The sequence below is a fragment of the Scardinius erythrophthalmus genome, assembly GCF_964197995.2.
Source record: "Scardinius erythrophthalmus genome assembly, chromosome: 8".
Lineage (NCBI taxonomy): Eukaryota > Metazoa > Chordata > Actinopteri > Cypriniformes > Leuciscidae > Scardinius > Scardinius erythrophthalmus.
In genome coordinates this window covers 11,053,232-11,340,120 of record NC_138228.1, presented here as the reverse complement: position 1 = coordinate 11,340,120, position 286,889 = coordinate 11,053,232, and the positions used below count along the sequence as shown (strand labels likewise).

Below are 286,889 nucleotides of genomic sequence, written 5' to 3'. Positions count from 1 at the left end.
CCATTATTACCTAAAACTGTGTCTATAAATGCAGATAGTCTGTCATTCTCACTACTTTGAGGAAAGATTAAGCATGGAGCAAGATTTGTTTTACCAACGTTTGTTACATCAATCATTCACACTAGAGCTCGGCTAATGTATGCACTGTTATTGATACAGTTTCCACGTTCAACGCAATAAATTAGAAACATATTCGGTAAATATGTACAAGTAAAATAATCGGTTTGTTGATGGACATGCACTTGTTAATGCTGATGGTGAGGAATTACAGTTGCAACATCTCATAATGTACCTCAAACTGAGTATCGTATCACTGAGAAAAGTCCTGCTCGAGTTGTCCTTGCGATGGAGGTTCGGGTTGAATAAGTAGTTCTTCCAATGATTCATTATTGGACTCGCGCTTGGATTGATATGGTGAAATCAACGTCATTGTTCGCTACTGTGTTTAATTCACGCATAATAGCATAATAGGGGCACTTTAAAGAAAAATCTAGGTTGAAGTGAAACACTTCACATTTTAGTGTGAAAAATTAGCTTACCAACCTTACTAAAGTTCAGTTTTACAACTTTTATGCCATGACTACATAACGCCTAAAATCATAAATTGACCGTACAAATGTCACTTAACGGCTCAAATACAAGAAGTTCAACAGAAAAAATTTGTATTCAAATGAATTCATATTAATTACATTAAAATTAATTTTAAATTAATTTAAAAAAATATATATTATAAGATTCACACTTCCGCTTTTGAATCCTCAAAAAATGAGCCCCATTCACTGTCATTGTAAGTGCCTTACAGTGAATTTTGCTGTTTTTAAAGAAAACGAGAGCCGAGTTGAAAGTGTTTTTTTGGTAATACACAAAAATGCTTTAAGACATTTTTGTTGACTTTTGTATGACAAACAATTTTTGTACTGCGTTGACTTTTGCCAGTTGATGTCCAATGTGAAATCTGGGTCCTGATGGAAAACTACTGTTCTAGCGTACTGCAAAGGTTAGGTGAACCCTTGGTAGGAACAGAGGCTGGGTTACTCCCAGCACTTTCTGCCACAGTTTACAACAGTGGTCTGAAGCCCTTAATTTTTTCAGTCTTCCTGGAGAGCGTATATCAAAGCGGGTCTGAGCTCATGGTCTTGAGGCGGCTTGATTTCATAGAATCAAAACCAGAATTTTGGAGGCCCAGACCAAAGCCTAATTATTTCGACATGGGGCTGACAAGATCAGAACAAGAGGTTTTGGAAAGGGGTAGGTGCCAGCAGCGGAGGCTGGAGCAGAATCAGATGGTGAGGGGGGAAAGGTACGGCTCTGAGAACTCCAGGCCTGTGCGGCCACGTTGTTTGTTGCTGGGGCGACGGTGGCGGTTGCATATTAAGACTACAGCAGGCTGTAATTTGGGATGCACAAACAGACGCAGACTGGATTAATGAGACTGGAAAGCAGCCGCTGGCTCAGGGCTCGCTCCATGTTAGGCTTTTGTTTGCTGAAACGAGGAGTGACGTCTGCATTGTGTTATCTGTTTACCTTGCTTGTGGCGTCGGATGTTTTCTTGTCTCATGCAGGCGAAGAATGGCACACAGGAACCTGTTCAGGTTTACTTAGACGCACATGCTTTGAGACTTTCCGAGGGTTCGTTCAGGACATCTGCAATCAGGCTTTTTTGTGGGTTGTTTATTTGGTTGCAAACGTGTGTGTGTTTTGGGGTGGGCCAGGCCGGGGTTTTGAGTCATGAGTATTGATGCACAAATCGATGTCGCCAAACATCTTCTACCACTTAGTTTCCCCAAACGTCTGCTTTTGGAGCCTTATTTTCATCAAGGTAATGGTTTGCGGTTCACTCATGGACGGCGTGATGCACCGTCAACCCGTCTCTCCATCTCTAATCGATTGAAAACAGACTTTCTAAATGTAAATATGCTTTCCCTCAGTAACAGGATGCTCGTGAGGCATCATTTTCTCCATCACTGATGACTTTTTATTTCCATCTTGACCCCAGCAGCCCTAGGGTGTCCGTTTTGAGCCCCCTCACTCTGTTTGCATTTGAAATCGGGGAGACAGATTTGTCACTGTCCGTCCCCATTGAGCACACCTCATTACTGACATCAAGACTTAAGGAAAAGGCCTCTGAAACTGGTCGAGTCTGAGAAAAACAGGAGATGCTCAACACTTGAATGAAGCGGATATGTTTTTCCATTCAATGGTCGTCTCCCTTTTCTCTTCCTCTCGCCTGCTCACTCTCCCTCCTTCCTCAGACGCGTTCTTTGTTTCCTTTGGAGTGTCCGGCTCCTAGGAAATGTACAGCAAACCTATGTGGAATGTTAATGAATTCCAAAGGAAGAGGAGGTGTGGACGTGTCATCTCCCCTTGCAAACTCCTCCTCAGCTGATCGGCCCTGTAAAGAATGCCTGTGTCATTCTTGAGCCCTGTGGTTCAGCAAAAACTTGAGTTTGCGCCAGGGGATGTGAGGTGTTGCCTATGCATCAATAGGTGACTGACACCTAAGCCTTTCTGCCTGGGAAAAGGAAAGACTGGATGTGCTGCTATCAGTGTTGCCATTACGCCTTCTGTTTGAGGTTTGCTGGTGTAAAATCTTCCCTCAGGACCCTGTGCTTCTACATGTCTGTTTCATTATTGCTACAAGCCTGACCTTTTCCTAGTCAACGGTCTGTGCCAAAAGCAATTAGGTTAAAATTAGCAGTTATGGCCATAGACAAGAGGCAGATCCTATTCGTGTTCAAGCCTAATTGGGTTAAAGGTTGCTGAAGAGTATTTTATACATGTACTTAAAACACATCAGGGTTTTCTTTGCACTTGATCAGTTGTTGTCAGCGAACTAGGTGTTGATGTGATGCTAGCGTGACAATATGATTTAATCTTCTACAGTAAACACCCTCAAGGGAGATCTGAATCCCTAGTTAGTGAGTATTAAATAGTGTCCAATTGCTTCCAAAATCCCTTATCATAAATCATGGAGTGCTATTCACTGGAAGTGACATGGAATGTGGCTAGGGTTGATTTGATTGTTCCTCCCTACAGCATTCTGTGTTGGCTTTTATTAAAAGTTTCCACTCACACACATAAAGCAAACACACACAAAGATGTTCTCTCATTACTGTCATTCCTCAGTTGATTAATTTGAACTGGCAGAATAAGGCTTATAGTAATGTTTAAACTTTTGTAATCATCAGTGGGTAAAGTTCATAATTGCTTGTAAATTTGCTTCTTGAAGACTGTTGAATAGGACACTCATTGCGTGTCGCTATGTCAGTCTGGAAAAACACCTTCTGTTGCACCTATGGAGCAAAACACTTTTCTTTTTTTGCAAATGCAACAGGATATTTTGTATAGCAAACCCAAATTTGTCCCAGTTTAGGGACAGCACATCAATTAAAGAATCAGGTGATGAAGTTGGCGGTACACTGAGAGAAAAAGTCTTAACTCTTCTGGTAATTGGCCAAGCAGCCGCAGTTCAATACATCAGTCTATTCAATTCCCAAACTGTTTTTGACAAAAGCTGAAAACTTGTGTTGTCTTGTGTCGTCTCCACTTATTGTCTGTCAGTCTTTGTGTCTGACACTTTTAGCACTTTCCTCTCTTGTATTTTGGCACTCTGGGGTTTCCCTCATGTCCATCTCAAACCATCCTGTCTTTCTCATCTGTGATGGATCGTATTGTTTGGTCTGACTATTGAATCTTTACAGAGATCCTGAGCGAGCAAATCGTTACGTGTCTCCTAAAAGTGGCTCTAGGTAAGGTTGTGGCCCTGGCCTAGTCCTATTTGTGAAGTGGCAGCTGGTCAGTTGGCGTCTGGTAAGCTCTTGTGGTTGCTGCTGACTGCATGTCCTTAGTGGCGGCAGGGTTGACCTGTAGCCAGTGCCTTAGTTTGCTTATCGCCTCATGCACTGTCTCTACCGTCAGAGGCGAAGTCGTCATATCATTATTATGGATGTTCTATGTTTGTTCCAAATATGCCTTCCCATTTCATTTTCTCATCTGCAAAAATGTTTATTGTATGTGTATTGCTTAATTTGCAAGTATATATTTTTTAGTAAGCAATGACAGTGCATATGAATGCTTCATGAATAGACTTTTGTTTTATATCTGGACATGAAGGAGAATCAGAAAGAGAGGAAAGGGTCAGGGTAGAAACAAGAGAGTTAGCAGTTCTTGGATCCCAGCTCTCATTTCATTTTAAAACTACCAAATTTTCAAGAGGGATCAGTTCCAGCCTAGCTGGATGGATACATAGCAGTCATAAGAATTTAAAATATCTCATTATTCAGGATGATAAATGATGGATAAGATCCAGAAGACAAAAGGAGAGCTCTGTAGGCTGTAGAGTAATGCAACTATCCTCAGTGTTACTAAGAGACCTGTTAGTAGGCCATTAGAGAATTAGGCTTTCACGTTAAAGGAAGTGGTGTGTGTTGTAGAGTAATTGTGCGCAGTAATTGGCTTTTATGCTTTTAAACCAGTGAAGACTCTGCTGACAAAGGCTGACTGCACTATATCTTTCTATTATTTCTTACTGTTATTTTCTACTTCATTTCCTTTTCCTCTTTACTTTTGTCACCTTTATTTTCTTGCCCCTCTTACTGTCATTTTTTATTTTCTTTCCTACCTTTTTCCATATTTTCCTTTCCTAATCTCATTTACTGCTCCCTTCCCTTTTCATCTTTCATTTTTCTGCTTCTGTTATTTTCCCATTTCCTTTCCTTTTCATTGTCATAGACTACTTCCCTTTTCCTCTTTTCTGTCCTTTTCATTTATTTTTTCCCATTTTCTTTCCTTTCTTCATTCCTTTTTTCTGTTTCCTATCCTTTTCCTTTCCTTTCTTCCTATATTTCCTTTGCTTTTCCTTCTCCTGTTCATTCCTCTCCTGTCATCCTCATCTCTAACACTTTTATTCCATGTCTCAGACCTCCAGACAGGAAGCGTCGAGACCTGTTCGGAGTGGCCAATGGCACACTGCTCCAAGGTGCAATCAGGAACATCACAGGACTGGAGAGTAACATCACTGACCCAGAGCTGCAGGAGAAAGAGTATCCTTTCTCCGAAGGCAAAACCCATGCAGAGTTCATGGAGATTTCCAACCTGCAGCCCTTCACTGTGTACCGCATCGACATCCACGCTTGTAACTACAAGGTCCACCGTTGCAGTGCTGCGGCTTTTGTATTCTCTAGAACCAAACCAGCAGGTCAGTAAAACCAACAAACCAAACTTGTGCACAAATGACTGCATATCCAGGCCAACAAAATATAAAAATTCCAGTAATTCTCCACTGTGCCTACAGCATGACTTGTTAACAGAAATTAAAACTGAAATGCAATTGAAATCTTATTGAATTACTGTAAGAGAGCACTGGCCTTGAACACGATTATGTTCTTCTCCAGACAAAGCGGATGATATTCCAGGCACTGTAATTCAGGAGAGGGATGAGAAAGTCGAAGGCACAGTGCTGCTGCGGTGGCCTGAACCTCATCACCCTAATGGACTGATCCTCATGTACGAGATCAAATATCGTCTGGGAACTGAGGTTAGTGTGACAACTAACTCATACACCATTAAGAAATAGTTCAAAACTGCAGCCAAGGCCACAAACCGACTGTGTATGTGTGTGTGTGTGTGTTTCAGCCTGAGAAGCATGAGTGTGTGTCACGGCAGCAGTACAGAGTGCTGAGAGGAGCTCAGCTTAGCAATTTGGCCTCTGGAAATTATTCCACCCGGGTCAGAGCCACTTCTCTGTCTGGGAATGGGTCTTGGACTGAACCAGTGTCCTTCTATGTGCCACCACCTAAAAGTAAGGAATGCATCTATGATTTAATTTTTAGGAAGAATGTAGAGAGACCTGTTTCTGTAATGTTTCAAAGTTTTTAATTCTGTTTGAATATCCTTCTCTTTTACAGTAAATTATGGTAATGCATTCTATCTGGCCATCATCATCCCTGTTGTAGTGCTATTTTTGCTCACTGCAGTGATCAGCGTTGTCATCTTTGTCACCAAAAAGAGGTTGATGCCCCATTTATTCAAAAATAGAATTTATTTTAACTTCCCGTGTCCAGTACTGTTTTTCATTTTTTTTTTTTTTTTTTATGTATGTTTGCTTTCAGGAATAGTGACAGGTTAGGAAACGGTGTGCTCTATGCTTCTGTAAACCCTGAATATTTCAGTCCTTTTGAAAGTGAGTATTATGGTTTCAAAACAGGTCGTCTTTAAGTGTTGCACTGCTTTTTAGAAAACTCGCAAGAAAATTTGTCATTTTCCATTAAAAAAATGCTATAACATTAACACAAATAATAATTTCATAATTAGAAACAAAATTGAGATTTGTTAAAAACAAACAAAAAAACTTTTTAAATATATTATTTTATTTCCTAGTAAATTAGCAATCCATATTACTTGAATTATTTGTCACAGCCATAATTAATTGTCAAATCATGAAATCATCATTAAAGTTTCATGATGATTTCATGATTAGACAATTAATTATAATTGTCCAATTGCCTCATTATCTGGGTTTGCCCAAACAATACTGTATGTTACACTGCACTCCTTGTTTAAATGTGCTGACTCTTATTTCTGCAACCTCAGTGTATGTACCAGATGAATGGGAAGTGGCTCGGGAGAAAATCACAATGTGTCGTGAGCTGGGTCAGGGCTCCTTTGGTATGGTGTATGAGGGCATCGCAAAGGGCGTTGTCAAAGATGAACCTGAGACCAGAGTAGCCATCAAGACTGTAAATGAATCCGCCAGTATGCGTGAACGCATCGAGTTCCTGAACGAAGCTTCAGTTATGAAGGAGTTCAACTGTCACCATGTGGTAAGAAAGAGGGCACAATCTCATCAAGCAGTTGGTTTTGCCAACAACAACAACAACAATTTTTTTTATGTATTAAGTGTTATCATTTCTGTGCCACCAAACAAATGGCAAAAATAATGATGCTTTTTAAACAGGTTGCTCAGACACAGGTTTCTCAGTGTTTTCATAGTGACTGTGTTATTTCAGTTCTTTTTTTCTTTGTACCCTGATTGGTTTAGGTGCGACTTCTGGGTGTGGTTTCGCAAGGCCAGCCCACTCTAGTTATAATGGAGCTGATGACACGGGGCGATCTGAAGAGCTACTTGCGTTCTCTTCGTTCAAAAGAGGTATGGAAACATCCTGTCATATCTGCCTGCACAAACATCCTCCCCACAAATCCTCCCCAAAATTGTTATCCCATAATTGATCTCTATACTTCTTTTTAGCTTATTAGGGGTTCAAGCACGAAGTGCTGAAACCCTATTGTAATTGTACTGATTTTTATTATTATTAGGGGTTCAAGCACGAAGTGCTGAAACCCTATTGTAATTGTCCTGATTTTTATTATTATTTTTCTTCTGCCGTAAAACGCATCGTGCAGCCCAAACCGTAAGAGCTGGAACCTTGAAACTTTGCCAGATGGTAGTACAAAAATCGAGGAGAGGTTATCAAATTATGACCCCGATTGGCCCATAGGTGGCGCTATAGCAACCAAAAGCGCGAAACTGCTCAGAACTCCTAGACCGTATGTCGTAGACTCAAGTGTCTTATATCATTGGAAAGCTGGACGCCTGACGAACAAAACGTATATCTCCGATTTCATTTCCGCCATGATAGATTTTCCGCCATTTTGAATTTTGTCAAAAACCTACTTTTGCGAACTAGTCCCTGGTTTTTCGCCCGATCGGAACCAAACCAGTGCAGAAATGTTCTCTAGAAACTGAAGATCAATAATTATCGAAAAAAAGTCGAAATTTCGATTCACGGACGCTAAGGGGCGCCAAAACGTACGTTGTGGGAGGGGCCTATTTTACTAAAATGGCTATAACTCCAGAAGTAAATGAGGTATCTTCACCAAACTCGGTACACATATGTATGAGCTCAATATGAGGTAACAGTAAAAAAATCGCGGCGATTTGCCACATGGTGGCGCTATAATATGAAAAAAACATAAAACAGGCTTTAACCACCTGACCGTTAGTCCGATTGACTTGAAAATTGGTATGCCGTGTCTTGGTCCAAGGTGTCATGTATGTGTATGAGGACATTGGCGTATCTAAAAAAACATGGCCGCCATCGGCCAATGAAGTTTGAGCACCTATTAGACAAGGTTAACGGAGGCCGATCGGAACGAAACTCGGTGGGCATGTTCTACTCATGGCCCTAGAGCATACCTGTCAACCCTCCCGTTTTTCCCGGGATTCTCCCGTATTTTACATTGCTATCCCGCTATCATCCCGTTTAAATATTTTCCCGTATTTCTCCCGTATTTGTAATCTTTCTATAATTTTTTTTAAAAAATCCCAAAGGGCGCAAACCAGTTAAGCGGAAATCCCGCCCTGCAGCTAATTTCATTGGTTAAGGTTACAATGACGGGTAGGTTTAGGGGTCAGTGTTTGGTGTAGGCAATCAGTACTGTGATTCACATGACCAATAAAATCTTTAGAATCGGCTGCAGGGCGGGATTTCCACTGAAGTAGTTTGGGGGAAAAAATCGCGCAAAGATCAGCAGCATCCGAGGATGGATGAACATGAGAGAGATGGCATTAACACACGCAATTATGTCAAAATGTCCGTTTTGTCGAGTATCCTCATAAGAACAGTCTGAGCAGTCTATTAGTTAAAAAAAAAAAAAGTCGTAAATGAAAGTAAAGAGTTGTGAGAGAATGAGACGCGTGTAAGATCCGTCAGCGACTGTTTTTAAAGAGACAGTAGCCAATAAAGCTTTCTGTCAGTAAAGTTAATCAAAGAACAAAGGTAACAGAGAAAAGCACTCACTGCTCTTGACTAAAGATCTTTTTTTTACTTTAATAAGGATTAATCTATGTACAATTTAAATTGTATGCAGTGCAAACTGTTTTATAACTTCAATTTCTGTATATTTTTCCTACCTGTTAGACAAATATTTAAAATATACTGTTTTATGTTTTTCTACATTAATTTGGAGATTAATTGTGAAATTATTACATTATAAAATGTAAGTTTTTTTAATGGCAATTAATCGTGATTAATTAATGTAGTTAATTGTTGCAATTGATAAAAATAAATAAAGAAACATGAATAAGTCTTAGGCCTATGTTTATTTTAATTGGATAGTATGTATGTATTTATTTATGTTAATATCTGCGCAATTAACGTCTATTTAGCCTGCCTCTGCCATCCCCATCCCCCCCGCCATTCCCCCAAACCCCCCCCCCCACCCCCCACCCCCGCGCGTTCAGATTTCCCGTATTTTGGTATCCAAATGTTGACAGGTATGCCCTAGAGGTCTGTAAGAGTTTTGAAAGAAATCGGCCACTAGTTGGCGCTAACGAGATTTATGGCTCTGTAATCACGTGGTGTTACACTTATTGTCACAAAATGGATACCATTTGATAGATCTCCTCTTGTTGAACAACTTTGCCTCAAGAACCATTGCTGTCAATCAAACCGTTCATTAAATATTCGTAATTATGTTAAAAACCTACTTTTGCGAACTAGTCCTAGGTTTTTCGCCCGATCGGAACCAAACCAGTCTAGGACAATTCTATGGACTCTCTAGGTCAATAATTATCAAAAAAAAGTTGAACTTTTGCATTTTTCGCATGGCTAACAGGGTCATTTAGAAAATGGGCGTGGTAAAATGCACTCAAAAGCCTATAAATCCTAAACGAAAACTCAGAACTTCACGAAAATTGATGAGCATATGTGTCATAACCTGCTTAAGAAGCATGGAAAATTTTATGGAGAGCGGACCATAGTTGGCGCTATAACTGTTAAAACGCTTTAAAACCATATATTTCCTATGGTAAATTGCCTGTATTTGCTGTAAATGGTGTCTTCTATCTTTTATCATATAATGTTCATATCATAATGTTCAAAACCAGTGCAGCACAATTCTCTGAACTCTCTAGATCAATAATTATCAGAAAAAAAGTTTAACTTCTTCAAAAGGTGATTTTATATGAATATAATGACATATTAAGCCAATAAGTGGTATTTTACTGCCCCCTGCTGTCATTTCATCATACTACTCCCTAATATTGTTATAAAATTCATATTTAGACTTTATAAAATCATTATTTTAACATTTACAATCACATTTTGTCAAAACTCATCTATTGAGTATTACTATTGACAATTGTGTTACACTGAGATATGGAAATGGACGAAAGTAAATGAATGAAATGAAACGAAAGTATAACGGCATTTAAGCCACGCCCCCGAATACAAATTCATTCATAACTCGAAAACGGAAAGTCGTTGCGCGCTCAAATTTTGATGGTGAGGACCTCTCCGGGCTCTTGATCGAAACGTGTCGTCGCGGGCCTCGGGAGCGCGCCCCCCGCGCATCGCGAATCCGCGGGACCCCCGATTTTGAACGGCCATTACTCCCGACCCAGACCACCCCGAACATTGTGTGAGAGCTCGTTGGAAAGGGCGCGTCCTTGGCTAGCTTCGATTCAAATGTGGTGTTATTTGCCCTGGGCATTCCAGAGATAATAGCCCGAACAGATATGCCTTATAACAGTCATAACTCCCAGCCCCAATCGCCCAAAAACACCTTGATGGTCTCATTCAACAGGGCTCCTCAAGCACTATCTATGCTCTGAGTTTCAGAATTTTTCGCCTTTTGGTTCCTGAGATATAAGTAAAAAAACAAATTCCCATTCATTCATTCAAACACTTCAACTGTAAAATGTAAGCTATAATACCACTGTTGTCCACTAGAGGGAGCAGCAGGATTACGCATGATCTTTTAATTCGCTTCAGTATTGGGAAATAAACAAATGCTTTAAGAAGCAATCTTTTTTATTATGATGTTTTTTTTTTTTATTATGATATTTGTATATATTTTATTTTTTTATTATGATTATGAACGGTTTGATTGACATTAGTGATTCTTGAGGCAAAGTTGTTCAAGATGAGGAGATGAAGATATTTTCACAATATCACATCCTAAAAACATTGAAAACATATTTGTCTTTGTGTGTGTGTGTGTGTGTGTGTGTGTGTGTGTGTGTGTGTGTGTGTGTGTGTGTGTGTGTGTGTGTGTGTGTGTGTGTGGATGTGTTTGTGTCTGTGTGTGTGTCTGTGTGTGTAAGCATGCTTAATGGAAAGAACATGGAGAAACTGCTTTGTTTTACTGGTGGATAAAAAAGTCTTTCAAATGAAAGTGAGTCAATTAGTGGTCTTCTACTATGGAAGCAGGACATTCTACTTAATAAAATATTTTCATCTGTGCTTTTGCATTAGTTTTTGGACTATATAAAATTACTTGCATGAAAATCACCTATTATAACACAGTCATGTTTTGTCAAAGTTTATCACTTCATTTTTACTGAGTTCTCAGTTTGAACAATTCTGCCTCTCAGTAATTAATTTGAAATCTGAAAATGGTGTTATACAGAGGAGATTTGCAATTATCATTTTGTTACCTATCTTTTATTTTAAATATCTACATCTACAACAAAATGTGTGTGCATGTGTGTGTTCAAGCATGGTTAGTGTATTAAGTATTATTGTTTAAGTATTATTGTTTTCATTTACATTTTAACCACCAGAAGAAGAACACTCATTGGTTCATTCTGCTCACTAAAATATTATTTTTCATTTTTTTTTGAAATTTTTCAATATTTTCCATTTGAAATATTGTTTAAACTTAATAAAATCATTAAAATAACATTTCAAATAATATTTTGTCTGTTTATAAATCCCACAGACTCACATTGGCTGCAATACTAATGTTTTTGTAAAACACAGACCTGATAGTCTAATCTGTGTGTATTGTGCATATATTATTGATATTATTACTATTGCAAATCATGTTATTGTAACTCATATCTTAATAGAATATTATTTGTAATTTTAATTCTTTATTTCTTAATTGTTTTTTTATGATTACTACAGATATTATCACCAAAGATATCAACTAAACCTTCACTTTTAGTATTGACACGCTGCACACACAGCACAATCACACACTCACTAATGCATTCAAATAAATGTAATCTTATTGTGCTACTTTATTTGTACATGATTAGAATGAACAGAAATCTAAGAATATTTTTCTTCTTTTGTTAAAGCCATTTCAGACTCCAAGTAAGCATTATATTACTAATCATCTATTTTAAAGGTGCCATACAATTGAAAACTGTATTTATCTTGGCATAGTTGAATGATAAGAGTTCTGGACATGGAACTGACATACCGTGAGCCTCAAACACCATTGTTTCCTCCTTCATGTGTAAATCTCTTGTTTGCAAAAGACCGCTGAAAAATGAGTGAATCCCACCATAACACCGACTGTGACGTTGGAGTCAGGATCATTAATATTTATACCCCCCAAATTTGCATTTTCCAGTCCATGTTCTAGGCCAGGCAGTGTTAATGTGGACCTGCACAGCCGAATCATCAGAAGATCTGCAGGTATTGTGAAGAAGCAAGCAAGGACAATAGTGAAAATGGCAGATCATGGATATAAATGTTATGTCTGAGGCTGTGCTGCGGATTTGAGAACTTTTCATTCCCTTCCCACAAAAGAGAACTGTCAACAGGCATGGTTGATGTTTACAACAGGATACCTCACCATTTTAATTCAAAGCTGTTAGTTTACTCTTAACGGAGGCCGATCAGAACGAAACTCGGTGGGCATGTTCGATTCGTGGCCCTAGAGGTCTGTAAGAATTTTGAAAAATCAGCCACTAGTTGACGCTAACAGGTTTTACGGCTATGTAATCACGTGATGCATATCATTTGATAGATCTCCTCATACTGAACAACTTTGCCTCAAGAACTACTACTGTCAATCAATTTGTTCATTAAATACTTGCGATTATGTTAAAAACCTACTTTTGCAAACTAGTCCTAGGTTTTCGCCCGATCGGAAATATACCAGTGCAGTACAATTCTCTGGAAGCTCTAGATTATTAATTATATAAAAAACTTTAACTTTACCCATTGGGTAGCCATAACAGGATCATTTAGAAAATGGGTATGGCAAAAAACACTCAAAAGCCTGTAAATCCTAAACAAAAACTCAGACAACTCACTAAACTGCCTTATGTGCTTAAAGACCCTAAATGCTTGAACCCCGCTAAATGCTGCTTGCAGCTTTAATTAGGGGTTCAAGCATGAAATGCTGAAACCCTATTGTAATTGTGCTGATTTTTATTATTATTATTATTATTCTGCCGTAAAACGCATCGTGCAGCCTAAACCGTAAGTGCTAGAGACTTGAAACTTGGCCAGAAGGTAGTACAAAAATCGAGGAGAGGTTCAGAGAATATGAGCTAGATTGGCCAATAGGTGGCGCTACAGTGCAAAAAACAAAAAAATGGCATATTTTTGCTTAAATCTCATCAACCCTTTGTCACAGACTCAAGTGTCTTATATCTTTGGAATCCTTGGGTCAAGCCGAACAAAAAAGGCCTCAAGGATTTCATTTCCGGTATGCAAATTTTCCCGCCATTTTGGATTATGTCCAAAACCTACTTTTGCGAACTAGTCCCTGGTTTTTCGCCCGATCGGAACCAAACCAGTGCAGAAATATTCACAGGAGTCTGAAGATCAATAATTATCGAAAAAAATGTAAAATTTCGATCCACGGTTGCTAAGGGGTATCAAAACGTTCGCAGGAGGCGGAGCTAATTATACGAAAATGGCTATAACTCGTGAACGAAATGAGATATTTTCACCAAACTCGGTACACATATGTAAGAGCTCAAGTTGAGGTCACAGTAAAAAAATCGCGGTGATTGGCCTCATGGTGGCGCTATAATATGAAAAAAACATAAAACAGGCTATAACCACCTGACCGTTAGTCCGATTGACTTGAAAATTGGTATGCAGTGTCTTGGTCCAAGGTGCCATGTATGTGTATGAGGACATTGGCGTATCTCAAAAAACATGGCCGCCATCGGCCAATGAAGTTTGAGCACCTATTAGACAAGGTTAACGGAGGCCGATCGGAACGAAACTCAATGGGCATGTTCGGCTCATGGCCCTAGAGGTCTGTAAGAATTTTGAAAGAAATCGGCCACTAGTTGGCGCTAATGAGTTTTATGGCTCTGTAATCACGTGGTGTTACACTTATCATCACAAAATGCATATCATTTGATAGATCTGCTTATGCTGAACAACTTTGCCTCTAGAACCATTGCTGTCAATCAAACAGTTTATTAATTATTCACGAATATGTTAAAAACCTACTTTTGCGAACTAGTCCCTGGTTTTTTGCCCGATCGGAACCAAACGAGTCTAGGACAATTCTCTGGACTCTCTAGATCAATAATTATCAAAAAAAAGTTGAACTTTTGCATTTGGATGGCTGTAATAGGGTCATTTATAAAATGGGCGTGTCAAAATACATTAAAAAGCCTATAAATCCTAAATAAAAACTCAGAACTTCACAAAAATTGGTCAGCATATGTGACATAACATCATTAACAAGCATGAAAAATTCTATGGAGATCGGACGATAGGTGGCACTATAACTGTTAAAAAGCTTTAAAATCATATATTTCCTATGGTAAACTGCCTGTATTGGCTGTAAATGGTCTTTTCCATCTCTGATCATATAATTTTCATATCATAATGTTCAAAACTAGTGCAATACAATTCTCTGGACTCACTAGATCAATAATTGTCAGAAAAAGTTGAACTACTTCATTTGGATAGCTATAATAGGTTCACTTCAAAATCTGGCCTTTACCAAGTCTATATCGATTTTAATCAATGCTCAGACCTTCTTAAAAACAAGTCAGAACGTGTGAAATATCACCCTGAACAAGCATGAAAATTTTCAGACAGATCGGACAAAATTTGCCTCTATAACAGTTAAAAAGGTGAAAATGATATGAATTAATGGCATGTTAAGCCAATAAGTGGTATTTTACTGCCCCCTGCTGTTTAAAATAGTCATTTTCTCATATTGGTATTGGTATCAGCCATGGTAAATCATGATAAATGATGGTGTGTGTGTGTGTGTGTGTGTGTGTGTGTGTGTGTGTGTGTGTGTGTGTGTGTGTGTGTGTGGTACAAATATAACAAAGGTTTTATTTTCCAACATGAAAACAAACATAACAGAGTGCTAGTGCACAAACAATAACCGACAATGATAATGGATGAGAGGGGAACTTAAATACACAGATCAAGACAAGGACAACAGGTGACGGTTATGATGATGAGGAGCAGGTGATGATGAGGAGGGTGATGAGGAGCAGGTGCAGGTGATGACGACAGATGGTGAATGTGATGAAGACAGAAGGTGAATGTGATGAAGGTGAATGTGACACCAATATCACTGAAACATTTGTGTGTGTGTGTGTGTGTGTGTGTGTGTGTGTGTGTGTGTGTGTAGCATTATTGTGTGTAGCATATGTAGCAAGTATGCATTATTGAGTTAACATGGAAACACTGGTTTGCTTTAGTGCAGAAAACTGGTCAAAATCATGAGGTTTAAAGTGAAAGTGAGCCAATAAGTGGTCTTCTACTGCCCTCTGCTGGCCATTCTACTTATTAATTAAATTTTTCCACATGTGCTTGCATTTATACTTGAATACACACTAAAAATCACTTATATAGCAATAACTATTATAACACAATCATATTTTGTCAGTGTTAATCACTTTATTTGCACTGACACTTCAAATAATTGCTAGTAATGTGGTAAATCATGGTAAATCATGGTTAACTATGCTGTGTGTGTGTGTGTGTGTGTGTGTGTGTGTGTGTGTGTGTGTGTGTGTGTGTGTGTGTGTGTGTGTAAGCATGCATTGAGTTAACATGGATAAACTGGTTTGCTTTAGTGCAGAAAACTGGTTTAAAGTGAAAGTGAGCCAATAAGTGGTCTTCTACTGCCCTCTGCTGGCCATTCTACTTATTAACGAAATATTTCAACATGTGCTTGCATTCATACTTGAATACACACTAAAAAAATCACTTATATAGCAATAACTATTATAACACAATCATATTTTGTCAGTGTTAATCACTTTATTTGCACTGACACTTCAAATAATTGCTAGTAATGTGATAAATCAGGCTAGAAACATGGTAAATCAAAGTAAATAATACTAGATTGTCGTTTATCTCCTGGTAAATAATACTAGAACGTGGTATATCATGGTAAATCATGGTTAACTATGCTGTGTGTGTATGTGTGTGTGTGTGTGTGTGTGTGTGTGTGTGTGTGTGTGTGTGTGTGTGTGTGTGTGTGTGTGTGTGTGTGTGTAAGCATGCATTGAGTTAACATGGAAAAACTGGTTTGCTTTAGTGCAGAAAACTGGTTTAAAGTGAAAGTGAGCCAATAAGTGGTCTTCTAGTGCCCTCTGCTGGCCATTCTACTTAATAATGAAATATTTTACATGTGCTTTTGCATTCATACTTGGACACACACAAAAAATCACGTATATAACTAACTATTATAACACAATAATATTTTGTCAGTGTTCATCACCTCATTTGCACTGACACTTCACATAATTGCTAGTAATGTGGTTAATCATGCTAGAAACATTGTAAATCATAGTAAATAATACTGAAATGAGGTGTATCAAGGTAAATCATGCTAGAATCCTAATAAATCATTCTGGAACATGGTATATGATAGTAAATCATGCTAGAATCATATTAAATAATTCTAGAATGTGGCAAATCGTTGTGGGAGGAGCCTATTTACTCAAATGGCTATAACTCAAGAAGTAAATGAGATATCTTCACCAAACTCAGTACACATGTGTATGGGTTCAATTTGAGGTCACAGTAAACAATTTTATGGAGATCGGACCATAGGTGGCGCTATAACTGTTAAAATGCTTTAAAACCATATATATCCCATGGCAAATTGCCTGTATTGGCTGTAAATGGTCTTTTCCATCTATTATGTCAGTGGTTACATGCTTGCTAAATAAATCTTAATAACTTTTGATGCTTTTGTGCTTAAATGCCTTAAAGGCCTTAACTGCTTGAACCCCGATAAATGCTGCTTGCAGCTTTAATTATTATTATTATTATTATTTTCCCCTAAAACGCATCGTGCAGACCAAACCGTAAGAGCTGGAACCTTGAAACTTGGCCAAATGGTAGTCCTCAATTTGGGGAGAACCTATCAAAGTATGACCCCGATTGGCCCATAGGTGGCGCTATAGCAACCAAAAGCGCGAAACTGCTCATAACTACTAGACCGTATGACGTAGACTCAAGTGTGTTATATCATTGGAAAGCTGGACGCCTGACGAACAAAACGTATATCTCCGATTTCATTTCCGCCATGATAGATTTTCCGCCATTTTGAATTTTGTCAAAAACATACTTTTGCGAACTAGTCCTAGGTTTTTCACCCGATCGGAACCAAACCAGTGCAGAAATGTTCTCTAGAGTCTGATTATCAAAAACTATCGAAAAAAAGTTGAAATTTCGACTCACGGACGGTAAGGGGCGCCAAAACGTACGTTGTGGGAAGGGCCTATTTTACTAAAATGGCTATAACTCCAGAAGTAAATGAGGTATCTTCACCAAACTTGGTACACATGTGTAAGAGGTCAATCTGAGGTCACAGTAAAAAAACCGCGGCAATTGGCCACATGGTGGCGCTATAACATGAAAAAAACATAAAACAGGCTATAACCACCTGACCATTAGTCCGATTGACTTGAAAATTGGCATGCAGTGTCTTGGTCCAAGGTGCCATGTATGTGTATGAGGACATTGGCGTATCTCGAAAAACATGGCCGCCATCGGCCAATGAAGTTTGAGCACCTATTAGACAAGGTTAACGGAGGCCGATCGGAACGAAACTCGATGGGCATGTTCAACTCAAGGCCATAGAGGTCTGTAACAATTTTGAAAGAAATCGGCCACTAGTTGGTGCTAACGAGTTTTACAGCTCTGTAATCACGTGGTGTTACAAATATCCACACAATATGCATATCATTTGATAGATCTCCTCATCCTGAACAACTTTGCCTCAAGGACCATTGCTGTCAATCAAACCGTTCATTAAATATTCGCAAACATGTTAAAAACCTACTTTTGCGAACTAGTCCTAGGTTTTTCGCACGATTGGAACCAGACCAGTCTAGGACAATTCTCTGGACTCTCTAGATCAAAAACTATCAAAAAAAAGTTGAACTTTTGCATTTGGATGGCTGTAATAGGGTCATTTATAAAATGGGCGTGGCAAAATACACTAAAAAGACTATAAATCCTAAATGAAAACTCAGAACTTCACAAAAATTGGTGAGCATATGTGACATAACATCATTAACAAGCATGCCAAATTTTATGGAGATCGGACAATAGTTGGCGCTATAACTGTTAAAAGGCTTTAAAACCATATATTTCCTATGGTAAACTGCCTGTATTGGCTATAAATGGTCTTTTCCATCTCTGATCATATAATTTTCATATCATAATGTTAAAAACTAGTGCAATACAATTCTCTGGACTCACTAGAACAATAATTGTCAGAAAAAGTTGAACTACTTCATTTGGAAAGCTATATTAGGTTCACTTCAAAATGTGGCCTTTACCAAGTGTCCCCGAAAGCCTATATCTCTTTAATGAATGTTCAAACCTTCTTAAAAACAAGTCAGAACATGTGAAATATCACTCTGAACATGCATGAAAATTTTCAGACAGATTAGACAAAATTTGCCTCTATAACAGTTAAAAAGGTGAAAATGATATGGATATAATGGCATATTAAGCCAATAAGTGGTATTTTACTGCCCCCTGCTGTTTAAAATAGTCATTTTGTCATATTGTTCTATAATTTATATTTAGACTTTATAAAATCCCTTTTTTAACATTTACAATTACATTGAAAAAACAACAACATTTGTCTTTGTGTGTGTGTGTGTGTGTGTGTGTAAGCATGCATTATTGAGTTAACATGGAAAAACTGGTTTGATTTAGTGCAGAAAACTGGTAAAAATAATGAAATTTAAAGTGAAACTGAGCCAATAAGTGGTCTTCTAGTGCCCTCTGCTGGCCATTCTATTTATGAAGTCTTTTCACATGTGCTTTGTGCAAATCACTTATATAACAATAACTATTATAACAAAATCATATTTTGTCAGTGTTTATCACTTCATTTGCACTGACACTTCACATAATTGCTAGTAATGTGGTAAATCATGGTAAATCACGCTAGAACCATGGTAAATCATAATAAATAATACTAGAATGTGGTGTATCAAGGTAAATCATGCTAGAATTTTGGTAAATCATTCTAGAACATGATATATCATGGTAAATCATGCTAGACCATGTTAAATCATGGTAAACCATGGTAAATCATGATAAACTATGGCAAATCATGCTAGAATGTGTTATATCATGGTAAATCATGCTAGAACATGGTAAATCAAGGTAAACTAAGATAAATTCATGGTAAACTATGCTAGAACAGGGTAAATCATGGTAAACCATGGTAAATCATGATAAACTATGGTAAATCATGCTAGAATGTGGCATATCATGGTAAATCATGCTAGAACATGGTAAATCAAGATAAACTGAGATAAATTCATGGTAAATCATGGTAAACCATGGTATATCATGATATACTATGGTAAATCATGCTAGAATGTGGTATATCATGGTAAATGATGCTAGAACATGGTCTTTTCCATCTATGATGTCAGTGGTTACATGCTTGCTAAATAAAACTTTATAACTTTTGATGCTTTTGTGCTTAAAGTCCTTAACGGCCTTAACTGCTTGAACCCCGATAAATGCTGCTTGCAGCTTTAATTAAAATATACTTTTACTTCATAACGTTTATTACGTTTATTTTTGTTCTGCTCTGATCTATGGGCTACATCTTAACTTATCTTTTAGTTAATGTTCAGTTTTTCAAAGTTACTCAATATGTCAGTCAGCTCTTCACAAAGGGGTTAGAAGTGCATGAGAGAAACAGAAGTGTTGAATGCAGCATTTGTCCTCTTTTTTCCACCATGTAGCAGGGCTCTAGCAGCCAGTCTCTGCCTCCGCTGAAGAAGATGATTCAGATGGCCGGAGAGATAGCGGACGGGATGGCATACCTCAATGCCAACAAGTTTGTCCATCGAGACCTGGCTGCCAGGAACTGCATGGTTGCTGAGGACTTCACAGTTAAAATCGGAGGTAAGAATATATTTGAAACAAGATTTGATTGAGAGGTGTGACTGGCCTTTCACAGCTTTCTTCCAGCTCATGTCTGCTCTCTTTATGCGTTTAGACTTTGGCATGACAAGGGACATCTACGAGACTGATTACTATCGCAAAGGAGGCAAAGGGCTTCTGCCGGTCCGCTGGATGTCCCCGGAGTCTTTGAAAGATGGAGTGTTCACAACAAATTCTGATGTCTGGTATGAGCTGCCTGTCCTCTCTGACACTTCTCTTCACACACACACACACAAATGCAAAACTTTCTGTTGCTTCTCTGCATAGTGTGTGTGTGTGTGTGTGTGTGTGTGTGTGTGTGTGTGTGTGTGTGTGTGTGTGTGTGTGTGTGTGTGTGAATTGATCTGCGCTTGCATGTACAGTATGTTACCGGTCAAACAATTGGACATACATTAATATTAAAAAGTTTGTGGTCTGTAAGATTTATTAATGTTTTGAAAGAAGCTCATCAAGGCTGCATTTTTTTTATTGAATATACAGTAAAAACATTAATAGTGTGAAATATTATTACAAGTTAAAGTAACTGTTTTCTGTTTTAATATATATTATACAATTTAATTTATTCCTGTGATGCAAAGCTGAGTTTTCAGCAGCAGTTATTGCAGTCTTCAGTCACATGATCCTTTAGAAATCAATCTACATGATTTGGTGCTTGAGAAACATTTCTTATTATTTATTATCCATGTTGAAAACAGTTGTTCTGCTTAATAGTTTTGTGGAAACGGATACATTTCTTTCTCTGAATTCTTAGAAAGCAAATATTTGAAATAGAAATCTTTTGTTATCATATACATATCTTTACTTTTGATATTTTACAATTTAATGCATCTTTTCTGACTTATTCTGTTGCAAAAAAGGAATATGGAAGTGTAGGAATTATATGGGAACCAAAACTACCTCATATTTAGGTTTCTTCAAAGTAGTTGCCTTTGGTATAGGTTGGGGTTTTATGATGTCTCCTTTTGTGGGACCCCCTTCCTAAAAAATAAAGAAAGTTTTATATTTTAATGTATAAACCCTGCAAAAAATACTTGCAACAAATTAATAATTACAACAAACTTGAGTCTAAAACTTAAGTTAATAGATTATGTTAAGAAATCCATGTGCAAAAAAATATATTTGCCAATAAAAAAATTAAAACAAAACTGAAGTATAAGCTTTTATCAAAAAAAGTTTAATTTATTAACGTGTGTCCAAAATTTGACTGATGAAACATTTTTCCATCTGATCAGCAGGATGTCCCATCAGAAACACAGTAGCCCCTCTCCACCACAGGCCCCTTACTGTCCAGAAAGCATTGAAACTGTCTCTTTATTTTTCTTAATACGAAAGGAAGCCTCATAGGCTTATAAGAGGTGAAAACCCTTTAATGTTTTTTTTCCACTGATGTTCTGTGTCAAGGGAGAATATGCATCACTTCCAGACATTCTTCCAGTCCCAGCCAAGCGAAACGTGCCCAAACACATTGTCTCTTTGTGTCAGACAGACTGTCTCTCCACAGCCTTAGTCCCAGCAGCGGCGGTTCAGTAGAACAGTCACGGTGCCATAGACCGACTTCTCCAATTCTGCAGTTTCCCAATCTCCAGCGTCCCACAGCTCTGTCACTCCGTGCGCTCCTAACCTCCTCCAGATGTTTGGTAATGATGGGGTTGGTGTGCCAGCGCAGACCCGCCTCCCTGTCCCTCCGTCCGTATCTGCTGCTTTTGAAGTCCCTGAGATGAAAAGAGTCACCGCGAGCTCCCATCTCGTACTCCCATAAACCTCGCCGTTAGGTGTCTTTATTTGTTTCCTTCCCCTGAAAAAGTCCCACTCTAATGCGGTTTTGTCTTTCAACACGCAGATGTTGCAGCCAATTAGATGCAAGTCACTGTTGTAATAGCCCTGTTTTAAAGGGTGTTGAGCTTTGTCTCAGATCCTTGGCCAGTGTAGAAAATTTGTCCTCGGAGAACTAATGAATAACGACTGGCAACAGTGTGCTCTTTGTGTGGTTTTTATTTGGGGTTTGCCGACTTTCTGGTCCGCTGCTGCACTTTCTCACCGGCCGCCGGCTAATATATGGACTCATTTTCATTAATGAGGAACACAGGGCTAACAAAAACACCACACTAAAAGAGAAAAGTTCAGGTCAGCGGCTCATGCGGTGTTCGCGACTTTTGTGCTGTTTTGAAAATGAGCATTTTGTTGTTCCATGCTAGAAAAATAAGGAAATGCGTTGATGCGTCCGCAGCTTTTCAGTGACGCGCTGCTTTTAGGCTCCGCAGGACTGCAATTGTCTCAAAGTGCCTCTTCATGCATCTCTTGACCTTAAATGGCCTCATTCCTTTCCTCTCCGTCCTCGTCTGACTGGATTGAGTTACTTGATGTTTACGATTGCTGACGTAATTGGACGTAAATGGGTTTTGTGACATTTACCATGATTTACTGTAAGTGCCTGTGTAAGTGACTGTGTAGCTCCTGCAGTTATTTTAACCAGTTCCTCTTTCTTCAGGTCGTTCGGTGTGGTTTTATGGGAGATCGCAACTTTAGCAGAGCAGCCATACCAGGGCATGTCCAACGAGCAGGTACTGCGCTTCGTCATGGAGGGAGGACTGCTGGATAAACCCGACAACTGTCCCGACATGCTGTGAGTCCACCAACTGCACTTTGCTCCCAAACTTGGCACTCTGCTTTACACTGTTAACCCTTTGTCCTCTAACCGGCTCTTTTCTATTTAGGGATGCGATATCACGTTAAAATGTCGATAGTATGTCACCAGATGCTGCTGCTAACGTCTTGCCAGGCCAAAGCCTGACTGGTGCCATTTGCGTCACGGGTTAAAAGGAGACAGGTGACATCATGTTGTCAAAGAGCTTCCATCCATAGAAGGGAGAATGCGCGGTTCCCAGGGGGTGACAGTAACGGTGACCCGCGCTGCTCCACTTTTTATTAAGAGCTTCTCGTACTTATCTTCGCATCTTCATGTCTGCCTGCGTCACCGATCTGGTCTGCCATTCTCCTTTTCTGGGCTGATGTCAGTAGCGAGGCATGAGGTCTATCTGTCCGTTTCTCTTGACCCCTTTCTCCCTCAGTCACTCTTTCTTGTCTCAACTGTTATGGAAACACAAACCCCCGGTTTCCATGGCAGCTACATTGTCCTGATTGCACGAGAGAGGAGGATTGAACATATGCTGCGCTGCGCTACATAGCTAGCGCTGTAAAAACGCTGAAGCTTTGTCATCTGTATCTCATCATTACACTCAGCTAAACATCATAAAGTCAGGATGTCGGCCTCATTTCTATGATATCATGAGAATTTAAGTATTACTTGGCTGAAATACAAGGGCAGGGATTCAGAAATAGCATGTAGATCTCTTGAACACTTGCTTGAACTACGCTCATCATGTTGAGCTCAATACTTGGACATTTTTATCCCAAAACTGTTTAACATTAATGTTTTTGAAGCATTTTTTAAATTGTACATCATGGATACATTGTTTTTGAAAACAGGTTTTTAGGTTTTATATTTCATCATTGTCCTTAATGGCAGTCAGAAGCTCTGTTCCAAAACCTAGTGAGCTGCCTACCTAGCCAGCATATTAAGGCATCATAGTCATGCTCATGACATAACGATACACTCAAAAGTTTGGGGTCTGTACGATTTTTTCAAATGTTTTTGAAAGTCGTCTATTCTGCATAGGCTGCATTTATTTGATCCAAAATACAGTAAAACGCTAATATGGTGAAACATTATAACAATGTAATGTTTTCTATTTTAATATATTTGAAAATGTAATTTATTCCTGTGATGAGAAAGCTGAATTTTCTGCAGCCATTACTCTAGTCTTCACTGCCACATTATGCTAATTTGGTGTGAAAGAAACATTTCTTATTATTAATGTTGAAAAGTTGTGCTGATTCATATTTATGTGAAAACTGGGATACATTTGGGATGCATAGAACATATAAGATTCAAAAGAACAGCATTTATTTGATATAGAAATCTTTTTAAACATGAATGTCTTTACCGTCACGTTTGATCAATTTAATTAAGGCATCAACACACTTATCCTTCAAAGAGAAGGCAATCCCAGAATGCATTGACAAGCTCAGTGAAAAGCATAAAATTGAAGACATGGACAGACTGAACAGATATGTCATTATGAATATGTAATTTAATACTTAAGAGTAGTGAAAATTGTTCAGATTTGTGTGAGAGCTGTTTATTTTTATCTTGCCATAGGCTTAAAAACATACTAACATCAAACTCTTTTGGGATTCATTTTGAGTCGAGTCTCTCATGCCGACTCTGAGCGCTATTTGTGGAGTTGCTGGCTTTGTAGAGCGCTTCAAATCATTAACTTATGAGGTTTCCTTTCAGTTAGTATGCTGCCTTAGAAGGCAGCCGCCCATAGAGAGAGAACGTAGACAGGAAGGTAGCTCAATGGGTTTTGGAAAAGAGATAGTGAGTGCAGACAGTGGGCAGGATTTATCACATTTTCTGATTGGGTTTGAAATCACTTCAGTGAGAAATGACAGATGGCTTCTGCTATGAATTTGTGATCCAACAAGCGGTAAAAAGGAAGGTTACTTGCAAACGCCAGACCTGTCCAAAAAAACTTGTCGTCGTTTTGAGGGAACATCTCATAAGTTGAAACCACAAAAAAGTTTAACTTTCCGCCATTAACTTCCAGTGCAGTATTTGACCTGATACTGTGGAATGTCCTTGCGAGAGAGTTCCCAGGTCGGCTCTGAACCTGTGGCTGGAGGTCACTTAAAATGTATTTCAGTGGGATAGTTAGTGCTGAAACTATTCGTAGCTTGTTTGTTTGTTTTACCAAGATGGTGGGATAGTACCACACCAAACTGTTATGATCATAGGTTTTATTATTTTGTTTTTTGCTTCTCATGCATCCTCAGTTGTTCAAATGAGACAGGTCTGTGGAGTTTTCAGGATAGTAGTGCACTTCTCAGTGTGTACAACCACAAAATGTTCTAGAAGTGGTCTTCTCCACTACACTCCTGTGTGTTCTAGCTGTAGTGAACACTGCCACCTGTTGATGGGTGGAGTTTTTAAGTGTGAATCACCTGGGTTTATGAGATTTTATTGACTTTATATTGCTAGTTTGCACTGCAGTATACGAGTATGAGATTTGTACATGAATAGAAGAGTTGTACATTGCCTCTGTCACAACCACAATGCTGAAATGTTGCTATATTTCAGTTATAATGTCAATTTTGCTGAAAATCTCTCTCTCTCTCTGCTAATTCTTTAAACGAATTCTGCAACTCGACTCTAATTTTCATTCAAGTTGTTCCATTTTACTTAAGATTTATTTTAATTACCAAATCTTTTTAATAGTTTTAGTTTACAATAAAATCTCTGTATACAGGTCAGAGTTTTAGACTGGTTCAAACTGGTAAATAATCTTTTTATTGATCAAGTATTGATTAAAAGAACTGGCTTATTCTGGTCATTTAATTCCAGGAATCAGGCTTAACTGGCCGTGCTGTACATTTTTGATTCACTAAAATGAACTGGCTCTTAAGAATAATTTGTTTTGCAAATCTTTTGTTTTTTAGTGTGCATTATTTGCAGTTCACAGTCGGTTTATTGCAACACATCAAAAATAGTAACTTTTACTTCTAATAGTTCATGTGACTTCTGATCAACTTTCTTTAAATTCAAACTATAACACTATATGTGTATCTGGTCTACAGGTTTGAACTGATGCGGATGTGCTGGCAGTACAACCCTAAAATGCGACCGTCTTTTCTGGAGATCATCAACAGCATAAAAGAGGAACTGGAGCCGCCCTTCCCGGAGGTTAGCTTTTTCTACAGTGAGGAGAACAAGCCCCCCGACACAGAGGAACTGGACATGGAGGTGGAGAACATGGAGAACGTTCCACTGGATCCTGCTTCCACGTTAGCCCCCTCCTCTCAGGGGAGCACAGGGGCTCAGACCCAGAGTCCACAGCCGCTCTCCCCAGCTCAGGGGCCCGGGACGCCAATGGGGTCCGCCCTAACCCCCTCGACCTCACCACCCTCTCCGGGCCTGGCCTTAGACAAGCACTCAGGACAGGTAGCAGCAAACGGGCCAGTGGTGCTGTTGGGGCCGGCGTTCGATGAGACGCAGCCCTATGCGCACATGAACGGGGGGAGGAAGAACGAGCGAGCGCTGCCACTGCCTCAGTCATCGGCCTGCTGATCACGACTGCTCAGTTTCCCTCTACTCCTCCACACAGGGTACCCAAATTTCCCTCGTCCCTTTGTCTACATGGTCATATGTGTTTTTTCTTTCATTCTCGAGGAGTCAAAACCCAGGGCTGACCATGGAGTCGACAACCAAAAGGACGGTGTCCTTCCTGGAAGTCAGTGGATCAGTTTGTTCAAATGATTTCGAATGATGGAGGATGTTTCGGGCGATTGGTGACAGAAAAAGCCTACAAAAACTCTTGCAATATTTAAGTTTTCAGAATGAACCACCACACTAGAGAGGCCTGGCTTTCACTTGTGTGAAAAAAAAACTGTTTTAATGTTTTCTAAAGGAAGAAAACCTGCCAGTTCATTGTGAAATAAGAGAGACAAGCATATTAGCCAGCAAGCCCAGCCCGTGAACGCTTTCAGGGTGCATACCAATGTGTTTTTATACAAAAATACACATTCACCTCTTCAGCGCAAGTACATTTCTTCCTCTAAAACTGTCACACATTTCTCTTTCAAAATGGCGCAAGACTTTCTTAGCTGCGATCGATTGTTCTCAATCAGTGATTGGTCATGTTACTGGTTGAATCCACCCTTCTACTTAATCCATTTCAAGGGTGTTTGTTTGAGAGTGAGGTGGGCTTTTTTTGAAACTGCCAAATTTTTGCCAAATCAAAAGTTATTTATCGTTACATCACCCCCCACACCCCCCCCCATCCACAGCCGACTTTTCAAGGTTGCACTTTGAAGTAGCGCAATCGAGGGACTAAGCTCTCATACTGTCTTTGATGGGGGATTTCTGGACCTCATCTTTTACAATCAGCTTGAGTTTGTAAATCCTTCCCCTTTCCCCTTTTTATATGAATCTGATCTTCAACTATTGCATGGCAGTTCCTGCTGCACACACCATCTGTGAGCTGAGCCTCTGTGAAAGCAATGCCTCAAGTCAAAAGGAAAGAGCACGGCGCTAATCGCGAAGGTGAAGAGATCGGTGCGCTGCAGAGGCGTACATGAATTATAAGGGATCAGCTCGGTCATGAAGCAAACTGAGGGGCTTCATCTGTTTTGTGTGATGAGTGAGGCATTGTACACAGCAGGTATTTTTTTTAGACTAGTCATTAGTCTTTCTGTACAAATCATATGATTCTGAGAAGGGTCTTACAGTTCTATGTTAGACCACAAGATCATTTACATACAAATCATTGGTTTGAGTCACTTTTGATAACTTTTTTACAGTTCTGATGTTCACCTCTTTGTCTGTACAGAAAGAAGCTGCTATTTTTCTTCTTTTGTGGGTGTTATATATATATATATATATATATATATATATACACACACACACACATGTGTATATGGAAATCCTTCAGGTTTAATATTTTATGATATCTCCACTACAGTCCATTTTCTTATGCTTTATACTCTTCTTGCAAAAAAGAAAAAAAGAAAAGAAAAAAAGAGAATAGCAATTTATTTTTTTCTCCCTAAGAGGTTGTCTGCATTGCCACATGTCCATTGCCTTGTGTTTAACATTTCTCTATAATATTATTATTATTATTAATTATTATTATTATTATTATTATTAGTTACAACAAACTCCTTTAGCTCTGCATGTGAACTTTAGGCACCCTTGATAAAGTTGTCTACCATTGCACCTGCTCATGAGGTGCAGCTCAATCTCAGGTTAATGTTAAGGTTTTGTTCTCCAAACATTATGTTCCCATCATAGCTGATTCCACCTCGGCTTTTAGTTGCTGGCCTCTCCTTACAGTGTAGTAAACCGTACAGTATGTCAGTGTCCGTGCTCATGCCTCCTGCCAGGCATTGACATGGAAGTTTTCATTTACATTTCTTTACCCTCATAGACTTATTTTTGTAACCCATTCATGTAACTGAATAGCAACTAACAGGGCTAATCGGGTTGTCTTAATTTGTCTCGCATATGCCAGCCAACCAACCAACCATATGCCAACGATTTTATAAATCCATGCAATGAACACTAACCTTCCTGATGAAATATGCCATCTGTAACCAAATAAGAATCGGTTCAAGTTCAGAGAAGTGATCGGTTTCTTCAAAGATTGCTAAATAAAACAATAGTTTTCCCTGGCTAGTTGGCTTTAAAAAAAAGTTTAGTTTTGAAGAATTTCTTCATGTGTATTTGGAAACGTTACCCAGGACTTATTTATCCTGTTTTAGAAGGTTATTTTCCCCCTTTGAAGGGGTATTTATTTAATTTCCTGGGTTTTTTTTTTGTGTGTGTGCGTGTGTGTGTGATACCAGTTGAAATCACTGTACAAATGCCCTTATGATTTAGTATAAAGTCAGATTATAGATGCATTTTCCATGATGTCATGACTGGGGGACTTTTTTTTTTTCATTTCCTTCAGCATCTATCTACCTCATTCTCTTTTATTTTTTTAAATGTGTAAGTATATGAAATGATAAAATACATCTCGCTTTTTTCTGTAATGGACACCTTATCATCATCTGTCATGTCTCTGATAAAAAACAAAAAAATTAACAAAAAAAAAAACTCTTTAAGCACCACAGAGTACAAGCTCCCAGGGGTGGAGAGAGAGGAAGTCATGGTGTGAGCTATCATGCCAATGGGATTCCTAATGGCGTGTCTATTGCATCCCTTATCACATGCCTGGTAACGCAAAAATCGCACTGCTCTTGATCACACTGCAATACTTTTATAAATAATCGTGTTAAAATACCTAATTCACCAGATGGTTTCATCATAATGGACCTTAGAGATAAAACAGTTCTTTGCTATCAGCTATCAAGTGTTTTTTTTTTTTGTTTTTTTTTGGTATTAAATATTCTTCTTCACTGATCACCCCTTAATTGCCATCTAATCAATAAAACGGCTGTTCATAAAGGTTTAGGAGCGCATATAATATCCTAACTTGCAATGAGAGCAAGACATCAACAAAAAAACATGATTTGAGTCCAGATATGATTTTGTCATTGAAAACTCTACATAATCTTAAATTTTCCATTAGTTTAAAGGGTCTTATTTAGCAAGAACTCATTTGCAGCATCAACGGAGATCATGGCCCTTGACATCCAGTTTGCCAGCATGACCTTCTTCTGCACAACAATGTCAGTCTCCTACATCTGTCAATGGCCTATAACTGAGGATGACTTTAATACACTGCTAACTATAACATTATAAGTGAATCTTCCTTCTCTTTTGCTGCAGTTTGCTGTAATACCTTTTGGCCAAAGCATCTAAACGATTGAATGCATACTGTGGATTTCTCACAACAAACCAGTGGATTTTTTTCCCTTCTCATAAACCTACCTGGAAAAAGCATTCCAACTGATTTGTTTGGTCAGATGCATATGTCTAGCGAGTACAATATATAAAGGGCCAATTGTTGTCGGCGTATTCATCTACATCATTCTCTAGAGGGAGAAAGGGCTGTAGTTTTGCCTCTCTTTTCTACTGCTGCTGACAACATGCTGCTTTACAGAGACTACAAATAGTCTTGCCAATAGCATTGGGAAGGTGGTGGATCTAAGCAACATGCTTTCTCTCTGCAAACAACCGTTAAAAACAGATGGGTCAGATGATTAAATTGCAAAGAGGATTCAGAGAAAGTCACGGTCTTACAACCCCTGGCCGTTCTGTTTCATGGCACTTAAAATATTCTTTGACTTTTTTTTTTTTTTCATCTTTTGAACTCCAGGGGTTGGAAATGAGGGCGCTTGTAGAAGATACCTGGTCGGGATGCTGAGAGGCACATTGTTAGAAAAGAATATTATTGTGTGGTACAAGACGATCGAAATAACCATTCTATAAAAGCCCTTGTGCTTGTATTGTTGCGTATGTATATGGGTGGGAGTGTATCACATGTAGATGTAGTGATTAAGATTTTGATGTGTTTATAATGGAAAATTATAGATATCACTATTTATTTCTGCTTCTTTTTTCTTCCTGTAATGAATATGGACAAAAGCATTGGCCTGTTGCAAAGTGAATGTCAGTTTTCATTGAATGCTGCCAAGGTTCCTTAGTTACCAGTAGGTTACAGTTCTACAGAAACACATACACAAATAGGACAGCGATGTCCAGTAGATTACGGGTAGTCATGACACAGAGAGAGAGAGAACATGACTAGAATTTAAAATAAAAAGAGACAAGTTTACAGTAGAAATAGCTTATGTTGCTATGAAAGTTTTCTGCAAACCTGAAGGTAGATTGACTGAAAGATTTTTTTCCTCAACTATCATGAGAACTATTATTATTGTATTATATTTCTTCATCATGCAAAACCTCAGGTTTAGAACAGATGCATGTATGCATTTTAATTGCAATAATGAGCTTGAGGTTTCACAGACATCATTTCCCAGGCACTGTTGTTTCTGCTTGGCATTCCAACAAATTTCAAAAGGGGCCTTGAACTACTGTACTGAAAAGAGTTTAATAACACTTTATTTACCTTTCACAAAAAAACAAAAACAAAGAAAAAAAGGAGAAAAATAAAAAATATCTCTGTTTCATTGCATTGATTGGTAGAAACTGATGATGAAATGACTTGGCTGGTACTCTCGTCTTCTTTTAAGTTATGTATCTAAGGCCTCCTGTTTTTCAGTTTTCTCCTCACCTCCAGTTGAGATGGTAGACTTTTTACATGCCATTGGCTTAATGTATATCTGAAGAATTTTCATGTATTTTCTTTTTTTCTTAAATTTTGAATTAAAAAAATGAATGAGTCCTGAAGTCTTGTGTCAAGTGTCACTTATTGAATTTCCACTATGTGGTCTACATGACAGGATTGTGTTTTATGGAGGATGTTTTCTACCTGTGTGCTGTCCACGTACTCTGAGGTTGTGTGTGCAGAGCTGCCCAGCTGGCGTAACAGAGCGTGGATGATGGTCTGGAGTTGTGGTACCAGTCTCTCTGGGCTTGCCAGGCTTCCTGAGGCTGGCACGTGGACCAGCGCAGCCTTTCCCTGCCCATGGTACAGTGAATAGTAGTATACAAAATCACACAGGTACCTGCAGAGAATTATGAGAAAAATATTAACAAATTCACAAATGGAGGGGGAAAATAAACTGTTGAATTACAGTACCAACTTTTGTATCAACAACAATGTCCTTTTTCAGGACCTTAAAGGGATACTCCACCCAAAAATGAAAATTCTCATATTATTTACTGAAAGAATGTACTGTATATATGACTTGCAAATTCAGATGAATGCAAATTCAAAAACAATCCATCTCTGCTATGTACAGGGGTGCAAACAGCGCGCTTTTCGGCGCCTCCCGCTTTTTTCACGTCAGTTTGGGTGACTTGTGTGAATCGTGCAGATCCGAAGAGTTTTTTTTTAGGGGGGGGGGGGGGGGGGGGGGTCTGATGGTTTGAGAGGGTCTGGTTATAATTTATATCTATATATATTATATCTGATTAGAATTTAACCAACAGTAATTCTGGATTGCGTCCACCAACAAGTAAATAGGAAATAAGCGAATCAGAACACTGCGCGCCAAACCAGTATGTGCGCAAGCGTGAACCACTAGTGTTTCTGTCTCACTCTGGATCTGCCGCTGCATCACATTTCTCTCTGCGTGGCGTGGAGTGTCCGTTTTTATGTCGGCTCTCATGTTAACTGGTTAGAGCTTGTGTTAGAGCACAATGCCTGCGTGACACACACACTTCTCGAGCCGCGCCGAAACCGTGTGCTAGAAATAGAACCGCAACCGACGCCTATTTTTCACGCGACACGCAAGACTGTTGGAAGTTTTCAGACAAAATAGAAGGCGCAAATACATATTAATAAATTACATTTTGATGCTTGAAAGTTTCTCGGTTTTGACAAATGCATATATAATTGTAATTTAAAAAATAGGCCTAATTATCGATTTACAAATATTGCCCCTGTCAATAGGCCTACAGAACGAAATATTCTGTTGCCTATTTTGCCGTCAATACTGCCGACGTTGTCTTTGCTGTATCAGGCTATATAGCCTATATTATGTTTAACATCCAAATGTAGATGGTCTGTCGGCGCACAGAGCCACGCAGTCGCAGACAGCACGTGAAGTTCGTGAACACCGAATTCCCTTTTATTTCTGATCTATTTGTGTTTGAACAGACATGCACGTAAAAATAAACCAGTGTCCGTCTCAACGAGTTTCCCCGTAAACGCAGTCAAAATAAAATTAATTACCGGTATTAGATACGTGCATTCGTCTTAAAGGGACAGCACCCAATATACCTGTAGCTGTTTGTGTCACCAAAGTTAATCAAACAACAAAAGAGAAAGAGAAAAATCACGTTTTGTCAAAAGGTAAACTGTATTAATACTTAATACAGTTAATTTACCTGAAAAACATAAAGCACTGCTTTATTTCTCGTGTATTTGTGTTTTATTGTAGCCTATTTTTGTATTTTGTTTATTAGTTTTTATGCAGATGCACTAGGCCTACCCTACACAATTACCCTAATCATCCTAGAATTATTCATTCTTTTCATTTGACTCTATGTGCCTATAGGGGTGGGTTGGGGATGGTGGCAATGTAGTATCTGGATATTTGCCGCGGGACGAGGGCTTCGATTACCTCTCTCTTTTTTGACCATTCATGTGTTTGCACCCCTGCATGTATTGGAAGTGTATGGGACTTCCAAAGTTGATGCTTCAAAAACCACAGAAACACCATATGATATTTATATCTGGGATGGCATGGGAGTCATAGATAAATATATACATAGAAGACTGTAGCGCAGTGACATCATATCACGACCGTTACAGTGTCCATAGAAATTTTGTGCGCTCAAAGTCTAGTGTGTGTTCCAAGATGGCGGACGTGCCTATGTGTCTGGAGCGGTCGAATGTGGCATCTACATATACATATCTACCATGAGTAAATGAAAGAATTTTCACTTTTGGGTGGAGTATCCCTTTAAATCAACAAATTTTTACAGATAACTTTACATTTTTAAGGATGAATAATATTTTCAAGTTTTATCCATGAATCAAATTGTGACTTTATTACCTCCCAGCATCCCTGGAGTAGATGACATCAAGTCCCATATTTTTTAAATGCTTGCTAAGGGATCTCATGTCTATGATAGAGTCCAGTCGTCCGGGTCCTCCCTCAATACAGCAGTGATGAACAGGGTACAGACCACTCACATCCCTGTCTTTGTAGCAGTGGTTCTTGCCTGTTTGCTCCAGTGTGATGCCTTTGGATCCTGGGGCTATGCCCAAATGGATAACAACCTGCCCATCGCAGCGGGAAAATGTCTCTGTCGTCATTTTGTATCAAAAGTAAAATGTTTTAGTTTTAAAACATGTCATCTCAGATGCTGTAAACTTCTAATCTGCATCTCATAATCACTTCTCTGTTATGAAGTGTTTCATCAAGACTTGGTCTTTGTATAAATATTTGTTTGTTACCTTTGGAGTCATTGCTTGCCAGATATCATCAAGAACTTCTTGTGAATTTGCATAACTGACAGGAATCTCCATAATATGGACATCTATGCCCAATCCAAGTCCTGCCATCTTCAATCCCTGCTCAAATAGCAAAGTGTGGCCATAGTGTGTGTGCGTCCATTTTACTGACCAGAACTTATAATGACTTTAAGCACATGGGGTTTGTTCCTATTTGTATTCCTATAGGAACCTGAAAATTGGCATTTTATTCAATATTAAGCAACAACAAAAAAGACAAAAGCACCATTAAGTAAAAGAAAGGTGTAATTTATCCTTCACAGAAGAAAATAAATAACTGTTACTGCTTTTACATGAGGGTAAGTAAAATTTTCATTTTTGGGCGAATTACTTTAATTTGGCCAAATTGCTCAAATTTAATTATAAGTATCTATGTAAAAGGGTAAAAATGGCATTGTTTTACTAATAGGGCCTACCTTAGCTGCCTCCCAACTTGGATTCACTACATATTGTCGGAAAGGGGCAAAACCTAGTAAATTAGAAAAAAATAAAAAACAGCATTAACATACATAAAAGCAACAGAGCTGACTAATTAGGCAACACTAATCACATGTTCTTTAGTAACGTTATATTTACACAGCGAACTATATTAACTGCCAAACAACTTTCACTCGACGAAATAGTTGAATGCGTCAAATTACCGCCCCAAAATAAACCACCTAAGTTAACTGTTAACGTTACCTGTTACAACTACAGTTTCGCGAGTAGTGTCCATGTCATCGAGATGAGATTTTATTAAGTTAAAAGTTTTTACTTAAAACACGGTTTACCGCCTTTGTCGTTGATAGTAACTGAAGACGAAAGTAACTAACGTTATGCTGTACAACAGTAAAGCCTATATAACTTAAATGTCTTGAATAGGGCTATAACCGAACGTGACTGCGCAAATTAGGCTGTGAGGCAGTGCATTGTCCGTTTTTCTCCACATGGGAGAGCCATCTCATATCCCATCATAGTGCTAAAGACGCACTACTTCAAACATCTTGAACAGGACAGAATTTGTACAACCTACCATGGTGAAGGAATGGGTCATGAATATTAATTAGAGCGGGCTGACGTTGTTAAGCAAGCGTCCAATCCTATGGTCCAGTCACATAACCTAATTAATATTCAACGGTTTCGCGCATACTTGCCAACGGCAAATCACTGAACCCTACTGGGCGAACGTAGCTTTGCGTAATTAATATTCATGAGCTAAACCGTGATCATAGTAGGACTCACTAACGGGACATGGGATCAGCTCAAATCCTCCGCACTTGTTCGACTCTGCCTCCGCCCAGCGCTTCTCATCGACGCAGAACACAGATGACAACGAAATAGTTGATTAACTTCTAACTTGAAAAATTTAAGAGTAACCCGAATTTACACAATTACAAAGAAAAAATGTTCCGAATGAGGGAGCCGTTTGAAAGCGAGAAGCTCCAATTGCAAGAGCTCAACCAAAGACTCGGCCAGTACCTAATGCGCTCAAAACAGTTGGAACAAGAAAATATCGGCTTGATAAGCGAAATAAATTCAATCAGACAAAACAGGTCTGGAGAATGGGAAAGCAAACACATGTCCGAGCTACGGGAAATGAGGAGACTCGTGGAGCGTTTATCTTTCGAGAAATGCAGAGCAGAGATGGAACGACAGAAGCTGCGCAATGAACTCCAGATGCTTCAAGCGATGCGTTCAGATGAAGCTTCGGTGGGCAAAGGCATCGGCACTGAGCTTAAAGGCTGCGAGAGGCAGCTCCATCACACTCTTCAGACCAACCGTGCTTTGGAAGATCGCCTTGTTGAGCTTGAAAACGAATATAAGTTTTTGGAAGATGCCCACAGAAAGGAAATCGGCCAGCTGAGGAACCAGGCGCACTCCCGAACGGTGCGCGTTGTGACTCAAACGCATCACGCACCTCCAGCAGTAACGATGGAAGAGGTGCAGGAGTATGCGGCCAACTTCACTGAAAGCTGGCAGGGGACTTTAGACATGTACCGCCTGAGGGTAGAGGAAATCGAAGAGTCTATCAAAGCAGACCACGCGAGGCTGGAGGACATTCAGAGGGAAAAGAGGGAATGTGCTTCACAGTTCAAGAGGCTGCGTGACGAGATTGAGAAACAAACACAAGTGCAGCTGAACCTTGAGGAGCAGCTCGAGAACATGCAAGAACATTTCAGAGATGAAATCAGTCAGTATCAGGTGGGTGTCAAAGCAAAACACAAGGCCCTTTATTAATAAAATCACTACAGATGAAAACAGGGATTGCGTAAGGATGTCCAACAGCGCCACACCCACTGTGCGCACTACTAGTGACAGCAGCATCATGGCACATTCTAGAGCAGCTACACATAGTGTACCATTACTTTGGTACATTTTTTAATTAGAAGTACAAATCACATGTTATCCCATCTATAGGATATATTTGATAAAGAATAACCCAGTGGCGTTTTAAACACACGTCTGTAATCCCCTCCCTTAGAATGGCCCACAATAGAGGAAAAATGATCGAACAAAAAGTTACTGATTAAAATATATTTCTTACATTTACTTAAATATATAAAGTGCAGTTATATCAAAAAATGTTGACGTTCAACATTTCCTGTATGTTTAGAAGTTTGTCAGTTTATTTTTTTTTAATATTTACATTTTTGGGTTAGGTTATGGTTAGTATTTAACTATTTATAAATAGTTCTATTAAATTTATGAGAAATATAAGTTTATCGGTGCTTTTTAGTTCTTCCAAGAGTAAAGTAAAATATTACAAAACACATATAGTGGAGACCAAGCAGATGAACATTATCCAACACCTGTTTTTTCAATGGGCCCTTTTGGAGCTCAAGTGAGAAGTGCTTAGGCACTGCCAATATCCATGTTTATCATCTCTAGATCAGTGTGCCTAAAAAAAAGAGCATTAAAGCCTCATCCCATTATTGCCTCTCTCCAGGGAGAATGACAAATGAGCAGTTACTGAAGCAAAGTGCAAACATCAGTAAAGTGTTGTGTCACTGGGCTAAATTGAATGGAGGATGTCAGTCTTAACATATTACTGCAGTTGGTTTGACTAGCCTATTGAGTGCCAAATGCTCCGATTCCAAAACCACAGATGCACTCATCAAACAGACTAATGATGGGTCGTTGTGATTTTGCCATGTAAGACATGTATCAACACCTTTTGTTGACCCTGGAACAATATCCCTGTCCAAAAACTAACCCCATCTGTGCCCCCAAATCTAACCCTACCCATAACTTATCCCTAAAATCAAAGGGAAATGATAGGTGAATGAGAATGGTGTAGAAGCCCTTTAACTCTTGTTGTAAGCCTAAACCTGACACTAACTATAAACCTATTCCTCAGATCTGATTGGTCGATTGGAATGTTGTTGCAGCATCAACAAGGATGTTGATCTAGGAACATGTTGTCTTACAATCTAACATTTATGTCACCACTTGAGACCAAAAATACTTGATGGAGAGTTTGGAGCCACTGGAGTGGGGGAAATTTAAAGGCTCGTAGCAACCAATGAATGTATTAGGCTATATTAGGAATTTGATCTGTGAATTACATTGATTTAAAAAAGTATTGTCTTGTGACTTGGACCAACATAAAGTAGAGAACCCTTTAATCATTAAAAACCCCTGTCTCTTTAAATAAATAATGAGGTTTCAGCAGGGGGTGATGTTGGAAGAGCAGGTGCATCACACAAACAGTAGCCCCAAAAATATACTTTGGATCAATAAGATGCAAGTGGACTCTCTTTTGAAAGAGAGAGATGAGATAAAAATAGGTTTATAGTTTAAACACTATACTATTCAGTGTATTGTTGCAATATGCACTATATTTATATGTACTGTGTGTGTGTAAAAGAGCAAACAGGCTAACTATCTATCTTCTTGTCATACAGGCTATCATTGAGGAACTGGAGTATGAGCGCAGAATGTTGTCCAACACCATCTCAGAGAAGCTGAAGGACCATCAGGATCTCTTACAGGTCAAGATGGGTCTAGCTTTGGAAGTGGCAGCATACAGGTAGAGCATACAAAATCAATTAAATGCTCCCTTTCACATTCCACATTCACTTAAACGAGCACATTCAGCTTCTCTTTTTCTGATAATTCATGGTAAATGATATCCCAGAGGTCTTCTGCTAGGACTTGGATTTCATGCATTCAGTTTTAACAATATTCTCAAGCTCATGAATTTTTTAAGTACTGTCTATGGTCTGATGCTAACTCAAGCACAAGGGATGAATGACCCGTTTCTTTGCCCTTAAAACGAGTCTCCTCCTACATTCTCTTGGTGACATGAAATATTAATACCAAAATTACTTGTGCTTCATGGACTTTGGCTTACAAGACATCTCACAGGACCAGTGCAGGAGTCCTTGAAAGCTATTAAAATGTCTTAAGTTCAGATTTCATTGTTAGGGGCAGATCAGACAAAACGTGTTTTTGCACTGATCCATCTCTAATTCCACTGTGCTGCTTTTTTAGAATTTTCCATCTAAACATGCTACATGACCAGCATGTTTGCATATTTTGCAGCATCTCATACATGAATTTTTTTTACCATTCTGGGTGAATGGCCTCTTATTCTGCGATTTTAAAAGTATGGGTATCTAAAACGTTCTCCATGCAGTAATGTGAATATAAACATTTGACTGTTTTCTGTTTTGAGATTTGAGTAGAGAAGTTTGACATAGCAACCACCCCTAACATGAGCCATGTAGATGTATTTTTAGCCACTGCTGCAACAGAGCAACTAATGCCCGCCCATTTGGCACGTCTGCTTACAGTCCCTCCTCTCTTTTCTTGTTAGACTGGATAACTCCTGTATTTATGACCTAATCCGTGTATGTTGAACAAACACTGAAGCTGATTTATGGTTTTCATTCTGTTGTAAAGCTGTCTGATGCATTAGCTAATGCACATGGAAGATTAGCATCTAGAGTTATTAAATAAAGCTACATAAAAGTATATTAAAAATAAAGTTTAGAGATTTTTTCCCCCGTTATGTCCCCTACTTCATAATTGGTGTAGAAGATCTGCCATTGCATGTACTTGAAACTGTATGTACAACCTTTATACATCCTTAATCAAATGTTTGGTTGGTCTCTTATCTGAAAATGTCGATATGTATAGTTGCAATGTTTTGGATACTATTGAGACATGATAATGTAGAAGTTCCATTTGTCTGTTTCAAACTGCTCCACATCGTAAGCCATAATGAAAACAGACAGGGTGCATTGTGGCAGTTATTTTTAGTGCAGTCTTTCAAAGGAATCACAGGGGACTTTCATACGTTTACTGTCTGTAGCTCCACAGTCTGCTTCGCTTTGGTTCTCCAACACATTTTTCATGTAAAAGCATTGTCAAGGTAGGTTCAAAGCTGCTCAAGGACCAGTTTAACTAATTAAACACAATGGTGGAGATAAAGATTGTTTTTAGTGACCTTAACTGTATTTCTGCTTAGGACATGGGCTTGGTAGGTTTTCTGGTTGCCCTCAGTGTTGTTTGAGCTTTTGCATGGTCATGGCAGAACATGGAGGTAGTCAGCATTCTCCAAAGAGGTGAAAAAGAAGTGCCTAGGTTGTTCATGATACTGTATGATACATGAAGTAATTCGATTGACCTTAAATATGCCTGTTTGCCTGTATCTTTGACATTGTCATGTTTATCAGGGCACTCTTGGAAGAAGAAGGAAGACATGCTCAAATGTGGTCTAACCAGCATTCAAGAGAAAGAAAAATAGGTATTTGCTTGTGTCATTTAGCTTGAAATAATGATTTAAAGCTATATGATTTTTGCCACCACTAACGTTTGGTTTACTATTATTCTAATTATTCAGTATTCCAACAAAGCATACTAAGACAGATGTTAGAAAGTAAAATGTCATTTTTATCTGTTATCTGTCTACTGTAGATATAAAAATGCCATCCCATCCTTACACTCCAAGAGTGTCCATCAATTCGGCAAGTCGGCCAGATACAAGGAAAAAAGCCTTCACAGGATATGATGTTAAATATATGGAGCCTATTTCCAGCGTGAGAACCTCATCTACATCAAGTCAGTTTCATTCTCACGAACCCTCAAGGATCGTGCCCATCAGTGTATCAAATCGTGCCCAGCAAAGTCCTGTTTCAAGAAGGGACATGATTTCATTCACCAAAGCAGCGCAGGCAGCTGCTTCCAGTACCCTGAAACCTGGAGTCTCTTCTGTTGAGATAAAGAGAGAGGAAACCGATCAGAGAAGTATGAGAAAGGAGGTTTCACAGCACTCTTCAAAGGGCTCACTTGATCATCCCCCCTATAGAATCGAAAGTATATCAAGCTCTACAGCCTCAAAAATAGAGAAACCAAAGCCAGCGAATGTGATATCACCCCTTGCGAGTTTTACCAAGAACACCACTGAAGAGAGCAAACAAAAAGATGTTGAACCGAAAGAAAAGAGAATGGATGCCAAACAAGATAAAGAAAAACCCAAGGCAACAAATAAAGAAGAAATAGGGGATGTGAAAGAATCAATAGCTAAAGATGTGAGAGTGTCTGAAAATGTGGGGCATAAGGTGTTTGTAGGTGAGGAAAAAGTACTAGATGCAATTTCTACGGAGGAAATAATTCAGCAGGTCATGAAACCAGCTGGTTTAGATACTAGGGTCAGCTCAAGGTCCCCTGACTCAAAATTCACATATCATGTGGAGAAAACAGAGCAAGAGGATGGATCCACCAAGACTCAGATTGTCTTACAATCTAAAGTTGAGGAGGAGCTGGATATGTCTGAAGATTCTGCCCTGGAGGACCTTCTTAACAGGGGAGTCAAGAAAGTCACCCTGGAGAACATCAAAGGAACCCCAACTGGAACCATGATCGAGAACCTGCTGAGTCTTGGCCTGCAAGGTGAGAGTTTGGGAAATAGGTCAGTGAATGTGGAGATAATCGAGGAACCTGTGGAGTCTCAGAGTGATGAGGAGAGTGAAATTGATATAGAGGAGACTGTGGGGATAAAGTCTAAACAACCAATCATCAGTCCCTCATCGATGTTCTTCCAAATAGAGGAGCTAGAGAGTGACCCTAAGACCATGAAACCCTTTGACAGTGGTTCTGCTGAAGCCTCTCATTATGGAAACAGTGGCTCTGTGCAGGTTCAGGAAGTTACCAGAGATGAAAACATGCCATACTTCTCGCACGTCCAAGAGTCACAAGAATACTTTGTCTCCACTCCTGAAGACAATATGTCTGAGTTTGAGGAGGGTGGAAGGTTTATGTCTTACAGCCGTTATGGAGTTATGGACGATCTGTCTGATGAACGATATTACCAGGAAGATGACCTCAAACAGCCAACTGCTGAAGGTCAGAGGTACAGAGATTCACCCGAATATGGTGACCACTCGTTTTTGAGAGACAACATCGAAGACTGCATAATCGAAGAGGAGGTGCACGTCTCTCCCACCCTGCAACAGTCCATAGTAGGGATCCTGAAGGAGGAGTCTCTAGACCCCGAACAGCAGCTCAGAGGAGCATTAGAGCAAATCCAAGATACTGTATCTGGAGCCCTCAAGGAAGAACTTGCATTTTTCACAAAAGGTAGAGAGACTCCAGAAAATGTCTCTGTTGACATCAAAAAAGTTGAACAAGTTACAGACAGCGGAACCATGACCATTGTGGCTGAGCTTAATGTGTCCCAGACGTTGGAGGAGTCTGGGCTGCTGGGAGGAGGAGGAGATGATCCGTCTGAAGAGCAGATAATGGCAGCGCTGAGCTCATCCCACCCAACGCTCCAGCAGGCCCTCGGTGGTGGAGCTGATGCAGGATACACCATGAGCGTTTCCCAAGAGGAGTTTCAAGTGGAGGGAATGCCATGGATGACCGGCAACGAAGAGATCCAACAATGGAGCTCAACCGATGAGGTCGGCAAGACGGAAAAACACATCAAGCTGGGCCCTAGTGAGAAATCCTTCACTTTTCAGATGGACGTGAACAACGGCTCCTCTGCATCAACAAGCGGAGGAGCCGTTAAAGTACAAAGAAGCGGCAGCGCCACTGAGTACTCACAGACCCAGATGATTGACCCCCACTTGAAGGTCTGTCATGAGAAAAGAATCGCAACTGTTTATCTTGAAAGCCCCAAAGACGAGTGATATCATGAAATAACATCTAAATGACACATTATAGCTCAACATATCATGTCAATCAAATAATTCATTATGAAATGAACCAAAAAATCAGGTGTTGTAAGCCAGAATTAAAAATTCATGGTCCATCATGGCTGTTATACTCTAAAAATGTTACTGATCCCAGTTTTTGAACAGTGCTGTAACTGACATAGCGAAAGTATTAACAAAGCTAAAGCTAATCACTTTAATGATCTGCTTTGTATGTATTATTAACTACCAGAACATTTTATTTCATTTTCACTATATAGTAGAGCTTTAACTAAGCACAGCAAAAGTGAAAAACAGTATTTTCTTTCCATTTCATTTTTAAATAGTTTAAAAAATACATTGCTGACTAAAAACACACACTTTGTTATTGTACCGTCTTGTGCTTCTAGTTTCCATAGAATTGCAAAAATAAGTTTGGCATGTTTTAAAACCTTTTTGTGAAATATGTTAAATAGAGATTGGTCTGATGGAGATATTTACAAAAGTATGCAGAAATTCTAGATTAGTGCAGGCTTTAATTGGCCATATATTTGTGAGTTATTCAAAACTTTAATCACAATATCACAAATATCTTCATTCACAAATTTGGATATTTTTGGTTTATAGAGTGTGGTCTACATTGGCCACCGTCTGGTTCTGAAGGTGAGAAGCACTAGACTGCCCTTCCTGTAAGAGATCCAGAGATCTCTTAATCCTTAAATGACATTAGACCAGCAAGGACTAATCTATCAATCCTGCTCTTCCAGGACAACACATTTTTCATTGCTCTAGTACTGTGTACAGAGACTGTGAGAGAGGGAGGATTGTAGATCCTTGTAGAAATCTCACATTAAAAATAAGTGCAAGGCAGCTTACACAGAAGTGTGTAAGTGCTTCCAGAATAGCTATTCGGTGCTAATAAGTCTGTGTCACAACCTATTACGTAATATGAGGATTCAGCTCCACTAAATGACTGTCTATTTTTAGGATTCCATTGACACTTTAAGGTAAAAGAGTGTCTGAAGATTTCAAGTGTAAGCATGTGTGTTTTCCTCTATTTTTTCTATTTATCTTTTAACAGATATCAGCATATTAATGTTAATGTCACCAAATGCTGCAATGGTGACAGTCCTGTGCCTGTTAACAATGTTGGGAGTAAAAAAAGAGTAACATCATTTCAACTTTATTTAATGATTTACCATTTCAATTTCAAGTAGCTTTTTATGTCAGAATTATCATAAACTATCATAGATCTAGAAATGAGATCCTCAATATCATATATGTTAACACAGTGATCCCAGGGGTTCTTAAACAAGTTTGAATAAATTTGATTTAACTTTATTACACTGGGTGCAAATGGTGCTTAATGTCATTTAATGTGTGTGAGTTTTTGCATTTGTTTTTATCACACAAAGCAGAATATAAGAGTCACTTGCAATATGATTTTTCACATTTAAGTGACTTAAATAATATCCAGTATAATACAAGATGAAAGAACCCCATTTCTGGTTTGTGTTGAAGGATTTGAGTCTTACTCATTAGGCTGTGGTGCTACACAACAGAAAAAAGGTTGGGAAACACGGTGTTAACAGATACATTATAAGTTATTAAGGATCATTATTAACCATTTCCAAGTATATCTGCATCCCTTAAGATGGTGTTTCAGAACCTGCCGATGTTTATTTGAATCTATGCATACTAGGGTTTTAGGACTCAACCATCACTGTGAAACCTCATTTTGTCCATCTACAGATTTACAGTTTGCTATACATGATTTACTGCCTTAGCAAAGATTGGTTTGGGGATGTATTTTTGCAAAATGAAAATCCACAAAATGGGTGTTTTGTGTGCTGTTTTACTCTTAAAAAGACTAGTCTGCTCACTGTCTGAACATTGGTTTACATGCAAACACAATAAACAAACCCTTACAGAGTTCATGTTGTGATTTCAGCTCAATTCTCAGTATAAGAATTAAAACTCTTTGCAGAGAGGCCTGCCGCTCACCAGTCAGAGAGTGTGACGGTGTATTAGATCACTACTGGACAGTTCTCATTTTTTGAAGTGCAGAGGTAGTCACCTTGCCAAGCACTCTAAAGACACAATAGAGCTTGTGTGCTGGTCTAGAAACACTGCCTTGCTTTTTCCAATCCACAGATTTCTCTTGGTGAAATAGGATGAGGTCAAACATCCCTGACAGTCCATGCCACAAACAGCCCTGCTGGTCATTGCTGTTATGAGTTAGACATACTAGATGTCACCTCAGATGCAGCTGATACCACTGCACAGAATGGAGGCCTTGTTTCAAGACGACTTTCCTTGCGTCTCTCATTGACCTCTGGTGACCTAGAAAAAGACCACAAAGCATTAAATGCCTCATCTATTAATGATATTCACTTTCAGCAACACACTACATTCAGGTGAAATGTCCGCATACTGCACTGAAAGCACATTTTTAGAGTGCACTGTGACTTCCTGCTATAGAGTGAATGTGTAACACATGATTGAGTAGGAACTCACTGAGACAGCATGTCCACGGTTCTTTGTGTGGCTTTGGTTTTCTTGTGCTGAGGACCATACAGCATACTTTGAATATCCAGACACTGAAAGAGAGACAGATATAGGTGGTTAGCAAAACATTTGAGAACATTGGTGACAAGCTATACTCCATCTAAAACTACAAAATGCATGTATATTTTTAATATAAATACAACATAATGCATATGCATATATTTAATTTATATATATATATATATATATATATATATATATATATATATTAAAGACTACTACTCAAAAGTTTTAAAAGTTTTTGAAAGAAATCTCTTATGCTCACCAAGGCTTTAAGTTATATTATTAAAGTAATATTAAAATAATAAAGTAATAAAAAGTAATATTGTGAAATATTACAATTTAAAAGTGCCGTTTTCTATTTTAATATATTTTCAATTGCAGCAAAAACAACTTTTCAACATTGATAATAATAAGAACCATTATCATATATAATTGAGTGCCAACAATAACTGATAATAACTGAGAACCAAATCAGAATATTAGAATGATTTCTGAAGGATCATGTGAGAGAGAAGACTGGAGTAATGGCAGCTTTTCCATCACAGGAATAAATTACATTTTAAAATATATTTAAAAAAGAAAACACATTTTAAATTGTAATCATATTTAACAACATTATACATTTTTACCGTATTCCTATCAAATAAATGCAGCCTTGGTGAGCATAAGAAAAAGCATTAAAAAAAAATTACCAAACTTTTTATCTGTAGTTTTTATATAATAATTATTATAATATAATTATGCATCTTTTTTTATTCGTATGAGGTTGCATGGAATATTTGTACTTTTAAGTTGATGATATTGATGACACATCATTCATAAACAACCCAAATCATTGTGACCGAATATAAATATATATTTATACATAGTACAGTTGCTACACAGACTACTGAACAGTTCTAATAAAGAATTAATGTTCATTCTTTTAAAAGTGATGATTGTTATCCCCATTTTCATAAAGGATGGAAAGGCCTGGTGAAAAATAAATGGCTAGCTGAGCTTCAATACAGTCATAACTGTCAGTGAATGTGAAACTAAAATATCAAAAACGTTTGTATTTGTTACAGCTAAAATTCAAACCTAAGAAAGTAAGATTTAGTGCTCTGCTTTGTGGAGCTCAAAGGGTAGTGAACGGCTTGACTCTGATCTCACAGACATAGTAGAGAGGAGGAGTGCCTTTGGCACAGATATTATAGGATACCTGGCCAAGCCACTTCATTTCCTCAAATAAACCCACTCTCATTCACTTCTTCAAAACAACAGCAACGGTTAGGATGAAAAACACTCGACATGACAGCAGTCTTTCCATAAAAAGACAAAGGAAAGTACTGTTCAAAGTTTCCTCCATGATTGAAAAGTCTCAGTCCATGTTTTCATCACTTTCCACAGGCAAAAGTGATGTCATGGGGCCCACTTCAATGGGAAAACAGTTGCAGTGACTCTCAAAAGTGTGTGTGTGTGTGTGTGTGTGTGTGTGTGTGTGTGTGTGTGTGTGTGTGTGAGTGTGTGTGTGTGTGTGTGTGTGTGTGTGTGTGTGTCTTTAGAAAAGGCTCTCAAAAAAGGACTGGATATTCATCTAAAGACTGCATAAAACATAATATACTGTACTGTGTATATGATCTAACTTTATTTTTGCTTATTTAAATCCCTGTTTCTGTTTTAACCACAAAACCCTGGCTTTAGGCCAAAGTCTAAAGTAAGAGTGTGTTGCTCTGGTGCAGCAGCTGTCATGATTACAGGAGAAAGAACATGATATGAGCTGCTCGTATCTGTCAGAGGTAACGGGGAAAGGTTAGTATCCTGAGGAAACGCTGAGCGTGGGACCACTGATTCACAACCCCAGAAATGGAGCCCTTCAATACAACAACAAAGCAACATAGCAACAGTGCTCGCTTACAGACGAGTGGGGACAGGTTTCCAAAGATCAACAGTCACCAAATTATCTCAAGAGGGGGTTTCAGTGTGACCGAATAAAAATAAAAGCCATATTTAGGACATACTAGGAGACAAGGATAATGTGGTAGCATCTTCTTACGGCATCAAATGTTAAGAGCGAAAGCACAAAAGAGAATGAATAACGTCACAAACAGGGGTGTGGTAGACTCCTGGAGGAGGACATCAAGTGAGCTGCCCAAGACACCAAGAATAACCCATCTAAAAATAATCAAGCTTTAAATAAAGCTAGAGCTACCAAAACAAATGTTAACTTTGGTAACTTGCTTTATTACCTAAATAAAGTTACCATAATAAACATACTGTTCATTGTATACATGTAATAAAATTAATTTTAGAATTTGAGTTAAGACTATTTTAGAATACTATTTTTCTTCTAGTGGAAGGTCTCATGAAGGTCTCCTTTTAACAGCACTCAGCAATGTATCAATGGCCAAGAAAATGTCTACTTACCTAGAAGGACTATTTTTTGGAAAGTTCCATATCAGGAAAGGCGTCTATCATTTAAATCATTGAAATCCCTCCAAGATTAGAGCATAGCTCTGAGGACAGAAGCTGTTCAGATCTCTTTTTATGCTAACTGCAGTTGCACAGACTCTTTGCATGGAAGAATCTTGGTGAAATATATTGAACAAACTTTATTTGATAAACTATTTTATACCATCAGAATTCCATGTAGATGTAGCATCAAATTCAGCAAAATGATTGTATATATTGGGTGCGTCCGAAATCGCATACTCTCTTGAGTAGGTACTTATTTTTAATAAGTATATTCTATATAGTATGAATGTATCTGGATATATTACATTCATCATGTTGCCCTTATCATGTGACCTACCAGTGTCAGTTAACAGTACTGTGAATTCAGACATACTACTTTTGTCACATAATGTTTTTCGCATACTATATAGTAGGGAAGTATGCGATTTTAGATGCAGCCTTAATGTCACGATGTAATGGAAGTAGAAACAGATTTTTTCTTTTATTTTGTGCTGTACTGAAAAAAAAAAAAATTTGGGTGTAAAAAAAATGTGTTTTATACTGTTTTATCCATCAGTTGTTAACTGTATAAAAGCAAATGTGAATGCGAGTTTGCAGTCGTCAGTCGATTATAAGAAAGTGGCAGGATAAATGATTGGAAGAGTGTGGCATACATCACCAGGGAAATGTTTGAACATGCATAAATTAATTATTCACATTAAGATCCAAAACATGCATTTAGAAAATAGAGAGTTTTGTGCTGACTTTAGTATACCTGTGATGGTGAACTGTTTTACTAGATACTGAATGTGATATGTTACACACGGATATTTATGAATAAGGTACGAGTAAATATCCATTAACAGCTAACAGCCATCACCTACAACATAGTGATCATGTATTAGATTCGATTCACCTTCTTGAGTGTCCGGTAGGCGTGTCTCATCTGACCCCGTGCCATCTCCACTCCACCAATCAGCTGCAGCGCTTCTGCCACTTCTGCACTCAGTTCACCAAACGTGCTCTTCTTAAGGGACAGAGACTCTCTTTGGATCTCAGCGCAGCTCTGAAAAACAAAAACGCACAAACACTCCTTACAAAGTAGTCTTTCGGTATAAGAGTTAACCCCAACTTAACCACCATAAATATTTCCAAAATTTTGAATACTGATGAATTATCATCAATGTTGAAAACAGTTGTGCTGCTTACTAAAAAAAGGGACTTTTTTCAGTATTTGTTATTTATACTATAACTAAACTAAATGCTATATATAGTATATTGTGATAAATACTATACAGAAAATCCCACTTTTTTAATTTCTTCGCAAAATGTACACAGTAATTATATTATCACCCAGCTCTAATCTGCTAAATGCTACTATAAAGCATTAAGAGATTAATGTATTATAAACATTAACAAGATTTTGTGTAAAGCTGCTTTGAAACAGTTTATTGTAAAAAGTGCTACACAAATACATTTGACTTGACCTTTTAAATGATATATATAGTTCAAATATAAAGCTCCATATCTTTTCCGTAATATACACCATATCCAAAAGTATTTGAAGCTGACCTCCTGTTGTCCCGTGAGTAGGAGGAAATGACTGAAGTCATCTTGGGCAGAAAGGGTGAGTGTGTCCTGTGGGCCTAATGCACTTCTATATGCACTTATACACTCCTCAAAAAAGTGTGCAGCTGAATCTATTGAAATGGGAAAAGAGATGCACATAATTACACTTCCCCCACTTCCCCTTGAAGAGCTACTCCAGCACAGTCATATTTTTCAGTTGATTAGCTGAGGGTCACCTTCAAGTCTTTACTGCTGTACTTGTTATGCAGGGCAGCTACAACAAAGCTACGCTTATGTACAGGCTGCTAAACACTTAGATACAGTGTGATCCAACGCGATTCACTTCAACGACAAACTCCAAACGTTGCATCAGATCTAAGTTATCTAAAGCAGTGTTTCTCAAACATGTCCTGGGGACAACCCCACCACTGCACATTTTGTATGTCTCCCTAATCTAACACACCTGGTTCAATTCAGCTCATTGGTAAAGACTGCAATACTTGGGCTACGTCTACAATAATCTGGATACATTTGAAAACAGCATTTTAGCTGCAAAACGCTTCCCAGTTTTCAATCATCTTCCAAATGTTGCTCATCCACACCGAAACATCTGAAAATGCTTAAATCTCCTCACTGCGCATACATAAATCATAATAAAAGCTCACAAGATGATACCGAGAGAGCCGACATAAAAGTTCTCACATCTGGCGTGATCTATTTATTAGCAAAATATCTCACCAATCATAGTTGCGTCCAGGTTGCACTCAAAATCGTATGGTCTCTAAATGCACTTGTCATCATGTTTTGCTTGCAGGACAGCAATTTTTAGAGTTAATTTTCTGTAATCTTTGCAGGAATGTAATATGAAGGTTTGACAAAGGAACATTTATCTTTAGCAACACTATGAAAGGCACAAAAATGCCGGTATAACCATAGATATTATTGGTAGAATATGCGTCACATGACTAAACGTGTCTTTGATTTCAGATACCTCCATTTTCACAGTCCACAACATGACAACAATGCGAAAACTGTGTTTTCATATTTATCCCCAAAAAAGTAAACTAAAACGCCGTCTCAGTGTGGACGGAAGGCCAAAACGAAGAAAAAACAAACTTATTAGTGTGGACAAGGCCTTGAATTGGGTGTCTGATGAGGAGCAACCAAAATGTTCAGTGGTAGGGGGGTTTCAGAAGCACTGATCTAAAGGACAGAATGATTTTTGATCACATTTCATATTTAATTAAATTTCTACAATACTATTGACTTCATAACACATCTCATAACTTCTGTGATGCCCAGGGCCTAATTAAACCCAGTTCAGAAAGACTATTGTGAGTGCATTCTGTTACTGTTGTGATGAGGCTCTGAAGTGGAAGAGTACGCCAGAGCCAAGCTGTGAGCGATCTGGGCCCCTTCCAGACCCCCAGGACTCTGACTAAGAGCAATGGAATGAGCCTGCAGAAGAGGGAGAGAGAGATACAGAGATTTGAATACAGATATATCACATATCAGACCTACCCTGAAGCATAGGAAACATTAATCATTTCAGGCTTTAATAATTCTGTGGTCCAGTTTTAAAAACCATCAGAGGATGTCAAAAACATAACCCATGGTCCAAATATAGCTTGTGGAGGATGCGATCTGATCCCATGCGATGATTTGAGGAAAATAATAATAAAATAAAATTCCTGAAATATTCATAATATTCTATATTTATATGTTGCAATTGCATAAAGTAGTGCAGACTTTTGTTTAGTCTTTTTTTTTTTCGTTCTAACTTTGCATTAATGCTCGGTTTCAGGTGGAGTTATCCAGTCAGCTCTTGTCAATACTGTCACTTGATTAATATTTCCTAATTACTCATGTTATACACTATTGTTCAGTTTGGGTAGAAGAAGTCATATGCTCAATTTTAAATAAACCTTCTATTTTAATATATTTTAAAATGTAATGTATTCCTATGATGTCAAAAGCTGAATTTTCAGCATCCTTACTCCAGTCTTCAGTGTCACATGATCCTTCAGAAATCATTCTAATGTGCTGGTTTGCTGCTCAAGAAACCTTTCTTATTATTTTCAATGTTGAAAACTACATAAGATGTTTTTTATGTCTTTACTGCCACTTTTGACCAATTAAATTCATCCTTGCTGAATAAAAGTATTACTTTCATATATACATAATCTAAATGTCTCTGGTTAGTAGTAAACTACATATGCTTTCTTTCTTTTTTTACCTCAATATTGGTGATTAAAGCAGGATAAAGGTGATTATGGAGCATGTATTTAATACACCAAACACCAAAAATGGGTTTGACAGCACTGCACCTCTCCTCTGCTTTAATATGAGTTGGAATCTCAGGAATTTACCTGTAGGAGATGCTCAATGGCTCTATCCAGATGTCCCTGTGCCTGTTCAATGGCTGCCATGTTTCTGTAAACAAAGCAGATCCGACCGAGCTGAGCTCCTTCCCGAAGCAGCTCCAAGGCTCTTTCACATTGACTGAGGGCCTTCTCAGGCCTTCCCTGCCGCTGGTACACCCTATACAACACACCACATGCACACAGACACAAAGATGTCATTTATCATGAAATCAATCCACAACGTCACATACAACACACTGTTGACCTTAGTTGTGCATGCCATCATAATAAGAATGGCTCGTCTGTAATGCCAGTCATGGGCAAAAATGCCAGAACAATGAAAGGAAGAAGGTCGAGAAAAGGGAGTCCTGTTCAATGCAAACTGGTTAAAAACAGGAAGAACTGCTGTGTATTGCAAAGGACGGTGGTACTAGCTCTGAACCTTTAAAGAGCGTCCGTTTCTTTTATTAAGATGTGGAGTGCAGCAAATCCAAACATGCCCTGCAGTGCTGAACTCAATACACAAGAGCTCATGTCTTTATTAGGTCTGATTCTCCACTCTCAATATCAGCCTGAAGGCATTCGGTCTCACTCCTGAGCAATGCACAGAAAACTGACTCACTGTTGTCAGCTATCTGTGTAGAAATGAAGTACAGAAGACAGTTCTATAAAAAGTATTGTTTAAGTTGCTAAACTGATTTTTAATGACAAAGATTTGTAATGTCTTTGAAAGAAATCTCTTATGCTCACCAAGGCTGCATTTATTTGACCAAAAATACAGTAAAAAACAGTAATATTGTGAAATATTGTTGTAACTTAAAATAACTGTTTTCTAATTGAATATGTTTTAAAATGAAATGTATTCCTGTGATGACAAAGCTGAATTTTCAGTATCATTACTCCAGTCTTCAGTGTCACATGATCCTTTAGAAATCATTTTAATTAGATTTTGTGCTCAAGAAACATTTCTTAATACTATCAATGTTGAAAACAGTTGTGCTGCTTAAAATTTTTGTGGAATCCGTGATATTTTTCCCCCCAGGATGCTCTGACTGATAGAAAGCTGAAATAACAGCATTTATTTTAAATGGATATCTTTTTTTAAAAGTCTTTGTTACTTTGTAACTTATCTATATTTTAAAAATAGATGCTAATTTAAAAATACTAAAAGTTATGGTTAAGGGTTAAATGTAAAAAAATAAAAATCCCAGATTTTAATTTGGATCTCTTGGCTCTCACTGTACATAACTACCATGATGCTTCTCTCTGATGTGGGCAGGTGTGTAGTACTGGGCTATATGGAGACATACATCACCACAGGGAGATCCCATATTTCACCAATCCATCTTGTTAAAAGCCTTGAGCCTTTCCAGAGTCATCCACTCTAATGGATCACTAACTCAATTTCCCCCTCTCAGAGGGAATGGCCTGCTCATGCAGCATCCTTGTCCCATCAATACAAGGCTAGTAAAAAAATGAAGTTGCATCACAAACATAGGTTATAATTGATAAGTTGATATCCCATGATGCCACTCTAAATTAGCAAGCGGAATTTGGTGATGGAGATGGTTGACATTACACATAATCTGTCAGTATTCACCCATATCTGCGTAATTTGATGATGATGGAGCTGTAAACATGTCTTATCTTAAATAAGGTTTATATTTTAGGAGTCAAAGCTCTTAATCGGAATGTCCAATTGGATTTACTGCAATCAGTGAAAAACGCTCAAGGGCAAGATTTAGAGCACGACTCCACCAAGGTTTTCTCATAGTAGTCTGTGTGTACGCTGGAGCACCCTGGCAACTTTTCAGGGCTGCATCAGAAATTCCAGACTATGGGCCTCCTTTTAGGGGCAGTGGGACATGCAGCGTGAATGTGCCAACTCTACTGCAGCGCTGCCTGGGGACACAAACCTAAACACGTCCTGTATTATGCCACGCAGTGCCAGCGTAATACCAGCCATCCTCTCGGGCATCCTCTGTGGGAGGAGAGATATAATCTGCGAGGAGAAATCTGATTTAATGTCCGTTGTGCAGGGGCGTAATGCAATTAGGGATTTTTACATGAACTGCCAAGTAGTCCCCCAAGCCTTCTGCTTAGTAATTGTTAACAGACCAATATTGACGTAGACTGTGTTTGAAAGAATTCAGGCTTGATGGAGAGTAGTGCCAGAAAAAATGGGAGAAAACAAACACAAAGCAACAGAAAAGACATCGTTGCCTTTAAAAACAAAAGAAACACTGATTACTTTATAACAGCACTCCAAGTTTAACTCAGCTTAACAGTAGGGTAGGCAAAGTTATTCATAAAAACTTTTTGTAATAGAACTGGTTTAAAAAATATTTTAAAAATGCACATTTATATTCTGTGGAAGTCTAGGGACCAAAAAGCGTTCGTCCAATCATTGCATTCGGTCCGAATGTAATAATAGGGTGTCCTACCTGCCTGTCAACCTGTATTTGCATACCTTCACGCAGACATCACACGCCGTCAGCGTGTTCCATGAGGCTATGCAGAGTTGTAGACAGTGACAGAGTGCCTCGAACAAACAGCAGACGCCTTTTACAGTTCCTCCTGAACCAAAACAACGAGCTTATGCTGCATTCACGCCATAACTACTGTAATTAAGAGATGGCAACCCATGACATTCTACTCGGAGCTGGTCAATGCTGAAATGAATCTGCAGCAGACATGTCAGAGCACTGTAAGTTATTTACGTTCATTATTATTGTAATGTTACGTGCTTTGAGGTGATTTAACGCCGTCCATTTGCGACGTTTTGCAGAATCTGCTTTGGCTGAGCACGTTCGTGTGTTTTGGAGGAGGCGTGGCTCTGAAGGGAGGGGGTGGGATCTTATGACTTTAAAGCTAGCTTGCTATTGCTAACCTCTCTGAAATTGCCTACCCTATCTTTAATTTACAAGATAACCAAAGAAAACAGAGCAGTGGTTTAAAGGGATGTGTTTGATATACATGTAGATTGACCATTTTTGACTGTGAAAATGCCAGCGGACACACCTACAGTGAGTTGTTCAAAATCTTTCTTTTTAGTAAACTCTGTGTACACAAACAATGTTCTCAATGCTCGAGTTCATGTGTAGAGCCCCTGGTGATACTTTGAGCAAAGTTTCATGTTGTGTCGAGCCTTCTTAGTGTTTTAAAAATAGCGATTTTTGATGCTATCATAGAAGTGCCCCATGCACTCCCATTCAAAAGGCAATTTGACTGAAAACGAAAATACGGTCAAACTTAAAAGTGGCATTTCCATTCTAATTATGCTTTTAAACGAAAGTTTGCCTTGGGTAGATTAACAAAAAGACCCTAGGTTGCATTTTGGTGAGAATTACCCTTTAACTGCAGAAGAAAAAATGAATACAGGGTGAACTGTCCCTTTAATATGGTCTTTTTTTCTTTAGGACGCAGGTTTTCTATCAGCCATCAAGTGGATGTTAAGTGGATGGATGATTTTACATTGACAAAAATGACACACTTAACATTTTAAGCTTTTCTTTGTTCACAGGGTTAGAGTGTGAAAAGACATAGGAGGAACACACTTCACTTTTGAGTTCTCTCAAGGCCAAAAATCCCAGCAAGTCTCGAACAAGGGCTGATGTAAATATGTGCAGAGATTCATGTCAGATATGCTGACTCTGATGTCCGTTCGCTCTTTGCCTCCATCCGGATTAAAAAGCTGTAAGCGTGTGTCATTGTTTCAGGGTTTTGTGGTGGTATGTGTTGATAGCGCAGGCTCGCTCATTTCAAATATGTCAACACTAGCTTTATAGTCAAAGGCAGAAGAATTAGAAAGCTTTCATCACAATTCGCATATGCACATTCTTGCGGGACCATGAAACCAGCTGACAAACTGATGAAAACACAACCTGCTAAGGGTAGTAAAACAAAGAAATCCTGACATCATATTATAAATACATAATAAATGAGCTTTACTACATAGCAGTTTAACTTCTCTCACACATATGCCCTTACGTAACAAAGAGCAGCAGTAATAAAACCTGAGATGGCCTAGGGAGATACTGCCGCTCTGCACTCACAACATAAACACAGCTGGCAGACAAACCACAGTCGTTCATTGTCACAGTCAAGCTTGGTGAGACCAGCCATAATAAACACTGGGATCAATACAAGCTATTGAACAAGTTAATCAAGTCCTCCTGTGGGAACTATTCCCCCTGAGAAACAAAAGATCTTTGAATTCCCAAATAAAAATAATTTAAATTATTATCTGAATTTCTGCATAGTAAATCCTTTGCTTTATGTATGGTTAATAAACTGATGTAAGTGACGTTGGGTTTTGCATTGCAGATTTTCATGTAGTTAACTCTCAAGATCAATGTTTACAGATGCTTTTCTACTCTGCTGTGAATGTGGCCAACCCAGAGACATTCATATTAAATGTGTGAGCTTCACAGGCACTCAAAGATATGATAATAAAAGATAAAAACATCATTCTGTTTCTATTTGTCCTTCACAAGCAGTGACCAACGTAAAATTCATCATAAGCTTCGATTCTGTTGTGGATGAGGAGCACCACCTTGTGGTGAAAAATACACTTTATACTGTTGATATTAGCTTGAGGTCCTAATGAAGTGCAGAAGAGATAAAGCCCTTAAAGAGAACAATTTCTAAATAAATGCAGCATGACAACAAATTCTGATGCATTTATGAAAGTGTTCTCTTAGTTACTTAAGTGCACCAATGTCAACTTGAAGTGACGCCAGGAAAAACATGGATTTAAATCTGAACCTGATATTTGAAACTGCAGAAGTCAAGAGAAATAAATAGTCCACAGCATGTGATTCACCATAGTGCTTTGTGCGACTATCAATGCGGACTCGGCTGCCATGTCATATTTCAGGCCTGTATACAATTTCATGTGTTTATTATGCCATAAAAAGACTGTGAAATTGATTGAATTGTTTCTAAGGGTAATAATTACAAAATGAAGCTCTCTTCTCCTAGTCCTAGACTTTATGATTTATGCAGAGTTATATTTAAAAGGAAGGTAAAGACCTCAGCACTTCTCTAAAAAGGGGCAGGAATGGTCCAGCTATGTCATTACAGTCAGCCATTACAACAATTAAGATTAAAATGGACCCATACCTTGCTAAATTTGTAAATATTTCATACTCAGTGTCCACTCTGTCCTCCTTTCCCATGGCTTCTTGTGCTACAATGTCTCCCGTGATTATCTCTGCCTTCTGAAAGCTTGACTCAGCCTCTGCTACGGTTCACATAGTTAAGAACTCATCAGTGGTGAATTAACATATTACTACCATCAGTACATTATTTAAAGCAAGGTCTGTATGATGAATTATAAAAAAAATTCTACTTAAAAAAGAGTTTAATAATATCACACACACAAATATATAAGATTTGAACAGTTAAGATGCACTATATATACGACGGCATTAGATTTTTGTAAACAAGGATATTTTCCAAGCACTAGAGCAGCGCTTCCAAGAGTCTGATGTATGGTAAGGAAGCAGTTGAGGCAGCTCACTCTCTCCTCCTGCTGGCTGGAACTGAGTACTTCAAGTGCTTGGGACGCATGTTCTTGTGCCTGATGTGCCCAGCCTGGGAAACAGGAGGTCATAAATGTTAGGAGATGGTTAACGTATTATAAATGGCTGCCTAAGAAATCAATTTGCATGATTCACAGTCAATGCAGGGTTTATTTTTCGTTGTATGTTATTCTTTCTTCTATCTTTTTAAATGCATTAAATAATGAGCAATTTTACCTTTGTATTGCAAATAGGCTTTAGCCAGTCTTGACTGGGCTTGGGCCACTACAAAATGCTCATTTCCATAAACCAGTCTGGCCAGTGCAAGGCAACGCACAAGCTCCTGGATACAGAGGTCATGCTGCAAAGTTCAGACAAGCATAAAACATTAAACTAGAGAAATTATAAAAATAAATTAATTAATACAATGATCAGTAATTGTTGATGTACTGGAGATTAAGATTATGCCTGGTGTGCTATATGACAGGGGTTTTCAAACTGGGGTCCGGGGCCCCCAGGGGACCAAAAGAAAGTGCTAGGGGGTCTGTGGATATATTTAGAGGAAAACAGTGTAACATTTTTTAAAATAAATAAAAGGATATTAAAATAAATATAAAATGCATATTTGATATAAATTAATAAAATAAGTAACAAATACTAGATTAAAATGAAACAAATTATATTAATAAGTAATAAAAAATTTAAAATACAATATGTCCCTCGCAAGATAATGGTCATATATGGGGGCCCATGGCATCTAAAAGTTTGAAAACCCCTGCTTTATGTAATGATTTTAGATCATACTGAAATGTTGGGGCACTGATGGGTTACATAAATCAGTAGGACAAAACATTAGAGTGTGAGATATGTATTTCGGAATATAAGATTATTCCATGTGTACCTCTTCACTATCAGCCAAGGACTGAGCTCGTCTCTCACAAAGTGATAGTTTCTCTGCAGGATTCATCTTACTGTAATTCTTCACATCTTCTTTCTGCAAGATTATTGTTGAATCTGCATCCTTTAAGGATTCTCCTGAACTGCAACTGCTGCTCATGTTGAAGCTGGTGAATCTGTAAAAGTTTAGAGTTTGGTTGTGTCTCTAAATATAATTAACTGGCTACTTCTGTGCAGGTAGGCAGTTTACTAGGTTTTGATAAACATCCCTCTTTGGGTGAATGTCAAAGAGATGCACTGGAAGTGAATGGTCACTGAGACTGTTGGTCTCTCTCTTTGGTCTCTCTCTGACATTCTGTCTAACAATTTCTTTTGTTTTAGGTTTTAAACAACATTAAGGTAAGTAAACTATGACATATTATTGCTTTTTGGGTGAACTATCTCTTTAACAGCGGCAGGAAAATGGCTACATACGATTCATCCAGCGCAGTCACAGGACATCTCTGCTGTGGTGCGCGAAACGATCCGCTGTGCGGTGCCAGGCTCATTTGAATGGAGAAGGCAAATAAAACTCAGATGTTATTTTATAAGCAGACATTTGATTAATAATCAGTTCATTTGACATCAGTTTTTAAAAGACTGCAATGGTCTTTTCAAATACACTAAACGCAGAGCTGTGCAACCGAGTAACGACTATCACGAAAACCCAAACAAACGCTGTGATTGGTTGACTCATACACATGGGTGAGTCATGTGACTCTCAATCTCTTCAAATCGACCCATTCAGTATGTTCTTACAATTTCAGTATTTTTGAATCAAACTTTGCCACAAAATAAAAACCTACTTTATACTTTTGTGGCAGTAAAATTCTTAATTTTTTACCAACTTGAGCAATGCACATGGGCATGTAAGAAAACGTGTTTGTAATTTCTGATAGCATAGAATAGAATAGAATAGAATAGAATAGAATAGAATAGAATAGAATAGAATAGAATAGAATAGAATAGAATAGAATAGAATAGAATCCATAGGATTTTAATGTAATTGAACTAACTGCTTAAAAATGCTTTCTGATGAAAAACACTACCCATAATCCTAAAGTGAGATTAGAGACCAATTCGAGAGGTCTTTTTTTTTTACCATGAAAATGGGAATTGTGGCAATCAGTGATTTCCCACTGCCCGATGTTATTCTAATTCAGCGATCTTAAATATCTGTTTATATTGTAGAATAATATTTCTCATGCATTTATAGCACTTTTTGTCAATAACTTAGTCTTATAGTCAATATTTTTATAGAAAGTTATCAACTGAGGGGGCGCCACAACTTGTGAGGGATAATGCATCCTGACCAGGTACCCATTTTTTTTCTATGATGAGAATAAAGAGAAATTGTGCATTTAAATGTGTCTGCAGCAGATTTTATTTTGCAGATTTAATTACAGGTTAAATAAATTATTAAATTGATTTTTAATGGGATTGTTTTCCCCACAATAAAGGCCTCAGACATTGCAGAGTGTATCTACTGTAAATGGTTATCTATTTAGATAAACATACTCTCATTATGATCATAAAACCACATTATGTTGTGAGTAGCTGACAGAATGCATTGCATTATAGACAGCTTTTCATACTTACGAAAGCAATAACACCAGGAATCAAATTACTTTCGGTGAGTAGCATTCAGTCTTGAGGGTTTGATACCAATTAATTTTTTATTCAAGGACAGTGAGCATATATCTAAGGTATTATAATGAAAGCCAGCCTAACATTAAAGATCAAATCAGTTGCCTTTGCTTAATGGGCTTAAAGTGTTACATGCAAAGTAATATGCAATTTTCCCCTCAATTTAGTGTAATTTAGTAAAGAGAAAGAGGGAAAGCAGGGGCTAGAAGGAGGTATGTCAGAACCATTTGGCCCTAGCCAGATATAAATTTAACATTACAAAAAAATCACAAAAAAAGATGGAATGACCCCTACTGGTTTTCACTGAGACAACTATGAACTACATAAATTACATTCCAAATAGTTCTTCTCCTTTCAGTCACATGAATAATCAGAAATCCGTGCCCTTGTTTTTTTTGGTCCCCATGAAGAAAACAGCTTACAGAATTATGTTTTTGAAAATGTAAAAACGCAGAACGTTTTCTGTGATGGTTTACATTTACATGTAATCATTTAGCAGATACTTTTGTCCAAAGTGACTCACAAATAAGGAGACCAATAGAAGCATTGGAACCAACAAAAAAGCAACAATATGTAATATTGATAGAAACATACAGTATAGCTGTTTCTTGAAAATGGCTAAAGACTGCTCGGGTTCAGTTTGGCAGGTCATTCTACCAGCAGGGAACAATCAAGGTAAAGGTCCGTGAAAGTGATTTTGTGTCTGGCCCCACAGGGGCCGTACACTTGCAGAACGCAAGCTTCTGGAGAGCACATAAGTGTGAAGTAGTGAGTTTAGGTAAAGGGATGCAGTGCCAGTGGTTGTTCAAACATCAGTGCCTTGAATTTGATGCAAGCGGCTATTGGCAGCCAGTGCAAATTGATGAGGAGAGGTGTGACGAGCTCTATTCGGTTCGTTAAAGATCACTCTCACTGCCGCATTCTGGATCAGTTACTGTCCATGCTAGAAGGTCTGCCAAGAGACCATAACAATAGTCTAGCCTGGATATAATACTGGTCTGTGAAGATTAGCTGATCATCAATTTGCTGTACTGGAAGGAGTTATGGTTGATGAGCCTATCTGAATGGAGAAGATTTATGAAATGTTGGGTTGGCCGAAACCACAAGTCTTGGTAAGGTTGAATTGAATGTGATGATCCTTCATCCAGCAATAAATGCTTTTAGGCAGTGCCTGGTTTAGGGGTGTTACAGTACAGTATATACAAACCGTGTGTGTGTGTGTGTGTGTGTGTGTGTGTGTGTGTGTGTGTGTGTGTGTGTGTGTGTGTGTGTGTGTGTGTGTGTGTGTGTGTGTGTGTGTGTGTGTGTGTGTGTGTGTGTGTGTGTGTGTGTGTGTGTCTGTGTGTGTGTGTAAGAGAGAGAGAGAGAGAGAGAGATAGACATGCTTCTTGAATCTTCAGGAACAGGTTAATTGATCCCATACCCTTTTTTATATATATTTTTTCATTATAATAATGATAAAACTGAATGTTTACCTTTTAAAGTTATATTTAGCAGAACATCATTGCACTAACTTTATTCTGTATATCTTGCGTCAATTTGGATTTTCTATCCTGTCATGACTTTCTAATCTTGAAATGACCATTGTTGACAGATGTTTTGACCTTCTGCCTCCAAATAATGAGCGAAAGACATACGTGCAACCTCAGAGAGGCATTATTCATTTCATCACCATTCCCTGTGTCATTTTGAGTAGTTTGCTAATACTTTCTCTCATCATCTGTGTGGGCAGCATTCATAAAGTTATGTAATGAAGTGCAGTCTGCTTTACATTTGTGTTCACATGCTCCACAAAAAACACTGTAGGCTAATAACACTATTTGGGGATTAACCATAATTTTTCTTTTCATACCTTTTTAACGTTTTATACGAAAAGGCCTAGCTGTTCAGTGTATTATTTATCCCTTGAAATGTGTTACGTATTTCTAGGGGTATCAAAACATGTCATTTATTGAGCCTACATTTTGACCGACATCTATGTGTTCATGACTCAAAGGCATCTCAGTCATAACGTTAAGTTCCATTCATCATTATAATCTCTTTACCACATCTTCATATAGCCTACAAAATCAACTGGCGACAGAGAGGTTAACCCAAGCAGTGCAAAAATAGGATCGCGTTCATGTCACTCCCTCAAAAGCTGTAGGTTCACACCTCTTTTCAGGTTTACATCTGGACTGAGCTGCACAACCTGCGCCCCGTCAAAATCTAGTCCTCACCGGTCATCCACAGCCCTACTCAACGCAAATTTACAGCTGGAAGATGAATTATTGGCTCTCTGCGATTCTTTTGCAGCAGTGTAATAGTTAAATCAGTGCCGAATGCGTTATTTGATGTGGTGTGTGGTGCCTAAGCTTGAACAGTCCTCTACAGCGAGAAGATGGCGTCGGACGGAGCGAAAGGGGAGCAGCCACCTCCGCTACAAACACTGGTAACCACTGGCCATGGAAGCGTCGAAGCGGTGAGATACATTTACGCAAAAAATTACATCTGTCTGCCTCAATGAACGCTAATTATAACAGGCGATGAATGGTGCTAATAGAATAGGAATCGTTCTGTGCTGTGAATCATACATATCAGTGGATGTGGAACGGTGGTCCGTGTGTAGCCTGTGTGGAAGAGATTTAATTTTTTTTATTCTTTTTTTTTTTTTTGCGGGGTACTTTGTTGTGCTTTCACATTTATATATCCTTGATCTGGGGAAGAGCATAATATTGTTTAAAGTACGATAATAATTCGTTATTGTTTCTTTAATGTGCAGCTGCGCGCGATTTGATATTACCATGGTAAGCCTAGAAGATGGTTACCTTACTATTATTGAATATTTAACAGTTAATGTGCAAATTTTTTTTGTCACGTTTCGAGATACCATGATCATTGAAATCGATTATCAACTGCTTTTTAGTATGGTTAATTGTACAGTCTAATATTTAGAATCATTAATAATATAGATTGCATTCTTTACCTAATAATAATATAATAATAATAATAATAATAATAATAAAACACACACACACACACACACACGTATATCTATCTATCTATCTATCTATCTATCTATCTATCTATCTATCTATCTATCTATCTATACATAAAGAATACATTCCCTTATGAAAATTAACCATGGTTTTACTTTAAATAAAACCAAAAAACATCGGTTGCTATAGTTAGACCAAGGTAACCACAAATTAACCATGGTTTTGCTACACTAACCATAGTTTAACCATGGCATTTGTAGTAAAACTGTGGTTATACAAATAGTAACCAGTCTGCCAAAAAAAAACGTGGTTACTACTACACTTTTACTGTAATAAAACCATGGCTAATTTGATGCATTGTGATGATAATGCTACTTTAATTTAATTGAGTTTCACACATTCTGATGACAAGTCATCATATACTGTATAGATAAAAGAAAAAAATCAATATTACCCCTTGGAGAGATGCTATAGATCCCTCCAGTACAGTTGCCTGAGGTTCTTCTTGCTCTCAAATGTATTGATCTGCATGCAGTGTCTTACGGTAAAGGGTGGTCTTTAGTTTCAGTAGTAAGATTTGTCATCATCTTACCATCCATCTTTATAAATTTAATTTTGTATGATAGAAAAAAAACACCACTTTAGAGTGCAATAGCCAGCCATATAGTTTATTGTTTTAGCAATGCATAGAGTCAAGTGGCACAAAAATGTAGTGAAAAGAGAGATGTAATGAAGCGGAGGCGGGTTGGGGATGGGGTGGGGGGTGTTCACTGGAGATGTTTCTAAATCGGTCTGAATTTTAGTGACTCAGCTGGCATAGTTCAGAGTACTGTGTCACCCACCGATCTGAGCTTCTTTAACTGCCCGAGGCCCCTTTACATTTAGAGTTGGGTTGAACAGGTGCGCAGACTTCAGCGCTGCCCATTGGCCACTGGCGTTAAATAATAAATCTCTGTCTTGTGCATCTACACCTTTCTCAAGGGCTATATACCCTTACAAAGGTATGTAAGGCCCATGAATGGTTTATTTTAGGGGAGCTTTGTTAATCAAGTTTACTTAAGAGGTTTGACCCCATTCATAGCCATTATTGCTTTAGAAAAAAATGCCTTAATGGCTCTACATTGCATTCAAGCAGGGATTGTGTGCTCAAGAGCATCTCCCACTGAACAGTATTGACTTTTTTTTTCTTCGACCTCAGCATACTAAAGTATTGCTTTATTTGTGGATTCTCACGATTGGCTGGGGTTGCAAGTCTCATCCAATTTCTCATTAATTTCTTCAAGAACAAACAATGGAAAACAAAGATCATAGTGACTAACATCTTTAAGGTGCTAGAGTAGAAACATTCAGTTTCAGAAGTGAATCATTTGTTAAAATCTACGCTAAGATCAGTGTTGCAGTTAGGATCATACCTGAAATTCTGGAAACATTTTGATTAACCATTCACTACTCTCTTATTTTTCATTACACAGAGATAAGTCACATGTGCTAGTTAGTCCTTCTCAAAGAGACTGACTCATGAGAGTCCTTACATACAATGGAAATGAATACATATGGATGGAACATTAGAAGTGGGTCTTTAACAAGGTAGACCTTCTAATGAAGCACATAATTTGTGGAAAGGTCACTAGAGCTATATTAGTCCTAGTTAGAGGTCCTATAAATGTGAAAAATCGAATGCAATTATATAGTCACGTAAACAAGTGATACTTTTGTGGGGTTTTGTTTTTTGCTTTGTGATGTCATCCCATTTTCTGTTTGTTTTTGTATTGCATATCCCTTATTTAATTATATTGTAGTTAAAATATTGCCTTCAAAAGACAGTATCACTGCTGTTTAGTTATTCTGAATGTTATTGTAAAACAGAATAAAAATGTAGAACTAAAACCATAACATATACAATAATAACATCTATGTCTGTACAGGGCATTATAATTTAAAGGATGGTTTTATGAAGCTGTATAATTCATGAATCATGAAGTGTTTTATTAATAGCTTATTAGACTTTTTTTAAACGATTAAAGCGGTAAGGAAACGTAGGTTTCATTAAATGCAGTAGGCCTACTTGTTTTCGAGATGAAGATGTGTCATTTATCTTTTCACCAAAAATCTTTTGCACTAACTTGCACCATTTTATCTTTTGCACCAATGTATGGTAAACTGATATTCATCTGCCGATCATTGCCAAGTTAAAACCCATCAGCATATCAGACACAAGCATGAACAAAAAAAAACAAAAAAACAAAGTAATAAAACCCAATAGTTTATTTAAGCATTATCACGCAAGTGTGTAGAACAACAATACTCTTATTTGTGTAAAACATGTAAATAATTTCACAGATTTAGGGAATCTACAAAATACATATTTTAATAACAATGATTTTTATTTTTATTTTTTATTGGTGTCAGCCAAAGTTGTCCAGATCATTGCATCCCTAATTACTGCCCCAGGGAACTCAGACTAGACTGTTTAAAAAAATTAGTTGCTTAATATATCAGTAAAAAAAACCTTAATGCTGTGGGCAGTGAGATTGGTGCCCACTCAACACCTTCTCTGCCAAGGATCTAATAGACCATCTGAGATATGCAGTGTTATTTTCCTGTTACAAGGCTCGTCTTCTTGCTCTATCTTTTAGAAATGCGAGCTGAACATCGACAACCTGAGCAAACCAGAGCTCCTGACCCTTCTGAGCATCATGGAGGGAGAACTTGAGGCCAGAGACCTGGTCATTGAAGCTCTTAGGGTGAGTGTGAAATCTCTGCACCTGTACGTCCTACTTTTGTAGAGAATAACTGTATCAAATAACAACATTGTCATTATTGAAGGCTGTCACAGTGTGTGCTGCATAGGGAATGCAGGGCCCATGCCATATCATTATCCAAATCCTTGTCTCTCAATATGCTTTACTATAAGTTTTAAAGGTTGAAAGCCCATAAATATTAGAAAAAAAAAGTTGCTGATGACTTTAAAGAAAAATCAATAAACCTTATATTTATTGCTTGGGCTTGCATATGTTGTCCATTTCCTCTGTCTAGATGTTTTTTTTTTTAGATTTTATGGATCTTATGCCCTTTTAGTTTGTTTCTGCTCAACTGGATGTTTATATTTTGGGCTGTAGCCACCATAGATCAATATGGGTTTCGCAATGTCCAATTCTAAAATTTGGTTCCCTTCAGCACGGAATATTTGGTTCGCATCTTTGTTTATATTCATCATAGTTTTAATATATTTTTACTCATTTTAGCTGTGATCTCACCAATACACTATAATTTCAAAGTTTGTGGGCAGGAATAAAAAAAAAAAAAGATATGTAAATATATTTATTCAGCAAGGATGCATTTAATTTAAAAACCAAATTGATTGTTACAAAAGATTTTGATTTCAAATAAATTCTTTCCATTCATCAAAGGATCCGGACAAAAATGTATCACAGTTTCCACAAAAATATTAAGCAGCACAACTGTTTACAAGTTTGATAATAACAAGAAAGGTTTCTTAAACACCAAATGTGCATTTTAGAATTTGATTTCTGAAGGATCATGTGACACTGAAGACTGGTGGAATGGCTGCTGAAATTTCAGCTTTTTCCATCACAGGAATAAATACAAAATAGTAAACTGTTACTTTAAATTGTTATATATTTCACTACATTACTGCTTTTACTGTATTTTTGGTTACATAAATGTAGAATTGGTGAGCATAAGAGATTTCTTTCAAACATTTAACAAATCTTACTAACCCCAAACTCTTTAATGGTAGTGTACTTAAAGAGGTGCTATATGTTTTTGACAATCCGGCCACATTTTATTAAAAAAAAAGCTTATGGAGATAGAAAGTATTTAGGGCATGGCAAAGAAGCGGAGTCAAGGGGATTGTAAGGTCACGGTCCAGCATTTGTCCCTATTAATCTTTGCATCAAGGTCAGACGTTCACAGCGAGGTAAGATGCCAAGTAAATCTGATTAAGATTAAAAAAGGATATACTTTCAAAATTGAGGTCAGGAGAGTCATTATATTTTCAGGTGTTCTAGTTCTGTGTGTCTGTGCGAGTTTCTAGGCCAGTGTATTGACAGAATGATGGGCAAATTATCTGTCTCCAGTTTCCATCTCAATTTCCCTTCCTGTCTATTTTTGCTTAGTTTGTGCAAGTCTGTGATGTTCGCTTGTGTCATTCCCCCTCTTCCGCTTCACTGTGGGGTGGTTTCCATGCATTTTAGAGGCTGCTCTCTTTGTAATTCTGTTCCCTTGGCTGCAAGTTTTTCCCAGCTGGTTTCCCCCCCTGCGGATATACTATCTCTTTCTCTCCCACCCTCATCCCTCGTTCTCTTTCCGCAGCAACCAGCTCGAGCACAATGGTCTTGTTTGTTTCCTTAGGGAGATGGTGATAGGGCCAACCACTATGCTGACTTTTAGACATACCAATTAAAAAAAAGCCAAATAATGACATTTTGTTTATTTTCTAGGCCATGTTGTAAATACTGCATTTGATACATGATAGATGAAAGCAGCAATCCTGTGCATTATTAAGAAGCTGTCAGCTGTTCGATTAATTAGCGAGCTGAAAAAGCTCTGTGCAGTGTATCGCTTTTCATCAGAAACAATGGCGAGACATAAGCAGATTAACTGTGAAGTCACATGCCTACAAACCCTCAGACTTGCATTCAGAGCCAGCCCATTATTTCCAGTCACATAACTTCACCTCAGGTTTTGAGTTCATCCCAAAGAAAAATGGATGGTCTTTGGTGCAGATAGATCACTTTGAAACTGTGACTAGTCCCGTATGGACATCTGGATGTGGAATCTAGATGTTCGCAAGCCATTACATCTTAAGTGTGCTTATTTCCATTCATGAAGTTGAGTAATGGATGAATCAGGTCTGTGTACATGGCAGGACTACAAAGTAACCTCTGTCACAATGTAGTTTATTAGTTAATCTTCATAAGTTTGCCATTGTTATTTTTAATTTCCCTGCTGAAAAAAGGACAGAGGACCAACAGAAAGCTGTTTGGTTTGAAGCAACTTCGCAACACAATTGACAATAGTCTACTTTTTTTGCCTGCAAATTTTGCCAATATTTCACTAATGTATCCACGTCTTAATTAGCCTGACTACGTCAGACTTCCTACTTCCGCTCAATTTCATTTCGCTTCTGTAGACAGTCTGAGATAGCAGCTTATCTTTCAGTTTTCCATCGGCCTTCGGACGGCCGGGCCAATCAACGAACAGAGGGCGGGCTGAGAGCCGTGACGTAGATGCTGATTGTACCGTGGATGCGTAGATTTACTTCACGTAATCTGCAAAAGTCGTTCACAGCCATGTTTATTCCGGTATTTCGCGCGATGGTTTTGTTTTCGCATCATACATGTGTTTACAGTGGAAGTTAGATGCGGCTGAGCATGCGCATAACACACACCATAACCAAACGTCATGTGATTGGCTTGGGGTAACCAATGATTTTAAACTTCAGACAAGCGCCCCCTAGCTAGAGAGAAAACACTTCTCTATTATGCCATTCCAGACTCTGTCTACGAAGCAAAGTGAAGTAGCAGAGTTTGGTATTACCATGCTACGTCTTAGAGGAGAACTCCGATCAATTTTAACATTGAGCTCATTTTTTTGTACATTTGGAGTGCTGTCAATACAGAGAACAACGACAAAAATCGGTGTTGCCTACACCGAGTTATTCTATTTTTAAAATTTGCACCCTGTTGACTTCAATAGGGCAAGTACTAAACCTGCTTTTAGCCTCTTAACATCCTTGATGTGTCATTACAAGTGCACAGAAAATGTGAGTGATTCCTTCTGAGTGAACACGAGTGGATCTGACTGCAGTAGATGTAAAAGATATGTATAAAAATGATGTTATTTTAAGCCAGCGCAAATACCTGTTTACATCCTGTTTTTCGGTTGAAGTCCAAAGTAGTCGATTGCCGAGTTCACGCGCGTGATCATAGGTAACTAAACCTATGCGCACGCCTCTGAATGCCTTAAAATGCTGCCTATGTACAGTAGGCACCTCTTTAGGTTCACAGCTGCTCTCCCGCTTCATTTTTAGCTTACTTTCTTTATGTAACCAGGTGTTGTTTTACCAAAACTTATAAAAGCTTTGGCAAAAAACTGACCTGGAATAATAGACAAAGTGGATTGGAGTTGTGTAGGCTATCTGGTTGTTTCAGCACTATTAATGTGATTGGCTGCTTTTCTGCCTATGCCGCAATGATTAGATGAAGCCGTTCTGAACACACTCTCTAGCACTGCCACGTGAGCCAATGTCAGGTCATCATCGCTGTATGTATATGAGTGATTATTTCTCTGATGAGAAGTGAATGCATATTTACTGAAGCCGCTGCCCCAGTTCACGTTCAAGTGGCTATTACAGGGAGCGTTGTACATTTTGATACATTCTTTTTTGTGGTAGGTGGGTAAGAGTTATTTTCCTGTGTGACACGGATAAAAATAGAACACAGACACACTGTTGTCTGTGTACAGGGGCCAAAATGAACACTCGCCAATTCCCAAATCACCACTGCCCGGTAACTTTACAGGGAACTGCAATACACAGCTTAAATTAAATCATATTTAAATCATATTTTATAATATTTTAGTTTTTAATTAAAAATGTTTATTCAAGGGCCTAAAACTAACTTTTTGCCACACCTGCCAATGGCCAGTGCCAAATTTACCGGCCATAAATATTTTTTACCGGCCTTTAAACTGTTTTTGCAAAAACAGCCAGTTATGACCCCAAAATTCTATATACGAGTGAAAATTCACAATTCTCAATTCTACTTTCAATACCACAGCTAAAACTACTAGCCTAACTAATATCAATTTAAAACATCATTAAAGGGATAGTTCGGCCAAAAATGATATTAAACCCATGATTTACTCACCCTCAAGCCGTTCGAGATGCATATGTCAATCATTTTTCAGACGAAAACATTTTCAGTTATTTTAGAAAATGTCTTAGATCTTTCAGTGGTTATAATGTCAAGTTATGGGGTCCACTCCTTCAAGTCCCAAAAATGTGCATGCATCCTTCACAAAAGTAATCCATCCGGCTCTAGGGAGGCCTTCTGAGGGTAATCCGTTCGTCTGAAAAATGATTTACATATGCATCTCAAACAGCTTGAGGGTGAGTAAATCATGGGTTTAATATCCTTTTTGGCCGAACTATCCCTTTAAAGACGAGTAACAGTAGTTTTTTTAGGTAGAGACATTTAATAAAGTAATCAAATGTAAAATAACACTGAATAGTCTCCCCTGTATAAATATATTAATAAATTAATTCTTATTAAAGTTTCAAAAGTTAATCACTTAGAAGCAGGGAGTGATTTTTTTTTTCTTTGTCCTTTTTTTTTTTTTTAACATTAGAAACACAGATAGTAGCAGAAATATTAGGCTACTGTCACTTTAAGAACTAATGCAATATACTGATAATTATACACATGCGTTGTCTTTCTCGGCTGTTTATGTTCACTCAAATCATAACCAACTGTGTTTACTAGGATTCTCGTCAAGGCAGGCATTTTTTTACATAATTTTTGTGTGAATATGTCCGTTCAAGCGCAAGAAGATGTGAGAAAGAGCTAATTTTTTAGTATTCACTTTGTCTAAGACACGGCATTCTGGAAGCGTACTTCGGATGACCATATAATATTATTTTATATATTATATTATATTATATTATATTATAATAGGACTCTGTCTGTAGCTCTAAATATTGGTATCTCTGAATGCAGCATGAAAATCAAAGAGAACAGCTTGGAGCTGTTTGTGTTCTGTCAGAGTATTTGTGTCTCTCTCTCTCTCTCTCTCTCTCTCTCTCTCTCTCTCTCTCTCTCCCTCCACCCCCCTTTCCATCACATTTTACATTCTATCTGTCAAATGCAAGAAGCAGAACCATAATTCCACATGCACGTGTCTGTAAGATCAGCTTAGCTGATCCTCACGCTGCCATTCAGCAAGGCAGGCGACAGTCAGCCGAGTGTTATTGCGTGTGGGTGGCTGGATGGATGGACAGAAGCGCATGTTATGAGAACACTATCCAAACAGTTGAAAATCACTTGAATTTATAGACCCCCATTTGAGGTATTTTCCAGCACCCTCCCCTTTATTTATAAGTGCACTCTCAATCATTTGTAAACACGAAAGATAAAGAATCATTGCAAAGTACTGGAATAAGCAGAATAAATCAAGCACCACAAGCATCGAGTCAGCCATTTTGTTTGCTTTTACCCTAATGGCTTTCTTTTTGCCTGAACAATTTAAGCAGAATTTACCAGAAAAGAGCGCTGAACTAGTATCCTTCAAGCTTTTTAGTGCAGTTGTGTGCAGAAGTGAAAGGAGGGGGGACCACCATTTCATAAAGTCAACTGAGTCATCAAATGTAGTAGGTGGGAATCAATAGAGAGGTTTTGGTGTCCAACAGGCAAAAATAAAGAAAGTTTACAAAAATAATTCATTTGAGGATTTTGAAAATGTCAAAATTGATTTTGAAACCGGTTTAGCCGAGGTTAAAGGAGGCCTGCATCACATACTTTGCTGTGTCATTTTGAACGTGATGTTGTTAAATATGATGGCACGGTGGCAGGAAGCGTCCCGTTTGGGTGATTATCTGTTTGAGTGAGCGCTCAGGTCATGGGCACCATGTTAACTTCTAGCTGTTATTTCTGGCTGGAGGCCAGATGAAGACCAGCCCTGTTGATGTGACAGCCGCCGCTCCACCAGACTCTCTTTGAGAGAGATTAGGGTTATGATGTGGAAATGTTGTCTTAACCCTCACAGCCTAACAGCACACAGATGCCCAAATAATAATATAATCTATTATTAATCTATCACATTGTGTCCTAAGTGAATGGAATTGTCCTGATGCGCCATAATGCGCCAGATTAACAGTATAATGTTGCAAAAGTTTAGATTAATTAAATTGTTGATCAGATGGTACAGAAATGCCCTCAGTCTGGAGGGAAAATTAATACATATTTTATTTGTGATGGCAGATAAACAGATTTACTTAGAGTAGAAAGCATTTTTTATTTGACACAAATGAAAACAGTGAGACATGACAATACAGTCTGTTTAATATGTCATTTGTTTTGTACAAAAACATAATGTCCTGCTATGCCTAATTTTCACCACCAGTTATTTTTGTATTTTTAATGTTTCGGCAGCTGACAATACCACATACCGAACAAAATTTGTACCATCTCTTGCAGTCTTGTGTTTGTTTGCAGAAAATTAAATAATCTATTGTTAAACTACCGTTTAAAAGTTTGGGGTAAGTAAGTAATAAAAATAAAATAAAATAAAAATATTTGTATTCAGCAAGGGTGCATTAAAACAATCAAACGTGACAGCTAAGACTTAAACATTGTTACAAAAAAATTATGTTTCAAATAAATTCTGTTCTTCTGAACTTTCTATTCATCAAATAATCCAAAACAAGTTTAAGAAGCACAAATATTTTCAAGATAATAATAATAATAATAATAATACATGTTTCTTGAGCATATTAGAATGATTTATGAAAGATCATGTGATATTGAATACAACTTTGCCATCAGGAACAAATTACATTTTAAAATATATAAAAAATCGAAAACAGTTTCTTTGAATTGTAATTACATTTCACAATATCACAGTTTTACTCTATTTTTTATCAAATATTGACTTGGTGAGCAGTCTGATCATAAGAGACTTCTCTCGAAAACATTTCCAGTCGCCCCCAAACTTTCGAATGGTGGTATTAGTGTTATTAGTAAAGTGAATAACTTAAAAAGGAGCGATCCGATCAGCCTGGTTCAAATAAGTAGATTGGTAATCAGAGGTTACAATTTTACGACGACTCCATATCGATATTGTCTGTCTCAAGTTCAACGTTTTTACTGTTTTGCACGCAATACACGTTCACTTACCATATCTGGGATTCAAATTGGGACCCGGGGATTCCCCAGTCCCAATTCGAAATAAATGACACCAAAATCTATCATTTTTGTTTCAAACATGTATTTAATAATCAGTAAAATATGTTGTTGTCATTATTCATTCAAATAAATTCGCGATGAAGTAAAATGCAATCAGACTAAAAGTAGTAAAATGTGATAGGGGGCCCCGGATGTCAGTCAATATGTTCCAGTCACGCAGGCCCCTGATTGGTCCAGGCCCGTAAGCAACCACGTACCCTACTTACCGATAGTTACGCCTGTGTCTCTTTGTGGTCAGTACAGTTTCTGTTTGTTATTCTATATTGGAATCATGATGGGTTAGAGACACTGTGACAGACTTCAGGGGTATGTAGCACAAGCAGGCCTTTGTCAATGTGTAGTCCTTCTGGGGCTGTTTTGTCCTTCCCACTGTCTGAGGAGATATGACGCTGTTCTGAAATTAGTCTGAGACAAGATCCTGCTAGCATACAAATTGCTGTTCATAGTCCTTGGAGAGCAAAAAGGTAAGTGTCTAATTGTCCTTGCTTGCCCTTAAAACTGGCTCCCTTTAAATGCATCCCATTCCATCTTTGGCCATTGTGTTGGATCTTGCGCTGTTGTCTGAGAGCCCCTACTCATCTGAATCATCTGTCTGAGATTTTTTTTGCTATATAGCGGGTGAATTATGATGTATATTACAATGTTATGATGAACTATCTCCCATTCTCCACTGACGTTCTAAGTTTTTCAAAGTGTTACTAAGGATACTAATTTTAAGAAGGCAGCTGTCTGACTCTGAGATGGCGAATGGAAACATGGTTCATGTAACATTAACAACACATTATTAGCTGTTTGATAATGTAGTCAAGCAAAGGCTAATCATATTAATTACAGTTATGTGTCCGTCATTGTAAAGAGTGATACCATTGCGCAGCGTTTACTACAGTAAAGTTGACCGAGGGGATCTCTGAGCTGGTGCGAGTGAGTGGAGGCGGGGCTAATTTGCATATTCCTGGATCCACATGTACTAAATGAAGCAAGGGTGTTTACATTCAAGCTATTTTAAGGCATGAAGAATTTTTTTCACAGGGAAAAAACACTTAAATGTGTCATTTTGGTGTTCTAAGATGAGTTTTAAGGGATACAATTATTGGACACTTTAACCACTCAGTCACACCACCTTTGTTTTTCCTTCCTCAAAACTTTACAGCAAAAACTGAAATGAGGCAGAAGCTGAATACTCGTTGTTTAAAATGTCATTTGGGATGAGGCCGTGCTGTTTCTCACTGAGAGCCGAACGGCAGTTTAGTCACTTCATGTGCCAGTAACTGGTCTGCTGCCAGTAACTTTCATCAAATTCTGTTGTTGTCAGAGCCGTGTTTTTTTTTTTTTTTTTTTTTGCCAACCTTAGTTATCTTCTCATGAAGATGGCCAGACATATCTATTATGAATCCTTTTAAAAGCTGTACTTATGTCAGCCATTTCACATGATTTGCAACTTGCTAGTCTATTGCTGGTTGTATTATTGGGAGAGACATTCTCATTTTAGGGGGTATTTGATTGGACAAAAGTCTGTGTAGTGCAGGATGAGTCTTTAGTCCATTTTCCTATAACACTGTGCCTACACCAGGCGTGACCATCAAGTTAAAGGGTAACTCTCGCCAAAATTGAACCTAGGCTCTTTTTGTTAATCTACCCGAGTCAAACTTTCGTTTAAAAGCATAATTAGAATGGAAACGCCACTTTTAAGTTTGACCGTGTTTTCGTTTTAGGTCAAAATGCCTTTTGAATGGGAGTGCATGGGGCACTTCTATGATAGCATCAAAATCGCTATTTTTAAAACACTAAGAAGGCTCGACACAACATGAAACTTTGCTCGAAGTATCACCAGGGGCTTTACACATGAACTTGACCATTGACTACATTGTTTGTGTACACAAAGTTTACTAAAAAGAAAGGACTCACTTTATCAGTTAGTGTTTCCGGTGGCTGAAATTTTGTCAGTCCAAAGTAGTCGATCTCCGAATGCAACGTAACATGAGGAGAGTGAAGATGGAAAGCTCCTAAAGCTTGTTTCCATATAAAGTCACAGATATTTTTTTATCTAAGTTATCATGCTTTGCATTGAAATTACAAGTTCTTGACATTTCCTCATATGGTGTCAGTTCATTACATTGCATTCGGAGATCGACTTTTTTTGACTGACAAAATTCTAGCTACCGGAAACTAACTGATAAAGTGAGTCGTACAAAACCTTTCTTTTTAGTAAACTGTGTACACAAACAATGTAGTCAATGCTCAAGTTCATGTGTAGGGCCCTTGGTGATACTTCGAGCACAGTTTTATATTGTGTCGAGCCTTCTTAGTGTTTTAAAAATAGCGATTTTGATGCTATCATAGAAGTGCCCCATGCACTCCCATTCAAAAGGCATTTTGACCTAAAATGAAAATACGGTCAATCTTAAAAGTGGCGTTTCCATTCTAATTATGCTTTTACACGAAAGTTTGACTCGGGTAGATTAACAAAAAGAGCCTAGGTTCAATTTTGGCGAGAGTAACCCTTTAAAGTCCCCGTGAACCGGAAGTTGCAAACGACTTTTCTCCAGTGTTATGACGTATTTCCCAGTGAAAAGGAATATTGAACAGAGGGCAGGGTTTTACTCTAGCGCTCCTCCTCTCCATCTCTGCTCATAACAGACTAACGGTTTGAGGGGAGTGGTTAAGCGTTGCCCAAACCAATTCCTCAAACCTACGTCATCAGAGAAGGTCCTCCAATGCAGAGGGGAGGGGCATTTTCAGATTTTGATTAAAGATTACCATGATAAAAAAATTTTTTTTTAAATATTTTCTTGCACGGATTAATTGTTCACCACAAGACTAGTAATATGCGCTAACAAAGTAAATAGGGTCAATTTTGATTTCATGGGGACTTTAACAGAAGTTCTGATTTTGAAAAACGCATCTCTAGATCTTTCATTGTTTTTCATTCCACTTCATTGTGTTCTGTGTGAAAGACAATTTTGTTTGCCACTGGAGTTAGGAGTAAACTAAAGGAAGGGACACACCAAGCCGATGGTTGGCCGTCAGGCAGTTTTTGAGCGTCGGTCGACTTAGTTTTGGTGTGTTCTGCACCATTGGCGCTGTCTTTTTTTTTTGTTTTTTTTTTGTGGCTGCTTCTGTATGTTGAATCTGTGTCGGGCCATTGGTGAGAGAGAAATCTGATTCGCTGTTCAGCTTAGCGAAAGAGTTAGTGCACAAGAATAAAAGCGAAAGTGATGAAAGTGAGCAAAGAAGTCAAGACAGAAATAGACATATTTACTTATATGCAGGCGCAGAACACACGTGCTAGTTGACAGTCGTCCTTTTCGTGTGTTCAAGCGCAGGTTTTTGGCTGAGACGCAGCCGACGAGAGGCGACAACACAATCAACTTTCACCGCCGCTGGTTCTTTGATGTCGGCTTAGTGTGTCCCAGACTTAAATATATGGCTTCAGAGCAAACAGACATGGACTAAATGCCACAGAACTCAAATTTTGCTTTCACAGGGCTTTAAGAGACTTTCTCTTCATTCCTGTATTTCTGAACTGTTTGTGTCTGAGAATTTACTATCAAGCCAAAATGTGGCACAGACTCGCACTTCCTCTCAGACTATACTAAGTACATCCTTAAAATAAATACCTTTGTACTACTAAGCTACCCTGAAGGCTAAGACATATATAATGTAGGATGAAACTCCTCAGGCTCGTGGACATTGTTTAAAAGTGATGAATATCTTTTTTTCCTGAATATTTCATCAAGTCAGTTAATAATTTCCTGGACTGGTGTAAGAATCTGTTCTAGTATAGAAACAAGTTTGCAGCATATATGGTGCAATCCTTTATTCATTGGCTGTTTGAAATAAGCTGACATATTTATGAAAAAATTAGTCATCCATTTTGAGCTTGTTTTAGCTGCTTGAGGAAAACAAATAGTGTCACTCAAAATGGAGCTGCCTACATGCCTGTAATGAAGTGCGTACAGATAGAAGACGCCCTTTATGTGACGCATACATGGTCTGACTCTTGAGAATTCTTGCTTCTTTTCAATTGAAAATAGCATAGATATGGTTATGTTTTTATATTCACATAGTGAATGGTTATATGAAAATATACTTATTACAGACGAGAACGTTTTTATTTTATTTTATTTGTTAGGAAAGTTGCATGTCTGAATCTGTAAGGTTGTGTGCAGGCTATGGGTTTCACATGTTTATTGGCTTTTCTTAGATTGGTCTGCGGAGCTCCTCACAGAGATGTAGTTCATTCGAGAGGGTAATTAAAATAGGCCACAAACATCATTAGAGAGGCATGACCAGTTTTAGCGTTCCAGCAGTGCCTGTCGATCTAGAGGCGGAAATATACTGAATCCCTCTCAAGTTCTGTTTCAATGACTCGGTGGGGGAAAAAAAATGACCATCCCCCAACCAACCCCCCACCAAACCCTCATGCATTCAGCTGTGTTAAATAATTAAAGGATGTATGGCTTCCTTATATAATGACGTTGCTATAAATACTCAGCATATGTGGGGGGGATATCTGGTGTGGAGAAATTGGGTTCCTTCATAGTAGACGTACATGTATGTATGTATGTATGTATGTATGTATGTATGTACACACATACACACACAGTATATGTATATATTAGAGCTGCACAATTCTGGATAAATTGAGAATCAAAATTTTTTTGTTTCAAATAGAGATCACAATTCTTCCACGATTCTGAACAGACAAGTAAAAAAAAAAACTAGGGCTGTCAAACGATTAATCGCGATTAATCGCATCCAAAATAAAAGTTTGTTTTTACATAATACATGTGTGTGTACGGTGTATAATTATTTTCTATATATAAATACACACACATGCATGTATATATTTAAGAATTTTTTAAAAATTTGTTATTTATATATAAAATATTTATATAATATAAATTATATATAATATAAATATATATACACAGTATATACATGCAAATATTTCTTAAATATATACATGCATGTGTGTGTATTTATATATAGAAAATAATTATACACCGTACACACACATATATTATGTAAAAACAAACTTTTATTTTGGATGCGATTAATCGCGATTAATCGTTTGACAGCCCTAAAAAAAACGTAATTTAGTAGAGGTTCTGACAAAATGTTTATTGTTGCAGTTTACTTAAAAATTAAATCAATTGTAATGAATTATTTAAAAAAAATGGTTGAATGAATGATTCAATGACTCACTCATAAATACTATAATGATTCAATGACATACATTGTAAACAGTCACTTGTCACCACCTATTGGCGTAACAATGTAATGGATTTAATCCTTATTTGAAGGACCAAGTTACTTTCAAAAGGTGATTTACTCTATTTTGATCGCTACCGTATGTAGACATCAGTGTTTATATCTGAACTATAAACTTTTATCCCAGTACTTCTGTGATCATTTGAATATTTGTAACACAAAAATAATGATACTGTGTGGTTGAAAAGACCACTGTTTGTGAAGCCATTTCATACCTGATAACTGCTCTCTCTGGGTCAACACACACACACACACACACACACACACACACACACTCTCTCTCCAGTTTTGTCTTCGCATTTTAGAGCCTGTGTCTCTAATTGCAAAGGAGAATTCTATACTGCTATACCATGTGCTGTTTCTCATGAGTACACTGTAAATTCCTCTGTAAATAATGGAATTTATTGCCAGTCTGCCAATCAGCAGGTGTTTTGCTTTATGTGTGGTGTGTGACTGTGGCTTGTGGTTTAATCTTCCTAAGTGCATCCTGTGAGGAAGTTAATATATGGTTTTGTTTGTGTGAAAACCTCAATGTATGCTTAACAGGCACTTGTCACTATAGCACGCTAGGGGTACCGAGCTTTGCCTTTCTCTTGTGACTTGATGATTCACTCATTTGTGGCAACTGCTTCTGAGCTATTTCTCTTCAAAGAATCCAAATAATCTTTTCTCTTCTGTAAATGCCAGTGAGCCACTGCTGTGACCTGTTTATGTAAGAGCTCCTTGTGGGGCTGAACTCGGATGTTTGAGCCATGTTGCTTCGACTTTGACAGGAAGAGAAAATCAGGGTTAGTCGTGATTCATTGCTTCACATTGTTCACAGTACGGAAAAATGCCCCAAGTGGTACACATGTAACATACGGGAACATTACGTGTGCTTGAGCATATGTATTAGTATAAAGTGTTTAATCCAGATCAAATACCTTTATCCTTATGTTTAAATATGGCTGAATCTATCCCCGTCCCTCCTGCTCACACATATAGAAGATGTCATACCGCATTTGGGATATATGCAGCAAAAGCATGACTGGCTTTCCATAAGTGAATCCCAAAGGGAAGCCGATTTCTGTGTGTGTGAGTGTTCCACATCAGAGTAAAGCAGCGCTGTGAGCATAATATGATTCTGACCCAGAAGTGAGTATGAACGTGGGAGTATGACAGCTCTTCTTTGCTTCATGAGCAGTGCTGTATGTAGTAATGTCTCTATATGGCATCAGTGTCTTATTTTCATGCCGACTTTCCTTCCTCTCAATTGAGATCAAGTTTGTTTCACTGTTTTTCCTTCGTTTTGACATTCCGGGCTGAATAGTGTTTATAGACAGCTTGTAATTAAATGTACAGGATTTCTTCATTGCCGGAATTGTTTGTTATTGATTTTGTCTCTTAACTCTGTCAGTTCTGCTTCACTCAGCTGCATCTCATTAATTGGATTGCTACTTTTAATAGATATTTGACAAATGGCACAATGTCATTTACCCTATTTTGCCTGAACAGATGTCATGAGAATAATGTTTCTATCACGTCCTCCGACGTAAGCTGATCAGTGTACCCCCTGAAGAGACAGCAGAAACCAGCCACATGTGCTGGTACAAGCTATAATTTATTTTATTTTTTTCAACACCTGCAATAGCAACGTGCAGTTGAATTAAGTAGCCATAAATACAGTTCGTACAATATTACTTTAATTACTTTAATTTTTGAAGCTGCAGTCCATAGTTTTTTTTCTTTGTTGCCATCTCTGTTCAAAATCTGAAATTGCAGTTATTCGCGGAATTAATAATAATAATGTTTATTTTTTATAGCGCCTTTCAAGAACCCAAGGTCGCTTCACAAAATAATACAAACAGTTGATAGACAAAGAAACAAGCAATCTGCTTATTATAACAATCAAACAAGCAGAAAAGCAGATGGACACACAACCAATACTACAAATAATTAACATGAGAAGTTATAGAATCAAAGAAAACATCAATTTCAATTAAACATGTACATAAAAAAGTGGAAGACAGAGAAATAGAGAGGAAAATAATTATTTACTGAGCATGGTGAATAGATGAGTTTTAAGTTGAGATTTGAAGGTGAACTTTATCAACTATCAACAACTTTATCATTTATCAACTTTACGTGGGTTGTGCCTCGGCACGGCACAGCGCGGATGAATCCAATGTTTTGAGGAGAATGTGCGTCTGTCAGTCACCGTGCCGGTGTGCATACTCTCATTCGGAATCACAGATTCTACTTTTTGGAAGTATGACCAACATAAGAATTTTCATCTGAACAAGTAAGTAACATCCACTTTTGTTCTGACCAACTAAGGGGAAAAAAGCATTGCAGTAAATCGCGCTGATTAAATCTATTGATCGCTTATCACATCACGTCAAACCGTGCAAATTATACTTTGTTCTCAAATTGTTAATTTTAACAACATCAGCATTGCGTGACTACATTTAATGCCTTTCCGATATTTATCCTTGTTTTCGCATGGGCCCGGTTGCAGTCGCTTTTTTTCTGTAGCCACTCCGAAGTCCGAAGTCTTTTGCGCTTTACAACGGGTGAATCTCTAGTTGTCACTGGTGATTGTCGTTTGAACCTTTCTGGATCCGCCATTAAATTGACAAGTTTAATTATATCAAGTGCTGTGAGAAAAGGCTATAAATCTCCACCTCCAACATCCTCACACACAACATAGCCTACTAGCCGAGACTCCTTCTTTATGTGTACAGATGTGACGTAATGATGCAAAGACATGCTTGAATTTCCCGCGGAAATCCACCAGTAGCACTGGAATTAAAAACATTATTAAAAGCTTATCGTTTTGAATCAAGCTAAGGCAAGCAGATAGTTTTGAACACTGGATGGTTATGTACTTGCTCAAATTTATTTTGTATAATTTTTAACCCAAGAAAGTTACGGACTGCAGCTTTAATTAAATAATTCTATTTTACATTTAAATAAAATCTAATATATATTAAATATTAATTTAAAAATACTGTATCTATACCATAGTGTATATGAAGAGTTCAGATGCAAAAGCCTCTAAGTGCCATCTGAAATTTTCTTCTAGAATGATCAAGCTCGTATATTTAAGTTCAGTAATTTCACTTAAATGACAATTAATAGGTCATTTTCATTGCCATTTAAGTGAAATTACTGAACTTAAATATACAAGCTTGATAAGAATTATCATTCTAGAAGAAAATTTCAGATGGCATTTAGAGGCTTTTGCATCTGAATATATATTCTATATGAATTTGGAGATTCAAATTGTGGTGTTGTGCTGCTTAATATTTATATTAATACTTAATATAATTTGATTGATTTGAACAATAGATGATTCAAAAGAACAGCATTTATTTGAATTAGACATATTTTTTACATTAAGAATGTCTTACTCTTTACCATCACTTTTGAACAATTTAATGCAAACTTGCTGAATAAAAGTATTATTTTAAATACTTTAATTTAAATTACATTTTGGTGTTGCGTATTCATTTTCGACCTTAGGCACTAAGGGTTGTACTTATGGGTTAGGGCTAGTACTTGAATGAGAGGGTATGACAGATGGTGGTTGGTATTGGAGGTTTTTAGATGGGGGGTGGGTTGGTCTGTAGGGACCCCTCGGTTGCCCAGATTCTCTCTCTCCCGGTGGACCCTGTCCTCTCCCTTTACCCCCTGAATAGAAACCCCTAGTGCCCTAATTTTCTACCAAAACCAAACAATACACAGGCTCTATACCATATGCTATTCTGCCTGATCGTCAACATTGAGCCATTCAATCTGTCCAAGAAAACTGCTGTGAAAATGTTTGACTCCGAGTCTTTAACTGTGATGTGACTGTCACAAGACTAAATTTCCTCTCCGTTCCTCTTTTCCCCTCCACCAGCCTGATGCCTTTTGATCTCGCATTTGGGTTAGGGGAGCTGAGGAAGTCCTTGGCCCACAAAGCCAGCTCTGTGTTGATCTAATTGAAAGGCCCCTTGTGAGAGTCTTTGGACATGCACTCACATTCAAACAGAAGAGACACAGAAAAAGAGCTTTCTCTCACAGAAAAGCCTTACACATGAGCTAACCTCTTCTAGTCAGTGTAATATGTCTGAGGGTAATGCTGGAAATCAATGGCAGATTTTTGGGGTTTGTGGCTCCCATAGAAACTTATCACTTGCATTGGCCGTGGCTTGGTCCAGTTCGATTACATTAAGAGGAAGTGACTCGATACTTCAACTTTTAACAGAAATTGCCAAAAAAAAAAAAAAAAGCTTCAAAAATGTGTTACTGCTTTGGATAATTATACTTTTTAGATAATCATACTCGTTGGGAAATAGTATATTGGCTTTTCCTTAATCCTCACCTTGGTTCCCAGTTTCAGTCATCCCCTGTCACTCCCCTCAAACCGTCATTGTCCTCCCCTCTCTCTCTGCTTATTTTCAGTGCCTCTTCCCCTTTGGCAGGGTGCCCTGGACCCCTCACTCAGCCAGCGCGTGCCTGTAAAGGTTAATGCTAATAATACCAGAGACCTGCCTGAACTCCACTAGGAGTCCTGTGTATACAATTTAAGCTGAAAATCTGGCAGAGAGAGTATGTGATGTTTCAACAGGGTTTCTTTTCTTATTCATCCCCTAAAAACCGAGTCAGATCAGGACACATAGCTGTATAAATAACCTTGGCTTGGCATTTAATGGGCAATAAGATGTTTCCTGCTTCCTCTGCAGTCCACCATTTGGATGCCAAAAAAAAAAAAAATGGGTTACTCGCAAATTGCTATGATATTGATGCATATTAGCACATGCCTGCCCAAATATACATATTAAAGTAATACTAAGTAACTTTTTTTACTTTAAAGTAATGTTTCCAAAATCGTATCAGTGGTTCATCAAGTCGTAACAGGGTGAAAGGCACTTCTGGATTCGCTTTGCAGCCCTATATCTGCTATAACCACACTATGCAAGTTTGCCAAACGGGTCGCATTTCTGTAGTTCGAATGAGACATAAGAAAACTACAAATTTGTTACAATAGTCATTATTTCGTTTTTCTTCGTTTCTGATGTCGCAATACATCATACTTTCATGAAATCATGCAACATACTCTACCTTGTCTGTGGACATCGTTCATTCCAAAGCCGGTGCTGGATAAACAGCGAGCGTGCGTGCGACAGTAGGCTGCGGTCGGCGAAAATTATTTACGACAGTGATAATGGACAATTCCGCTTCCAACCTGTAGGGCGACCGAAGAGGAAAAGTTCCTTAGTGTTGCTTTAAAGGGATAGTTAATCCAAACAATTCTGTCATCATTTACTTACTTTCACGTTGTTCCAAACATCCTGTATGAATTTCTTTCTTATGTGGAATATAAAAGAAGGTACAGTATTTTGAAAAATGTCTTTCATTTTATTTTATAAAAATTTAAGTGAACTGGCTCCAATTATGTTTGGTTACCAACATTCTTCAAATAAATTTTCAAGTGAGTAAATGAGGGTGAGTAAATGTCCCTTTAAATTAAAGTGGCAAGAGTGAAAAAATTCTTGCAAAGCTAAATTTTGACTTCAATTACAAGTGGATTCCGGAAACGTATGATATAGCCCTTGAATAATCTTCTTGTAATTTTGGTGAGTTAAGTTTTGGCCTGAAGTGAGGGGTTTTACCAGTGTCTGTTATAATAAACTGTTGCAGCAAAATAGAAATGAATGCCTGATGTACAGTTTCTACAGTATAATGGAAAGTGACAGCTAAATCATGGCCTTATTATTATTGGCTAAATAATTTGTGTTAGAATTAACAGAAGTGTTTTGTACAGAGCAGCTTTGTTCTGATGTTTCACAAACAATAATAATATCAAGCCCTAAAGTCAGACATTACTCTGTTGATTTGTGGCTAGTTTCCTCCGCCTTTTGCTTAGAACAAGAATGTTGATCTCCGATCATCTTTACCCTTGATACCACAGAATGTGTTGTGTGTTGCTCTTGTCCGTGATGGACAGATAAAGTAGTACATGAGGAGGAGGGACGGCACAGCCTCTGTGATTATAGAAGAGATTTGTGAAAGCCTAGAGGAAAGTGCCAGATGGCTGAGAATCTCAAAGCCCTCCATTCTCTGTCTGCCATGACACACAGACGTTTCTCCCGCCTCCAGATTCCCATCTCTTTAGATCTTTCTATCTCTCTTGCTCTCAATCTCTCCCTCAACCCCCTCCTCGTGCTCCCCTGCTCTCTTTTTTCCTCAAGATTTTGCGATGTTTACTAGGTCCTTTTACAGTTGTTGATCAGAATAACAGAAGTATGTTTCTCTGTCAGCTGTGTTCATGCTGTGCTTCCTAGGTCAAGTATCTTCTAAAATGAAAAACTGGTCAAATCTTGGTCAAAACTGTCTCTCTATAATGTTTCTCCACATTCTGAGGGTCTTGCTAATAATAAAACATGTTTTCTTGAATTTTCATATTTTTAACAATAGTTTCAATATACAGTATATTATAAATTTCCTGTGTCAATATGACTTTCCATTCATTAGTCTTTTGTCATATCCCTTTAAAACAAAAGTCAGCTCCTTAATGATATGATCATCCTCAAGGTGACACCACTGAGAACAACAGCATAAATATCAGTAAGGTATTGTAAGTATTATCATAAGTATTGTCAATAAATAAAAAGTGCCTGAGGTTGACCAGAGCATATTTGTAGCATACTGTTTATATACGTATATTATATAAAAAAAATTGCTGCATTAAATTATAACATAAGCAGTTAAAATGCAAGGTTAAAGGTAGGGTATGGGATTTGCAAAACGGCCGGCAGATTTTGAAAATACACAACTCAAATGGTCCTACCTTCTTTCCTCCAACGCTGGCCCTGACTCCACCCATTCGACGCGCAATGGATGGGAGGGGGAGGGGGTACGACCGTTTGATTGACGAACTTACTGTCCAATGATTCTAGGTGGTCTTGGAAATGATTGGCTGGAGTTTTTCCGAGTCCTGCCCGTTCCACAGATGATTAAATTGCTTAATTTTCATTTCAGTGCTTCTAACTCAGTGGCTGTAAGTAGGTTAGGAATAGGATTTCAAGTGATTTTGAAAAAATGGAAAAAAAAGAGAATCACATACCCCACCTTTAAGATTTAAAAAGCGTACTGCGTAATAGGAATGACCACCATAAGGATTGTGAAGATGATAAATCCTTCCTTTCCACTTGATCAATATTCTGTTGTAGACCATGGTGTAATGCTCAGTCTTTTTGAAACTTCATCCATCCATGCACATTCCTTTGATTTGAAGCTGGCTCTAATATTTCTCGCACACTTCCTTTTGTTTTCCACTTATATGGCAGACTGCACTCATAATGAAATAAGCCTGGTCCAGCACTGGTCTGTCTCTTCATGTTAAGTGGACTGAAAGCAACTCACTTAGAGAACTTTTATGCCCTTGAAAGCCATGATACACAGCAGAAGTAAACCGATCCTGACAACTGCAATGAGAGTCATCCATCTCAGGGATTGCGTATGTGTGTGTGTGTTTGTACATCTGTGTGTTGATTATTTCCTTCTTTGGTGAAGCATTAAAGCCACACTAGGTAGGAATTCCGTTTTGGTCAAACAACGACCCCTAGAGTCGCTGTGGACTACTTGTATTTAACGTTACTGTTGTAAATACCACTCACGCAGAGCAGTCTCTTCACTCACGGCCTGATACCCTCCCCCCTGTATACCGGTCCCTGTTCAGTCGGATGGAAGCTGTAACGAGTGGAAATAAGGTGTGTCCCCTTTAAGAGCTGCGCGCGCCCTGTTTAACTTTCGGTCTGTATTGTATGTGTGCCTCGAACATTCCGTGAGCGGATTGTTTCTGTTTGATGCTCATTCTTGTCCTATTTTTGAAGTAATAAAGTAATTTTAATCAAGTAATGCTGTGGACGGTAAAACGTGTGACAGACAGTTACACGAGTTCGATTTGAGAATAAACACAACGCGTTTCAAATCGTCGGACATCGAACATCGAGCTAGCCTCCGAAGATGTCTAAGTTACTAATCCATCAACAAGAACGCTGTGCTTTTTAGCTCACACCAACGAGTGAAAGCTTGTCCGAGTGATATACAATATAAGCAATAATATACTTACAAGTCCAACAGCATATGAGGACGTGTTGGGGGAAGTGAGGTAGCCTATGCCGTAAAGCAGTCGAATTTTGTAGTTCTTTTTGTGCGCGGGGGTTACTACCCGAACCCCGACGTTTAAAAGTACGATTAGAAACGATACAGACCCCGCCAGGCTATGGCAGACATGTCATTCAACCTATTGTAAGTCGATGTACCATCACAAGAGTCTTGGAAATATATTATGAAGGTTGAAAAGTTACCTAGTGCTGCTTGCTTTAACTGGGCATTAGCTTCCAGGATGCTTTGTGCTCTTTGCATGGTTCCTCCTGCTTTCAGTACACAGACTGTGCTAAATAGGGACACCCTGTAGAGAGTAAACTTGTAGATTATCGCTCTCATTTGATCCGCTTGTTCATTTTATAGTATTACTTATCCTGGACAGATGGGTAGTGTAGATCAGCCCAGTGGGTTGCCTGACACTGAGCATGATTTGTGACACAGAATCCCTTATAATGTTCTTGGAGTCATTTAACTGAATGTGTGTCGTACACTATAAAAACAAAAAAATCTGTGAAATTTACAATAAAAAAATGGCAGCTGTGGTTGCATTAATTTTTTGTTTTACAAATTTAACTTAAATTTACAATAAAAAAAGAGCATTAATATATATATATATATATATAATTAAGTACTAAAATCTGTTTTGTACCTTTTATAACATAGTGACAACCACCATAAAAACACAAGTGCTACAGAGAAAGCAAAGGTCACTAGATGTAGCTTTTCCACAAGTGTTTATAAATATCGAAGGTTCACAATGTCATACACACACATACAAAACACCATTCATGGTAACGCACAACACTAATATAGTAAACATTATAAATATTAATTTAATGTATTAATAATGTAACATTTAATTAAACATTTATCACGCAAAGATTGCAAGCGGCTCCAGATTACTGTTATTTACATCAACTGCACGCTATACATGACATTCTTATTCAATCCTGGCAAACTGTGTATCATTAGAGGGATTTAGGACTCTAGATTTGATATTTGACCATTGTTCAGTGTTTATGATAAAAATGGTTACAGTGACAATAATTTCATGATTACAATTACAGTAGTTATTGATTTTTCCAATAGAATAACAAGACACATCTATACTCAATCACGTCTGCTCTGGTTTATTTGCATTCATAGTGCTTAGCTGAATGACACAATAGGTCATTTAGTCCAAAAGTGTGCACATTTGGAGAAATATTGCAGTTTTCACATGTTTACTTTATATATTTTTAAAACCGAATCATCATTTCTATTAATTTTCCACTGAATCATGCGATCTGCAGCGCATTAGTGGCTTCAGACACTGTTCGTCACACCGACACATTCGCCGCACATGATACTGTACATCACTCATATTACTAATCATAAAACGTCCTCCTCATCCTGTAATGAATAACAGGTTTAAACTTCCATGTTCTGGATTGTACATAGACATAGAAACAAACACTAAGAAACATTTGTACAGATGAAACACGAAGCTAATAAATATATTATTGTGACAATATATGGTTTGTGTGTTTTTCATTAACTTTTGGGTAATTCATATAAGAATATAGAATGTTTACTCGGAATGCTAAGCAGGTATAGCGCTTAGCTAATTGTAAAAAGCTACAAATAATATATTTCTGCCTCATCAAATGACACCATCTCATCAATCTTAACAATATAAGAAAAAATCTTTGTATCAAAGTGTCAAACATGGAATTTCACTGTAAATTCTAAGATGACTTATTCTTTTTCACTTCCAAAAACTGTACCTTTAACCTTTCACAGTATTTTAATGTAAAACAACAATACATTTCCCGTTACACTGTATCTATTACAGGTTTTTTTAATGTATATCGTAAGGGAACCGTTACCAACTTTACAGGTTTATCGGGTCTTTTATCGTTAAAATAATATCTTTACTGATTTTTTGAATTTATTTTTTGAATATGAATTCTTGCATTGATGAAGGTGCATTTTTCGTCCCAGTGCAGATAAAAATGGTTAGCATCTTGACCCAAGTAGTTACAGTTAACCTGGTTGCTTCACTCCTGAATTTGTGTTGCATCCCTTTGCAGTGAAATACAGTCAGTCGTCTGTGTTGATTTGTGTCAGGGAAAACATCACATTTGTATTTGGTTGTTTGCCGTGGGGTGACAGGGTTGACCCTTAATTGACCCTGCTGAGATGACCAGCTGGTCTTGACACGACCTAAGTAAACATCAGGCTTAATGATCACGCCTGAAAAAGTGCTAACCTGCTCTTTGTGAGCATGTATGTTTGAGTGCAACATGTCAGGATGTATTAAGAGGTTTGCGTGTGTCTTTGCATTGGAAAGTTGAAGAACTTAAATGCTTCTTTTGTTATTAAAGTTCTCCTTGGTAAGTTGTACACAATTGTTTGTGCACTAAGTTCCCACACTCAAACAATTCCCAAAGCATATACTCATAAGATCACGAGCAATGTTGGCGGTTTGTCTCTTGGCAGTCGCCCACCACTTACTGTACATGCATCACTGCGGTAACATAATGTGTAATAATTGCTCTGTGTTATTTGACAATGATTTGTCAGCATCCCACATGTACCACATTGGCATCATAATGATGCTAGGAGTTGTATTTACCTCTTGATCTCTGGAAGTTTTCTGTTCTTTTATTGTCTTTACATGCACATGATTATTCAGATATTGATTAGAATTTAGCCTGATTCCTTTTTTATGTAACCACTATGTAAATACAAAAAATAGCCTAGTTCCTGTTTCTGGAAATCTGAAAAGGACAGCTTGCATACTGTGTTCCTGTATCAGAATTTTGGGTCTTAACACACCTTAGTCAGAATATCTACCGTAACTTATGTGTGTGTGTCCAAACATGGGTAATTTTGTGTAATATTAGCTACAGACAGTTGTGAAAATGCAAAGCTATTGAAAAAACAATCTTTTAAAATTTCAAAAATGTTCTTCATAGGCTCGAAGGAAAGAAGTGTTCCTGCAGGAGCGATATGGACAGTTCAGTCTGACGGACCCATTCCTCGCCATGCAGAGGGACTTTGAGTCAGGGACGGGACCAAAGGACTGTAGGCCTGTTAGCGCGAGCCCCATCACCGTGCTGGAAGCTGTAATGGCCCACTGCCGTAAGATGCAGGAGAGGATGTCTGCCCAGCTATCAGCCGCTGAGAGCAGACAGAAAAGGGTAAGATCTTTGTGATAATTGTGTGTATTCTGTATGTTTAACAGGGCAAGACTACAGAAAGGATTGTGTGTGAATTATTCTAAGATTATTTACATATTCTATCTGAAATAAGTCGTCCTTTTTGGTAGGATTACGTTGACCTTGATTAAGTTTGCTGTCAGAGGTTTGCTGAGGTGTTCCTAGTTATTCTTGGAACATAATTCTAGTATGCAATGCGTGCACCTGTGTGTGTCTTATTGGGGGGAGTGTAGTAATTTGTCTACACCATCTATGCTGATATTGTTCTGGCAGAAAAAATTGATGACAGAAAAAAAAAATAGACTTTTAGGCAAAATCCACTTTTCCTAACCTCCATGAAAGCAAAGTGCATGTCAGAAAAGCAGAGTAAGAAAAAGAGCGCCAGACAAGGCGAGCAATAATGGTATTTAAGAAGAAGAGGAGGTGTCAAAGAGGGAGAGAAACTGATGCTAAGCTCTAAAACACTCTGCCAAACACATCCGTAAATCTATATCTCACTATTTGAGAGAGTGCTACGAAGGATACTAGCTATGTGATATCAATGCAGGCCTTGAACTTTAAACACACACATACACACACACACACACACACACACACACACACACACACACACACACTCATGCATGCTTCTGCACACCACTGCACACCAATCTGACATGCATTTTGCAGACCAGATATCAGCTGTGTTCACCATCTCAGTGGCTTCAGTTATATTGTAGGATAGGACTTGTGTATTATAAGATACAGTTTATATATAGGTACATGGCATGCATATTTACATGTTACACCGACACTGAGTGAACTCAGCTCTTTTTTCCAATAATAAACACTTGCTTGGTTGTTATGGTGACAGTTCTCTTATTGCATCGGTACTGTAGTTAAAGGTGGTATCAGCGATTTCAGGCCCAAACATAAATGATCACATTCATCTAATATTTCGCTAGCTGCACGCCCCATAAGCATGCTGTCAAAAAAACGCGTCTCTCTAGGTAGCCTAGGCTCTGAGATCTGCACACAAAAACAGCTGTTTTCAGTCTGTTTGGCCAAATAATCAAAACCCAAACAAATAGTGTTCCAACCAATCACCGACAGGGGCGGGTGTTGTGAGGTTTTCGCGTGCAGCCGTCATAGGCAGCCGTGCACGAGCGCAAAACCTCACAACACCCGCCCCTGTCGATGATTGGTTGGAACACTATTTATTTTGGTTTTGAGTGATGTTGATACCAACTGTTTTTGTGTGCAGATCTCAGAGCCTAGGCTACCTACAGAGACGCGTTTTTTTGACAGCATGCTTATGGGGCGTGCAGCTAGCGAAATATTAGATAAATGTGATCATTTATGTTTGGGCCTGAAATCGCTGATACCACCTTTAATGCAACAGCTCATATATATAGTATAGATGTTTATGAATAGCATAAACATAGTTGTTTATCATAGTGATTATTACTGTCTGATTCTGTCTGGCCACTGCTTAAGTGTTTTCTTTCATCTCTTAATTTCTGGGGAAGTGTTCATTTATTCATAGGCTAAGCAGCTTAAACCTGCAAATAAAACTTGAACTTCTACCTCTAACTTGTAGTGTCAATAAGTTCACCTTTTTTCTTGCATGTATTATAGGTTATTGCTCAGCAGTTGATGTTAGTAGTCTCCCGCCCCCCATACAAATGCAATTCCCTCTTGATTATCATATTAAAAGCAACTGATACTTTAAAGGTCAAACTGCTATCACACATGAGTGATGTGATCAGCTCAGTCAGTACCTTAACACGAGTACTGATCCCTGAACGTACTTTACAAAGACACAGTCTCCAAAATAGATTTGGTGTTTATAATATCATTTTTCTAATTGTCTGGCTCAGAAAACATGTTTAAAAAAAACACTTCAGCTGATTTGTTAATGAAAAAGCTTAGTTAGTGGAGCTTAGACATAAACAGATAATTATGTAAGGTTAACTTAAAGGGGGGGTGAAATGCTCATTTTCACTCAATCTCCTGTTAATCTTGAGTACCTATAGAGTAATATTGCATCCTTCATATCTCCAAAAAGTCTTTTGTTTTATTATATTTTTAATTGAAAGATAGACTGTACCGAGTCTTTCCGGAAAAAAACGAGCGGCTGGGGGCGGGCCGTGTGGGCGAAGCTTAGCTGTGCTTACCCGCCGCTAACAACACACAGAGACACAGTGTTGCCAGATGTACGATAATTATCGTATTTGTACGATAATTTTGACCTCTGTACGATGTACGATCAATAATGGAAAAAATCCTATAATGTACGATAATTTCAGAACTGTGTGACACTTCAAATGATGGTCGTTGTAATAGGGCTTTCTCATTGATCTAGCTGTGGATTCTACGTCTACCGGGGGAAGAACGTGTAGAGAGAGTAGAGAGAGGGAGCGAGAGACCTTGCGTGTGTGTGCTAGTGTGCCTCACGAAGCGCATGTAAGGACCCAACCAATGAATTGTAAGTGCGGGCGGGTTTTTATCTATACTCCCGAACCGAATCAGAACCCCGATGGCGATGGCGAGGCGAACTGCTTTCACTCTCTTGCTCTGCTTTACGAGTGCGCGCGCGCCCGCGATCTTACCGGAGAAGTGCCCTTAGGACCCATATAAGGAAATTCCGTTAGATCTGACGTCGCACATACCCATACTCGAAAAAAACTTTCCGAAACTTGTGACAAACCGGAAGTTTGTTTTTTGTTCCAAAAATACTCCTTCAAACAAACAACTTAGTTTTTGAAACTTTGTCCATGTTTAGCATGGGAATCCAACTCTTTACCAGTGTAAAAAACTCAGTATGCATGAAATAGCATTTCACCCCCCCTTTAAGAGTAACTTCTGATTTGAGGATATTTCTTTAAGTTTAATCGTTCTTGGTTTTAAAGTAATTTTCAAGGCATGTTTACTAAGTTTTGTCCGAAAGACTGATGTATCTTTAATTGTTTAACAAATTACTGTCTTGCTTTATGTGTGTGTTATCTGCTCTCTGCGAGTCTCACATTTGCCCTGCTGCTGCTGTCTAGCTTGAAATGGAGAAACTGCAGCTGCAGAGCCTGGAGCAGGAACACAGGAAGCTGTCGGCTCAGCTGAAGGATGAGCGAGAGAAAAACAAACACGTGGTGATGTCACTGGTGCATGAATGCAAGCAGCTAGCTGCTCGTGTGGTTGAAGAGAACCAGCGCTTTGAGGAGCTCTCGTCCCGCACTGAGCAGGACAGTCGTTCTGTGGGTAGATTAGAGGAAGAACTGGCGTCTGAGCGACGTCGTAGCCAACAGATGGAAGCAGAGATGGAGAAACAGCTGGCTGAGTTTGACACAGAGCGAGAGCAGCTACGTGCCAGGCTTAGCCGTGAGGAGACGCGGGCTGTGGAGCTGCGGGCTGAAAGCGAAAATCTCCGCCAGCAGGTGGAGCAGCTAAGAACTGAGCGATGCAAAGATGCCCCACCACTGCCTTCTGTCACCCCAGCATCTGCCCCAGTTAAACCCAAGTCTGTGGCATCCGTGGCTGTGGGCACTGAGGCAACAGTCTACAAGACTGCTTCCTCTCAGACAGATGAAAATGAAGCAGCTAAAAAGGTGCCACTCTCTATCCCAGTCAAGCCTACAAGTTCTACCTATGCTAGCATGAACCTACCTAAGACTTCCAGTGCTGGACGGGGGCTACACCACGGGAGCTCTCAGGCAGAAAATGGAGGAGAGGGCCAAACGCATCCACATGGCTCACATTCACCTGGTGTGTCTGCTACCTTGCCGACTGGGGTCAGTCCCCGCGTCCAGGCGGCCCGATACAAATTCCAACCCTCTGCCTCAGAGCAGGACCAAAATGGAACCGCAAACCAGAGCCCTCCTTCCCGCGATCTGTCCCCCACGAATCGAGATAACTTTGCTGCCAAACAGCAGGCTCGCCACACAGTTACACAGGTTCTCTCCCGCTTCACAAGCCCTCCAGCAGGGGGACCCCCTGCAGCCCTTCGTCCTGGTTTGCCACACTCCACATCTGAGGGAGGACCCTTCACCGGGCGTTTAGGCCACCCCCAGATAGGCCTTAAATCACCAACTGTGGCCCGCATCGACAGGGGTAACCCACCCCCCATCCCACCAAAAAAACCAGGACTGTCCCAGACACCATCCCCTCCACACCCACCAATCAAAATAGTAGGTGAAGCCAGCAGGTCCCCAGGAACAGGACTGGGGGTGGGCCTTGCCAAATCAACTGCCACCCCTCAGCTTCCTCCAAAGCCCTCCCTAGATTTGGGCGGTACAGTCCCAGCCTTGACTGCGTCACAGGTGGGTGCTTCCTGTACTGGCTGGCCGTGGGGGCAGCAGCCGACAGCAGCATGTGTGGAGTGTCCCCCTGTCACCACCTCCTCCACAGCTACCATTGTCATTAGTCCCTCCATAAACCCATGTAGTCTTCCGTCCCATAGCCCCCAGCACCCGGGCAGCACCCTGGCAGCAGCATCAGGTAAAAGGGTGCTCTGTTCTTCACCCTTACTTTCACTGCTTCTCCTTTCTACTCCCCTCCGTTTCCATATTTGATGTATTATTCAGTAAGTCCTAGCAGAGGAGGACACAGAACCAAGAGAGGAGTATTCATAATCTACTAGGGTTACTTGCCGGTTGAAACACAGAACTTCAACATAACCAAGATAAGAGCATTTTTACGATTCTTGAGGGAACCTATCTATGTCTGGACAGTTTCTTGACCAAAGCACTTATAGATACAAACAGGTCAGGTTGACCCACTCTTGACGATGCAGGTCTCTAGGGGTCTTTCCTGTAACCCATTCTGAAGCTGATGCCAGAGGCTGCTCTTTCCCCCTTCCTCCCATTGACCTACAGCATGGTTCTGCCTCTCCTGTGTTGCACCACTAACCATTTCCCACAATGTCTTAAACTTACCATTCCACTGTGTCCATGCTGCCATCTGTTTCTTTGTTTGACCTACTGTAAAGTAACTTGTGAATGTGGTGGTGTTCCCTGCATTTTTAAATGTTTCATTCAATGGTTTCATTTACGTTTCTAGACAACTAACCCAATATAATTGTATTCGTTGTGACTTGCACTTAAATATTCATAAATAGGTCTTTATGCATTGATTCTGCACAATAGCAATTACTTCTACATCTGAGATATACTGTACCATTGATGTCTTTGTTTGAGAAGTGTAAATTCTTTTTTTAGAGCAGAGGTGTCCAATTAGGCTCCTGTAGTGCCAATGTTCTTCAAAGTGTCCTTTCAAACACACCTGTCTGAAAGTTCGTTGTGATCTTTAAGACCTAGCTAATTCAGGTGTTTTTGAATACGGTTGGAAATAAACTCTGCAGGACAGTAGCCCTCTAAGAGCATGGTTGGACACCCCTGTGCTAAAATGCTACCCTCCTAAAAGACCAGCTTAGATTAGCAGGAATGTCCTTGCTGATCGGGCTGGTTAGTGCTGATTTGGTGTTAGTCTAGCTGGTTGCTGGTCAACCAGTATGGTCTTTCTCGTAAAGTCTTACTGGTAAAGCTAATTAAGAAGCCTGGTGGAAACACCAGTACAACAACATCCTACACTGGGGACCAACATCAAAGATGCAACATATGCTGGTCTTTTCAGCAGGGTAGTTCCAAAAGATCTTTGACAGAGATGTCAGTTAGGTAGAGTCATGCACTAGTCTGTAAGCCAAATAAATGAGACAGCTCCAATTGCAGTTAGATTTTCCCCTTGGAAGCAGTATCAGAAGCTTTAGAGTTCTCTCATATTTTGAAATACCACCCTGTCTCTGCAGGCCTCTCCATAGCTCTCTGAGAACACCAAAGAAAGACAATTATAACACCATTGAAGGCAGAGCAAGTATTCCAGCAGAGTCTTTTTTCTTCAATGTCACTAGAGACTAATCCACAGGGTAGCTCTGAAAGATGTCGGTAGCTAGCTGTCATCGCTAAATGCTAAAAATTAGCCCTTTTCTCCTTCTTTCTGCAGCCACTCAGCCATGGCAGTTCTCTGAGGCTCCTCTGCTCTCTTTGCCGCCCATTTTAACCCAGAAAAGAGACAATAATCTTATGCTTTCCACTGGACCTTAATGAAACAGCTTATCTCTATCTCTATCTATCTCTCAAAACTCCCTCCACTAACCAAGATAAACATAGAGAATCCCTAGAGACAAAGCTATTTACAAACATGCTTTAGCATTAGCACTCAGATACTAGACTAGTTACATCCACACTGCAAGATGAGTTATTTGAATTCTGTTTTCACATACAGGTGCCAATTTGCCAGAAGTATTCCTGTGCATTGTGCTCTGTGCTTTCAAATTTCATCTGTTTCTCTACTGTAGTTTCCATATTTCTAACATTGTCTAATTGACATGTCTCTCACAATCAGCACCATGTTTAGAATGTTTCAGTTTGTCTGACACAATTTACGATGTGTGACTTTCATTAATGTATCATAAACCGCCTGCTGCCTGATTTGATTTATCCAGTTGAGTTGTCTTTTATTTGATTTTGTTTTTAGCCCGACCTAAAAACAGATGAAATTGACTTTAGCATTTGAAAACTGATCTGATTTGTAGGATATAGTGTGTGGATTGCAGATGCACTCTCTAGAATAATACATTTCCAATGTTGTGCCAAAATGTGTACGTAACATAAACATTTATCCTTTGTTTTATCCAAATTTGGCTTACTTCCAATTTTTAACACACATTTTGTATGTTCATCTTTCTGGAGGGTAATTTGGATAGTGCTAGATACTCACTGCGTCAGTGGCAGTGTCCTTAAATTATTTCTGTGCGACAAATGGAGTCGATTTTCTGGGTAATGTTTTGGTTCAATGAACACATTTTGACACAACACAAGCTCCCTGCCTCACTAGTTACTGCTGTTGCTTGACCCTGCCTCACTAGTTACTGCTGTTGCTTGAACCCTCCCAGGCTGGTGTCCCTCCATAGTCCCCTCGCTAACCTGTGGTGACCCCGTCCCCCTGGATGACGGGCAAACCCTTCTCCTCCAAGCTGCTTCCCAGGGAAATGTCACTTTATTGTCTATGCTGCTTAACCAAGATCCACTTTTGGATGTTCATCATCGTCAACATGAATTAACCTCTGCCTTGATCTCTGCTGCTCTTAATGGACACACAGGTACGTGCTGGGGAGATTGGCATTTGTATGGATAAAAATGTTTGAATTTTGTTAGCATTGTGCTTTTGTCTAGTGTACATATACACAGTGCAAATGTGTATGTTAATATGTAAATAATGTGTTTGTCTCTTCTATAGACTGCTTAAATCTGCTGCTGACTTCAGGGGCATCTGCTGAAGCTGCCAATGAAACAGGATTTACGCCGTTACATGCCTCTGCTGTAAATGGTCACTATGGGTGGGTCCTCTGTTCTCCTTTCCCTTGCTGTTGTGGTGTTTTAACTCTTTTATTGTGTTTTTAAGAACAGTGACACTTTTGCACATTTAATGGCACTGTTATTAAAATCCATATCAGGTGATCTGATCACAAGACAGACTACAATTTTTGGTTATTTTTGGCTACATGTAACAGGCTTGTTTAAAAAACCTTTGCTTTGATGCAGTGAATGATTGACTGGTGAGTAGGTGGTACTGTCACTGTTGTCCAGGATGCATCAAAACGGATTAGCATTTTAAATGAAATGTGATGTGGTCACATAACTACTGCAGCAAGTGGTTTGAGTAATCAACATTTTGGACCCCTTTTGCATGTGTATTAAGCGCTGCCCGATTGTGATCAAATCAACAAAATTGGATTGCAGTGCTGGGTGTAACCAGGGTCTACAATATCTTGAAAAATGTGTTTCTCAATGCAATGATACCAATCTCAGCTGCTCTTTCATTGGTAGGTGTGTGAAAGCTCTTGTAAAATGTGGAGCTGATTTGGAGAAGGAGTGTTTGCAGGGAAGGACCCCTCTGTACCTGGCCTGTGAACAGGGACATGTGGAGTGTGTGAAAGTCTTGTTAGATGCAGGAGCAAACCGTTCACATGTCACGACTGTGAGTTTTCAGTTCCGCACTGACACCAGTGTCTCACAAATGTCAATTACATTCTGAGTTCCTAAACACGTTAGGAAATACTGGCCCTCTGTTCATCTCCATGGATACCTTAACAGTTGAGCGTGGGTATTTTGCGGTCTATGTGTTGTTCAGAATGTAATTACGGTCCCTATTTTAGAAACACTTAATTATGCCCTGGATGGTTTCTCAGTTTGCTCTTATTTACTGGGCTGAAAAATCCCCAAAATATCCTGGGAAATTCTTGAGGTCTAAATTAAGGTTGTTTTCTGTTTTTATATTTGCTGGTTGGTTTATATTGTGTGTGTTTGTATTTTTTTTTAGATCTGTTTTGTTGTAAGTATGTGTATATCTGTAGATAAGTATGTTTGTGGACTTTTTTTCTCCACAAATTTCTTTTTTGCACACTTTTTTGTTTGTTTTGTTTTTACTTTTTTGCACTTGCGCTTAAGTGTTTGTTGTTTTCAGGACAACTGCACAGCTCTGCACGCCGCTGTCAGTTCAGGTCATGTGGGCCCTCTGAAGCTCCTGCTACACCACCCATCACCTGAACCAGACCTGGGTCTCCCTGCATCTCCTTCAGACTCCAATCAGGAGCTCCAACACCCTGGCATAACCAAGGCCAGTCACATCCTCAACCACAGTAACCAGGATGGCTGGACTGCTGCCCATATTGCTGCATCCAGGGGCTACAAGGTGACATGTTTGAGTTTGATGCCAAGTACAATGTTTTACATCAGAAAAGAATAGTTAGAAGTGGCTGATAACACATGCTTACATGTTTCCTGCTTTACAGAAATGCCTGGAAGTTTTGTGTAACCACAGTCAACAGGACATGGAGAAGAGGGACAAATGCAATCGCACCATACATGATGTTGCCACAGATGACTGCAAAGATCTACTAGAGAACCTGGGTGAGTATAATTTAAGCGATAGAGCTTTGTACAAATATGATAGTTTGGCAGGTTAGGCCACTATGTGATAGTTGGCTTAAGTGACCACAGCCTTAACCCTTAACATTTGCTTTCTGCCCTGCTTTAGACTTGTACACAGTGGTGGTACAGGTGCTCATGTGCTCACTGGAGCGCCTTTGCCCTGTGGATCTCCTGGAGGATGGATGCACTGTTGGCAAAGTTACAATTCGCTGCAATACCAGCTGGGAAGAGTTAACAGGAAGCTTGAGTGACCTGCTGACCAATCACCTCCAGCTAATTTGTGGGAGGTGGGAACTGCAGGAAGTTCTGGATAGAGCAGACACTTTGGGCCTCTCTACTAACAGCATGGCCTCAGTGATTATAGGTAATCACATATACATCTTACAGTATAACTAGCAACTTGCCAAGAAATTTAGATTCATTTGTGTCCATTAAACTTGATTATCTTTATAACAAGGGTGTCCAATTCTGTTCCTGGAGATCTACCTACTTGAAGAGTTCAGATCCAACTCTGTTCTAACATGTCTGTCTGTAATTATCAAGTTTTTCTGAAGATCTTAATTAGCTGGTTAATTAGCAGTTGTGTTTGATCAGGGTCGTAGTTGGAACTTGGCAGGAAGGTAGATCTCCAGGAACAGGATTGGGCACCCCTGCTCTACAACATGAGCAACATACAACATAGCCAGCAGCCATATCACCCTGTAGCCCAAGACTGGTTGCCCACTGAAGCTAAGCAGGGCTGAGCCTGGTTAGTACCTGGATGGGAGACCTCCTGAGAAAACTAGGCTGCTGCTGGAAGAGGTGTTAGTGAGGCCAGCAGGGGGTGCTCACCCTGTGGTCTGTGTGGGTCCTAACGCCTACACTATACTGTCAAAGAGCACCGTCCTTCGGATGAGACATTAAACCAAGGTCCTGACTCTCTGTGGTCATTAAAAAACCCTGGATATCCTTCCTTCGAAAAGAGTAGGGGTATAACCCTGGCATCCTGGCCAAATTTGCCCCTTGGCCTCTGTCCATCATGGCCTCCTAATCATCCCCATATACTGATTGGCTTCATCACTCTGTCTCCTCTCCACCAGTAAGCTGGTGTGTGGTGGTTATTCTGGCGCAGTATGGCTGCCGTCGCATCATCCAGGTAGATGCTGCACATTGGTGGTGATTGAGGAGATTCCCCCCTACCATATGTAAAGCGCTTTGAGTACCCAGAAAAGAGCTATATAAATGTAAAAAATTATTATTATTATTATTATTATTATTATTATTATTATGAGGTATTATGTGTTGTGTAATTTCCAGATCATATTTCACCTCAAAACCAAAAGAAAATACAAATACACTACCCTTCAAAAGTTACCCAGTCAGTACATTTTTTAATGTATAAAAATAGAAATCTTATTTAAAATTTATTTAAAAAAATACTGTGTCTAGACAGAAATTTTATTTCTATTATTTTATTTCCCTTTTTTTAATTTGTTGGGTCTTTTGCAAACTCTTTTGCTTAATGGTCTTTTTTTTTTTTTTTTTTTTGTGAAATATGACCTGAACATTTTTTGGTGATATTCACCCCTTCACTGACATGTTTGAATGCACAGTGCAGAAGCAGCCATGATCGTTTCATGATTGCTTTGAAATGCAACCTGTAGCGTCGAGAGACGTTTGCGATGGCTATTCTCGGATGACCCCAGCCTTCTGAACAGCTGCTGCGCTTCCTGAATTGCCCTTCGTTACTGTTCAAGTTTTAATTTCCCCACCTCAGCGATTTTAAACTCTTGTTGTCATAGAAGCAAGAAAAAAGAGACGGCCAAAGTGCTCAATATGTGTTAATATATCTGCCACTAGTATGATTTGTGATATAAAACTTCTGAATATAGAACTTAATACCACACACACATCCGCACAAATGTGCTATTATTTACTTGTGTAGGCTCTCCAGTAGTTATTTTGACACCAGCTCTAGTGAGCATGAATTTAATGTGGCTCTTGTCTTGGGTGTTGTCCAACACCACACTGGGCCAAGTAGGGAAGGACGTGGGACAGGGGTTTAACTCCGCTTGGCTCGACCCGGGGGTTGTCATGCAGGGCTGCTGAAAATAAACTAGCCTTCTCCAAGTTCTCACCTATCTCTTTCACACCCCTATGGCCTTCTCCCTGTCTCTTTTGCACTCTTTCTCTCACCACTTCTTTTTTTTTGTTTACACTGAACTCCCCCCTTAAGACAAGATGTTTCCAAACACCAAGAGCAGATGTCAAAATGAAGCGATTTTGCCTACAGAGAGCAACTTGATGACTGTACTATTCCAGACAGAAAACATGAGGAGACTGACAGACAGGAATGAGAGAAGAGGATAAAAGCTCATTTATCATGGCTCAAAACAGCAGATGAAAACTGCTCCCATGTCCGTAAAGATTACACATCCGTGTCTTTCACCATAAGCGGACACATACATCTAGCAAATCTATCCCTCTTTCCTAAATGATTTTCCTTGTTCAGGTGATGCTGTCTGGCTGCCGGGACAGGAACTGGCCCAGTCTCCTTGGGACCTCATTCGGAAACGCCTGAGTCAACGTATTACCATACATCTTAAAGGTGAGCTTTGCAGTCGTTTCATTTAGTCTCTTTTAAACTATTTCACACCTCATACATAAGCAGTCCATATTAATTTTGTCACCCATATTAAAGACTCCTAAAAATGTATTACGGTTTTCACAGAAGCTTTAAGCAGCACAGCTGTTAATAATAATAAGAAATGTTTCTGGAGCACTAAATTAGCATATTAGGGGGTCAGTAAGATAAAGTAGTCTCCTCAGCGTGCAAAGACTGCATTTATTTGAAATTCATAAAAAAATGTAAGGATTAAAAAATACAGTAAAAACAACACAATTGTTTTTTTTTTTTGTTTTTTTTTTACTATTTTCTATTTTAATATATTTTAAAGGAGAACTCCGGTCAATTTTAACATTGAGCTCATTTTTTTGTAAATGTGGAGTGCTGTCAGTACAGAGAACAACGACAAAAATCGGTGCTGCCTACACCGTGTTATCCTCTTTTTAAAATTTGCACCCTGTTGACTTCAATGGGGCAAGTTTTAAACCTGCTTTTAGCCTCTTAACATCCTTGATGTGTCATTACGAGTGCCCAGCCATGTTGAGTGATTCCTTCAAAACGCACTTTGACAGCAAAAACGCACTTCTTACAAAGGAACGATTCGAGCGCCGTCTTCTGTTCCTCTTTTAGATAAAAAGCCAAGTCTAGCTCGTTCATTGTAGCGGCCAAAGCCGTTTCAAACAACTGGTGTTCATCCATAGCCATCTTGCAATGTTTACTAATGACTTCGACGTCACAGCGCTGTCGTCATCTGTTTAGCTCGCCTCTGGCCCTCTGATGTGATTGGTGCAGCTCAGATACAAGGGCATATTTAATGAGCATCATTACTCGACGCCAGAGTAAACTCGCTGAGCAAATTCAACTTGTGCTCTCGCGAGAACTCTGAATTTCCAGGGTAAAGTGTTGCCACATTTTGTAAAATGATCAAATTGTATAAGAGATTCTCTTGGTAAAGCAGAAAGTTACACTATGCCTATGATAGAAAGAACCAGCAGATCTCTTGTGTTTCCACACTTAAATGAATAGCCACGCTGTGCTCCCTGTCATCACATGACCATGATGTTTAGCTGGGCTCCAGAATATTCCATCTCATGCAGCAGCACGTCAAAACAAAAGTCCTCGCTCAAATCAATTTCACACAGATCTCCCGGTCTCCCATGTCCTCTGTGTGTTGTGGTCTTTGATATACTGTGTAGGTTTGATTTATGTCTCATGGCTGCTATAATTTTGCTTTCTGTCAGGCCTGTCAGAGTGCACTCTGGATGAGATGACGTACGACTCCCTGATCCCTCTACAGCTGCTGCAGAACTATGTCCGCCTGGTACGCTGACTCACTCTTCACGTCAAAGAGAGTTTTTTAGCATGTCTGAGTTACGCTGGATGATCTTTAAAGTTTGGATTAAGAGTGCTGAGAGGGAACAAAGTCCTTATAATACCTTGGGACCAAAACAAAATGCTTTGAGCCTCCACCACCAGTTCGGCACCTTGGGGCAACAGATGCTATTTGTGTTTTAAACTGATGTAATAGAAGATGCATGCAGATACAGTGCAACAAGCAGTAACTTAAGACAACAAAACACCCTCAAAGACACACTTGAGTAATCAAGCCTGCATAAAGGCATGCATAAATAAAATATTTGGCATGGATGATAAAATGAACGTGGTCCACATGAAATAATATATGTGGAATTGTTAATGATATTTACCAGTGTTGATAAACTCAGTTGTGTTTTTGTTTGTGGTCAGGTGGAACAGTATCATAATGTCATCTTCCATGGGCTGGAGGGCAGCTTTCAGGAGTATATCGCCAACCAGATCTCTCATTATATCAAGGTAACTATTATCAATTGTCTTAAATATTCATATTTTACATTTCATCCAAAGGGTTTAAAAATGAATAAGTAAATGCATTTTGTTAATTTAAATGTTTTTGAACATTAAGCACTGATTATATGAGGGCTAAATCCTATAAGGATATACATAAAAAGTGCTAAATTCATGAAAATGAATGATGAATTCATGAAATGTTTTCAAAAACATATACCACATTAATTAATACAAAGTGACTGTAAAGCCATTTATAATAGAAATTTCTATTCATCAAATAACTCTCAAAAGAATTCTCATGGTTTCCACAAAAATATGAAGCTGCATAAATGTTTTTAACATTGATGATAATAAGATATGTTTCTTGAGCAGCACATCAGCACATTAGAATGATTTCTGAAGGATCATGTGACACTGAAGACTGGAGTAATGTTGCTGAAAATTCAGCTTTGCCATTACCGGAATAAATTTCATTTTAAAATGTTAAAATATAAAAACAGTTATTTTAAATTGCAATATTATTTCACCATATTACTGTTTTCACTGTGTTTTTGATCAAATAAATGCGTTTGGTTGGTGAGCGTAAGAGAATTCTTTCAAAAACAATAAAACATCTCACTGACCCCAAACTTTTGAACGGTGCTGTAAAATAAATGGTAAACGAAGTACAATCTTATTTCCATAATGTAACATATTTTTGAGTAAAATGTTATTCACCAAGAAAAAATGTAGGATGGGCCGGAAGGTGATAATAGTAATAAAGTAAATAGGGTCCATTTTGATTTCATGTTGAGTTTCACAAATGAATAAACATCAAGTAAAAGTTAAACATGAGCTTAATCTCTGAATCTCAGTATGTCTCATGTGATGTGAACATCCATCTGTACCAGTCATGATGTTTATGATGCACCTGTTGTGTGTGTTTGCAGCACAGACAGGAGGCCCAGGGGATTGGCTGTGATGTCATCAGGGTGGAGATAGATGAGAGTCTATCAAAAGAGCACCTGCTGGAGATCTTCATCAACTGTGGTAAGAGCAGCGCTGTGTCGAGGAGTCACATATCTCAAGTGTGATGTAGGAAAAGGAGCAGAGGAAGAAAAAATCAGACCCTAGAAACAAGATCAAATCTTGAATTTTCATAAAGTTTATCATGTGTTTAATCTGAAATCCTCAGAAATAACTGATGATTTTGGCCTGTACCTTGTAAAAAAAAAACAAATTGTACAATATAAATCTAGGTTACAGTGAGGCACTTGCAGTGGAAGTGAATGTGGCACATTTGTAAATGTTAAAATACTTAGTTTCAATGGTATAGCCACAAAATGTCTGTTAGCATGGTTGTGAAAAATCACTCACTAACATTTACTGTGTAAAGTTATATCAAATTGTATATATTTATTGCCATGGCTGTAAAACAACCAACTTTACAGCTCAAAAAATATATTACTTTCAAAACATAAGAATTGTTACTGCTTTTTTTTTAATTATGAGCTTCAAATTTCTGCTATTAAATCCTCCAAAAATGGGACCCATTCACTTACTTCTCCATAACCTTGATTTTTGCACAGTATTTTTTGTGGTAATCTGCATTACACTACAAATTATGTTGTTTGAGGAGTTTAACTTCTATTGAACCTATAATATTCCTTAAATAATTGCATCTTTGAATGAATATAGTGGTATGTCTGGTATTTATTGAGTTGTGTTGTGTATCAGGGTTCCTGGTGTCTTTGCATGAAGGCAGCGCTGGGCGTTGTGTTGTGGCGGTTCTCGAGGGTCTGGAGAGAGCCCACTCTCTCAGCCACATCCTGGGAGACCTGTGTGAAGCACTAGAGAACCGAGGATCTGTCTATTCCCTCTCCCTTAATCATGGTGAGATGCATTCATACAGATGTAGCAGAGCAGGAACCGTCAATGTACCTGAAATAGCGTTTTGGTTCAACTCTTTTCTCCTCATGTTGATGGGCAGGTCACAATGGGCTCTACTATTTCCGTGAAGGGAGTTTTTTGATTGGCACCCTGGCTAAGCCTCGCCTGCAGGGTGCTGAGCTACGATTACAGCAGCACTTCCGCTGGGTTCAGCTGCGCTGGGACACAGAGCCCCTCAATGGCATGCTGGGACGTCATCTCCGCAGAAAACTCCTCCACAAGGTCAGCCCTGCTTCATTATCTAATGAGCTGGAGGGAAGACCTCCAAAATAGCAATTCAGCTCTAAATTTAGTCAAGATCGTTTAGTACAGTGGTTCTCAACTGGCTTTGGCATGGGACTCACAGTTCCCCATGGTCATGACGCTAGGCAAACTAAGCTAAATTATTTCTCAAAAATGGTTGACATACAGACAAGTACCATCCCTCTTTAAAGCTATTAAATAGCAGCCCCAAACTAGTATATAGTTAGTAAGTTGGTATGAGACAGTACAGTCATTTAAAATATAGAAAATAATAAAAAGTGAAAATAATTAGTTTTAAAATAAATAATAGTTTCCATGGTAAATACACAATACTTACCTGAACTATTAATAAAACACAAGGGCTTTGATCCTGATGAATACCTGCATGCAAATTCTTCACAGCTAACACACGACATACCAGTTACATAATTTATTCGTACGTTTTAGTAATTTCATGACTCACTAAACGTACCTACGACGTTGCATGCTGGTGATTTAATTTGCTCTATATATATTGTGAAGTGATATATAGCACACACTGAATAGATACTGAATCACAACGTGTGTTTTTCAGGCACTTTTTTTTTTCTGTGTCTGACAGAAGAGTCGTCAGCTTTCACTTACATCTTTCAAAATAAAAGTCTTGCATCAGAAAAACATTTACAAAAAAAATATTTAGACTACACACTCTGCAACCCACTCAAAACAGTCTTGTGACTCACTTTTGGGTCGTGACCCACCGGTTGAGAAACACCGGTTTAGTATATTTAGTGTAGTTTATTAACGTATGACTGCTGAATTTGTTCATTTTGATATCTAGTTGAGTTAGTTTTAAATCATTTTTGCAGCACATAAAGTGTTTTTTTTTTCAGTTGCAGTTACAAACAATGGAGACTTTTAAGCATAGCATTTTTTTAGTGAGCTATCCCTTTAACTTAGATTTTCTGTGTTTCTGCAGACTCAGGGCCAGTGCTGGACATCTGATGATCCCGTACACAAAGCTCTTTCTTGGGTGTGCTCAGTGTGGCACCAGCTCAACGCCTGTCTGTCGCGTCTGGGGACATCAGAGGCCTTGTTGGGACCCTACATCTTCCTCTCCTGCCCTGTGAATCCAGAACAGACCCAGGCCATTCCAAAGTATGTCAATCTAGTGTTGTCACAATACTGGAATTAATATTAATATATATAATAATAATATTTCTAAGACAATTGTAATACAGCTGCCCCATAAAAAAAAAAAAAAAAGAATATTTACAAACAAGTAAATAAAGCACAGTTGGTACCATGTATCGATACTTCAGAAAATTAGTATTTAAATAAAAAAATTCACAACACTGTCATTTGAAATTAAACAACTATTCATGGATTTTTTTTGTTTTTAGTATGTTTTTAGTATGTTTTCATGTTAAAATTGGTCCATGTGTCTTTGTGTTTAGGTGGTTAGTGAGGCTTTGGAATGCAGTGATTGTTCCACGGGTCGAGGACGCTGTTATATCTAGAGTAACAGCCAAGCGATCTCCCGCCCAACGACGGTCTCCCAACAACAAAGGTCTGAGCCCAGGTCAGAGAGCGGTTGTCAAAGCAGCTCTCAATATCCTTCTGAATAAGGCTGTGCTGCAAGGCTGCCCACTGCCCAGACCAGGTACGGCACCAGTGTTGGGGAACAGACTCACCTAAAACATGCGACAAATGTAACTACATTTATCAGTAGCTTGACAGTAGCTCAGTTGATTTTACAATAATGCAGCTATTTCAGTACTGAGATACTTTCCCCAGCCACATTCAAAATAGTCTCAGTCACAGACGTCACTCCCACAGACAGCTGATGCATATGGCACACAAAATTTTAGAAGTTTAGAAGTCATTATTTGATTGGTTTAATTCTATAGGATTTCCAGAAAACGTCTGTGACGCATTTTAATACGGTCCGCCTGAAACAAAGCTGTCGTGGTTTGAAACCCCCTCATTGAACAAGAAAGCTGTTGTGTTTATATCTGTGACAATGAGCACTTATCAGGATCAACTAAACACTGGATTTTCAAAAGTATGTGAAGTTCACAGCATAGACTCTTTAAAATACGTCTAAGAGTTTCGCACGCCATTCTGTTACCGTAGGGACATCATCGATGTACTGTAACATTTTCATGCCCCCAAACATGAAGCTGAACAAAACAAGCTGTGATTGGTTGCTTTACATGTAGCTGCTATGGAGTCCAGACCTTCTACCGTCAGTCTGAAGGTCTGGCTATGCAAGAATACATTCAAAGTAGCTTTATTAACTCTGGCCATCAGCCATTAAAGGGGCTTTTTGTACGAATTTTAATGCATTAATCGATTTGAACAGCGTGTAACAAAACTCTAAAAAATGAGACCTTCCTAACTTCCTAGGTTGTCTTTCAAAGCCAGACTGATTTTTATGTGAAGAAATGTGAATATTTTTGCTGGGAAAATAAAAAGGATGTTAAGTTTAAGCACGCTCCCGAGAGCCTCTCTTCTGTTATATGACACTTGAAATGAATGCTTATACAATGTTCAGGATAATGCCGAAAGAGCCATTAATGTCAATGTGTCATGCAAAGAAAAGGGAATCATTCAAACTATAGTCTCGCATAGCCAGAACTATATAGTCTATATTCTCAAATATACTTTATAGTCAAACTATCATAACTGTGTAATTTTAATTACCTCATCTGTTGACATGATGCCAGTGAATTGCAGAGCTGGGGCAAACATATCCATATCGCTATGATCAGATGCTTTCTTAACTGCTGTTTTCTCACCGCTGTCGTTTTAGATGTTTATTTTGTTACTGAGAGGAAAGTGGCCAGCACATATTTAAATATTCATCTAAATGTCGCTCTCAGTAGCGTGGACGACTTCGGGATGTTCGTTAACAGTATATCTCTCTATTTCCAACTACTTTTTACTTATATGTGAGGAATAAGAACTTCGCAGAGTATATTGGCCTGTTAGAGTGCGAACACAAGCAATAAGTTGCTGCCTCCAATTCACCTAATGGCCACCGGTGTCGCTAACAACAAGGGTTTTTGAATTCTACAAATAGCCCCTTTAAATCTTTCAGTGCAGTAGTTATTGGTGCTCATGTAAAACATATTTTACTCCTTTTTCTGTTTGTGTGGTTAGAGATTGACAGGCTTTTACCAGAGTTCCAGGGAGGATGTTTCCCTCTTTCCACCATTGGCTCCGCCTACAGGAAAGGGGGACGAAAAGGACGCGATAATGGCGCTTGGAGACGAGCCAACACCAGTCCGCGGAAGAAAGGAAGCCCCGCCTCTGGGAGGAACTCTAGCTGTTCCTTAAGAGAAGGTGAGGTGTAACCAATGGCTTTGCAACCAATTTTGCAGTAAATCCACCGAAGCTTTTTAACTTTTTGTTTCCAAAAAATTGTCTAAATAATCCTTATTCTTTTATTCTTGTAATATAGGATCTCTGGCCAATTCAAGCACTCACCCACTGACAAATGTCAATCATGCAAGGTTGGTTTCCTATGTGTGTGCACTGTGCATGTGTTTGTGCTACCAGCAGATGGCAGTGTTACTCAATGATTCTGTGTGGATGTTCCTGCAGACTCAGTGATGGAGTTGCTGTGGGTCTTTCTCTCTACTCTGATGATGAGACGGATCTCATCAGAGAACTCCAGACCATGTGCTCTAGCAAATCTGAGCCAGACATAAGCAAGGTAATAGACAGATATGCACTGTTCAAAAGTTTGGGCTATGTAAGTTCTTTAACATTTAAAAAAAAAGATGATTTTTGTTCACCAACGCAGAATTTATTTGATCAAAAGTAAATCTATTATTCCTGTGATGGGAAAGTTAAATTTTCACCATCCTTACTGCAGTCTTTAGTCTCACATGATCCTTCAGAAATCATTCTAATATGCTGATTTGGTGCTTAAGAAACATTTCTTATTATCATTGTTGAAAACAGTTGTGCTGCTTAATATTTTTGTGGAAACTGATCAACTTTTTTCAGGATTCTTCGATGAATAGAAAGTTACTTGCATTAATAATAGTACATGTAAATAATCCATTTACGTTTTGATAATAAAGTGGGGGGAGAAAAACTCCAACTGACTTGCATTAATGGGATTGTTCACCCAAAAAACAAAAATGTACATTTACTCACCTTTTATGTTGTTCCAAACCTGTATGAGTTTCTTTCTTCTGTTGAACACAAAAGAAGGTATTTTGAAGCACCCCTTGATTTTTTTCCTACTATGGAAGTCAATTTTGCACATACAAGCACCACTCATATACCCTCCAGAAAATGTAAAAATATAATTTGTTACTATTGGTATTTTTTTGTTAATTTTACATGCACATTACAAAGCAGTGGTTTAACTTTTAGTCTGTTTACTACAAAAAACTCAGCTTGTGTTTCTCTCAGAGACTTTCTGTTCAAGCTACAACAGTCTGGTACAGTAAAGCACATGGCCTTGCAGTTTCTAGGAATTGACGAGCTGTTTCATTTCCTCTTTTACCTGGTACAGATTGCTCTCTTCAAAGAGGACTTCATCATGCTTCCAGACTCGAGTCCGCCCACTCCTCAGATGAGTGATGGTGAGGTCACGCAGCCCCAAACACTCCCTGTTACAACAGAGAGTGCCGTGGATATGACCTACCCTCCACCACAGAAGGCAAGCCTTTGATAAAACACCACGGCTCTGTTTCAAAGCCTACTGAGACACCTACAGGTAGCGTTCTTCCAAGGCATTGGCATCCTAACTGCCACAGACCCTTATAAATGACCAGTTTGGACACTCTACATCAGGGTTCCTCAAACTCGGTCCTGAGGGCTCCAACACTGATCAAACACACCTGAGCAAGCTAATCAATGTCTTCAGGATCACTAGAAACTCACAGCTAGGTGTGTTTGATCAGGGTTGGAGCTAAACTGTGCAGGACAGTGGCCCTCCAGGAACCCTGCTCTACATAGTGCACAGATAAGGACATTTCACACTGCGCTTATTTTAAACCCCGCTTTAAAGCAGCACTCAGTAGCTTCGGGATTTCTTCGCTGTATTCTCGCTTTTTGCTCGCAGGTTTCTCTCTAGAGCTCCCCCCACAGCTTCGGAATAGATATTTGACAACACTGTTGTAAAAACTCTTTGGTGATTCTCAGACACCAGAGGCTAGTAGATCAACGACATCAAAGCAGATGGGACATTCTTTAAAACGTCTTCTTCATTCGGGTTCGGACAGCGTGAGGGAGCGCAATAATTACAGTATTTGAGCAGATTTCTTTTGGCCGTAAAGCAATTGTTTACATCGCGAGACCTGATATCACGCGATACTTCCTGCCGCGGTGGCCGGCGGCCTGCCGTCTCAAAGTTGCAAGTGCGAATTTTCCGCTCACGGGCACCAGGGGGGTGCGAAACGACCACCATTCAACCCGAAATAAGTAATATAACCATTCCAATGACTCCGAAGCTGTTCAGTTAAGGTAAAAAAGTTACTTAGTTCACCTTTAACTCCGGGTAAAGAAATGTTTCGCGTTTTTTAGAAGTTGAACTTATTTTAACTTGAGCACCGTGATTTTAGAACGCTGTGTCATGTGTTCTGTATTTATCTGTTGCTTTTAATTGGGTTAAAGGGATAGTTCACCCAAAAATGAAAATTCTGTCAGTGATTACTCACCCTCATGTTGTTCCAACCCCATAAGACCTTCGTTCATCTTCGGAACACAAATTAAGATATTTTTGATTAAGTCTCACTCCTCAATAGACTTCTAAGGGACTGAAACTTGCTGGCCCAGAAAAGTTATTAAAGAGATCGTTAATATAGTCCAAGTGACTACAGTGGCTTAATCTTAAGTTTATCAAGCGACGAGAATACTTTTTGCGCGCTAAAAACAAACAAAAATAGCGACTTTACTCCACTATTCATTTCCTTCTCTCTGGGCCTCGAGTGAGTTAACGTAGTGTTTTTGCGCAGTGCGTCACACACATGACCAGCGTCGGCCAATAGTGAGCCTACGTGGTGACGTGCAACACTGACGCGCTGCGCAAAAACACTACGTAAACTAACTCGAGGCCCAGAGAGAAGGAAATGAAAAGTGGAATAAAGTCATTATTTTTGTTTGTTTTAGCGCGCAAAAAGTATTCTCGTCGCTTGATAAACTTAAGATTAAGCCACTGTGGTCACTTGGACTATATTAACGATCTCTTTAATAACTTTTCTGGGCCAGCAAGTTTCAGTCCCTTAGAAGTCTATGGAGGAGTGAGACAGCGCTCAGATTTAATCAAAAATATCTTAATTTGTGTTCCGAAGATGAACGAAGGTCTTACGGGGTTGGAACAACATGAGGGTGAGTAATTACTGACAGAATTTTCATTTTTGGGTGAACTATCCCTTTAAGTTATTCGCAGGGCTTCAGTGGATTTTAGTTTTTTTTCCCTCATTTAAGCTGTTAAGTGCAGTCTTTTACCTTTTTCTTTTTGTCCGAGTTTCAAATACTTTTAATATTGTGATTCACCTCAGGTTGGTTTGGTTTATGGCCTCTAACTATTTAAAGGGGTAGTTCACCCAAAAATGAATATTTTGGCATCATTTACTCACCCTCATGTCGTTCCAAACCCTTGGAATGGGTTTTATTCATTATTTTTGTTCTTTAAAAAAAAAAGATAGGTTTCTGTCCCTCCATTGACAGCTACGCAACTACCACTTTGACGCTTCAAAAAGTTTATAAAGAGATTGTAAATCTAATCCTTATGAATAGAGCGGTTAAGTACAAATTTTCTGAAAAGACTTGATCGCTTTATATGATGACAGATTGAATTTAGGCTTTTATTCACATTGATCAAACAGAAGCGCAACCGTACTTGCTTGACACACGAGAACAAACCTCAATGGTTCTTGCGGAAGCTCAAATGTGCTTTGTAACACGAGAATGAACCAGTTAACACCTCATTTGCCATCTTGGATTTGCCTTAAAATGTTGCCTCTGTAGGTCACTTGCTAGTTTTTGGAACAAAGCACATTCGAAGTACATTCTTTCTTTTAATTTTTGTTCAAATATGTTGTTTTTTTGTGTATTTCTTTGTCTCTGAAAAGACTGACGGTGGTCACGCTTCTCCTCGGCGAGTGACGAGGCCCAGGTCGCATCTGCCCGTTCCCAGCAGCAGAGGAGCTCAGCAGGTGAACAGCACCAGCAGCAGCAGCAGCAATCCTAGCAGAGCTTCCACGAGCAGCAGAGCAAGGCAGATCCTGCCCCACAACAACACAAACAACTTCTCACAAGGCCACATCTGGTTCCTGGACCCCAACTGTAATGAAAACTACAGTAACCATGGATAGACACCTCCCACTGCCCTCCCTCTGCCCTCATTCTGTTATTGCCCTCTATTTTGTGAAGTTAGGTTACTGGCAGCATTTAAGTATTTGTACATGTTGTCCATACTTGTTACAATATATTACATTGTGTACTTTTGGGACCATAGTTTTAATATATTCAATTAAGTAAAGAACTTTGAGGAAAAAAAGAAAGATAAACTAACAGGAGAAAGACTGCTTGAACACTTTACAATTTGCCTTTTATGTCAAATGTTTTGGATCAAAGTAAGAGCTGGTAGTCTTTTTGCTCTTTAGTATTTTCAATCAGTCGTGTTTTATCATTAAATAAGTGAAAGGTGAGTTTTTAAAACTGTCGAAATCAGGGTTTTACCAAATATGTGTAAATAATAACTGGGAACTTAAATGTTGTATAGATTAGTATGCGTGTGTGTGCGTGTGTGAACGCTTGTACATTGGAGGACTTTTGAAGGGAATATGAAAACTGTATATATTGTTTGTAATATTAAATTTTGGTTCATATTTTTTCACTCGTTTCCAAACAAACTGAATGTGGCAATAAGTACCGCCATTGCGAACACGGGATATTTTGTTTTTGTTCTTTAAGCCATAATTAGTATTTTCAATTACTCTCATGCGTGCTCAGTGACTGGCTTGAACTTTGACCCCCCTCTCCCTTGTGTGAAACCCAACTATGAAATTGGAAGCGGCGCGCATTAACTTTCATTTGTCTTCTGTATTGAACATTTAGGATAAACAAGTATTCTTTTAAAGTCAGTATTGTTCATATGTACAGAAGAGATTATAGTCGACCTCTGATGTTTAACTGTATTATAGTTGTCGGATGAGGTTCAGAGAAATTGTCCTGTTTCCTCGAAGCACAACAATTAAAAATGCACTATCCTAGACATCGGCTCTTGGGTTTTCTTTCTCCCCACGGCTAATGCTAACATCGTGTACGTTTAAAACCAAATCATTCAGCCTCTCCCCCGAAACCTCCCACTACAACACAAGTTGGTGTTACACAGAAAAAAAGAGAAATGTAGTCTTGAAAAATATATTTGTTTCACAGAAAAGTCCTAGATATATATTTACAAGTTAAAATAATCACTGTTTTTGCTTGTGCCTTTCCTAGTTCCATGACAGGCCTAAGAAATGAGAAAACAGAGTAATTGTTTTGCCATTTACATGATTCATATGATCCCATTTTGCTGCACATGTGGTCTCACTATAATTTAATAAATTAAACGTTCAGAGAGAAATAAGAAAAGAATACATTTGATATGATCAAAGAAAGAACAGAGATGAATCACAAAAGTTGCATTATATTTCTTACAGTGTTCCATTATTCCTGGCCTTCTGAGAGGATATTGAGTACCTCCTGTGACATTAAGGAAGAATACAAATCTTTTTCATAACAAATGTCAGATGTGTTCTGAAGGTAAGTCATCCAATATAATGTACCATTTGGAGACCTTTAGAAAGCATGATGGGGAAGCGTCCGTATGAAGTCCAGTTTGTGACGCTCAGAGGCGAGTGTCTTGGATATTGTCCTCTGCCTCCTCCTGTAGTGTCTGCGTGACAGAGCTTAGTTTGGACTGAGGCGTGCGCATGCTAGAATTCCGTCGAGGGAAGATTTTGAGGCGGTCGGCTTGACTTATGGCCTGCTTTAGATGACTGGTCTCATTCAGCAGCTTCTGAATGGAATCGTAGGTCTTCACCTGACCCTTGTCCATCATCTGCAACAGAGATCGAGGACAAACTTTTAAAAATCTTTTTTTTTTTAACCATGCTCACCAAGCCTGCATTTATTTGATCCAATCTACAGTAAAAACAGCAATATTGTGAAATATTATTACAATATAAAAGAACCATTTTCTATTATAATATATTTTTAAAAGTAATATATTCCTGAGTTCCTTCAGTGTCACATGATCCTTCAGAAATCAATCTATCTAATATGCTGATTTGCCACTCAAGAAAGATTTCTATTATTATCAATGTTGAAAACAATTGTGCTGCTTAATATTTTTTAAAGTGTTATAGCCTATACAGGATTCTTTGATGAACAGAATGTTCAAAGGAATTGCATTTATTTGAAATAAAAAATATTTTGTAGCATAAATGTTTTTACTGGCTTTTGATCAGTTAAATTCATCGTTGCTGAATAAAAGTATTAATTTATTAAAAAAAAAAAATCTTACTGATCCCAAACTTTTGAGCTGCAGTTTATGTTCGCATTTTTTAAATACCACAGATAAATTGTCCCTACCACCTGACAGAAATGACTGTAAATGTAATAAGCGCTCATAATTTTTGCTATTGTTTGGTATTGCTATAGTGGAGCAAAAGATGCCTACAATTGTTTTAAAGGTAGGGTAGGCAATTTGTTTTATAAACGCTTTGTGTATACTGGTTGAAACTCTCTTCACATCCTGATAGCAATCAATAATAGAAGTGGTCTAAATATTAAAATGTACATCATCTGTGAAAGTCTCAGGACCAAAAAATGACCAAAAAGTGTCAAGTCCTCAGACTTGGATTTATGCTTTTCTATGTCAACACTATCAACGCTGAAATGAATCTGCAGCATACAGGTGGTACAACTGGAGCTCTGTAGGTTGTTTAAGTTCATTATTTTTGTAATGTTATGTGCTTTGAGACATGAGGTAATTTAATGCCGTCTCTCGTCTCGTAACGCTTTGCAGAATCTAGCATGTGTTCATGATGTGTTTTGAAGGAGGTGTGGCTTTAGAGAGCGCTCGGAAGGGAGGGTGGGATCTTGTGATTTCAAAGCTAGCTTGATATTGCTAGCCGCTCCGAAATTGCCAACCCTACCTTTAGGTTTTAACTTTTTGTCACCAGTAAAAAATGTGAATAATGGTTAAAGGGGTGGTTCAGGATTTTGGACATCGGACCTCATTTCCAAGTTAGCCTGGGTGTTATTTATCAGTGGAGACAGTTTTCAAAAATTTTCACCCAGTCCTCCCAGTTGCAAAGTTCACCGGTGCTAGGCTAGCGCGAGTCAACGGTAACTGCTAGCCTGCCATTAAAAACAGTTTTACCCACTCCACAGTACACCAAAAGCAAATAAATTATAATGCCAGACTATCGATATAAATGTCTGTTGAGAGAATGTTAGAAATCAAACTACCCTTTCATCGCATTGCAATAGTTAAACTTTGTTCCCTGTATTTATTAGCACAGTCTACAACAGTGGAGAAGTGATATTAAGTTACCTAGGCAACCGAGACTACTACTAGCTAGCTAGACGTCCCAAGTACTGTAGTCCACTTCTGTTCTGTGTTTACTTTTCGGCGCAGTACTAACCGGAGCAAAGTTCAATTCCGCCGCTGAGAAACTAGTTCCTGTAAATGTAATGCAATCATTGAGATGCAAGAGTAGTTTGATTTCTAGCATTATTCTCTCAACAGACATTTACATCAATAGTCTGGCTTTATAATTTATTTGCTTTTGGTGTACTGTGGAGTGGGTAAAACTGTTTTAATGGCAGGCTAGCAGTTACCGTTGACTCACGCTAGCCTAGCACCGGTGAACTATGCAACTGGGAGGACTGGGTGAATTTTTTTGAAAACTGTCTCCACTGATAAATAACACCCAGGGCTCTATTTTAACGATCTGAAACGCAAGTGTCAAAGCGCAAGTAACTTTGTGGGCGGGTTTTGGCGCTGTTGCTATTTTCCCGGCGGGATAAATGACTCTTGCGCCAGGCGCAAATCTAAAATGGGTTGGTCTGAAGTAGCTTCGTTATTCATAGGTGTGGTTTGGGCGTAACGTGAAATAAACCAATCAGAGCGTCATCTCACATTCCCTTTTAGAGCAGGCGCGCTTGTTCTAAAGCGGATTCCTATTATAACGGCGGATTTGCCAGGCGGGCGCCAGCAGCGGTTCACAGCCGAGGAGAGCAACGCTCTCGTCAGGGACGTTGGGGATGGAGAAACCCACCCAAATTAACTTCGGTTAAAAGGGCGTATGATAATTTGGGTAAATGTGTAAGCTAGATGTATGCTTTTATAATAAATTGTCTATCTATCTATCTATCTATCTATCTATCTATCTATCTATCTATCTATCTATCTATCTATCTATCTATCGTAATAATGTATGATTTGCAAAAATGAAAACGGCTGCTTCTGTGTAGATGAGAGAATCAAAGTGTATACTTTGAGGGTCAAGCATGCGCCCTTAAAATAGCTTATGGATAACATGCGCAACGCGCCACTGACTTTAAACAATTTTTTCCTGGTTAGTGGCGCAATTGTTTTCTAAACCTGCAAAATAGCATGAAGGAACGTTTGCGCCGGAACACGGCTCCTTTTTAGCGCTGAACCGCCCAGGGAGCGCAAGTTCATTCCCTAGTTAGTTTAGCAACGTGCTTCTGTGGAGGGAAAAGTGCGCTGTGCGTGGGTGCAAAATAGGAATGATATATGCGTCGTGTACAAAGTCAATTGCGCTGGGTGCAAGATAGGGCCCCCAGGCTAACTTGGAAATGAGGTCCGATGTCCAAAATCCTGAACCACTCCTTTAAAAAAGGAAATATGACATTTAATTTGGTGGTACAGAATGAGGTAGTGCAAAAGCTTTACCAAGAAAGACTGGCACTCGAGCAGCGGTTCCACTTCGTGCTCAGACAGCAATATAGTGCATGTAGAAAAAGACTGTCGCAATGTCTTCTTCAACACCTTTACTGTTCTGAAACCAAAGACAGCACAGCTACCATTATTCATCATGACATGAATGTATTGTACTTTGTATTAAGCCAGTGGTGTTATCCATGAAACAGGTAGTTTTTGGGACTCACATTGGATCGAGATGGGCACTAGGCTCATCCAGGAGGAGGATCCGGGCTCTGCTGAGGATGGAGCGGGCCAGGCATATGAGCTGCTTGTGGCCGTTACTCAGTACATAACCTCCGTATTCCAGCTGGAAGTCCAGTTTGTCTGGAAACTGTTCAATCAGTGTCTTGAGACCGACCTTCGCACACAAACACAGAAATAACTGCTCACTGAAGCCTTCCAGCAAATTGCATTTACAAGAAAGGAAAAGGACATACTTGCAGTTCATTAAGGAATACTATGTTAATCTTAAATAATACTCACACTGTATGTTCACTAAGATAATACTACTAGCATTCACCCTATAATAAAGTACACTTTCCAATGGATTTGCCAAATCCAAAACCTATGTTAAAACTAAATAAAGAAAAAGGTGTGTCATTTCTGGGCCTGAAATGAGAACATTTGGAGGTTAAGCATGTAATGGCTGGTTCACAAAAAAGTCCTGAGCTTTTTCTCGATGGACAAACCAAATGACCTCATGCTTTGCTTTTGAAAAGGTCACTTATTTTATAAACAATAAATAGGAAACCTCAAACACCCAAAAAATTGATAGGTGCGTAAGATAACAACTAATCAGAGAAGAAGAATAATCCCACACACTACCACAGCTTGCAAAACATGCAATATATTTAATGCAATGTTTCAGGTAGACCTTCGTCAAGCATTAGGAAATGTTTTTTTGTGGCTGATGAAGATTGACTGAAATGTTATGCTAAATATAATGCATTCATTTTAGTCAAAGACAATAAAATTGACATTTTTCTAATCACTTCTTGGGAAACCTTGATAGTGATACTTTTATAAAATAAATTTGTTAGATAATTAAAGTGTATTTTAAGTGTATAGAATTTTGTTTGTATTATTATTGTAATCATTTTTATTTTATGTTTAATTATTTTATTTTATTGTGGGTAACACTTTATAATAAGGTCTCATTTATTAACATTAGTTAATGCATTCATTAACATGAACTTACTATGAACAATATATTTTTACAGCATCTATTAATCTTTGTTGATATTAGTTAATAAAAAATACAATTGTTAGTTCACTGTGCATTACCTAATGTTAACAGATTATTGTTTAATGTAGATGATCGCATTTTTATGCATATGATTGCATATGATATTGCTTGTTTCTGCATCTTCTACGCATGTGTTGTGATCAGAAGATTCGGTACTCTTTCAGAAGATGCCTAATGGCGTCCCGTAAGTGAAAGCCAGAAAATTCCGTAAATGGTGGGGAAAGAGTTAAATGCTCAATGGCAAATAAAGCGTTGCCATAGTAACGGCATGAAAGACAATGCTTTTCCAGTTTCTTTGAATAACTCTAGAAAAAAAGGGTCATCAAACCACTTGACCTCACAGTCATTGATCATTTCCCCTGGACCCCTGCGGCAAAGACACCCACCTCCTCTGTGACCCGCCACAGCTCCTCATCACTATGGCAGCCATAAGGGTCTAGGTTCATGCGGAATGGTCCCGTGAAGATGAAGACTTTCTGTGGTGGTGTAGGAGAGACATTTACAAAATTACAACTTTAAAAGTTATCAAGAGAGAGGATGAAAGCTGTTCCCAGAACCGCTGTTACTGTACCTGAGGCACCACGCCAAAGGCTTTCCTCCACTTCTGAAGAGGAATTTTGTTCCAGTTGACCCCGTCAATGGAGATATCTCCGTCTGTGTAAACCAGCTTCAGAAGAGCATTGAACAGAGAACTCTTCCCAGAACCTGTTCGGCCCAAAATGCCCACCTGAAAAAGAGCAAATGATCAATCTGACCAGTGTTGCCAAGTCCACAGTTTTCCCGCGGAATTGGGCTACTTTTACACTGTTGCAACGGGTAGTTTTTGTCTACCCGATAGTTCAATGCTATGGAAATACAGAAGTGCATCTTTAGAAATACATGTAACACATTCTATTAATGGATGCGTGTGCTAATGCCCTTCCCACATGGATTTCTTACAATATACATCAAGAAACTCACATAAATTGGTGGCACAAAAGAATCTGACAAATATAAGGCTGAAGACACATGAGACTCTTATGCAAAAAATGAATTTTAGTCTTTAGCTAATCTGCTATATGTTGCTCATCACTGACATTGCTCTACAAAGGCAAAATGCAGTAACTTTTTCAATACAGAATTATGACCAAAATCAAATTCTGTGACTTGGCTCAACGGTGCTCAGATTTGAAGAAAAGAATACACGAAAAACAATTTCCATTTTTCTCAGCTCCAGCACTGGTGTTATTACCACATTTCGCCTTTGCAGGGCACTTAGGGCAGTACAATTCAAAAGTCCACACATTGAAAATCTGTATAGTATAGATATAGTATAGATTTTGAAAAACATAAAACTAAGCAATTTTATGGCTAAAAATTCTAGATTATTTATAGGCCACTAATCAAATTTGCTAATTTGTGCCACTGAATTTATACTCCTTTATACAAAAGCTCAGATGTCATGCAGAGAATATAATTTGTAATGAAAAGATGCATTAAATTAGAAAAAAAGAAGCATTTTCACTAGTAGTCTTTGACTTTTAGACCCTACTGCAAAATTCAAGCTTTATCCCATTGTAATGTCTTGCTGTGAGACAACACTGTTCCAAAATGCCCCGTTTGAAGAAAACTTAGCTTGTTAGCATTTATTTTTGTAACGTTTAAAGAGGAGTTTAAATCTAGGATTTGCTCGTACGTACCCTCTGTCCACCCTCCGCAGTGAAGGAGAGGTTCTTAAGGACAGCGTGACCCGCTTCTGTGTATTTGACTGTTAAATTCCGCACATCGATCTGACCACGGTTAGGCCAGGTTGAGTCAGCCTGTGCATTGGCGTTTTCGATAATCAGATCCGAGCCTTTGCTTTTGTCTGGTTTGGGTGTCTCAGACGGTAGGTCGATGAACTTAAACACCCGGTCAACAGAACGCATCTGGAGGAAGAAGGATTAGAAGAGCTATGATGTAATCAGGTCCACCGAGGTCCAAGCTGCATGTGGTTTGTTTAGCCTTTAAATGATGCTTAGCCTCTGTGTTTGCGTGTGCTTGGGAAGGCATTATGGGTGTGCAAACAGTTACACCATGTGGCAAAAACAAAGAGCCACTTCTGTATATGTGTATCGGAATGATTGTAACTATTCTCCTGAAGGAAAACAAAATGTCCTGCACCTTGATAAGCCTGTCAGTGTTGCTTAAACTCAATCAGGCATTATTTTCAACAGCATTACAGAACAGGACAATTTCTGCAGTGTAGAACAACTGAAAAACATGCTGTTTTCAGGGAGGAAAACTAAAAGGCACGTACCATTCCATCTACCGCAATGCTGGTGGCGACACACCACTGGAAGGTGCCTAGAATGAGCATTGCCAGGCATATGATGATACCAATCTCACCCGGTTTATCCTCTGTGGAGTAACGCACATGCACCAACAAGCAAGTATAAACATCAAGTGCAGGGGTGCTCACAATGACCTCACTTCTACACTTCAAAGGCATTTTCCAAGCACTGTTCACAATTATCTCTTTATACAACCAATTGTCTGTAAAACCCACTAAATCAAGCGTTCATTGGCTTTTTGGACCCACCGAGAACCATCAAATAAACAGTGGCATCCGCATCAGTCAACATGCTCTACTGCTTGCTTGGTTCAATCTCACATATCTTGCCTAGATACAGACGGAAGAGCGCTCTTACGGTTGGTTCCTACCGCAATCCAGGCGACCAACGTGAAAAAGAACACGAAGATGATGTCGGAGCGGAAGAGAAACCATCGTAGGGTCGACAGGTAGAGGAACCAGGTGGCTGTGTGGGTGTTGAGGGTCTTGTGGAACAGGTTCTCAAAGTAAGCCTGTCGCTCAAAGGCCCTGATTGTCCACAAACCCTTCAGGGAGATGATGAGGTGGGAGAAAATGGGGCTCCGAGCTGTGATGAGAGAAGAATAAAACATGTCAACCATGTATATTAATTTAATTCCAAGTCATCTGAAGCAATACGACGTGTCGCATACGATGTGTGCAAATCTTGTCCTCCACTGTAACGCTCAAATCAAACCTAATTTTGGTGTATGGGCCATTTTTATGATGACTTTTTGTAATTTTGGAGATTGATAGCAATGATTTCTGATTTTAAAATATATTAAAAAGTATTAAAGGAGAACTCCGGTCAATTTTAAAGGAGAACTCCGGTCAATTTTAACATTGAGCTCATTTTTTTGTACATTTGGAGTGCTGTCAATACAGAGAACAACGACAAAAATCGGTGTTGCCTACACCGAGTTATTCTTTTTTTTAAATTTGCACCCTGTTGACTTCAATAGGGCAAGTACTAAACCTGCTTTTAGCCTCTTAACATCCTTGATGTGTCATTACAAGTGCACAGAAAATGTGAGTGATTCCTTCTGAGTGAACACGAGTGAATCTGACTGCAGTAGATGTGAAAGATATGTATAAAAAATATGTTATTTAAGCCAGCGCAAATACCTGTGTTTACATCCTGTTTTCGGTTGAAGTCCAAAGTAGTCGATTGCCGAGTTCACGCGCATAGGTTTAGTTACCTATGATCACGCGCGTGAACTCGGCAATCGACTACTTTGGACTTCAACCGAAAACGGGATGTAAACAGGTATTTGCGCTGGCTTAAATAACATAATTTTTATACATATCTTTCACATCTACTGCAGTCAGATTCACTCGTGTTCACTCAGAAGTAATCACTCACATTTTCTGTGCACTTGTAATGACACATCAAGGATGTTAAGAGGCTAAAAGCAGGTTTAGTACTTGCCCCATTGAAGTCAACAGGGTGCAAATTTTAAAAAGAGGATAACTCGGTGTAGGCAACACCGATTTTTGTCGTTGTTCTCTGTATTGACAGCACTCCAAATGTACAAAAAAACGAGCTCAATGTTAAAATTGACCGGAGTTCTCCTTTAACATTGAGCTAATTTTTTTGTACATTTGGAGTGCTGTCAATACAGAGAACAACGACAAAAATCGGTGTTGCCTACACCGAGTTATTCTATTTTTAAAATTTGCACCCTGTTGACTTCCAGCGCAAATACCTGTGTTTACATCCTGTTTTCGGTTGAAGTCCAAAGTAGTCGATTGCCGAGTTCACGCGCATAGGTTTAGTTACCTATGATCACGCGCGTGAACTCGGCAATCGACTACTTTGGACTTCAACCGAAAACAGGATGTAAACACAGGTATTTGCGCTGGCTTAAATAACATCATTTTCATACATATCTTTCACATCTACTGCAGTCAGATTCACTCGTGTTCACTCTGAAGGAATCACTCACATTTTCTGTGCACTTGTAATGACACATCAAGGATGTTAAGAGGCTAAAAGCAGGTTTAGTACTTGCCCCATTGAAGTCAACAGGGTGCAAATTTTAAAAATAGAATAACTCGGTGTAGGCAACACCGATTTTTGTTGTTGTTCTCTGTATTGACAGCACTCCAAATGTACAAAAAAATGAGCTCAATGTTAAAATTGACCGGAGTTCTCTTTTAAAATAAAAAAGTTTTCAATTGTAATATTATTTCACAATGTGCTGTTTTTTTTTTGTTTTTTTTGTTTTTTCAAAATAAACGAAACCTTGGTGAACGTAAGAGACTTCTTTTAAAAACATTACAAAAATCTTGCCGCCCCAATTTTTTTAACCGTATGTAATTGAATTGAATGAAAATTATGTGTTTTTCCACCCCATTCCACCTCGTTTTTTGTTTGTTTCTAGTATATTTCAGTATAATGTTACTACTGCAAGTATGTTTCTAATTAAATCCATTACATTACATGGGTTACTGAATTTTGATTCATTTTAATGCTACTTTCATTTTAAAAAAATTATTGAAATTCTGCATCCTGTTTGCTACCTCAATTCAAATTCATTTAAAAAGCGTTCTCAATTCAATTTTAAATACTTAACGGTTTAGAACGGATCAGAATTTTAGATTTTTCTGAGTCAACTACTCCTTTAACTGTCAATCTCAAGTGCTTGTTGTACTTCGACATCATCTACTCTACTGTATGCCACACCTTTCCAATAGCAGAAGGCATCAGGAAGAGGAAGGAAGAAATAAAAGTCTCGCCCTCTGTCCTTTGGCCTCTAGCTGAACTCATGAACAAAATTAACTAATCCACAAGTTCAGCTACCCACGACTTTACTAAATATTCACATTTTTCTCATTCATGTCGGCTTTCCTGGCAGCATTCCTTTCCCTTTCTATAGGCAAAATGCCTTTAGCTCCTTTTGTCTGAAAAACAAAAGAGTTGCGCAGTTTTCTGGGATCCCCGCCATGAAGCTTGTTGCTCATCACTTGTGGACTATAAGTGAATGATATCAGGATAGCAGCAGAGGAAATCCCTGGTCGTGTTTTTGCCAGCCCAGTATTACAAAGTACGGAAAGCCCTAGTTGCTTTCTCTCAGGCCCTGGACAGACTGACAGTGGGAAGAGTGTCGACAACTGAGCTACAGAGAGACCAACAGCAATGGTTTGCCTTATTCAGCAATAGTCCATAGATGATTGGTTGAGAGACCAAGCTCTGACCTCCCGCCCATGTCACTTCCTCTGAGATATCCTCTCCCTTTCTGGTTAACTCATCCATCCTCTGCTCCTCCCCTGTTTTCGGACCTAGCACTGACCTCCCATCAGGGCCCTGTCAAACTGGCCCTCTCGTCCCTGGCAACAAGCCACACGCCAGCATGCAGAGTGCGTCAGGAATCCCTTTGCCAACTGCAAAGACGTATCTAACAACTGCATGCAAAGAATGCACAGACTATCCGGCCTTACCTTCTGTCTCCAGCTGTTTAAGCTGCTGACCCGTACGGAGAAAGTACTTCCTCAACACAATGAAAATAATGGCAAGGGGAGTAGCCGCAAGGAATATGTACGGCCGCACGATGGACACCACAAGAATACATCCAACCACCACCAAAGTCAACTGTTGGAAGAAAAGCAAAAAAAAGCATAGACTCTATGTTCTGTATTTTTGAAAGAAAGGAATACTTTTATTCAGCAAGGATGCACTAAATTGATCAAAAGTGAAAGTAAGGACATTTTTCAGTTGTCTTAAATATATTACACAGCACAACTGTTTTCAACATTGATAGTAATAAGAAATGTTTCTTGTGCACCAAATCATCATATTAGAATGTTTTCTGAAGAATCATGTGACACTGAAGACTGGAGTAATGATGCTGAAAATGTAGCTTTGCCATCACAGGAATAAATGGCTTTTTAGAATATATTAAAATAGAAAAATGTAATAATATTCCACAATACCACGGTACTTTTTACTATATTTTTGATCAAATATGCAGCCTTGGTGAACGATTTGGTGAAATATTTTTATATTTGAAAAAAAAAATTAAACACATCACATTTGTCTATACAGAAGTTTCAAACCTCTTCCATACTGCAAGACAGTGTTGGCAGTGTTGGCAATATTGGCCCAAAAAGCATAAATGTGTGTTAGAAAGCCTGTAGGAAAACATTCTAGTCCATTTGACATACTATTTTGTAGCATGTTATTGTAATTGGGACATAGTGTTCTAGTATACTATATAGTACTGATAGAGTGTGTGAATTCGTCAGAGTTGAAACCAGTGTTGCCAAGGCTACTTTTACACTGTTGTCATTGGAAGTTTTTGTAGTTGAAGCTAAACCAACCCCCCGTTCGAATGCGATTTTACCCAGAGGACCCCCTCCGGAACGCGATTGGGCTAGTTATGATTAGCAATTGGGTGGGTTTTGATTTGCATACCTGGCAACCCTGGTTGAAACTGAACTCTGCTACAGAATGGTAGATCTCCAAAAGCAAGACTGAGCAACCCTACACTAAACAGTAACTCATCTACCAATCAATTAAATGCTTTTGACTAAAGAATTCACAAACCTGGACAAAGTCAAACATGAGGAGAGGAAGCATGTCATCTATTGTGGCCATGTCCTTGGTGAACCTATTCATGATTCGGCCTGCAAATAAATGATATTAGGATACTAACGGTAAAGTATTAAGTCAGAAACTGGGCCTTTGGAAATAAGATTTCAGCTTTACATAACACTGACCTGTCTTCATAGTATTGAGCACAGACATGGGTGCACTGAGAACAGCACGTAGCATCTTCTGGTGCAGTTTCTTGGAGATTGTGATCATAGTGTGCACAAATGGAAGACCCCGGAAAAATCCCATTGCGAGGACGCTCTCTGATGTGGCCACGTAGATGTAGAGAATGTAATAGCTGCTTGTGGGGGTCACAATGACTGCAGAGTTTTTTCCAGGTGAAGACATGTTGGAGTACTTGGTCATATTTGGCTCAAATCGTTTATTCTCTTCTATCCAAAGTTCACTGCAACAAAATAGTTAAAATGCAGTATTTTGTGGATTGATTCAAATTAAACACTGAAGAAAGCTTCACAACTAAAAAGATTAGTTTTGCCTGGAAGAACATTTAACTGAGATTGAGGAAATGAAAAACACTTACTCAGTTATCAGAAAAATCCCTGCTACAGATCCTGCAACCTAAAACACATAAGAAATCTTTAAGATTAGCCAATCTAGGTGTACACGTCAGTTCAAAAGTTTGGGGTAAGATTTCTTTTCTCCTTTTTTTTAAGAGATTTCTTATGCTCACCAATGCTGCATTTTTAATCAAACACACAGTAGTAACAGCAATATTTAAAAAAAAATATTACAATTTAAAATTACTTTTCGATTTTAATATATTTTTTAATAAATTACTTTATTCCTGTGATGGCAAAGCTGAATTTTCAGCATCATTAATCAAGTCTTCAGTGTCACATGATCCTTCAGAAATCATTCTAATATGATGATTCGGTGCTCAAAAACATTGTTCATTATTATCAATGGTAAAAACGGTTGTGCTGCTTAATATTTTAGTGTAAACCGTGATCCACTTTTTACAGGACACTTAGATGAATAGAAAGTTCAGAAGAACAGCATTTGTTTGAAATAAAAATCTTTTGTTTCTTTCACTTTTGATTAATTCAATGCATCTTAATATTAATATTAAGTATTAATCTATTTAAAAAATCCTTAATGACCTTAAATGTACCTTAATGTATATGATTAGGAAACACGTCAACAATATTCATATGTAATGCAGAACACGTCAGTACACATACAGTAGACAATCCATAAAGATTACCTCAACTGTAGCAACACTGAGGATGAAGATCAGAACATAAAGAAGACTTTTATTATTTGACACATATCTGACATATGTGTTCCACTTTGTCGTTTCAAATTCCTCCTCTATTTCATCTATTTCATCAGCTAAACATGCCTGCAAAGAGAAGCGAATCAGACCATGTTTTTAAAGTCCAGTGTGAAAATGAATATTTTGCAGTAAGTGCAAGAATTTTCCACACCTCAATATTCTCTTCGTCCAGGACCCCGGTAATGTCATACGTGCTGTTCGACAGGCGGCGAGTGTAGATGTCCAGCTCAGAAGCCAGTTCGCTCTGAGGCACGACGGACAGCCGTCTGCGGAAAGAAGACTGAAGGTGGTCACGACGGCCCTGGCCTTGTGCATTGGTCATGAAAGCTAACACCGACTGCCTCCTCTGACCAGCCATATGCACACCGTGGTTATGATACACGTCGCTTCCAATAAAGGATTCATCTACTAGCTCGTTCTCGGGTACCAGGGAGAACTTCCGGTCAGGTAATGTTCTCCGGACCTCTTCTTCTGGTCCCTGAATGAAAGATGCCTTACGAGCTGCTCCAAGAGGGTTGACGATCACTGAAGCTTTTCTCTCATCGATGTACTTGGGCATGGAGGGGCCCACCTGCCGATAAGAGGGGCGTTCAGGTCGCATGCCCGCGCTCTCATCCACCGAGACGCGGTGGAGAGTCTCTGTGAGGATAGAGCAGCGGCGCTCGGCGCTGATATTGTCATAGGCCTCCAAACCCAGAAGCAAAGAGCTAAAATCAGGACGCTCTGATTGAAGGTGATTGAAGGTGCCGTAGAAAAAACTTTCACCATTGTGAAGCAGTAGGACCTTATCGGCCCGCTTAAAATGCTCAATCTTATTTGTTACCAAGATGCGTGTCTTGGAGGCCATCAGCTTACAAAGACATCTGGGTAAAGACATAAAAATGAGATTATACATCAATATTACTCACAATTATGCTCAAATGAACTCCAGTATAGTATACGTTGTTGTCATCTCATTTCGTTTGTGTCCCTTCTATTGGTAAGAGGTCACAATTAATTTACTTTTTGTGTAAGGAGAGCAACAGTGCTCACTTTTTTCACGGCCTTGGTTCCAGAGGTATTTTTCTCATTGACTTTTCCATACGGATTTTAAAAAAGTTTTCATGAAAGAGTTATAAGCCATGAAACAAACCAACCAGCTATGTGATGAATCACAACATTACAACCTTTGATTTGAACCAAAAAAGTATTTGAAAATCAAACAAAAAGCAAGGGTACAAGACTGTGTACTTATTGACTTTAATGATTGAACAGAAATCCCAAGAACTGCAAATGGCATAGGCATATGATAAAGATGTATATACACTCGATTATGTCATTTGCAGCGCTCGTTTCAGTTCTTTGATTGGTAGAGATTCACAGTAGATCTATCTTTTAACAGTTAATTGTAATTTATCAAATTAAAATGGATTCAAATCAATTCCATATGGAGAAAATGAATGGGATTTTAGTTGCGGAACCCAACTGTTGAACTCTATTAAAGATGGAAATTCTAAAAATATACTAGTTTTGTTTTATTCACTTGGTAACAAATTCGTTTTTATTTCTTTTGGACAGACAGAAATTCTGATCCCAAGTCTGCCACGTCAGAAAACAGACAAAAAGCAATCTTAGAATTAAAGCTGCAGTCTGTAACTTTTTTTGTGTTCAAAATGTAAAAATGTTTATATAATAAGCGACTACATCATGAATCCATTTTCTAAACTGTGTTTTTGTCTTATCCTGAGTCACTATGGTACACCTATAATAAGTGTTTATATTCAGACTATTGTCGACTAATTCGGGTCGTACCACTGCGGAGTAACTCCGTGACTCGTCATAGTCAGAGAGAAGTAGTTCCGGCTACAATGTTCTTCCGCACAAGCGCCAAAAGTTACGGACTGCAGCTTTAATGAAAGTCAAAATGCTACATGACGTAATTATTTTATCAAGAAATTAATAAGTCAAATGAATCCAAGCAGAATCCTGAAGAGCATAATTCCTACCATGCCAAAGAGAATGTAATATACATACTTGTCAAATATTTCTTTTTCTGTTGCAATATCCAGGTGAGTAAATGGTGCGTCAAGCAGGTAAACATCAGCATCTCTGTAAACAGCCCTGTTCAGGTAAAAATTATACTTTAACATTTTAAAGTAGATATTTTAACTAGTGAGAATATCATCATTTAAATACTAATAAAGTTTATTAAATAAACTTTATTTTAAGGAATATTTTAATACAGTAAACTCACCCTATAATAAGACTTGCTAATAAAACATACTTTGCAAAAGAAAAAAAAAGTTACAAAAGCTTCCATACAAACAAACAATAAAAGGTTGTCAAACTCTCACTTTATGGCTGTAAGATTGTTTTCAGTTGTAAGATTTAATATTAAGTTTATGGCCATGTAAATCTAAGAGAGATGTTGTGGCAGTTATTAAAATGCCATACGTATATAAATTAAAATCTTCCCTAAACCTCTGTTGGAAAGAGCAGCCATAGGGAAAGTGAGGACTCTTTTGTGGAGTAAACTACAGGTGCTGGTGTACATCTGAGGAGTTGAGAGATGTTCAAGTGTAGGTGAGGAAATGTGTGACATACCTGGCCAGAGCTACGCGTGCCTTCTGACCCCCACTCAAGTTTAAACCCCCCTCAGCCATAGTTGTCTTATCCTTCTCAGGAAGAGCAGCCAGATCCTGACAATAAAACAGACGACGCCATCACACAGAGCAAGAGAAAGTAAGACATTGTGAGAAATTTATGGAAAAGCAAATGCTATTTTATTTGACTCTGAAGTACAGACACACACACAACAAACACTCACAGCAGGAATAGTTAGTAAACTGTGCATGTTTGATGTTTGGTGCTTTAAAACATTTGTGACATATTGAATGGGAAAACTCCCCAGACAGCAACATAGTGTCGGCCCAGGTCCGGGCCACATCTGGACCATGTGGACTCCATGCGTCATGCAAAAAAAAAAAAAAATTAAACCAGCCTCAGACGGTTTCAGGTAATCTTCAGCTAGTTTTGTCAGTTGGCCAGTCTGGCTAGCTGACAAGTTCCCAAAACCCATTCTAATTCCAGCAGACCAGCCTGACAATGTTAAACTGGATTAAGATTTTTTTAAGAGACCACATGCAACTTGAGATGAATGATTCTCATGTAGGAGGTTCTTACCTTGTCATCAACTCTGTCCATTTTAGGAGCATTAAAAATAATAATTAAATTACGTGATGCAGTGAGAAAGACTCTTAAATACTACACAAACAAATCAGTGGGGAGTACTGAAGCACGGATGTCTTAAAGATGGAAATGTTGGGGTTTACTGCTCAGACACAACATGAATGAGGACTGAAAAGCAAGTGAATCGGTGCTACAAAGAAAATGCGTGGATAACACAAGCCCACTAAACATGGGCGTGTTTCCACTTTACATTTTAAAGACTCCACAAATCCATTTATTAGATCCTGCTAGTCTTGCAATTTGCATTGAGAGCTTGTTTCTAGTGCTTGACTTAGAAGATTAAGTAACAAAAGCGTAAGTGTCTGCATCTTGATTTTGTCAGTATACACTGAATAAAGACTCTTATGTACAATAAAAAATAACAATACTTTGCAGCTTCTTGCTAGTTAGCACACAAGTGGCTAACTTCTCACACTCTGTTGTTATGGCCTTACCAACCATTGTGATGACAATAGCCACCTCACACTGCTCTTTAAGATCTCCTGTTGTTAGAGTCTGGATGTTTCGCAACAAACAGTCATAAATTGTGCTTAATCACCATTTACTGTAAAACATGCTTTGTTTGTGAGGAAACATGTTAATTTTTCTCCCTATGGGAAACATGGGGACTGACAGACTATAAACATCCCAGGTTCACCATTCAAAAACACACTATGCCATTTAACTGTGATTGAACATCCGTAGACCATTCAAGAATACATACATATATATATATATATATATATTTTTTTTTTTTACCTGAATAAGTTTTATTACTTTGAATAAGTTTTATTTTTCCTAGTCCAAAATGCATATATAATTTATATACATATATAATGTATATATACTGTGAATACTGTGTCAATATGTATATATATATATATATATATATATATATATATATATATATATATATGTATATATATATATATATATATACTTTACTCTGAATAAATTATATTTTTCTTTGTCCAAATTGCAAGTATTTTTACTTGTTTTCAGTTTAAACCTCACTCAGTTTTGCAAGCCTAATGCTTTTTGTTTTTACCAATTTGGTGGACACATTTTTTTTTCCAATATATTCTCTAAAAACAATTCTAAATATCTTGTGAATCAAATTTCTCTTTGTTTGTTTTAAGATTTTTATTTAATTTTTGCAGTGTAAGAAAAATCCTTGCAATACGATTATCACTAATATTATATATATATTAGTATATATGTAATACATCATCCACTAGCACAAATAAATCTCACACTGCGGCCTAATGCTTGGACATGAATGTATTCTCATCAGATCTCCCTTCTGACCATTCTTTCATGTACGACTCAGTTAAACAAGGGCCCTGTCACTCAACGCTTTGGCTGCTGATAGTTGCACACGATTGGCTTCTTTGGTATCAAGAGGTTGAGAGTGAAGGGAGAAAACCATGAGTGGGATAATATGACACAGTTCTACATCTAACAAAGGTTCTCAGTTCCATTGCCAGGTGAGCATTCCATGTAGAGAGAGAGAGAGAGAGAGAGAAGGGAAAGACAGAAACAAGCAAAGCAGGAACTTGAGACAGGACAAAAAGGAGGACTTGTTAGGTTGAGCAAAGAGATGAGTGACGTCAGGCAATATACTGTAGACAGAGGGATTGAAATATAAATGAGAGAGAGGGACGGGAACTGGAGATGGAGTAAGACTAAGGAAATGACAGACACAAAGAGTGGACTGAAGAGCATCAATGTGTCAGTACCTCCTCGAGCTGGCATGCTTTGACCACACTCTTGTAACGATACTCATCATAGGTCAGGCCAAAAAGGATGTTGTCTCGGATGGTTCCAGGCATGATCCAGGCTGTTTGGGAGGAGTACGAGATTCGGCCGCTGTGTCGGATCTTCCCGGAGGAGGGAACCAGCTCCCCGAGGATGGTCATCAACAATGAGCTCTATAAATATAGACATTATGTCTGAACAATGACAAACTTACTGTTTCCTTTGAGCAAATGTTTATTTTTCTCTTAAACAGCTAGCTTTACTCATCCTTTTATATTGTAGCTTATGTTTAAGCTTATTAAAGGTTTCACACACTGTAGTGGGCTTTCATTTATTCACTATAATTGTGAATAATTTCTTAGAATTGCTTAGTCTCTTGTCCTATATATTGCATTGTGTTGTGTTTTAGGGTTATTATGAATTTATGGCAGATTACAACTAAATAAAAATGGCACCACACCTACCTTCCCAGATCCCATAGAACCGGTAACAGCCAACATCTCTCCTTTCTTCAGGTTCAAGCTGATGTCCTTCAGTACAGGAGTCACATATAGGTTGGTGAAGAAGAGGCCTGCATCTCCATTGTGATGGCCATTAGCTTTGTTCTCCTGTTTTATCCTTTCTAGAAGTTCACCGGGACCCTGAAGAAATGCAGATAGAGGGTATTAACACTGCACTAACACATACACATTGAATGCATTCAAACAGCGATTGATTCTTCCTCTTGTTCTGTTCTCTCTGAGTGTTGAAAAGGAACCACAAAGTGATTTGTATTGATTTAGAACATCACCAAATGTGGTTCGAGTAATTCAAAGTTAATCTGTGACCTCTGTTAGGATTTATGGGTTACTAGCTTGTAGCTACTAAACAGAACATGCAATTCTAATCAAATACACAAAAAATCAGTCAACAAAGGGCAGCATTTTGTTCTCTAAACCTGCTTCTCAAAAGTGAAAAGGATTTGTTTTCAGTCTCAATCTGATTGAAAGGAAAGGTCTGATGGTATAAAATTGAGATTTTAGAAGAAGAGGCGTGCTTAATCCAAAATAATGTGAATGCATAACTGTACCTCATCCCAAGAAGCAGTCACATCTTTCAGTTCCAGCTCTGTGATGCTGAGATCGTACTCCATTAACTTGTATTCTTCCTTACTAAGAAATTCCTAGATGAAGTAGATTAGTTAATGTTATACGTAGAGCTTTGGATACAGAGAAGATCATGGTAACAGCAACATTATCTCAAAGTTCAGTACAGTTATACACAGTAATATACTGATGCCAAAAATAGTGCTCTTCAGAAATATATAGAGTAGTATAGAGGAGTGTTTCCCTTTTATCAACACCAAACCAGAGATGTTTTCCTTCATACTCATATTATATCATTTTGCATTATCATTAATATTACTAAAATGGCATTTTATTCATTGTGTGGATTATTCATTAAAGACGTCTGTATCTCATGTTCTTCATCGTGTGTGCTAAACTACCGTTCGTGACACCCAGACTGGGCTACACTTGTGTCACTTGTAGAGTGTGTGGACTCACTTCAATCTTCCAAATAAGCCGCATGGTGTCGTACCACATCTGGATGGAGCCGGGCAGTTGACGAGTGACAGTCATACGCAGCACCATACAGTAGGAGAGAGTGGTGAATATGCGACGCAGGTTGATACCGCGACTGAGGGCATGGGGCACCACAGCGGCCACAATCACAAAGATGGCTGAGAAAAAGTATGCAGAGCTGTAAAAGTAGCGCAGGGAGCCAATCTTCCTGGTCAACTTCACCTCATCCCTATAAACAGTTTTACGGGAAGAAAGAATGACAATCTGAGGGCGAATGCCAGATGGGTAGGATATTTGGAGACTGTGTCATGAAAGATCAAATATCTAAAAAAACAAAAACAAAACAATGGCACATTGATTCTCCGAGACTGAGCTGATAACAAAAACACAAAGGCACACCGTGTGCTGCATTAAATGTAATACTACAGAGAAACAGTGGGAGACTGTGGCTTCAAGTTTCTCTGATCCAGGCCCACTCTTCTGATCCATAATCTTTTATGAAAGAACCTCACTTAATATTAAAGGAATAGGAATTAAAGAATGTGTAGGACAGAAATGTAATTAAATGATTAAACTTTCAAACTGTTCACTTTAATTAAATCACTCGTTTAGTCTCAGTTTCAGACTGTATTGCATATTGGTCACAAAAATGGGAAGCTCTTCTCAGTCTGGAAAGTTCAAATCGTCTATCAATCCACCTGGAAACAAATTTGTGTTTACAAAGTACTGGGTTGATACAACAAGTGCCTTTGAACGTGAAATAATCTCCAATAATTCTCCAAAGTTTTCCAGGTCAATGGCATCAAATCTGTATAGCAAAACTAAAATAAACTGGACTATTTGATATGCACACTACTATTAAATAAATTAATACTTAAAGGTATAGCGGAGGATCTTTACAAATTTTAGATAAGACCCGCCCTCTCCACTTTTTGAAAAGTTTGATTGATTCACCAGAATGATTGAAAATTAGGAGGACCAATAGTATAGGTTACCCACCAGGAAGTAAAACATCCTCCACTATACCTTTAAATTCAGCAAGAATGCATTCAATTAATCAAAATTGTCAGTAAAAACTATTAGCCTACATTGTTACAAAAAATATATATTTCAAATAACCAATAAGCAAGACATTTTTTGGACTTTCTATCCTTCAAAGATATTCCACAAAAATATTAAGCAGCACAACTGTTTCAAAATTGATAATAATAAGAAATGTATCTTGAACACTGAATCTTAATGTTAATATGGCATATAAAATGGCATGTAAAAAGAAATAAAAAATTGGTCGCTTTTCATGTCAGTCAGATGGTCTCTTCTTGATTGTCAAAGGTCTGGGCATGTGAGGCTATACACTGAATAAAATCAACATTCTCTTGACTTGTTTTTAAGAAAAAATGGAGAACATCCACAAACTGTTTGGGTCTTACTGTCTGATGTTCTTGATGAGGGTCTCCATTATCTCCTCCCAGCCGTAGGCCTTCACCGAATGCAGGTTCTCCATGATCTCTGAGGTCAAAGCCAACCGTTTGTTGGTCAGTAGCACTTTTTGTGCTCTGATGGAAAACAGAAAAACACAGTATGATTTGTCTGTGCTCACAGAACTTCAAGTCCTGTACATACTGTAATAAACACTCCAGTGTGGGTGTTTAATACATCTGACTAAGCATTGTGTTAATGTCTACAATGTTCCTTGGAGTTGGCACTGAATACAGACAATATACAGACTTGATTGTGAGTTTGTGTGTGTGTGTGATACTGTCTCAGTAGCAGTTCTGACCAACATTGTTTACATATCTCCAAGGCACAAGGCTAACCAGCCTTCTGATTACAGAAGCTGAACTGAACTACCTGTCCAAACTCTTCAAAGCCTTTAACCAGCATGAATCACAAATGGAATGTTTCTGTGGGAGCATAAAGGAATACTTGGAGAGAAACAAATATGTGCCAGTTTTAGTCTGTCAATGGGAGCATAATTGGACGAGATTTGCTTTTTGGTTTGGATGAAGGCTAAAAGTACATTTGCACAAGACTTACTTGTAAGGACCCATTTTATGTGAGAGAAAGGCTTGCAAGACACCTAGTAACGAGATAGCAGCAAGTGCACAGAAGCTATTGACATCGATGAGTTCCCAGATAAGCCCTGTACACAGGATGCATTGCAATGGTGATATCCATACAAAATGGGCCATACCCAGGCTCTGTACCAAAAAAAGAAAAAAGTAATGCATCATGGTACAGTGAATACAAGATTGGGGATTAAAGTTTAGTCATTAATTAAAAATCTAAAACTTTATTTAAATTTATTTCAAAAGCTGACACCTAGGATTTTAAAAAAACTTTTAAAGAGTCAGATATTAAATTTAGACTCTTCTTGTTCATTCTCAGTCTTTGGTCATTCATTCACCTTATGTGTTAGCTAAATGCCATTGTTTTTTTTGCATAGTTGACCACGCAAGTCCTGCTATATCAGGCATGCTGAACAATGCTAAGAACACTTTTGAAACCATTTAGAAAAGTTTGTTCACTTCGGCACATTTGCAGTGGCTACAAAACATAGCAAAACCATCTCATACATTCCAAAGAAAGGACACTCGAAGAACCCATATTAAACACAGGTGCTAATTGCTTCAGACCACTTGCAGAGTGTATCAATATTCAGCACATTGGCTCTACCTTCCTAGGATGTTCCAGAGTTCAGCTACGCTCCCCTCTGGAACTTTATGGCAAATTTAATGCTCAGCCAGTGTATTTATTTCAAATTAGTTTGGAGTCTTCTCTGGAGAATAATTTTTTGGCCTCTGTGCAAGATGCAATAGATGGATGCGAGATGGATATATCTACACTACTTTTCAAAAATTTGGAGTCGGTATGATTTTTTTTATTCATTTTTAAGAAATTGTTTTATTCAGCAAGGATGCATTAAATATATATACTCTAAAGAAATTGAGTATAGGGCTGCACAATATATCGAAATTATCGAAATATCGCAAATGTATATATTGCAATATGCATATCGCAACGGCTTGCAATAACTGGGGTCATGACCAAAAGACAAAGAGAAAATCACTCACTGCTCCTGGCTGAATAACTTTTGTAGCTTTAATAAGAATCAGTATATATTTAATTCATACAGTGAAAACTAAGCAGTGTTTTATTTTTGCATTTGATTATTCAGTTTCTGTTGTTAAATAAACCTAATGTAGGCCTTCCTGAAACCCTAAACCTCGTGGTTTACACTGATGTTAAAACAACACTTCTTATGCTACAGTAAAACACTGCTGTTCACTTTCAGAAGTTGAAGGGATGTTTTCTTGTCACAAAAAGAATGTGAAACACATATGTAGGTTATATAATTTTGAATAAATTTTAAAGATAATTGAAATTTATTTTACACACTTTAAGCATTATCGTATCGAATGTCGCATTATTTAATGAGTTATCGCATTTTTCTTTATTATCATGTAGCCCTAATAGAGTAAATCACCTCATGTCTCAAAGCGCATAACATTACAATAATAATGAACGTAAACAACTTAAAGAGCTCTGACTTGTACCACCTGACTGCTGCAGATTAATTTTGCCGTTGCCATAAAAACACATAATACCGAGTCCAAAGAAGTGAACTGCTCAGAGTAGAGCATTACGGGTTGCCATCTCTTAATTATGGTAATTACAACATGGCGTGGACGCAACATAAGCTCATTGTTTGGACCAAATGCAATGATTGGACAAACAGTTTTTGGTCCTGAGACTTCCACAGAGGATATATGTAATTTTTTTAATATTTAGACCGCTTCTATTATTGATTGCTATCAGGATGTGAAGGGAGTTTAAAATAAAAGTGTTTATGCAAAACATTGCCTTTAACAGAAAAATGTCCTGGCAAAAAAAGTACCAGTATCTTTTCAGTTTTTCTACGGACTATTATACACTCACCTAAAGGATTATTAGGAACACCATACTAATACTGTGTTTGACCCCCTTTCGCCTTCAGAACTGCCTTAATTCTACGTGGCATTGATTCAACAAGGTACTGAAAGCATTCTTTAGAAATGTTGGCCCATATTGATAGGATAGCATCTTGCAGTTGATGGAGATTTGTGGGATGCACATCCAGGGCACGAAGCTCCCGTTCCACCACATCCCAAAGATGCTCTATTGGGTTGAGATCTGGTGACTGTGGGGGCCATTTTAGTACAGTGAACTCATTGTCATGTTCAAGAAACCAATTTGAAATGATTCGAGCTTTGTGACATGGTGCATTATCCTGCTGGAAGTAGCCATCAGAGGATGGGTACATGGTGGTCATAAAGGGATGGACATGGTCAGAAACAATGCTCAGGTAGGCCGTGGCATTTAAACGATGCCCAATTGGCACTAAGGGGCCTAAAGTGTGCCAAGAAAACATCCCCCACACCATTACACCACCACCACCAGCCTGCACAGTGGTAACAAGGCATGATGGATCCATGTTCTCATTCTGTTTACGCCAAATTCTGACACTACCATCTGAATGTCTCAACAGAAATCGAGACTCATCAGACCAGGCAACATTTTTCCAGTCTTCAACTGTCCAATTTTGGTGAGCTCGTGCAAATTGTAGCCTCTTTTTCCTATTTGTAGTGGAGATGAGTGGTACCCGGTGGGGTCTTCTACTGTTGTAGCCCATCCGCCTCAAGGTTGTGCGTGTTGTGGCTTCACAAATGCTTTGCTGCATACCTCGGTTGTAACGCGTGGTTATTTCAGCCAAAGTTGCTCTTCTATCAGCTTGAATCAGTCGGCCCATTCTCCTCTGACCTCTAGCATCAACAAGGCATTTTCGCCCACAGGACTGCCGCATACTGGATGTTTTTCCCTTTTCACACCATTCTTTGTAAACCCTAGAAATGGTTGTGCGTGAAAATCCCAGTAACTGAGCAGATTGTGAAATACTCAGACCGGCCCGTCTGGCACCAACAACCATGCCACGCTCAAAATTGCTTAAATCACCTTTCTTTCCCATTCTGACATTCAGTTTGGAGTTCAGGAGATTGTCTTGACCAGGACCACACCCCTAAATGCATTGAAGCAACTGTCATGTGATTGGTTGATTAGATAATTGCATTAATGAGAAATTGAACAGGTGTTCCTAATAATCCTTTAGGTGAGTGTATATTGTGCATTGTATGGATTTTCATTCAATTCAATGTTCTATAAAATAAAAATATCCCTCTAAAATCAATATTTTTAGACTTTCAAATCAAACAGGTGACCTATCATCCAGCAAACACATTTTTAATACTCGCCTGATCAAATTTGCCCAGGTTAGCTGACATCAGACTGACCAGCTGACCAGTGCTGATCTTGTCCAAGACTCGGCTAGAAAGTTTCAAGGTCTAAGGGTCAAGATTCAGAGAGATTCATACACTTAATATGATGTTGGGAAAGATACTTGTATCAGAGAAAGATGCTTGTAGACATAGATAACAAACCTTTTTAAAGATTATGCTAAAGAGTGCAATCCTGATTTGCATGCCCAGGCGTTGCAGCCCAAACAGGGCAGGCTGGAGCAGGAGGAAGCGGGCAGTGAATAGCAAGCCAAGTCCAAAGGCAAGAAAGTAACCATTGGCTCGCTCCGGTTCATGGGCCGGGTCAAATGACGCAATGATCCGCCCTAAAAGCTGTGGCTGCACTGTTTTTGTAGCCTCCTAGAAAATAGTAACAGAAATTTCCAGAAAAAGACAAAGCACCTTCAGTTTGACCTTTTAAATAATAATTCCTATTTAGAGAAAAATCTAAATTGATGTCCAAAGTATAATAACAACAAAATAATAAAGTGACAAGTGAAAAATAAATTCTAGCGAGAGTTTAGATACTGTAGGCTTCTGCACTGGGACAGTCACACTGCACTGTTACCTGAGTACATAACTAGGAATCACATAACTTCATACCAATGAGCCAGCAATATCCACCCATGTGCAAACAATTAGCAAATATACATGTGCATTTGGACCTCGCTGTAGATTTCTTCATTAAAGCGTCAAACTGCTGAATTAAGAGAAGATCAACACTCAAAAGGACACAGACACAAACTATTTGAACACTTACGCCTATATATAGGAGGAAGCCAAATAACAGAAAAGGTCCTATGAAGCATCGTGCCAAGGCTCGCAGGAGACTGGGTTTTTTCTTCCCAGATGCAACTTCTCTGTCCCATTCTCTGTTTAGGGAGAGAAAGAAAACTGAATGGAACAGTTAAACAGCATCCAACCCACCCACCCACAATTAAACGGGTTTGTCAACATTGTTTGGTGCACCCCTGTATAACCAAGGTGATTTAGCAAACTTATTAAACAGAGCAAAGAGACCTTGACAAGCTTGGGGAAACAGGGAAGACTGCTCCAACATGTTAATTGAATAAAAAGTTCAAATTCCCAGCAGTGCTTCACCTTAGAGCAATAACAAAAATGCTCATCATCTATCACTCTCCAGGAGCCTGGCCATTTAAAAGGTCACATTTGATGCCCGTTAGACCAGGGCACTGGCATGAATGTATTGTGGTTTATTTGGCATGAGAGGGACTTTACTGGAATAGGCAGGGTGACATTTACAGGGGTTGCCTACATTTTATTCTTCTTTTCTCCTGTCTTTTGTCAAAAACAGCACATAAACCCCTAAAAGGTGGGATATTTGGCTCTGGTAAGTAACAGGAGGTGAGGTGAGGACACAATAGAGGGGTCACTTTATGATGTAAATTTGCTCACTTCACAAAAAAGATGAGTGAAAGTTCTTTCAGTTCCGTTTCCTGAGAGGCTTAGGAAAATATTCACACACTGTCAAAAAAACATTTTCATTTTCATTTTCATATTTCCTAAACCATCTCCTTCATTGTATTAACTTAATAGCTCTTAACTCTAAATTTTAAGGCAATCAGGTAACTTGCGTTTTTTAAGTTAAACCAACAATAACAATATACGGGGGAAATATCAATTTATATGATATAATAGGGATTTGTGTTTAATATTTAATAAAATGTTTTAAAAAATTATAAATTAAATTCTAATGCACGTTAAAAATTGAGTGTAATTAGAAATTACAGAGCAAGAAACACGTGTATGAACTGTAATGAGCTGTATGGACATATCAGTTTAAAAAAAAAACATTTTAAATCACAAAGGTAAAGGTAAGCATGCAAATACTAACTTTTCCAAACGCTCTGCAAGAATGTCTGCTGCATCTTGACTGGGTGCTTGATAAACATCAGATGGCCTCAGTTTCTCCTTAAAACCCTTTCTCATTATAGGGTTTGTCCACCTGTAAACAGCCAAAACAGATGTTGAAAACTGTAATATTGTGAATATTTTAATTGAAGTTAACTCAAGTTATTTTCTAAGGAGAGATGTACAGGGAAGCATAGTTATTTTCTAGTCTATGATTATCAACAGTTCTATAAAAAAAAAAAAACACGTTCAAGTCACGTGACCAGTGTTCGAATCGTTCCATTAACTTTGAGTGGAATCTTTAACGTAATATCATAGAGCAAACAACATTTTACTTTTAGGACCTTTAAACATTTCAAACAAAACTTTGTGATTTGCAATCACTGATATCTAAATACTAAACTTTTGTAACAAGTCATCAAATATTGATCTAAAAGAAAAATGCTCGAGCGGCGTGATGTTGCTATGGTGACATCCTCAGGCGAGCCCTACTTCTGTTTGTAAGCGTCTATACTTATCGCACTCTGATTAAATTGTAGCCTACTGTAACATTTGAGGTTGTAAAAAAGTTTTTCCAAAAACTCTGAAAAGTGAATACACACACACACACACACACACACACACACACACACACACACACACATACACACACTTGTATCTATATGTAAAAACTTATTTTAATTATATTTCACTGTAAAAAAAAAAAAAAAAAGTTGCTGCCTTACATTTTACAATCAACTTGATTTTTTAAGTAATTTCAACTTAAATTACATTAAATTGACTTACAAAATTGTTGAATCTTGTAGGCTATAACTTAAAAGCAATGTAAAACGTGTTGTCATAACTTATTGATAATATATTTTTTTACAGTGTTGGCTTTAATGTTTGAATGAATAGGCTATCAGTCATCAGGTGCAGTTTGAGTAGCTATCCAATAGAGACGAAATGTGAATAAACTAGAAAAATGTCTATTTAAACTCAAACATACATTAAAATGTAGGCTACTACAGTTAGTTTGAAAGTCTTACCAAAATAAGTATCTTGAGAGGCAGCTGGCATCCTCCACAGGTGATCGCTGCATCCTAAAAGTTTCCCGGGGATGACACCGCTTACATCGGGTCTCAGCTGAACGCCTCTCCGCTGAATGAAGGTCGCAAGCGCTGTCCTCCACCGCTTGCACAGTTGAGCGCTGATATTGTCGAGATTCGCTGCCAGTATTTAGACAAAGAGGAAAATTTCTCGTATGTCAAAATTTGTAATGAAAAGTAAAGCGCTTATAAAGAGCCCATGCTGACCGCAGCTCTGTGATTCAGTGAGAAAAGTGCGCTGTCTCAACCCCAAACGCCACAGATCCTTTGGGCATGTCATCCTCAAACTGTCAGTCTTTTACAGAGATGCTCACGTGTTGCTTTACAAGAGCAAGTGGCGTGTCATCATCAGAGAATTTTTGTGCTGTTCGAGAAAGAACGTTAACACATTTTAACACATGAAAGTCTATTGCTTTCATTTCGCACCTTTCCTGATTTCATAATGGTTGAAATGGAAAAGTTAATGTAGCCTACATTTATGTATTTTTAAACTAGGCTAGTTGAAAGAAGTGAATGACTTAAGACAATTCAAATAGAATAAGAATCCTAATATTGCAAAACAAACAAACTAAAATAAAAATAAAACACGTGTCAAATGAGAAAGAGATATTTAAGTTGCTGCACTGTTTAGGTCACTAATCAAATGAGCTTATTTGTGACATTGACCATTTTAATTCCCTTGTACAAAAGGTCAAGCACAAGATGCTCTTTGGATAATTCTCAAATTATTGTGGATGATATGACCATCGGGTTTACGCAAACTTGTGGAGTTCAAGCAGACTGAGCCCATGCCATTACTTGGGACTTATCAAAATAGGCTGGATATATTCTTTTTCTTTTTTCTTTCAATTGAACTTTTCACTTAAATTGTCCCAGACATTTTGATTCATGATTCTGTAAAAAGGCTGGATGAATCTTCAGCATAGTGACATCTTGAGGCCACTGATGGCTGCCTTTGTGGAACCCAGTAACTTATAAAACTCATTTTGATAAGTAGCCTACTCCACGATCAGTTTATTATGTTGCAATGAGAAAGATCACATGAAGTCTATTCAGTGTTCCTACTCAGCTGGCAATTTTGTCTCAAATTATGAAGTTTCAGATAAGCCACAGCATGCAAGTCATAAGAGCAGACTGATATAGTAAATTGACAATCTGAGCCATTTTATTTATTGACTTCTGCAAATGTTGCAAATGAAGTTAATTTCTTTAAGTTATTTTTTTTTACATAACTCATCCATCCAGCAGGGGAAACACCCTGGACAGACGGCCAGTCCACCACAGGGCTCATAATATATGGCTTTTAATACAGTCTTTTTTATTTGCTTACTATTTTCACAAGTAGCGTGCATGTTCTCAAAACTCTACTAAAATCACAACCGTAACGATATCCACTGGAGGCAAGATGTAGAGAACCCAAATGCAACTTTAATATAAAAAATAAAAAAATAAAAAAAAAACATGATCAAACAAAACAAAACAAAGGCTGGCAACTGGTAACTCAGAACAAGAACAAGAAACATGCAATACTAGACAAAGACACAGGGCAAACATGATGGCTTAAATACACAGACTAATTACAAGACAAGGAACACCTGTGAACAATGATCAGACGATTAACCAATGACAAGACACATAGGATCACAAGACTGAAACGGGATCACATGACAAGGAGCAAGAATCAAAACCCACAAAGTGACAACAACAGATAATCAAAAACACAAAATAAGCTTGTAAAGCTCTTACTATCAAACTTTTGTTTTTCATCTTCATCTTCTCGTTCAGTTTAATACATTTTGTCTACTATTTAAACCAACTGAACATAATGGTTAATCAAGCAATGAATCATTTGGTACACCTATAGATTTCTAAAGATATTGATTCTATAGAACTTGTTTGCAATTTCCGATAACCAAATGTAATTAATTATTTTTACATTAGTAATTTATAGATAATAACCTGTTCTAATTTGTCATTTGTGACTATAGAGCAGGATAGAGTACAAGGGAGAGGAAACATTCATCAGATTGATCAGAGATGCATCAGTGGAGACAGACGGCATCAAATACAGCATTTTACATTACATGTATGCCATGTCATACTGTAAACCTAACCGATTACCATGGTAGAGACTGCCACATTACTGTAACTCACCCTTCATCTGTAAAGGTCATCGGTATACAGTATAAATTCAGTCATATGGCACAGTGAAAACAATTACTGTATTGCCAGCAAACTCTGTTCTAACACAAAACCTCATGGTTGTCATACTTCATCACACCTTTTGATAACACACTGAATAGATACTATTGCAAACATTATGGATTCAATTACATAAGTTAGGCAATGTAAGTGTATTTTTTAATGTGGCATCTGTAGCCTGAATTACTGTAATTAATTCAGTTACAAGGGTGATTTGACACGTCTCATGCATTGTTTGTTGTTGAATGAACTGATTGTTTTAAGTACTAAATTGAAATAAGATGATAATGTTTTGTTTCTGTTATTAAACGAAAATTTCTCATTACATATTACAATAATCTTGTGTTTGAAACAATGATTATGTGGAATGAAATGTGTATAACTGTAGGCTAATGGAAGCATGGGACCAGGTTTTGCAATGACCTGTGTTATGTGATCAGTTTAGATTAAAAAAAAAAAAAAAAAAAAAAAAACGAATAAAAACACCCTAATATATTTTAATAAAATTAGCCAATGAGATTAGAGTAGATTATCAAACAGGCCTATGCAACTATTTACTATCTAAATTAACTACTTTGGAATAGGCTATTTAACAAAATGCACAAATGCATCCTTAGGTGTCCTCTAGCAAAATGTATATAAATGAGAAGCAGCAACAGATTACGTAGTAAAAAATAAAATCGATATTTTAGAAGAATTGCGTTAGAAGAACGCGCTTCTCTATTGGTCGTATCATTAATATGCAAATCTGGGCGTGGCTGCCGCGTACGTCATTACGCAGGACATTAATGAGAACACAATCGGGTGAACAGGAACTTAATAGTACACTATAATCATGTCAGCCTTTCCTGCTGGTGATGAAAGTGATGGGAGTAGCGACGAGTGGGATATTGGATATTCTGATAAAAACATAAAACCAACATGCGCTGAGGTAACGTTAAACGTAATAAATAGATTTTTTAACACCTCCACCACTGTACCATTTTATATTTTGGCTTGCATTCGCCCATTTAGTTTAAGATAGTAATGTACACAAATTATTTGCATGATTAAAAAACCTTTTTATCTGGCTGGCAGTTCTCAGAGGAAGTACATTTGAATGGAGAAGATAAAGTATCCACCTTGAAAAGAGCCATTACTGCAGGAAATGTCGACCTGGTGCGCGAGCTCTTGGACGGGGGTGTGTTCTTGTATTTATAGTTTTTATTACGGCGAGACTAGTTACAAAACATATAAATATATGCCCATTTCATCGTCTTTTAACAGGCCTGGACGTGGAGACGAGGCTTGGTTTTGGTTGGACTCCACTCATGTGCGTTGTCCATGTGGCCCACTACGAGCTCACTGAACTGCTTTTGGATCATGGCGCAAGTGCAAACTTCAGCAGAGGTAAATGGAGAATTTCTCCATAATCCAATACAAGGGGTCTCAAAAGGCACTCATAAAATCATTAATGCGTGTATCATAACTTTATATTGCAAGATTAAACGAGATATTAAGATACTGGCACTTTTCACTGTGGTAGTTCACTCAAAAATTATGTCATCATCAATACTCGCCCTCAAGTTGTTCCAAACCTGTATGGATTTCTTTCTTCTGCTCAACACCAAAGAAGAAACTTTGAAGAAAATTGGTTACCAAACTATGGAAGCTTGTTTCCGCCACAGAATAAAACAATTTAAAGGATAATTGTGACTTTTTATCTCACATTTCTGACTTTTTTTTCCTTCTCACAATTGCTAATTTACATCTCGCAATTCTGACTTTATAACTCACAATTGTGAGGAAAAAAAAGTGAGATAAAAAGTCGCAATTATCTTTTAAATTTGTTTTATTCTGTGGCGGAAACAAGCTTTCATACCAAACAGTTGATTGACCCCTATGGAAGTCAATGGTGCCCATCAACTGTGTGGTTACCAATATTCTTCAAAATGTCTTATTCTGTGTTCAGTAGAAGAAAGATATGCAAACAGGTTTAGAACAACTTGAGGGTGAGTAAATGATGACATAATTGTCATTTTTGGGTGAACGATACCTTTAAATGGGCACCTGGGTGATTTTATCCTCATTAGAAACTTTTACACTTTGTTTTTTTTACACAAAATTATATTACTAACATAAACTCACATTAGATAAGGTACTACTTACATGATACATTTACAGTGTTTGGTCCAAGTGTTCAAATGTTGTAAAAATCCAGGAATACATTTGTTTTTTTAGTCTTTTTTTTACTTTTTAAGCTTTTACACATTTCAATACTTTGCACTTTAAATTGAAACTTCTAAACATGTTCAGTAGCATTTAACACAACATAATTTAATTGCGGTGCTTCTACTTAAAGGGATAGTTCACCCAAAAATGTTTTGTCATCATTTACTCACCCTCATGTTGTTCCAAACCTGTATGAGTTTCTTTCTTCTATTGAACACAAAAGATGACATTTTGAAGAGTGTTAGGAACCAGACCCCACATCCAGTTGATGGACCCCACTGCCTTAATTAATTCTGATTAAAAGCAGTTGCCAACATTTTACAAAATACACATACCTGTACTCATCTCTGCACCAATAAAATGTGCAACACTTTACATTTAACCACCAAATTAAATGTAATCTAATGAAATTAGCTTGGACCAGAGAGTTTTCCCCAATCATGATTTTGGGGCACATTAGTTTGTGAACATGATAAATGATGGGATATGCTTCGAAACGGTATTAGATCTAGTGTGTGTTAAGGGCACTAAGCCTTTAGTATTTTTCAGACGCTTTGAAGTGAAAAAAAAAACCCCACAAGTGCATCTATTGGGACAGGCCTTTTTTCTGTTATAGGCCAGTTTTTTTCTTAGAGCAAATTAATGCTATCTGCGAATAGAGCATTTCTACAATGCCATCAGTAACTTATCAGGTGCATAAAGGTGTACTATACTTGGTGAACCTTTAAGGATTTAAGGTCAAAGGTTTAGTTTGATAAAGTTAGAGCAGGTGCTGTCAATCTGCCATTGCACCACATGGCCTTCCTTTGACTCTTGTGGGTTTTTATTGGAGAGGATGGGGTTTTGCATCAGCCACCGGGAAGGAACCCAATAATATCAAATCAAAAGAGCATGGCTAGACTTAATCCTTCAGGGGGAATAGTTTGGTTTTCATTAATACGCTTAACATTGATGTTGGTAACATTCTTTTGATTTCAACCCACGTGCTAGCGAGGATGGAAACCAATTAGTTTGCCTTAGTGTCCTTCATCTGCTATTACTTAATGTTTGTGACGCAAATGCTGAACTATTGTAACGTGTAATTAATCTGCTGGTGTTTTTTTCGTTTACACATTGTCTTTGTTAATTTTTTTTCCAAAATTGAATGCATGTGTTGGTCAAGGTGAAATGTCGGCACATGAGCGACTGAAGCGATGTAGACACTTCCGCTGTGTCCACTGGGAAGAGATGGAGGGGGAGTTCCAGAGGGGGTCTTGAGCAACTGAAGCTGCAGGCTTAGACAGGAAATAATTAAATGTGAATGCAGCTGCCACTTCCTGGTCTGTGTTCCGCACAGAAGGGGAAGAATGTACAAGTGATTGATAATGGTGGTATACAGAGCGTGGTGCTGGCGTCATTGCGTTGGCCCAACACTGGAGCTTTATTTATTTTCGTGCTCCACCGCAGACGCAACTAAACTATGTCTGCATCCTACTCCCAAGCAGACCTGCTCCTGCAGTGTAAACGCAGCTATCATCACAACACACAAAACCCTAACATGGATGGGTCTCCTTTCTGCAACAACACAACATTCGAACTGCTCCCGGTCGGATACGTGACCGAAGTACTAACAGTGTCTTTGTCCAACAACATTAGGCCATGTGAGACTCACATGATGTATGTACAAGCATGTCCATCCTGTGGTATGAGCAATTACCATTGGAGAATATTTGTGAGAATTATTAATTGATTATGGTATGTGTGTGTTTTCCCCTAACTTCTGTACACAGACCACTATACGGTTCTGATGGCTGCTTGCACAGCAACGTCTGCCTCAGAAGAGATGATCTGCAGGTGTGTGGCTCTGCTGCTCAGTCGCAACGCTGACCCGAATGTCTGCAACAGGTAGGAAAGGTATTTTGCAGGTGTGACTGCTCCTGCATAGCATGCTGATGAATTCTACTGTGGAATTTTGCTAGTCAAATGTTATTTATTTTTGCTAATTGACATGGACGTTACATGGCTAACGGACAGTGGCGTGCACAGACCTCCACAGGGGCGAAATCGCATTCCAGGGGCCACCACAATACAACCATAGGGCACTTTACTATTAGCAATTAAAGGGGCAGGGGCTCAAGCCCCAAGTGCATGCCACTGACATGGAGTAAAATGGTTCCTTTAAATCTCATTTATGATGTTGTCAACCTTTATAGTTTGTAGGCTATATAATGGAAGCCCATTTTCAGTCTGAGTAAAAAAAACACTTTAAAATTTTAATTTGACTATTTTATTTGTTTTCTGACACTATCTTGCTTCTGTAGTTTATTCTTTGGCATTTAAGAAAAATATTCATGTTGACTACAGTGATCTCTCACATTTTTGTTCATTTCTCTATTGCATCAAGGTAAAGCAAGCATTAAAATAAGAATAAATTAAATTCCCACAAGAATCTGGATATATGCCTCGTTTTAAAAGTATGTAAAAGTAATAAATATACGCTGTTGTGATGCCGAGCTCTCCAATGATTTTTTTTTTTTGGGTAGCAATTGAGTAATGATATTTCTTAAAATCCTTATTCACTAAATTACAAATGACTAGAAAATGTTGTTGTGGTCAATCCGGGGGGCCTTGGAATCAAAAAGTTTGAGAACCAATGATTTAATTATTCAATCTCATCCACATGCATCCAAAATTAACAACAAATAGTCACAAGCGCTGTCTAGCCCTGTTGATTGAGAGTATGTGAAAAAATGCTCCCACCAGCTACAAAACATTAACACTGGCCAGACAGTGTTTTAAACAAGTCTTCCTAACAACTCTGTTTGGGAGGTGATGTGTACTCAATAGTGCATTTTTCAGGGCAGCCTCCAGCTGCTTATCATCTGTCACCCAAACCGCTCACATGATCTGGAGTGTCAACAAGCATGTTGCTCACTTGACTGGTGAGAAAGTGATTGTTTCCCCATCCAGACAAAATATTTAAAGTTCGTTAACAAGGTACAGGGAGACATTGGGCCTGTCAAAGATTCATCCTCTTCCTCTGCCCTCTCAGTGCTCCACACATAACTTACAATATGCAGCAGCTGCATTTCCCTGAATCTTTTTGTTAACAAATACAGCATGCTTAGACTAAGCCAGACATCATTTGGGAAGGGGGCCTGTTTCAGATTAGTTGAGATTTCATTATTTGAAATTGCTGAGACTAAAATTTTACATTTGGCTACCATTCTCTTTCACATGTGAAATCACAGGCATCTAATAGATGTTTAAATGCATCACCTCATGTAACATTGTGATTATGGTATTGGGGTGAGTCGTTTTAATTTGCATGCATTATGTCTCTGATTACATAATATAAATAAGAGTACTGTATGGTGTAAGCACTTATTGAGTTGATATGGGGTCATCTAACTGCACCAAACAGCTCTCAAAAATATATGCTGTACGTACCTGCAAATGTGTATGCAAGGGTTTCTCAAATGGGGGTTTGTAAGTGAACTGCAGGGGGTTTGTTTGTGTAATTTAAATAAATAAAGGGGGCTGCACGATTAATCAGAATAAAACTGAAATCGCAATATTTCTCAAGGCTGCAATTATTATTCAATAATTATATATTCTGTTGCGCTGCGTGTTTCAGAGTGAAGCGCAGAACTGTTTTCAGCAGCTCGATTCACAGTAAATGCTGCTTTTCATAAACTCCATAACCATCTCATCATTCCAGTTCCTTGCTTTTGCTTAACCTTAACTGCATGTTGTTCCAAACCTGTATGACTTTATTCCTTCTGCAGAACACAAAAGAGATTTTGAAGAACGTTTCAACTGTTTTTGTCCATACAAGAAATTTGATGGGGTCCAAAACATTGGATTCCTTTGACTTTCATTGAAAAAACACCAGACATTTATCAAAATATCATCTTTTGTTTCACAGAAGAAATTCATTTATACCACTTGCGTATTACCTCATGCATACTTGCTTCAAGTTTTGAATTGCAGACTTTTTGAAATGCAACAACATATAATATTGAGCTTGTGTAGCTATTGTGTAACATTTGCATTCATGTCCTTCCATAGAGTACAGGATGTTTAAATGTTTTAAAGGCTTTAAATGTGAAGAGAATGCAATCTAAAAGTCACTGGGCCCATGTGTCCTTACAGAAAGCATATTTTGCTGGCTAATTTTTCAAGACTTCTGCTGGTGCCTCTTCCTTTCATTCATGTAGTTTATTTAATGATGTGCCCAGTGAGGCTTTTAAGCATCAATGCTGACAAGCATATGCTGATCCTAATTTTAGTTTAGTATATGAGAAGCATTTATAACTGCTTCTTACTAACTCCCAGTTTTGTAAATACTTGAAAATTATGATCTTACCCATAGTATAAACCCTGTTTACAGCAATTAGAATCGTTTTATTGATTCAATAAGTTTTATTGCTCCCTTGGTTTTGGTAGAAGGACAGCCTGGGAAAATACTTTTAAGACTATACACATTTATCACAAATACAGTCACTGAAGGGTAAATGCGTAGATAGCGAGGAGATAATGTCAAGATGAAGAATGATGGTGCCCTTGCTCACCTGTGCCCCACGCTATAGAGTTCAGTTTGCCACCATCACCTTCTCTGGGAAATGCCACCCATGTTGATTAATAGCCTCCGGATTTTCCCATAGACTTAAGGTGTGATGTTTGACACTGTGATCTTTAGATAAAAGTGTATATTTACAACAGTGACGCAAGCTCTAAGCACAGACGACTAGAAAGTTCCTCTTTTGTGCTTTTTGCAGGTAATGGATTGTCCTAAGCTAGGTGTAAAATGTTTTTGTCTTTGTTTACTTTGGCACAGTTTGACTCTTTAACGTATTAAGGGGTGATTTACAAACAGGGACGTCATGCACCTGTTTTTATGAGGGGGGCTTCAGTGGTTGTCCACACTCACTTGGCGCTCTAAGCAAGATCAGACATGACTAATATTTTAGTAGTACTTTATAAGAACTGTCAGATGTGTTAGCCTAGATGTACATTCTTGTTTAGCATGCAAGGAGGCCTCCATTTAAAATTGCAACCTAATATTAGTATATAGTTATTTTTGTAATGAACCAAATCTACAATCAGGGGTTTTATATTTAACTAAAACTAAAACCATAAAGTGTCACTTGAAATAAAATACACATTATCTGAAATCAAATTAAACTAAATGCATTTATGTACTAAAATCACCAAAATTGTAATACAAATTTATAAAAACTATATGGACATTTAAAAAAAAAAAAAAAACATAAAAATGACGAGCACACAACACATGCACTTTTGTTGTATAGATTAGCTTTGTTCTGATTAATTTTTTTTTTCAGTCAGGGTTACTAGTTAACAAACTAAAACCATAATTTTTTTTTTACTTGAATTAAAATGCACATTAATTTAAATTTAAATAAATAAAATTCTCATCTTCATTTAGTTTAACGTGATTTACTAAAATACCTAAAACTAAAATTTAAATAAAAATCAATAACTATATGGACATTTAAGCAATCAAATAAAAATATCAAGCACACAATTAAAAAAGAAAAAAAAGATTTATTTTTTTTTTATTAAAAAGAAAATGGAAAATTCTGAATATTAATAAATATAATAGTATCTCAATGATACTAAAATAACACTGACTACAATTAATTGTGCAAATTAATAATGAAAAATTTGTGGAAGTTGCTTTTAGGGCTGTCACGATTCCTTGATTAAACTCTAGTACTGGATTTAAAAAAAATCCTAGATTGCAAATTACCTGTCGAATAACCAGAAAAATATCGGAAGTGGTTCATTCCTTGGAGTGGATGAGAATCTATGAACCGCATTATTTAACCTTTTTCTAAAGGTCTATTTTTTTATTACCACAAAACCAAATCTATATGACAATAATGATTATTTTGGTAATCGAGTAATCAGTCGATTATTTTGACGATTAATCGACTGATTACTCGATTACCAAAATAATCATTATTGTCAGCTCTAGTTGCTTTTAAAATCCAATTGGTTAAAAAAATCTAAAGGGGCACGAAACATCTCTTTACAAATATATTTACCGTGAGAAGTAAAGGATGACAAGCTTGAATTTCTGTGTCTTCTGTCGTTCTCAAGGGTTTCATTTGGTGTTATTTCAGATATTGTTTTCATGAAACTGCCAGAACACTCAGCAGTTTACTTTAAGATGTTGACTATAGCAAAAAGTCACTAGGCTTAGTTTATCACTATTACACTTTGCTTCTAACAATTCCACTTCGGTTTATTGCAATAAATGACTCGTGTTAAATCTAAATGTGGCAGAGAACATATCCCCTGTATGTGTGATTCGTACCCAGCAGCATGATCACAGTAACATCTGCCTGTTCTCTTGAGTTTTTTTTTTTTTTTTTTTGGCCTTTGTTCAGGTCCAGTATGACGTGTCTGATGCTGGCTGCCAGAGATGGCTATTGCAAGCTGATTAATTTGCTGGTGTCACATGGAGCAGAGCTGAACTTTCAGAACGATAACGGACATACGGTAAGACCACCAATAATGGCTGTGATAATCATAAGTCATGTTAATAGATGTAGAGTACATTTAACTGTCTCTATATTTTCTATACATCTGCACTGTATCATAGTCAGCTAAGCAGATGTTCTTAAGAGAAGATTAATATAACTAAGCATCTAATATTTTGTTCTCCTCTGGTATCCACTGTAATGTTCTGATGGAGCAGGCCCTCATAATAGCAGTGCAGTATGGACACGAAGGCGTCGTGTTGAAACTGCTTCAATTAGGAGCGGATAAGTCCATCAAAACCAAAACAGGGAAGACCGCATCTGAAATGGCCAAAGTGTTCAATTACCCTGAGGTAGGTCACCTTCTGCCCTGCTGTGAACTCTAATGTCAGAAATCATAGACATGTCATTTTTAGACTACAGTTAAAGTGCCTCTATTATTCTATTTCCTAATTTTGTTTTGGAGTTCTTTTACAGTATGTTTACATGCATTCAAGAAAAACACACAAAAAAAAACACTTTAATTTTCTCATAATACACATTGCACACATTTTCTCAAAGAGTCTGAAAACAGTTTGTTCAAAGATAGAGGCTGTATCTGAAGTCGCATACTTTCTTAAATGGGTACTTGTTTTGAATAAGTCATTACTTTACATCCCCTAAAAAAAGTATGTCATAGTATGAATGTATACTGTACGTAACACATCCGCCATGTTGTTGTTGTTATTTGTTGTGCACTTTGATATTTAAAGCTTTACAGACTTTTTACATTCACAAACAGCTATGTTACACACTGCATGAAAAAAAAACGTAAAAAAAAACATGGCTCTTGCTTTTGAGAATGAGGAATATTAAAGTTGTGCTCCTTCAGATCTCCAGGATCCTTGCTTCTCCAGAGCTCCCTAATGCAAATGCCAGTGCACAGTCCAAAGCCGAGGCACCGTTTAAAAATAAAGAGAGGTGAGCCTATGTGTCTGTGACTTGGCTTTTATCACCCTCTGGTGGTGACTGAAAATAAATTCTTTGCTCATTTAGTTTCTTAAGCAGCAAATCAGCATATTAGAATGATTTCTGAAGGATCATGTGCCACTGAAGACTGGAATAATGATGCTGAAAATCAGCTTTGCCATCACAGGAAGAACATTTATTAAAATAGAAAACTGTTATTTTACATTGTAATAACATTTTACAGTTCTACTCTATTTTTGGTCAGATAAATGTAACCTTTTTGAGTGTATAAATATATAGATGGGTAGCATTCTGGTCCCCACTACACATTTAATAGCCTTACAAATCAATATAAAAACTGTTGGGCTCAGATATTGATATTGTTAATGAGAGTTCATTCTTTGGGCTTAATTTTACAGTTCTTCTAAGCTGAGTGATATTGAACTGCTTCTGCATGGTCTGAGTCTGGATCATCTCTCAGACATCATGGTGGTGAGCCAGTCGATTTATTTTATTGTTACACTTAAACATGTTTACAATAGAATCTATATAAAATGTAATCTATTTTTTTTTTTTAAATAAATACTGCTAAACTATGGTCACACTATAGACCTGCATTGTAAAATAAAATAAAGGTAATCAACATTGAAATTCAAAGATAATCAATATTGTCTAACAAATGTTCATTTTAAGTTTCAGTTCTCCTATGTCTCCTACACTTCTGTTTTTTTTTTTTTTACACTGACAGGATCATGATGTCACTTGGAGCGACTTGTTGATCATGGAGAAGGGGGATTTGGAAAAGGTTGAGCATTTTTAAAAGATAGCAAGAAGAACAAAATATATTTTGTGCAAAACAAACACGTACAAAGTTAGTGGATAGAACTATACTGAATGGAGATAAAGAGCTTGTAAGGCAGTAAAAGAATACTATTTGGTTGTAAGTAAGATTGGATTTTGGCTTTGGTTATGTCACATTAGCAGCTTTGCTTATTGTGTTCTGCTCAAGATTTAAATGACAGTCACTGTGTAGCTAGTATAATTATGCAATATATAAATATAAGCAAGACAGACAAGATATAAGAAATATCGATTGCCGTTATATTTAAACAAAAATATTTTGTTCTCTCACACACGCGCACATCCATCCCATAAAATGATAAATCAGCTTTCTTTCTCTTTGTAGATTGGCGTAACTGATCCTGAGGATCAAAAGAAGATTCTCAGCGCCATGGAGCAGATGCACCTTGATAAAGTCGATCTGGACACCCTGACGCCTCTTAATAACATAGACAGCGGGTAAAGCTCATCAAGCCTAAAGCTAAACTAAACTTTATTGTATGTTTATGTATCCACATCAAATTCAAACCATATTTATTCATTCACCATCAGTTATGGAGTCCTATGAACGGTTTCCCATGCTGGTAACCGTCTGCAGTGCAGCTATGAGCTGCGAAACTCGCAGCAGGACAACAGTGTCTTGACGTGTCTTAATGGTTTAAGCTCTAGTAATGATTTGTAAGGTGAGAAATGAACTAGTGCCGTTTCTGCACGCTCCGGGCTCTGACGGATGGCGGTGAGTAGGCGGCATGGCGGCCATGTTTGACTTTAAAGTCCTCGCTTAATGAACCTAATCAATCTGTAATTTCTTTATTCAATGTCGGGGAGGTACAGAGAGGGCAGACGGACACACAGTAAATTATGCGGTTAAATCCTCTTCTGATAGGTCCTCCGTAAACACACATTAAAAGGATATAGGGTTACAGTGAAATTCATCGCCACAGTTTATTTCCTGCCTAATGGGATGTATGTAAACATAAGCACTGCCGCTTTCGCAAGAGTTCATAAGTTGTTTCCGACAGATAGCTGTAATGTGTAGCTTTGATACTGATGTTATTTTTAGGGCAAAGAAGATTTACAAATATTATTAATAGGTTAAACTGTAATTGTTTATTTTGAGTGGTTGAATTATTTAAAATGCAATTAATAGCCAGCATGCATGCCCTGATACAATTTGATGGATCTGCTCATGGTGCCTGTTGGGACGGTGACATTAACCCAGCACTTAGTCGTCCCACAAGAGCCTATCACTCATTCAGTCATAGAAAAACTAACAAAGTGACCCTCCGAGCCCATCTCTCCGTCCTGGAGAAGATAGTAACTCCACAGCGTCTGACAGTGTTTACCACGGGCTCTGACAGAGTGTTAGGAGAAGAAAACGGCTGCTTGGGGAAATGCTCTGTTAAGATAACACTATCAACATCGTGCGGTATGTGCGAGCCATTACAGGAGTTTGAAATTGTAAGTGATGGCAGAAGTGCGCCAGTCAACAAATGAAGCGATACCATTGGTCATTTAAGAGAGATTTTCTTCAGCTTTCAATGTTTGTCATTGAAAAGAAAAAATAGACTTTTAAATTTTTCCTAAAAAATTCATCACGGTGATAATCTTGGATAAGTGTACAGGGGGGGGTACAGCGCGCTGCAGTAATGACATCATTTTGTAGGAAGTTAGCCTCGATTAAAAAGCCAATAGGCTTTTGTAATTGCTCTGAGACAAACAAAAATCAATGATTTTAACATGTTTTGGTTATAATCTTCACAAATGAAAACAACTTATGAAATTTGAATCCTCAATACAATTGCTGGAGGATTACAGGAACTACACCATGGTCACGTGACTTCAACGTCACCATCACTAAGCTTCCAACAACTCTTTCAGTCTTCATTTTCCCTGAAAGTTTAAATGGTTTGCAAGTGTGCGATTATAAACACATTGTGGCTGTAAAAGCAAACTAGTGAGTAGATGAGTTTACCTGTTCGGCTGATGATGTTTAATGTTCCTGACAACCTCTGTAGTCCTATTTAGCCACTTGTTAGCAACCGTAGTAAAAAATAAAAAAGGGGGGAATTACTGATGTATTTTATGTTTTTAACCATAGACCTTATTTCAAGCATTTAACCAAAAACCCATTGACTTCATAGGACGATGGAACAGCTTTTTTCAGCTTTTGCTCTACAAAAATACATCAACCATTCAGCACTCCATTATGTAAAGGCTGAGCATAGAGGAAGTGGAATGTTTATTTAACTACTTTATAAGTTCTTGAACAAAGGGTGTAATTTGTGAAATGTTGTCTTTTCCTCAGGAGTGAAGATTTTCTAAACTTTCTGATCAGCCTGAAACAGCAGTGCTGTTACTTGACAGAAACCTTACAGGATGTCATCAGCAGGTTCCCACGTAGCCCCTCTCAGGTTCGTTGTGTACTGCATCAGCGTCCTTTGTAAAACACGACTGTCTTGTGTAGCCAGACTTTTGATTTGTGGCAGTCTGGAACACATTGCTTAGGTAACACTATTTCAGTGGTACACTTTAGACATTCTACTAGTCTACTAATACACTGAGAGTTAGTTGCAAAGTTACTTATAGTTAGTAACTATATGTCAACTAACTCTGAGTATTGGTAGACTGTGAGGTTAGGTGTTAGGGTTTGGGTTTGTAAATTAAGTTGACTTAATATTCAGTAAAAAGTCAGTTCGGGGACCATCAAAATAAAGTGTTTGCAGATATTGGGAGGATCTGAAATAAAAAGAATTGAATTAATGGTACATTGTTGTAAAAAAAAAAACACACTTTAAAAATATAGACTTGGTCAGACTCCACAAAAGATAAGCTTGTGTGTGTGTTCCATTGTGAAAAAAAAAAAAGTTTAAACAACATGAGAGATGGTTAATTTTTTATTTAAACCAAATAATGTATGAAAAGGTGTGACTAAATTGGACCGTGTTTTAGACAAACATTTTTACATCAATCATGCAACCTTAAAGGAGAACTCCGGTCAATTTTAACATTGAGCTCATTTTTTTGTACATTTGGAGTGCTGTCGATACAGAGAACAACGACAAAAATCGGTGTTGCCTACACCGAGTTATTCTATTTTTAAAATTTGCACCCTGTTGACTTCAATGGGGCGATTGCCGAGTTCACGCGCGTGATCATAGGTAACTAAACCTATGCGCGTGAACTCGGCAATCGACTACTTCGGACTTCAACTGAAAAACAGGATGTAAACAGGTATTTGCGCTGGCTTAAATAACATAATTTTTATACATTTCTTTCACATCTACTGCAGTCAGATTCACTCGTGTTCACTCAGAAGGAATCACTCACATTTTCTGTGCACTTATAATGACACATCAAGGATGTTAAGAGGCTAAAAGCAGGTTTAGTACTTGCCCCATTGAAGTCAACAGGGTGCAAATTTTAAAAATAGAATAACTCGGTGTAGGCAACACCGATTTTTGTCGTTGTTCTCTGTATTGACAGCACTCCAAATGTACAAAAAAATGAGCTCAATGTTAAAATTGACCGGAGTTCTCCTTTAATATTAACCACAAAATTGTTGCTGTTCAAAGTCACTTCACTTTAGCCATGTGCTAAATGTGTTTAAATGTGCGAGTGACTGTCCTAAGAGCCTGAAATGATCCATAATTACAGCCTTGAATAGATGAGAACAAATGAAGTGTGTTTGAAATGAAGTGTCATTTTCAGCGTTTTCAACTGTAGTAGTAGGCAGACAGCTAATGTATCTCACGTTCAGTGCCTGCTTGTTTGTGATGCCTTTGTTTGATAGGTTGTTCTCACATGTGATCCCAAGAAAGAGGCTCAAGCCCTTTGCACAGAGTTAGTAACTCAGACTGGAGACCTTCAGAAAGAGATATTCTGTCTCAAGACCCTGCTCAGCAAGGTCAGTCATGTCCACATTCCTTTGTCCTCTTCTTTCATCTTCTCTGATGCTTCTATTTACAATAGTTTTGTCTAGTAAAAATACTCTCGAGAGCAACAGGGGCAGCCATTGCATCCCACTCAGATGTCGCCATAGTCTCTTTCATGAGGATGAAGGGAATTAATCAGTTGATTAATTGAGAATCAACTCGGGATGTAATCCGCTAGCACTTTCCAGGGAATTTCCACAACTCTCATCAATCTCCACTGTGGAATTAGTTCAGCGAGAGCTGTTTGCAGCTGCTTGTTGCCCCTGTTCTCAAAGCAGTCAGAATTTGATTGTGCCAGCATATCAAAATAGAAATGCTTAAATACAACAGTTTCTCAGATTCCACTATATGGATACTGATGTTGTGAAATACTGTTTTTTTTTACTGAAATCTAGAGGCAATTGGTAATTAGTTTTGTTTAACTATAAACAATACTATTGGCATAACTTGTTAAAATAAATTCCAGAATGACTTGTTCTTTTAACCCTTAATTTTCCCTCAGACGGACCACACAGAACTTACCTTTCAGCCTCTTCAACCAAACTCTAATATTGGTCAGCGAGGAAAGGCCCGCAAGAGGTTTGCTGCCGTGCTTGGATTTGGAATGTTTGGAGCAGGGCTGCTATTTGTGTTGTCACGATACAGAAATTTGAACTGTTTTTGAGGTTATGTATTTCAGTGATGCATGCATTTTAAGTTGTTACCCCAGTATTTTATTAATCATCATATGTTCTGTGTTTACGTTAGGGGTGTGTTACGATTCCCTTTTTTGTGGTGCTTTTCTAGACTGTTCAAGTAAATCTGCTAAATATTTTTTTGGTTTTACAGACAGTTCACTTCAGCATATTAAAATATTTTCCAACCCACCGTGTTATCGTTCTCATTGCTTTGTATCATATTGTCAGCTTCTATTTCAGCAAAGCTGGAGGATAACGTATTTTTGGAAATCCTGTTTTGATTTTGCTGGGTGGCCCAAAAAGAAAAGTCATTGCCAGTCGCTGTCTGTGGTGCTGAAATGTCATTATTCGGGTGCTTAGTGAGTCCAACCGGGGTGCAGGACCCCCTTACACATGATGAAAGCTGGTTGCTTGGATCAATCTTCAGTAATACTGAACAAATACTTGTTACATGTTCATTGTTTGACAGTGAAATGTAATATGGCCATATGCATGCAGTTTCCTGAAAGCCCCATCTGAGTGATACTTAAGACATGTCCATGAGCAGCAAAGAATGGCAGTTGTTTTATTAGGCAATTTCTTTTAGTTGCATGCATTGTATTTAATGTGTCTTAGCAGGAGTTCTGGCAAATAATATGCATGTAAAAGAACCACCTGACATTTAACTCTCCCTAGACGAAGGTGATAGATGAACTCGTTCTCCAAGCTGTAACAAAGTCTAGTATGTGTTGTTGGGTATGAGCCTTGCTTACTTTTCTAGAGTTTATGAAATCGTTTTTAAACTATTATAAGTCATCAGAGTGCGCTAAATGGGCCATTCCACCGAATGGGTGACATTTGCTTGTTGTAACTCTTAAAAATTAAACTTAATTTTTTTATTTTTTTCAACACTGAATCTAATACTCAAATATTTACCTATTCAAAATGTGTATTGGTCAATCTCAGGCAACTTTATTTAATTTTTTACAAGGTTTCTAAGCAGAAGATGGATGCATGTTTTCACAGTCCTGTTACCGAAACTCATGTGACATTTAAAAAGCATGTTTAAAAGCATGTCAATTATTCCTTTATTTTCCCCACAAGAAAGTGTTTATTTTAAAGATATTGTTGGTTATATGTTCAAATAACTGATATTTGTGACAAAAAAATCACTATATTAAGGCAAAGTGTATTTTAATAAAAAAACACAAAGCCATTTTTTCATTTTAAAGAAGACCGAAGCCTCAAGTTTATAATTTTTTTTTATAATTTAATTTATTAAACAATTGTATAAATGATGGACCAAACAAAACTGATAAAAAAAAGTGGTTTAACTTTATTTTTTTAGAAAATAAATAAATAATAGTAACAGGACTGAACACTTGGTAACAGGAATGAACTATTTCATAACAGGAATGAGGAACAGGTAACAGGAATGAGTGTCCATATGTGTGTGCACGAGAGATAGTGTACATGACTGTGTGTGCATAAGATTTCTATGTTGAAGTGATGTACTATATGCTAGTAGTACTTCACAGCAAAGGAGGTGGAAAGAGAAATAATATTTACAGTATTAAATCAACAAAACAGAGGACTCTACTCACTCCTGTTACGTTAACTCACTCCTGTTATTTTTTCATATAAGTAACAGGACTGAAAGTAACAGGATTGAGTTTTTAAGCAAAAAGTTATCAAATACATGACATATGGCCACATAGCATACATGCTAATAGCATGAGGACACTGAGCAAATTCTAGTAACTTAACAAAAGTTAATATCTTTAAAATAAACAAATACATTCTAAGAAATTATTTAGGTAACAGGATAGTATGTTGAGATTGACCTTCTCAGTCATAGTTACAATTTCATCAAATATACAGAAATTAAAATAAGAGGACTAACTTATGGTCTTCCCATTGCCTTTAGAAGATCAAGATGATGCAACTTCCTGTTGAAAATGTGTCTTGTGGAATATTCCAAGTTTTTCAGAGGGGGGAATGTGTTAGGGTAACAGGACTGAGTGAAAACCCGGGGACATGATTAAAATGTGTATTTTATCTAAAATATTAGATAAAATATTTTTTTCTCATAAAAACAAACAAACATTTTAAATACATTGGATATAAAGTCACACAACAATCCCCAAAACTTAAGATTTCTGAAGGATTTTAATCATTATATTTCATGGCAAAGTTTAGAGACAGAGAGTGGGGACATGCAGAAAATGCTATTTTTTTGTGTTCTATGTAGTTTTTATTAATGTTTTTAATTATAAATTTTATAATTTGTAGTTATCTTAATATGCAGGACATTTTGCTTAATAATAAAATGTATTTTAGAGTTAATTTTCATGCATTTTTTTACATATGATGTTCTGGGGACATAAATGTCACCCATTCGGTGGAATGGCTCAAATGTATATGCCAAAGCTAGCGGACAAAAATAGCGTTCTTCTAAGAAGGTAACCATTATGGACTGATTGATCGGATGATACCTCGAGCTCGACGAAACTTAAAAACTCGGATTATTATAGTTTTACACCTGCTGAAAAATAATTGGTGTACTGTTTTAGACTAAAAACTCAATAATTGATAACTCAACCGATTGCGTCCAGACACTTACCGAAATATTTAAGTTGGTTACCATAAGAGTCATTGAATAAGTTACGCACTGGTTATCCAATTTTCAAGGCGTTAAATAAAAATAAATCACAACGGCCAGATTCATCAGATAATCTCTCTCTGTATAATAATATTATTATTTTTTAGGGATAATGATATTTAAAAACCTCTGAGAGGATTCAGAATGGTCTTTCCTTATTGACTTGAAAAGGATGAAATTAGGCCAATTTAAATTCCATCATATTACCGATGACAAGTCTTCTCCACGCTCTCGCGACCGCGCCCTTTTCACGGGGATAACAAGAAGAATCCTGTTTTCCCTAATAATCTTGGTTCCCATCAGTAGAAAGGACCTTACAATACAAGGAAGAAGGACAAATTAATTCTTTCACATAACTGGTGATCAAAGATAGAGGAAATTCTGTGCGACAATTGAACAGTTCGTGAAAAGTTCAAAAGAATGTGATAATCCAATTTCAATGCACATCATCAAGAGCGGAACATGTTTGTTGAGAGGATGAGTGTGCTTTCAGTCAGTTAAGCCTTATTCTCTGAGAAAGATATTTTTCAAGGTTAAAAAAAAAATCTGATTCTCAATTCTATAGGACAATACATTTAATTGGCCTTATGCATAAATTGACTGAGTGATCACTTTAATATGAATAATACTAAATTGCCTAACAGGCCTTATAATAATAATAATGCATTATTTATTAAAGTGCTAGGATTTAGGAGGGTATATGGATAGGCATTTCACGTTGGACCACATTCTACACTTTCGCTGCTTTGGAAATAAGCCAAAACTTGTGGCTGGTGTCAAGCTAGCCTGAACAGATACTTTCAGACATCTAATTTCTTCACTTCATTCCTGAGGCAGGACTGCGCCCACCCCTTGTGTAAGCAATTTAAACCTGATAGGAGATCATCAGCTATCTTCAGCCACTTCAGACCCAGGACGAGCATCAGGCTGTGTGTGCAGCGCCACACATCACACACTTCACGATGCTTTGACGCTCAGCTCACTTGTGTCGCGTCACTCCACTTGATTTTTGATCTGGGAGAGTAAATTACCAATTTGCTCCGACCGCCTCAGCATTCGATGTTTCGTTTGTTTTGTTGTTAAACTGCATGTAAGTGCCTGAACGAATGAGTGTATCAATACAATTTTGTATAACATGAACTTTTTGCCAAGTGGAATATGTTTTTATCTGTCCGTGGCAATTTGCTGGTTCACATCAAGGGTCGACGCATCGTGGTGGTGGGTACAGTTTTTGATTTATTTTAAATATTTTTTTAGTAATGCTTTCTCGTTAAGAAATGTAAATAGTTTTAGAGTACGATGTGGTTTAAAAAAAAAAACATTTAAAAAAATTAAACTACGCGAAATTTTATTTTGTGAAATGAATGTGCCGAGTAGGCTACGCAGTTGTGTGTTGAAACTTGATGACTGTGTTTAAGAGATTCCCATCGCTCATCCCCTGTGCTTTCATCTTTTATGCAGGTACATGGGCACTCTTGGATCGCAAGTGATGTGCGACAACATCCCGGGGTTAATTAACAAACAACGCCAGTTGTGCCGCCAGCATCCCAAGGTGATGCAGGCTATAGGAGCTGGAATTAAAAACTGGATTGGAGAATGTCAGCACCAGTTCAGGAACCACCGATGGAATTGCAATACCATGGCGCGCGAGCACAATCTTTTTGGGAGGCTTCTGCATCGAAGTGAGTATAAGGCATAAGTGTATTGTTTCAAGTGTATAAGGGCTGTACATACAGTGCGTTCGCTGCAAATTCCTTATCTGATATCAGATCCTATTACAGAAAGTAAAACTTGATGAACTGGGTGTGCTTTTGACCCTTCTTTGCTCATCTGTGTGTGCAGCACAGTGTGTTTGATTTTTATCAGATTTTTTAGATAGTATAAAAAGATAGTAGCCTATATGGGCTTCATGAGACACAAGGATCAAAGGATGTATGAGATTATTATTAAAGGAGAGAAAAACAAGTTTAAAACACGTGGCAAGTTCTTAGTAATGTAGCCTAATCCTTCTATTAATTTTAGTTTACATAAAAAAAATCCATTTTCTACAAAACTGTTGATTTATTGACTCTTGAAAACGAAATGTTGTTGACTGTAAAATTTTATTCAAGTTGGTTATACCACACTGACTTTGTCTGCAAATCATTTTTTAAAGAAATAATAAGATATTTTCTTTTCTTTGTATTTAATTATTATTATTATTATTAGCCTTTTTTTTTTTTTTTTGCCCGTTTCCAGACTGTTACACCACCTGGTAAATCTGACACATGGGCTGTGACTTTAAGTCCCATAAGACATATCACAATTATGTACACACAAAAAATGCTGCGCTGTTTCAACCAATGTTTCAAACCCAAATACTGATTTAAATTTTGTAATTAATTTTTTTTAACCCAACGGTTGGGCTTGTCCATATTTGACCCCAAACATGTGTTGAAACAACCCAGAATTTTTTTAATTTGAAGTGTAAATTCATAAATCTCAAACATGTTTATAATAGAAAATATTCTTGTCACTGTCTGTATGCATTGCATTTTAGGGCTATATATTTAAATAACTAAATCCAGATCTGAAAAAGTCATGTAATTGACCCATAAACAACACAATACTGTTCTGTGATCATCTCAAGATGTCTAGATGTAATTTGAATCGATCACTCACAAAAGTCTCACTTAGCATGCAAGTGTATCCTTTACTTTTCATTGTGTTCGAGATTTATGTGAGTTTGGGGAACAAAGGCTGGATTATTGTCTGGTGAGTTCATTCAGAACTGCTCAGCAGCTTGATGCCTTAACTAGGTGTAATTGCCAGTTTTGTGACTTTAGGTTTGCAACTGTAAGTGTCCCTGGCTCTATTTTCTCATCCCGCGTAAAATCATATTAATGGGAACATCCTCAAAGTAACTCTGTGTCCCAGGCCTCTAAGCTGCTCTGCACATTAAAGTTAGGTTAAACCTCTGACTTTAATCTTCTTGCTTTAAGGTATTCAGACCTCCCAGAAAGACTTCTCTGTGACACTGTGAGAATCTACTTATTGTCAATGTCAGCTCACTAATTTAAAACAATTGCATGGCAGGCATTCTCTTTCAGTCTGACAAAGCTGCCGAACGGAAACATCTTTGGTATACATGTGAAAAGCTGCAGCTTATAACTTTTGTTCAGGCGGTCGCTTGTTACTGTTGTTCTTTCTTCCCTCTCTCAATGCTTCCCACCGGGATCTCCGTCACACATATGCTCAAACTCAGACATACACTTTTTCTCTCAGACATATATCTTTCTAAAGTAAACCTTAGATTTCTATAATGGATTATGAGATTAGTAGGTTTTCCGACCTGTAAACAGAAACGTATGAATTATGATTATTAATTTATTGTGATTTTTATTACTAATATTTATAATACTTGTATAATATAACATGCAAAATAAATGAAATATATAACATAAATTTAAAATAATTATACGTCTGTGTATATAATAAAAATTAGCCTATGCAAAAGTTAAGAAATTAACTTGTAAGTAAAAGTAAAGTAATTTAAATGAAATTTATATCAAATTAAATATGTATAATGTATTTTTTATGTCTGTGTGTGTGTATATACTGTATATAGATACATAGATAGTCACACAAATGTAATGTCTTATAAACTCTTATATCTTAATTATAAAATTAAATTTGTCATATTTTTATATTTTTATAATAGATATTAATGATATATTTCATAATATATATATATATATATATATATTTTTTTTTGTGTGTGTGTGTGTGTGTGTGTGTGTGTGTGTGTGTGTGTGTGTGTGTAAATTCTACACACAAAAACATTTTAATTTTAAATAATTACCTGCTCCTCTCTAATTTATGCAACATTTTTTATGCTCACTAAACGCTATTCCCCTTCTGTGTTCTTTTTTCAGGCAGTCGAGAGGCCGCCTTTGTCTACGCCATCTCCTCAGCAGGAATGGTCTACACCTTGGCCAGGGCGTGCAGTCAGGGTGAACTAGAAAACTGCTCCTGCGACCCCGGAAAAAAAGGCTCATCTCGTGATGCCAAGGGATCTTTCGACTGGGGTGGCTGCAGCGATCATGTCGACCATGCTATCAAGTTCACTCAGGTCTTCATTGACGCCAAGGAGAGGAAGGAGAGAGATGCACGAGCGCTCATGAACTTGCACAACAACCGTGCAGGGAGGAAGGTAACAAGGCCGTGTTCTTGCAAACAGCTGTTGAGACACATATTGAGAAATGAAATCTTGACAAATCATAATCCGTGACCATACTGTCATGCAATCAGAGATGGAGCAGTCAGAGGCTTACTATGCAGACACTGTCTTCTTTTTTATTTACAGGCAGTGAAGCGCTTTATGAACCTGGAGTGTAAGTGTCATGGTGTCAGTGGCTCATGCAATGTACGAACCTGCTGGTTAGCCATGGCAGACTTCAGTCAGACTGGTGATTATCTCCGCAAAAAGTACAACAATGCCATTCAGGTGGTGATGAACCAGTATGGAACAGGCTTCACCAGTGCTTACAGGATGTTTAAGAGGCCTACCAAAAATGACCTTGTCTACTTTGAAGACTCACCTGACTACTGTATATGGGACCACGAATCTGGTAAGTGTGCTGGGGGGAAAACCATAACCCTTAAAAAGATGGTTTCCCCAAAAAAGAAATGATTCACTTTTCAAGTTTCAAGTCTTAACAGTGAAAGTCAGTGGGGTCCAATTTAACACTGAACCGCATTGACCGCATCGCATATGGACACTTTTTTTTTCTTTTCAAATAACTGTCTTTTGTGCTGCATCAGAAAAAAGTAATTTAATTTTTGGTGAACTATCCTTTTAATTATTTCCTCAAGAGGTGAATTAAGTTGATATATCAAATCTGTAGTGTTCCAACATGTTTCATAACCCATTGTTTGTGTCTCCACCCTGCAAGACTCCCACACTCTCTGCTCAAAATCAGCAAGGCATTAGTCTTTGCCCCCAAACACCGTTGTAATCAGAGGACGGGAGCTATTTAGCTGGTTATTACATACACAATAGTCATAACCCAATCCTGTAACCTGAATGCCGGTAAAGATTCCCTCCCTAAGGCAGAGGTTTATCTCTTTTTACTTTTTAGTGTGTGTGTGTGTGTGTGTGTGTGTGTGTGTGTGTACACACTGAATAACACCAGGTGTACCTATGTGGGAAGCAGTAAGGAAGGGGGTGCCTGTCAGACTGCAGATGATCCCTGCTATCAGGTGACGCTGTGTTTAGACACATTACCACAGTTTTGTGGGCAGAACGGGAGCTGAAATTTAATCCCTCCGCGCAAATGCTATAAATCACTGCCTTCCACGGCGGCACCTCTATATTTTCTGTCTAAAACTGGCAGGAATATTTAGAGAGGTAGGTCATGTCTCTTTTAAGTGCCCTGAGATGAAGGTTGAACCCACTTTAGGTATTTATTATTTATTGTATGTCAGTATAACTGCCCATTTATAAGCATATCAATTTTGCTTGATCATAAAAACTGGAAAAACAGTTAAAAGGCTAGTTTATCCAACATTTTTTTATTTTTTATTATTGTACCTCTTTCTTCTGCAGACTACATAAAAAAAAAACACCAGACATTTTTTTTTTGTCAATACAATGGAAGTCAATGGGGTCCAAAATAACATTGGACCTCACTGACTTTTAATGTATGGACAAGGGAAAAAAAACACTGAGACTGTGTCCGAAATCGCATACTCTAAATAGATGAATGAGTAATTACTTTGTGACCATTAAAAAAGTATGCTCTATATAGTATGAATGTATGTAGTATGAATATTATCCAGACATACTACATCCATCATGTTGTCCTTGTCATGTGACTTTCGGCGTCAGTTGTGTCGCTTCACTGTCATTTACAAATCCTCTCCCTTGGCTTAATGGAATAGTAAAATGTCCATCAGATGCTCACTTCAAAATCTTGCAGGAAGTAGTAGGTCAAGTAGTTGGTCATCCGAGTTCTTTTCATCTACTGTTTTTTGCCTACTATATAAAGTAGAGAGTTCGGATGCAGCCTGAGATATTTTTCAAAATAAAATCATACAGGTTTAAAATGACATGATGATGTCAGAATTTTCAGATATTAATGCAATGTTTTTTTTTTTATATTGTCCATTTTTTTCTCATTAGCTTTGAAGGTACATTTAAAAAAATCATGACGACCATATTTTAGTGCTGACCTCTCTAGCATGGTGGTTTGTGAGAAACTCTCGGCGGGGCAGTCTGTTTGATGTCAGTTTTAGGAGACATAGACTATACCTCTACTTCATAAGTGTGAAATCAATTACTAGCTCTCACCATGGTCACACATGTTAAACTCATCTCTTGGCACCCCCTCATCTTAATTCAATAAGCAGATCCACGCTCAGGTAAAGGCTGGCCATGATGTAAACGATATCCGCCCAGCATACCAGCCTGATGAACTGCTGGGGGGGGGGGGGGGTGGCCGTGTCATGCCCAGACACATGCCTGCCTACTTGCAATTGAGTTCAATAGAGCAGCGGTGACATACCAATGCTGGTGCTACTGAAGAGATTTGCAGTTCTAGGCCTTCACTGTAGGATTTTTCTCATCTTAAAACCTTGCTCTAAACCAACTCTAAATTGGTTAAACCACAAGAAAAAGAGTTGTTTGTATAGTTCTGAGTGTTGAATGGCATTGAAGGGATCTTTATAAACAAAGGCTGTAGATTGTCACTCAGAGGGAGCATTAAAGCAAGGGTTTATACAAGGTCTTTAGCAATTTCTGTATCAGCAACAATCAGCGACGCGTCAGCCTCATAGAGGGCGGGGTTGTTGAGATTAGAGCCGTTGAAATGAGTACGTGATGAAGACCCAGAGCAATGCTTGATAGCTTCTATCATCAGTCCCTCATCTGACCAAGGACCAAGCGGTCATCCTTTTACATGGTGCCGTCAAACCCAGCCTCTTCAAGACAGCGCTGTCTGGACACTATCAGACATCTGCCAGGCACTACACATGACTATTCAGACGAGGTCTGCTTGCTTCAGGAATTTGTTCAAATATTCACTACATTAATAGATTCTAGCAGTACAATGTATCAATATTAATGGATGAAAGTATGTGGATGGATGACTTCTTTTAATTGGAAGGTTTGGCTATTTTAGGCCAGTAGTAACAATTTTACCCGCCCTTCTAATATTTTCACTGGCCTTATCACAAAAGAATGATCAATTTGTATTTGTAGAAAAGCATTTTTATATTTAAAATATATAAAATCATAAGATTATTATTATTGTTGTTGTAAATATTGTTTGGAAAGCTAATTTATTATATATATATATATATATATATATATATATATATATATATATATATATATATATATATATATATATATATATATATATATATATATATATATATCAGTATTCTTTGATGAAAACTATTCTTTGATGAAAACACTACCGTTCAAAATTTTGGGGTCAGTAATTTCGTTTTTATATTGTTAGAAAAGATTTCTATTTTGAATAAATGCTGTTCTTTTTAACTTTTTATTTATCAAAGAATCCTGAAAAAAGTATCACAGGTTCTATTTCCAACATTGATAATAACTGAGTATCAAATCAGCGCATTAGAATGATTTCTGAAGGATCATGTGACACTGAAGATTGGAGTAATGATGCTGAAAATTCAGCTTTGCATCACAGAAATAAATTATATTTTAAAGTAAATTTTATTTTTTCTTATTGCAGGATCTTTGGGCACAGGTGGGCGAGTATGCAACCGTACGTCCCGCGGGGCTGACAGCTGTGAGGTCATGTGTTGTGGGCGGGGCTATGACACATCACGCTTGAGCCGCACCACCAAGTGTGAGTGCAAGTTCCACTGGTGTTGTGCTGTTCACTGCAGGGACTGCGAAGAGGAGGTAGATGTGCATACCTGCAAAACCCAGTCATGACCACACCACTCCTGCACTTCAGTTACCTTCCAAACTAAAGATCCCACCTCAAACCTTTGACCTTGTACAGTGCTTTTCTCTGGCGCGTTAGATAAAAGTAGACCAGACATTGCAGCATGGCATACACAAATGACCAGCAACTTAAAGGTACACTATGTAACTTTTGCATTTTGTGGAAGAACATTGTTTTGGTTGTGCTTTGGCTCTGCGCGACTGCAGATGAATATAGTTCTTTCTAGAGTTCTCAACGGGTCGGGTCGGCCCGACAAACCCGACGGGACCCGCCGGTTCGGGCCGGGTTCGGGTCGAAAATATAAGCAAATGACTCGGGTCAGGTCGGACCTCGGGCTTAATCTTTTCCGCTCAGTGAAAAAAAAAAAACATTTATTAATCATCGCTGCTGTTCACCGTAAAGAAAGTCTGGCTGCTGCGTGCAATGTGCATCATGGAGAGGGGCGGGGGCAGACCTGACGCCGCTGCGTGCACGCCTTTAGCCTGGAGAAGAAGATGGAGTTGGTGAAAAGTAAACTTGCCGCAGGTGAATTCACCGTCGCTACATGTACTACAGGAGTGGGAAAATCAGAGGTCTGGAAAGTTGTTTGTATTGTTAAAAGGCGTGAACATTAAAGGTTGATTTGAATTCCCGTCTGCTGGTCATGATAATACGTGTATTAGAGAGAAAAAAAAATTATCGTCGGGCCGTGGGCCGGGTTCGGGTAGATAATTCATGTTGGAGTGTCGGGTTACATCGGGTCCGGGCTTTAAAAGTTCGGGTCCGGTTCGGGTCGGGTTGTAATTTTCAGGCCCGTTGAGAACTCTAGTTCTTTCTCATAACTAAAAAAAGAGAGAGATTATCCTACTGCTCATAAAACATTCACTACTACACTTAAGAGAACCAGTTTAGATGGAAAGGATCTCAAGCTGACTAGCTGAAGACGTTACTGTAGCTGTACCCATTAATGGACACCGTACTTCCGTGAAAATGAATCCAGCGCTGCGCTACAACAACCGTATGAACTGACCCTTCACAATAGATAATGCTTTACAATGAACTCAGAGAACTACATACAGGTATGCTAATTTATCTGTTCAATAAAATACCTTTCTAACCTGTTGAGTAATAAAAACGCCATCTCGCTTTTAAACCCCTTTAAAACATTTAAAACCCCTCAGTTCTTGCCATCTACGAAAAGCCAAGCCAATGTTGATTCAGGGAAATGATTCAGGGTAAGACAAATACACGTTTTGGAAGAAGGATTGATGATTTACTGAATCATTTAAATTTTGTTAATTTTAAACCAAAAAAAGTTACTTAGTGTACCTTTAAAAAACTGCAGATTTGTTGTATCACAACTGATTTTGAAGTCTTAAGTTGTTTTATCATCTTTACATGTTTTGTTTCCCCCTCCCCCTTACCATAATACAAATATTTATTACTGCTTTGTAGCATAAAATGTTTATCTTTAATGTATTTCATATTTTGAAATGTAAATACAAACTCTATGTAATTTAAAATAAAACTTACATCAATGTTACGTCACATAGTTGTCAAAAGTTTGTTGTCCTGTTTTGCAGTAAAAACCATAAACTATATTTGTTTTCTGACATTGTTAAGTGTATATAAGCAATTAATGACTAGATGGAGTAAACCACTTTGGAAAACACAGTCTGTATAAAGGCTAGCAAGCTTTCCCCCATATGATTCATTCATTTAGTGGCTCTAAATAAGACCCAGATGATATTATATTATACATTATTATTGTGAAAGATGAATGACAGAAAACTGTGTCTGACCAAAAAAAAGACCTCCAAAAGCCTCAGTGCTTACACCCGCATGGCATCTTAAATAGATGGTCTCTCCCTAACCTAAAAGCAATAACATAAAAAGCATTTTATAAAAATAAAACTGTTTGTAAGTTGTCTTTTTGTACATATTTATGCTTTATTCTCAAACTTTATAACTCTATTGAATCAGTTGATTGAAACCTCAAAGAATGTTAATGAATAATTTCCTATAAGAGCATTAAAATCTATAATTATCACATTGTATATTGTTGCACTTTAAGGGGAGTTTGATGTTTGAAAAAAAAAAATACTTTTAAAGGTATGCTTTACAATTATGCATTACATTTTCTCACCTGGGCTGGGCTTGCTTGCTTGCTTGTTTTTTATGTTGTTATGTTTTTAATGTTTTTTGGCAAATGTAATGGTCCTTTCACATCAAAAGTGAAATGAATAAGTGAAAGAAATGCAAATTCACGCCTGTACAGTAGAGGGCGCAGCTCAAACAAACCTATTCTGGACTGCAGAAGAATAGGACACAAGAGAAGAAAGTTCAACACTCTTCTTCAGCACACACACACACACACACACACACACACACACACACACACACAAGTGTGTTGTTTAAATAAATTCATTTTTGCTTAATGGTATGGTTGAGTTGGATAATCGAAGGTCAACAGCAAAGACATTGGTTAATAAAGTCTGAATAAATGCATAAAGTATATTTGTGTAATTTAACATATTTAAATATTGCAGGTAGCCGTAATATTCTTAGTTGAGTTTGCATTTCAGTTTTTATCCATTTTGAGGAATACTGAATCTGTTTTTGTGCAAGTGAGATGAGTAAATGTATACCCACATTTATTCTAGAACTAATAATAATATTTTTTGTTGTAAATGTAAAAGTACTTTACTAGTTACTTGAAAAAAGTAATCTGATTACATAACTCACATTACTTGTTATGCGTTACCCCAACACTGCATTTACTGTATATTTCCTAATATATGGTAACAGTTTAGATACAATTTTATGTTCTATTCTGATTAGTATGGAATGCTCTGTATTTGTGAACTTGATGATATATTTTATGGCGATACATTTTTAAGGATGTGAAAGTTGTCTACTTTACTTTAGATAAAATTTGGATAGAAATACATGTGCAGGCTTTGCACCATTTGAGGGCAGCAAAAGCAAATTCAGCAGGCCATGCAAACACCTGACTTGTTGGATTGCATTATGGTTGCATCTGGGGCACATATACTTCATATCTATGCATCATATTTGTATCTGAGCTCAAGGCAGAGAGAAAACTCTCAAATTATAAAGACCAAAAACCTGCAACAGAACAGACATACATTTAATAAAATTCTTGCTAAAAGTGTAGCTATTCAAATAAACTGAATTTTTATGATTTTTCCACAGACAATGCAACTAAATTCAAAATTGGTACTTTATAGTAGATAAAAATTATAAAATAAAAAATAAAAATAACAACATTCATTCATGTTTATAAAATAGCACTGATTACAATAAAACTCATATTGTCTATGTTGACGTTGTCATGTAGGCCTAACAAAACACAGCAACAGTTACTGATTGGAAGTGACGAAATAATGAATTTGAGATGTTATCAATTTAATCCAAGCAATATCATGCGCTTCCACGTGAGTTGATGAATCATTCGTTCGTGAATTCGACTCATAAGATTCATTTCTGCGCGCCGAGAACAGTGAACGGAAATTAACTTAAAATGAAAATAAGTTTAGCTAAAAATGGAACAGGTGCTAAATAAGAAAACGGTCTCTGTTCCCCTCTCTATCCTTGACCTTTTAGTTTTCACGTCCGTGCGTCCCGCGTCATAGTAGCAGGAATACAACCAAGGCGGAGCAACGAGCGTGGCTTCATCCTCTCGCACACGCGCAACATAGATATCACGCACGCGCATGTCTGAACAGTTAGCTATCACACAGTCGAAGCAGTAAAATTGTAACAGTGAGAGAAACCGGTCAGTCACCCCCTCTGAATGAACAAAATTATCACTGGCGCAGAGGTACGACATATTCAAGCTAAGTCGCAGCATGTTCACATTAAACGGATAGCATGTTATGTTATGAGTGACACTAAGAGGTTATGTTTAAACTTTAGCGGCTAGCCGAAACTCTGGCATGCGAGTAGGTGTGGCGTGCACTAGAGGTTCGGTGGGTGTCCGCGTGCGTTACATTGTACACGATGTTCTAATAAATTCTTTAGTGCAAAAATATTACTCATTCTCGGGACAATTGCTAGCAAAAATGTACGTTGCAGTATTATAACAACTGTTCAGTTTTGAAGTGGTCTGTGTGAGAAACTTGAGCAACTTTGTAGTTGTGTGTATTAGTGTTGCATGCATGGAAAGAATTCATTTCATGCAGTCAAGGGTTTGTGAAATTGTACGTAACCGTATTAGTTACACCTGTATTTTTGGCAGCTCCCACAGTAGTCTGTATAGTTGTCATTAACTTGTCCACCACTACATACACATTATGTAATTACTTATGTTGAACAATGACAACCTCAGTCACTTTCAATGTATAGAAAGAAAATGTTTTTCAGTCAGTCAGTAACATTCTGCTGATATCTCCTTTGTCCATTACAGGTTAAAGTCATTCTCTTGAGGTCATAGTAACATAGTTTATGTTCACATACTTGACAGAAAAAAATATAGCTTTTTTCTTTGTGTAACGGATGCCAGAAGTTCAGACAAACCCAATTTCTACTTTTAGAAATGTTTTTTTGTTTGTGTTTTTGTTCTAGGACTTTTGAAAACTGTCATTTGGTCGTGCATGTCACTGAGAGCCTGACGTTTCTCTTAAATGGCTGCCTCTGGCTCCTCCACCACGGTGCCTGAAGGATTTCACTATGAGACCAAGTATGTCATTCTTAGCTACCTCAGCCTGCTCCCACCACCAAGATCAAGAACCTCAGAGACAGCGGAGGGTAAGAGATCACATCCACAAATCACTATGTACAAATAGCCTGCCTGGCAAGAATTGTAAGGAGTTTAATTTCGTCTCAAAACAATGACGCAACTTTCAGTAGTCCGCTTGTGTCCGTAATGCAAGGAAACGGGAAGCATATATTGTAGTGTATGCATAGTCAGGCAAGAAATCACTTTTTCTCACTTTTTCATGCATGGGAAAAAGTCATTTGGTTTATGCAATACAAATTCCTATAGAAATAATGGGACTGATGCAAAATGGTATGTAACCATAGGAAAGACTTATTTAACAAAATTCAGTGGTTTGAACAAATACCCCCGGTTTCACAGACCAGGGCTGCGTTTCCCAAAAGCATCGTAAGCCTAAGTTGATCGTAGAACAATTGCCACTAATGGTCTCTACGATTATCTTAGGCCTACAATGCTTTTGGGAAACATAGCCCAGGCCGAAGCCTAGTCCCGGACTAAAATCATGTTTGAGCGGTTTCAACTGAAAGCAGCTTGTACTGACATCTCTTAAAATATGTCAGTGCCATTGTTTTGTCTTAAGATGCAGTATTTTTTTTTTCTAAGGCACATTTAAAAGTTACAGCTTAATCCTGGCTTAATCTAACCCTTGTCTGTGAAACCGGGTCATAGACTTTTTCATTAAGACTCTTTCACACAAATGCACAAGATCACAGAAGTCACGTACATGCCACAGGGAACAGATGCTGCCTTCACATAGTTGTCTGAAATTTGTTGCATTCAACTGCCTTCAAGATTATAGGAGTCAAGGTGAATACAAGGATCACTTCTTGGGGAAGTCTTATTAAAGCCAAAATGTATCCAATGGAATTTGAATAAAGTGCCATTCAACCATATAAACATACCCTCCCTATTGCATACATTAATTGTGCCATCTAGATTCTGTAATCTAATGCTTTTTCGATGTTTTAAAGTACATAAAATATGCATCAAATGGTTATTTATATATGCAAATTTTGACTGTAAAGGCAAGAGAAAGCAGCGTAGATGAAACTTTACAGTCACTACAGCAATAGTTCTCTTCTTTACAATGTTTAAAGTATATGGCCCGCCGAACTCGGAAACTTCGGTTTCAAAAAACACAAATAGGTTTCTCAGTCGTAATTACGGCTGGAGAGGATGTTCGTGTCCAATTTCGGACTAGGAAGTTTGTATTTATGATAGTGTCCAAAATGTCACTTTTTCAGTTAATCCAGGTACTTGAAGTCCACTTATTGTTGAAATTGTACTATTTTGCACTATTTTGTAATATAAGAATGCAAATTGGGATGCACCTTAGAACTTCCAAAAGGTCTTTGTGCAGTTGTGTTTTCCCTTTACAGGCTGAAACTACCTGCCCTAGGACTGTTCGTGCTATCCATAGAGCTGCTTTGCTAAGGATCTTGGTTTCTAATTCTGCCATTACAGTTTCAGTCGCTAGTAGGGTTGTCCACAGTTACTGAGGTCACATTCCACTTCCAGGAATCTCCATTTTGCCCTTGAACATGGGCTGTAACTCAAAGTGCTGTATACAGAGTGCTGTAACTAGTGTAATTTGATTGAAAAATGCCTGCAGGTATTGCAAGTAATGCATTAACAAATCTTTCAGAGTGCATGTGTTGTCTATACTTCTTAATTATGTGGCAGGCCATATATGGTTGGCAAATTTGGTCCCACTGGTGTTGTTTAGTCTTTTGATGCCGTTTGGCCAGTTCTAGCTTCAAGCGGTCCCTGGAATTTTGCTTGGAATCATTATAGGACTGCTTCTTGTGAATATTGACTTTTGACTTTTATTTAGTACTTGTGGACTTCAGAAGGAGATGCAAAGCGCACATGCAGTATGTCACTGACAGTTAATCTGGTTGACACAGAGGATGGTATGGGTGTAAGCTGCCTTTTGGAGATTTTGGAGCCTTGGGCACATCAGCGGTTCAATAAGGAATGTCCTGTGTCCTGCTCTGGTTTTCAATCAGTCAGCTTTGAAAGTAGCTTCTGATCCCTCTTTCCACTCGACCTGCTTTGCACTCTGACAGACTGTCATGTGCAATCAGCGTTGGCTTGTTCACATGCCACTGGTTCAGAGTGAAGCGCAGCCCTCTCAAATCTGACTAAAGACCTGCCCAGCCTGGGAAAAATCAATGTGAGCTCCCATCAACTTTTGCAATGTTGTTTAAGGCTTTATTGTCCACTTCACAGTCTTTATTCACTCTCTCTCTAAGTCTATCTGACTGTTTTTTTCTGCCTCTAACACTTTCTCTTTTTGTAGTCAGTCACTGATGTTTGTGGTTGAGGGAGTTGAATGTTGAATCTACTGGTCCCTGTAAGCCTGGGCTGTAGAAAACACTAAATAATTCACCAGTGTGTGAATGAACAGCCGCACATTTTATGGCAGCATAGAAAAGCCAACTGTTTTACAGAATAATGTTTAATACAGTATTGAAATATAGTAAAATGTAAAAGTAATTAGAATCAATGCTGATAACAATGGGAATGAATTTAAAAGGAATTTAAACTGAAATGCCTGGACACATGAGAATTTGATAGGGAAATGATCATAAAAACAGGCTGTTTACATATATTATTTGGAGCACATCATATGCTGAACATACTGGACATTACATTATAAGTTCTGAATGCAGTAGTATGTCTAAAGCTTTGTTAGTTTCTGTTCTTTCTGTCTGTTAGATATGAGATGCTATGGCTGCTTATATTTCATGGAAAATTCACTTTGTGTCGCTCCTATATTTTGCAAAAGGCAATATCATCTCCACTGATAAAAAGCACAGCTTTTGGATTGTTTAGAAGTTATGTTAGTATTTGAAGAAAAGGAGTGCAGATCTGTGTTATAGTCCAGTATCTTTGGCTCAGTTTCTCTGTTGTTTTCTTTCCACTTCACCTTTTTTAGCTTCATCAGTCATGCAGAAAATTACTTGCCTAAATATTTGAATACCTGGAGTTTCCAGGCTTGTTTTATGCTTGTTTGTGTCAAGATTAAATAATCAAAATTGCTTTAAAAAGTTAAGTACTTAATATTAGCAAGATATCTAAATAGCTGATGAAAATATAATATTTCCTGAAAATGTAATATTTCCTAAACATGTCAGCAAACACCTCTATTAAAAAAATACTATTTAAATGAAGAAAATAAATAAATTTAAAAATAAATAAAATTTAACTTTTTTGTAATAAATAAACACGTGTTATGATTCTGTGCAGGAGAGAGCCATTCTACACAGGAAGTTCAAAGAGAGCGGAATAGCAGCCTGAAGAAACAGATTGAGAATGAAATGAAGCAGCTGGAAGAGGAAATTGCGGCCTGTAAGATGTTTTTTGTTATAACTGTAATTTCATGATAAAATAAATCTGAAATCTGGATCATGGTTTAAAGTCATCTGCCTCTTTTTCTGCTCAGCTTTTTCCAGGACTGGTTTTGATCAGCACACATCCCCTGTGTTCAGTCCAGCCAATCCAGAGAGCTCCATAGAGGACAGTCTGGCAGTGCTGGGGGACCGCATCTCCCGGGACCTGGACATGCACCTGTCCTCCGCCACTCACACGCTTCTGCGCAGGTCCTTTTAAAAGTCCAGGGAGAATTCCTGGACAATTTTTAGTAGTTGGTAAAAAGCTCTTGCAACTGAAACGTTCTTGGCAGAGGTCTATGCCAGAAAAATGTATTGTGTAAACAGCCTGCACACACTTATAATAAGTTGGCTTGTAAAGGGAGTTTAAATGACTATTCTTGACATTTGACTTAAATATTGACTGAAAGCTTTCAACATATATTATCTTGACGTTTTTCGGAACAACTAGCAAATTCAAATAAATGCAGAGAAATGTTCTGAACGGTGATTATATGAATGTGTCTCTTGTGCAGGGATTTGAGCTTTGAGCACTTCAGAGCAGCGGTGGAGGAGGTGTCCTCTCACGCTCAAGAAGGATGGAGCAAGGTCATTTAAAACACTCACCACATAGGTGCACACAAAGCGCCCTCATGGCCATTGGGCTGTTTTCACTAATGTGTGAATGTCTCTGTCTATCATTTTCTCATTCTATTATTGTGTCTCTCTGTTTAGGTGTTGGTACCCTTAGTATTGTTACAGAACCTGCAGACTGAAGGGCAGCCGCTGGATTCTCTGCTACATTATGGTTTGCGTTATCTTGAGGAATCACAAGCAGACTTCATCATTATGCAGGGAGGATGGGTGAGTGGCTTATATTTAAGACAGTAGATTTGATCTAGATCATTAACAGTTGATTCTTAACCATATCAAAAGTTTTTTTTCATCAATAATGCTAGGCCTGTTGCAATTATTACATAATTATTACTGAATATTTGATAATATTGAGATAACTGCGATCATAGTGCAATTTAAATTCCAAATACATACTTTAATCCATGAAAAAGAATTAAGCAATTGTGAAAAAAAAAAGAAAAAGATATGCACATTTTCTTGCCTCTCTTTCTGGTGCAGTAGTGTGTTGTGGTGTGACAAATGAACATCTCTGCAATTCGATAGCAACTTACAAAATGTTTGATAGTCCAACTGGGTGTACCTTACAGCAGTGGTTCTCAACCTTTTGACTAAAATGCCCCCCATTGTCCAACACAAATCTGGAGGTAAGATCCAGATCCAATACTAGATTTCCTCTAGTATTTCTGATATAAATATGACATAGTTGTTTGTTTGTAATCTTTTTTTTTATAAACAAAAACACAAACATTTAATTATTATTTTAATATATATATTTTAAATAATAGTACTATTAATAGTTATTAAAATTAATTTAAAATGTTATGATTAAAATGATTAAAATGTTGTCATCCTGCAGCCTCATTAGAAGTTTGCTGAGGCCTCCTAACACCAAAATCAGAGACGACAAATAAGAAATATGACAGAACGTGTGGATTTAAAAGTATGCCCATTTTATTTGTATTAAACCTAAGGGTACTAATATCAGACCCGACCCATGTTCAAAGCACTCGTCAAAGTTTTGGACCCGAACCTGCTCGGGTCTCGGGTCGGACCTTGGTTTTTGTTTTTTAGATCCAAGACTACCTTTGAAGACCTCTAGTTCTGGCCCCTGGGCTGAGAACCACTGCCTGTAAGAGTTTAAGGTCAGTTTCCAAAGACAAAACGGGTTTCTTCACAGAACACACACAATGTTTTTCAAGACTTCTGTCAGGAGAGGGAGCCAGAGCTGTTCCTTTTTTTTTTTCTTTTTTTTTTTTTTACATATAACCCCCTTCAGCTGCTGTTGGATAATGCTAGCCATTGTGTTTTTTGTTTTGTTTTTTTTAAGTATGCAGAACCCTTTAGATACAAAGGGCTTAGTGTTGGTTAAACGTGTTATGCTGCTCTGTGATGAGCAAGATAACTTTATTTAGTGTTTCTTCTACACTTTCACCTTCCTCTCACCTTTATGGACTGTGTGATTAAGAGCATATTTGTTTAAGCCACAGTTCTTCGCTATTTCATATATAAGGCCATAATAAAGAATTTCTCTTTAACTTAATGTTTTGCATAATGTGCACACTCATTCCCATTCAGCTTATCAAAATGTATGTAATTTGTTAGTTCAAACTGAAGATTGTTCATTTCTAAAGGCTATCTTTTCCTCATGCAAATGTTTTATGAGAACAGTTCTTCACCTCTGTTAGATGATGTTGTAAAGGAATATGAAGGTCTTGTTTGTTTATGACATCCGATTTGGGTCACATTATATCTCATAGGAGGGCCGTCCTTATGAAAGACGCAGTTGATGTGTTCTGTGTGCGAGCTGAAGAACTCAGTCAGAAGGAATAATTTAATTAGAGCACCGCTGACACTTACACAGGGAGGAGGGGACACCATTGTTTTATACTTCAGCTCGGGAAGGACCACATTCCAGTGATGGAGTGAGAGCTTTGGCATAGATGATATTGAATAAGCATCTGTGAGAGTTTGAATGCAGGAGGGAGGAGTCGGACAAGTAGGAGGAGAATCCGTGTGCAATCAAACCAGACCTCCTTCTCGGCACTTCCAGCCCCATTACTCTGACAGCAACCTTTTATCCTGTGTATACGTTCTCTCCGGCACTCATTCACTTTATTTCCTTGTGACTGCTGGAGTTCTGCGCACTTAGGAGTTGAACACAGGCAGGTAGGACAGCTGCTTTCTTCTTGAGCTCTGGACCAGATGAGATTATACTTTCATGGTCCATTTACGAAACAATTTTTTGCGATTTAGGTCTTTTTGTCCACCATCTTGCTCTCCATCACTTTGCAAGCACTTTATCTTAGAAAGGACACTCGGGTTTAATTCTGTATTTAGTTATCTCCATTAAATAGGTCAGTCAGTAAATACTGAATTTAACATTTAACTTGTTTTAGTGTAGAAATGACTGCTGCTGGAGTAACTTTGTTTGCTCAATTCTTCTTTTGGATGAATTTGATCAAATTTTTTGCACATTTGCAGAATCACAATAATTATAGTATTACAAAACCACAAAATAGGCCTTAATCGTGACACGAGAATACATTTCTGAGTATATTGTTTGCTCTTATGTAAATTATAGCATCAATTTACTACGACTATTCATGTACAAATTGTTTTGTTGGATGATTTATGCAGAAAATTCTTTCATGAATGAGATTCAAAGCCAGTGACGGGAATGAGAAAGGATCTCTCTCTGCGTGTTTGTGGTTCAGGTAAACCCTACGTTATGGGGACAAAATGTTCACACAAAGATGGCAAAATCCAAAATCCTTGTCTTTGTGGGGACATTTTTGGTCCTTATGAGGAAAACAGTTTATAAATCATACTAGGTGATGTTTTTTGAAATGTAAAAATGCAGAACATTTTCTGTGAGGGTTAGGGTTACAGGATAGCATATGCAGTTTGTACTGTATAAAAATCATGTCTATGGAAAGTCCCATAAATCATGGATACCCAATGTGTGCGTGTGTATTCTGCCAAACCCAGGGCAAAGCAGCAAGAAGCCATTTTGAAAACTAAAACAGTGCATTAGTCAATGACGTGTTCCGCCGAATCATGCCGTCTGGTCTGATCATGATAAACTCTTGGTCAAGGGAAAACTGTTCAATACACCCCACCAAAGGAATTACAGATACCCGATATGAGGGACAAAATGAAATTTTGTCTTGTGAGTAACCCCACCCCATGATCCCCTTCCTGTCCCTCTGTCTGTAATGTATGCAACAGAGAGGTGACCTTCAGTGTGTCTGTGTCACATTGCCCAGCAAAGATTCTTGAGATGGCATGATGTGATGTAATTTGACTCCAGTTGTGTGGTACAGACTAACCGCTGCCAGACCGCCCTGTCTGTATGTCAGTAAGTGCTGAGAGCAGAGCTTGATCCACGTCAGGTCGCATCACCCTGCGCATCGCTCAGTCCGACCTCTTACGTAACTGCATTTTACAGGCGATGTGCTGCTCTCATCACACAAACTGTGGCTATACGCCACCCCCACACGCTCTAGATGAAGAACAGAAATAAATCTGATAAATCCTCATATGAAATCTGCTTGAGCAGGGCTGTCCCAGTTTGACTGCCTCAAAACTATTCCCTGTGCTAGTCGAGATCGTGACCTGTATGCTTGACAGACTCTGGGAGACAAATCTTTCACCTAAGGAATCCGGTTTGAATTTACTTTAACAATATTAAATATTCACTTATGTACATTTAGGATGTGTTTTGAGGAGAAATGCAGCCCACTATGGGTGAAGCCTATGAGGAATGTTTCACAGTTTCCACAAAAATATTACTCAGCACATCTTGTTTTTAACATTGATAATAATAAGAAATGTTTCTTGAGCAGCAAATCAGCACCTAAGAATGATTTCTGAAGGATCATGTGACACTGAAGACTGGCGTAATGATGTTGAATTTTCAGCTTTGACATTACAGGAATAAATTACGTTTTAAAATATATACAAATAGAAATTAGTTATTTAAAATTGTAATAATATTTCAATATTACTGTCGGACTGTATACCTGATCAAATGAATGCAACCTTGGAGAGCATGAGAGACTATTCAAAAACATAAAAAAATCTTACTGACCACAAGCTTTTAAACGGTAGTGTATGTTTTGTAGGCACATTGGTTCTCATACTTAAGTAGTATTTTAGTACTAAATTACTAAATGGCTAAGCACTAGATCGGTTTTATGATCTGCGTATCACCCCATTTTCAATATTGCGTCCTCATATGAACGTGAAAGCATTTGAGTTTGGCAGGCATGCGTGAGTTTTGTCTGTAGGCGAGGGTGGGTACATGTATCTTGGGTGGTGTTGCATAGGCACCTATGGCTCACCTAAGAAGAAACGCCTTACAACAACATAACTTCATTTTAAGATAGTCTCTGGATAGGACAGCAAGCCTTATCTTGCAGAAAACATGTCTTGTCTTCACCATTTCAAAAAGCTATTGTCAAATCAGACTTTGTGCATGTGGTTTTTGTTACATTACATTGAGCAAAAGTAGCAGTAAAGACATACAATTTCAAATAAATGCTATACAAAAATGTATCATGGTTTCTGCAAAAATATTAGGCAGATTACCTGTTTTCAAAATTGATAATATAAAATCTTTCTGGTGCATCAAAACAGCACATTAGAATGATATCTGAAGGATCATGTGACACTGAAGACTGGAGTAATGATGCTGAAAATTCAGCTTTGCATCACAGGAATAAATTACATTTTAAAATATAATTTTTTTTATAATAATAATACTAGCTGTAATATGGCTTTTTCCTGTATTTTGATCAAATTAATGAGGCCTTGGTGAGCATAAAAGATTTCCAAAAAAAAAACTCATCAACCCTAAACCTTTTTTCTTTAACTGACATATCCTGTTGTTTGTTGTTTACCCTGCTGACTGTATGGTTATTAAAGTACATAAAGGTCAGCTGGTTTCTTTGGAAACTGACTTGAGGGGCAATATCTCCAGTTTGCTTTATGCAAATGAGCAGAAACGGATGTTTTTACAGACAATGAGCATGCTTGACCTAGTTGTGGTAGACACGCAGAAACCAACGTCATATGCGGACAGACACCACAGCCGTTAGGTTTTGTCATTGTGTGGATGTCAGAGTTAGATAAAGACATGACCGTAAAAAGAAAGAACTAACAGTGCAGTGAATACAGGCTGAAAAAGAGGAGAGTGGGATAGCACACTTCATGTAGAGTTCTTTCCTTATTGTAAATGGTGATGGCACTTTCCCCCCATGTTTTTGACCTGACTTACCATATCTCTAGTTATGTTAAGTCTTTTTAAAGCTTATTTTGATTATCAAAACCATGAATGAAGAGTATTTATTATTATAGATGTAATACTCTCACACTGGCTGGCATATGAAATGAAATGACAAATGCTCCATGTCATGGTAAATTCCACTCACTGTGCTAAAATGTTTTTTTTTTTTTTTTTTTTTTTTTTATAAATGTTTTTGATAGAGGTCTGTTATGTTCACCAAGGCTGTATTTATCAAATATACAGTATAAATGTATTTATTTCTGTGATGGCAAGTTGATTACTCCAGTCTTTAGTGTCACATGATCCTTCAGAAATTATTCCAAAATACAGTATTCAGATTTGTTAAGAAAAAAATCTTGTTATTATTAATGTTGAAAACAGTTGCTGCTTAATAATTTTGTGGAAATGATGATAGATTTTCAGGATCCTTTGATGAATAGAAACTTAAAAAGAACAGAATTTATTTGAAATAGAAATATTTTGAAACATTATAAATGCCTTTACTGTCACTTTTGATCAATTTAATGCATCCTTGCTGAAAAAAGTATTAAAAATGTATCTTACTGACCCCAAACATTGGAATTGAAAAAGGTTTTATTTAAAATAAATCATTTTGCAAATAAATGTTGGTATTGTAATAAATATATGTGTAATATATTTTTGATTCTTGTCAAATCAAATTTGCACCCACATGTGACCAGATGTATGTATGTATGTGTCTGTGTGTGTGTAAGTGTGTGTTCAGAGGTCTATAAGAGTAGACCATAGTAAATGAAATGTTTTTATATTGGTCAATGTAAATCTCAGTATACATGTATGTATGATATATTTTATTATAACATCAGCCTGCCCAGGGACTGCGGGTGGAAATTAGCTCTTGAGCTAAAACCTGGTACTATGCATCTCTCCCCTTGAGGTTAATGTTTATTGTACGCTGTCCCTGTTTCTCTAAATAAATAAATACAAATACAAATACAAATATATTTATATTTATGCATTTGGCAGAGACTTTTATCCAAAGCGACTTACATTGCATTTAAAGGTACACATTTACATTCTTATCATTTCTTGCTTTCTCTTAGCATTTAAGGCCTTTAAGCACAAAAGCATTAAAATACATTGTTTTATTAAGCAAGCATATAACCATTTTGATCATAGATGGAAAAGACCATTTACCGCCAATAAAGGCAATTTACCATAGGAAATATGTTTTTTAAAGCTTTTTGACCATTATGGTCTGTGGTCTGATCTCCATAAATTTTTACATGCTTGTTTAGAATGTTATGTCACGTGCTCACCAATTTTCGTGAAGTTCTGAGTTTTCGGTTAGGATTTATAGGCTTTTGAGTGTATTTTGCCACGCCCATTTTCGAAATGACCCTGTTACAGCCATACGAAAAATGCAAAAGTTGAACTTTTTTTTTAATATAATTATTGATCTAGAGAGTCCAGAGAATTGTCCTAGATTGGGATGATTCCGATCAGGCGAAAAACCTAGGACTATTTCGCAAAAGTAGGTTTTTAACATAAACCCGAATATTTAATGAACAATTTGATTGACAGCAGTGGTTCTTAAGACAAAGTTTTTCAGTATGAGGAGATCTATCAAATGATATGCATATTGTATGGATGTGTGAAACACCACGTGATTACAGAACCGTAAAACGCGTTAGCGCCAACTAGTGGCCGATTTCTTTCAAAATTCTTACAGACCTCTAGGGCCATGAGTCGAACATGCCCACCCAAGTTTCGTTCCAATCTGCCTCCTTTAACCTTGTCTAATAGGTGCTCAAAATTCATTGGCCGACGGCGGCCATGTTTTTCGAGATACGCCAATGTCCACAATGACATACATGGCACCTTGGACCAAGACACTGCATACCAATTTTCAAGTCAGTCGGACTAACGGTCAGGTGGTCATAGCCCGTTTTGTTTTTTTCATGTTATAGCACCACCTAGTGTTCAGTCGTCGCAATTACTGTGACCTCAAATTGAACTCCTACATATGTGTACTGAGTTTGGTGAAAATATCTCATTTACTTTGAGTTATAGCCATTTTAGTAAAATAGGCTCCTCCCACAACGTTCGTTTTGTGCCACTTAGCGACCGTGAATCGAAATTTCAACTTTTTTTGGATAATTATTCTGAGCAGTTTCATGCTTTTGATCGCTGTAGCGCCACCTATGGGCCGATTTGGCTAAGTCTGCGTATCTGAGTAGCGATACTACTACCATTTGACCAAGTCTCAATGGTTGCTAGGCCTTACGGTTTGAGCTGCCTGATCAGTTTTATGGCGGAAAAAATAAAATAATAAAATTACTAACAATTACAATAGGGTTTCAGCACTTTGTGCTTGAACCCCTAATAAATCAAGTAAGATGTCTAACATGTGATTTGATGTTAATTGTATGAGAACGGGTTCCTTTTTTTAAAATTGATTTTAAGTCATCTGTGTACCTCATTTGTTTGTGAAGTTTATGATTTGTGTGGATGAGCCACACTAATCTACATGAGAATGGTTTGCAGACATGATTAGACTCAAGGAAATGCAGTTAAAAACCAAACAATATGCATTTGTTTTTCAATCTTACTGTGGCTTGGGTAATGACGTCAGGAAATGCGTACATTGCTTTAACCACAGTTTGTAAATTGTAAATTGTTATGACTCAGTCATAACGTGTTTGTTTGGAAGCTTATCTTTATGAAAAAACAGCTGCCAACTCTCATGCATTCATCGTGAGACTCACGCGATTGACACTTTTCACACAATCTCTCACGCCACACATCCATTTTCTCACGCACAGAAAAGTCGTGAAGCGAAGAGGACACTGACACCCGACAGACTAGACAGGGCAGGTTATTTTTGATATATTAAAAAAAAAACTCAGCTCTCTGATTCTGTCAATTTTATTACGAAATTCAAACAATAAATACCGATTTGGCGCTTGTAAATGTGACGTGACAGATCCCTAGCGGCTCGTGAACCGATCATCTCTAATAGCTAATGGTAAATAAACACGAACACTGTTGAAAGATACAGTACAACTTACCGGAATGTATATTCCTCATACATAATATCGATCAATCAGTGTTTTTCATCCACGGAAAGGGTCAATAAAACAGCTGGAGAACAATTGTCACAAAACATTTACCTCAGAATGCCATTTAATGACCATAATATAGGCTATATGTAGCTGGCCAGAAAAAAAGAGCTATAGAGAGTATTTTGCAAAATATGTGTACTATTACATATTTATTATATTTTTTCTTATATAATTTAAATAAAGTAAAAAAATAAAATAAAAAAAACGCATTATATTTAATTTGAGTTATTTTTAACCTTAAAAAATACTACCAGCTGATAGGGCTCTCTGTATGTTTACAGCATTAAGTGAGTTTTTTTTCTTGAGAAAAATTAACGCCTATCTTGTGTACCTAATATTTATCCAAATGAGTCAATATTAAATCAAATCACAAGAATTTAATTTAATTGAAATCGTGAAATTTGTGTCAAGCAATAATAAAAAAATGTAGCTTACCAGAAATTGTACCACGTAAACAGTGCAACATGTTGTCACTAAACCTAATAAAATTCAGTTTAGTTACAATCACAATACACTTATGACAAATATATAAATAAATTCAATAATCAAATTCAAATCGTTTAATGCACAGCTAGAGGTGGATTATCCCCATGCCCTCCATGGTCAATTGGCAAGACTGAAAAGTTAAAGATCTTATTTATGTTTGCTGCTCAATATTTGACCAGAAGGGTTAAAATGATGGTAAAATGATTTTTGTCAGTTATGGCTTTTTAGATCTAGCATTCTTCCCGCTCTGAAATCATACATAGAGATAAAGTACTGCGGTAAGATTACATTTATTTAAATTAATGATCGAGAGAGAGAGATGCGTGTGAATTACTTGCGACTGTGCAGTGTCTCTCTACTAATAGTGAAGCTGTGGGTTTCAGAAAATTAAAAAACGGCAACATTATCCTCTCGTTGCTAAAAAAAAGTAATGTAGCGATTTAGTAGCGAAGCTATGTTAAGTTGAAGGGCACCACTGGCAACAAGTTTCTGTGCTCCTAAATCTTCTGTGCACAGCGCCATTTCCGATCTTTGTCTTCGAGTGATGCGTGTGTGTGTGTGCATGTTTCAATAAAAGGAGCTCATTAATATAGAACGGTGATTAAATGGCACCTACCTGTGCATTAAACTGTTTTATTGCACACCGTCCAGCCAATCAGTGTCGAGTATTCAGACAGACCGTAGTACTGTATATGTATACAGAATTTTCTATAAACACTATATCAGTATAGAGGTTTTCTGATGTTTGGAATTAAAAAGCGACTAATGAACTAACTGATTGATATTTCCTCTCTTTACATTAAGGGCACTGTGTTCAGCCTGGATGAAGCGGAGGACCCGGGTGTGATCATAACTGAGGACAGTAACGACATTTACATCTTGTCAGGTGAACAGGCCTCGGATCAGCTAAGCCCTCCTGCTTCACTACTGACTCCTGGAGATAGTAGTGGGCCGGCTTCCTGGCAGACAGAGAGTCTTCCTGTGTCTTTGACAGGACACGAGTCTTGGGCGCAGGTTGGCATGATGGACCCAGAAGACGCCAAGAGTCTGGACAGCGCCGAGGGAGTGGCGTTAGTCGAAGAGCAAAGCGAGAACAATTCCTCAAACTCTGACATTGTCCATGTGGAGCGTGAAGACGCTGAACTGCTTGAAGAAAGTGGGGAGACGGTGGAGGAAGGGGAGCTGCAGAGTAGCGTACTTAGCGTGCTGGGCAGCGAGAGCGAACTCGCCGCAGTCAGAGAAGCAGCGTCAGATGCAGAGCTGGCTCCACCCGCACCGGAGCCAATTGTGGAACCGATCGTGATGGAGATCCCTCCACCTCCACCTCCAGCCTCAATAGAGCAAGAGCATCAAGACACCCATGCTGCTTCTACCGCCTCATTGCCCGTGCCTGAGCCTGAGTTTCAATCTCAGCCTGTTCCAGCTCCTGTGGAGCCACAGTCATCATCCCCACCGGATCTAGAACCAGAAGCAACCCTTGAGCAAGTGATACTTCCAGAGGTTGAGCTGAAGGCCTACGACTTCTCTGTCCCAGACCCTCCTGAGGTGCAGACAAAGACAGAGCCACAACCCGAGTGCTCTGACCTCCCTGTGCTGCTATACAGCGGTGCTGCCCTGGTGGCCATTGCTGCAGTATTGGCCTTTGGAGCGCTGGCCTACAGGAAGAAGTAGAAAGTCTGTGAATGTCCATGACCTCACTGTATCTCTTGCCCTAATGGAGCCCTGTGGGTCAACGTGCCGCCACAAGCTATACTTTATGGGAAAAGTACTCCTCTGATATGTGTCATACCATTTTGTTTTCTGTTCTCCTTGCTTTTATTTGTTGGCTTAGTTCTTTAAACCATCTTTATGACTGGACGGGAACTTGCAGGTGTAAATTCAGGTTTCTTTTGTGCTGTACTCGTGAACATGGGAGTGATCCGTTCACTAGGCTGTGAACTAGGTTTTGCCTGGTTCCTTAATATTAACGAAAGAAAAATCAAGGCTTCAGATCCATAGGAAGTTCATTTTTGTTAGTTAAGCATGTTTATTCTAATATATATATATATTCGATGATTTGAGTTTGATTTTAAAGCACTAGCTTGTATGAGTGCATTATTATGAATTTACCTTATTAGACATGAAATATTAAAACACAAAACTTTTTATGGGCAATGCCCTTTAGTTGGATTGTGTGATACTAAAAATATATCCATATTTGAACAAGATTACTCACAATAATCAAAAGCAAAGTCTTCACGTATCCTTGATTCCTTTTACACATCATTCAGCAATTCATATCAAACATCTTTAGTGTAATATTAGAATAAATTGCTTGAATGAATTCTTTTGTTTGAATTTCCCCTTTTAAATCTAAAATTAGAAGCCTAGGTCACAGCCTGAAATGGGAAACTCCTTCACTTTGTCCGTTATATTTTATTTAAGGGATTCTCATCAGTAAATGTACAACAATTTTCTATAATGTGAACAACTGTTCCTTAAGGAACAAAAACATGTTTGTTTAGGGCTCATGTGAAAATACTACACCAGCACAGTCAATAGTGCCATGACAACAGGGCAGTTGACTGAATTTATCTCAGAAACAGGAATCGGAAGATCATGTTTGGAAAGTCATGTTTAGCTTTATAATATGATGTTTCCAAGCATGCATTTTGTAATTAAATGTCCCTAATTCTGGGTCAGGAACTATTTCAATAAAATCTTTTTGTGAAGTATTGAAATATTATGTATGATGAAACATTAAACAGGTGGTTTAATCTTAAACCAACCTGTTCCAGAAACACCCAAATGGATTTTGTAATTGTAGAGTAAAAAGTGATTTGCTGTGTTAGATAATAACATTAAAGGTAGGGTAGGCGATTTTGGAGAGGCTAGCAATAGCAAGCTAGCTTTGAAATCATAAGATCCCATCTTCCCTTCAGAGCGTCTCCAAAGCCACACCTCCTCCAAAGCACATGAACACGCACTGTTAGAGCAGAGGCTGCAAAGTGTCACAAGAGACGGTATTAAATTACCTCATGTCTCAAAACACATAACATTAAAATAATGAACGTAAACAACTAATAGAGCTCTAGTTGTACCACCTGACTGCTGCAGGTTCATTTCAGCGTTGATATTGTTGCCATAAAATCACATAAATTCATTAGACGGTGTTCTCTTTAGTTCTCAGAGCAGAACGCAATGGGTTGCCATCTCTTAATTACAGTAGCTTTGGCGTGAATGCAGCATTAGCTTGTTTTGGTTCAGGAGAAACTGTAAAAGGTGCTGTTTGTTCGCAGCACTTCGTGACTGTCTACAACTCTTCATAGCTTCATGAAATGCGCTGACGACGTGTGACGTCTGCGCGAAGGTATGCAATGTTGACAGGCAGGTAGGACATCCTATTATTGAATTCGGACCGAATGCAATGATTGGATGAAAAAAAATTTTGGTCCTGAGACTTCCACAAAAGATGTATGTATATTTTTTAATATTTAGACCACTTCTATTATTGATTGCTATCAGGATGTGAAAGAATTTTAAACTTATATAACAAAAAGTGATTATGAAAAACATTGCCCACTCTAAATTTAACTATCTGTTGCTCAAATCAAGAGCTGACTTCAGGTTTGGGGGACTAGAATGTCTCTTAAATGCCTTCTGAGCCACACAAATCAGTCATCAGTACTTTACTGGTTTTCTTTGTTTCCTCACACAAAGTATTGTCCGTCTTCAGCCTCTGATTTACACCTTGCCTGTATCTTGTGCTGTTGTTTGATCCTTAAAAGCTCAAAAGGCCTGCACAGCACAGCCTTGTCACCCCTGTTTCCCTGTTGTGTGCCTATCCAATAGAGACCTTTGTCAAAACAATAAAAAACATAAGCAGAAGTCACATCTACAGGCAGGATCCACCTGTTGTGTCAGTGGTTGGCAACCTCACGTCAGAGAAAACAAAGTGCTATTTTTTTTGCAAGTGAGGTTTTTTGTATCATAGATGGACAAAAGCTGTGAAATAAAACTTCAATCAAGGGTGAACCTGGTGTTTTGTGTCCTAATTTAAGCATGAATTTGATTACAATGAAACACTGTCCTAAATTAAAATAAAAAAAAGATGTAAGCAGAAACTTAGTTTCTTCCTCTATTTTGTACTAATATGACTCAGGCTCGTTGTACATGAAAATAATGGGAGATCATGTGATATCCTGTACAGGCTGAGTGACAATTTCTGAATGCACTTTTAAACAAAGTTAGCAGAGGGGAGATGAATAATGCATTTTTCTCTAATTGGTTTATTATACAATTTTCTGGTTTAATCAGGATATTATTTTTCCATGGCAGTCAAAGAAACAGCCTAATGCCTAATCATAAAACTTAACATGACCAAAATGCAAAAATAAAATTACCTGTTTCACAAAGCATTAAAACAGTAATGAAAAAAAAAAAAAGGTTTCAGTCTAGACTTTGACTAAACCATGACCCAACTTTCTCTTTACAGGAGGCAAAAACTTTCAAATGTAGATTTCATTTATACAAAAACATTTACATATCCCTTACAAATGTATAACTGGTACACAGACCTCATCAGGGATCAGCGAGATCCGAAATACTGCACCACAGTGCCATAAAGTCTGAACAAAAACCGGGGCACACGCTCACACACAGTCTTCATGAGCACAAAAGTCAAGGCCATCTCGACAAGTTCCTTCTTAAACTCTTTGGCTCCGGCCACCTGGTGAAGTAAGCCCTGCACTCCATCAGATAGATGTCTGGACCATAACTGCAAATGTTAAAGGAATATTGTGAGATATGGGTGTTAAATGATGCCAGGTTTAAGGAGGAACCATTAGTGTAAATTTATTAGAATAAATAAACTGCTCAGAATCATTAGTCTTACCTGAGGGTCACAAGTGTCCAGTTTCTTGGTCAAAGTTTCAGCGGCTTGGTACAGGACTCTCTGCTCAAGCAAGTCAGCAATTCTGATCAGCTCTGCAGCCATTTCCCTTGCTGCCTGAGCCTGTTCAGCATCAACTGAGATGGAGATACATAAGAGCCGTGTTAACTGACATGGACAACAGCAAAAATACAGTAGTTTTTATGTAACTAAAAATTAGGGATGCAAAATAATTCATCCAAAAATCTACTTGGTGTCAGTCAATTTTGCATTTTGGTGAGGCCACCACTCATTTCCAATTTGTATATTTGACCATTTCTGATATCATATAACTGAAATTTAAACACATAATGCTAGATTACGGCAAAGATTTAGCACTATTAATTGAAGTGTTTTTCTCTAATGGAGGTCCCACATCAGAATTATATTACCAATATCATGATTTGAGAAAAACATTTGTGTTATATTTTCATTGGATAAAATATTGTCTATTTATCAGCTATCTATTGAAACTCGTTCCTACCAACTTTCTAACTTTTTCCTCACAATCCTGAGTTAACACTTCGCAATTCTGACTTTTTTCTCAGAATTGTAAGATTTAAACTCCCAACTGCAAAAAGTCAGAATCTCACAATTTTTTCCTCTCAGAATTGTGATATAAACTCGCAATTGCGAGTTATAAAATCAGAATTGTGTGATATCTCACAATTCCGAGAGAAAATAAATCTGTATTGACAAATGTAAACTCGATATTGTGAGAAAAAAAGTCAGAACTGAGAGATATAAAATCAGAATTGTGAGTTATAAAAAGATATAAACTTGCAATTGCAAGAAAAAAAAAGTCAGAATTGTAAGTCGCAATTACCTTTTTTTTATTTCTTGGTGGAAACAAGCTTCCATAGTTATCAGCCATAACATTAAAATAATCATTGTTTACTGGTATCAATTAAGGTGATCAGAAAACAGTAAAAATTAGATAAGAGAAAATAATAAGGCAACAGTAAAAATACCTGGCAGTTGAGGCTGAACTTGATTCTGAAGTTCATGTAAAAGATCTTTGTAGGTGAGTGAGGAACTATGTCCATCGGTTTGTAAATCGCCATCACTTTCATTATAATTGTGATCATAAGGAAGATCAAGTTCTCTTTTAAGCACACTATTTTGGCAGCTTTTTTGCTCAAAAAAGGACAGGAGCAGCAGGGAACAGTGCGGAAAATTGTCAATGTTTCTGTTGCGTTCCATTGCACAAACCTGTGCTCTGCAATTAAAAGGAAACACAAAAGCAGTTAGTTTCATTATCTTGACAAAAAACAAGACACGGTAATTATTTTCAAGTATATATACACCCTGATCGATATATAATTTACATTTATTTAATATTTTACCAGATATCATGACAAAAACAAAAGACACGGTAATGATTTTCAAGACTATATAGCCTACAGCCTGGTAAATATATAATTTAAATGCATTTAATATTTTACCATATATATTATATGGTCTAGGGACACATTTGTACCCAGAAGTAAACTAAACCTGACATTCACATTTGTAAAAACAATATAAAAATAAAGACTTTGTAAAACTTCGTAATGTTCTCTGTTATGACAGTACTTCTTTATGCATTTGACAGACTCTTACCCAAAGCTATTGCATTCAAGGTAGCCTAACTTTTATAACGTACATTTTATCAGTCCATGCATTGCCTGGGAATCGAACCCATGACCGTGGCGTTGCTAATGCCATGCTCCACCCTTTAAGCTACATGAACACCTGTGTATTATCATTCATATATTACATAAAAAACATGATATATAAAATCTAAATAAACGCAAACATGTAGTTCATGGTTGTGACGACGGTTGGCTTGTAATAAGATGATGAAATATCAAACTAGATTACGTTAACTAACGTTAGCAAGCAGCTGAAAATATGAACAGTTAAATAACGGCTAGCTAACATTATTCGGTCTATTAGTGATAATTTTGGTCTTAGTGAAGTTTAGAATACAAATGTAATTGCAAATTCCCCCATTTTGTGCCGAAGATCAGTTTCAGAAGAAATGATTTTCAGATCAAAACAAAGAAAGACTGAAGTCGAAATTCATCTCTAAAAAGGACCACACAAAAGCTCAATGATTAATGCAGTTAAAAATAAAAATACCAGCCAGATGAAGCACATGTCTGAACATTAATATCACGGTCAGTTCTGCACTAAAAGGAAAGTTTAGTCAAACCGAGGGAAGCGTGAAATATTGGTCTATCTAACTTAGGTAACGTTAAGTTAACGTTAAATAAACTAACGTTAGAGTAGACACGTGAATGGATGTTTATATTTAAAGAAACTGCATAAAGTGTCGTGACATTATCGACACAAACCATGATAAGGCTACGATCTCGCAGCAAAAGTACCGGGGTGTACTGATTTTATACTACATTAAATAATATTTATTCTTTGACGCAAATGTTCAAAATCGTGTAACGTTATATACATCTTTTGAGTGAAAGAAGAAACATTCGTTACTTACGTAAACTTTCAGTCAAAATAATGGACGGTGAAGCATTATCTCAGAAAAACGAACAAACTCAAAAAAGAGCTGTGAGGAATGAAAACCTTCAATCCTCGCGGACCGCCTTTCGTCTTGTTGTTCTTTTGTATCAGTGACGCGTAACGCACGAGCCACGAGGGCGTGGCCAAAGTCTACCGGAATTTCCCACTGAAGTCTAGACGAGTGTGTAGCATTTTTTGAAACCATGTTGTTAGAAATTATTCTCGCCGTTTGTTAAAAGTTAAAGCATTAAAATAAAATGTGACTTAAGAAAAAAAAAAAACATAATCGCCGAGAAGGCAAAGATGAACAGACTTTAAAGTCACTTAAAGTCAGACTTTTACAAATGACCTGCGCTTTAGGAGAAAGGGGTTTTTGGAAACGAATTTCCCCTTCTGCACTTGCCAGATAAGGAAGAGCTGGCAAAACGAGACAGACAATATTTAAAACCCTCCCCTTGTAATAAACTAAAAAATGTGTCAGATTTAACCTGTACATATTTTAAATATGCGAATATAACACACATTTAAGACATACTGGGCCCCCTGTTTGAGAACCACTGTGTTAGGACATCTCTTCTAGGAGGATCACCCGAGTCTTACTAAAAAAAAAAAAAACATACCCGGCGGACATTTAATTGTTCTGCCGTCTTTATCTTGTGAAGTTTGATGTTGCTGAACCAAACATAGCAGATAGAGTTGAAGGTACATCAATCAACATCACTCAGAAAAAAAAAACATTTAAAAACTTTATTTACAATTAAAATGAACTGGTTATTTGACAAGATAAAGTTGGCATTCAACGGCAAACCTTAAATATGTGCTGATTCATGCACCACATAAAACAGCAGTGGCAGTGTTTGTTTTTGACACGAGTCAAGTTCAAGACAAAAGGAGGCTTTGATGTGGCATTTTTACCATGACATGCTGAGTAATGCAAATGTGTCGGACTGTTGCATTCCAGAAATACAGTTTGTAAGCATGTTGAGACGGTACATGATTCAGTGCTAGTATCCGGGGAAACCAAAGCTCATAGACCGGGCTGCATTTCTACCCACAAGCTTCCTCCCAGCTCTCGGAAGAGACCCTGGTTGGGATGACTGCTGGGGTGAGATAGCAGCCAGTCGGGCTTCCTTGAGTTCTCTAAGTAGAAATAAAAGGTGTTGCAGTAAATACCTCAGCATAAGTGATTATTTCAAGGAAGTAAACAATACAAGTAGTGCTTCCTTATGAAATAAAGTACTACAGTATAGTATAAATGCCAGATGACTCACCTTTCCAGCATAGCCGTTCTGAACTTCTCCACATTTAGCTCCTTGCGAAGCTGTGTAGCCAATTTGCCAGCTCTCTCCTTGCGCAGTACATCATGCCGACACAACGCAGATGCAGATGGCCTTGTAGTAGGGTCAGGATCTAACATAGTCTATCAAATACAAATGTATTGTCCATATTAGGTTTTCAATTTTGACCTCAGAGACTGAATGTATGAATCCATGGTAAACAAAACTTCAAAACCACAAAACTTCAAAACCACTAACTCATTTATGACAATTCTTCAGAATTGCAGAGGACTGAACCGAAACTACATTGACCAGCATTTTATGATAGTTTGTTCTATGCCCTCTGCTGGTGGAATAAAAGTACATGCTTTTTTTTTTTTTTAAACCACCCAAATACACACCACTGTCATTTAAATGGAATTAGACTCCCCTGAATGCTGATACTTTTAGTTTCAGTTCAGTCCTCTGCCATTCTGAAGAATGATCATGAATATGCTGGTGGTTTTTAAATTTTTTTTAAGTCTCTGAGGTGAAGTAGTAAACTGATTATTTTGGGAAACTTAACCAACTTTGTCAAAACCATTATAGGGAAAGCAATGAACCACTCAGATGTGCTTACTCAAACAGTACCTTTAAAAGGTCTTTAAAGGGTGCTGGTAACTCCTGGGGCAGGCTGGGCAGCTCACCCTGTCTGAGGCTATGCCAGTTTTCACCATTCTGAGGAAGTGGTGGAGCTCCAGCAGCTAATAACAGTGTCAGGCCCAGCGCAAAAATATCTGCTTTAGGAAGATGCGTGTAGTCCTGTAAACAAAAAAGTAAAATGCAGCCAGCAAAAAAAAAAAAAAAGAAAAAAGAAAAAAACAGCAACAGTGTGTCACATCCACAATTATCTTGTTTTGTCAGTCATTGTATACAGTATAAGATCAGTGCAGTGCAGTTTAACCTCTGCAGCGAACTAAACACCCTGAGAAAGCTCAAACAGATATCGTACCTCTCGCAGGACCTCATAGGCCAAGAAACGGCTATCCCCTTCCTCTACCTGAGGGCTTGAGATGGATGTTACATGACCCAAGTCACCTAAAGAACAAGAGACCCATGATATCAGCTATTAATGATATATAAATGGCAAAACAGTGCAATTTAATTAGCACTTCTCTGATGGCTTGTTTTAACTATGTGTGCGCAGTTATTTTGTGTGCACAACATGGATAAGCCTCAACAGGTAAACATGTATGCTGTATGGACAGCTGGACAGACTTTACCATAATCAAAATTTATGCTAGAACAGCAATATGCAAAATTTGTTCGGATGAAATAATCACAAACTTTACTAAGACTAGTTTAATGTATCACCCTGAACAGCATAACGAGCTCAGTTGCCCAAATTTAAGTTAAATTTAGGGTCAATTAAAGATTTAATTAAGGTGTCGGTGAAAAAAATGATGTTGGTGATCAGTAATTATTTCAGGACATTTATTTTATCCTATTGTGGGGCAATTTAGAGATCCATCCATGTTAGATAAACCTTCTGGATCACTAAATACCTGAATGTGTAATAATATTAATATTAATAATAATAATAATAATAATAATAATAAAAACACTTATGCATTTAAGGGTTGAAAACATGGTGAGGTAAGAAGATACCAATTTTATATACAACCCCAGAGGAGGGGCTTTCATCCTCTTCTTCACTGTCTCCCTCTCCACCAGCACTCGAGCTGGGTCGACGGCAGATGAAAATATTACCTGAAAAGGAAATTTAAGTATGTGCCAGTCAAAATGTCAAATACCTCATTAAGTGGTAGAGGCATGTGAAAAACAACAAAAGAGACACAGAGCTCACTGGGTTTAATATCGAGGTGCACTAGGCCTGAGCTGTGGATGTATTTGAGCCCCATGGAGACCTGTAGGAGCAGATCCCTTAGCTCAGGAACTCTGAAATACTCCCCTTGCTCCTCCTTTTCAGTTATAGCATCATGGAGGCTACCACCTACAAGACCAAAAAAACATTGATAGTTGAAAAAAAACAAAAACACCAATACACAAATCACATAACCATCTACAGTATGTTGTATTGTGATCTTCTGTCCTACCATCACAGTACTCATTTTGTATAATCATGTGGTCATCTTCAGCCCATGCAGAGTAGTATCGGACAACATGAGGGTGATGGCCCAACACCGCATGAGCATACACTTCCTTTAAGGCCAACTGTCTGAAAAAAAGGAACTTGTTTTACATTAATAAGGTCTAAGATTCATCAAGGAATCACAAAAATCTTAACCTAGCTTCACACAGGGCTTAGATTAAACCAGGATTAGGCCTTAGTTCAATTAGGACATTGAAGTTGACGGCTGAGGGAATGACGGCAGATTTGACATTCTCTCTTCTGCCTGCTGTAAGCCATTTCTCAACACTCTTAAAGTTTTCCAAAAGGAGCTATTCAAAGCGATGCCATAGAAGAGCCATTTTTGGTTCCCCAAAGAACCTTTCAGTGAACAGTTCTTTAAAAAAAATGTTTTTTTGTCAATGTGAAGAACCTTTCTCCACTTTAAAGAACCTTTCAAGCAATGGAAGTTATTCATGGAACCACTGATGCAAAAAAACCCTTTATTTTTAAGATTCCCCCCCCCCCCAAACACTACCATGGCTTTTTTTCATTAGCTATTGGAGCAAAATGGGAATACACACATTATATTTGCTGTCGTCTCCCGGTCACCATTACAGGTTCACCCAATTATGATGACTTCTGCTTCTGATACCCCTTTTCCACCAAAAAAGAACTGGTTCAGAACTGGTGCTGGTTCAAAGTTGGTTCAACTTGCGAACCTTCACAGAACCTGTTTGTTTTTCCACTGACTAGAGAGCCCAGCGAACGACGTCGTTACGTCACTGTGTACGTTGCCATAGGCTACGTCTTAGCTTTCCTAGAAACGCTTGCGCCAAATTCAAGCATAACAATTACAATGGCGGACTACATCGTCTTTCTGCAAATGTTTCTCCTGGCTTTGCGATCCTATATTGGGGTCAGAAGAAGACGTTTAGAACAGGGGTTTTCAAACTTTTTGTGTGTGTGGACCACTATTTGTAATCAAGAATTTTCGCGGACCACCTCATAATACACATAATAAAATATGTCTACACAGAGTCCTACCTGAATTAATCTGCACCTCTAAATAGGCTTACTAGCTCTAAAACTATCATTGGTCATCACATCAGTACAACAGGCTTGTTAAAAGAAAGTTTACTGCACACAACGGCTGCCACATATTTAATTTATTTATTTACTCAAGCGCCCGAGGGCATAATCAGGTTCATTTGAACAACAGGCTTATTTCCATAGCAATGGAGTATGAAATCTATACAGTAATAAGAACACTGGAATATAGTCAACATTTCAAAACCTTTGGTGATTTTAGGGGATTATTAATCTTCAGAATTTTACAACTCCTCAAAAAGTACCTAGGCTTGAGTTTGTCCACTTAAGAGCACATCCGCAAAACATTTCAGAAACGCGAGATCAAGAAACTAACTGGAAATTAAAATAATAACAGGCCTTATTCATTCCATTTATAAACATTTCGTTTCATATAAACTGCCTATGCCTAACTGTGCGTTCACACCGGACGCGAGCGCGTCAAATTCAAAAAGGGATCATATGTCAAAATCGCGCCTGCCCCGTCTAGTGATACGCTTGACCACTTTGTATCAATTCCCGCGTCAAAACAAAAGTTTGAAGCGAAATTTCGTCCGGTGTGAACGCACCATTAAAGGATATGCGTGTGATGTGATAATGAGATAATATTTGCCTCTGCCCTTTTCCAGTGTTGCCAGATTGGAACGGTGATTTCCAGCCCAAAAGCTCACCAAAACCCGCCCACTACAAGAAAAAACCGCCCAAAATTTTACTGCCAAAATAATATGATATAATTTCATTACCATGTCATTCAAGGTTGATAAGCACAATTTGTATCTCCTTAAAACAAATAACAATGATAAAAAAAAATAAAAAAAAAAATAAAAAAATCCAGGAAAACAGATCAAAACGGCAATAATTAAGGAGAATTAGCCAATATGACTAAAATGTCCAGATGGACACTGTCAAAACGGCAATCAAGAAATGAACCGATGACTTTAACCCTCGGAAGTACACATTGCAGAACATAACGCAGAATTTAGCAGTCAAAACTGATTCATCGTTGATTCAAACCTTTTTCAGCAGGTGTCAGGGGCGAGTATAGTGCAGTCTGGACGGTGTAAAGTTGCCGATGTCTGGTACGGTTAGGCTAGTGTGCACATGACCATGGACATAACTGTGCTCTCCTCTCAGAGTTATAGTCACCATCGATATATCCCACCACGTGTACATTTTTAGATTTGCTCACTATCTCACTCTTTACTGTGTACATACAACTTAGTAGAGGCATTAGCCATCACTTGAATATACAGCTACAACTTATCGCGCTCAATCGCATCTGCCTGCTGATCGCTGATTGGCTAAAAGTGCGTGCTCGTCGGTGATGTCAACACCAATGCCAGCTGACTCTGCATGGGCGTGTGTGTACAGTAATGTCATGATGACTGATTTTATGGACTACATGCACACTTTATTTTAGTTTTTTAACCAATTAGACTTTAAAATGTAGATGTTTGAAAACCGCCGAACTGATACCAAACCAGCCCAAATTTTGTCCACCCGCCCAAACCCTTTTTAACCCGCCCAATCTGGCAACACTGCCCTTTTCTCTTCAGAGAACCTGTTGCTATCCACCGAACCAATGTTGTGGTTCTAACGGCACAAACTTGAATGTCACGGCCGAACACCACTAGGCTTTTTTAGTAATCACACAATAACTTGACAATTTAATTAAAATGTTACATCAATATAGGCCTACATATTCTTTTTACTTTTTTTATGTGAATTTCCTGGTAAAATGAAGGTAAAAAAAATATTATTTTATATTTCATTTTGCCTTTCCACGGACCACCTGCAGTACCCTCACGGACCACTAGTGGTCCGCGGACCACAGTTTGGGAATCGCTGGTTTAGAACACATTTGTGCTGCTCATCTGGATTACTATAGACCAGGGATGGGCAACTTCGGTCCTGAAGGGCCACTGTCCTACAGAGTTTAGCTCCAACCCTGAAAAAAAATCACCTGCCTGTAATTTTCTAGTAATCCTGAGGACCTTGATTAGCTTGTTCAGGTGTGTTTGATTAGGGTTGAAGCTAAACTCTGTAGGACAGTGGCCCTCCAGGACCGAAGTTGCCCATCTCTGCTATAGACGGAGGTTACGTTTGAGAAGAAGTTCGACAATAACCCCGCCCCCAGGCCCAGACTTAAGCATGACGTGGTAAAAGAACGGTTCTAGACCAGCAAAGAGTTGGTGCCGCTTTGGAACCAATTTTCCTGGCCGAGAACCGGTTCTTTGGCTGTCGAAACACAAAGAACTGGTTTGCGAGTAGGCACCGGCTCTGAAACGGCACCAGCACTGCCTTGGTGGGAAAGGGGTATGAGAGCCCCGGAAACATTAAAAGGGTCCATTTGGAAAAAGAAGATTATTAAGCACTGTGGCAGTGCTGACTCACTCATTGGCGGAGCCTGCAATTGGCCTGCGCGAGCGCTTGATGGCGTACATGCAACCATCCAGCCTCTTCACACATCGATACACGGAACCAAACTCGCCCCCGCCGATGCAGCCCAGCTCTAGAAACTCACTCTCATAACGTGACAGCATGCGGGATGACACTGCTGGCCTCTGAAGGCCAACAGATGGGAGACCATGTGAGAGAACACAGATTTACCAAAGCTTCCGGCGGGATTATGAAGTATTATAAACCTACTACATTAAAGACAAGGATGAACTACTATGGTCTTTGAAACCGTACCTTTGAGGGGAGGAAGAAACTTTCATCCTCTGATGAGTTCTGAGTGTCCATAGATCTGTTGAAATAAAGGTACTTCAATGTAAATCCAGTTCCACAATGGGCATTGCTTACATAAGTGCTGAGTTACCTTTGTGCATCATCCTCATAATCATCACTCCTTTGGCTCTTCCTCTTGTGGTGTTCACTGTTCCTGCGCACCGTGTCTGGTGTGAAAGGGTTAACGTTCACTGAGGGCACATAGTCAAAAGCACTAGGCAGACGAAGGAATCTTTGCCTGCGACACGGCTTGCTGCTAGAGCAAGGGAGGGTCGATTTAGAAAGCAAACTCTGTAAGTGGAGGAAGTTGGATGATGTAAATATAAATCTTTATAGGGTCAACTGTTTATGTATTGCTCATACAAAAGTATAAATTAGACTGCCATTGCATCAAAGTTCACATGAAACTGTAGAGCTGGAAGATTACCTTTGGTGTACTGGGCGAGTCACAAAGCCGGAGTTTTTTCCAGGCAGCATACGGTATGGGAGAAGTAGGGATGGAAGGGGAAACAGTGATGCTCCTGGTGCGGTGGCGCTGTATCCGGGGCGTCCGACAGGGGCTTCTGACCGAAACACTTCTGTGTGCCCATTCATCAAAGCTGTTGTCACTGCTGTCCTCCTCCCCACTGCTGGAGAAGTTCAGGTGCTGCTGTGCTGCATTCACAGAGGCCATTTCAGACCACTACAATCAGGGGGAAAAAAAAGAAGAAAAAAAAACCCTGATTTATTCTAAAGGGGTTTAGAATGACAACTACCATACTGTAAATCAGTGGTCAACCAATATGGGTTGGTCAATGCAATACCAACAACAGGTTGGGGTGACAGATGGCCAATAAAACAACTTATATGGTGTATATGGGTTTATTAAAATTAATTATAGCAATTGAGATCGGCTGAAGTTTTGTTTTACACAATAACGTTATGTATTTGAGGTAAAGAGATGACTGGCAAACATAATCAGTATTTGATGTTAGGCCTATATGAGAGCAGTCTCGCTAGGCCTCTAAAGATGATTTATTATGAGTAGAGCTAAATATTTACAGATTCTTCTTTCACAATATATCGCTTCCATGGTGTTATTATGCAGTTTTGAACATAAATGCAGTCCCAACTTACCCTGAAATGAGCTCACGGGCGACCACGCTTGAACCTGGCGCGTCAAAGTTAACGAGGTCCTTTAACAATGGGCGGAGTGACTCGACCATTAATTAACTCTGCTAACTAGTATCAAGCGTTTAGATTTACTCAGTAGGTGTGTTTGACTTGAACCGATCGCCACTTCACACATGAACACACTCGAATCTTTTGTATCTGTTCTCCGAAAAGATTTGTTATGATCCAAAATAGGAAGGCAACGGCGTTACGTTTGTGAAATGTGAAATGAATCACGGAATAAGTAGCCTAATCACAAGTATTTATTTATTTAAATGTCCGTGCATTCATATGCTTAAAGCACTATAGACTACACAAATATCGACACTTTCAGAAAACATGATTTAAATAGAAAACATTTAAAAAAGTTAAATGTGTGGTTTCCAAAACATGATATCTGACTGTTAAGGAAAGCTAATTATGGTCGTTAAAAGTCGTCAACATATTTATTTTAGGGGACTGCGCACACAGACAACATCATTATGTTGTATTTATTTTTCGGGTGGGTGGAGGTTGATAACGAGAACCCTTTTGCACCACGTGAGCGGAAGTGTGTGACATCATCAAAACAGTGTACGCCTGGGTAGCGTCTGTTACCCTGTCTGTATTACTACATTTAGGGATTTGTATCGCAACAAGCGCTATGTTCCGTTTCTTGCGTGGCGTTGGTCGCTCCGACTGACCGCTCTGTACCGAGTGCGACGACTTTGTTTATTTCTTCGATAGTCAATATCGAAAAACGCTATGGTCGAGCAGTCGGATCGCGCCCCGCTGCTGGACTGGGAGGAGGTCCCCCCGGCCGAACTTGCCCCATCAGTTTCATCACCGGAGACGGGAGATTCAATACAATCCGGTCTATCGTGTTACCCGACCGAGGGCAGTGTAGAGCTAGATATCTCCCTAAACAGAAGCCCAGCGAGACCGAATAGTGTAACAGCTGTTCCAGGTGAAAGTGCACATTCTCCTTATAAACACAGCGGCCCGGGAGGAGATGCTTCTGCCACTGATGAAGACGGAGACTGCGCCTTTCATGGGCTGTCGGTCAGGGATCGGAGGATCACTGGGTCTGGATGGGAAGAAAAAGATCAGATTGTTGCTGTGTTTGTTGTGACTTTCGACACCAGATCGGGTGAGGTTATAAAATGTCTGACTGAGATAAAAAAAAAAAAAAAAAAAATTGTATGTGGCAGTCACAAATAAGAATGTCAGAGATGATGATGATGTTGATGATGATAATTTAAAAAAATATATATTTTTAAAAATCTAATTTCTATTTTGATTTAATAATAATAACTTTTCTGCAAAAAAAATAATATAATAAAACTTATTTTATTGTCACATGACAAAACCGGCTTCCTGTATGTTAGTTACTCAGAAAGTTTTAGGGTAATATAAACAATACATTTTTTATTAATTAGAATAAAAAAATATTTTTTCATTGAAATCTTTTTTTTTTGTCTCTGCTGTTTGTTCTAATAATCTAACAATGAAAGATTATGCTGAACTACTTATGCCTACACTCCTTTTTTATTTTTTATTTTTATTTTATTTCAGACTTTTTATAAGGTTTTTATTTATTTATTGCAGTCTCCAAACCATTACACCACTTATTTTTTACCGTAAGCTACACAAAACATATCAAAATGTTTCTTTTAATTCAGAAACTGAAAACTTTATCATAGATATGTGCAATAATACAATAACACATGTGCAATAATGTGTGTTTGTGACAGAGGCCTCAAAATCCTCATTTTTCCCATAGTAAGGAAATAAACAGAATATGAAGTGAGAGTTGTGTGCAATAACACAATAACACATGTGCAATAATGTGTGTTTGTGACAGAGGCCTCAAAATCCTAATTTTTCCCATAGTAAGGAAACAAACAGAATATGAAGTGAGAGTTGTATAAGTCATCCGGCAGACTACTGCACTGTTCTTGCCCAGCTTCCTCTTTTGCTTCTAGGAAGTTTAGCAGAGAAAGGCGTTTGGAGAGTTTTTGTGTTCTTCTGCAAACACTATTTGACAAAAACCTAGTCCAACAGCTTCACAAATGTTTACATAGGCCCACATTGTGTATTTTACAGGGAACATGATAGAATGGTGCCTACCTCAAGATGTGAATCTGGAGGGAGTAGAGTTCAAGTCAATGGCCAGCGGCTCTCATCGGATCTCAAGTGACTTCATGTAGGAATCTCTTTCTTAAATCTCACTGTATTTATAAGGGGCTGAGGGCAATTGTAACATTTTTTAACTTTTCATACGTAACTAATAACTGCAAAACTACTTCCTATAATAAACATTTGATTTAACTGTGGTAAAATTAGTAAGACACACTACAATAATTTTCTGCACAGTTTAAACAAAGTTTAAGTAGGACTTACTTAATACATGAATACATGAAATTTCGATTTCATATCTAGTGTTACATTTGCCCTGGACCTCACATTATAAAATCTTTTATGGTATATATTTGTTATACATGTTACTTTTTAACCAACAACCTAGAAATGGAATAAATGTTTTGAATCCAAAAATTGGATTGGATACTCGTCCACATCCTGTTACATAAGATTTGACCAATTGTTTTGCTTTGTAATGTGTTAGTCACATTCATCAAGGTAATTTGTAATCATGGAGCAAATTGTTTGATCAGTAGTATTATCATACTTGCATTCAAACAGGTTAACTTTGTGCACATAGCCATGTATGCAGATTAATCCAGATTAAATGTGCTTGTCTCTTTTTGTAGATATTTCCGTAAAGGCTGTTACTTTGGACTAGCGTGCTTTGCCAACATGCCTGTGGAAAGTGAGCTGGAACGAGGAGCTCGGATGAAATCTGTAGGGATTTTGTCTCCTTCTTACACACTGCTATACCGTTACATGCACTTCCTGGAGAACCAAGTCCGGTGAGTGTATTCTTGCATCACGTTTTACCTTATGTTTCCTCCTCTTACTCTTTTGCACGCATCATTGCTATTTTAAGATGTTGTTATGCATTAAACATAAGCTCTGAGTTGCATGTGATGATGATGACGTGATATCTGCGTGAAGGTATGCAAATACATTGGTTGACAGGCAGTTTCAGATTTTTTGGTCCTGAGTCTTCCATATAAGATATATATATTATTAATTGCTGAGGGCGGCACAGTGGCTCAGTGGGTAGCTCTGTCGCCTAGGTCCCTGGTTTGAGTCCCGACTGAGCCAGAAGGCCTTTCTGTTTGAAGTTTGCATGTTCTCCCTGTGTCTGCGTGGGCTTCCTCTGGGCACTCCAGTTTCCCCCACAATCCAAAAACATGCAGTATAGGTGAATTGGAGACTCTAAAATATTCCGTAGGTGTGAGTGCAGTGCTGAGTAGGTTACTTACAAATTATAGTTGGTTACTGATACCAAATTACATGACTAAAATTGTATTTAGTAACATAATCCATTACATAACATATTTAAGATAATGTAATCTGACTACTTGGATTACTTTTAGATTACTTTTGACCTAACTTTATCACATTGATTTGAGTAGGATAATCTTGTCCCATTTTAATATAAAAATACAAAGAGAAGGAAAATGCATTCCATTCTTTTTTATCAACAACATGAAGTGCATTAAATATTACATTATGGTTCATGATGGAACTGCAGGGGTTTCTGAGTTTAATGAAAAGCTATTAAGTAATTAAATCATGAATAATTTTAAGATCAAAACAATCTAAATAAAACACTTACTAAAAGAGATTTACCTGCATGTCATGTGACCATTAACTGACTTCAGAGAACCATAAACTTAATTTTATTATTATTTATTATTGTTTTAATGACTTATTTAATGACTTATTGAATCGCGTATGGCAAGAAATGTCCCATAGAATCACCAAGAGTCAGAGACGACTATTATTATCAGGATGTGAAGAGAGTTTCAACCAGGAGAACAAAAAGTGTTTATAAAAAACATTACCTACACTAGCTTTAATTCTGCAGATGCATTCTCACAGGCACCAGTTGCAGTGTCCAGGCCAGTACTCTCCACTGGAAGCTTTCTACGAGGATAAAAAGGCAGTGTTGCCCCCAGGAGGGAACGGTTTGGTCACAGCCTGCCCGACCAGCGCTCTTGGACCCATAGTCAACCGCTGCATGCACCCAGAGATGAAGGTTTGAAGATGTAACCCAATATTGTCTGCCGCTAATCAAAGCTTCAGCTTTTTTAAAGATCTCTTCATTAAATATTTTTTTTATGGTAGTAGCTTTAGATAATTAGATGAGTTATTTTTTAGTTTCTAAAGAAATCTAGGTCAGGCCACTCAGGGAATTACGTGTTACTGATTAATCAGAGTGCATTACTTCTGCACATCCTGACAGCAGCATAAGCATGGGTTTCGTGGAGTAAAAAAAAAAGAACTATTGTGAGACAAATTTGCCTGTGTAAAAACCACAAGATCCTCTATTGTTAAAGAAGAATTCCATATGAGGAGATAAATATGCTGACGTATACTTCAGCTCAGAACTAGATTTGGTTATATTGTTTATTGAATAAGGCCTTGTTCAGTCTTGGAATATGCACATTCTAAATGTTTATGGTTGTCATAGTTACATAAAATTGCCGGTAAATAATAAAATGTAATGATATCAAGCATGAAGTACATACAATTATAAAAAAGAAAAGAAAAAAGAAGTTCGCAAAATATGAAAACTGAAATTGCTCATTGAACTTTGAATAATTGCTATATGCACTGACAAGCCTGTCAGAGGATTTTAAAGATGATACTCTTCTATTAATCAGCTAAATGGCCATAATTATTGGCTGAATTTACCTTAGTCAGGGTAGACGCCATATTGAATTTAACAGATGAAAACGAGGCTGTGAGGGACAGTCTTTACGGTGGCGCGCACTGAATAAAGGTCCTAGATCGTGTGATTTTCATAACTCACAACTTTCAGAACTGTTTTATGGAGTTTTTGTCTCCTGATTTAAGGAAGGAAGTTTTGTCGGCTGGACGATTGGTATGTTGTTAAACAACTGTACGATCCGTTGAACACACTGATTCTATCCCGCACAGCCTCGTTTTCATTCCTGTCAAAAAATAAATGCTGCTACCCTGACTAAGGTCTATGGCTACGAATAATTATTTTATTATTCATCATTTTCTCTATGATCTAAAAGCTGTCATACTTTGTTTTATAAACTTAAAGGACCTTTTTAATATGTGTGGTGTGTCTGTATATGTGGAGTCATTTAATAAGAAATCCTTCTCTGTACACCTTAGATTACACACCCGGCTGGCTGCATGTCCCAGTTCATCCGCTTCTTTGGAGAACAGATCATGGTGCTGTGGAAGTTTGCTTTGCTCAGGAAACGCATCCTCATTTTCTCTCCTCCCCCTGTCGGTGTGGTCTGCTATCGAGGTGAGAGAGGAAACCCATTAACATGTACATTGACACATGGCTAACACTTATTTTCCAATACAAATTAAGGGTATTTTCACACTTGGCATGTTTGGCTAGATTAAAACAAACCCTGGTGCGCAGCAGATCTTTGTTAGTGTGTGTGACAGAGGGATTCTGGCCACTCTATTGACTCGTTTACACATTTTATAAGCTCTTCATGAATTCTCAGCTGGTCAACATACCATCATGTGTAGGCTACGCACATACAACGAGCGCATTTAGCCCAGCACACAGCATTGTTTTGGACGTTCGGTTAGTTCTGACGCAAAATATATAATAAAAGTCGATCAATCAGGTTGTGAACATATCTCTATGCCTTTAGGTTTGGTATCTTTAGGTTTGGTGTTAAAATGCCAATGTGAACGCTTAGCTGAACGGGACTAAATCCAATGTTACAGATTATCGACATGCACTTGCCAATGTCTTGGCATTGTCATTAGCTATGTTTCCATCCACCTGTTTTAATGTGAATTTTGGGATATCACATAAAAAAAGTGCAAGTCATTTATAAAGCATGAATGGAAACATAGCTAATGATTTGTGTATTTATTTTAATCTGTAACTTTTATTATATAATTCTGGGTGTTTTCACACTTAACTTGATTAATTTGCTATGTGTTGTTTTGCATCCATTAGTATACTGTTGCTGCTGCCTTGCTAATGTGTCCATTCCTGGGATGGGCTTGACTGTTCCGGAGTTCCGCCCCTTCTTTTACATCAACGTTGCTGACATCACTGCTCTTGAGTCTGAGCTGTCTTATGTGGCCTGTAAGTCTCTCAGTCAAGAGATGGACTGAAGTTGGCAAAATTCAAAATTCCACAGACACAAAATGGTTTAACCATTGTAAACAGTAGATGTTAAATAAGTTCAGAATGGGTGTAGTTCTTAGTTGATCCTCAAAAAAAACAAGAATCTTTTCCTCCAACATCTGTATTAGTTGATAAATTCAAGAAAGAATAATGTACTGTAACGTAGTATTAGTAAGAATAAATCAGTGGTGTGTCTGTGAATTGCTTTTCTGATTTATTTCTATTTTTATTTGGGTTCTCAGGTACTACAGAGAAGATCTTTGAGGAAAAGAAGGAGCTGTATGACGTCTACATTGACAATCAGAATGTAAAGACACACAGAGAGAGCCTCCAGCCTCTGCTTAGACTCAACAGTGCGGACCGAGAGAAGTATCGCAAGCTCTGTGAGCAGAGGTACACCAGCCTTTTAAAATCTGAAAGGCATATGAGGTGGAAAGAAACACATGAAAACATAACTCCACAGGCATATGATGATGTTGCTATCGTTGCAGGCAGATGCTGCTGTACTCTCAGGAGGTGGATGGAGACTGCACATCTAATGAGGAAGAACTCTTCATTTTGTACGTGATGGAATTACACACCTCGGTTTATCACATCAGCAGTTTTTAGTGTTTGGAAATGGACCAACTCAATACACTTTCTATGAAAATAGTTTGGGCTTTAAGCTTAATGAAACCATATGTATATACAGTATTGTTTGGAAAATGAAAAAATCCAATCCAAATTTATTTTTATTCTTTGAATAGTTAATTAAATTTCTCTTTCTACACTGTTTTTTGAAATAAGTCTCTGATTCTCACCAAGGCTGCATTTATTTGACCAAAAAATACAGTAAAAACAGCAATATTGTAAAATTTTATTACAATTTAAAATAAATGTTAATATATATATATATATATATATATATATATATATATATATATATATATATATATATATATATATATATATATATATATATATATATAAATTCTGCTTTGCAATCACAAGAATTATTTAGCTTCATTTCAGAAATCATTCTAATATGCTGATTTGGTGCTCAGGATACATTTCTAAAACAAACAGTTGTGTTGCTTAATATTTTGGAGGAAACCATGAAAGTCCAAAAGAAGAGCAATTAAATAGAAATCTTTTGTAACATTATAAACGTCTTAACTGTTAATTTTGATAAATTGAATGCATCCTTGCTGAAAAAAAATCTTTATTAACCCCAGATTTTTTGAATGCTAGTATATTTGTGTAAATCCCATATAAATTTGCGCATGTAAATTGCATTGTTATGCTTTGCATTTAGAATAGAGCCTTATTTATACATCAAGCAACTATTTCTTGAGTGTCTAATATAATATAAATCTAAAGCTGTCTTTTCTGACATATGTTTACTTTTATTTTGACCTTTTTCTTGTGAAAACCAATGGAGAAATGATTGCTGTAATTAATCTGTATGGAATTTGCCACTGTTTGTGATCCAGGTTCTTCATGGAACTGAACAACAGAATCTTCCAGACCCTGTCTGAGTTGGCGGCGAGCGCTGATCCTACCCTGACTGCTGAGCACGTGAGAGCCATGGGGCTGGATCCTCAGGCCGACCGCGGCTTTCTCGTCGACCTGCTGGAAATCTACGGCATCGACGTCATGCTGGTTATCGACAACCCCTGCTGCCCGTAAGACACTCTGTCTCTGGAGCCCATTTTCTGTTAGGGCTACAACCCACTGCCTACTGACTACCTGCTTTCTTCTCTCTCTTTCTCTGGCTTGGCAATCTCAGGAGCCATTCCTGACACCTCTGGACCACACTGATACTGCCAACACCAACAAGGTGCAATCTGACTGCAGGCTTTTTGTGCACTTTGCGGCCAGTCAATCCAGTGACGTCTTTCTGCTTATCTGTCTGCCTTTCTGTGTGCTTCGTATCCTTCCAGCCATCTCGGATTTCTTCTCGACTCTGCCTAAGCTTGTTTCCAAAACATGATCTCTGTGCCTCTCTATACCGCTTTTCAATCTGTGGTCTTCAGTTGTGACTTTGTTCTTCTAGCCAGTGCTGTCTGGGGCAACTGATGTGACGTCCCCAGTGGATACAAATCTGCTTCACTTGGACACCAGAGAATCGGAGAAGCAACTCTCACTTCCTGGATCCTCCTGGTTTTTTGCTGGTTACAACGGTTTGGTAAAGTTTGCTTTGAATGTCATATCTGTATTTCTAAAGGTTTTATGGTTGTTGCATATTACACACTACTGTGATGAAGATTTTCACAATCTCTGCCACATTTTTTTTTAAACTTAATCATTTACATGTGAACCAGTCATTTCGTTTTGGGAAAAAACTGGCATCTGTCAGTGTGTTTGTTGTGTTATTTGTGATCTATTGTGCATGAACAAAGATACACAATCAGTTTTGCTACTGTAGTTTGGCACAGAACTTATTCATGTATGTTAATGGGAATGAATGACACTGTAAAAGATTCTCAGTCATTCTTATTTCACTCCCCAAATGTCATTTCAATGCTGTTATTACATATTGATGAAATGGAGCATAAAATGTGTTTGTTCATGCTGAATATAGGCCTTTAATCACTATCACCCTTGGTATTGAATGTAAATTGTACATTTAATGCACCGGCTGATGCACAAATGATGCAAATGACACAGAAATGTTACATTCAGCTTTTTGAGTCACTTAATTTGCTCTAAAGAAATGAATGTGATTCTGTTCACGTCGTTGTCATCAGTGAATGCTCATGATTATCACTTGTGAAAGACTTTTGAATTTGTATATATTTGAGGTTTCTTATTTAAATGTGTTTGGGTCGATAATTTCAGAATAACAGCAGCAGACTGGCCTCGCAAAGCTGATTAATTTGTGGATTTGTGTGTGTTTACATGTTCATCCTGTGAAAATCCAATCTGGATCCTTAATTAATCAAATTATTTGTAGAGCTGCATTAATATAGGTGAAATTCAAAAGAAAACATAAATGGAAAAGCATTTACTTGACCTGTTCAGATTAAAGTCACTATCCATCTAAATGTTAACCTGCTTACAAAATAACGCATTGTGACAATTGATTTCTTAGGAACGAGTGCAGGCACTCAGGTTTGTAACAGTTGGATGGACAAAAGCTCTTTAAATTATGTTAAATAAAATATTTAAATTAACAATAAATAATACTGATGCTTATAACCTAGATTTGCTTAAATGTGAATTTAGTTTTTACATTTCTTATCTATCAGAGAAATTGAGAACTTCTGTATTATAAATCTGTTGGTTGGTTATTTAGTGTCTGATTGTAAATGAATGGAGAATGTATATTAAGCAGCCATGTAACATAATTGTACAGGTGGAATTGTCTGGTATTGTGTATGTGAGATACTTTTTGTGCGTTATCTAAGTCTTTGTCATAATAACAAGCTACATGAATGTTGAGTTTTACTCTACTGGTATCACAAAGCACTAGTGTAATGCCTCTGTCTTACACACTACCTATACAGTTATACAAACTAACAGCATGTGTCTGTTGTTTTAAAGCCAGTGATTCTTATTCACTGCCATTTTGAAATAAACGGTTCTTTCTTTTCTATCACAGTGTTTTGTCTTAAACTACCCTCAAATACTGTGCAGACAAAACATATCAACTGAAATGATCAAAAATGCATGGAAAAGCCTTTAAAAATAAGAGATTGATAATGTCTTTATTTCTTGGTTCATATCTGGTTAGACATTTACAGTATCTAGAAAATTCTAGAGCCATGTTTGCACTCCTAAAAACATTCTCTCAAAATAAACCAGTCTATAATAAGTTAATAACAGTATGACAACCTCATCCATGCTGTTAAAAAACATACAAATGACACCATTTTTGAAACATAAACTTACTTTAACACATAAAACCGCCTTTCTATTAAAGGTTTAGTTTACCTAAAAATGAAAAACGTGTCAATTACTCACCCTCATGTCACACATGAAGATATTTGAATGAAATCTGATTGATTTCTGTTCCTCCATAGACAGCTACACAACTGATGCTTCAAAAAGTTCATAAAGAGGTCGTAAAACTAATCCATATGAATCGAGCAGTTCAGTAAATTTTCTGAAGAGACACAATCACTTTATACAATGAACAGATTTATTTAGGTTTTTATTCACATATAAACATTGATCAGCGAACAAACAGATGCTAAACGCGCAATGAGAACATGACAACCTCATTGGAATGAACCTTGCATTTACCACAACTGATGTGAAACGGTACGTTCACACGGGGCGTCAGCGTCAACGCTTGACGGAAAGCGTGGCTGAAGTTTGGCACTGACGCCATGGTCATAGCAGCGTCAGCCAATGAAATTTAAAAAATATATCCTCAGTTTGCTGCTCTTGAACAGGATGAACGTGATTGGCTGCCGCCTGGCTACTGTATTTGCATAGAGCGATCCTATAGAGAGCCTAAGTCCCTCCCCTTCCGGTCGACCACCATGGGACCTTATTTCGGAAAAATATTGTATGGTAGTCAATGGCGAGAGACAACAAATATTTTGATCTCGTTTGAATTGTGCCCTGATTTACACATATGATGTTTGTCAATTTAAAAGATACATTTTAAAGTCAAGAAAGTCGCAGCTTGATGTAAAACTGCTGAGGTATAAGACTGTGAAAATACGTAATTACAAAGACTACAAACACAGAAGGCGCACATGCGACGTCATACCTTTTCTCTCAATGAATGAAGCTAACTTTACTGAAGCTAACGTCTGTCATTTTATTCTATAGTCTTACATTATAATCGTAACGTTACGCCGTCATGCCTGAGTGTTTTGAGCCAGAATACACACATACGAGCAACGGATCTTGTGACGTACATAGTGCGAGACGAGAGATGTAGTTCATTGAGCGATTTTCACATAAAACTAAACGTTACTCTTCTGTTTTATGACAAACTGCGACTTTCTTGACTTTCATAATTACCTTTTAAATTGACAAACATCATATGTGTAGTTCAGGGCACAGTTCAGACGGAATAAAAAGATAAGTTATCTCTCGCCATTGACTTCCATACATATTTTTTCCGAAGTAAGGTCCCATGAGCCGGAAGCGGAGGGGCGGGACTTAGGCTCTCTATTGAAAAATTCTCAACTTCTGCCGCGAGCAACGGCAGTGAAGCACCGCCGACGGATCCACAATTCCTTTCGTCAACGCTTGACGTCACCCATTCAAAGTCAATGGGAAGCGTTGACGCTGACGCCCCGTGTGAACGTACCGTGAGATGATGAATGTTTATATGTGAATAAACGCCTAAATTCTGTTCATATAAAGCGATCGAGTCTCGAACTAAACCGCTCAATTCATGGATTAGTTTTACAATCTCTTTATACACTTTTTTAAACATCAAAGTGGTATTTGTGTTCTGAAGATGAACGAAAGTCTTACGGGTTTGGAACGACACGAGGGGGAGTAATTAATGACAAGTTTTTAATTTTCTATGGTGAATCAACTCTTTAAGGTCCATAGAACACAAAATGTTCTTGTGTGTGATGACTCAAATTTCATTTGACTCCACTGGTTTTCCAGTTTCTCTCTCGTAGTTTTCGGAAAACGTCTCAAAACATCTGCAGTCCTCTACACAATTTGTTACGTAACCAACATTATCACAGCACTGTCATCACTGAGCCTGTGCAAGCTGCTCTCTGCGCTCAGCACTGCAAAAGAACCTCAGTTTCCGTGGCAACAGTCTCACTTCCACAGACATGGCCTCATATTCCTCATTGTCAATGCCATAAAATCCAGCGCCCTCCTGTGGACAGGAGAAGACAAGCAATAGATGAGAACGGCTGTCTCACAGCTTAGATCAGTAAGAAATCAGTTCCAAAAATGTCCAAAACATACTGACCTCTGGGAGATTGAGACGAGCAGCACTGGCTTCTATCTGCAAAGTATTTTCTATGGACTCCATTGGGTTTACTGCTTTCTTAGTCCTGCATAACATAAATCAATATTCATTCATGTCCACAAATGTATTCTTTTTATGAGACCTTATAAAAAAGAAGAAGAATTTAAAATACAACACAAACTATAACATTTTTATCTCACAAAAAGCTGAGTTTATTATTCATATTTATATTTTATTGAAAAATAATAATTAAATGGATTTTTATTTTATTTAAATTGACTTTTTATTTTAAATTATTATTTAAAATTTACCATGAAATCAAAATGGACAACTCTTAAGTCATGGAATATTGCAGTATTTATTATAAATGATTTATAATAATGTATTATTATAATATATAATGATGTTATATTTATAAATAATATAAGTTATAATAATATATAATGATTTACACTCACCCCTCAGTGATGAACTGACCAACTGTGAGGGAGTCTGGGTCCAGTGTTATCAGCATAGAATCGTCCACACGCTGAAGAAAGTAGACAATACCAATCAGAACAAAACCTCAAGGCTATTTTACATTTAGATATACAAAATATTCCAATAACGAGTGTTATGTCAGTACTCACTCTCTTCACAGGGTTCTTATTGTGTGTGCTAACTGAGAGCTCCAATGTGGCAATGTCTTTGCTCTCCCATCGCTCTGGCTCGGGTTCTACCGGTGGCTCTACCAACACAAACGGATTTAAACAAGAATTAAATACTAGATATAAACAGATACACAATAATTGCCCTGGATTGCTTAGCAATAAGTCTGAACCTGCTTTGAGACAATATCAGAGTAACATTATTCATATTAGGGCTGGGTTGAAAATTTCGATTTGAATCGATTCTCATTCTGATGAACCTTTATTGATTAAAAAAAAACTGCCTTATGTTTATATTAATTTTAACCTTCAATTTTATAGTTATGTACCAACTGACAGGGTTCCCTACGTTACAGCATTAGTTGAAAGAGATTTGTTTTTCCTTCAGAAAAATAGTCATGTTCTGTATCTGATATATATATCAAAATGAATCAATATCTAATCGAACTGAATCAAAATCAGAATTGAATCGCAAGCATCCGAATCGAACGAAATCGTGAAATTTGTGTCATTGCCCAGTCCTAATTCATATGCTATGTTTTATATTAAGAAATATATTTGTAAAAATGATAAAATACCTTCTATAGGAGGGTTCCAGTAGTTCTGGAGTCTGCGGTAGATGCGGTAAAGGAGGTTGGGCCTGTGTGGGATTTCAGTGGGCAGGTCAGGTGGACGAGGTACAGGAGCCAGATAGGAGAGGGACGCCTGGTGACTCTGTGGCCACTCCTGTAGGAAAGAAGATCATTTGATTAACCCAATACTCACTAATATATGGAAGCTTGTTTCCGCCACAAAAAAATTAAAAAAATAAAGGATAATTGCGACTTTTTATCTCACAATTGCGAGTTTACATCAGAATTGCGAGATATAAAGTCAGAATTGCGTGTTTTAAAGTCGCAATTGCGTGTTATAAAGTCAGAATTCTGAGATATAAAGTCAGAATTGCGAGATATAAAGTCACAATTGCGTGTTATAAAGTCAGAATTCTGAGATATAAAGTCAGAATTGCGTGAAATAAAGTCACAATTGCGTGTTATAAAGTCAGAATTCTGACTTTTTTTCTCGCAATTGCGACTTTATATCACGCAATTCTGACTTTATATCTCAGAATTCTGACTTTATATCACGCAATTGGGAGATATAAAGTCAGAATTGCATGATATAAAGTCGCAATTGCGTGTTATAAAGTCAGAATTGTGAGATATAAACTATTCTGAGGTAAAAAAAATCCGTCTTTTTTTTCCCCTTAGAATTGGACTTTATATCTCACAATTCTGAGAAAAGATGTCAGAATTGCGAGATATAAACTCGCAATTATGTGTTATAAAGTCAGAATTGCGTGATATAAAGTCAGAATTCTGAGATATAAAGTCAGAATTGCGTGATATAAAGTCGCAATTGCGAGAAAAAAAGTCAGAATTCTGACTTTATAAGACGCAATTGCGACTTTATATCTCAGAATTCTGACTTTATATCACGCAATTCTGACTTTATATCTCGCAATTCTGAGAAATAAAGTCAGAATTGCGAGATGTAAACTCGCAATTGTGAGATAAAAAGTCGCAATTATCTTTTATTTTTTTTATTTTGTGGCGGAAACAAGCTTCCATACTAATATGTAGGCCTTGTATATGTAACTGAAATATGATCACTGTCAATGAAGCACCGCACTCACCTTAAGGCTACTAAACCAATGTGCGGCTCTTGTTTTCAAGGGGCCAAGGTACCAATATCTTGACAAGAAAGATTCAAATGAAATCATGTTAGAAATACAAATGCGCATTTTGTATTTATTTATGCTGTGAATAAAAAATGAAGCAGAAGCATACTTGCTGATAGAAGAAGCGACGTCTCTAAATGCACCCCAACGCAAGCATAACAAAGCAAACACTGGCTGCTCCTTCTCACCCTAAGAACAGAATTACACAATCAACTCTGTGCGAAGGAATGAAAATAGTCGATGCTGTCAAATCTTAGGTTCTCTTTCAAAATGCCAGTCAAATTCACTTTTATTTGCAGAACATCCAGTGGAACCGTTTCTCCTTTCAGTATTGACAGGGTTGCTGAGGTAATGTGCCTAAAAAACAGAAACATCTTATTACAATTTGATCACAACAAAATAATTTTCTTTGAAAAGTGAAGTCATGAGACTTACTGTACTTTGTTGTCTGAAACTAGATGCAAACTCTGACTTAGAGAGTTACTGGAACCCAGAGGAATGAAACCGATTGGTATTTTACTGAAGTTCTCCTGTGGTTACAGCAGTTAAAATTCAGAAAACATGGGGATGTTTAATATAACTTAGTCTTAAAACAAATTTAATACTAGTAACTACCTCATCTGCTCTGCGCAGAAGGCCAGTTATCACCTGTGTGAAATACAATGCATGAAAACATGGGTCAAATACAATGCATGATTAATCAAACATTATTAAATATGCTCAAGTTGTCAGAAACCACTTTATGAAGATACTTTTGTACCTCCTGTAATGTCCCATCACCACCAGCAATGATCAGCATATCTGTTTGCTCCATCAACTCCATGAGCTTTTTCGCCTGGCCTTCATAATCAGTCTGTTACATGACAGAAAACAGATTGCAAACAATCAATAAGGTCAAAAATGCATACAAAATAGGTGTAGCCTAAAAAAAAGGACCTGGGCACATGATAATACCTTCACAACTTTAACTTCCATACCAGCCAAGTGTAAAATGGGAGCTGCATTCTTCTCAAACAAACTATTGGCTTTTCTGCAGAGAAAATGCAACTATGATGAAACTGAAATGTGGAAAAACAGAACTGATTTATTACACAGTGAGGGACATAAATCAGTATAAGCGTACCCTTTACAGGCAGCAGGATTCAGAATGACTGTGGCTTTCTTCAGATGCTCCTGAGGTCCAATTGACTGATGACCAAATTCCTGTGAAACCATCAGATACCATATATTTAAATGTAGGGAACCTAACGAATCTGGGTATCAAAGTTATTATAGTTGACAAAAGCTAAAACCATATTATTTCAATGTAGGGAACCTTGAGGTTCTGGGTATCAAAAGTATTATAGTTGACAAAAAGCTAAAACCATATTATTTCAATGTAGGGAACCTTGAGTTTCTGGGTATCAAAAGTATTATAGTTAACAAAAGCTAAAACCATAACATTCTCGGAACTGGGGGGGGAAAAGAGTGCGAGTTATTTTCAAATTAGATATTCCTTACCCTGGCCTCTATGCATGCTTCTCGTCGCAGCACACTTTCACTGTGAAAAAATATTAGAATTGATATATACATCAAATGAGAAAAGGGGTTTATAGACAGAAACGGACAGTCATATTTATATATATCTTATTATACAAACCAGTGCTTTCCATACAACCAGTGTCCTCCATATGACAGCACACACACAGCAAATGTGGACTTTTTCCAGTGATTTCTTATAGTCCGAAACACTTTCACCACTCGAGCCATTATTCTGGCTTTCTAGATATCCCACTGAAGGTAAGTTACACTATTGCACGGCAAAACAAGTGGGACTGACTGTAGATGTTCACCATTGACATTCCATCGTTCTCTTCTCCCAAAGCATGACCGGTGCAACAACAATATTCCTCCTCAAGGGAAATATCAGTTCCGCGTCAATTTTGTCGTAAAATGTGAACACTTCATATTTTTTTTATCTGTGATAAAAGTTAATTTATATACATGATATCATTCTATAATCGCTCTAGGCTTTAATAGTTAGAGACTATTTCTGTTCGTGACGGAATTATACTGCCTGGATCTTCTGTGCAGAGTGGGATTGAATTTAGAGACGGACCCATTCCAGTGCATGCGCTGTAATATACAAACAGACATGACAGCCTCATATACGCACACTTGTGTCACTTAACAAATTTTTTTTTGACATTATAAACCTCTGAATGTTTAATAGATAAACTGCAAATACCCAGAGTAAGAATTTCAAGCTTATCCTTTTAGTTACCCTTCGAGGTGATTTGACAACTATGGAGGTTGAAAACTTCGTTTCCAAGACCCTCGAGCTCCTGCAAGAAGAGAGAGAGGCTGAATTAGAAGAAACACGGTAAATAACACACTCACTGTTCTACACGTGTCTTTATCTAGCCATTCATTTGTATTGCCCAAATTTATCGGTGAACTATGAAATATTGTTTGTGTTGTCAGAGCATGGCAGGAGAATTTATCTCCCAAGAATCTACAGAACAAAGGAGTGTTTCTGATGAAACTTCAGATCGGAAGCCAACATACTGGCATGTATGGCAGACGTCTAATAGTTTTTGAACCTAGGAAAAGTATAGGACCCTCAGTTCTTCCCAGCAATACCTTTGGACCTGGTGAGACATTCTGTGCAAAAAAATAAAAAATCCATTGGAGTACATGATTTCATACAGTACTGCTAATGAAAACTAATGCTACTTGCTCTCTTTTGTATTCTGTTTATAGGTGACATTATTGGTTTGTATCAGTCAGAGGGTCAGGGTCAGCCATCTGAATTGGGCTCAGGTGTGGTAACACGTGTTACCCAAGCGTCCCTGACGGTGGCTTTTGATGATACACAGGACAGTTTAAACTTGGACAGAGATGGACTCTACAATCTAATGAAGCTGGCAAATAATGTGACCTATAGACGACTGTCAAAGTATGTGCAATTATCAGTTCATACAGCTAGTATCATTAATAATGCAAGTACTAATACTTTTTTCAGAGCTGTTAGAGTAGTACACAAAATCAGCTGTGCTGATGAAATATGCTCTACTTTAACAAGTTTATTCATGTTATGTTTTTCCACATGAAATTGTTGATGCATATGTGATGCATTTCCTTCTTGCAGGGCCTTAAAGTCTTTAAATGGATACGGCAGTGGTCCTGCATCTTACCTGATCAGTGTCCTCTTTGGTTACTCAGAACCAGGGATATTATCACATCAACGTAAGCATATACATGGAGTGACACCTGAAATGGATGTAAAATACAGCATTATGCAGGAAAATCAACCTGCTTAGTCCAATGGGGCCTAAGGTCTGTTTATGTTTCTTTTATTGCAGATGTTTTGGAATTTAACAACACTGGGTTAGATAATTCTCAGAAAGAGGCTGTGTCCTTTGCAATGTCTCAGAAAGATGTTGCAATCATACATGGACCACCAGGGACTGGCAAGACCACTACAGTGGTTGAAGTAATCCTGCAGGCAGTAAAACAAGAACAAAAGGTGAGCAAGATATCAAACTCTAAATTGGATAGTTAAGGTATAAATTATTTGACGTAGTATATATGCAGTATTGTGATGAACATCTTTGTAAATGTTAACAGATTCTTTGCTGTGCACCTTCTAATGTGGCTGTTGACAACTTGGTGGAGCGTCTTGTGAAGAGCAAGGTCAAGGTTTTAAGATTGGGTCACCCAGCCCGTCTGCTCGAGTCAATTCAGAAGCACTCACTGGATGCGGTCCTTGCGCACAGTGACAACACCAACATTATTTCTGATATTCGCAAGGACATGGACAAAGCTTTTGTAAGATTTTGATTTCTCATAATTGTTTTGAATTGCCCATTTAACTGGTTAATTGGCTCCAAAACGTGTTTCAAAACTTAAAAGCACCTTTTTCAAGCAAAACATTTAACAAAAATGTTTATTTAAAGTCGGCATGAGAAGGAAGTTGCGATAGTCTTTTCGTCCCTATAGTGACGTATGAGTGAAATGGCTTCTTGAGCAAAAAAAAAAGTAAGGCAGGTCCATCAGGAATTGACTGGATTATAGGATCATTGTGGTTTGGCTGTTGCTGTGATTTCATGTGATTGACAGGTTGTCCTGCCCTTGCTCTAGTAAACGTGTCATCAGAGAAGAGAAGAGATATTGCTGCAAGAGGGAGGGGAAGATATTTTGATTAAAGATTACAAGGGCACATAATAATGTGTGCAAATAACTGCAATATTCCATAAAAATAAGAATTGTCCATCCATTTTGATTTCATGGTTAAATTATAAAATAATAAATATACTGTTCAAAATTAAGACTAGCATTGTTTGCAAATGCTACTTGGTTTTATGTTATATATTCAAAACAGTAAACTTTTAAAAATGCGGCTTGAGTGTTCAAATGTGATTTGGGGCCATCTGTTAAGCTGTGTTGTAATACAGTCATAATAAAAAACAAATCCAATGCATTGACAGAATGAAATGAAGAAGGCTCGGGACAAAGGCCAACGGAGCAATCTGAAACGGGAAATCGGGGAACTGCGGCGAGAGCTGAGGACCAGGGAGGAAACGGCTATCGCTCAGATCCTGAAAAGAGCCGATGTTATTCTAGCAACTAACACTGGCAAGTAAACCTTCCCTAGTGGTCATAATTTTTATTTCAGGAAATGTTTGTTTGTTTATGCCTAATTTAAACTCAAATATGATTGATTTGTGTAATATAGGAGCCTCTGACGAAGGTCCTCTCAAACATCTTCCTAAAGATCACTTTGACCTGGTGGTGATAGACGAGTGTGCTCAGGCTCTAGAGAGCAGCTGTTGGATTGCTCTGCTCAAAGCACGCAAATGCATACTCGCTGGGGATTACAAACAGCTGCCACCCACGATCAAATCACAGAGGTGTGGAGGAAAAGGAAATGTATCTTAAGTTTGTGAATTATTTGGTTTATGGTATCCATTCTTGATGAGCTCTAATGTTTTCATTTCAGGATATATCTTTTTTAATACTTAATATTTTTGGTCGATGTTTCTGATTAACCTTATGTAACTTTTGCCCGGTTTCTCAGACGAAGCTTAACCCTAGTCCCAGACTAAAATGCAACTTGCACTGGTATATCTTAAAATATGTCAGTGCCATACTTAAATGTCCTAATTTAAGTAACTTGCTCCTGCCTTAATCTAAGGTGAAATCAGTGAAACAGTTTAATCTGTGAAACCAGGCCCTTAAGTATGAATTACATTTAGTTGGAAACATACTCTCATAATGATAAAATGTTGTCCATATTATAAATGTTATTTATCTTTAACTTTCACAGTGCTGCATCTAAAGGCCTGTCTGTCAGCCTAATGGAGAGGCTAATAAAGAAATATGGAGACTCTGTGGTTCGAATGCTGACCACTCAGTACCGTATGAACAGTGCCATCATGCAGTGGGCTTCAGAGCAGATGTATCAGGGAAAGCTGTTTGCCCACCCTTCAGTGGAGAAACACTTGCTTAGGTGTGTAAAATATGTTAGAAGTTTCTAAAGAAAACATTTTATTTGGCACTGTTGGTCATGTACTATGTTTTATTGTTCAATTAGTGGAACTTTTCTTTTTAAGATGATTTAAAAATACTGTATTTTAAAGGTAGGTTATGATCGCTTTATAAAATGTTTCATTGTGTATCTTAAATTATCAATTTCACTATTTGGGCTTGTCCCTAGAGTTTTTAACTTCCCCTTTATCATTAATTTTAAATCAGGGAAATTCTACCTTGTTGTTCCCCTAAGGAAATTAAATTTTTTTTTTAAATAACAAAGAATCGCTGTCCCCAATACTGCTGTGTTTTAGACAGTGTTTTAATTTTTTTTAATGTTTATTTTAAGTTTGCTAGCTAACTTGTGTTGAGGTAATACAGAGGAAGATAACTGATTGTATCTTGAACAGAGACCTGGTTGGTGTTGCTGATGTTGAGGAAACCAGAATTCCCCTTCTGCTCATTGACACTGCAGGCTGTGGCCTGAATGAGATGGAGGACACAGATGAGCAGTCTAAAGGCAATCAAGGTTGATATCAGCTCCAAATTTAACCTCCTCTTTATATCACTTAATATATTTAATATAAGGTGTTGGATAATGAAACCTTGGTTCGTCCTATGTGGTGGTATGCCGACATTACTCTGGATACCATAGCTGTCGATACATCACAAAGACTTGCTGTCCTGGGCGCACCAATAATTTGCCCTGATATGTCTCCCATTATTTTATGTACAGCTGTGCTGTTGCTCTAATTCATACATTATATATATATATATATATATATATATATATATATATATATATATATATATATATATATATATATATATATATATATATATATTATATATATATATATATTTAATAATAAAATACTGTATATGAAAAAGCTTTTCTCTTCTCTTCACAGGAGAAGTAGACATTGTGGCACTTCATATCAAAGCTCTTACTGAGGCTGGAGTTCATGTCAAAGACATTGCAGTTATTGCGCCCTATAATCTCCAGGTGAGATGCTTTTTGAACGTAAAAAAAAAAAAAAACTATCTGTGCAAAGAAATGCCTTCATTAGGATTACACTGCTGTTTCATTATGAATATCATTCATTCACACATTAAAAAAACAAGATTTTATCTATTTCAGGTGGATCTTTTGAGACAGAAACTGTCCCATAAATATACAGAGCTGGAGATCAAGTCTGTTGATGGATTTCAGGGCAGAGAGAAGGAGGCAGTGGTGTTGTCATTGGTCAGATCCAACAGGAAGGGTACGGCAGATCTAAATGATGACTACATCTACATTTATCCATTTATTTACCCTCCTGACATTTCAAATCTGTATGACATAAAATGCACCAGCTTCTCCAAAGATGTGAATATAAGGAATGATTGAGATATTAATTGTCTTTCATTTACCCCAAAGGTGAGGTTGGATTTCTTGCTGAAGACAGAAGGATCAATGTTGCTGTGACACGTGCCAGACGCCAGCTCGCTGTAGTGTGTGATACTCAGACTGTTCGAAACCATGATTTCCTCAAATCCTTAGTGGACTATATGTCTGAACACGGAGAATTACATACTGCCTTTGAGTACCTGGAAGACTGTGTGCCACAGAATTACATCCGTGATGAAAAGGACAAACAGATCAACGCCAAAGACGCTATATCCGTAAAACAGAAGCCCAAGAACCAAGGCAAGAAATCAGAGCAGGAATACAAGAAAAGTGCAAACAATAAAAGCAGTGAAGCGAGTCAGTCCAGTGTTCAGCCAGATCAACTTAAAAACACCAATTCACTCCATTCTAAACCCAAAGACGTCAATCAAACACAAAACAAGAAAAAGGAAATAAAGGATCAGCTTCTGAACTTTTTGACAGACCCAAACAAGACAGAACTACAGTTTCCTTCCACGCTAAATTCCCACGAGCGTCTGCTGGTCCATGAGCTCTCTGAAGAAATGGGATTGAGGCATGAAAGCCAAGGAGAAGGGAAAAACCGTCGCATAACTGTGTCCCGGCCTCCATCAGGACCAGAGAAGGCTGTGAAGGAGCCTGAACAACCAGACATGACCGGATGTACAGCAGCAAAGATACAAGAATCACAAAAAGCCTCTTCACAGGCAGCTATTGATTTAAAAAGCCTACATTTGGAGCGAATGCGCCGGGAGCAGGAGAAACGAGAGGAGAAAAAACAGCAGAGCATGAGACCAGATTTCAATGCGAGTAAAAACCAGTCTGTTAAGAAACCCAAAGCATCTTCCAAAGGTTTGTGATCTCTATCCCAGTGTCTGAATTCTTTCAGTACTTGTATTCTCTGTGATACACATCATGGTCTTTCTTTCATAGGAAGCACTAAGATAAAAGCAGGAGCCATGGATATAGCTGCAGCTGCCACAGCTGATGATGATTTTGACTCTCTTATCGATTCTGTGGTTAAAGCTGACAGCGTGTGTGCTTTTGTGAAGTGCAAAGCCAGCGTCCTCACACTAGGGCAGCTCTGCCTCCACTGCAACAGACAATACTGTCTTAGTCACCATATACCTGAGGTACACCTTGCTTCATATTTTATATTAAAGAGGTCATATCATGAAGAACTAAATATTCCTTTATTCCTTTCCTTGAGATAATTGTAATATGAAAATGGACTGTAACTTTCAGAACTTGAAACTTTGTCCCTAGTCTAAATCAACAATCTATTGAATTCATTGTATTCAGTAACCAGAAATGGCTGTATACAGTCAAGATGATGTAATACAGTGAAAGCTGGTTAGATGCTATTATAAATAAACACATGAAGGTCTTTTTAATAATGTTCCAGGGTGTTGGCATCAGAGACTTCCAGTTCAAAGGTGATTTTTGGCGCAGTATAAAATTTGTAACCATGTCATACAATAAAAAACGCCAGAGAGAGGGTTGAAAATAGTCATTAAAATGAAATAATAAAAAATGTATTATATGATCAATTTAAAACATTCATATTAAAGATGTGTTCTAAATAATGTATTGTCTTTTTTAGGTTCACGGATGTGGAGACAAAGCAAAAGCTCAAGCTAGAATGAGGATAAGTAAAGAAGGGGTGCTCTACGCAGGAAGTGGACAGAAGGACAAATCAATGGATCCGAATAAAAAAGCATATCTGCAGAGAAAACTAGACTCTAAACTGAAAGATATGTCATCTCAAAGAAAAACTAAAGTCAAAGACAAAGAGAACTGACATTCTAGGAGACACTTGATCGATCTAATGCTGTTTAATTTTAATGTGTTGGTTATTTACTTGAAAAATATGTATAGAAAGATTTCTATGCTTTTAAGTTTGATCTTTAACCATAAGGTGATTCTGGTAAGTTCCCAAATAAGGCTGAGAACAGCTGCTATTTATTGTAGATCCACACTGGTATGGCTTAATGGAATGCAAATATAAAGATAAAACATAAATATTTAATTCTCCCAACTGGCACTGACAATGAAAACTGGGTTTATGAATGACAATTGAGCTTGAAATACCAATCCTAATGCTAGTCTGAAATCCATTTACAAGATTTATGTCTCGCAGAATTGTTGTTGGGAGCTTAGGTAGTTGCTCCACTTTCTCTCTCAGTGATTGATGCATTGATTATTGATGTCAGATGTAATCTCTCAGTTTTCCCATTAAGCTCTGAAGAGCACAGGCTAAGCAGAGCTTTGGATTGGGTCCATTTAATACTCAATTTAATATATTTAGTCTACTACTACTACAGCCTGGTGTCTGTGTGTACAGTATATCTGTCCACAAGAGGACATGAGAGACTGAGGTGGCATTGTGAGCTCCATGGATGCAGTTAGTGGAGGATTTGCATGCTGAACACATTAGAAGGAGCATTACAAAGGGCAGTATTTCTAATGAACACAATTCCTATGACAAGAAATGATGTGGCACTACATAATGCTTTTTTAAAAAAACTAAAAATGCTTTTTAAAGGTCCCTCAAGCCACTTGGTTTGCCAAAACTTGGTCTGGTTTGCACTTGTTTGTGTTTGATACCATTGCATTGAATGAATGAACGTCTTGTTCAGAAACTGAAACAGTAGAATCATATTTTAGTTTGTTTTTACGAATGTTGGCCTATGGATGGGACAAAACTGAACGAACTGAGAAATAGCAAACAAAAGATTTTCTGATGAAGAACTGCAATATGAATTGGAGTTTTTACTAAACAGAATCACTCATACATAAACAAACATCTGATGATAGTAGGTGGAAATGAGTCTTTCTTAGTGCACCATGGTAAAATAAGACGGTGGTTAATGTTATGTAGATTATAAACAGAATTGTTTGCATATTCCTTTTCTCTGCCACTGCTTTACTGAGGTTCTTGTAATGGGTTGACCCCCCTTTGATCAGGAGGCCTTGTACAGTTCAAAGTGATGTAAAACACATTTTAATATGTTATCTAAAGGGTTTTCATGTTAATTTAAGAGCATTGTTTGAAGCATATTTGTAATACAGTAAGTACAGTAGTAGTAGTCTTCTTTGGCTGTCCGTTCTGTGTGACTTGCAGATGACTCAGGTAGATGATACTCTCCGCTTGAAATGCTTACCCTAAAAATAGCTCTGCAATGTTCTGAATCAGAAATAACCATTTAGCTCAAGTAAATAGTTACAAAATAGAAATATCCTTAAAGGAATATGAAGCATACTGTGCTGCTGCACTTTTTAATCATCATTTCACATCGTAATCATGTCACAGCTAATGTTCAGGAATGTTTATTGTATAACTGCATTAACATAGAATCAAAATAAATCTGAATGAGATCCAACATACAACATGTTAGTTTATAAACTGTCACAAACTCAAATACTGGCTAAAACAGGAAAGCTTTGTATTATTAAAAACTCTGATTTAAAGTGATTGTAAAAACTGCTGTGTTACAGTAATGGAAATTAAATGATAATGACCCTTGAAAGTAATGGTAAAAAAAAAAGATGGTATCATAAAAATGGCACAATGCACAAATGATCCTAAAATAAGCTTAATTTTTTTCCTTCTGATTTTGGGTAAAATGTGACCTTAACATTTATGTTGGTTAATAGTTGTTGTATGATATACATTTACATATTTGTTTTGCATTACTGACACATTAAAGTGCACATATTCTAAGCGTGTTCCCCTCATTTATCCCAGTGGCAAAATAAGGAAATATTCTCTCAGTAAACTTGTCTTTAAATGTGTAAATACTGGCACCATCTGCTGTGTTAGAAAAAGAAACCTTTCCTCTGTCATAGTCCAGTTCAACTGTGATTACCTGTGGTTTCTTTTTCAGAGTCAGTCGAGTGCGGGGAGAGGTCTGAGCCCAATAGGATTCCTCATTATTTGCAATTACCCAGAAACCCTCTGCTGGGTTGAGGAAAACTGCCGTCTTCCTCTTTATGGACACTCGTGCCACTCCAACGTACCACTCTTTGCTGTGTGCCACCTCTACATTCCAGCGCTGCTTTCCTGAACTGAAGCCGCTAGCAGCAAGTACTGCCATGCGGCCCGTGCAGCGCTCAGGGTTATCTGGAAGTTGCTGCTTTTCCCCATAGCTGATGGTGGTGAGTTCATCTCTGATGATCAAGTTAGGATGTGCCGTGTTTGGATCAAAATGGACAGAGCCTGTGAGATGGCAAGAAGAAAACCGATAATTGTCTTTTCATAATTTTGCATATTAGGCCTACTGTACTTGAGCAGTGTAGTCCTTACCAATTCATTTTAGCATTTGGAGGACACAATTTATTAAACCTGTTGTACATGGTTTTTAAACATTCCGACATTGTGCAATATATATATATATATGTCTTGAGGTGCAAATAAAATTTGAGAGCTATGACACAAAGACATTCGTTTCAGAAGGCTTGAAATTAAGTGATGCCTAATGCCTAAATGCCTCATTTTGTATTCCACCTAAGAAAAAAAGTCATTGAAATAGCATTAGGATTAATAAATTATATCAGAATTGCAGTTTGGGAAGAACACTCCCTTTAAAGTCACCATATAAATCGAAATTGACATATTGGAATATTGCAGTATTTATTCTAAAAGCTTTTTTCATGGGCCCTCGTAATCTTTAATCAAAATAGCCTCCCTTTCTCTTGCAATGACGTGTTTACTGGCGTGAGGGCGGGACAACCTGTCACTCACAACGACAATGATCCAATCGATTCCTGATGAACAAAATCAGGTCTCGTCCAACATTTTTTCTTGTTCGAGAAGCGATTTCAATAGGGAAGAAAAGACTATAACAACTTCCGTTTCATGTTGACTTTAAAGTGTTCGGAAGACATTTGATATGTACTTACAGTAGCTGATATCATTTTCCATTCTTTTCCAGACCTTATGCTTTAATGATCCCAGGTACAGTGTTGTTAGTCCTAGAATGAATGCATTATTTGTTGATTTCAGTGTGAAAAGAGAAAACAGACTGATTCAATTTAAAGCAATTGCTAACAGTACCGTCTTATTTGCCTCCTTACATTCCTGTAGGTAGAGAAAATGTAAAGTTATTAGCATAATTTTAATCCGTTGAACCAGACTTTATTTTTTGCATAAGATAAGGCCAAATAAGGAAGCTAACTTAAAGGCTTTGTGAGTGATTTTTATGGAATACTACGCTGAAAATTATCCTAATGCCCGGAAAGATGTCACTGAAAAACTGTACTGAGATATTGCGCTGTATGCTCTAATATGACTTTACACCATCATTACCCGGGTGTTGATAGAGCTTGAGTGCAGGTGAGACCTGAACAGCACGTTGATATCTTTGTTTAAATTAAACTCATTTAAGTCTTGCCAATTTAAACACTCAAGCGCAAGAAGCCGCAAAGAGAACTCACGCGCGCTGTAATTTGTGTGTGCACATCCGTTTTACATATGATTACTTTATTCAATTTCTAGACATGAAAACTACTGTTAGGTATCTTAGGTTAGGTTAGGTATCTTACTTATTAAGTATATTATTAGGGTTCGTTCACACAGAGTGGCACAAAGATATTCCTCAAGCGTATGTTTACGTCGAAATGCAATTAAAAAGCAGGGCAATTAAATGAGGCGTTCTGTATGAACCAGCTTTTACACAGCCAAACATCATAAAGAAATAGAAAGACAGAGGAAAATAAGTTGAATGACAGGTGATGATACCATATACGTGGTTACACCAATGCGGCAGGGTTGTAAAAAGACAGGATGTATTAATTCGGTAAGGAGGAAGTTCAGGAATATCTAATCTATAACATCGCTCACATCACCTTTAAGTAGAAATAATGGTTTAAAAGCATATTGACCTTTAAAAATGTCAGATCATCTGCTATTATGATAGGTTCTATGTAGTTGATGATGCTAGAGATGCTATTCAATGCTCTTATTGACCTCCTCCAGTTTCTCTCTCACCACCTCGGTCTTGCTGTCACTCTCATTTTGAAGCACCATGAGTCGAGCTGCCTCCTCCTCCCTCAGGATTGTATGTAACTTGTCATACTCTTGTTTTACTTCTGCAGCAGTTTCTGTAAATTGGAATAACAGTAAATTAGACTGGATGATTCATGAGGAAGTTAATGTTAAGGGACTGTAGGTTTGTACATAGTTCACCTGTATGTATGCTTCCAGCACTTTCTGTGGGGTGAGTGTATGGAAAGAGCGTTTATTAACCAATCCCATTTAACTTGAGACCTTTGACGTGCTGTATATGGAAGCCCATTTCTGCCACAAAGTAAGTCGTAATTATGAGATAAAAAGTCGAAATTATGACATACTAAGTCGTAATTACGAGATAGTCAAAATTATGAGATTAAAAAGTAGAAATTGAGATAAAAGTTACAATTATGACTGTTATAATTTCAACTTTTCATCTCATGAATATGACATTTTATGCCATAATTATGATTTTCAAAAGCATGATTTTTTTTCTTATGTGGCAGAAACGGCCTGTATAGCCCACACTCTAGTTTACATACAGTGAGGAAAATAAGTATTTGAACACCCTGCTATTTTGCAAGTTCTCCCTCTTGGAAATCATAGAGGGGTCTGAAATTGTCATCGTAGGTGCATGTCCACTGTGAGAGACATAATCTAAAAAAAAAAAAAACAGAAATCATAATGTATGATTTTTTTAACTATTTATTTGTATGATACAGCTGCAAATAAGTATTTGAACACCTGTCTATCAGCTAGAATTCTGACCCTCAAAGACCTGTTAGTCTGCCTTTAAAATGTCCACCTCCACTCCATTTATTATCCTAAATTAGATGCACCTGTTTGAGGTCGTTAGCTGCATAAAGACACCTGTCCACCCCATACAATCAGTAAGAATCCAACTACTAACATGGCCAAGACCAAAGAGCTGTCCAAAGACACTAGAGACAAAATTGTACACCTCCACAAGGCTGGAAAGGGCTACGGGGAAATTGCCAAGCAGCTTGGTGAAAAAAGGTCCACTGTTGGAGCAATCATTAGAAAATGGAAGAAGCTAAACATGACTGTCAATCTCCCTCGGACTGGGGCTCCATGCAAGATCTCACCTCGTGGGGTCTCAATGATCCTAAGAAAGGTGAGAAATCAGCCCAAAACTACACGGGAGGAGCTGGTCAATGACCTTAAAAGAACTGGGACCACCGTTTCCAAGGTTACTGTTGGTAATACACTAAGACGTCGTGGTTTGAAATCATGCATGGCACGGAAGGTTCCCCTGCTTAAACCAGCACATGTCAAGGCCCGTCTTAAGTTTGCCAATGACCATTTGGATGATCCAGAGGAGTCATGGGAGAAAGTCATGTGGTCAGATGAGACCAAAATAGAACTTTTTGGTCATAATTCCACTAAACGCGTTTGGAGGAAGAAGAATGATGAGTACCATCCCAAGAACACCATCCCTACTGTGAAGCATGGGGGTGGTAGCATCATGCTTTGGGGGTGTTTTTCTGCACATGGGACAGGGCGACTGCACTGTATTAAGGAGAGGATGACCGGGGCCATGTATTGCGAGATTTTGGGGAACAACCTCCTTCCCTCAGTTAGAGCATTGAAGATGGGTCCAGGCTGGGTCTTCCAACATGACAATGACCCGAAGCACACAGCCAGGATAACCAAGGAGTGGCTCTGTAAGAAGCATATCAAGGTTCTGGCGTGGCCTAGCCAGTCTCCAGACCTAAACCCAATAGAGAATCTTTGGAGGGAGCTCAAACTCTGTGTTTCTCAGCGACAGCCCAGAAACCTGACTGATCTAGAGAAGATCTGTGTGGAGGAGTGGGCCAAAATCCCTCCTGCAGTGTGTGCAAACCTGGTGAAAAACTACAGGAAACGTTTGACCTCTGTAATTGCAAACAAAGGCTACTGTACCAAATATTAACATTGATTTTCTCAGGTGTTCAAATACTTATTTGCAGCTGTATCATACAAATAAATAGATAAAAAATCATACATTGTGATTTCTGGATTTTGTTTTTTAGATTATGTCTCTCACAGTGGACATGCACCTACGATGACAATTTCAGACCCCTCCATGATTTCCAAGTGGAAGAACTTGCAAAATAGCCGGGTGTTCAAATACTTATTTTCCTCACTGTATCTACAAATGCTAATATCTAGCTACAAAAGACATAAGACTCATCTTCTTCATACAGGTTAACATACGTTTCCTTACCATTATTTCCGATGTTGCCTCGGCTATAGGGCAGTAATCATGATTTCTGTGACCTCTTGATGACGTACAAACATCACATATAAATTCTGCATCTTTCCGACAAAAAAGCTTCAGTTCCTCATTGTGTTTTGAGCAAAACTCCACCGATTTAACCCTGAACTGCTCCGGCTTCTTTTTGAAGACATCCGAGGCTATCTTTAGAGCCAGATTGATTGGAGGCCTGGATGAGAGCTCTGTACAGCGGCACAGAGGACATTGCCGTGTTCCTCTACAGTCCCAGTGTGTCTGAACGCAGGTTTTGCAGAAGCTATGTTTGCAACTCAGTGTGACGGGGACATTGAAGACCTCAGAGCACACGGGACACTGTAGATCCTCCACAGTGAATTGACAGTCTTCAGCCATCGGTGGTGAATTTGCAAATCCAAAGTCTTTGAGATGTGTTTCTCTTTAGAAAATCTGAAAGTAGTGAGCACTGCAACTGGGACAGACTGGTTCGACCTGATTATTAAACTTTTTTTTAAATAGTGTCTCTTCCTAAACATGTCACAAATGTTGCTGTGCAACTCCGAGGACATGATGAGTCATGCTGTGGTCTGATTAAAAAGACATACTTCATCAGAAAGGAAGCTGCAAAAAATGTTTTTTTTTATTGAAGATTTACCAGAAAAAGTCCATTGAATGTATATACAGGACTTATCTTAATTAAACAATGTGTCCAGTTCTCATTTTCAGAAGATTCTACTGCATAAACATGCAAATATTGTGAGGGGAAAATGTGGAGAGGTAGTTATAACCTGTATGTAACCAGGATGTGAAACGGCTTTACACAGCATGCAGGGAAATTAGCTTATAGGAAAGGAAAAAGTTACTATAAAAATGAAAGTAAGGTAAAAGAGAAATAAATAAGCAGCATTTTTAAATATTGCTCCCATATATTAATTCAACAATTATAAATCACCATGTTATGTTGTTTTAGTATGTATTTGTAAGAATATGTCTAATCACAACCAAGATTAAATGTTGCAAGAGCTTATACTTGGGGCGATTTTATAAAATATATGTCTTGGGGTGTTTTTTATTTGTATTTTATTATTTAGTTATGGAAATATTACAGGTGCTAAGAAAGAAGATCCACTTTTAAAAATAGTAGTCAAAAGAAACATGCACAAGACCTCAGATTTCTACCTGAAATCCTCACAATGTAAAATGATGAGAAATCAATTTAGCAGTTATGAAAGGTTAGAGAATTGACAGTTAATGATTAACAAAAGAATATGAACATTTGTCAGATAGATTGTTCATATGAAAATCTATCAGTATATATACCGCTTGTAAAGTTTGGGCACAGTCATTTTAAATTGATTATATATATATATAACAATTTGCTTATTTATTTATTCAATTAAAGTGCCCAGAAAGAAAGAAAGATAAAAACTCATTTTGGGCCATTCTGATTAATCATACTCAAATACTTTAGTGCTATACAGGTTTTGTTGATTCAATACAGAGCACATTCTCTTTTGTGAATCTCTGAAGGTTGTAGAAAATAATGGAGATGATACATAAGGTGATGTTAGAAAACTACTTCTAACCGCACATCATATAAATGCACCGAATAAAGAAATTAATATAGACTACTTTTCACATTTTGTTGATTCAAAGTAAAATTCATCCAACTATTATCAGAAACAGTAAAGTAATGTTGTGTGAACTGTGTAAGTTTCTTATTAAAAGACATAAATAATTGTCATATAAATAGTTAACAAAATGCATAATTGGTCAAGTTAATAAGTTGAACACGCGCCCCTGTTACTTCAGAATTTTACAGTTTCAGGAGGCAGTTAGAGACATTTGAGTTTACTACAAGCTCAAAGCAAACCTCAAACAAACTCAAACAGAACAGCATGTCTTACTGCTGAAATTGACATTGATCATAGCATTCATGAATTATTTACACAATCTGAAAAAAAATGATTAGGGCTTGAAATTTGGTAGACGTTTTTGTTCTGCTCAGCTGAGATAATATAGCAATAATGTCCACTATGAAACCGCGTGATATGTAAAGCTCTCACCTCTTTGATGAATATCCTCACTAAGAGGACAGCAATGCTGCATGGTCCGCTCAAAGGCTGTTTTTAATGTTTCTGTCTTACACCAATGCAGCATTATAAGGTCAGCTCAAAAAAATATCTGCTGTCGTTCATGACGTCTCTGCGCTGAACTATTAATCCATGTCCTTTCAGTTCCACATTATTCCCAGTAGCCATAAAGGCAGGATGGAAACACTGGAAAACCTCCTTTTGTCCAGCTAGAATGTTCCCTGGAAGAAGGCCCTGGAACTTTTGCTCCCAGACGAGTCATTGTGATGGGATTCAGCCGTTTTTGTCCGAGGCAGGAGTGCAATTTCATACAAAACCCAGCTTCATTGATGAACGATGACATTTTGGGCAGCCCTTCGTGCCATTTGTCTGCAGACACCTGCATGTGTGAACAGAACATAGTGAGTTGCGTAGTTCCTCATAGCTGGTGGCTAGAGAGCAATATACAATACGTACTTGAGGTGGAAAATGTGAGAGCAGGGCAAGGCCTGCAGCTGCTGGTTCCTCTCTCCGATAGACTCCCCACACATGCCACAGTAGAGCTCCAGCTCTTCTACACACTGCAGGAACTTCACGACCTGCTCTCTCAGCTCATCCTGCTGCTCCTTACTGCGGTAGATGCCTTCACACAGGCTGTGCACCTTCAGGATGCACAGCTGGAACAGAACAACACAGAGACAGATGGCCAAATGCTATGCTAATGCTAATACAGAGCATGTATTTATCTTCTGAATGGGTTTAATGGCATGTCATCTAAAATAGATGCATCACCTTGTTTCCAATCGCCTCGGCCAGATCATGTGCTCTTTGCATTGAGTCCAGAGCCTGTGAAAGTCATACAATTATAAAGACAATAATTTGAGATATTCCAGAGGTGTAATGAACATCTATCATGACAACTACACGATCAAATCAGTTTCATGACCTTATCGTATTCCTTCTGCAGAATCCAGCACTTTCCCACCCCGACGTAGATGGATGCTTGTCCAAGGCGGTTGCCAATCTCTGACATTATGCACATGGAGGACTCATAGCGAGGGAATGCTTTCTGTATTGAAGGTGAGCGCATAAAGAAAAGCAACCGTTACAGACTTGGTTGAGTATTCTACAATAGGAATGCAGGAATAATCGAAAAACATTCGTGATTATGGCTGCCGTAATTAGGTAATTGTGTAAAGTTTTGATTACAGAATGCATATTTAAAATTTTGTTGCAAGAATGTTGTATATTAATGTAAATTCCATTGATCAACATTTACTAATCATGATTATAATATAAAAGGGAATAAATGACAATTATGATTTTAGTCATCATAACCGTAAAGCACAATACTCTAATAATGTGTAAGTGGGACAGTGAAAAGATTGTTTGTATAAAAATGATGTGCCAAATGCTCTAGTAATTTTCAGTAGGATCCCTAGCAATGATATCCAATGTGATTTTAAGGATAAAAAGAAAAAAAATGCCAGCAATATACTGGAAAGAAAGCTTAAAAGATATAGGCCCGGTTTCACAGACAGGGCTTAGACTAAGCCAGGATTAGACCATAGATCAATTAAGACATTTAAGTAATTTTTATAAACATGCTTCGAAAAAAACATTACCGATGTGCATCTTAAAATTAAAAAGACACTGATATATTTTTAAGATCAGTCAGTGCAAGTTTATTTCAGTGGAAACAGCTCAGACTTACATTTTAGTCTAGGACTAGTCTTAAGCCCTGTCTGTGAAACCAGGGGATAGAGGTTTGCATTAAACTTACATCAACATCTTTCTGACAGCGATGAATATCAGCAAAGTTAAGCAGACACAGTGCCTGAAGAGGTCGATCTCCATGCTGCAATGCAATCTTCATTGATTCCTGAGAGACATACGGTTTTATGTCAAGAATCATGTATGCAGGTTGTTCTCCAGTTTCACAAACTGTAACGTGTAGGTTTATATTTTCCTTTTACAACATTAGTTTGCTTTTGCATGCTTTCGCCAAGTACATTTCCTTTACATTTTCTTAAACCTAAAATAAGAACAGCTCCACGTTGCACGTATTGCACATTCAGTATACAGTTTAAGTAAGCATAAAGTTAATCTTACTGTCACTTCCATTTACGACAGACAATATATCATTCCCCCAGGTGGCTCAAATGTCCCACCACCAGATGTTCTTTGACTTCACATACTGTATTACCTAGAAATAATGTAATCACGTTTGGCCTCGTCTATAAAACGTGCATGCAGTTATTTTAAAATGTAATAATATTTCACAACAATTTAAACAGTTTTTACTGTATTTTTACTTAAATAAATCCAGCCTTGGTGAACATTATTTCAAAAACATTCAAAAAACGTAATTATTCCAAACTACAGACCCTAACAGACCCCAAATCGAAAAGTTCAGTTGCGTGACAGCTGGCACATAGCCTGCAATAATCCCCTGCACTGTTCGACGTGTGTAAATCACTGCTGCAGACGGCACACATTGTGAGTGACGCTCACAGTCCAAAGCAATGACTGCCTGTGATATTTCTCTCCTCGTCATTAGCGAGAGGCTAAGTGTAAGCTCTGCTCTTCATTAACACTCCTCTCAGACGGCACCTCAGCAGGATGGACTCTCGACTGGCGTATTTTTATCAGCCATAGTAAAGAGTGCTGGCACAACTAGCCCTACAAATAGCTGCACCTGTCAGTTGTGTCGTGGCCCGAGCTGCAGAAATTCAGAGGCCAGGGTTACGCCAAGGGGACTGATAAATATGATCAACATGGGGATTAAGATGCTGCCTTAAATTCGTTCAGGTGACCATTGACCCAAGCTGCCATATTTGTAAGTCTATGATGCACACTACAACATAAATACACATGCTAAATGTATATTTGAAGAGCAAAGTGGCCAAATGAATAAATTCAATGTCGTTTTTACAGAATAAAACTGGCAGCTGTGGTTGCCAGAATAATTCTGTAGATAATACAGTAAAAATGTAAAGATACAGAGAAACCTGTACATTTTACCATTTAAAATTGTAATTTACAAAAAAATATAACATTTTAAATCAGTAAATCCAACAGCCCTTTTCTGCTGAATTAGCAAGGTCATGCTGCTAGCGTGCTAAGGCTGTTTTGTACTTGTTACATAAACTGACATTCACCATAACACTGTGGGTAAAGAGAAAACCACATGATGAATCTAAGTTCATCACAAGTAACTTTTCCACAAGCTGAGGAAAATACTACCGTAATATATAGAGGGTGCAAGCAGTGTCACGGACACAAATACAAAACACACATGACAATAAAATATTGCAATAAACATTCATTAACCCTCTGGTGCTCTGCAGTCATTTTTCACTGAAAATTAAATTAATGTGAAACTAATTTCATCTAGTGGAAACTTTTGGTACTGCGCCCAAACAAAATCTTACTGAAAGCTTTTTTTTTTTTAGATATCAAGTCAAATATGAAGCACAACTTGTTTAGATTTATGGCTTTGATTTTCTAGCAGAGTAAAACGTGTTTTGGAAACTATATATTTCATATATATTTTTTTTTACTTTTTCCACTTCAGCAATAATCTGCCACGTCGTTTTTAAAAAGAGATGTTCAAATGGGAAGTGTCACACGGAATTCTGGGAATGTCAATTTATGCCTTTTCACTGTAAATTTTAAAATGATTTGTTCTTTTTACGTCCAAAAATGGTACATTTAACAGTATTTTACTGTAAAATGACAAAATATTAAATCTATTATAGTTTTTACCCATATATAGAAGGGGAACTTACTGGTAATCAATTAACTGGTTTTTACTGTCACATTTTTTACAGTCTTTTACAGTGTATGTGTTAAAAACTCATACACACACATTATTATTTCAAAAATCATATTATATGTTTGTACCTCACAGCATTCCATTGCATCTGGTAAGCGCATCAGCTTCCTGTAGGCCACCGACATATGGTACTGGCTCATGGCACGGTACTTTAGACTCCATCCTTTACCATAGTCATTCACCAGTTCAGCTGCTTTGCAAGGAAAGAAGAGTGCTTTCTCATAATCCTGCAACAGCACAAAATATGCAGATAGGGACACTTATTAGCATAAAACAAGCTGTACATAATTATTAGGAACTTGTATCTTTACGAATTTTGATTCAAAACACCAACCAAATACTAGTAAGGAAAGTTTGTGCAAATTACTGACTGATACACTTAGAACGAGATATTTCAAGTCAATACATGAATACATTTAAATAAATATGATCATCAGAGAGATGTTAATGAAAATGTAAATGAGAATGATGAAAGCAACCAATCACTCAAAGCTGATCATTTCTCCTGTGCGGGAGATAGAACTCTGCCACAGCTAAAAGGAGCCGTCTTGTTATTGCTCCTAGTAGCGCTTACATTCTCTGCATGCCTCTTCATCACATACATATTACAGCAGGCCTTCCTGGCAATCCAGGGGATTTACTCTCTTCAAATCTCTAGTGTCAAGGTGAGTACAAATGCCTATATCGAGGCAAACCTGCTTTGTCTGACTTGCAATTGGATACATTGTACATAACATGAAGGCAGTTTGTTAGTGATGTAAAAACTTCGTACTACTCTGTCAGTAAGTGAGATAGAACTTAAATAACTGTAGGCCTGAAACAAACACAGTATGCAGTGATGCTGGTAGACAATGATCATACTTAGGGTTTTCATCAGTTAATACATACACTATTGTTCAAAACTTTGTGGTCAGAAAGATTTTTTAAATTTAAAATATTCAGCAAGAATGCATTACATTACAAGACCTTTACATTGTTACAAATGATTTCTATTTTGAATAAATGTGGTTCTTTTGAACTTTCTATTTATATTAAGCAGCACAGCTGTTTTCAACATTGATTATAAAAGGAAATGCATATTAGAATGATTTCTGAGGGATCATGTGACACTGAATACTTGAGTAATGATGCTCAAAATTCAGCTTTGCATCAAAAATGAATTGTTAAATTATAATATTTCACAGTATTACTGTTGTACTGTATTTTTGGTCAAATAATTGCAGCCTTGTTGAGCATAAGAAACCTTTTTCAAAAACATTAAAAAACAAACTTTTGAACAGTAGTATACACTACTAGTCAAACATTTGGACATGATCTTAAAAACCTGATCTAAAGGCTAGATTGTAGACAATCCTATGAATGAATTAGTAGTTACATTGTACTTATTCAAATAAGTACTGAGTAATATTAATTAACTACATTAATACAAGTAAATACTTTAGAGTTACGATTAGGGTTTGGTTTAGGGTAAATTACTTGCAATTATGCATAATTTACAGTTATTCTATTCTAAGGACGTGTAAGTATGTCATCTTAAAATAAAGTGTTACTATTTATTTAAATAGATTTAAGTAGCCAACAAGTGTCCAGAATTTTTGGAAGCTCCTTCAATGCTGTTTAAAAGCATTCCAGAATGCACCTCATTAAGTTAAAAGAATGTATGTACTGGATCTAGAAAAGAGTTGACATTTTATAGATATATATAAATAATATATATATAATTTCTTTTGGGTGACTCGATAATTTCCATCTACCCATTTGATGACTTTACTATTATATAAAATGTGTAAAATAGTAATATTAAAATGAGTAGGTGTGTCATAAGCAAAAAAGAGTGATAAAGTATTGATACCTTAAGCTGGATGTAGAAGTTGCCCAAACTGCAGCAGACCCTGCACTCCAGCATCTTGTCATCGTTGTTGTGAGCGTATCGCAGGGCCTTCTCGTAGCTCACTAAGGCCTTTTGGAAAACACTAATGCCCAGGTAGGCATTGCCCATGCTCAAACACACTTGCCCATTGAGCTGTAGGCTAACAGTGGTGCCCTGCATGTTTAAGCAGGTCTCACAATATGAGACTGTCTTCTGGAATTCACAAAGCTTCTCGTTGCTGCGTGCCAGGTTCAGGTAGCCCTCCGTCAGGTAGTCAGGGTCCTCCATCTCTCTGGCTGTGTTTATCTGAGCTAGTGAGTACTGTTCAATGGTTGCATGTACATGGGGACAGAAAACACCGGAAGATAGTTCATTAATAAAATAATTTTTTTGCAATTGGCATTGAAAATAAAAGCCTGTTCAGGTGTTTCCCCATAGGGAAAAATGTATCCTGTTGCAACCAGATATGACGCTAGACAAGACAATGTACTACTGTTAAAATGGTCTACATACCACAACAGATATCAAGCATGCTTTATTATTATTATGTGAGAACTACAGTTGTTTAAACACATCATAGTGCAAATGAAGTCTGCTGAACTCGGGAAAGCAGGTCCCTCTGCAAGGAGGTTTATGTCAACAAGATGCTCTGTGCTGAGGATCAAATTGCATGTGGCTCTCCTTACCTTCCATGTAACTATGGAAGTTATATATTATATGCATGTTTTGCATTGGTATATATATCAGTCTGAAATCTGTCTCAATAAGGTTGCAAGCAAATTGGTGCAAACATGGCTCAGTGTGTGTATTTATCAATTATTTACCAGATATCAATGTTTAAAGGGATAGTTCATTTACTCACCATCATGTTGTTCCAAACATGTATAACATTATTTCTTCTGCAGAACACAGAAAAGTGCTTTTTGACCATACAATGAAAGTCAATGGGGTCCAATGTTGTTTCGATCCCATTTGACTTTCATTATATGGAAAGGAAGAAATAAAGTCATACAGGTCCATTTAAATGAAAGATCTTTCAATTTAAATGATCCATTTAACAGTTTACTCTACATGTCAGTAGATGGAATTAACTTTTTTGACAAACAGAATATCAAGGCACGAGAGCAGGACGGTTGTATAAGCGGCTCTTACCTGTAGCATCTCTTTGTATTTCCCCATTTCTGAATGTGCTGTGATCAGACACCCTAAAACCCGAAACTTCCCCCCAGGATCAGATGTCTTCCTTAACACTTTCATCCAGACATATAAAGCCTTTTCCGTGTCATTCGACTGGTAGAGCTTCAGTCCCTTCTCAATCTGCTGTTTGGTTTGGTCCTGACCCATTTCTGCTACAAAGTCCCTCATAAAAATAACCATCCGTTTGGCTCTTCAGCCGTCTGGGGAAGTGCAAGGGTGCAATTTTTTTGTCTTTCACACGTCAATTCCGCCCCAGAAATCTGCACCCACTTGCTTCGCTGATCCACAACTCTCAGCTTTGGGTGCAAAGAGATGTTGAAGAAACTGGATCTACGGCTTGAGAGGTATTCAGAGTACAGATCCTCATTGCTCATCACTTTGAAAACAAGTCATATGAATCACAAAATCATGATTTCTTTTGACGTTAAAGACCCGACCTCAGTCCCTTTGGAAAGCTGGGAAAGAAAGTTGAAGGAAAAAATGTGACGCTAAAGAAATAAGTCTCAATCCAAGGTGCTGGCAATGATCTCCCAGAATATCTAGTCCTTCCACACCCGAGGAGGAGGAATTCTCTGTACCCTCACCCCCTACAAACCACCCCTTCATCTTTCTCCTCCCTCCCACTGCAGTGCTGGCGCTACAGCAGTTGGCCTTGTCACTCTGGACCATGTGTCCCTGGTGGAATCCAGCTTCAGCCTCTGAAAAGATCCAAGGTCACAAAAGACGCTTATCCACCGATCTTCATACCAAGAGTAGTGCTGTTCACCTCTACATCCTCACACCGTTAAGAGGCTTAAGCACCACAGCTATGAATGACCCTAAAGAACAAAACAACTTACGGAAACATTTAGTCCCGAGTTACAGCAGAGGTTTGGACATCATGTGAACATGTGAAGTCTAAAAACAGACAGATATTTCACAACGGTGAAGCAGAGGGAGTCAAACGCTCCTCATAGAGTGGCAGTTCCTGTGGGTGGGCCTTGTTAAGCCGCTTGCTGTGCCACCTCCCAGCCCCCCAGCCTTGGTGTCAGCAACTGATGCTTAGAATAGTTCACAAAGTCTGACATGGTATTTGTCTTGAGTTACAGTACCGCTGCTTCTTGAAACACATCAATAGGATCGAATTGTCGGGTTCTCAACTGAACCTGGCTTTCTTCGGCCCTTCCTTCCCCCTTTACACCCAGCTTCACGGATATAAAAGGGAGTATTTACTACCTTGCCTTTCACAAGACGGCTTATGTTACTAAAGAAAACGTCTGATGGTTGTAAGTCACGTCTTACACAATTCCTGAAATGCTAACACACTGCTTTAGCACGTTTTGGGGACTGTATTGTGTAGAATTTATAATAACTGAAATGCAAGTTAGAAAGCACAGCGACAAATATTTACTTCAAGTCTGTTTTAACACACATATGTGACGAGATGCAAGAAAAATGGACAAGTGGTACTCACTGCAGAGTCAAATGACGACCAACTCTAAGGGGGTGGAGGGATAGAGTTGTGGGTAGGGTTAGGGTGTGGTTGGATATTCTAGCTCCACCCATTAGGCCCAAATTACATTCGCTCCTCCTCGCTGGAGCTCTAGCGAGGAGGAGCTAGAAGTAAGCTCCACCCATTTGCTCTGCAGTGAGCAGCTTCTCAAAATGGAGGTGCATCATCTCGCTCTCCAAAAAAGCAAGTCGTGGACTCGTGGTGCAGAACTCCTCTGTTGCACAAGAAAGATTCAGGAACAGAGGAAACTGGTATGTAATGTGATGTTCCGTGCTGTAGCCACGGCTGAAATCTTTGGACATACCGTTTGAATACTTCAGGCAAATCTGTTATCGGTTATCGTTTGACGATATCGCAAGACAATTTGAAATTCAATTTGATTAGCCAGAGCGTCCAGACATGGATGTAAAAATCTGATTGAGATGATTGAATCGCCACCAAATGGGGTTTGAATAAGGGGGAAAAAAAGGATTCCATGTGTTTTGTTGCTGTCCAGACTTTCAAAAACCCTTCTGGATGTGCAAAAATGTAGATTTTTGCCGGTAGTCTGAATATAGCCTAATTCAGACTATTCTCCAAAATATCTACTTTTGTGTTCTGCAGAAGAAAAAGTCATACAGGTTTGGAACAACATGAAGGGTGGGATTATCATAACTGTTGGGCAAAGGGGGAAAACATGAAACGAAACGCGTAACTTATTTTTGCCTTTTAATTCAAGAGGAAAGTTGACCAAAAGTACGGAGTCAAACAACACAGATTTTCAAAAGTTAATTCAGTAATTTTTAGTAACAATATTTTGAACCAGCTCCAAAAGGTCAACAAGAATATGCTATGTCTCTGGCAGATGTAAAATGGACTGCATCTTCATATACTGCATAAAGTAAAATATAAACAGTTGTAGCATACATTTGCAAACCAGCTTAAGGTGGAAACCGAATATAAAGTTCCTGTCCAGTCATAAACCACTGAGAAAGGGGAATCTGAGGTGACAATTGAGAAATTATCAGTAAGACAGAGTGGCAAACTTTAATTATGAACATTTTTTAAATGCCCCTTGACAGTGGTAATAAATACTTTTGTCAACATCCTTGAGGATGTTTTGCATGGTTAATCTGAGAACATTTCCTTACATTCAGCGTATCTTGGCAGACATTTGAAAGACACCATATATTGCACACTATCACTTATTTAAGGTAGTAATGATATCCAATTCACAGCTGTATACACTGCATATGTATTCTGTTAATTCAGTAAATGATGTGTACAAATTAGTTCTTGTGGTGTTAGAAACTTTGTGGAATGTTAATGGTTTAAAAAGAAGAAATATAAAATATAAATTCCTTTTGAAATCCAAATGAAACACTAAACTAAAGCTGGACAAACTACGATGGTCAACTGCAAATGACACTGCAGATACTGACAAACATTACACATTACATTTGGCCTCCATTAACACTTTACATGACATTATAAAGCTTGTACCACTGTAACAACTTCTACACGACTGCGGTCTATTAAATCACCATAGTACATTTTTATCATGGTCCAATGCATTACGTAGAACATCTCAGGCCAAAACAAACTGCCAGTTTGTAAGGAGGATTTTGATTCCCTTAATTACTGAGACCACCGACGTGGCAGGGTTCAATTTCAACGTGTTTGCGTCACCTTTCTTGCATTTATCCCTAAAAACATAAATGCAGCCATTGCAGCTGGCCACTTTCCATAGAGATGGCACGCAGCTCCACACTTCTGGGAAGCGCAGCCGAGTGAAGCTGTCCAGCAGTGGGTTATAGCACACCAGAGAGTCGCCCTCTGCCACCACAAATATAAGGTCCTTATGGGCGGTGGCATGCATGCATCCGGCAAAAGGCAGCATGTACGGCTTGGTTTGACACCTCTGTGTGGCTGTGTCGAAGCACTGGATAAGGCGAGACGGTTTGGTAAAGAAGTCCATGTCATTTTCCTCCCCGCCCAAAAGGTAAATGGTGCCTCCCAAATTGACTCCGGCTGCACCCGACACGGCTGTGTCTAGTTGAGTGGTCTCTTTCCATGTGTTGTCCTGTACTGTATAGCAAATGACAGCGTTGGAGAGAGTGTCCTGAAGGGTCTTGCCTCCCAACGAGTATATGGCATCCTCTGTAGACACAGACACTAACGTGTGGTGGAGACGGTCCCGGGGCAGAGGGGCGCAGCGCTCCCAGTCCATAGTGTGCATGTTGCATTTCCACATGCGACGTGGTATGGAGCCCCCGACAACATATAGATCGGCCCCATGCTTGCAGGCAGCCGTGATCTGGTGACACAGGCTGTTCTGGCCGCTCACACTGATGGCATCATCCTCGTCACAATGAAGAGACACCGCCAATGAGTGTGTGCGTGTGTCTTCTTTCCCAATTAGGTATATGTGCACTTTTTCACCAATCTCCTAAATTGCAACAAAGCCAACAATGAGCAAGGGAACAAAACAATAGTAATAATAAACAACAGTTGGTTATGAATTCTAAGTGTCAACATTTTACACTGGTCAGAACGATCTAGCTGGCTAACATAAGGCGCGTTTCCATTACCCTTCAAATTGCGCAAATTGAAAATACGCCCAATGGAAACATGTCAATTTCGCAAAAACTTCCATTTATCGCAAAAAAGTTTTTACGCTCGCATGAGGTGGTTTAAGGCAATTCGAAAAAGTAATATTTTACAAAACTGCAATGGAAACAGTTTTTGCGCATTTACAGGTCACCTGACCTAGATGACGCGGTGTGTTTGGACAGCATACGAGACAGAGTTCTTTATTAAATTCATATAAGACAAAAAAATGACAGAAATACTGGATTCTAAACCTCAAAGAAATGCCACAATCAAGACCTCGGAGCAGAAATGAGTGAGAAAAACCCAGAAACACCTCATATGTGCCGCTCATAAGGGTCTTTCCTTGCCATTAATGCTTGGATAACAAGCCTACGTTTCCTTCCATTAATAATAATAATAATAATGTCTAGTGCGGTACGTGGCTGTGATATATATAAACTTACCAACGTCCGTTGCCATGATTTTTTAAATGACTTATCGCGAGAGGAAAAAAATGACGTTTTAGTCGCATAACATCGGTTAATGGAAATGGCGTCATTTCGCAATAGTTTTTTATCGATATTTAGAAAAAAAATAATAATAATAAATCGCAAAAGTTTTGCGCAAATCTTTAATGGAAACGCGCCTATAGATGACGTTTTCTGGGCATTGCAAGAATGACTTCTGATAAATAAATTGGAAAATGTATTAAAACGTCCAAAAAATTTCACATTTTCCACATTCCAAAATTGCACATTTTCTTTGCAAAGAAATTTTTTAAATAAAAACAAATAAATCCAGGGGGTTGTATTAAATTGGTTTCTCTCATGTCTTAAAGACAGAACTTTTTCTATTAGTACTGATAACCATCTTCTAATCTAATTACGTGTGGCATCCCACAAGGGTCTATTTTGGGTCCTCTGCTTTTTTCCTCTGTATGCTTCCTCTAGGCTCTATCTTTTTGTTCAGTGTAGCTTATTGTTATGCTGACGATACACAACATTACCTTCCTGTCAGGTCAAATGATTATTGTTCCATCTGTAATCTCATCTCTTGTCTTGAGGAAGTTAAAATGGATGTCTGAAGATTTTCTTAAGGATAAATCTGAGGCCATTGCCTTTGGTCCTTTATTGTGTTTCGCTGACCTGAAAATCAGGTAGGTACTCTGTTCTTTAACCTTGCATGATAAAGTGAAGAACTGGGTGTCATCTTTGATTCTGACTTATTTGATAAGCAGATAAATGCCATTATTAAAGGAAGCTTTTTTCATCTCAAATCCACTGCCAAATCAAAACGCTCCCTCTCTCAGAAGGACTTGGAAATAGTATTTCACGCATTTATCACATCCCAGTTGGATTACTGCAATGCAATTTATATGTGTGTATTTGTATTTATATGTGACAATTTATTTGTCTCAGTTTTTCACACCTGCAATTAGTCCAAAATGCAGCAGCTTCTCTACAGTGGCTACCAGTTAGCTATAGAGTTAAATTTAATGTCCTGCTGTACGGTTTAGCCTCACAGTACATAGCTGATCTCCTTTTGTACCTAGGTCTCTATATTTTTTAAAATCAGTAACTTCTTTCTGTTCCTCATTCCTGCTTGAAAACCAAGGGCGTTTGTAGTTGCGGCCCCCAGGTTGTGGAATGCACTTCTGTTTTTTGTTAGGTCTTCCTCCACACTGGCCATATTTAAATCTAGGATGAAGCCTATGATGTTGTTTGAGATGCATAGGGGTTTTATTTGCAGCATTTGTTGTTTTTAAAATGTGCTTAACACTTGAACTTGAATTTATTTTAAAATAAAAAATAATCTTTTTTTGCATATTTATTACACATGCAAATAATTTCCATTTAAAATTATGTAATGCAAATATAAAATAATCAATTTAAATTGAATTTATAATTTGTCTTAGGGCCAGTGTAATTTTTTGTAAGGCGAGTAGCAATCTTAACTACATATACTAATATATACTAATATAACTACTAATATATTTTCATCTGAAGAATATATAGCATTGTGAGATAAAATACTGTACAAACTGTGATAAAAATAATACTGTGAAATGTCTATTTTTCTTCCCAACTCCTAATCATCACTAACCTTTAGGCTGTCTAGAAGCATATCAGAATACTCCTCTCGTTCGACTTTGTTGTGATTTATCCAAGTATCAATAGCTGCAGTTGGATTTTGTGAGCTTGGCACCCCATCTGCAAATTACAGACACAAATTAACATGATCTCTGACTCTTTCTAATCACAATCTCTCATATGAAGTGAATCCAATTTGCTGTTTGCGCTATTCGTTCACCTTTAATGATGTCTATGAGAAGGCACAAAGGCATGTTCAGGAACTCCTCTGTCTGGTGCAGCTGAACCAGGTGAATCTTTGCACAGTGCTTGGCAGCCGTATACAACTCCTGGTCACTGTGTCTGTCCGCCAACCACATAATCTGAAAGAAAGAGCGTTCAACAGTTTCCTACTGATTCAGCTGATCTTTATCAAAGCATTTTGTGTATGCTACAAATCAAAAATGAAGGTTTCACCTGCAGGCAATTCTTAACAACCACAGTTCGTGATAGGAAGCGAGAGCACTCCTCAAAGAGGGCAGTAAGCTGGTACATATCAGCCATTTCATAGGTGTCCTGCAGGTCTTCAACCCTTAGTTTTATTGTTCCATGGTAGATGTAGTCCACCAGCGACTGGAAGACAGGTGCACTGACGTCCTTCAGCTCAATGTTACGATCATAAGCTTCTCTAAGGTTAGAGGTGAACATGGACCTGAAGAAGCTGCTTTGTGCCGAGAGCACCAGGCGGTGAAGCTGGAACTCTTTGCTGTCCACAGTGACGATGACATCTGCAAACAGACCATCCTCCAGACACAAGTCCATGATGCTCTTCACAACACGGCTGGAATGGGAGCGATCGGTAAAGGTGTAGCCCTGGAAGTAGTTTTCATCCCCCGATGGACCTCCAACGCTGTAGCCTCCATCCTCACCAGACTCCATGGCACCTTAAATCTGAAGCAGCTTCACCTGAATACTTGATAAATGACTTACTGAGTCAGCTGTCTCTCAGATGGTGGCATTCGTGTAGCTTTAATTGTTTACTAGCAGGCTGGGATTTGCCTTGGGATTTAATGCTCACTGGGCTCTAAAATAACTGACAGATTGATGTAAAGCCATATGTAGCATTCTTTATGAAGGAATCTGCTGCTTGCAATCTACACAAACAAAATTTCATACAGATTAAAAAAACGTTCATATGTGATTTTGCTTTTAAACGTTTCCACCGGTTCAAAACATGAAACTTACCGGCTTAGTGTTCACATAAGCGTTAGTTTTGACTGAGCAATTTGTCAGGCAAATTATGTCCATCTATAGTAAACTGGCCAGCTATGTAGCTAATGCTAACATAAACCATCTAGATTAGGGTCTATTTAACTTCTACCATACTAATGAGTCCACAATCAAACGCAGCAGATTTTTTTTGTGTGTCAGATGTAACTCTGCAGACAGCACATGCGCATTCAGACAATATTATTTATAAATGTTAGCATGTGTTAAATATTTGCCATACCAGGAGACTGCTTGTAAAAGTCAGCCCTAGGAAGTAAACAGCATATTTCTTCGTATTGACGTCACTTCGCGTTTACGTGACTCTCTGCTGCCCTAGTGTGTTGGAGGACTGTTATTGCACTGCATTTCGAAAAACAAACAATTTATTTGAAAAGTATGCTCAAGTAACTTAGCTTTTAATTCAGATTAATCATATAACGACATCTATATAGTATTTACAAATTACAATAAAAAGAAATAGATTTAAGTCACTATCTCTTGTAGTCACATTCCTTCTCTCTTCCAGTTTGGCTCAAATTGTCTTTTTCCGCAGGTGGAAAAATGCGACGCACTAGACTAAATCAGGAATCCTGTTTTTGTGTGTGTGTGGTGCAAAACGGATGACGACTGAAAGCTGCGTGAATCAAGTGCAATCATATTTCTGTGGCAATGTTGTTGGTATGTGTTGTCCTGTTTCTCATTGGCTTCAGGGAGCCCTGGAAAAACTCAGGTAAAGACTTTTGAACTTGACGAGACGACATGTGCTGTAAATATTTTTGCTAGACAGTTTTATTTTATCACTTATACATTTGGTTTTTCCTTATGATATTGTACTAGTAGGCTACTGGATTGTATTAGCTGTTCCAGACAGTGCTGTTGGGAATGTGGCACTGGCACTCTGTGGCATGCTGGACATGATTTATGCCAATCATTACGTCAGATGCTTTAAATTACATGAGCACTGTTGAAATCTTTCGTTTTATATTATACTTAACTTTGCCATGCCATTGCTCGCTTACCACTGATCAATAATAATTCAGCTCAGACTTGTTTTCGTACAGTTCAAGCTTAATGATTTCCATGTAAGTGTGTGTGCTGTCATGCAGATGTTTCTGCGGTTCTGCATGGAGGACTGGCATCTCAGGGTTTTATCAGATCTGTAAGTGATGCTAACCTGATGTTTGAGGTAAGAAAATATAGCCATACATTCCACAAAGCACTCAAAGTAACAATTAATTTCACCGTGCATTAGTCGAATTCAATATTGTAGTTAAAACATTGATTTATATGTCACTGTCTGGAATGATACTATAAAATTCCTCTTAAATACTCTCTGATGTGATCATGACCATTTGTTAATATAAAGTTTAATAGTTTTTATTAGTTCACAGAAGCAGAATTATATAGTTCATCTAAAAATATTTTAAACTTTTCTAATTGGTCTACAAATATTATGCATGCAGTTTGTATTGGAAGACTACTTTAAATTCTAAAAAAGATATTTAAAAAGTTCTCACATTATAGCAAACTGTAAAATAATAAATATTATGATTTTAATCTAAATTCTTGATTGAACTACAAGTATAGACAAATACTGAAGAAACAAATCTATGGAAAGGAAAGGAAATTTCAATATAACTGATATTTCATTCCCCAAATAGCCTAAACTTTGCATTTGTTCCTCCAAACTCCAAGAAACATTGCACTTGCTTGTAAAATGTTAGTTTTTTTGTAAAAAATAAAAAAAAGAAGAAGAGAAAAAAAACTTTCGTACTAGTGTAGGGGACCACTATATTACAGGTTTCTCATTTAAATGAACAAAGTGAACAAACAGAGGCACTGAGATGTTTCCCTTGCATTGCATATGCATACATATATGGTTGCGTGCACGCACACACACACACGTATATATGTGGTCCATCACAGTGCAGATGGACATTGACCCGAAGCATACTGCAAAAGCAACCAAAGAGTTTTTTAAGGTAAAGAAGTGGAATGTTATGCAATGGCCAAGTCAATCACCTGACCTGAATCCGATTGAGCATGCATTTCACTTGCTGAAGACAAAACTGAAGGGAAAATGCCCCAAGAACAAGCAGGAACTGAAGACAGTTGCAGTAGAGGCCTGGCAGAGCTTCACCAGGGATGAAACCCAGCAACTGGTGATGTCTATGCCTTCCAGACTTCAGGCTGTAATTGACTGCAAAGGATTTGCAACCAAGTATTAAAAAGTAAAAGTTTGATTTATGATTGTTAATCTGTCCCATTACTTTTGGTCCCTTAAAAAGTGGGTGGCACATATACAAACTGTTGTAATTCCTACTCCGTTCACCTGATTTGGATGTAAATACCCTCAAATTAAAGCTGAAAGTCTGCAGTTAAAGCACATCTTGTTCGTTTCATTTCAAATCCATTGTGGTGGTGTATAGAGCCAAAAAGATTAGAATTGTGTCAATGTCCCAATATTTATGGACCTGACTGTATATATATTTTACATTCACCCTTTTTTTAAATCCTAGTTCTTATGGAGAGGACTGGAGATTGATGTCGACAATAATGTTGTCATGCGGGATCGAGAAATAGCATCTATGCGACAAGGACGAGCTTTCTTATCTCTGATAAACGACAGTATTCCAAAGACTGTGTCTGCAATGAAGAAGTTACTGGCTATGCAGGAAGAGCAAGACAACTCTTTCACTCAGGCCCGGTTTGAGACCCTCATCCTCGGGATGATCTATTCAGCCTACCAGGCCCGAAACCAGAGGCTGGAGTCAGAGCAGCAGGCCTGGACTGATATTCTTGGTCGCCTTGCAAATGCTACTTTCATTCAGCTACGCAAATCTTCTTAACAATAAACATACCAGTTATTAATGTAACATCCTGATCATTTGTACCTGGCTTATATGACTCATCAAAATACAGTCTGTAATGAATTCAAAAATCTTTGTTGTCAGTTTGAATTGCTTTGATTTTCTTCACCTCCAACCATGGCTTATTTTTTCTGGTTCTTCAAATACAAAACATATTTTATTACACTCACAAAGACACATAACCAAGTGTTTTATGTAAAGTACAAAAGTTTATTTTGAACAGAATATACATTATTTTAGGACCTACAAAAAGGTAACAAGTCCTTATTTTAATTTTTGTTGTTCCAGGAATTATTCATTGAAATGAGCAGAACAAATGAGACCTGAGACACTGAGTACTGTATCTAGTCTTAAAGCTCAGTATATTCTTTCTCACTTTTTCTTCACTTTTGATGTCTTGCATTCGGTCTTGCTCTTGGTCTTTGACTTGGTCTCTGTTGAAGACAACGATGACAGCTTTTTCTTGAGCTTGGCATCATTAGCAGCTGCTCTTCCGTCTCTATTCGTGCGCTGCTGGGCTCTGCGCTGAGATCTGGAGGTTCCAGCTCTGCCTCCACTGTCCTCCACTGTCCGTTTCCAATTAACATGGTTCAGTGTGTCCTCTCGGTTCCAGATTAAAATGTTATAGCCTGTAATTAAAGTGTACAACTTTTCAAATTAATTAAGTCATGTAGCACTCTTGACTACTATGATTATAAGATAATAAATTATATTGTACCCATTCCAGAAGCCAGCACATCCCCAGTTGAACTGAACTTGTTGAGCTGAAATTAAATAAACGTGAGATATTAAGATATTTGCGCCTGCAATGTTATCAGTAAACAATTGTGTGTATATATAAACCTATATACACTACCGTTCATACATGTAGGTTCAGTAAGATTTGAGTTTTTACATTTTTCAAAGAAGGCTGCATTTATTTGATGAAAAATACAGTAATAGTTTTTTTTTTTTTACTTTAAATAACCAGTTTTTATTTCAATATATTTTAAAATGTAATTTATAACTGTGAAGCTGACCTTTCAGCATAATTTTTCCAGTCTTCTGTGTCACATGATCCTTTAGAAATCATTCTCATATGCTGATTTGGAGCTCAAGAAACATTTTGTCAAGAATGTTGAAAACAGTTCTGTTGCTTAATATTTTTGTTGAGATGGTGATTTTTTTTTTTCAGGATTATTTTATGAATAGAAAGTTCAAAAGAACATAACTTATTTGAAATAGAAATCTTGTGTGATATTACAAATGTCTTTACGGTCACTTTTGATCAATTTAACGTGTCCTCGCTGAATAAAAGTATTAATTTCTTTCAAAAAAAAAAATCGTACTGACCCTAAATGGTTGAACGATTGTGTATATATATTATCAAAAATCTTAATTAACATTATGATGTTAAATATTGTAAAATATTTAAAAGGAAAAACCAAAACATGCTTACAGATATGATACCAGCAGCATTGGGGTCTCTCAGCTGGTGCACAAGATCACCATTGTTGGCATCATAAATGTCAATAGTTCTCTTGTCATTGACTAATACTTGATCATCTGGGTAACGGCCAACAACGATGAGGTCATACATGGGATGCCAGGTTGCCTGAGAGAGAAAAAAAGACCAAATTGAAACTATGACACCACTAAGATGCCTATAAACTTGATTACAACATAAACTATTAAAACAGTTAAAACATGCAGTTTAGACCTTGATGGGCGTTAAGTGCTGGAACTGCCGATGAGGATGAATAATTATTTGATCAGGTTTAGACCAGTCATATGAGCAATATACCCTGATCTGGTTCCTCTGGTCTGTAGTAAGGAGCTTGGTGCTGTCTGTCGGATTAAAGTACACTGAAAAAAACCAAAAAAAAAACCATTTTTTGCATTTAAACCTATTGTACAGTTGAGAGGCTTTTATTTATCACTTGTTCCCCCTCCTAGCTTTTCTGATTTGGTCTCTTACCAGAATTGACAGGTTTCTCATGAGGCATTTCAGCGATATAACTGCTTTTGTCTTTAATATTTCGGAGGTCCCACAGCTTGACCGTGGCATCAACAGAGGACGTTGCCATCAGCCAGTCACAACGAGGGTTAAATTCTGCATGGGTCACTTTGGCTTTGTGCAGCTTCTCTTTGAAAATCTTAATACGTTTACAAAAATATGTATATCAGACAGCTTTATTCTTGATTTTGGAAATGAGAATTGATTTAGATATTTCCATCACTTACTTCTTGTCCATCCAGGCCAAGCAGGAGAAGTCTTCCAGTATTGTCCCCAGTCGCAAGCATCTGACGGCTAACGGACACGTCCACACAGCAGTACCAGTAACTGGGATAGTGACATTTGTGTCATTAAAACCATATACGCATGTACATCTTCATGTAATATCCAATTTATACCTAATAATATATGACAGTGGAATGCATGGTCTTTAAAGTCCCTGTGAACCTGAAGTTGCAACCGACTTTACTTCAGTGCTGTGACGTATTTCCAAGTGAAATTGAATATTGAATAGAGGGCGGGGTTTTACTTTAGCACACCTCCTCTCCATCCCTCGCTCATAGAGGAGAGTTGTTAAGGATATTCAACCCAAACCTAACAAAGTAAATAGGGTCAATTTTGATTTCATGACGACTTTAAAAAGTGAAAGAATAGACTGATATACAGTAAATGTGTAAAGAAATGGACAAAATCAACAACCGATCTATACTGCATGTTTAAGGGCAGTTGTTCTTACAGCAATATGGAATATTAAAAATGAATATGAAATAGATATAAACATCACCTAAAAATATTTTTGATTTCCCAACACTGCTGAACAATTCAAACAAGCACTGTCCTCACCAAAGATCATGGTGGTCATGGCCACAGTCTGGGGTTCGAGACAATATCTGACTTTGGGAGCCCTCAAAACTCTGCACGCTGATTGTGCCATCACCAGAAGCGACAAAGATTTTGGACACATCTGTGGGGCAGAACTTCATCCCCCCAATAAAGTCCCCAGCTCCCTTCTGCATGGATACAATAGACAAACACAAGCTTGTAAGATCTAAATACAACTGCCAAAACCAAATATGGCCATGACGAGGGAGGACTCAATGCTCAGGGAGGACTATGGGTTGATAATATTTACAAATTTATATTGCAACTAAACCAGCACAACAACATATGGAAGGTGAAGAGAAATAATGTTCTTCATGTTCGCCAATAACATGCTAAGATTCAAACATGCATAGGCCTACTATAAATTATAAATGACAATGTTATTGACTAAATGGATTACTCTTAATGGCCTAAAGCAACTTAATAAATGATCAAGACATGGAGACGATGAACATAGTATACTGACATTTATATATATCATATCTCATCATATCATAACTAACTGAAAAATTTCATCCTCTGATCTATCACAGGGTTTATCCAACTTCATACCAATCAGACGACCAAAAAATACACAAATACATTAAATTCCCACTTTATCTATGGAACTGAATTTTAGATATTCACAGTAACTGTGTGAAACTTCAAGCACAAGCATGTTCAAGAGTCAACTGAATGAAATACCGATAACTAATGTCGCACACTTGTTATACTATAATTCAACTGAATGAACAGAAGTGTCCATCAACAGGACAAAGCATCAGCTCAAGCCTCAAATCAAGAAAAGTGCAAATTTCAAGTACTGTAAATCTCTGTGTGGTCTATGTTTCTTTGAAAGCAAATGGGAGAACAGCCACAAGTGCTAATAAAGGATCTTACTCCCATGAATCTGTTTTGGCAAAGACTTGTATAATCGTTCCACTGATATCCCGAAGGGCGGTCGCACCCCAAATAGATGAGGTGAACAGCTGATTGGTATTGAATTGGTTAAACTTCATGCCTGTTATTGCATCTCCAGGACCCATCTAGGATAAAGAACAGAGGAGAAAATCTCAGCAGTCACAAAACTGCATTTATAATCTGTTAAAATCTGAAAATGCTGAACTTTACTTTTACTATATTCTTAATCAAGACTTTCAGTAGTTTATAGTACACTGTTTAGCTATTGGCACATTAATGTTTACATTTTAAATTGATTTAACCATTAACATGTACACTACATTGTGATTTGATTTCACTGGGACCCCAAAAGTATTTGGACACTTAAAGGATTAGTTCACCCAAAAATGAAAAAGCACATCAGTTGTTTGCTTGACGTGCGAGAGTCAATGAGGTTCATTCTCGTGTTACGCAGCACGTTTGAGCTTCAGCAGGTTCAGTTGAGCTTCTGTTTATGTTCGCTGATCAATCGCTTTTTGTGCGCAAAAAGTAAACAAAAATAACGACTTTATTCCACTATTCATTTCCTTCTCTCTGGGCCTCGAGTGAGTTCACGTAGTGTTTTTGTGCAGCGCGTCTGTGTTGTACGTCACACGCATCACACATGACCAGCGTCGGCCAATAGTGAGCCTACGTGTGACGTACAACACAGACATGCTGCGCAAAAACACTACGTGAAATAGCTCGAGGCCCAGAGAGAAGGAAATGAATAGTGGAATAAAGTCGTTATTTTTGTTTACTTTTTGCGCACAAAAAGTATTCTCGTCGCTTTATAAACTTAAGATTGAGCCACTGATGTCACATGGACTACTTTGATGATGTGTTTATTGCCTTTCTGGACATGGACAGTATGCCGTCCATTGACTTTCAATGGAGGAACAGAAAGCTCTCGGACTAAATCTAAAATATCTTAAACTGTGTTCCGAAGATAAACGGAGGTCTTACGGGCTTGGAACGACATGAGGGTGAGTCATTAATGACATAATTTTCATTTTTGGGTGAACTAACCCTTTAATGTATGAATGTCATTGGATTAGATAAATATTAAACCAAGTTGCATCTGCAAACAAATGGTGCTATAACTCTAGAAAGTCCTTTTTGTCTTCACTTTGAATAGTATATTCTTCACTTCACAATCCAGCTTCATCTCACCCCCTGTATGAAAGTTCTCTTATTCAGCACATCATAATCCCACAGGATGATGTCTCCACCTTTGGAACCCACTGCAACAGTGGTGGGATGGCTGGGATGCCATTCCAGACAAGTGACCCTCCGGTCAAAGGGGCTGGCTGTGCGGTGAAGTTGGTAGGCTCCAAGAGAGCGTATGAAAGGCTCTTGCAGACACTATAACACAAGGGAGAGTAGTACATAGTACTGTAATATTGTTGTTGTTGAGTTCTTGCACTAGTTTTCTATAAAGTGCAGAGTGTACAGGCCACACCATCATAGCACATATACATTGATATCACCATATACTGTATATATATGCATTATATGCTTGTCATCACCTGGCGCAGTTGAGAATGGATGCTCTGTCCCAAGGTGCTTTTGTAAATGTAGTGAAGGATACTTGTTTGGCCCACTTTCTTTTGACCTCCAGTCCATTTCACACTTGCTTGTATGTAGGTGTCTGTTACATTACACAAATCCAGTTTAGCTCACCAGCAAATCTAGATTAGTGACTGGTTAGTTTAAATTTTTTTTTTTTTAATGTTTGCCCTCAAGCCATTAAATTTAACTTTTTGTATATTTAAAACAAACTAGACATAACTCGTAGCTTTCCTCACCCGCTTTTGGTGCCGTATTGCCTTTCTGTTTGGCTTTTAGCTTTTTGGATAGTGTTTGAGGAGGTTCTTCATTCGGTCTTTTCTTTGAATTGACGTTCTTCGTCTGCTTCGAGTCTGTCTGAGCCCTTCCTCGCGCCATTTCAAGTCTACTTTCTACTTGTGATTGAGAAAAGTGTCAATAAAGATATTGCATGTCAATTATGCGTTACACATAAAGTTAAATCGTAGATACGACCCGAACAACAAGAATAATGCACTTTCTTTCTTACCTGCAAATGTAAAGCCTTCTGCATTACACTGGCAAGCCCTCGCAGATCAACACCGCTACACGTGCACAGACACGCATTTTGAGTACATTCAGTGACGTATAAAAGCCAATGTTTTGTAATCATTGAGCACGATACATAATTTATCCACTAGATGGCGCCAAATGTGGGAAAGTATAGACCCCTTCACGGTTGACGTCACAGGAAAATTCTAAGTTCGCAGTGCGCATGTCGGGGTCAGAAAGTTCATTCCATCCCATTGAATTGTGTGTTAACCAGAGAATTTCTCGTCAAGAAAAAAATGCCTACTTGTTGCGTCGTGGACTGTTAAAATCACACCGGTTGTGGAGTCAAGTTTTTTAGGATTCCTGCAGGATCTCATCCGTTTAAAAAAAAAAATAGACGATATCTGTTCAGATCTATTTTTTTTACAGTCTATGGTTCAGATAGATACTGCTAACGTTATCTGCTAAGTAGGCTAGCATGACACAGGTCACAATTAATGCCAGATATCGAACTTCACCTAACTATTAAACCAGTCTACAGTTTACAGAAAACATTTGTTTACTTACCAGCTTAACTAACTTATACCGTTGTTGTCACAATAACGTTAACTGTCAATAACACAATAACACTACAAACACGAACATCTTTGATCGTAGCATTGTCCCTGTCTGCCCGTTTATTATATAAAAAAATACACATACTTAACAGTGTTAAATTTGAAAAAGTACTGTTCGACAGAGCTGCTTGGTTTGTTACCACATATCTGCGTGGTTCCTTGGCGATGAAGATCCACATTTACGGCTATCCAACACGAAAATGCAGCAAGCATTTCACAATAATTTTCTTCAGATAACTCCAAATTTCTCCCACACACTGGACTTGATTTTTGATGACTGTCGACAACTTTACAATCTCCACTAGCTATTCTTCTCTTTAACTCCTCAGCATCCATCTCGACGACTGCAAGCAGATCGCGCGCGCGCACGCGCAGTGATGAAATTTTAAAAGTGAAAGATCCTGGGAGGGCGTGGCGCGTGGGCAAATAAACTGATGTGGATTTTAAATTATTTTATCAACTTGAAATACAGGCATATTTTTGTAGACGTGTTCCTAAAAATATGAATATATTTTTACGTTTGCATGTGATAGTTTTAAACCCGTGTTTAGACCCGTATTTCCCCCGTGTCCGACCCGACACAGTTGGATATTTTTCACTCGTTTGAGCAAAATTTGCAGGTCACCCGTCCGAACCCGTGCAGGACTCGTATCAGGCAGACAATCGCCATTAGCTAAAACAAGTTTATTATGGTTCTGTTCCCGTTCCTGTGATGGCAAAGACAGTGCATACCCTTGACACAATATGCCGGTCTATTAGCCGCACCATTTTCTGACCCCATGCTGCGCGCGCACCCAACCTAGGCGTTCGATGTTTACAAACATTGAAGGGGTCTATTCATAGGCCTGAGTAAATAATGTACATTAATTTTTATGAATATTTCTATTTAATTATCTCTTTTTAAAGATATTCAAATTTACAGCACTAGAAAAAAATCATAAAAACATTTTCACCTTTGCTATTTTGGGAACAAATATATTGCCCGAAAACTCTTAATTGATATTTTAAAGAATGTTGGTAATCAAACAGTTGACGGCACCCATTGACTTCCATAGTAGGAAAAAAAGAATATGGAAGTCAATGGGTGCCGAGTCCGACAACATTCTTTAAAATATCTTCTTTTTTGTTCAACAGAAGAACTCATACAGGTTTGAAACAACTTGAGGGTGAGTAAATGATGACAGAATTGTCCTTTTTTGGGTGAACTTTCCCTTTAAACTGATCGCAGTCTCTGTTCAAACCAAATAATATATAAACTTGATATAATACTATATAATTATAATGTAGAAACAAGTTAATACAAAAATATAAATATATTTTTATTAATTATTATTAATTATTATTATTTATTATTTTTTAATTTTTATGTTTGCGATTTTTGGGACATGAAAAATAAATAAATAACATTAACAAACAAACAAAAATAAATAAATAAATAAATACATTTAATTTAACATCAATTTAAAACAAAACAATTTTCAGATCTAGACCACTTCGGTGGGCGTCTCGTTGTACTTGCAGTGGGAGATTTGATTTTAGCGTCTTGGATACGGCAACTCAGGGCGTGTGTGTTGGCCAATCACAGAAGCCCATGGACTTACAGCTGACAACGAAAACAAAGAAAGGCATGTTGTCCTCCCACTCGTTTTCAGAAGGGGAAAAATAGCAAACAGTCACGGTGTGTTATTTATTCATTTCTCACACTCAACGTCGAAAACACAACTACATCTGACGGTAAGTGTGACAAAGAACAGACTTGAGCTGCGTTTATTGATGAAAGCTACTGTCTTTTCAGAAATAAAACGTGAGGTATTTTCTTTATAATATGCAATGAAGTATTTAATTCCTTTGCAGTCTTTATATTTTGCAACAGCTTTGTAGGGCAAATAATTAATTCAAGAAGAATTTTGTCTGGCATTTTCAGTGTGAACTCGCGGCACGTGTTGTTCATTATGAGCGATGAGCTTCACTTAAATCAGATTTGATGTGATGTTTTGGATTAAACTAGTGTCCTCACATTTTTGATGTAGGCTATACACTTTTCAAATCAACAATCAAAATCAATATTTGAAATCAGAATGTTAAAGACAATATCTACTTCCACCTTGTAATTATTATATGCTTAGTTGGATTTTGGATTATTTTCCCCCTCAGGTGAGCCTGTGTGCTTTAACTTTTTTGTGTCAAGTCTATTGTTGCCAAATTCAAAAAATGTACCTCATTGTTTACCATTTATTAATGATACTGCACAATGCAGATGAGTTACATTTTACTTGTTATCTTTCCATTTAAGTATTTTACTGAGTAAAGATTTAGGACCCTTGTATTTGTGTATTCTATGCTATAGGCTATATTCCCAAAATATGAGCTCTGATACACCAGTCATATATGTTATTTTTAGGATTTTACACATCCCTCTATATGTTAAACAATATTTAATAATTTGAAGATTTTACTACCTAACAAAAAAAGTTAAGGGCAAAGACATGTGATTTTTTTCTTCTTCTTCCCAGCTCTCCTCTCCAGTCTTCAAGTTAATGATCTACTAACCTTTTGTACTTGAGGTATGGTGATTTTCAGGTAGCAGTATAAATATGAGAATAATAGGGGTTTAATGATTAAATTTGTGCTTATTCAGGAAGGTTAATTTGCAGCCACATGGTTTATGACTAGAGTTTGATAAACCTATCGTCTATTGCTCTGCTGCTCATAACAGGTTTGTAAAAGGCTGTCGTAGACATTTAGTTTGTCTCTATCCTAAAACAAGTGTTTGGTTCGACAGCAACACATTTTTACATTTTAATATGTGTTGTTTTGATGCGCTTTTCCAGATAACAGCTTTATGTATGAAAGACTTGCAGATTCAAAACGTCATCTTGAAACTATTGACTCCCATAGGTGCACTTAGGGAGGTTTTGTAGAAACATCCTGAGATGGGTACTGGACTGTGAGATACTATAATCGAGGGGAACACTAAAGGAAGACTTCTAAAGCAATCACAGGGAATCAAGAAGAAGCTCTGTAGATGGCAGCTGGTCTCTTCATCTTGTAATTGCTGGAGCCTTCCTCTACTATGCTCAATCTCATCAAGCTACCTCAGGTGTTCACCATCAACCAAGTTCCAAAAGTAAGTTTTTCAGTGCTGATGTTACTTTGCAAGAAATATCATTGTTTAGCACTGTTGAATTTGTTGTACACTGGTTGAGTTGCGATTTATCATGTCAGTCATAAACTATTAAAGCAGATACATTAACTTGATAAATTTAAATTTCAGTTAATAAATATATGTCTCGTTATAGGTCTTCCATGAGGATGGCATCATTTCAGGGTATCGCCACCCATGCAGCTCTGCCAAAGAGTGTGTGCTTAGTCTTTTCCAACTAACAAATGAAACACTCAATATTTGGACTCATTTTCTGCCTACATGGTAAATTCAGTTTCAGCATTCATCGTTTTGTATGTTTACATTTGCTAATGTTAAAATTGAGAATTTTCCTGTATTTGCATTTATTTATTTATATATATATATATATATATATATATATATATATATATATATATATTATTATGGTTAAGAGTCAATGACTGGATCATTATTGCAGTGTTATGTAAATTCATTGAATGTATTTGGGATGTGCTGGAGTAGACTTTACAGAGTGCTCGACTCTTGCATTGTCAATACAAGATGTTGATCAAAAATGTATGTTGCTCTTGATGGAAATGACATCACAACATTTATTTCAATCAAAAGGTGCATCAATTTTTGATTAAGATCTGGCCATGATGTGTCTTCCTACATGTTTGATTAAGAAATGAAAAACAACACAACCAGTTAGTGTTAGAAGAACTGTTGCCAAATGTAAAACATGCTAGAAACATAATAATCACTGCAATAATGATCCAATCATAGACTCCTAACCATTTGCCTATTTGAATCCAAACAGTGATATTGTTTTTTTTTTTTTTGCTGGGCAGTGTGTATTCATATGTAGATATGTATATGTCTGTGTGTGAATTTGTGGCGTTTAGCCTTTTTATTGCAAGAGACTTTCAGACTACTGCTACACCACGTCTTTGATGCATGCTTGCGATTTTAGATTGTCAAGTAATGGATGTTTTTTTTTTATGCAAGGTTTTTCTTATGGAAACTGCTGACAGTAGTGCTGGTGCAGGATGACTGGCAGGACCCGTTCACCTGGCCCTTGCTGGTGTTCCTGCTGTCATGTTGTGTGTACCCACTCGCTTCCAGCTGTGCTCACACCTTCAGTACCATGTCAGAACGGGCCAGGCACATCTGCTTCTTCTTTGATTATGGAGCACTCAGCTTCTACAGCCTTGGTATGTAGAAAATACAACAGAACTATTGAGTAAAATGCAGTTTCTGTTTCTTTAATATTTTCTTTCCTTCAATTCCTCTTTTTTTAATTTGTGTATTTGATCATCAACAGGTTCTGCCATCGCCTACTCTTCTTACTCATTTCCAGATAAATGGGTTGATAGCACATTTCATGAATATTATGTTCCTATAGCTGTTGTCAACTCTGTGATCTCTACTGCACTGGCCTGCTACTCAAGGTAGGATAAGGAATCAATAAAACCTATAATTCCAGTAAAAATGGAAATATTTCAAACCTGCTTTGTGAATTTACATTTTGCAAATATACATTTTCCTGAAAGTATATATTGTGCTAAAATGTCAAGACTAAACATTTTATTTCTTTTGTTTTAAGACTTGGTTTACCATTTTTTCAGTATAATTATCACAGCATTAAAAGGTAATTCCTCTTTTGCATTCTTACCTTGGCATATTTGATAGTAAAAAATATATATTTTCAGTAAATAAACAATTATTATTCTCTTTTAGGTATTCTGGGGGAAAAGATCAGAAGCTCTGTAAACGTCTAAGGATAATCGCCTTTCTTTATCCATATCTCTTTGACAACATCCCTCTCTTTTATAGAGTAAGTGTTTTGGGTCATTTCTATTTTGTGTTTTTTTTTTTGTGTGTGTGTGTGGAACAACTTAACTTTTTGTTTTGGCTGTATTTGTATTGATTGAGAAATTGAACAAAATGAATTTACGTAAAGTACCTTTGTTTGGACTTTTGGCCTCCTTTTGTAGATCTTTGTGTGTGCTGGTGAGGGTTGCACTGTTAATGAGGCCAGTACGGTCCACTATCAGCACACGTCATTGGCTCTCTTCACTGGCTTTCTTTTTGCTACACACCTGCCTGAACGGTTGGCTCCTGGTAGTTTTGACTACATAGGTACAATAACAGATCCTTAGATTTCCTTTAAACTAATCATCTTAAATTCAGATGGTATAATTATAGTGGCGAACAACAGTAAACTCTACTAATTATAAACTTTGTTTTTTTTTATGCATCCTTCACAGGTCACAGTCATCAGCTCTTCCACGTGTTCGCTATTATTGGCACGTATTTCCAGATGACTGCTAACGAACTGGACATGGCTGCACGGGAGCAGTGGCTTCATGCTCATTTGCCACCAATCACCCTTTCAAACACTGCGGGAGCTGCAATCTTTAGTGTGGTCAGCGGGCTTTGTATAATATATGTTTTTAGTCTGGCACTTTTCTCCACCAGAGGTGTGAAGAACTAGTTAGTTTGAAATGTGACATTTGATAAGGTTACTCCGGGCAGCCATGTTAGTTAGTTTCCCTAAAACTGTGTAAAATATATTTATAGATTGTATGACTGTTCAAAAGAAGCAATTTTATGAACAGCCTGAGAAGATTTTATTTAATCTGGAAGAGTATAAGACTGTATAATTTATGATTAGGTTGTATGTTTGAGCAATGTTTTTGTAGTAATTTTTTTTTCTTCAGTTCTTTAACATTTGCACAATTTCAAAGAATACTTACATGTTTTTGAAGCACATTAATCAGACTTATTATCATAATTTATATACAAGTGCATTTTTATAATCAGCCTTTTTGAACACTGTAAAAATATATATTACTTTAAATATATCTTGTTATTATGTAATGTTTTATATTTTTACTAAATAAAACTGATACCACCTGACTTCTGACTTCAGACCATTAATTAGCTTGCACATCAGTTTCAAGTGACTGAAGGAATGGGACGAATATAAAAATAATAAACTGAAATAAACACCAGTATAAAAAGAAGTGTCTTCTATAACTTCAAATCAAGACATGATCAAGTCATCTTCACTAGGTGCCGACTGGGTTACTCAAGACTTGCAATGAGTTTCTATTGATAGGTGAAGTTCCTCCTTTTATGTCTCTTGTGTCAAGTTACTTTGATTGTAAAACATATTTTGCTTGACTGTCATTTTTATGATACGCAGAAACATGTTTAAATGGAATATTTCAGAATGTATCACCCAGATGTATTTAAGATTTTCTATCTTATGTCAATGTTTATCTTATGTCTTGAAATGTTTTATATAAAAATAAAAATTGTATGGATTGTGATATTGACCTTGTGTTTGCCATGTAAATAGCCCTGATGTTAAAACCTATAACAAACTAACAAACCTATAAACTAATTTTTTTAATATATATTTTTAGTTTTTCCTATATATATTATACCGTTTTTTATTTTCAGATTCATATTAGTTGTTTTTCGACAGAAAAGCTACTCGTGTTTGATTTTATTTTATTAAGACAAAAAAAAGTAGTGAAATACACTCATTTGTCAATGATAGCACAATAAAGTTAAAAACTTGTTTCCATTGCGGTCCTTGAAGTAAAAGCACAAACTTCACTTCTAGTGACAGGTTATTGCATACTATTATAAATACAAAGCTAAAATAAGTTTCCACATTTGCAGTTTACCATCACAATTAAACATTCAAACAATACACTAATACAAATTCAACAATACAACAACCTTTCTAATAACTGTTGACTTTAAAAAAATAAATACCACATTTTCTCCCTTGTTTATTAGATTCTGGATAAAACCGGATATTGTCAATAGGAGAGCTGTGGGGCTTGAGGCGGGACATCCGCTCTTCTGAGCTCGCTGATTGGTCACATTTGAAAAATCAGTTTCTGACGCAGGAGAGGGAACGTTTGAACTTCGAGTGTTGTATACGGACAAGGACAGGGCAACGGCGTCGCGGAATTGAACTAAAACAGCTCAACATGATTAGGCAAGCGTAAGTGTCTTATGCATATTTTGTACTTTAGTTAAACTGATAGCGAATTATTAAAGTTCTGTTTATTTACAAATAACTGGGTGTATGGTCTCACAAGAAAGACGTTAGGTGGGTCTTGGCAGACATTAGTTAGCAGCTAACTAACTATTGTAGCTAAGTTAACGTTAACTCGCTCACGGCTCGTTGAGTTTCTTTAGCGTTATTACCACTGTTTGTACTTTGGATCAGTTCATAATCCCCCGTAATTTCTCATGTTTTCTATTTATTTTAGTAGGTTGACTATTTGTTGACCACAGTATTACCAACGTGTACGCTAACCAACTTACGTTAGTGTTTCACGTTAAAATCAGTAATTAACGTTACGTTTGCTGGTTCAATTTTCCTTATGTAACGTTAACTCCAAAAAGATCGCTTAAAGCCAGTTAGGACCCTTTCAAACAAAGCCAGACTCCTTTTGCTTGAACTGAAGTTATTTACTGACGGAATGACGTCTGAATTTTTGCTTTTGTAACAGGAAGGGCAAGACTCCCCGCCGCCCTCCTCCAAAAAAGACTTCCAACAACCAGAAGGACCCTGTTGGAGTATGTTGTAACTTGTTGCTCACATTAAGTTAATCAAAATCACGATAAACGTATTAATCTGCGATGTGTGTGTTGGCAGGTGTATTGTCGCGTGCGCCCACTGGGTGCAGATGATGAGGAATGCTGTATTGAGGTTATAAGCAACACCACCATTCAGTTACATGCCCCTGATGGGCTCAAAGCCAATAGGAATGGTGAATACAAAGAGGTGAGTGCCCTCAAGAATTATTTAAAAAATGTATCTGATCTTTTTGTGAATTAGGATTAGTTCACCCTTACTCCCCTCCAGCTCTCTAATACTGTATGGCTTTTTCTTCTGTGCAACACAAAGTGATTTTTGATGTATGCAATGGTTACACTTTTCTATATAATAAAAATGAGTACTAGGTTTGTCAAGCTTGTAAAATAACTGTAAAAGCACCATAAATGTGGTCCGTACAACGTGCTTTTTTGAGTCTTATCTTTTCAATGAACTGCTTTCTCTCATTTGCAACATTTTGTTGTATAATTTTGTGTTGCATGGAACAGAAAAATATTCCTTTGAAGCTTATGGCACTAGTCAGGCTTTGTTGGACTACTGAAGTTAACTAATCATTTCTGTTTCAGACACAATATTCCTTCAAAAAAGTGTTTGGAATTAAAACGACACAGAAGGAATTATTTGAAGATGTTGCTAAACCTCTGGTGGAAGACCTTATTCACTGTAAAAATGGTAAATATGCTCTTCTGGACACATTTTGTTATTTAAAAACACTGGCTTGGTTTCACAGACAGGGCTTAGATTAAGCCGGATTAGGCATTAGTTTAATTAGGGCATTTAAGTAGCTTTCATAAACATGCCTTAGAAAAAAAATTACTGGTGTGCATCTTGAGACATATTTTAAGAGATGCCAGTGCAAGTTGCTTTCAGTTAAAATGGCTCAAACATGCCTCTTAGTCTGGAACTAGGCTTAAGCTTGGTCTGTGGTAAGACTGACAGCAGTTTTCCTCTTTTTAAACTAGGTCTGTTGTTCACCTACGGTGTCACCGGCAGTGGGAAAACTCATACAATGACTGGCTCACCGGGTCAAGGTGGGCTGCTTCCACGTTCCCTTGACATGATCTTCAACAGCATTGGCCCCTACCAGGCAAAGAGATATGTGAGCCAATTCATCAATTTACTTTTCTTTTATTCTTTTATAACAGGTTAAAAGTGCATAAGTAAATTTTCCATATTTGAGCTATCTTGATCTTTTCCTCATTAGGTTTTCAAGCCTGATGATAAAAATGGCATGGAGGTGCAGAATCAGGTAGATGCACTCTTGGACCGACAGAAGCGAGACAGTCAGTCAGCTGTACCGAAGACCCCAACTACAAGGTTATTTCCATTTGAAATCAGTTACAAAAGAACCTAATCTAATTTAAATGAGAAACAGTACATTTATCTGCTGTTCTTGTTTTGTAGACGAATTGACCCTGAGTTTGCTGACATGATCAGCCCGGAGGATGCTTGTAGAGCAGATGGGGTGGATGAGGACAGCAGCTATAGTGTCTTTGTGTCTTACATTGAGATTTACAACAACTACATCTATGATCTCCTGGAGGAGACTCCTTTTGACCCAATAAAGCCCAAGTAAGTTAGTTAAGTTTGATATTTAGTGGTAAATTGAAATTAGTGATGTTATCATTTCTCATTCACTGTCTTTGTGCGCTGTATGTCATCTGTATGCTTTATAAAACACTTATTTTATGCGGCACTGTTCAAAAGTTTGGAATCAGGTTTTTTAATACTGGTTTAGTAAATTAATACATTTATTCAGCACGGATGCATTAATGATCAAAAATGACAGTACAGGCAGTTATAATGTTATAAAAGATTGCCGTTTCAAATAAATGCTTTTCTTTTGAACCTCATATTTATCAAATTATCTTAATTTTTTCCCACAAACATATTAAGCTCCACAACAGTTTTGAAGATTAAAAATAAATGTTTCTTGAGCACCAAATCATCATCATATTAGAATGTCTGAAGTGTTGTGACACTGAAGACTGAAGAATAACTGCTGAATTTATTTAAAAATATTTTTAATTGTAGCAAGCAATATTACTATTTCACTGTGTATTTGTCATTATGATTTTATTAGGCTTTTTTTTATCAATTTACAATTACAATTATAATACAATTATTTTAGGCAATATTTACTCAATTTAAATGTTTCATTGACAACACTTGGTAGATTTTGTAACCAACCCCAAGATAGTTTCAGTTTAGTTTAATTGGATAAAAAAAAGTTAAAAATAGTTATTTAATATCAGAAAGCTTAGTTTATAGATACATGTATTTTGTTTTTTCACTAGGTGGAATGGTGCAGGCACACCTCTGAGAAACAACACTGAGTTCATGTACGTGGCCAGTGAAATCCATTTATAGATGGACTTGCTGCCTTTAAGGATTTTCTTTCATTTGTGTAGCTGTGCTGCATGTCCTATCTTTGCTTTCAAATACTTTTAGTCTCTCTGTGGCTGTGTTTATACTACACGTTCTAATGCTCAGATCTGATCTTTTGACCATATCCAGGTTTTTTTGGGGCCTGCCTGTTTACATTTACTTTAGACACGACTGGTATCCGATATCTGTGTTTACATTAATTCCCGCCCAAAATGATTGTTGGTGATCACTTTACTATGCACATGGTAGACCCTCTGGTTTTGAATGGCCATGCTATTCATTTTTTTTTTTTTTTTAAATATAATTCTTGTCGGGTGGCCATGATTATTTGCCAGCATATACAAGAAAACCGCTGTCATGGATGTTTTGCAGCGCAAAATCTGACCGAGTGGATATATAGGAAAATAAGGGTAATTCTGAAATAAGAATTGAAAAAAAAACAAAAAAAAAAAACTGCAAAACCAGGCACATCTGCTTCATGATACGACATTAAAAAGCTATCTTTGTGGGCAAACGTGTCGGCCTCGCCTTGTGGTGGCTTGAAATCGAATATATACGTTTTTAGACGCAGGTCGGATGTCCAGATATCAGATGTGTATCTGATTTAAAACCACATTTGGAAAATGCTCAGATCGGATGCGAAAATAGTTTGGATTTGTTTACATGTGTGCAACAAATTCTGACCTGTTAGATGTGAGTAAAAAATCAGTTTTTTTTGTGCCAGTGTAGAAGCTTTTGTCTTGGCTGTCTGTTTCCCTTGCCAGTAGACACCCATGCAGAAACTGTGCTTCATTGCAACATGGCTGTATAATTAGTTTATTCTACTCTGTGGTTACAGAAGTGATCTCATGCTTTCTCACATTTCAGACCGCCCCAATCCAAAATACTGCGTGAAGATCAAAATCACAACATGTATGTGGCTGGGTGCACCGAGGTTGAGGTCAAGTCAACAGAGGAAGCTTTTGAAGTCTTTTGGAGAGGTACATTGACGTAGATGTTAGATTTTTTTTTTTCAAATGGTTTGTTTGTAGTTAGCACGCAGAGCTATTGTATGACCACTTCTGTTTTCTAAACAGGTCAGAAGAAGCGCAGGATTGCAAACACGCAATTGAACCGTGAGTCCAGCCGCTCTCATAGTGTGTTCATTGTTAAATTGGCACAAGCACCTCTGGATGCAGATGGAGACAATGTGCTTCAGGTCGGTTTAATTCTAATGCTTTTTCTTTTTATATATAATCCTTTTTGCAATAAACAATCACTAGTTACACTTTTTTTTAATAATAACTCTGTTAACTGCTAGGTACCTAATGTTGTTCAGACAAATGCCAAGTGAAACTTTTCTTTTTACCCCATTATAAATAAAGCATTTAAATTGTAATTTTTTTTTGGGCACAGCTAAACAATTGTAGTGTTCCTGATCTTTATGCAGGTTTAATGAATGTGATGTCTGTAGGTATTTTAACACCCCCTAGTGATCAACTAATGTTCAGCAGTTTCACCTTCATTTTAAACACTGTAATAAGAATTTTGACAACCCTCTGAGAACCTGATATTTGTGGGTAATTTCACATCGTCAAAGCTGAGACAAGTCAGAAAAGCTTTTAAATGGATTGTTAAACGATGGATGTTAAAAGGATAGTCGTCGTCCCCCCCATTTAAAAAAAAAAAAAAAAAAAACCATAGGACTTCCATCTTTAAATTGAACATTCCACCAAAACTCTGATGCTTCAAAAGACTCATTAGTTCTTGCAGAAGCTCAAACCAGAAAAGGTTTTAGAATTTTTATCATTTTATTTGTTAAAAATCTTGTATAAGAATTGCTGGGTTTTTTTTTTTTGCTTATTTTTATTGTATATCAGGGTGTCCGCGGGGTTGTAAAAAGTATTAAAAGGTAGTAAATGAAATTAGCCAAAATTAAGGCCATTAAAAAGTATTAAAAAGTAATAAATGTCATCTGTCGAGGTATTAAATTTTCGAACCCTAGCTACCTAGCAGCTAGGCCTATGAGTTTCAATTTGTGTTAAGTGCAGGCGTTTCTTCTAAAATTCGCGTGGATTTATTTACAGGTTGCGAGTAGAACCTGAGCGATATCATGTGACATGGTTTTTGTTCGCGCGCGCGCTGAAACAAACTGGGTAAGTTACCCGGCTGGCTTGCTGCCAAACCTGTTCGCGAGTTCGCTTCTATTTCAGTCATTTAAGAGACATCGGGGTTTTTACTGCATTGAATTTTTTTGGCGGCCGCCAAAGCGCATTTTTGTCCCGCCAAAGCCTTATTTGATCGGTGAGTAGCCTAATGTAGATGACTGCTGCGCTGACAGGGTGCATGACATGTTAACTGAAAGAATGAGCAGAGAGAAAGAGCCCCGGTCGCGCGCGCGCGCACTCTCTCCTCTCTTGCTCTCTCGCCCTCGCTCATATTAATCAAAATCTATTGACACACGATGGTAAAAGGTCGGAAGACCGAAGTTTCACGTGGCGCATTCGGATATTTATTTCTTGCATTACCGCTGGGTGTGAATTGTGCTAAAATACACTGCCTTATGTTCTCTGAAAAGCGTTCCGCCCATTCAGCTGACATAAACCACATTTTCAATAAACAAACAAAACTATCCAGTAATGAAATGTTTTCTCTGTTTGACACAAAACTTGTGCGATGTCCTAACTGCCGGGATAGTCACACAACACGTAGACGTCCGCTAATGACACATCGCATAATTCACGAACTAATGACTCCTTTGAACCGATTCACTTTAATGAATGGTTAAAATAACTGATCTGTCGGACACTGAACTCACGAGACGTCTGAATCGGTGTGTAACAAATCGGTAACATTTTATATGGTTCCATTTATTAAACTCTAGTCAACTACATTAACATTAACTATTAATAAGTTAGACTGCAGACTGCACTTCTACAGCATTAATTAATCTATCTTAATGCTAATTTCACCATTTACTAGTAGCCTACATTATTGAAATCAAAAGTTGTATTTGTTAACATTAGTTAATGCACTGTTAAGTAACATGAACAAACAATTCATGTATTCATGTATGTATACTACTAGTATTTTCAGGTTATTTATATCATAATGTGTAGAAACATTACCAAAAAAAAAAAAAAAATCATTTAGTTTAGACTGGAGTGAGGTGAAACCAGAAAAAAAAGTGCAAAGCAAGTTATCTAATAGCTAATTTTTTATCTGGCAGCTAATTTTATTCAATTGTACAGTTTATGGTAGAAAATTACACTATTAGTTAAAATAAACTTTTTAATGCTATACTTTTTTATTCTACTTTTTGATATTGATTTGATTATAGACCAAAATAATTATTAGGTCTAGCAAAGAAGGATTTTATCTTACAAAGCTATGAAATCAAGTGTTAAAATCACAGCTTAAAAAAAAAAAAAGAGGGCAAGAAAGGATCGGCCACAAATCTCTATCTGTTTCTGTGTTGGTTTTTGAGTCCAGGGTTGAAGTTAAGTTATAATCACCGAAATGTTTTATTATTTTTGGAAAGATATTTCATTACTTTATACCGCTACAGTTGCATCTTGAAGTCGTGCTGGTATTAAAAAAATATTGTGAAGGTATTAAAAAAGGTATTAAAAGGTATTAAATTCAACTTAAGAATTTCTGTATATACCCTGTATATGTAAGTCTTGTATTCTTGTAATTCAGTTTTTGCCAGGATGATAGCCACAGATGCTGACATGGCATTAAATAAAAGTATACTGATACTGCAGAAGCTCAAACGTGTTTACGTGATGTAGAAGACATTTTTTTTGTTCCATCAGCTTCTGTTTACTATATTTGATGTGCTGTGCGTTAATGTTCATGTGTGAATAAAAGCCTAAATTAAATCTTTTCTAAATATAAAGTGATTGTCTCTTTGCGGAAGACTTAGATGTCTTTAACTTCTTGAAGCGTCAAAGCTTTGGTTTGGATGGAAATGTCTCGGTTTGTTAAAAATATCTTCAAGGAAATAAATCGTATGAGTTTTGCGTGACATGATGAGAATGAGTAATTGAGACTTTTAATTTTTAGGTGAACTAACCCTTCAAATGTGACATTTTGGCCCTACATGTGGAAATGCCAAAGTTGGGCTCTGAATTGTGATAGTGGTACCACTGACCTAATATTTGTTTTTAATTTGATAATTTTTTAGGATAAGAATCAGGTGAACGTGAGCCAGTTGTGTCTGGTGGATCTGGCTGGCAGTGAACGCACTAGCAGAACTCGAGCAGAGGGCAGTCGTCTCCGTGAAGCAGGTCCGCCAATGGCACTAAGAACTAAAGATTAACTTTAGGATTTCAGAGGTGTGTTTTATATGAAGACCATTTATTTATTTATTTATTTATTTTTTACCTCTCACAGGCAACATAAATCAATCTTTAATGACTCTGCGCACGTGTATTGAGGTACTGAGGGAGAACCAGATGTGTGGCACAAACAAGGTATGTGGAAGATTTCAACTGACCTTTGATTAAAAATGTCTAAATTCAGCAACAGCAAGGCACTCTTGACTTCTGTCCTCAGATGGTTCCATACAGAGACTCTAAAGTGACCCATCTATTCAAAAACTACTTTGATGGTGAAGGTAAAGTGAGGATGGTCGTGTGTGTAAATCCAAAAGCTGATGATTATGAGGAGACAATGGTGAGCAAAATCAACAGGTCAAAAGATGGATTGTTCCTGTTGATTTATACTACTTATACTGTGATATTTGGGTTTTCCATCTGTGTGCAGCTGGTGATGCGCTTTGCTGAGATGACTCAGGAAGTGGAAGTGGCCCGGCCTGTTGACCGGCCCATCTGTGGCTATACTGCTGGTCGCCGACAGAGGAACCAAGCCTTCAAAGATGAGCTGACTCGCAGACTGGAGGAACGTGGTGGTCCTGTAGATGGAGGTATTTTTGCGTGTGTGTGTGTGAACTTGCACATTATTTGAGAATGTAACACGTGTTAACATCATCTCAAATGTGCTGTTTCTTTAACATGCAGGCTAATGTCTCTGTTAAATGTTACTGTTAATGTTACAATATGTGATGTGTGCTTTTACAGAGTTTCCAACAGTATTGAACCAGCTTCTTCAGTCCTTTCCTCCACTTCCTCCCTGTGAGGTTTCTAGCCCTAATGATGATGTCACTCTACCCAGACTCATCGAGGCCCTGGAGAAGAGACACAGGGTTCGACAGATGATGATAGAGGAGTACAATAAAACAGGTAAAATCATCATTCAGAGCTGTTTATATTGTCCTTCATGCGCAACCTTTTATTTTTATTTTTTAATTTCTGGCCCTCATTTTGTTTCAGCCAACATGCTGAAGTCTGTGCTTCAAGAGCAGGACAGCAACATTGTCTCCAAGGAGAACTTCATCCATGAGCAGCGTGGCAAGCTCGGGGAAAAGGATAAAATGATACAGAACCAGAAGAACGAGATTGATCGTCTGGAAAAGAAATCTAAGATGCTGGAGTACAAGGTATTTGCACCATCATTGAGTCAGGATAAAAATGAAGAGCAATATTTTTCTAAAGGGTTGTTTTAACAGGGTTCCCACGGGTCCTTGAATTTTTTTTTTTTTTTTTTTTTTTTTCACATTCACAAACTTTAAAGGCCCTGGAAAGTTTTTGAATTGAGATCTTTTAACTATTAATTGTGCAGCACCATGTCCTTGTTATACAAGTATAAAGTTCTTTTAAACAGGGTTCCCACACCTGGGTTAACTTCAAATTCAAGGACCTTTCCAGGTCTGTTGTATCTGCATGTTTATTTTCAAACATCCAAATGATCTCATTCCTAAATGACAATGTCAAAGGTTTTAATAGACAGTTGAATCAATCACACCAGAACATTCAAATCTGCATTTACTCGACAACTGCTCTCTCTAGGTCAATGTATAGGTATGAAAGTGCTTGTCTTTTTAACCACAGTATTACTAATATTCATATCACATTCATATTAATTGTATTTTCTATCAAATAAGTGCACTTTTGGTGAGCATAAGTCTTTTGCCAAAAATAATAATCTTATAAACCCAAACTTTTGAACTGTAGTGTACACAGTAGATTTAACTGACATTTCACAACACAAACTAGGCTATGATAATTATGGTTGAAATAATTACTATATGAATATGGCAGCTTTAATGCATCTGCATTGCTATTCTGTGTGAAGATTGACATCCTGCAGAAAACTACCAACATCTATGAGGAGGACAAGCGATCTCTACAGCACGAATTGGAGAGCAGAGAACAGAGGCTTCAAAGGGAAATGTCTGAAAAGAGACGCATGGAATCACGTATGCAGGGCATCGTCACTGACGCCAAGCTCAAGTGGGAGAAGGAATGTGTGAGTATCTTTCCATAGACCTTATATGTGACCCTGGACCACACAAACAGTCACATAGGTCAATTTTTTTAAATTGAGACTTATACATTCATAGATTTTTGCTGAATAAATAAGCTTTCCATTGATGTATGGTTTGTTAGGATATGACAATGTTTGGCCGAGATACGACTATCTGGAATCTGAGGGTGCAAAAAAATCGAAACATTGAGAAATTCGCCTTTTTGTCCATTTATGTTCACGATTGTACTGCAATGTTTTATGCATTTACGGTAGGAAATTTACAAAATATCTTCATGGAACATGATCTTTACTTAACATCCTAATGATTTTTGGCTTAAAAGAAATAGCAATAATTTTGCCCCATAAAATGTATCGTTGGCTATTGCCACAAATATACCTGTGCTACTTGTGACTGGTTTTGTGATCCAGGGTCACATATTTGAAATTGGTTTGTTTTGGTAAAGACTAGCCTATCTTTCTTTTAATTTGTCGGTGTAATACATGGATGGTTTGTTCTCTGCAGGAGAGGCGGGTTAATGCCAAGCAGCTGGAGATGCAGAATAAGCTGTGGGTGAAGGATGAGAAACTCAAACAACTCAAAGCCATTGTGACAGAGGGGAAGACGGAGAACCGGCAACCACAGCGGCCCTCCAGAGAAAAGGACAAAGTTCCCCCCAAGAGATCCGCCTCCCCGTCACCCGTTCCTGTACGTTTAACTGACTTGCGTTTCTAGAGCGCCTGACCCTGAAAATTATGCCTAACCTAATCCACAAACCTCATCTTTATTTGTCCATGCATGGTCTGCTTTGCAGTATGTGTGTATAATAACCCTGTGCGCCTTCACAGATTTCCCACCCGTTTTTAATGCTGTAAATGTTGTTTTTAATGTACTGGTGTTTGTTGCATGCAAACCATGTGTGAACTAATCATGTCACTTTCAGTCTCCCTACAATGGTTCGCAGTCATCCCTCTCCTCCTTGGAGCCTATATATAACTTCTCTCAGACGGTCAGGCCAGATCTTCACTTCCCCAGACCAGGCAGTGTGTCAGTGGCTTCCTGCATCTCTGAGTGGGAGCAGGGAGTCCCGCAGTCTCGCAGGCAGGGTAGCCAGTCGCCTCCAGACAGTAGGAAGAGAGCTCAGGGCCTTCCCGACAGTCTTAGCAGGAGAAGAGGCAGGTGTTGGGCCAGAGAGGTGCCTGTCCAGCCGCAAGATGTAGACCTAGAGGAAACGGATCACTGGGTCAGTGGAGTATCTTGCTGTAGTTGTAGGTATAGCTTCAACAAGACACTAATATAGACATTGTAGCTTAATGTAGACCTTTTGATCTGTTTTTAAGCTGCTCCAAATATTATCCAGAAGATCTGAATGTAAAATTCTAAGGTATTATGTGCTGCTTATTTTAACCATGTAATGGCTTTGTTTTGCACTTTTAGATGAATAAATGTGAGTTTTCATCTTCTCAATATCATCCGTTACTCACAATGCTGTTTAGTTGCTCTTCATACACTTTAGACCGATTATGCTCATAAGTTGTTGAAGCTGAAATTGTCAACTTTTTAAGATTTAATATCTGCAGACTGAAAAGCAGATTTTTTTTTTCTTTGAAGATAAAGCGTCCTACTCTTATCTCCAGCTTTTTTCCCTTCCTAACAGCTTGGTACGTTTAGTTTGTGCTTAGAAATTCACTAACACACTAACGCTTCAGCATGCTTGTGGTCTGTTTTCTGTTTGTCTTACTGTGTTTGTTTTAATTGAATAGACTGGGCCGGCGGTCCGGCCTCTACACAGACGCTCGCACTCCGCAGGTGGGGAGAGGTGGGTTGATCATACACCCAGCACTAATGTGGACCTGGATACAGTTCTCCAGCCAAACATCCCCAATGCCATCAAAGTAAACGCTCCTAATGAGAAAGCTCTGTCCAAGTGTGACAAGTACGTTTTGACACACCAGGAGGTGGCCTCGGATGGGGAGATTCAGACCAAGCTAATCAAGGTAGCTTCCTTTCTCTGGTGGTCTTGCTCAGTCTGGTGTTGTGTGTCTGCTGAAATTAAAATCCTTTGCTCTTTATCAGGGTGAAGTGTTCAGAACTAGAGGTGGAGGACAGGCTGTTCAATTCACAGACATCGAAACGCTCAAGCAGGAAAACCCTGTTGTGGCCAGGTGATTGTTGCCAAGTTTGAATGCTTTGGTGGTCATGTGCGTAACTTGTAGGTCTCTGTGTAAATGCTCTATATTGTTTTTGTTTTTAGTAGCCGTAAGAGGCGATCATCAGAGTCTGGCCCGGATGGTGAGCCTATGGAGGGAGACTGGACTGATGTGGAGACGAGGGTAAAGAAATATTCTGGTGTCAACTAGCTAAATGCGCTCACTAACACTTAAATGCCCATTTAAAAAAAAATTTATTCCTGTGATGACAGCTGAATTTTCAGCATCATTAATCTTCAGTGTCACATGATCCTTCAGAAATCATCATAATATGCTGTTCTGATGCACAAGAAACATCTCTTATCAATATTGTTAACTGTTCTGCTGCTTAATATTTTTGTGGAAATGTTTTTTTCTTTCCCAGGATTCTTTGAATAGAATGTTTAAAAGAATAGCATTTATTTCAAATGTTTTGTAACATTTACTGTCACTTTTGATCAATGTAATGCATCCTTTTTTGAACGAGTGTGCATGCATATGTCTCTATATTTTAAATGACAAATAATCCAAATCTATCCATTGACTTTACTCTAGTGCTCTGTGGCTTTGGAGATGAGAGCTGGCTCAAACTTGGGACCTGGATATCAGCATCACGGATATACAAAGTAAGCTCTATTTGTGTATCATTTCATAATATATATATTTTTTTGTCACAGGTAAAAAGTAACTAAAAACTGAGGACTAACCCTCTTTTGTTTCATAGACGCAGAAAGCCTTGAGACTGCTCTCGCATTGCCATCACAGCCGAAGCCTCTCCTCACTGTGTGCAATAGCAAATTCACTTTATACTATTTAAACTTTCTTTTTAATGCTTTTTATGTAAAGAATCTTTTTTATAGAAGACTACACAAGTTCACCAAAGCTGTTTTTGTACTGCGTTTTCTACCTTGGTGTTGCCATGTAAAATTCACATTTAGTGTAAGTCTGGGTGGTTTTTAAAACAAAACAAAACAAAAAAAAGTGTTACAAATGTTGTTTTTTCCTAACTGTCTCTTAAGCACATTAGCTATTTGCTTGTATTTTATATATATGTTAATGTATACTCTTGAAATTTGACAGTTAGGACAAACATTTGCTGGTGTTTCTATAAGTCCTTTAGTAAGTCCTTCTCATGACTTCACTAGGCAGCATCTGGGAAAAGTACTTTCCATGTAGTTTCATTTGTATGATATTGCTGCAGACACAACAGTTAATAAACTGCATATGATATACTTATTTGATTCATAGTGGTTAATTTTACACATTTGTCTATTCCTTTTATTTTTTTCATTTGTCATGCAGTTCTCTCAGCCATGAAGAGTAGTTATGATTCTATAAGAAATCAGTAGATGGCAGTAGTGTTTAAACTATTGAGGACAGCAGTTTTAATTCCTACAGTAAGGCTATTTATTTTCATGTAGACAATGGATACTTTAAGATGAAGTATGAGAGTTGTTAAGAAAAGTGAAAAATCAAGGAAGATATCAGAATGCAGTGTTTTTATCGAGCTGTATTTATATATTTTTCAGATTATGTAAGGTTATTTGAATGTAAAAATCCTAAAAGAAATTAGCCTTAGCAATAGTGTTTTTCTGGCCAAAGTGTTTGTCATTTCCATAAAATAATATTAAACAATATATAATTTGAAATGTAGATGCAATGTTTAACTTTACTGGGGGGGGAAGACATTTTACAGTCATGCATGTTTGAGTACCGGTAGTGACTATTAGACAGGATGTCTAGTGTTTTAAGAGCTTTTTTTTATGTTCACATTTTAAACCTGTTTTAAACCTATTTAAGAAGCCAACAAATTTTCTTTGACTTACAGGAACCCATGCTTAACACATAAGGGCTATGTATTATCTTGTTATAGTGATTGTCACATTAAGAATAAATGAATGATAAACTGTGTCTGTGCTGTTAGCTTGTTATTCTGCTCACAAAATATATTTTAGTTGGCTCTGCCTTAGTGAGCACAACATCCATGGCATGTAAATAAACGTTTCTGAAATCCAGTCTAAAAGAATTATGATTATGCACTAGATTATGAAATTGTATTTACTTAACGTATCAAATCTGATTTGGCATCACTGAAATGCGTTAAAAGCCTCAATTCACAGAGGCCAGAAGTAAATGTGCCAATGTCATGCGTCTTACTGAAATATGCACTGCTGTTGTTTGTACATTATAAGTGACATTAAAACCGGTTCAGAAAGCTTAGCACTTGATTTGACCACTTTCTCCCATTTTGGCACCAACAAAGAAAAACATTAGGGCTGTGCTATTTTTGTTGTTGGAATATTGGAGTTGTTGAGCTCTTTGTGTTTGTATGGTGCCATGCTTCTGTTTTCAATTAAATATTTAAAGGGATAGTTGACTTTGAAATAAAATTTTGGTATGTTTTAGCTTACCTCAAGGGCATCCAAGATGTAGGTGTCTTTTTTTCCGCAGTAGTTTTAATTTTGATATTTTTAGGTCAAACCGTTCTTGTCTGTCAGTCGTATAATGCAGGTCTATGGTCACTGTCTCAAAGAGCATGCACAGAGTCCAAATTAAAACAATTCCCCATCGTCCAAATTAAACAATTCCCCATCGTAAGTACACATTAATGGCCTAAGACACGAAACGAGCGGTTTGTGTGAGAAAACGAACAGTATTTATATCGTTTTTACCTCTTATACACAGCCACGTCCAAGTGATCTGAGGGCGCGCGCATCCTAGTGTGTGACGTGTACGTAGACTGGTGCATAGATATATACACTAGATGTCGCCTTAAAGACATTCGTTCCAATGAACTGCCGTAGACAAGGCGACATCTAGTGTATATATCTGCACCAGTCTGCGCACACGTCACACAACAGGATGCGCTAGCGCCCTCAGATCACTTGGACGTGGCTGTGTATAAGAGGTAAAAACGATATAAATACTGTTCGTTTTCTCACACAAACCGCTCGTTTCGTGTCTTAGGCCATCAATGTGTACTTACGATGGGGAATTGTTTAATTTGGACGATGGGGAATTGTTTAATTTGGACTCTGTGCATGCTCTTTGAGACAGTGACCATAGACCTGCATTATACGACTGACAGACAAGAACAGTTTGACCTAAAAATATCAAAATTAAAACTACTGCGGAAAAAAAGACACCTACATCTTGGATGCCCTTGAGGTAAGCTAAAACATACCAACATTTAATTTCAAAGTGAACTATCCCTTTAATACAGACTCAGTCTCACAAAGATATTGGATCTAAATAAGAATTATTACCGTATCTGAAACTGTTCACACATCTCCCACATATGGTACGAACACAAACATTTCTACACATCTTTATGATGGTGTGAATGAGCCAAGACCATCAGTTGTTTTTCCTGAGAGTTCAACAGTTTACTTCATACACCAGGACAGACTGTTGAATTAAATTGCTGTATTTGTATCTATGTACAATATATATATATATATTAAATTAGGTGGTAAATGGTTATTAAAAAGGGTCATTAGCTTATTGGCTTATTCAGGGTATTCCTTGCATCAAGCTTGCCTGCACAATGTTTGTAATTGTATTTTTTGGTGGGTTACGTTTGGTTAAAATTAAGATGTTAGCAGGTGATTGAGTGTTTGCTGCTTTGAGTGGAAGCAATTTTGTATCAGGACAAAAAAGTGTGCCTATGTTTACAGGTCAAGGAGGTCGGAGCGGTAGCAATTCTGCTCAAGTACCTGAAGTGGACCATGTCTGAAGAGTTTGGAGCCCAGACATTCCATTTCAAATGAGGCAAACTTCCTCCAAAATATTTTCCCAATATTTCAACTTCCTTCCTGGATTTACCTTTTGATTAAAAAGATTGCTTACAAGGCCAAAACTGCCGATTTAATTTCGAAAGAATTTCGTATTCTACCACTCATTCCCACAGCAAGCTGAAATGAGGTTTGTGGACAAAGGTTTTTCTGCTCTGAGAAAAAAGAAAAGAAAATTGTAACTGAATCCACCTTGTCTTTCTATCTGGGATTTCTCTTTCAGCTTAGGATAAAACCATAGTCTGGTTCTCAAAATATTAAAGGGCCCATATTATGCTATTTTAAAGGTTCCTAATATTGTTTTAGAGGTCTCTTAACATAGGTTTACATACATCCAAGGTAAAAAAAATTCTCATAATATATGTTGCAGCATCACCTCTTTTGTCACAGTGTCTGAAATGGTTAGATCAATGAGTCAGTTTCTCTAAACCCCTCCTTTCAAAGAGCTTACTCTGCTCTGATTCGTCAGATGGTCCAGTCTGTTGTGATTGGTCTATCGCTTGCAGTGCGTTTTGAAAATGAAATGAAACCATATTTGGATTTCAGCTCCAGAGGCTTCCTCAACATTTAACTCTCAACGTAATTTTCCAGCTTTCCATGTTTTCACTACCTGGGTTTCCATTCAAACGTAAAGCGAAACTTTCCAAAAAAAACAAAAAAAAACAAAAACAAATGCGGATTAGGTGCGAAGTTGTTTGAGTGAATGACGGTGGTGTTTGGTAACCTAGTAACCAACAATAAATAAAACCATCAGTGGAAACAGCCCATGAAACACGTAGGTTTAATGTTCTCTACGTCAAAATTTATTTGGGAAATGCGTTTCCATCTCCCATTATTCGCATGAACTCTTTTTCGCACAAGTCAAAAACCACCTCGAGTTAGCGTAAAAAGTTTTTCCGAAATTTGGCGTTTCCATCTCTCGTTTCTGATGCAATACTTCAAAATGCGCATAAAAACAGGGTAATGGAAATCATAGCTAATGTTATATTGTAGGGGGTGCTATTACGCATCATCTAAAAGGGTACTGAATCTCCAGATCAAAACAAGCAAAAAAGGAGCAGAACAAGCGTTGCTTGTGCACATTGTAGTTTTTCTCAGCTTTTTGTTCAAAATGTTTGTGAAACTTACCCACATTCAAGTGTTGATAAAAAAGAATGCACAAAGCTAGAATAAAACTTTTTTGTTTTCGTTTTCTTTTAATATATATTGCATGTTCAGATATTCATACAACAAAATAAACCAACGCATTCTCATCCTTGGGCGTCATATACTGACGCTTTTGACATTTCGTCTACATCGAACGCACATGGCACCCTTTAGCGTCAATATGACACGCACAGAGCTTTGTTCGGTTATGGGTAGGTTTAGGTCTAGTGTAGGGTTAGGGTTAGACCACTAGGAGGCGCCTTCTGGCCCATTTCTATCTGCGTCTCATATTGACGCTAAAGGGTGCCATGTGCGTTCGATGTCGACGAAATGTCAAAAGCGTCAATATATGACGCCCTAGGATGAGAACGGGCTGAATAAACTGGTGGCCATGAAAGTTTTGTTAATATTATCAAAAATGCTGGCAGCGGCTGGCAATAAAAAAATAAATACTACTGGGGAAAGAGTTAAACATGATTCAAACTGTAACGATGGCGATGGTTTTACCGTATCAATTCCAGCATGAGTCCTCATTGGATGTGCATGCGAAGTGGCTTTGCTTTCGCAGAGCAGAAAATGATCTTCTTAACATGTCGACAAACTCTTCCAGGCCTCAGCTACAACTACAGAATTTGAGGGCGGGTCAAAGTAGATGCTTTTCATGGGCAGCCAAAGAAGACCATAGATGGGCATTATGTAAATTAGTTACAAACCTACAGTTTGTGGAGGAAGTAAGACTGGATTTTCTTTTGTGAGACAATAACTCCATTTATCGTGCACTGTGATCTTCAAAACTTTTACAGTTTTTTTACATTCACAAACAGATATACAACACATTACATTAATGGGGCACTTTAAATGATCTGCTCATGGATTGTACAATAATTGTCCTCTGTGACATCTCAATCTGAGTTGTGTAAGGAGAATAGCTCATGGGCCCTGTATCTATCTCTCTATTAGCTCCACAGCCAAAGCCTGATGGTGGATATCTCATCTGCTCCTCTGACTCCATTTCAATTTGGAGGCACTAGAGAGTGACTAACATGGAGCGCCTCCAAGAGAGGGTCAAGGGCTCCAAGCAACGAGCAGACATTAAACTCACTTGTGCAAGCCATCAAGTGCTCTGCTTTTTGACCATACGCAGCTTGATGAGCCACACTACAATATAATCATTTGGCTCGGCTGGCAATGGCTCTGGAGCTAGAATGTTATGCTATGATAGGGCTTTAGATTACTGCATTAGGATTATGATCCGATGAAGTGAGAGAAAGAAAAAGAGAGAGACACATGAGCAACCCTGGAAGACTACCACTCAGAGAGCTCCTCACTGGAAAATATAGCAATTTCAAATAAATAAGCATACATTACTCACTTATGCCAGCAGATCCGGAGTGAAAAGCACTGTTAGCACTGTAAAAAAGTGAGCTTATTGATTTACTATGATGTACTAATACACAGCCAATAGTGACAATTGGTCCCCAAATTAAAGTGTTTTTATTATTTAACCTTGCTTTCCGTAGAATTCCGTAGCTTGTATGCTAATGCATGGAATCGAAAGGGTTTCCACTGTTTAAAACTGAATTTTTAAAAATGTATTTATACTGAACATGAAATCCTGCTAGTTTACTTATATTGTAATGTTTTTTTTTATTGTTGTTTCTCTTCATTTTATGGTTAAAAGTGGCTATTCATACCAGAATAGAGTAAAACAATCCAGAAATAGGCTAACCTTTTAGCCTGACTTTAGCGGAAAAGAAATATCATTTCAGAAGAAGCGATGCAAGTTATTATATTTTGATTAAAGATCACAAGGACAAAACAGCATATGCAACAATCTGCACAAATGAATTACAATAGAAAATAAAAAATGCTAAAGTCATTTTGCTATTAAATTCTCTAAGCTAGGGGAGAACCACTTACCAGAATGCATCAGTAGTCATCTGGCACATTTCTAAGGCAGGAAGTTCTTTTAACAAAGTGAAAGTAATTCTCTATTTAAGTGCTTCACCTGCAGAATACACAATAAAGAATTAGAGAGAAAATACTGGAGAACTGCCTGCTTGAATTCACACTAATTAGTCAGCTTGGCTTTTCAAAATATATGATTGCATGGTTTATCTGCTATTTGGATGATTAATTCCTGCAGAGTTTTTTTTTTTTTTTTGGTCCTCTGTTAGTCTATCGCTTGCCGCAAGAGAAACGGACACAAGATAATTTGGAGTGAGGCAGACCATCTAATGAGCTTCTCACCGCGTTTCCCCACCACACCAAACCATTACCGATGCAAATTTCTCCATGTTTATTTCATGCGTATATATGTAATCAACCTGAGCGCTCTAGGTTCATTTTCTCATTACGATCGAAATATTCAGTTTGCCGTTAATCATTCCTCTCCCATGTCAACCGACGCCACAGATGCAGTTCAAACGGAAGACTTTCATCATGGTCTGTCCGTAGCTTGTTGACTTGATCGGCGTTTGATCTGACGTGTAAACCAGGTGTGCTTGAGCTTCACGGCCTGTCAGGTCATGTCAGCGGAGTCGGCTCCGGCGCACAAGCCGTTTCTGTTTTCCCATGTTTGGCTGATGTTATGTATTATGTAGACGCTCAGGGAGAGGATTGTCAACACTTAGTGTTTGGCATTATGCAGTGGAAACCTTCCTTCATATGCTGTAAACAAGGCTGCCATGCTGACTCTATTAATCATTTAACCACCGGGACAAAGGCTGGTTATGGTGGTCAGCTGAGGAGGCTTTCTTCCAGCCTTTTAGCTGAATTAGATGAGGGGAGTTTTCCTCTTGCGTATCATGATGGCAGGATCCCCTCAGGGGCGATGAGGTTTAGAAGGGCATGTTGTGGTTGGTGGCGATTGAACCGCAGATGAGCCTGCCCTTTAAAGGCCCATATACCTATCTAGACGTGTCCTGGGGAGCAGTCACTGACATTAAAACTCAATTAGTGGACGACTCTGTAAATACTGCATGAGCCCGGCGCTTTGCTAATGAAGGCCCAGAGCAGGGTTCCAGCTCTACATCTTGATATGTCAGGATCGTGGCTGCCCGCGAGCCAGTGTGTCAGTCCAAAGGGAGGTTCAAATGCAGATGAGTGTTGACAGTCGGGTGCAATTGTCATTCAGCGTGTCTCGTGCTCACCCCGGGGTCTCATCTCGCTTTACTGTGGTGCTTCACTCTTCTTTGGCTCCTGCTCATCAGCACGCATACTAATACGCAGGGTAAATTGAGATATGAGCCACATTTTAACACACTAGGTCGGTCTATTTTGCCGTGTTCATAACGCTGACTAAAAAAATGTGTTGTGTATCGCCTGAAATGCCTGTGACTATCTTAAATGCTCTGTATTTCTTGTTTCTCGTGTAAAAAAATGCATTTTAACACAGTTTACCTCCTTGGTAAACACTTTTGCCTCAATAGAGTCCTAGTTACTGCTTATTAATAAGCAGTTGTTAAGTTTAGGGATGTAGAATATGGTCGTGCAGAATAAGGCATTAAAGGAGAACTCCGGTCAATTTTAACATTGAGCTAATTTTTTTGTAAATTTGGAGTGCTTTCAGTACAGAGAACAACGACAAAAATCGGTGTTGCCTACACTGTGTTATCCTCTTTTAAAAAAAAAAGTTTTAAACCAGCTTTTAGCCTCTTAACATCCTTGATGTGTCATTACAAGTGCACAGCCAATGTGAGTGATTCCTTCTGAGTGAACACGAGTGAATCTGACTGCAGTAAATGTGCAAGATATGGATAAAAATTGTTATTTCAGCCAGCGCTCATACCTGTATTTACATCCTGTTTTCGGTCGAAGTCCACAGTAGTCGATTGTCGAGTTCACGCGCATAGGTTTAGTACGTACGATCATGCGCCCGAACTCGACAATCGACTACTGGGGACTTCAACCGAAAACAGGATGTAAATACAGGTATGAGCGCTGGCTGAAATAACATAATTTTTACCCATATCTTGCACATCTACTGCAGTCAGATTCACCCGTGTTCACTCAGAAGGAATCACTCACATTGGCTGTGCACTTGTAATGACACATCAAGGATGTTAAGAGGCTAAAAGCTGGTTTAAAACTTGCCCCATTGAAGTCAACAGGGTGCAAATTTTAAAAAGAGGATAACACAGTGTAGGCAACACCGATTTTTGTCGTTGTTCTCTGTATTGACAGCACTCCAAATTTACAAAAAAATTAGCTCAATGTTAAAATTGACCGGAGTTCTCCTTTAATATGTGCTTTATAAGTACTAATAAACAGCCAATATCCTAGTAATATGCATGCTAGTAAGCAACTAATTAATAGTCAAGTCAAGTCAAGTCATCTTCATTTATATAGCGCTTTTAACAATGTAGATTGTTTCAAAGCAGCTTTACAGAGATAAACGTATAATTTAAGGTAGCAGAGATTGTTTTGGCTTTATAGCGGTTCTTTAATAAAGTTATTTTCCAGCTAAAGTTAGTTTTGATTGATTCGCTTCCGTCGCAATGATCATTTGTTATTAAATTTGGGGCCGCTAAGACGACACCATTCTCTCTACACAGACTTTAAAGCTGAACCTGTGAGAAACGCTGATGGCGGTCACATGCGCATTAAGAATTGGTTCTATAGTTATGTGCGTTTGAATATATGTGCGCAGGTTTTGGAATTCCCTACAAACCAAACCTAAACAAAGTACTGGTAATAGTAAGAATAGTAAGAATTGGACCCTCAACTAAAGTGTTATCCACTCTTTTTACTGATTATTACAGGGATAGTTCACCCAAAATTCAAATTGTCATTATTTACTCCAAGGCCGTAATCCCTTAGGGGATTTAAGGGAATAAAGAAAAAGTAATGGTAAAAGAAGAGCTACTTATAATTGTAGTTACGGAGTTATCGATTTAAACTGCTAAATCTACTAAAACTTAACAACTAAAACTACTTTGAACTTTAAAATTTGCACACATTCACTATCATTGGTATGACTAACGTTTCTAGTCTTATCAACTTAAAGGGATAGTTCACCCAAAATGTAATAGGCCTACTCAACCTCGTCGTTTCAAACCTGTAAGACTTTTGTTCATCTTCAGAATACAAATTTCATTATTTTGATGAAATCTGAGTGCTTTCTGTCCCACCATTGACAGCTACGCAACTGACACTTTGACGCTTCAAAAAGTTCTTAAAGTGACTGTAAAACTAATCAATATGAATTGTTAATTTTGGCTTCACTGTTTAGTTATGTAAAAAAAAAATATTTAGTACAAAAGAGACATGATCACTTTATCTGACATGACATGAGGGTGAGTAATTAATTACATAATTGTCATTTTTGGGTGAACTATCCCTTTAAGTTATGAATTAAATGAATACTGTAAAAAGATAGCATATTTTCAAAACGGTAAAATTTCATAAAAAAGTTGAGTATTACTTGTCTCCCTCAGAGTCTTTTATGTTTAAAGGCCTAATTTACTCAAACTCCTGTCAGTTGAGCAGAATGTTAACACTGCTCTTTTCTTCGTCACAATGACTTTGGATGAGGACCAGGGGCTGTCAAGCTCCAACAAAAACACCATAAAATAGGTCCATATGCATCATATTCCAAGCATTTGGAATGTATATAGCTTAAGGAACAGGCTCAAATTCATCTTGAAAAAGATTTTCTGCTTTAAATAACTCATGACATGAGGCTCAGAGGTGGACAAAGTACATAGTTTCCTTACTTGAGTGAAAGTACAGATAACTACTGGTCAAATATTACTCCGTTACAAGTAAAAGTTGTAAAGACTGATTTTTACTTAAGTAAAAGTACAGAAGTACTCGTTTTTAAAAGTACTAAGTATCAAAAGTAAAAAGTAAATGTCTATGCATTGTTTTATTATTGTTGCATTGTGAATCTATGCCTACCCACCCTCATATCAATATCACATTTATTTCTAGAACACAGTTCCAGTAGTGGGATTGAATGTGAGAAGTGTACTCAATAACATCCACAATGGTTTCGGACACTCAAATGGCTGTTCCCTCAAATAGTGCCCTATTTAAACTTTTTTGGGTTCTGACAACAACTCGACTTTCAGTTCCAACCAAAATGCAACCAAAATCATCCCCTGACTGACATTACTTTCTACACAAGGACCTTGACAGAAATGTAGTGGAGTAAAAAGTACGATATTTGTCTTTCAAATGTAGTGAAGTT

General features: G+C 37.9%; 21 protein-coding genes across 42 annotated transcripts in view; 11 read left to right on the top strand and 10 right to left on the bottom strand.

The window, feature by feature from the left end:
• The window catches only part of igf1ra (insulin-like growth factor 1a receptor), a 110,106-nt gene extending 79,023 nt beyond the window's left edge, over positions 1-31,083 (top strand). The window contains exons 11-21 of the mRNA XM_081372386.1: positions 4,920-5,197; positions 5,394-5,536; positions 5,635-5,800; positions 5,907-6,009; positions 6,111-6,181; positions 6,592-6,821; positions 7,040-7,147; positions 19,967-20,129; positions 20,224-20,353; positions 22,657-22,791; positions 25,866-31,083. Coding sequence (XP_081228512.1) covers positions 4,920-5,197; positions 5,394-5,536; positions 5,635-5,800; positions 5,907-6,009; positions 6,111-6,181; positions 6,592-6,821; positions 7,040-7,147; positions 19,967-20,129; positions 20,224-20,353; positions 22,657-22,791; positions 25,866-26,355 — 2,017 coding nt within the window. The 3' untranslated portion in view covers positions 26,356-31,083. The remainder of the gene's footprint in view (positions 1-4,919; positions 5,198-5,393; positions 5,537-5,634; positions 5,801-5,906; positions 6,010-6,110; positions 6,182-6,591; positions 6,822-7,039; positions 7,148-19,966; positions 20,130-20,223; positions 20,354-22,656; positions 22,792-25,865) is intronic.
• On the bottom strand, positions 31,082-34,779 carry pgpep1l (pyroglutamyl-peptidase I like). The gene is made up of 5 exons (XM_081372389.1): positions 34,502-34,779; positions 34,237-34,289; positions 33,764-33,880; positions 33,360-33,586; positions 31,082-31,361 (listed from the first exon to the last, which is right to left on the bottom strand). The coding sequence occupies exons 1-5, from the start codon at positions 34,533-34,535 to the stop codon at positions 31,103-31,105; spliced, it is 690 nt and encodes a 229-aa protein (XP_081228515.1). The 5' UTR covers positions 34,536-34,779; the 3' UTR covers positions 31,082-31,102.
• A 244-nt stretch (positions 34,780-35,023) lies between these two features.
• synm (synemin, intermediate filament protein) lies at positions 35,024-43,873 on the top strand. The gene is made up of 4 exons (XM_081372384.1): positions 35,024-36,001; positions 37,705-37,829; positions 39,481-39,551; positions 39,722-43,873. The coding sequence occupies exons 1-4, from the start codon at positions 35,204-35,206 to the stop codon at positions 41,935-41,937; spliced, it is 3,210 nt and encodes a 1,069-aa protein (XP_081228510.1). The 5' UTR covers positions 35,024-35,203; the 3' UTR covers positions 41,938-43,873.
• On the bottom strand, positions 43,109-58,017 carry ttc23 (tetratricopeptide repeat domain 23). Its single transcript, XM_081372385.1, has 11 exons — positions 57,773-58,017; positions 57,303-57,474; positions 56,639-56,762; positions 56,333-56,474; positions 56,001-56,126; positions 50,883-51,054; positions 49,866-49,971; positions 48,517-48,644; positions 47,861-48,010; positions 44,458-44,540; positions 43,109-44,283 (listed from the first exon to the last, which is right to left on the bottom strand). Exons 1-11 carry the CDS (start codon positions 57,844-57,846, stop codon positions 44,172-44,174), a joined length of 1,389 nt encoding a protein of 462 aa, XP_081228511.1. The 5' UTR covers positions 57,847-58,017; the 3' UTR covers positions 43,109-44,171.
• A 2,516-nt stretch (positions 58,018-60,533) lies between these two features.
• cttnbp2 (cortactin binding protein 2) lies at positions 60,534-112,349 on the top strand. Its single transcript, XM_081372382.1, has 23 exons — positions 60,534-61,445; positions 64,599-64,706; positions 88,322-88,546; positions 91,594-93,034; positions 95,487-95,693; positions 95,831-95,930; positions 96,421-96,571; positions 97,058-97,285; positions 97,386-97,503; positions 97,631-97,888; positions 100,016-100,111; positions 101,371-101,450; positions 101,876-101,962; positions 102,886-102,985; positions 103,673-103,828; positions 103,926-104,107; positions 105,087-105,265; positions 105,565-105,770; positions 107,273-107,455; positions 107,574-107,625; positions 107,717-107,828; positions 108,642-108,788; positions 111,205-112,349. Exons 1-23 carry the CDS (start codon positions 61,365-61,367, stop codon positions 111,445-111,447), a joined length of 4,740 nt encoding a protein of 1,579 aa, XP_081228508.1. The 5' UTR covers positions 60,534-61,364; the 3' UTR covers positions 111,448-112,349.
• Positions 112,350-112,720: 371 nt separating this feature from the next.
• cftr (CF transmembrane conductance regulator) lies at positions 112,721-140,354 on the bottom strand (the record flags this gene model as incomplete). The annotated part of the gene is made up of 27 exons (XM_081372383.1): positions 112,721-113,180; positions 116,049-116,154; positions 116,264-116,436; positions 117,711-117,800; positions 117,896-118,051; positions 119,004-119,231; positions 119,603-119,703; positions 119,994-120,221; positions 123,095-123,245; positions 124,200-124,279; positions 124,373-124,653; positions 124,789-124,826; positions 125,473-125,610; positions 125,696-126,407; positions 127,558-127,644; positions 128,128-128,222; positions 130,491-130,682; positions 130,974-131,150; positions 131,579-131,671; positions 132,054-132,300; positions 133,502-133,627; positions 134,109-134,272; positions 137,360-137,449; positions 137,546-137,761; positions 138,162-138,273; positions 139,257-139,367; positions 140,302-140,354. The coding sequence occupies 27 exons, from the start codon at positions 140,352-140,354 to the stop codon at positions 112,968-112,970; spliced, it is 4,458 nt and encodes a 1,485-aa protein (XP_081228509.1). The 3' UTR covers positions 112,721-112,967.
• Positions 140,355-143,326: 2,972 nt separating this feature from the next.
• asz1 (ankyrin repeat, SAM and basic leucine zipper domain containing 1) lies at positions 143,327-158,338 on the top strand. Its single transcript, XM_081371764.1, has 13 exons — positions 143,327-143,494; positions 143,641-143,743; positions 143,830-143,952; positions 146,544-146,658; positions 151,173-151,284; positions 151,484-151,618; positions 152,137-152,225; positions 152,633-152,705; positions 152,962-153,018; positions 153,400-153,512; positions 155,362-155,467; positions 156,847-156,960; positions 157,491-158,338. The coding sequence occupies exons 1-13, from the start codon at positions 143,399-143,401 to the stop codon at positions 157,650-157,652; spliced, it is 1,398 nt and encodes a 465-aa protein (XP_081227890.1). The 5' UTR covers positions 143,327-143,398; the 3' UTR covers positions 157,653-158,338.
• A 3,103-nt stretch (positions 158,339-161,441) lies between these two features.
• Positions 161,442-168,260, top strand: wnt2 (wingless-type MMTV integration site family member 2; the record flags this gene model as incomplete). Its single annotated transcript, XM_081371918.1, has 5 exons — positions 161,442-161,524; positions 161,768-161,988; positions 164,221-164,498; positions 164,652-164,916; positions 168,055-168,260. The coding sequence occupies 5 exons, from the start codon at positions 161,442-161,444 to the stop codon at positions 168,258-168,260; spliced, it is 1,053 nt and encodes a 350-aa protein (XP_081228044.1).
• Positions 168,261-171,904: 3,644 nt separating this feature from the next.
• Positions 171,905-189,894, top strand: bcl2l13 (BCL2 like 13). Its single transcript, XM_081372521.1, has 7 exons — positions 171,905-172,096; positions 172,840-173,022; positions 176,246-176,347; positions 176,442-176,598; positions 176,904-176,976; positions 177,103-177,231; positions 186,685-189,894. The coding sequence occupies exons 2-7, from the start codon at positions 172,899-172,901 to the stop codon at positions 187,549-187,551; spliced, it is 1,452 nt and encodes a 483-aa protein (XP_081228647.1). The 5' UTR covers positions 171,905-172,096; positions 172,840-172,898; the 3' UTR covers positions 187,552-189,894.
• Positions 189,895-190,128: 234 nt separating this feature from the next.
• Positions 190,129-194,430, bottom strand: bida (BH3 interacting domain death agonist). 3 transcript variants are annotated; one of them, XM_081372524.1, is made up of 4 exons: positions 194,216-194,430; positions 191,761-192,008; positions 190,754-190,887; positions 190,129-190,636 (listed from the first exon to the last, which is right to left on the bottom strand). In XM_081372524.1, the coding sequence occupies exons 2-4, from the start codon at positions 191,990-191,992 to the stop codon at positions 190,448-190,450; spliced, it is 555 nt and encodes a 184-aa protein (XP_081228650.1). In that variant the 5' UTR covers positions 191,993-192,008; positions 194,216-194,430; the 3' UTR covers positions 190,129-190,447. The 3 variants fall into 3 exon arrangements, with proteins under 3 accessions (XP_081228650.1, XP_081228648.1, XP_081228649.1); XM_081372522.1 differs by lacking the exon at positions 194,216-194,430 and adding an exon at positions 193,278-193,697; XM_081372523.1 differs by lacking the exon at positions 194,216-194,430 and adding an exon at positions 192,392-192,480.
• On the bottom strand, positions 193,578-202,149 carry wee2 (WEE2 oocyte meiosis inhibiting kinase). Its single transcript, XM_081372517.1, has 12 exons — positions 201,623-202,149; positions 200,934-201,188; positions 200,598-200,797; positions 200,471-200,525; positions 200,171-200,340; positions 196,674-196,795; positions 196,424-196,570; positions 196,225-196,326; positions 195,569-195,654; positions 195,208-195,378; positions 194,572-194,720; positions 193,578-194,440 (listed from the first exon to the last, which is right to left on the bottom strand). The coding sequence occupies exons 2-12, from the start codon at positions 201,177-201,179 to the stop codon at positions 194,305-194,307; spliced, it is 1,584 nt and encodes a 527-aa protein (XP_081228643.1). The 5' UTR covers positions 201,180-201,188; positions 201,623-202,149; the 3' UTR covers positions 193,578-194,304.
• A 42-nt stretch (positions 202,150-202,191) lies between these two features.
• On the top strand, positions 202,192-211,484 carry dennd11 (DENN domain containing 11). Of its 4 annotated transcripts, XM_081372036.1 has the most exons (11): positions 202,192-202,787; positions 203,744-203,843; positions 204,409-204,567; positions 205,649-205,805; positions 206,918-207,056; positions 207,735-207,866; positions 208,151-208,301; positions 208,400-208,468; positions 209,381-209,572; positions 209,677-209,727; positions 209,944-211,483. In XM_081372036.1, the coding sequence occupies exons 1-10, from the start codon at positions 202,403-202,405 to the stop codon at positions 209,687-209,689; spliced, it is 1,497 nt and encodes a 498-aa protein (XP_081228162.1). In that variant the 5' UTR covers positions 202,192-202,402; the 3' UTR covers positions 209,690-209,727; positions 209,944-211,483. The 4 variants fall into 4 exon arrangements, with proteins under 4 accessions (XP_081228162.1, XP_081228160.1, XP_081228161.1 ...); XM_081372034.1 differs by lacking the exon at positions 209,677-209,727 and having other exon boundaries at positions 209,944-211,484; XM_081372035.1 differs by lacking the exon at positions 209,677-209,727 and having other exon boundaries at positions 209,948-211,478.
• A 1,768-nt stretch (positions 211,485-213,252) lies between these two features.
• On the bottom strand, positions 213,253-218,074 carry agk (acylglycerol kinase). Its single transcript, XM_081373022.1, has 15 exons — positions 217,796-218,074; positions 217,657-217,696; positions 217,280-217,359; positions 217,111-217,186; positions 216,917-217,009; positions 216,772-216,804; positions 216,592-216,686; positions 216,444-216,513; positions 216,266-216,345; positions 216,112-216,169; positions 215,015-215,162; positions 214,419-214,516; positions 214,248-214,318; positions 213,790-213,874; positions 213,253-213,693 (listed from the first exon to the last, which is right to left on the bottom strand). The coding sequence occupies exons 1-15, from the start codon at positions 217,903-217,905 to the stop codon at positions 213,562-213,564; spliced, it is 1,269 nt and encodes a 422-aa protein (XP_081229148.1). The 5' UTR covers positions 217,906-218,074; the 3' UTR covers positions 213,253-213,561.
• A 156-nt stretch (positions 218,075-218,230) lies between these two features.
• ighmbp2 (immunoglobulin mu DNA binding protein 2) lies at positions 218,231-226,797 on the top strand. Its single transcript, XM_081373020.1, has 15 exons — positions 218,231-218,518; positions 218,620-218,789; positions 218,899-219,094; positions 219,287-219,384; positions 219,501-219,664; positions 219,766-219,966; positions 220,626-220,773; positions 220,874-221,048; positions 221,465-221,647; positions 222,078-222,196; positions 222,579-222,673; positions 222,809-222,932; positions 223,088-223,927; positions 224,009-224,208; positions 224,679-226,797. The coding sequence occupies exons 1-15, from the start codon at positions 218,442-218,444 to the stop codon at positions 224,874-224,876; spliced, it is 2,988 nt and encodes a 995-aa protein (XP_081229146.1). The 5' UTR covers positions 218,231-218,441; the 3' UTR covers positions 224,877-226,797.
• Positions 226,780-232,151, bottom strand: LOC308694935 (zinc-binding protein A33-like; the record flags this gene model as incomplete). The annotated part of the gene is made up of 4 exons (XM_081372748.1): positions 231,262-232,151; positions 228,384-228,417; positions 227,978-228,049; positions 226,780-227,294 (listed from the first exon to the last, which is right to left on the bottom strand). The coding sequence occupies exons 1-4, from the start codon at positions 231,712-231,714 to the stop codon at positions 226,780-226,782; spliced, it is 1,074 nt and encodes a 357-aa protein (XP_081228874.1). The 5' UTR covers positions 231,715-232,151.
• Positions 232,152-232,292: 141 nt separating this feature from the next.
• Positions 232,293-241,226, bottom strand: rapsn (receptor-associated protein of the synapse, 43kD). Its single transcript, XM_081373021.1, has 8 exons — positions 240,251-241,226; positions 239,081-239,419; positions 237,297-237,455; positions 235,174-235,272; positions 234,337-234,459; positions 234,183-234,236; positions 233,868-234,067; positions 232,293-233,790 (listed from the first exon to the last, which is right to left on the bottom strand). Exons 1-8 carry the CDS (start codon positions 240,473-240,475, stop codon positions 233,718-233,720), a joined length of 1,272 nt encoding a protein of 423 aa, XP_081229147.1. The 5' UTR covers positions 240,476-241,226; the 3' UTR covers positions 232,293-233,717.
• Positions 241,227-242,479: 1,253 nt separating this feature from the next.
• kbtbd4 (kelch repeat and BTB (POZ) domain containing 4) lies at positions 242,480-248,401 on the bottom strand. The gene is made up of 5 exons (XM_081372457.1): positions 247,673-248,401; positions 246,905-247,581; positions 246,669-246,810; positions 246,462-246,568; positions 242,480-244,215 (listed from the first exon to the last, which is right to left on the bottom strand). Exons 2-5 carry the CDS (start codon positions 247,364-247,366, stop codon positions 243,355-243,357), a joined length of 1,572 nt encoding a protein of 523 aa, XP_081228583.1. The 5' UTR covers positions 247,367-247,581; positions 247,673-248,401; the 3' UTR covers positions 242,480-243,354.
• Positions 248,260-250,632, top strand: LOC308694757 (protein FAM180A). The gene is made up of 3 exons (XM_081372458.1): positions 248,260-248,426; positions 248,803-248,882; positions 250,216-250,632. The coding sequence occupies exons 1-3, from the start codon at positions 248,366-248,368 to the stop codon at positions 250,543-250,545; spliced, it is 471 nt and encodes a 156-aa protein (XP_081228584.1). The 5' UTR covers positions 248,260-248,365; the 3' UTR covers positions 250,546-250,632.
• Positions 250,633-250,699: 67 nt separating this feature from the next.
• Positions 250,700-257,404, bottom strand: ddb2 (damage-specific DNA binding protein 2). 6 transcript variants are annotated; one of them, XM_081372545.1, is made up of 11 exons: positions 256,440-256,556; positions 256,171-256,323; positions 255,892-256,013; positions 255,536-255,727; positions 253,406-253,572; positions 252,790-252,889; positions 252,524-252,701; positions 252,266-252,411; positions 252,005-252,160; positions 251,285-251,330; positions 250,700-251,195 (listed from the first exon to the last, which is right to left on the bottom strand). In XM_081372545.1, the coding sequence occupies exons 2-11, from the start codon at positions 256,307-256,309 to the stop codon at positions 250,939-250,941; spliced, it is 1,503 nt and encodes a 500-aa protein (XP_081228671.1). In that variant the 5' UTR covers positions 256,310-256,323; positions 256,440-256,556; the 3' UTR covers positions 250,700-250,938. The 6 variants fall into 6 exon arrangements, with proteins under 6 accessions (XP_081228671.1, XP_081228673.1, XP_081228672.1 ...); XM_081372547.1 differs by lacking the exon at positions 253,406-253,572 and adding an exon at positions 254,324-254,469 and having other exon boundaries at positions 250,740-251,195; positions 256,440-257,404; XM_081372546.1 differs by having other exon boundaries at positions 250,740-251,195; positions 256,171-256,326; positions 256,440-256,512.
• A 1,215-nt stretch (positions 257,405-258,619) lies between these two features.
• On the top strand, positions 258,620-263,525 carry paqr5a (progestin and adipoQ receptor family member Va). 6 transcript variants are annotated; one of them, XM_081372366.1, is made up of 10 exons: positions 258,620-258,792; positions 259,572-259,622; positions 259,957-260,185; positions 260,358-260,485; positions 261,191-261,396; positions 261,507-261,633; positions 261,789-261,833; positions 261,923-262,019; positions 262,180-262,324; positions 262,453-263,525. In XM_081372366.1, exons 3-10 carry the CDS (start codon positions 260,132-260,134, stop codon positions 262,677-262,679), a joined length of 1,029 nt encoding a protein of 342 aa, XP_081228492.1. In that variant the 5' UTR covers positions 258,620-258,792; positions 259,572-259,622; positions 259,957-260,131; the 3' UTR covers positions 262,680-263,525. The 6 variants fall into 6 exon arrangements, with proteins under 6 accessions (XP_081228492.1, XP_081228493.1, XP_081228495.1 ...); XM_081372367.1 differs by having other exon boundaries at positions 259,572-259,638; positions 262,453-263,103; XM_081372371.1 differs by lacking the exon at positions 258,620-258,792 and adding an exon at positions 259,027-259,212 and having other exon boundaries at positions 259,572-259,638; positions 262,453-263,103.
• Positions 263,526-264,041: 516 nt separating this feature from the next.
• On the top strand, positions 264,042-277,667 carry kif23 (kinesin family member 23). 7 transcript variants are annotated; one of them, XM_081372099.1, is made up of 23 exons: positions 264,114-264,209; positions 264,724-264,790; positions 264,870-264,998; positions 265,397-265,502; positions 265,793-265,929; positions 266,035-266,147; positions 266,235-266,402; positions 267,128-267,172; positions 268,086-268,198; positions 268,295-268,416; positions 271,387-271,489; positions 271,596-271,675; positions 271,758-271,877; positions 271,968-272,127; positions 272,282-272,443; positions 272,534-272,700; positions 273,396-273,569; positions 274,093-274,275; positions 275,331-275,564; positions 275,644-275,732; positions 275,822-275,900; positions 276,312-276,382; positions 276,481-277,667. In XM_081372099.1, the coding sequence occupies exons 1-23, from the start codon at positions 264,196-264,198 to the stop codon at positions 276,494-276,496; spliced, it is 2,652 nt and encodes an 883-aa protein (XP_081228225.1). In that variant the 5' UTR covers positions 264,114-264,195; the 3' UTR covers positions 276,497-277,667. The 7 variants fall into 7 exon arrangements, with proteins under 7 accessions (XP_081228227.1, XP_081228228.1, XP_081228231.1 ...); XM_081372100.1 differs by having other exon boundaries at positions 264,123-264,209; positions 275,825-275,900; positions 276,481-276,986; XM_081372101.1 differs by lacking the exon at positions 267,128-267,172 and having other exon boundaries at positions 264,042-264,209.
• Positions 277,668-286,889: the final 9,222 nt, after the last annotated feature.

Bases quoted from the DNA above. Each gene is read 5' to 3' on its own strand.
- pgpep1l (XM_081372389.1), bottom strand. From the start codon at position 34,535: ATGGACACTACTCGCGAAACTGTAGTTGTAACAG. The intron at 34,290-34,501 runs GTAACGTTAACA...CTAATTTACTAG, and splicing joins CGAAACTGTAGTTGTAACAG to GTTTTGCCCCTTTCCGACAA. The intron at 33,587-33,763 runs GTAACAAACAAA...TGCGATGGGCAG, and splicing joins GGCAAGCAATGACTCCAAAG to GTTGTTATCCATTTGGGCAT.
- synm (XM_081372384.1), top strand. From the start codon at position 35,204: ATGTTCCGAATGAGGGAGCCGTTTGAAAGCGAGAAGCTCCAATTGCAA. The intron at 37,830-39,480 runs GTAGAGCATACA...CATGTTTATCAG, and splicing joins TTGGAAGTGGCAGCATACAG to GGCACTCTTGGAAGAAGAAG. The intron at 39,552-39,721 runs GTATTTGCTTGT...TGTCTACTGTAG, and splicing joins TTCAAGAGAAAGAAAAATAG to ATATAAAAATGCCATCCCAT.
- ttc23 (XM_081372385.1), bottom strand. From the start codon at position 57,846: ATGAGCCTGGCACCGCACAGCGGATCGTTTCGCGCACCACAGCAGAGA. The intron at 56,127-56,332 runs ATATCCTTGTTT...AACTATGTGAAC, and splicing joins GCTGCTCTAGTGCTTGGAAA to CGTAGCAGAGGCTGAGTCAA. The intron at 51,055-56,000 runs GTATGGGTCCAT...TGTGTTGTATAG, and splicing joins ATATTTACAAATTTAGCAAG to GGTGTACCAGCGGCAGGGAA.
- cttnbp2 (XM_081372382.1), top strand. From the start codon at position 61,365: ATGGCGTCGGACGGAGCGAAAGGGGAGCAGCCACCTCCGCTACAAACA. The intron at 97,286-97,385 runs GTGACATGTTTG...CCTGCTTTACAG, and splicing joins CTGCATCCAGGGGCTACAAG to AAATGCCTGGAAGTTTTGTG. The intron at 97,504-97,630 runs GTGAGTATAATT...GCCCTGCTTTAG, and splicing joins AGATCTACTAGAGAACCTGG to ACTTGTACACAGTGGTGGTA.
- asz1 (XM_081371764.1), top strand. From the start codon at position 143,399: ATGTCAGCCTTTCCTGCTGGTGATGAAAGTGATGGGAGTAGCGACGAG. The intron at 143,953-146,543 runs GTAAATGGAGAA...TTCTGTACACAG, and splicing joins AAGTGCAAACTTCAGCAGAG to ACCACTATACGGTTCTGATG. The intron at 153,513-155,361 runs GTAAAGCTCATC...TCTTTTCCTCAG, and splicing joins CTTAATAACATAGACAGCGG to GAGTGAAGATTTTCTAAACT.
- bcl2l13 (XM_081372521.1), top strand. From the start codon at position 172,899: ATGGCTGCCTCTGGCTCCTCCACCACGGTGCCTGAAGGATTTCACTAT. The intron at 176,599-176,903 runs GTCCTTTTAAAA...TCTCTTGTGCAG, and splicing joins ACTCACACGCTTCTGCGCAG to GGATTTGAGCTTTGAGCACT. The intron at 177,232-186,684 runs GTGAGTGGCTTA...CTTTACATTAAG, and splicing joins TCATTATGCAGGGAGGATGG to GGCACTGTGTTCAGCCTGGA.
- bida (XM_081372524.1), bottom strand. From the start codon at position 191,992: ATGGAACGCAACAGAAACATTGACAATTTTCCGCACTGTTCCCTGCTG. The intron at 190,888-191,760 runs GTATTTTTACTG...TCTCCATCTCAG, and splicing joins AGTTCAGCCTCAACTGCCAG to TTGATGCTGAACAGGCTCAG. The intron at 190,637-190,753 runs GTAAGACTAATG...TAACATTTGCAG, and splicing joins TGGACACTTGTGACCCTCAG to TTATGGTCCAGACATCTATC.
- wee2 (XM_081372517.1), bottom strand. From the start codon at position 201,179: ATGGCCTCTGTGAATGCAGCACAGCAGCACCTGAACTTCTCCAGCAGT. The intron at 200,341-200,470 runs GTACGGTTTCAA...GTTGGCCTTCAG, and splicing joins GTTTCTTCCTCCCCTCAAAG to AGGCCAGCAGTGTCATCCCG. The intron at 194,441-194,571 runs GTGAGTCATCTG...ATTTCTACTTAG, and splicing joins AGAACGGCTATGCTGGAAAG to AGAACTCAAGGAAGCCCGAC.
- dennd11 (XM_081372034.1), top strand. From the start codon at position 202,403: ATGGTCGAGCAGTCGGATCGCGCCCCGCTGCTGGACTGGGAGGAGGTC. The intron at 207,057-207,734 runs GTGAGAGAGGAA...TGCATCCATTAG, and splicing joins CGGTGTGGTCTGCTATCGAG to TATACTGTTGCTGCTGCCTT. The intron at 207,867-208,150 runs GTAAGTCTCTCA...TTGGGTTCTCAG, and splicing joins TGAGCTGTCTTATGTGGCCT to GTACTACAGAGAAGATCTTT.
- agk (XM_081373022.1), bottom strand. From the start codon at position 217,905: ATGGCTCGAGTGGTGAAAGTGTTTCGGACTATAAGAAATCACTGGAAA. The intron at 216,170-216,265 runs GTATGCTTCTGC...TTTCTTGTCAAG, and splicing joins GTCGCTTCTTCTATCAGCAA to ATATTGGTACCTTGGCCCCT. The intron at 215,163-216,111 runs GTGAGTGCGGTG...TCTTTCCTACAG, and splicing joins ATTGGTTTAGTAGCCTTAAG to GAGTGGCCACAGAGTCACCA.
- ighmbp2 (XM_081373020.1), top strand. From the start codon at position 218,442: ATGGAGGTTGAAAACTTCGTTTCCAAGACCCTCGAGCTCCTGCAAGAA. The intron at 221,049-221,464 runs GTGTGGAGGAAA...TAACTTTCACAG, and splicing joins CCCACGATCAAATCACAGAG to TGCTGCATCTAAAGGCCTGT. The intron at 224,209-224,678 runs GTACACCTTGCT...TGTCTTTTTTAG, and splicing joins TTAGTCACCATATACCTGAG to GTTCACGGATGTGGAGACAA.
- rapsn (XM_081373021.1), bottom strand. From the start codon at position 240,475: ATGGTTATTTTTATGAGGGACTTTGTAGCAGAAATGGGTCAGGACCAA. The intron at 234,237-234,336 runs GTCATGAAACTG...TGACTTTCACAG, and splicing joins TGCAGAAGGAATACGATAAG to GCTCTGGACTCAATGCAAAG. The intron at 234,068-234,182 runs GTGATGCATCTA...GTTCTGTTCCAG, and splicing joins CCGAGGCGATTGGAAACAAG to CTGTGCATCCTGAAGGTGCA.
- kbtbd4 (XM_081372457.1), bottom strand. From the start codon at position 247,366: ATGGAGTCTGGTGAGGATGGAGGCTACAGCGTTGGAGGTCCATCGGGG. The intron at 246,811-246,904 runs GTGAAACCTTCA...TCTTTCTTTCAG, and splicing joins TTGTTAAGAATTGCCTGCAG to ATTATGTGGTTGGCGGACAG. The intron at 244,216-246,461 runs GTTAGTGATGAT...GTTGCAATTTAG, and splicing joins TGCTTCTAGACAGCCTAAAG to GAGATTGGTGAAAAAGTGCA.
- LOC308694757 (XM_081372458.1), top strand. From the start codon at position 248,366: ATGTTGTTGGTATGTGTTGTCCTGTTTCTCATTGGCTTCAGGGAGCCC. The intron at 248,427-248,802 runs GTAAAGACTTTT...GCTGTCATGCAG, and splicing joins GGAGCCCTGGAAAAACTCAG to ATGTTTCTGCGGTTCTGCAT. The intron at 248,883-250,215 runs GTAAGAAAATAT...TTTAAATCCTAG, and splicing joins ATGCTAACCTGATGTTTGAG to TTCTTATGGAGAGGACTGGA.
- ddb2 (XM_081372545.1), bottom strand. From the start codon at position 256,309: ATGGCGCGAGGAAGGGCTCAGACAGACTCGAAGCAGACGAAGAACGTC. The intron at 256,014-256,170 runs GTGAGGAAAGCT...GTAATGTAACAG, and splicing joins CAATACGGCACCAAAAGCGG to ACACCTACATACAAGCAAGT. The intron at 251,331-252,004 runs GTAAGCATGTTT...ATTTAATTTCAG, and splicing joins ATGCTGCTGGTATCATATCT to CTCAACAAGTTCAGTTCAAC.
- paqr5a (XM_081372366.1), top strand. From the start codon at position 260,132: ATGCTCAATCTCATCAAGCTACCTCAGGTGTTCACCATCAACCAAGTT. The intron at 261,634-261,788 runs GTAGGATAAGGA...TTTTGTTTTAAG, and splicing joins GCACTGGCCTGCTACTCAAG to ACTTGGTTTACCATTTTTTC. The intron at 262,325-262,452 runs GTACAATAACAG...CATCCTTCACAG, and splicing joins TGGTAGTTTTGACTACATAG to GTCACAGTCATCAGCTCTTC.
- kif23 (XM_081372099.1), top strand. The intron at 272,128-272,281 runs GTATTTTTGCGT...GTGCTTTTACAG, and splicing joins TGGTGGTCCTGTAGATGGAG to AGTTTCCAACAGTATTGAAC. The intron at 274,276-275,330 runs GTACGTTTAACT...TTAATTGAATAG, and splicing joins CCTCCCCGTCACCCGTTCCT to ACTGGGCCGGCGGTCCGGCC.